Source organism: Pezoporus flaviventris, unplaced genomic scaffold (assembly GCF_033815535.1).
Source record: "Pezoporus flaviventris isolate CSIRO_AGI_PZ_B2104156 unplaced genomic scaffold, CSIRO_AGI_Pfla_v1 ptg000030l, whole genome shotgun sequence".
Lineage (NCBI taxonomy): Eukaryota > Metazoa > Chordata > Aves > Psittaciformes > Psittacidae > Pezoporus > Pezoporus flaviventris.
Genome location: NW_026892578.1, coordinates 1,583,346 through 1,871,703, shown reverse-complemented (window position 1 = coordinate 1,871,703; position 288,358 = coordinate 1,583,346). Strand labels below are relative to the sequence as shown.

Below are 288,358 nucleotides of genomic sequence, written 5' to 3'. Positions count from 1 at the left end.
CTACCTTGGTTGAGTCTTCTACCATTACTGCAAACCTTTAGATTTTTACTTGGTCCAAACAAATAATCATTCTCAAGCCTGCTCTCGCTTGCCATGGTCAAGTGAAGGAAATAAATTAGGTTTGATGTGTACATTTCTCATGTGTCTCCTTTAAAGCTTCTTTTTTTTCATTTACAGTATATAGCGTCAGCACAAATATAACACATCTTTACTATACGCAGAAAGCCTAAGATCTACTTTCATTGTTACTTCTCTCGTTGCTACAGCATCTTTCACTTTTTCACACTTCAGTAGGTTAACTGCAGGCCATCTCACCAAATTGCTCTTGAAAACCAGGCCACATACAATCACTGTTCCAGCTGTCCATCACCCTGAAATCATAGTGTCTGCTCAGTCAGGTATCCTCTTCCCATTTCTGCATAAGCACAGCTTGGAGGAGAGTCATTAACTCAGCTGCATACAGCTCTGATGACTGTCAGCATCACAAACCTGGCCAGTAAGCTCTGACACACTTGTGCCTTGAGGGGGCAAAGGACCGAGGTCAAACTCAATAGGACAGGCAGATATATCTTTCAAGTAAAAAAAGTTTATGCTCCAGCTATAGTTTAGGAAGCTGGTCCTAGCCAGCTCTTCTCTGAGATGCTATGAAATCTGTAAGATACTGCCCCAGGGGCAGAGCGATACTAATGCAGCTGCAGCAAATCCCTGGTTTCCAGTTCAACAGCAAGCTCCAGCACCCACTGTGAACAGAGAAACCCTGAGCACTTTCCTGGGAGAAGACTGTCAATGACTTAGTCAGCAAAGGCCAGGGGACTCATTTGGATGTGGAGACTTTTGCTTTTCTGCACTGATGGACAGAAGCAAAACAGTCACCTCTACCAACATCACAAATATTGCACTGGATTTTAAATAAACTGCCTATGGTTGTTACAACAAGATGGAGGGACTGAGATTTAGTGTCATGCTGGAGCAGTCTAGAAGAGGGGCAGCTGCTCATTATAGCTTCACAACAACAAGATTTAAAGGCATAGGGTTACCAACTTCTAAAGCAGAGTTAAACAACCTCCAGGGCATTGAACTAATTGCCCTATGAATCTGTGATGTAAAAAAAGTTCACATGAACAGCAGTGTGGGTCTTGGCTTTTCTGCCTGATCACAGCAGTTACCTATTACGTTTGCAAAAAGTAAACATGTACTTGACATTAGAAAAACTTATTTGGGTGGTATGCTAGACTTCTTTGATGTTTTCTACGTACTTCCATCCCTGGAAAGGGAGCTGAGAAGAGAGAAGAGAACAGTGTTGTATTCTAGAAACTTTATTACAAACTTTAAAAGTATATTAAAATCATAAGGAAAAAAAAACCACTTGACAAAGAAGCAAAGACACATACAAATTAGTGCTACTGAGTCTCATCATCCATAAGTGAACAGGTCAGCCCAGGAAAAGCAAGTTTCACTGGCTAGCACCTTTCTCCTGAGAAGGAACAGGATATCTTGAAGTTTTCTTGGGGAGGAGCTAGGAAAGAATATTCGGCATAACCCCACCTTGAGCAATGGTCACACAGGATAAGAGCTGTGAGGTACCAATCCTGTCAGCATAGTTCCCTCTTTTAAGGAGCCTGCAGATGAGACCCATGGGGAACTGCAGACCAGCTTTGGCTGATTTGGATTTCTTCAATGCATCTCCAGATTTGCCAGCCACTACATGCTTCTCTCCACATCCAGGCATGCTGACAGGTGAGGACACAAGGGGTTGGAGATCTTCAAATTAGCCTGGTGCTTGGGCTCCAGCTAACTGATAGCAAGAGGAGATAACAGCAAGGTGAGTTACACTTTCTGCTTTTTCCACATTAGAAAGGAAGCTTGTTCTTTTCTTCAGGAAAGACAGCACCACACAGCACAGTTCATTAATAGCAGAGCTAAGAGTTTAACTACTATAACCTTTTTACAGCATACATTTTGAAGAGTTCCTGCAACCCACAGCATCTTCCACCCAAAATACTCCAAGAAGTTTTCACACTAAGTTCTAAATTAACCCCCCAAGTGATATTCCCAGGCTGTAATGAGAGTACTGGAGGTGCTCTGCACTAGGGAAAGTTAAAATTCATTCAGACAGCACAATGTGAAGAATAAAAATTACCATCTATTTACTCAAGATTTAGGAAATTCAGTCCAGTTAGAGCACTCTTAAAATTTGACTGGCAAAAACACTTATTTAAATAATGTTTTAAATCTATGAGTAAATAGCACAGTTAGCTTCCAGCACAGCTGTTTGCAGTAAGCAAGAACATCCATCACTAAACTAACATGTGGGAGGTTTTGTGAGTTTTTTAAAAAGAGATTTAAATATTTAAGAAAAAACAGAATAAAATTTGGAAGGGAGAAACAAAAACGTCCCAGCCCATAAAAGAAGCCAAGCAAATCAAGCCGTAACTCCTTATCCCTATTACCAGATGATACTCCTCATGTTCTGCTTACTCACATAACAGACATGCTGTGCTACTAGTACATCTAACTTACAAAAGAACATAAAGTCCAAACCTTTCACAACATATTATCAATTTAAAATATAGCCCATTATCTTCAAAAAGTCCTTATTTTGGCCTATGCTTTGCTACAGCCTGCACTCAAAGGTAAGCAAACCACCTAACATCATTCCCCCTACACCTGGAGCAGAATCTCTTTGTTAGCAGCTTTTTCTCCTCATCAGTGGTTCACCTGGACAATTAATGAGGTGTTACCACATGTGATTTATCTTCCTCCTAATCCCTGATTTGAAGGAAAAGGAAGAATGTGTTAAAGATACCCAGAAGCAAGTTCTCGGGGGGGGGGGGGGGGGGGGAAGGAGAAGGAGAAGGAGGAAATGGAGAAGTCAGGCTGTCTCCAAGGGCTGAGCCACAGATATATTTCAGTCTTACTGTGATATTAGCAGCTCTCACCAGCTCTGGCTGAAGTATTTCTGTCTGTACACCATGTGTAAAAACAGTCCTCTCTTTCCTGCTGAAGCCTGATTTAAAACATAAAAGTACGTAGGGGAAATGTACTTTGCAAATACAATTTATATTTATTTGGGTGGGAGGGGGGAAAGTGTGTATTACTTTACGTGTGTCCTGGGGAGAGAGAGCTAGGCTTCATGCTGTGTCTGAGCCCCATCAAGTGACGTGATGTGGCTGCTCATAAGATCTGGGCTTCTGCACCCTCTTCTGGTAGCTATCTGCCCTAGGTGGGGCTCAGGGTTTCCTGCGGGAATAGCAGAGTTCTGGTACCAAGGGTCCTTGGCTAGTTCCTCTCAGTTCACATGGGCAAAAATCTCAATGCAAATGAATGGTTTTGAGCACCTTATAGAAAATAAATGCACGCTCTCTGCTCTTGCTTTTTCTGTTTATTTTCCAGTGCTCAGAATAGGTTTCAACCAGAAGCCATGTGGTATTTCAGCCACAGAAGATGACAGCTAAACCAGCAGGGTCCCCCTGGAAGCCCAGGCTTTGACAAAACATTCATACCATAAAACTGGCACCAACAGCTAAGCCTTCATTTCTGCATGCTGGGTACAACTGCAGGTCAGAGCCAAAAGACTTTGGAGGATCTGCAGAAGACTCCAAAATTGTGATGCCAAAACCTTAGCTCACATGCTGCCTTGCCAGAAGGCTCCATAGCCCTTTCTGATTTAAAGTTCTCATATCATCTATACTTGTGGCTCCATCTATCCCTCAGCCACTTTTCCCACAAGGATCAGCATCTAGTCCAAGCTGGGTGAGTCCTAAGCTTTTCCACCTTAGAGCCCTGGGAGATGGGTGCACACACCCAAATACTCACCCTAAGGACTGATGTCCTCTCAAAGTGCAGCTACCCATTTATTTCAATTCAGAAGCAGAAAAGGTGGCTGTGCCTTTCCTTCAGTAAGCCAGACTTAGCACAAGGTGCGTGCCCTAGGGTGCTTCAGGATACATGGGTGTTAATGGGATGTCCATGATGTTATAATGGGGCTTCTGAATTTCCACTTTAGGCCCTTGGTGGAGACAGTAATTTTTCCTCATGCCCAGAACAAATAGTCTTAAAGCCTGCTGGCAGGTTGTGTTGAAGTCTTTTTCTGGGGACTCAGAACTGGGCTATCCCCTCCTGGGTGAGTGTGCTGACCATTGGCTAGAGCATAAAAGGAGGAAGAGGTGGCAGCAGGTCTCTTCTTTGAGAGAAAAGCACAAGGTCTGCTCAATTCTTTGGGAAGACAGAGTTGTCCCTTTTTAGGGAATGGCTTGTTGATCCCAAATGTACTTGAGTCACCACACTTAACCCACTCCTCAGTGTCTGCAGATTCATGCTTGGCATGCAGTAAACCAATTCCACACACTCAGGAGAGAGACTGTTTTGATTCAGGTCTGGGCGCTGGGTGGCCTGTTTCACAAATCAAACACACCAATACCAGCTTTCTCATTATACACAACAGTTACAAGGCAGTACATTCCCAGTTACAACAGTTGGTTGGAATGTACATGTAATATTTGCTACATATAATATTTAGAAAGGATTAGTCATTCCTTCTAATCACTACACATGCTCAGAGGAGAGCGGATTTTTGGTATTATAATGAAGGCAGTTCACTTCAAGACGCCTTAAAAGTTAGTTTCATTGCCAAGTTAGGTAATGGAATGGTCATTTCGCCAAGCTGTCAAATAACCTTTAGTATTACCAATCCCAACTGTTCTCCTTTGATCTTTCAAACACGAAAAGGACCTGGTTGTATCCATGAGTTCCTTTTTGTTTCAAGAAGGTCGCTTCATCCCAGGCCCAAGATGCAATAACTATAGCTACCACTTGAAGGTGCACAATATACCAACCAACGTAACTACCTAGCTGTGCAGAAAACCTCTCCAGCATCACTGTCGGGGAAGCAGGCAGTGATGGACGGCTGCCTGAGGGTCGGGAGACCAGTGTGTGCCCACCATAGTTGTCGGCGGACTGGGAACCGCTAGCCCTGGCTGCTCCATGGGGCACCCACACCCTTCTGCTTTCAGGGTAGAAGGATGGGGAGCAGCGAGAGCCCAGGAGAGGCGAGAAAGGAGCCTTTCTAAGTTACGCTTCTGAGCACGCCGGGGCCCCCTTCACGGAACATGAAGCGGGATCCCCGTTAGAAACAGGGACAGGACCAGTGCCAGTACGTAGCGGGGGGACCCGGACCTTTTAAATCCCGGTACTGGCGGCTACGGGAAATGCTGGCGGGAAGGGAGAAGAAGAGGGAAGAAACAGACCCACATCAAGATCGGAAACCCCTGAATTCACGTAGTCGGGGAGCCGCTGCCCCGCAGTGATCAAGCAGGGCGTTCCGCCCCGCTACAGCTCCCACCAGCCCATCCCTGGTCCGCGGGAGCCGCAGCCGGCCTTATTAGGCGTTGCGGAAAGAGACCGCGGAGCATGCGACCGACCCGTTAGGGAGCCCCGCCTCCTCCGGTCGCGCCGCGCACGCCGGGACCGGGCCATCCCTGTCGAGCTCTGGTGCTGTTGCCGCTGACCGGGCCCTGGCCCTGCGGGCAGGATGCAGGTGAGCAGCCCGGGGCCTCAGAGCACAGGGCCCGTGTGCCGCAGAGGAAGCCCGCCTGGGCGAGGAGCTGGGGCCGGGTACAGTGCTTGGTCACGGCCCCTGGGGCGGCTTCGGGCTCCCGCGCCGGCGGAGCACCCCGGCGAAGATGGGGTAAGGGGGGAGCCCGCGTTCGGCTCCCTCTCTGAGGGTGTAGGTGTCCGCCTTGTGGGGCCTTGTTATGCAGCTCCATGGCTTGTTTTTGTGGTCGTTTGGTGTGTCTTTTCAAGTACCGTACTTATTTGACTGCTGTAGTAAGCACGTGGATGGGCGTTTTAGGGGCAACTTTAGTATGTTGATAAACGATAGTAGATGCTGTGTCAAGGGAAAATGACCACAGTCGGAGACAAAAAAAGAAAAGTAATCTCGTGTGCTGTTTGCTGTGTTACCGTTTCATCTCTTATTTTTTTCTCCTGGTAGTCCAGAAGTGCTGTGTTTTGGTCTAGAGAGAAGATGCAGTCTCTCGAACAGACCTAGTGTAAGCTCTGTTGATACAAGCCATAGCAAAGCAATAGGTGGTGTATTCAGTTTTTAAAGTGGACTTAGCTCAAGACAGTAAGGGACCACAATCAGCCTGTGACTGCATAGCAATGAATTTTCATGTATTAAAGAAATAAAGCGTCTATCTAACTTGGAAAAAAGCTTCTGGATTTTTCAACAATACACAGGTGCCTGCTGGCCTTAATTTGAAGGATTATTACAACTATGCCACAGTAAAGTCTCTTTTTAACTTTCAGGAACAGTCTAGGCATAGATTTAGATCTGATTTCCTGGCAATGGATTTGTTTGGCAGAGTCTGTGCTTGCTTTCTCCTAAGCACTTGTGTAGTCGCACAGACTTGAATCTCCTAAGAAGTATTCCTATATACCCAGAATTATGTCTGCAAGGCTGGCGCCTGTGTCACCACTTCCTGATGCAATTGCTGCTGACCTGGTGGCCTGTCATTCTGTTGAGGCTCTGTATGTGAGCACTGTGGGCAGCCCACTTACCTGTTGCCCAGCTGATTTTTTTCCACTTCTCTTTCACCTTGTGAAAGCTGCAACGATGGTTACAATGCTTGTATCCTACTGATACCTCTTGTACATGTGGGGAGTGGAATCAAATCAAATAAAGACACTCTTCTGCCTTTGCGCCCTCCCCTATATTTAAAAAGCATTCTGTGATTCAGGGTTGACCTGGGCTGCAAAGAAGCCTCAGCATCAGGAGGATGCACACTGTGACTTTCTGGTGACATCCATCCAGTTACCACTTCAGTGTTGTGCTGTGTCTCTTGAAAAACTTGCTTCTGTTAAGTTCTGGAAGTGGTAAAGTTCACCCTGAATGCATGTAGTCCATTTCTTGTTCTGTTCTAGGACCCAGATAAAGACACAGAGTGGAATGACATCCTGCGTAAGAAGGGTATCCTTCCTCCAAAGGAAGACCTGGAGGAACAGGAGCGTGCAAAGGAAGAAGAGCAGCTTGCCATCCTGCAGAAGTCTCTTGGTGAGCAGCAGGAGGACAAGTTTTGGAATGGCTTCTGGTGGAAGCTTGTACAAGAAATGGCTGTCAGTAATGTTCATGTGCCTGTAAAATGATGTGTCCTTTTCCAAGTCTGTAAGGAATACCAAAACTTCTCATATAGGGTGGTCATCTGTTAAGAGTGTCAAATACATTCCTGAACACATGGATTCTTCCAGCACAAGAAAGCTTTGTTCCTGATGTTAGCTTCATATTCTTATAGAAGTAGATGTTTGAAAACTGAAATAAGAGCAGTGTGAAGGGAATCTGCTGTGTGAATGTTCAAGTAGAAGTATCTTATGACATTACCTGTTGTATGCTTCCTCCTTCCCCTGTTGTTCGGGCATCCCTGCTGCATTGTTGTGTGTGTTAGGTACGGCCATCATGCGGCCATCAAACTTGAATGCTAGCACAGGTACTTACGTGCTAGTCTAGGCAGCCTTCAGATGAGAGTCCTTTGGACCTATATGTTTAAAGTGCATAGTATTTTCTAAAAGTCCTGTAACACTAATACCTCAGAGAAGCCATATTTCTCATAGTTAATCTGTCCTTAAATAAGTTCTGTTGGACTGATAAAAGCTGATGAGCTTTAATCCTGGAATGAGTTTTTTGCTGATTTGATGTTTCTTCCGTTCTAGTGAAGACTTATGAGGACATGACTCTGGAAGAGCTAGAAGAGAATGAAGATGAATTTAATGAGGAAGATGAGAAAGCTATTGAAATGTACAGGTCAGAGCAGCATGCAGAATTTGTCTTTAGTGAAAATTGGAGTTTCTTTCTTTTATATGCTGTTAAATACTGCTGAAGAGGGGAAGGATGTTGTTAGGCCTGCTGATGGAAAAAGTGGGTTGTGTTTCTGGTGTCTTGTAGAGCTTCTAAATGTCTTTAATAGGATAAGTGCATTTAAATTCAGTGTCCTTTATCTACAACCTACTTTTGCAGAGATAATGTGCACCTGCTGAGTGCATGGCTGGGGATTCTGAGAGCTTTGAAAATCACCTCCAAGACTTCTCAATTTTTGCATGAATGAGGTTAAGGTGCTGCAGATTTACATAATTACAGTGTTGGCTTTCCATTATTTCTTTACCATCTCTGTTTTTTGCTATTTCGTTCGCTAGTATAGTGTCTGCAGAGGGCAGAAATGAGGGGGGAAAAAGTACTTAATGAAACATAATTATACTTCCTGCATGTTGGCAGTTTAAGACTGTGATGCAAATACAAGAGCACCTATTGTCTGTGTAAACTTGCTTTTGTTGCTCTGGGGTTTGAAGAAGTTTGTAATGTGTCTCTAAAGTATAGGTTTCAAGTAGCTGCTTTAAGTGTTATTCTGTCAAAAACACATCTGTTCTCAAGATCTGTTTCCCATTCCTTGCTGTTCAGGCAGCAAAGGCTAGCAGAAATGAAAGCAGCACAAATGAAGAATAAATTCGGGGAAGTTCTGGAGATTTCAGGAAAAGATTACATTCAAGAAGTTACGAAGGCTGGAAAAGATATATGGGTAGTCCTGCACCTCTATAAGCAAGGGTAAGAATTTGTTTTTAAACTTTAAACCTCTCACTATCAATAAATGTGTGGTATTGTGGAGATTAAGGAACTGATTCTGGACCTCTGAGAAATAAAAAATTGAATTAGTAATTTCATTAGTGTTGACTCAAGACTGCCAAACTTAGCCCTAAAATGGTGTTACCATGAAGAATGGGGTTTTTTTTGTACATCTGTATAGCACAGCACGATTTGTACTGTACAGCTACCACAGGCATAGCTGCTGCACTGAAATATCCAGGTTTTGGAAGTTATTTCAGGTAAGGTGTGAAGGGCTGTGCTTTAGAAGGATCACTGCATGTCTTAGCCTGGTTTCTAGAGGCACAAAAATGGAGTGAACCAGGTTTCCAGTCCTGCTAGCATTATGGAAAATTGCATAAAATATCTAATAGTTGCCAGAATTTTCTGGAAAGGGTTAGAAGTTTTTGGTTTTGTTCATTATCTCTAGTTGCGCAGCATGTGTTCATTGTCATCTGCATACTTTATTCCAGGAAAGAGTATTTTGATTTTGCCCTTGCTCATGCAATTTCTAAATATCATATCTTCTTAGATCAATTTATCTGTATGATGGAGGGAAAGGTTGTATTACTAATATCTTAAAAAACCCACCAAAACCTCCAGTGATTCAACACTGGAACACTTGCTCCTGGTAGACTTGTCTTTCCATGAATGCTGCTTACTGAGCTGGTATTTCTGAGCTTTCTTCTGGAGCTGATTACTGTCTTTTTTTCCATACATGTGTGTTGCTGTTCACAGAATTCCACTCTGTGCCTTAATAAATCAGCATATGAGCGGGCTTGCAAGAAAGTTCAGAGATGTGAAATTCATCAAAGCTATCTCTACCACCTGCATTCCCAACTACCCTGATAAGAACCTGCCTACGATATTTGTCTACTTGGAGGGAGATATCAAAGCTCAGTTCATTGGGCCTTTGGTATTTGGTGGCATGAACCTGACAAGGGATGGTGAGTGGCTGCATTTCCCATCTTCCAAAGGAAAAGCAAAACTACTTTGCTGGGAAAGCGAGAAATGAGGTTTTGGAGGAGAAGAGAGGTACTAAAAATTATATTAGATTTTTTTTCTGCAGCCTTGTAGCTCAGCAGTGTGCAATTAAGGCTTTTTGTAAAAGCAGTGAATGGCTGAGTAGGCTAATATACAAATATTAATTGTATGTGTGTGGAAGTATTCACATCCTGTGTTGGGTGAAACAGATTTTCCTGAATATATTAAATAGTGCCCACACATATTCTTTGGGGCTCTTGTACCTGAATGACCGACCTTGCCTTCAGTTGCTGAATAATCTGTGCACTTGATAACTGGTTCTTCATAACTGGTGCTTGCCTCCTGCGTTGTAGTGCTCCTTGTTTCAGCCTGAGAGCATGTATTTATCTGTTGTATTTTCCTGACATGCAGGCTCTGTTCCTCATGAACCTTTAAAGAGAGCCTGTCCGTTTATCTGACTGGGGCTGCTAGCCTGAGATTGGGCTACTTCCCTTTCCTCTTGCCATCTCCTGGAGATGGCAGCATGTTAAGCTCCTTCCTGGGTAGTTCAGGGGCACAGGGCTCCATGGGGAAAGGCTGTTACCTTTCCTGGAGGTTGTGGTTTTCCATAGACCTGTTTCTCCTTGCCCATGTCAGTAGCCTGGTGGCAGGCTGGGTTGTGCAGCCTTGTCAGCATGATGTGCTTCAGGAGGTGATGAGGGCAGCAGTGCAGGTCTTGGAGCACTGTGGTTCTTCAGCAAAAGCTGCTCTTTGCAGGTGGTTGGTTGGGGATGGTGTCCTACAGCAGTGCTTGAAGGCAGAGGTCAGCAGTGAAAAAGATTCTTCGTGGAAAGCACATGCAACTCTGTAACCTGTTGGATTTTACTTCAGTTGAAAGGATACTCATCAACTTTCTGAGTAGGCATATAGGTCCAGATGCCTTAAAGTTTTTTTTAAAATCAGACTTTAAGGACATCTTTATCTAAAGTGAGCAACAGTTAAGCAGCATTTCAGGGTCCCTGCTGCTGGATTGTATCACTGTCTGTACTGGGATGGGATGCAAAGAGGTTGGTTTTGTTTTTTTTGGTTTTTTTTTTTGTTTTTTTTTTTTTACAAAACTTCTGACGTTTATGGGATACTTTGAGCATGTGCTGTAGAAAATGTTCCCCTGCCTGGAGCTGTCAGAAGGGGAAAAGCTCACCAGTGAGATCACTGATTTGAGAACAGCTAACTGACTACAGTGGTTGCCTAATTATGTACTGAAGTGAGCAGTGGTAGCAGAACCTGTAGTTATTTCTTCCAGTTTTAGTACATAAATAGTTGATTTTGGGGGATATCTGAGCCAGCTTAATTTGGTCATTGCAGATAGCTGGGCACTGGAACTCTGCACATTCTTTTATTATTTTCTTCATTCCTTGTCCCCGAAGCCGAGGTGACTTCCACCAGAGGTAAAGAAAAGTGTGAGGTTGTATTCATTACTCTGTAGTTTCTGAAGGAAATTAGATTTAATGGTAGGTTTGCAGCAGGAGTAGGAGAGAGGTTTCAGCTGAGTGTGTTGTATTGACTTTCTGCTGCTTCTGGGAAGCCATCCAATTTGAGCTTACATAGTAATAGGCCTGCTATTGATGGTGAAGTCTTTCTGTCTTGCTAAGGAACTAATAAGGGCATGGTGTAGTGGGAAAGGGGTGAATTGCGTTACGGAATACATCCCTGAAAAGTACCTGTAGTTCTCATGTGTCAGTGGAATTGCTACAATTTGTTTGCTCCTCTGCAGGTCTGTTCTCAGGCTCTTTTGATTGGGATGACCTCTATATGATGGAGACAGCTGTAATATACGAGCACTGGTGATAGATGTGCCAACCTGTCTTCTGCCCTTATGTGGTTAGAAGAAGGTTGAATTTGCTTTCACTGGGAGAGTTGCCTCTAAAGCTCCTGCTTGGTATTAATCACCTCTTTTGCACTCCTGGTTGTAGATGTAGCAGGGAGGCACTGGGAATGCTGCTGATGGGCTGCAGAGCAGTACCCCTGTGCCCTGTGTGGAAACCTGTACCAGCAGTAGTGACTGTATGAAGGGGAGGGCTCAGCTAGAGTGGTTGCAGGACAGGGGCTGGGGCCTGGGTGTGGAAGAGGAGGGGAAGGAATAGAGCAGGGACCTGCTTTGCATGGTAGTAAGAGAAAGCTGGGGAAGCAAGGGTGGCCTTTTTCCAGTTTGCTCCCTGCATTCATGGCTCTCTTGTTTTCTTCTATGCAGAATTGGAGTGGAAAATTTCAGAGTCTGGTGCCATCAAGACTGACCTTGAGGAGAACCCCAAGAAGCAGATCCAGGACCAGCTTATGTCCTCAATCAGGGCGCGTGTCCCGGCCAGGAGCGAGAGTGACTCAGATGATGACTGACTTCTGCGGCAGCATCAAGATTGATACAGTACTCTTGAAGCCAGTGTTCCCACCTAGAGCACTGGCGACACTCATCAAGATCTTACTAAGCCCCAAAAGAGCAGTATTTCAAGACAAACACCTATCTAGAAACTTCTAGAAATTAAAAAAGTTGTTGTTTTTTCTTTTTTTTTAAAGACCAGCTTACTGCAGATTCACTTAAAGATTGTGAAAGACATTTTATATTAAGAAGCCTAAGTAAATCTGATGCAAAGTTTTAAAATACAGACTTCAGTGGAAACAGGTCTCTTGTTATTATTTTCTTAGTAAATTGCTGATTCCTTAAAAAAAAAAAGGAAATATAAGCTGGTCTTAAGCAATTGGTTATAGCACTTAGTTGGGCCTTGTCTTGGTTTGTCATGTGTATATGTCCGACAGCCTGGACTGTGTGGAAAGCTAGGGAAGGTGGTGCAGGATGTGGGTGTCACTGAAGGTGGCATGTGGTCCTTTGCAGAGGTGTGCTGTCAGGAGGGCCAGCACAAGGCCATGAGCTGGAACTCCAGACATCTTGAGAGAGGCCTTGGTGATGGCCAGCATCTCCAAGGACCTGCTGAGTCCAGACCACACTTTCATTTAGCAGCGGTGTTTTGCCTGTGGTAGCGGCTGAGTTTCCTGCACCATCTTACCTGCTAATTGGGGAAAACAAATTCAAGATGATGATTCTCAAGAGTGAAACTGCTGACTTCTTCCACAAATCAGAAGTCTGATGTGTTACTACAATAGTACTGTTGCCAAATGGGAGAGAAAATTATGTTTGAACACCTGAAGGCTTTCTGATTAAAGCCTTCCATCTTCTAGGTCATAATAATTGAAGCCTTAGAAGAGAATGAACTGAAATACCACCTCAATTTTAGATCTGCTGACACTCAGAGCTGCTTGCTTATTTTGGGTTTTATTTAAGACCTACACTTAATTTGTCTACACCTGGGCTAACAAGCTTCAAGAGCTTTTTCTAACAAGGCTGTCCTAAGGACATTGAGTTACGTTGCTATTGGAATCTGTAGGTGGATGGTATTGAATGTAACAATAAGCAACTTTTTAATAATGTTGTATTGGTTCATAGCAACTTTAAAGCATGTTTCCTGCACTGTCTTCCCAGTCAAATTAGTCAAATAACTGTTCCTTCAGTTTCAGGTGAAGTTGTAAAATCTGGGTGGAGAGCTTCCTCTCTGAGATCTGGAAGGTGTTTTGAGTGACTTAAGTCTCCTTTTTTTTGGCAAAATAGTAACACTGTACAAGTAAGCCATATGCAGCAGAATACAAGCTGATAAATCCTGAGTAGTACTGTACATAGCACCACGCTTCTACCCAAAATGCTGTCAGACCTCATGCTTTTCTGTACTTACAACTTCTTACAGTCTAGGAAGAGGACAACTCTTTTCTCCCCATAGAAGCATGCATTTGTTTATTTTGTTTATCCTTTGGCTGTCCTCATTTAACAGTGCTTTGGTGACCTCTGAGCATGTGGACTGGCTTCCTTTTAGAGGAAGCTATCTAGAAGACCTCCATCCCTTTACCCCAAAGGTAAAGTCAGTCCCAGAAACTAGGCTAAAGCTAACCTGAAATAAGGCCCTAGAATGTCACACTCTCAGACTTCCCCTTCAGATCTGGTGCAGTTGAGCCGTCTGTTGCTTATGCAGCTGCTGTATTCAACTTGGTTTTAATTTAAAATTTATCAAACCTCCTAGGAAGGGGAAGTGGGATCTGCAATCAGTCTTGTACCATACTGTGACAACTTCAGTTCAAAATCTGATTTTAAAAGTAGGCAATGTTTTGGATACATTTTTTGTTGTTTTTTTTTTTCTCCCTATCTCCCACTTCAGTGCTTCTATGGAGGCAGAGTAGCAGTGGCTTTGCAGCTGCCTTTTCACTGTCTTCTAGACCACTGATGATTCATGGACTACAGTAGGAGAGGAGCTCAAAGAAGGATGAGCATTGCAGTTGGATGGGGTTGGTGATCTTGGAAACATGTAGGGATGAAGACTCCTCAGGTTGTCCCAGTGCTTGACTGGGACCGTAAAGACCATTCAGTTCAAACCCCCTGCCATGGGCAGGGAAACCTTCCACTAGACCGGGTTGCTCAAAGCCCCATCCAGCCTGGCCTTGAACACTGCCAGGGATGGGGCAGCCACAGCCTCTCTGGGTAACCTGCTCCAATGTCTCGCCACCCTCATGGTTTAACTTGTACCATCTTCTATCCTTAGCTACTTAATGTGTTGACAGGTTGGGGGATGCCATGCTGAAAGGGGCTGATGCAAGAATAAGCATAAACCAGAAGAGGATAAATGTTCTGCCGATCTGCTGAGACCCGTGTGTCTGTTCTTGCCAGTATTTGGCTAAATGTAAAAACAGCTTCTTGCGGTCTTCTTTCCTACCAATCATACTGCCTCACTCAAGGCCTTTTGTAGAAATTAGGTCTCTGCAGGAAATGGATAATGAGATCAGTTTAACCTTTTGGCAGAGCAGGAGTTATGGAAGCATGCAGTTAAGGGGAATGATCCTTAACTTAAAAGGAAGCCAGCTGCTAAATAGCAAACCAAAATAGACAATTAATATACGTAGTAGAATGAGGCAATGTAATAGAAAATAATTGGAGAGTGTGACTTCTCATTTGCCAAGAATTGGGGTGCTCTTGCTAAATGTACTATTAATATTTTTGCAGCTGGTCAACGACTAAGATCAGTGCTCACTTAAAATGATATGAGAAGGGTCTTTCAGTCAGCTATCATGGGAAAAGTCAGAGGCAGAGATCCTGTAAATGGTGCTGAGGCTTGTATGAATTACTGTCCTGCATAACACTGTGAAAGCATCTCTGGCTCATGCCACCCTGCAGCTGTGCCAGCAGGTGTATGTGTGAGAAGTAATCCTGAGCCATAGCCGGGGCAGATGATTTGCCATTAGCAGTCAGTCATTCTGGAGGTTTTTTTGTGTGAAATATAAGTGAACCACTAATAATAAGGTTTTTTTTCATGGTACAGGTGTGAAGTCTACTGCTTACTCAGGTTATGTGAGAAGCCACGTTAGGTTCATAGCAGGCTGCCCTGATCCAGGTAAGTCACCACTCAGATTTTCCTTTACCTGGACCTGTTTGCATTCACAATCTGCACTCACCAAACCCTGCTGAACTTTTTGCATCCACTTCGGATGCTGAGGGAGAGACAGGTCTTGTGGAAGCAGGGCAAGGCTGTGGAAGGGGCTAGGTAAGCTGCCTATTCTCCAGGTACTTAATCCAACCATGGCAGGGACTGCACATAGGCAGAAGTGTCCGCAAGACTGCGATCACAGAAGGTGAAACTGAGTGTCCTTTGAATACCCATGCTGTGCCATACCTGTTTTGCTTAGGTCTTCTTTTCCCAAGGCTCAGCTCAGCCTCACATGCCTCCTCTTCTAGTCTGGCTCATCACTTCCTTACCCAAACACACTCTAGGTGGGTTATTTGGTTGGCCTCGTTGCTGGGAGTAGTTTAACTTAGTTGAGATGATTCATTATGAGAAAGCTCTGCTCGACTGGAGTATCGAATAAGCACAACATCTGGGCACTAATACTTGTCTTTATAGAGTTCAAGAAGAGAGGATAGTTCTCATCTACATCAATTCCCATTAAAGTTAAGATGTACTTTTTATTCCTGTACTGTAATCTCAGCTTCACAAAAATTTGTCATTATTCTCTGGAAGTCTTGGGAAGTTGCTTACTTTGTAGGCTGTGTAGCAATAGAAAATGAGACTTCTAATAGAAAGTTCAGTAATTTAGTTTGGACTGCCTCTTGTTTTGTGAAGGGGGTAAGAAAAGCACTGTTGTCTGAGCCTCTTGAGGAATATTTGTTTGGATCGAATCATGTCTAAAGAAACTGCTCTTGCTGAGATCAAAGGGGAATGCTTTCCCTTCTTCATTTTCTTAAATCGCTACACTACTAAAACTAATCTATTCCCTGTCAATTGTTTGGAAGGCAGTTGAACTTGTTTCTTACTACAGCCCATTATAAATCAGTCCTCGTTTCTATCTCATTTAGCTAATTCGGTCATCAAAGGCTTGCAGGAGGCATAAAGTATTTTATTGATGCATTTAGCTCTTTACAGAATTATAAAAAGTATTGAACTTCTTAGGTCTATTTGCAGAGGGCTGTTGTGATGCAGGAAGAGGCTTAGTTCCCTTCTGAAGAAGGCAGAACCATTAAAAAATGCAGGCAAGAGACTTTCTGTAGGCTTGTGTGGGAGACTGATGAATGAGTTGACTCGTTTTCATGTAATGTGTTAAAACTTTCATCACTTAACACCATGCTGAATTTTTCAGGACTTTGCCTTATCAATTTTAATTTGCAGAGCTGACTGAAGGAATTGAGGTCTGATAAAAAAATGGCAGGAAAAGTGTCAAGTAATTCTGAGGCTGTTTCTATTTAACACTTCAGGTGTTAAATAAGCAAGGAATTATACGCTCTAAGGCAGAACACTCCGCATAACAGTTATTAATGGACAATTAATGAGATGAATGTAATTATGCGTAGTTGTGATATATCTGGTTCAATATATCTCCTAGAATAAGTCATATTTCTTCCAGTATATTGAACAGCTTAAACACAAAGATGCTTCCTGTGAAGGCAAAAGTTACAGTATTTACTAGAGAGAGGAAGTCTTGATTTTCCAGACAGCTTTTGCCCACCCCAAGAGTGACACTGATTCCTGCTTTGGCATGTGTCATCCTGATCCACTCCCATAAATATCCACAGGAATACTTTCATTTACAAGGAGGACAGCAAAGCTAGCTACTGAACTTTTCTTCTTGCCTGAGTGCAGTTTTATCCTTCTGTGCAATGGTACAGACTGGGGGTGTTGGGAAGCTTTATTAATTATCTGCCCATATGCAGATTATTTCTGTTATGTAAAGCTGAAAGTAGGGATGTCCTGAATCCTTCAAGTTGACTACCACTTTCTGTGGTTTAGTTATGCCTGGCCTCAGGTGATAAGAGAAACAACTGTGAGGCCCATCTTTAAGGCAGGAGAAGACCAGCAATAAACACTTGCAGAGGTCGATCTCTGCCATAGTACCTGACTATTTTCATAGAATCACAGAATGGTTTGGGTTGGAAGGGACTTTAAAGATCACCTAGTTCCAGCCCCGTACCATGGGCAGGGACACCTTCCGCTAGACCAAGTTGCTCAAAGCCCTATTTTCTTCAGCAAAAGCGCTGGTGGTAAAAGGATGCAAAGTTTAATGGGATGAAATAATAACAGAACAATATGCAAAATGCAGACTAAGGCTTTCATGTCTGGTAATGTCCCCAAACTTCTTTAACTGAGATGCCTTCTCTCTGATTACATCTACTTAGCAAACTTAATAGGACTGGGGAATTGCATGTCAATCAGATCCCTACGAGGTAAACTGAGTCCAGATCAAAGGGCTGATCCTGCAAGTGCTTGAAGAAGTTTCTTGTCTTCCTTTCCTTCTGAGAAGAGAGAGAGGGGGAGAGCCTTTGAGACAACAGAAGAGATGAGGGGCAACAGGCGCAGACAGCCAAAAAAGGGCTCAGATAGGAGCCCCTTAATGATAAGCCTTAAATTGACCTTTATGCCTTAATGAACAGGCTTAAATGATAGGTCTGTCCATCACGAGAGAAGAAGAGTAGAGGTGAGGAAGACAAATCTGAGCACTGGTTATTATGATAAAGATTCAGGGATATTTGGTGTTGGGATACAGTAAGAGAAGCACTGTGCCTTCCTGTGTAGCTGGAGACTGTGCGCTGAGGATAGCGGAGTGGATGAGAGCATTAAATCACAGACTAAAAGGATAATTTTGGTGCAGACCCATGAAAGCTTCACCACTGACTTCATTCTATAGGAAGAAAGAAGTCAGATAAGTATGGATGCTCTGATCCATAGGAAAATGTTAGGGAGTGGACTGCAAGTAAGTGCCACGATTAACGAGAACAGTAATCAGGCAGGTTTTCAATAAGTAAAATCAATTGGTAAAAAAAAATCATGTAATTCAATCCAGGAAAAGATATTGTTGTATTATTTGCATACTAATAAGCTGTTTTAGCCTAAGTTCAGCAGAAACTGTGACTCGGGTGAGAGGAGCTGTTTATATCTAGTTTTATAAGACACATTAAACAGTAGTGGCATCATGTCATCTGGCATATGTTTGTTACAGATTTAGCCCAGCAGGTAATATGGGCTTTCTTTGTACATTAAGATGTCAAATGGTACTTTCAATTTAACAGCATCACACTCTCATTTTCAGACTTAGCTACTGCCCTCTGCATATGTATTGTATTATAAAAGGGATATCAGGGCAATTATCAAATCGGGTCAGTAATAATGCTACTGCTGGCTTATGGGTAGCAGTCCTACTTCGAATGCAGGTTTAGAAAAGGAAGAGAGAGAAAACATCTCTGTCCTTTTGCTGAGTAGTAGCTGATACTTCAGGCCTTAAAACAACGAAAAAATGGTGAACTTTGAGCTTTAACAAAATGAGCTCTGGTGGCACATCCTCAAAACACACAAGCCCCTGTCCTCCTCCCCTCCTGGTGGTAGGATAACCAGCAAGCGCAAGCACATCCTCCTAGCTAAATCACTGTCATGCTTACACCATTCTGAGCTTCAACCAGGGGAAAATCTTTAACATCAAATCCACATCAGCTCTTAACTGTCATTCCAAGTTTGCATGGGTTTTCTTAGAAAGTCATGCAAGAAACTGGGTCCTGTTATATCCCTTGCCTTGTGCTCCGTACATCTTGGTTTGAAACACAGATAGTGCCCTGGTGATCTAGGTACCCACCTGGATGCAGATGTTACCTGGCTTGGAAAGCAGAGGGGAAGTGAGAGCTTTCTGTAAACTTGACTATTCTCCCTTGTCCATCAAGGCTTCCTCAAAAGGCCAATGAATTTCCCCCCCACATCCTGGTGTAAAGGACCCTGTGGAGCAAGTCACACACTCCATCAGTGCTCGTGGATTTTACTCCATCAAATAGGGAACATGTACAAACCACACAGCACATCATGCCCTGGTGATGATGTGGTGGTCTGTGCAGATGAGATCCTGGCTGAGGATGAGTGGCTGGTGGGGCTACGCTCGGGTTCACCAGAATCCAGGGAGTGCTTGAAGCCACCTTTTTGGAGTCACCTTGGAGTTTGCTGGTAGTGGGACAAACACTTACCTGGAGCATAGCTGTCCACCTGCAGGTGATAAAAAAGTATGGAAGGAGGCAGCAGAGTGTGGAAATCCTGTGGGATTTGCCTAGATTTCATGGGGAATGAGGTGCCAGATTTTCCCCATACTCCCGCAGGAAGACTCCTAGACTGCTGTGGTATATGTTGTTCTGTATTTTAGGGAGATGTCCTCGCAGATGAGGCATGGAAATGCTCTCTTTATGGCTGTGGCAACTTTTCCTTACATAAACATCATAGCTTCACTAAGCCTTATATTTCTCACCTAGAAAATTCATATTTGTTTTTAATGACCATATGCAGGTGTTCCAAGTTTTCTGTAATTTATACCTGCAGTGAGCTATGGAACTCTCTGAGGGCAATTGCTACACTAGGGTAGCTGTTTTGTCTATACATATGTATAGGAGTTCTATACTTCTGTACAGGAGTTATCTGCTGTTGCCATGCTTACTGTGTGTCTGCATGGCTGCCAGCACTTGCAGATAGTTTGTGAGTAAATGCTGCTCTTCCATTTGTTAAAGAATAACAGACTTCTGTAAAACTTTGTTAGCCCTGTTTTTCCACTACTTTATTAATTTTATTGTGATTCAGCTGGCTTTTTTCATTCAATATTCTTAATGAAGCACTTTGCAACATAAAAGGAAAATTTTGCTAGTTCAGATCTTCTTATCATTGATTAAGGGCTGGAACAAACTGATGCTATTTAGGGAGATTTCTCCATTCAAGGGCTTGAACGCTGCTTCCTGGAGTTTTCAGGAGAGGTGGGAAGGATGAGAAAGTTCTGCAGTATCACCAAGCACAAAGTAAACACAATTGTGCACAAGATGGCAATGTTCTCCACAAAAAGGACCTTTCTCTCCTTGCTTGCTACAGTCTGTCTACTTTTAGGTATAATGCTGGTTTCAGTGAAATATCCACGGCAGCAGCTGACATGCTCATTCTGCTGAGTGCCAGGTTGAAGACTGAAGGAGTTGAACACTAATCCATGTCAGTGGTGTTAAAAAAGACCCAGAAACTTAAAACCCCAAAAAGTTTGTATTGGACTGTATTGGTTTGAAAGAATATTGATAAAACATTAATCCAAATTGATTATGCAAATCTGTGAGAGTCCCTTCACAGACCTTCAGTTTTTCTGATCAGTCTCAGGAAAATCCCTGGCTTGGCATTGCAAGTGCCAGTCCGGGTGGGTTGCTGCCATGCCAGCAGACAGACAGCCTGAGAAGAGGCATGAGAGCCTCTTTCTGATCCTTCTGGACATCTGGCCCCTCAGTAGACACTACTGCAGAGCAGCAGCACTCGGTCAGTCTCCCTGTAGCTGAGCCACATGCAAGGATGTTGCCACAAGCTGGCACCACCACTTCTCCCCACTGTAGCTCTGCCCTCTTGAGAGGGAGTGCTCTGGAGAGGACTCTTAGGAGAGAAACAGGACTTGAAACCTCCACCAGCAAAACCTGATTTCTAGGCTTGGTGAGGGCGCATCTAGGCACAATCCTGTGTGTTGCTCAATAACCAAGAGTCAGGCATCCCCCACCTGAATGAACAGTGGTGCATAATTGGTTGAGGACATTTTCAGTATCTATCACTCATTGAGCAGACTAGGAGGGATTTTAGCCCTAACTGGTATTTCTTCAAGGCTCTGGTGCCAACCCTGCTACAGGTGGTGATCCAGCTCATCTTCATAGGTTCACCTTCCTCTGTTCTTCCTGAAGACACATTGGCGTGGGACAGTATTGCTTTGATACTTTGTTCATAAAACTATCCTGGTTGATCCCCATTAATTTATGGCCAAACCCTCCTCAATCTCACCATTAGGTATGATGATGAGGAAAACAACATAAATCTGGATAGTTTACAAATCGGAGCTGGACTCTGGATGGACACACTGAGATACAGGTGAAGAAGACCTGCTTAGAGCTACGGGAGCACAAGGCATCCAATATGCTTGTTCGTAATGAGAGTGGCAGCGTGGATGCTTCTCCTTACATTCGAGAATGTGTTGTCTCTCAAGTCTTCGGATCTAATGGTGTGCTTTGCAAAGCTGAATGCTGTTCTGTGAGGTTTCTGGATCCTGTGTTCAGGTAAATGCAGTGCCCGTATGAGCTTACTGCCTGTGCCCAAGGGCAGAGCACCCCTTACATCCCTATTACTGTATGTGACTGACATTCTGTTATTAGAACCTCCACAGGGCTTTTCAAACCTTAAATAACCCAGCCTCATAATAACTCTGGGAGGTAATTAAGCTGCTTGGTTATCAACAGTGGAACTGAAATGTGGAATTGGGATCTAGATTTTGGATGAGATACCCTTTTCTTTTGCAGACCAGGTAACAAAACATTAATACAAATGGTGTGGATAAGGATTTCTGTTTCTGTCATGGCTCAGCATCAATACTTGAGTTAGGAGCCTTCAACGTTCCAGCCCTGTTCTCAGAATATCTTCCCATAAGACAAAACCTGAATGTATCTTGTTAGAAAAATTAACAGAACAGGATGTTTTAAAAAATCCAAACTTCATCTGGATCGTGGCAATTCTGAGAACGTCGCATGCATGTTTTGTGTCTTGATGCAATGCCAGTGTCTCTTTTTGTATCAGGTTTTAGCCCAAACTGTGATGGACTGAACATTTTTTCTTTTTTACCATGGCAACCTCACTACAGTGATTTCAGGGCTAGGGAGCTTTATATTTATCTTGACCAGCATGAAGAAGTCTGAGCCTCATTAACTGAGGAAGGTGGATGGATAGCATATGGAACACACCGCACACGAGACGGTGCTTCCCTTCCCAGGGCAACTGGGTCATTCATGTTATCTACACGAGCTGCAAGTTTCCTTTTGGAAATACTGAGTTGCTAACTGTTCTGTGTGTCCCAAGGGAAGAAAATCCTGACAGATGGCTTCAGAGAAACCTTGCATCTTTAAGGGAAGATATCCTCCTGGAACAATAATTAATGCTGGTGGGATTTATTTATTTAATTATTTTTGTTTAATTCAGAAACTTGGAAAGAATTCAGTATCACCAGAGGGCATTAACACAGAGCCCAGCAGAGGACAGAGAAAGATAAAGAGGGGGAAAAAAAATAGCTATCGCAAACCAGTGATCCCATTAAAATGACATTGAAGAATTCTATTAGTGCTCTTTGCCCCCTCGCCTGCCTGCCTGCGAAGATTCGAGGAGAAGCACAAGTGCTTGTCAGTCAGACAAAGCCTACTAATAATCTCTGTTAAAGGGTGACATTCACACATTGCAGAGGGATGCACGGGGCTCCTGGCTGACCACGTCAGGAGTCTGCCAGCAGGAAAGCTGTTCCTGGCTGTGGGTGCCTGCACTCCACCCTGCAGGGAAGTGTGTGGTGGGGTGTAGGCTGGGGCTGCTCGCCCACCTGGAGGCTCAGCAGCTCTGCCTGTATGCGTGAGGTTGAGTGACTGCAAGAGCAGCAGCACTACCATTACAGCGTTGCCTCCGTGGACAGGGAGGCTCATGTTATGTAAGCTTTATGTGAAGATCCTCAAGTACTGGGTATGTGGGGTGGACTTCATCTGTCCTACACCCCAGGTGAAATCCCTTCCTATGCTGCTATCTAAGGGTCTCCAGTAAAAACTCAGCTGTATTTAAATACCATTGTTTAAGCTTTGGGTGTGTTGACTTATTGTTGGTGAGGATCATTAGAAGCATACAAGCATAGGGGAAGAAAAGCTAGATCTTAAGCTAGCCTTTTTTTAAAAACCTTGGATGCGCTGCTTAGTTTGGTACTGTGTGCTGTACCACAGGGTTCCCCAAAACAGTGGTGATTTTGGGAGCCACAAAAACTGAGAGTAAAGGTTGCTCTCTATGCAAGATCACTGGGAAAATGCAAGACCTCTTTACCCACTAGCAGGAAAACCTTCTTAATTTTACTTCCTGAACTTTTTCTGCCAGTATGTTTCAGCAAACATCTGTTCATGCAGGAGTATCTAGTGCACTATGCACTAGATACAAGGAATGAGAATGTATTCTTTTCTTAGACATGTTCGAAGTTTTGAATTCCATTAATTTTTCCTCTCTCCTGTTTGCTTTTTTGTTTTTTTTTTTTGTTTTTTTTTTTTTTTTTTGGGAAAAAAACTCATTTAGATCAGGATCAAAGGGACAGTTACTGCTCTTTGTAGAAAAGCAGATTCTCTTTTACATTTGGAAATTACTAAATGTAGTACAGAAAACTCATACACCATCTTCCCTGCTTTACTCAGCAGAGATAGTGTCCCAGCTGGAGTACTTTGTGTAGCACTGGGTGCTGCATTCCTGGAGAGATGCAGACCAGCTGTAGTGAATCCAGGAGGGAGCTGCAGGAAGGATCAGAGGGCTAGAAATTACGACCTACCAGGAAGAATGACTGCACTGGGGCTACTTTGCTTGAAAGAAGAAGATTAAGGCTGGGGGAAGGGAGGATGATAATATTCCTCAAATATGCAAAAGACTGCTGCTGAGAGAGGAGGGAAAACATCATCTCCCTGGTAGAAAGCAAAAGAAATAATGGGTTCAAATTGCAGCAAAGATAACTTCAGTTAGGCATTATGAAAAAGCTTTCTAACAGGAAGAAAAATGAAGCCTGGACAAGATTGTCTAAAGAGATACGTTATAGACCCCGCTGTGAGTCTTTAAAACCAAATTAAGCAACTCTTCCTCTTGGGCGAAGGAAAGGAACAGATGACCTTGGAGTTAAAGGGACTATTATGGCATTTTAGAGGAAAGTAATTTGCCTGGAAATTCAGCTACTGGTAAAGAGGCAAGTGAGAAGAAGAATGAAGTTTTTATCAGTGCTTTCTTACACCTTATAAACTTTTCAAATCCTGCTTTCAAGCCTCCTCAGATCTGGCATGTCCATTTTAAAACTTTAGGAAGTGATAATAAAGTTACAAAAGGGGAGATGTTTCAGGGTTTCAGTACTGGGCTGCACTTGGCAGCAGGGAGCCACTGACTTACCCAGGAGCACTTGGAGCAATATTGCTCCCTGGAAAGCTCATCTCTCCAGATCATTCAAGCGAGGAAGGCAGATTTCCCTCTTGCCTTCTTCAGGGGGCCTGGTGCTGCCAGAGGTGGTTCAGAGAGTATTACTGATGCAATCCAGGAAGCCGCTCTAAGTGGTGGCTGAGCACCGAGCTGGGTACATAAGAGGATTCAAATGGAAAGAGATAATAAGAAGATTGCCAAGTTAGCCAGTGCAGTTAAAAACATACTGGCAAGCTTCCTTCCCTGCCTCTCCGCTGCAACCTCTCAATCACCCTTGGTACAACCCTTGTAATGCTTTGCCAAATAGGATTACACTCCGGCAGAGGGAGAATTTACACATTCCATAGGACTTGATGAAACAGCAATTGGTAAGGACACGCCACAATATTAACTGGAAAAAATCCATACATACTAGGGGCAGGGGACATGGCTGGGTGGGGAAAAGGAGAGTTACACCCCCTGTTTGGTTGGGTTTAAACCTGAACAACCTTTGCCTGTGTGCAGGGAGTCCTCTCGCAAGCCTTGTGCTTGTTAGAATTTAATTGCTTGCTGATCGTGCTGCTGGCTAATGGGTGCAAATAGAGATGATCCCTCATTAATGCAGAAGCTTACATGAGACCAAGGAACAGTTTCAATAGCGTCTAAATGCTCTCTGGTCCAAGTTTCCTTACACCAGAATGCCATTTTAGTAACATATCTGACAGAAAAAAAATCGTCAGAATGTCTGACTGGGAACTGCCTTCTCATATAAAGTAGGTCTGTGAGTTTGTCTTAGATGGTATTTGTGGCCTGGAACTGTGTGGAAATGCATTTGGAGACACATCATCAGTCAAGAGGCCAGAGGGCCAACAGCCGCTATTAATTGCCTTGCAGCTAGGCAGGAGCTGAAGCACTGCCCTTCAGTCTCACTCATACGGAGAAAGCATAGCACAGCTGTAAAGAGCTGTCAGGGATGGAGACAGCTACACCTGCCTTTTGCTTTTTTTGCCTTGCATGTTAAGAAAAGAAAAGGAAATGGAAAAATCAGCTCGCAGGTAGCTACACACGGATTACTTCTCTTCCTCTTCTGAAGCCCAAGACATCAATCTTCTTTTGCACAAGTAGCAAGCTGCATGTTGAGACGGCCTGTGATTATAAACTCACCTCAGGAAAATTACTAAGGGCCAAAAATTTGGGGACTCACGGGATAATCTGATTGGCAGGACAATTAGGTATAGGCTGTGTGCTCTCATTTCTGCTGGAAACAGGAAACCTGGTGTAATTACAGCTCCTGTCTCTGGCTTGTGTGATGCCAGAGGTCAGATGAGGTGATCAGGATACTCCTTCTGGTTGTAAAAATCTATTAACCTTGCTTTGCACTGCATGTGGCTCAGGCATACAGAAATTCAATACCTGTCCACCATCTGAAAGCTTTCTTGACAAGGAGGAAGAAGTAAAAGCACTGAGGTGAGCAGGGCTTCTCTCCAATTTTCCCACTGAAATAGCTGGAGAGAAGCTGCCAGGTGAAGGGTTCAGCTTCAAGGCATGGCTGGGTTTTGGAGGCTCTGCAACAGACATACTTGAGCTGGGAGGCTGGGAGGAGCAGCTCCAAAGCTGGGGTGCGCTGCAGAGCTGCTCGGCAATTGATGGACAACCCTTGGAGAGGCAGGTCACAGGGATTCCCACACTCACCAAGGGTGCTGCTTTCATTACTTAAAGAGGATGGAGAAGGAAAATCAGGTGGAGATGTGGTACCCTTTCTTATAAAATGAAGGCTCTTGAGCACAGGAAATTAGGCTGCCCCAGAAACAGGCCAGAAAATCACCATGCTCCAGAGACTGCCATCCTTATTTTTGCACGTATAGGGCAGGAAGATTTTTCGAGTGAGTATCCTACTGATTGATCAGCTTTCTTAGGGCATAGTTTTTGGAGAAAGGGGCTAGTGACAGTTTCTAGTTAATTTGGTAATCTGCCTTACTGAGTAGGGGATTCATAAGCTTTAAGTTAGGTATCGAAATGTAAAAATGTCCCAGCTTGAGCCAGCCAGACTTTTACTCCCATTGTAATCAGTAGGAAAAACAGAAGAGATGGCAAAGGCAGATCAGGCTACTCACCCTCTGGAGATGTCTATTTCCCTACATCATCTACACAAGGGGTCTCGGGTGACTACTCAGCCTTCAACACCTGACTTACAGGAACCCAACGTTAGGTGAGATTCCCAGCAGCCATCAGAGTAAAAACAGCAATGTTTTTCACAGATTAAAAATGGTAAACGGTATTAGAGAGAGAAAAAAAAGCCACCTAATAATCAATCATTAGCTTAATTAGCTCCAAGCTATGAAGTCAGACAGTTCCAACTGGAGGCCAAATCCAGCCTGTGGGCTGATTCCATCTGGCTTAGCTCTGCTTCTGCTGTGGCTGGGTGGTGGGATGTGAGGCAATGAGGAGCAGCTGTTAGCACCCTGGATGAAGTCCAGTGGTTCCTCGTGCCTCCTACCATGCTTGTGTGCAGCCAAACCCTCCACCCGGGGAGGTGCTGTGTCTACATGGCTCTCAAGGGGAGTTTCCAAATGGGCATCTGGGCTGCAGGAACACAAAACAAAGCCTGGACCACCCTGGGAATTAAGTCATTCTTCTTGGCCAAAAAGAGACGTAAGAAAGTAAACATCTTGAAGCTTGTATTGCATAGCCCTGCTTTCAAAAACCCAAATTAAGTGCCTGGATGTGTAGCCTGTGCCGAGAGGAAGCATTTGTGCAGTCAGGGTTCATGCAATTCCCTTATTCCCTTTGGAGGAATTTTCACAAAGAAAATAGGACTTTGTGTTTTCTGACATTTGCTTTAACTAAAAGGCTTTGTGAGGACTTTTACAGAATACCAATTGGACTCACAGGTTAGCAAGCAAGAGCTATGTACTTCATGTTGGCTGAGGTCACTGCACAGCAGAAGAAAAACATCAGAGCTGTTCGCAAACAGCCTATCCCAGAGCTGCAAATCTGATTTCTCCACTTTAGCCAGATGAGGGTTGTTAGCAGAAGCAGTGTCTTTCCTTACATCAGCCGATCCTGTTAGGGAAGAGTAGATGAGCTGTTGGGCTGCGAGCAAGGTCTGAAACAGAACCTGGCAACCACAAGAAGGGCTTCTGCTCCCAGGGGCTCATCTGGGCTTTTCTTTCAACTACTTTAGCCAGCCTAGGAAGAAATATCACCTCACTATAAATCATTACTTCTTTTACAGTCACAGCTACTGCAATGTTGCTCTTAGTTCCTATCTCTATTCAACAATTGTATGGGTTAGGTCCCTCTTAAAATATCCTCATCATGTTCAGCGCTTTTGTGTTTGTAAACAGGTTTTTGTGTTAAGGTTTTACAAATGCTGCCTGTTAACTCTTGGACTGCTGGTGCCATGGGACACGTTGTGCTCTCATGTCACCAGGGAAAGCCCAGATGCTCTGTGTTGGGCTCAGGGAGAGCTGGGCACTGCAACAGGTGCTGGTATAGCCCATAGATGATGTTTTACAAAGGCAAAGCAGTCCTATATCCCAGAGACACCTTTCCCCATAGTCCTCTGCCTTGAGAATTCTGTAGAGCAAAGTGTACCCTGAGTGCTGAAGCTCCTTTCCTCCATGGCTACCACACAGCAAATACCTGCCTGGTTTGTTGACACTCACGGCACAAAGAAGGAGGACCAGAGGGATTCCTGAGGTAGATCCAAGACTCACTGAGAGACAGGCACCACCACTCTGAGCCAAAAGAGAGACAGACCATTCCCTAATGTTCCTGTTCCTGCCTGTATCCTGCTCCTCTATCACCTAACCCCTGCAAGGCCACCCCTTTCTGGCCAAATACAAGGTTAGTCCTCTGGAGCAGGAGACTTGCTTGGGCCACCTAGTCTCATAGTATCAGGATGGGAGAAGAGAAATAAGAGAATAGTGGACTGCTCTCATTTCCTGTGAAGCGCAGTTGGAGTTCAGTCATGAACAGCCCCGGAGTCATGTCCTCCTGGTGTCTTATGACTGTTTTCAGAGTGCAACAGAGAAAAACATGAATGAGAAGGAGCACGTTGCAGTGTTATAGCACATTTTCCCAGTGGCGCGGAGGATGAAAAATCTACTTTTCATACGGCAGGAATGTGCTGTGTTTAACAAAAATACGTTAAGTAAAGCCAAGGTAAATCAGAACTATTAACTGTTATATTTTATTTGTGTTACTTCTAATTCAACAGACAGTTAGTTGCTGTCTCTCACTAGTATGAAACAAAGGGAATATCTCTAATAGTGATACATCCATACAGAACAGAATTTAGCCACCTACACAGCTTTAATCAGAACATCTTTCAGTGTTCGTAAGAGGAATTTATCCAAGTAACAGCTTTCAAATTGACCACACTAGTGTTTCTGAGATAAGATCTCCATCATTTCTTGGCATTTGTCTCCATCTGTCACAGTAACCTTGCTCTGATTTGTCTCTTCTAAATGCCAGCTAACCAGGGTCAGAGGCAGCGCAATGTGGCCAGGAGAGCATTGAGGTAGTGCAGCCCTTTCCTCATTACTCAGCTTGGCACATTTGCATTGGGCAATGCTTACATGGCAGCTGAGAATTAAGCCCCTGAGAGTGCCCCAGTTAATCTCTTATTAACAGAACAGTGTTAAACACTGTCTTTTGAACAGAACAGTGAAAAATGTCAATTCTTCTTGATGGGTGTAGTCTTCTCACAGCTGACCTAAGTCCAAGTCCTCTAACTCCTCACCATCATGTATCATGACTGTCTTTAACGTTCCTATTGTTTTACATTGTAATCATGTAGGCAATGTCTGTGCTGCAAACAAAAAAGGATTAGGTACCAATGCCTGGCCCTAAATCCAAGTGGCTCAGGGGGTACAGCTCCTATATAAATATACATAAATATGCATGATGAAATTCTACTTACCTTCAGTTCACATGAGCTGAAGGAGAATGGGTAGCTGCTGTCTTTTCTAAATTTTAGTCCACGTGGTCTTTAGGCTAAATAAATTGAAGAAATAGTTGCTCAAGTCGGGTTGATATGAGGTATATCATATAGAAGTAGCGTATAGTAACAACCTTCTCATTGAACTCATTAAAAGAACAGCTTGCAATGCTAGGGAGAGCTCATTGTCAATTAATTACAGTCTTGTCTCAAAGCAATATTTGGAAAGTACATACAGCACATGCACGTGCATGCACACACCACCTGATTCATGACCCCTTTCTCAAGTTCTCCGGGCACTACATGTAAAGCGAGATCCTTATTTCTTTAAATAACTCATTTCTTCCTCTTTCAATGAACTTACTCATGCTCTTTGAACTTCAAGGTAGAAAAATCAAAGGCAGTCACTGTGTCTCTTAGGAGTTCTTGACCTACTTTGTACTGATCAGTTCTCATCTTCTACAGAAATGTGGAAACTGTGTCAGAAGGATTTACACAATAAGCTGTCAAGAACATTTCTTCTTTTAACTTTATGCATTTCAAGGAAAGGAGCCTGAAAGGAATACGCACAAACTTCAGGTACAATTGTAGGGAGCGTGTCTGTGCAAACAGATAATGTAAAAGATACCTCTGTGGGCTCAAGAGGCTACTTGAATGAATTGTCAAGCATAATTCAGAAAAGTGTCTCTGAATTCTCTCATGTTGGCAGTAAAATCAGAACGATTGCAGACTGATTTTGTTGGCAGAGAAAGGAGAAATTTGAAAACTTGGGGGAGGAGGGGAAGAGAAAAATATTTTCCCACCTGAAGAAAAGATGCCATTAATCAGTCATTGTCCAGTAGCATGAGATAAAGGCTCATAATTAAAAGTAGTAATGCATTATGAACATAGGACTTCATATGGCAAATAACGGGAGGCCTGGTTAGGCACTATTTAGACCACCTCTCAACCTGGCAAATGCCCATTAAATCAGCAGTTCAGGACACTGCTCTGAGAAACCAGGACAGAATAGGTTTCTTTAAGAGATAGTCTTTGAATTCTCCCCAAAACAACAAAGAAAAACTAGTTACCTACAGAGCCTTGCTCCGTCCCCCCTCCTTCCACTCCTTCCTGGGACTTCTTCACTTCCTTCCCCCTGGCAGGCTCTGAGGACCATATCTAGGAAGCAACAGATATGAAATGACAGTTTTACATCTTGGGCATGGTGAATAAACAACCTCCTGAAGAAGTGGCATCTTGCAAGAGTAAGAAAGAGTTTTGGTCATTGTCATCAGGGGCTTTGCTCAGTGTGACTAGGGGTCAGTCTCATGATTATCACTGGTCACCCAGACACAAGTCAGCCACATCAGGCAGTGCTGGTCTTTCCTGTAGGTCTTGTATGGTTCTGTGCTAAAGCAAACAACATGCCATGCATTTGTTGTTTGGAAATGCTCTTGTTTCTGGTAGCAAACACTTCTCTACATGGTTAGCAGTGTTAAGTGTGTTGAGTACCACCATTAAAACACTATCAGCTTTTTTGAATACAAAGAATTTGATTTTTGACATATTCGTTAAAAGGTTCAGTACCTTTTGGTGCCAGTATCTCTGTGGCTGGCTGCATCTATGTATATATGCACATGCTTGTGTCTGCTTTTTCACAGGCATTTACTGTGAAAAGTACACCCTAACCCTGTATCTCTACATTTCACTGAAATATTCTGTGGGGACAAAAGCAAGGCAAACCTGCATCATTACTGTAATGCATCCAGTACTTTTCCATTGAGCACTGCCAGAAAAATGCCTCCAATTCAAGGGCAGAGCTTTTCTCAGACTATGGAAGAAAGTCTGCCTGTAAGAGAAAAACTGATTTAAAGGATGTTGGATCCTTCAGTGACAATTAACTTAAAGCTACAGCAGCAGTGGCATTGCCAGACAGATAAGCTGCACCAGATGCAATGCTGATCTCACATTGCTCCCTAAAGAGAAGGGTGACCAGTCCTGAGCACGGAGGGATTTAATTGCCAGCATTTCCTGCACTGTGTGGAAATTCGTCAGCAGGTTCTCTGAAGAGCTTGGTTTAGCACAACTGCACAGCACTTGCCCGATGCAATAGCATAGGTTTGATGTGCCCACAGCTTGGAGCATCTTTGCTCCGGGCCACCTTCTCATGCTTTCCTCAGCCCCCAACCTGTCCCCATAGCTGCTACTGGGGCTCAGTTTGAATCTTGCTCCTTTCTGCAATGTTTTCTTCCAAGTTGGAGGCGATGCGCAGGGATGAGCAGGACTATGCTGTGCCTCCTGAGGCTCTTTGCCATGAGCTCCTTCAGACCATTGGAGCTGGACCCCATGCTATGAAAGGAGGTGTGTGACCCAGGCTGACCTTCCTCCCAGCCAAAACAATGACCTGTTCTCCCCTACAGCCAGCGTGCTGCACCACATCCCAGAAAGACCGTGATATGCTTCTCTGGAAGAGAAAGGAATGTGGTAGGCAACTTCCATTTAAAGCAAGCTTGTGAGAATGTTTCGGCATGATGTTGTAAATACAGGCAGGCCTGTTCTCATGCATACAGATGAATGCATCACACTGCTGTGTTGTTCTGAGCACAGCTATTAAAATAAGGGGAGTTTGATAGATAATCACCACCATATATTAAACCTATGGCCTGCCAGAGCCATCTCTTCTCCATTTTGTATGTGTACCAGCAGTAACCAGGTAACAGTAAACTGATTTACATTCCAGGGTGATTATCCGCAGTGATGCACTCCATTAAATGGGCAGACGGTGGCTTACCTTTCATAATGCACGGTGACATACTGGAAATGAAAGTGACAAAAATTATAGATAGCTCTTTGGCTGAAGATTCAAAAGAAAAGGCAGAGAAGAAAGAGAGAGGCCCAGGGGCTTGTGCCTGCAAAATGCCAAGCCAGGCTGCAATATGTCGAGTGCCTCCATTTCCACTTGAGGGCTGTGAAAGGAGGGGACTGAGGCCCTCAGAGGACTGCAGGATGGAGCTCCCGTTTGGGAAGTAAACATTCACTTATTTGCAAATATCATTTTCTGTGGTTCAAAGAATATTAAACCAAATACAACCTTTGAATTTGCTACTTTTCAAGTACTTTTCAATTTTTTATGAAGGAACATCTATGAACCTGTGTATGCCAGTGTGTATTTGAGGATTTAGCTCAACACAGTCTGAAAAACAAGCCATCACTGACCCAAAGATCATGAAGGCAAGTAATGAAGACTGAGATGGATGGAACAAATAGAAATTGCTGACGAGTCTCAGGTGCCTGAAACTTGTATTAGGCTGCAATTTTTTTAAGCCATAGGACACTTCAATAGAGATAAACACTCAGACTGGGTCAGCTCACAGGCACTCAACAATTCCACATCTCAATGGCTGCTTCTTGGGTCACAGAGTCTAATGCTGTACTGTTAAATGAATAAATCAGGCCATCATTTCTGTCTTCATGTTTCTGAGGTCAATTGTGGGCACTCTAGGGTTTCTGGAAGAGTCATGATTGAAGCCAGGGATACCTGGAAAATTGTTTTACTCAAAATTACCATGGTAAAAAAACTTAAATCAGCCACACGTCAAGACAGCCTTTAAAATCAGAAACAAAAATAACCCCCTACAGACTTGCCTTAAAAGATAGCTCCAAACTCGACAGCTCTGAAGTCTAATAAATGCAATATAAGTACCTTTTGAGCAAAACATACTGGCAAAAAGACTGTTTATCATGTTACAAAAATCAATGCAACCAAATAGATGTACAGTCTACCCTGTGATTCATCTTACTTTCAAGAGTAAGGGATGCTAGGATGGAATGGAATATACATGTAGCTGGAATGATTGGAATATACATGGTGAGAAAATATAATCTTTTTTTTTTCCAGCTTGGAATCTGACAATGACGTATGTTTTCCATTGTTTTCATTAATGTCTCAAAATGTTTCTGTCATGTGGTGGAAACCACTAATTCATGAAAATGCAAATTAGGTGCCACAGCCCCTAAACTAACAGAGAACCTTTCATTTAGGTATCATTCTGAAATACTACCATCAGCCAGTCTTCTGCTGGCATGCAGGATATGCTATCATCATTCACACATATATTTTTGTGTGAGTTAGACTTGCAGCTCATATTTTCAAAGTATTTGTGTCAGTCTCTGGGCTCCTTTGCTTGAAATTAAATATATATTTGCATGAAAAGGATTGGCAGTGTCACCAGCAGCATCTCTTTACTCTAAAGGGGGGATGATTCAAGCAGAAATTTAATTATAATCAAGTAATACCTATCTTACATGCAACCGTCAGCCCCTTACTTGCTAGGACTGAGGTAGATATCCACATTTTTCCAGTGTTTTGAGCGACTACTTGAGCTCATGATACGGGAAATGAGCTCATCGTGTTTTGTAAGGCCAGTCTTTGCCCCACAGGCTATATTCCTGCTAAGGATGTGTCTATAGGAGAAAGCAAGCAAGCCCTGATAGAGCTCTGGACATCCTTGGGGCTGCATGAGTGTTGTGCTTAATTCAATTATACCCCAAGACACAAAGAGCTGGAGGGGTCATACTTGTTGCCAGGCTGGCTATGGCCACTCTGATTTTGCTTCACAACACCACAGCAAGACTGTTTCTGCCTACAAAGTGCTGTGGACATATCCTAGTCAACATCTCCCAGCTCTTAAACAAATAAAGTGCACATCTGTGGAGATGAGGGGACAGGAGGGTCATGGTCATGGTGCTGGACTGAATCTGCATTTTTCTGCGCAGCCTTGGGCTGGTCATTGCTTTTACTCGTATCTTAACTCCTCACCTGAAAAACTGGGATAAAGGTACTAGGTTTTATATAGTACAAGGATGACTTTCTAAATGGTCATGACGAGTTTGTGTACTTGGGTGGTGAGAGGCCAGAGAAGCACCAAGCCAGAGGGAGCAAACCAGAAAGGTTGAAATGTTAAATAATACACTGCAATAACAGTGGGATTTATTTATTTCTTTCTAACCGGGAGAATTTCTAAAAGGACAGTAAAGCAATGGCAACCAGCTCATCATATCACAGCCCATCACAGCTCTCCTTCTCTCCTGTGCTGTCACACTGTGCACCCACTGAATAAATAGGCAAACCCAACCTCATTTCGGCTTGGGACACAGGCTGTCAGTCACTTCTGACAACAAGCATTTGGTGCCCATTTTTAGCAGGATTTTAACAGATCAATCTTTATCTGGTGGTTCAAAGAAGCAGTTCCATCTGCGTGCAGCTTGGTACTTGCAATCGCTGCACTTGATCTTTAAACGCATCATTGTTCTGAGTCACCGGCTGCTTCTGTTTTAATGTAGGTGATCTGATTCACCAAAGTGAGTTAATAATATAACTGGAGAAAATTAAGTTCCTATTTCTATGAAAGCACAAATGTTATCTGAGATGGTGACATTTACGATTCACTGAAAAATATGATTTGTTTTATATGCAGTTGTTGAGCTGCCAAGGAGCTTTTTTTATTTCTAGCAATTTAAGCTTTGCTGTAAAGTAGATGATTTAAGACAGGCAGAAGATGCTTTTTCCTCACTGTTCCATTATGTCTGCTTCTTCCCTTTACTCTTGGTCTGCAGCAGGCAAAGAAACAGTGCTGGTTAGAAATCACTGGGTAAATGTACAAAGCTCATTTTTCATTGTAATATGAGGGAGGGAGAAAAAAAACCTTATAAAACACAGAGCCATTAAAAAAAAAAGCAGACAATTCTATCGTGATGGATAACACTTACACAGTTAAATAAAAATACACTTGCAATACCAAAGAGTAGAGCACGTTTCTTTTTTATCTGCAGTGTCACTCTCCTAATGGTTTCTGTCACAAAACCTAACCAAAACAAATCTGTGAAGCAGACAGAGTCTTGGGTTTCAGGGATGCAGAGTTCTACCAGGTGGATCAGAAAAGTAGGTCACTGGGTCATTAATACAAACCTGATGGGAAATAAACCCCGACCAGCTGAAAAAGAAGAGATCTAGCACATTTGTCCCTTCGACACACTCTGTGCACATCATTGCCTTTAAATAGGCATTGCAGTTCAAGCACTGCAAGCCAAGAACGGATCTGAGGACATCTCAGAGACTGAAATACCTTCATCCTCTCATATTGTGTGGACCTCACAAATCACATTATATAAATGGTGGGGTTTTCACACTCAAAGAACAACATATATTACAATTCTGTGTGTCTAAGTACAATGAAAATAATTCTCAGAAGTCTATATGGCCTTATTTCTATTACTGACCAAGTCACTTACTTAACCCTTAAAATGTTTGTTATCTTCCTATGTCCTCCTAAAAGGCCAAAGTATTTTTTGCATTTCATTTTCTGAGATGATGTGATAGGTACAATGTTGGGAATTTCCGCTTGCAGTATTGTACCTTTAGCTGCTTTGCAGCTTTCCCCTTGTACATCATGGGGGACATGTGTTGGGGAGGGAAAATGAGTCTGTACCCTCATGTACCCTGTACCCTCCCCTTGGGTACAGGGCAGGGGAGGATGCCATGCTGAGATTCTGCTGCCCTGCAGGTACCTCTTGCAGCATAGACCCCTCTGCAGCCCTTGGGTAGAATGTTTTGCCATTCATATATTAATCAGTGTTTCTTGTTTTCCACTGTTTTAGTTTGGCACCAAGATCTTCCCTCTCTCTAATTTTTTTTCTTTTTCATCAGAGTTTTTGATTTCCACCCCTCTAAGGTGGAAACCCCTTTTCAGCCCCTTTAAGGAAATCCAGAGCCAGTGGTTAAGAAATCTGCTGCATCTTGGAAATCCCTCATGATACATTAGCTCTAGGGAATATCTGACAAACAAAAGAGTCCTTTGGTGAGTAGGGCTTTAAAAAAAAAATACGTGTAAGCAAGTAGAGAAATTTGGAGTTAAGATTTCTTAGTTCTCTTCCATGCAGTAATTTCCTTGCTTTTGTTTGACTTTTCTTTTGGCTGGCATTATACCTTTTCTGGGTCACTTGGAAAACCTGAATGCAGACGTGGCATCATACAAAGAAATGCACAGGCAGACACGTCCCAGATACTGTTCTGACTGGTTTAGCTCAAACTTTTCTGAAATGACAAGTAAGATAATCAACCAAATGATGCGTGCAGCAACAGCAGATAACCACATGAATTAAAGCACATCTCTACTCTGTACTGAGGTGGTTTTGACTGTCTTCTAAGGTCATGGACCCAAATGTCTTGCTCTGATCAGGACAGCTTTGTGATTCACTGAAAGTGAAATAATTCACCTGGCACAGACAGTGGCTCTACCGCAGGAGGAGGAACAGATGCTGAGCCTCCTGGTTCCCATGCATGATCCTTACCATCAGATTGCATAGCAGGTAATTGGGTTTGTGTGTCTTGAAAGACGTGTATGATACAGTAGTGGATACCTACAGGTTGTAGATACTGATTTAAATCGAAGTGATTTAGGCAGTTGCTTCTAATTATGATTTCAGTCATTAACAGATAATGGCTAGTCCTTGTTTGCCACTTGTTTTAAATGTGTACTTCTAGAATATTTCCCCATACAAAGGCCTGTGCTCAGTAACTGAAGTGGCTTTAGATTTATTTTTATGCAAGACTTAAAGGTAGACAAAATCCACATGAATTGATCTAAGGAGTTCTGGTTTACAAACATTTATCCTTAATTTTTAAGTTATTGCATTTTGAAATTCCAGACAAACCATCTCTTATTTATTAGGTGATGTTTCCTTCTTAGTTAAAATTTGAGTGAAAGTTTGGATTAATTAAAATACATGAAAACAACATTTTGCTATTATTTGAATTGTCTCAGTAATCCTAACTTAGATATGTTGTACGTACGGGACAAAGCGAATGTGCCATAGCTCCTTAAGAAACTAAACAGATTTATTAAACAGAGGAGGTAACATTTCTGTTTGACTAATTAAATTAATGACGGTTGCCTGCCTTTTGAGTATGTGAGAACTTGTAGTTTTTATTCTCTCACATTTTTTTTTACTTACTAAGGTTTTTTGGGTTTTGAGTGAGTACTTGGTGTTCAATTTAAATGATCTGGTGCTTGACCAGAGCTACTTGGAAAAAATGAAAAGCAGAAAATGTTCATTTATACTTACAGTAGAAGTTACCTCAGATTGAAAACAATGGTTAGTCGCTGTAGCAAATCCTGATTCCAAGTGTTTACTGAATAACTTAGCTGTAGGATTATTTTCTTTCAAACTGTGGCTGCAAACGTATACCGCTTGTTACTTTAAATGCAATTTATATTATTCTAAATATAACAATGAACTTAGGCCTTTCCTTATGTTGTCATATTTTACATATTAAGTTTAAACAACCATTGTTTTACAGAGAAAAATAAGATTAATTTGCTACTTCAATATGCAGATTTTTAACTAAAAGATTAACACACTCCCCTCTAATTAGTACAGCAAGTTGATTACACCAACAAAACTAATTTAGCCGCAGTACTGTTACCATATATGTCAACTTATTTTATGCAGTAATAACTTGAAAGCATAATTTTATTAATTACCTCTCTAGCAGTTGAAAGTTCTTCAGTCTTATTCTGTTGATGAAGGGACATACGAGTGCAGTCTAATTTTTACTCAAGTCCTGTGTTTAAGTCCTTGTGGAAATCGAATAAAAAGAAGCATTGCTGAGTGTTTTGTTAAAGTGAGAGACATAAGAGGGATGCCCATTGATGTAAAGAGATTAAGGATCACTCCAGAAAGTCTTAAGTATTAATTTGACACCTCCAAATAACATCAAAATAAAAGTTGGAGGAGCAATCAAGCAAAAATCAATGCTTCTTTTTAACTAATGGGTCGTGATGCAAAATAATAGTGACAGAAAAATGACTTGTGCTGAGGTGCTGCTATTGAAGTTGTCATCTTGGCTTTAGAGGTCATCCCGGACTGGAAATGCCAATCCACTCTTTCAATGCCGTGTACAGATAGGCAGTGGCTGTGAGGGACCTGGTTGTCATCCAGCCCCCAGGTGGGACCATCTCCTCTATTGCTCCCTATCCGGGGCCTCTTGAGGATGGATCCTCATGAAGTGAAAATGGCCCAGTCCTGATGGAGCCAACAGTGATTTACACCACCTGAGTGCCTGTCCCCTAACTCAGCACGTACCCTGTTAGGGAGCCAGCAGGTGTGGGTTACACAGAGGGAATTATCTTTGAGGTGGATTTCTAAAACAATGCGTTTAACATATGAAAGCCTGGGAATCTGAAATGAAAGTTTTTACATACTTGGCATTCATTTGTAAGTTGGCAGTGACAGCTTTCATCCTACAGAAAACATTTTTTATCTCATGAAAGTTGAAAATAGCTTTGTGCAATACTGGTGCCTCTCGCTAAGATGGGGCTTTTCATCCGTGACCTACTTTGCTTTCTGCACAATATACCTAATGAGTAATAATGACTTCGGAAAGGGCAGCGCTAGAGAAGAAATCGAAGTAACGCCTTAAGATGCTGTCTGTGAAAACATCAAACAGAATATTTTTCATCAGCTGAATAAAAGAATCTGGTTAAAGTACACATAAGTTTAAGAATTAAGCAACGCTCGGCTGATGGGTGAAGGCTCTTCGCACAAAGCGGCTGTCGCAGCATGGGGCTGGTGGTCGTACTGTGACAGCACAGCGGTGGTGCTGTCAGGCACCCTGGGGGGCCATGCGGCACACAAGTATACCTGCGAGCACCCACAGCACCCGCTGGCAGGGCAACACTGCAACCTGCTGCTGCTGATGGCTGATGTGCCATGGTGGCAAGCAGGGAACCCCTGAGACCCTGCATCCCTTGGAGTGCGTAGAGAAGCTGGGGGGAGCAAGAACTGGCACTGAGCAGGTGGGAGAAGGAGCTGGGAGCCACAGACAATAGTGGTACAAAGCTCCATCCCCATTTGCAGAACTGCTCTGCCTTTTACTTCCAGTCACTCATTAGCGTGACCCAGCTCCCACCTAAATTTGCACATCTGCTCCAGCGCAACCCTTCTTTGCCCTCCATCACCCTGCAGCTGAGAGCCAGAGCTGAGTGACACCCACCTCCCTCTTTCCTCAGCAGTGGAACCGATGAATAGGTCCTGCTTCTCCAGCCCTTGTTGGGTCCCGGGTTTCCTTCCTTTCACAACACCCCAGCCTACAAGCCACCCCCTCCCACTTGTGGAGGATAAAGCTCTACCCTCTTTCACCCCCCCTGTCCCATTTGTCCTCCAGCACACTAGATAATGTTTCATTTCATTGCAGAAAGTCTTGGTCAGACAAAAAACCCTGCTATTATTATTATTATTATTATTATTATTATACTATTGTTATCCTTCTTGTCTTTTTAGACTGAGTTGCTTTGATTTTGCCAGGGTGACAGAAACTTGGTTAGATTGCAAAGGTAATTTATTTTCATCTTCTCAGGTGAGCTGAGATACTTTTGGCAGCAAAAATATTCCTTGTGAAACTGTGTAGAAGGAAAAAGATTTTATATATAAAAAAATGCATGTAAGTCTCCATTTAAAAAATCCATGCAAGCCACAACATTGCATCATTTTTCTTTCTTTCTGTCAGCAGATGCCTGTGAGTTTTCATAGCAGGCCGACTTTGAATTGTATATTGTTTCTTTGCCCATGGAGCATAATCAGAAACCTGGGTAGATGATATAATGAAAAGCACAAAATGCCTCCCTGAACAATGAGGAGTAAATAAAGCAGGCTGAATGTCAGACAGCTGAGAAAAGACATGAGCTGCAGAAGAAAGACGGGTTGGGATTTTGATGTTGGCAGACGAGGAGAGGACATGGAGGGAATTGTAGCCTCCTCAGCCTCCAACCCTGTCTTCAGAAAGAGCTTCTCACCTCAGGCATGGCTCAAGGCAAAGCCTGATCTGGAGGATTCTGCACACAGGCAGGTCCAGACTTGATAATAAATTCAACTCCATGCCAGTTGGTATAAATGGTTCCTGAAGAAAATTGAAAGCCGTGAAAGCCATGCGAAGCAGAGAAAAACAGCTGACTTCCCTCACAATATGTCTAGTAGTATAAAGGAGTGTTAAGATACTGATACTCTCAACATTCACAGTAGCTGCAAGGACCCTTTATAATACTGACATGATCTGAAGGGGTGTTTGTTTAAGTGAAAACCATATCCAGTCTTTTAAGTAGGTCAAGTTCAAAGCCTAGTCAATATTTGAAAAATCTGTGCAAGTTAAAGAGGCAATGAGAAAAATTAGCATGTGAGCCCACCAGAGCTTTTCTTCCCAACCACACTTTGCATGGGAAAATGAGGACAGTACACAACGAATCCGTATTTGTGCCCCAAATACTCAACTCCTCCTCTGATTTTCCACAGGAAAAAAAAAAAAAGAAAAATTCAGAAACTCTTTTTCTGAGCCCTTACTTGATCGTCCTTTTTTTCTAAATCAGGAAATGGAAATTTTGATTTCCCATCCTAACTTAGCCAGAAAAATCAAGAGCTAAAAGTGAGTTTTATTTAACCTAATTCCCAAACTTTGGCTGTACATCCTAATTACAGTATATCACTGTGACTTGGAAAAGCTGGATGCCAGATATATGCACCACAAAATATAGCCTGTGGATGACAGGAGAAGTCTTTCAAACCAATAACTAAAAGTGTTTCTTCATTTACAAAAAAAGCTGAAGAATAATCTAAGTAATTTGGGGAATGGTAGAGCAGGGAAGGAAGGGAAGAGAGGAAGGACAGCTCATGCCAGCTTGGGCCAGTGACATTTAGGCTTAGTTTCCCTTACGTCCCTCTTTAGCCAGTGGACTTCCAGAGTGCAGCTCAGAGCAGATGCTGTGAGTCATTTTTTTGGCAGAGCCTCTGGTATTTTAGTTTAGATCAGGAGTGCACTTTAGGAGGGACTGTCCTGATTGTCCCCACTTACAACACTGGTTTACATGGCAGAGCAGCTCTTGACTTCCTTCCAGGTAAGAGCAAGCTGGGGTAGGCATTCTAGGGGGGTACCCAAAGTGCTACAGCCAACAGAGTGGCCGTGCTCAGCACACAGGACCAACCAGGCCTAGTCTGAGATAAAACATATGTAATCATAGAATCATAGGATGGCTTGGGTTGGAAGGGACTTTAAAGATCATCCAGTTCCAACCCCGCTGCCATGGGCAGGGGCACCTTCCACTAGACCGTGCTGCTCAAATGTGAGCCTAACACTGACTATTTTGCTCTATAGACCCATGTCTGTAGGTCCACACTACTTTTTACCACAGGCACAGCTCTGTCTCTGGATACGCAGGGAGCCTAAGGAGCATCTGGCTCAAGCAGCTGAGTTCAATACCCAAAGGTAGCTGGTGTAAACATCTCTCAGTGCAAACTCCAGTTGCAGCTGCTCTAGAAGCCAACACCATCACTGCGATGCCCTCAAGCTTGTTCTCAGAAGATGAATGCTGTTGCAGGGTCACATCCCAGCATGCAAGCTGAGACTGCACATGAGTTCTGTCATGATCAAGAGGTGCATGAGGAGCCACAAACATTTTTACAAACACCATTTAAACTTTGATTTGATGTACAGCCACAGCTGCAGGCTGTCTTTAGGACAATTTGTTGGAAATTAATTTATGGAGTTAATGCAAGAACTTGTGGGTTAGTCTCCTGATCATAGCCAAGCATGTTTCTGTAATTCATCCAGGTGGAGAACTCTTGATGAGAGGGAGTACCGAAGGAACTTGGTGAGAAAGGGTTTCTGAGGCAGGTTTGTGATTTTCAAACCAGCTGATAGAGAGGAATGTGGAAAGGAAACAAGAGACCAGGAGGAAAGACAGTATGGTTATTGCCTGGATGCTGTTTTGTAAAGCTACATGAAACATTCTGTGAGGCTAAATGACAACATTCCCACTGTTGTTAGTGGAGCCAGAATCTGATCGTTGTGAGTCTGGGATCGTTGGCCTGCAGCTTTCCATCAGTATTTGATCCAAGTAAACCAGTGGACTGAAACCTAAAACCAGACTGTAGTAGAACTATATATTTTCTGCAAGCAGAGAATGACCATTAAAGTCAAACATTATTTATTTCAGATGTTCTTTATTTTATTCTTACAGGAACATAATAGAGATTGGCTACACATTTCTCTGTTCAGTTGCAATTCTAACTGCGTACCAACCTCATACCTGAGTTTAGTCAAGAAAATAAACCAAGAAATTAGAACAGCGGTCTTAAGCTAATGCTATTGGTTATGTTTCTAAAAATATATCAGATATGAGACATGTTAAATAGCATTTTGTTAAGGCAAACTCTTGCAACTCTAAAGAGAGAGCAATACAGAGAGGTCAATTATTTTTCTTATATTTTCTATTAACTCTAGAGACCTGGGGATTTTGTCAGTGTCACAACACAAGCAACGTATTATAGTAAAAGCAGGGACAAGGGTGGCAGTCTTTATATAAGTTTGAAATACATTTCCTTCTTTCAAAAGACAAACATGGTGTCAGTACAGTTAAATAATTACACTATTGTGAAAAGTTCACTGTACTTTTCCATATACAAATAAACACAAGTTCTGTACGAGAAGAAGCGAATAATAACAAATTGTCTTAGCTGCCTCATACTAAATCCTAGGCAGCACTGATGTGCTTCAGTTTCACACTTCACTAAGGGTAAACAATCTGGCAAAACATTAAAAGCTACACAAACATGGTTTCAGGATCTCATGTATGAGATCCTTTCGAAAGCAATATTTTTTTTCTTACCTAATGTCCTCACAAGAGTGAATTTCTCATTACGTTTCTGCCAACTGGAGAATTCCAGTCAAGTGAGAAGAAATAATGAGCAACATTACAGCGACCAGAGAAAAGAATATATGAGAAATGCAAAGTATTCCCTGCTAGTCCTGCTACATAAATATTCACCTTCCAGGGAGAAAAGAGAAAAAGTAGGAAGGATATTACATTGCACACAGCTACCCTGCCCCACAGCCAAGATGTAAGGACTTGTTTATATGTACAGCTGCTTGTTGCTTGTAAGTCACTCTGGGATGGTGATGGTTACATCATGCCTCTTCACTGCTTGTTAAATGAAAAAGAGGGACTAAAGGAAATGAAAATCCTTTGGTGTCAGGAAAACATAAGTGTTTTGAGTGGTGTGTCTCCTTTTCTGGAGGTGATAGTGTTCTGCCAGCTATCCTTACCTTTGGCAGATCTATAAGCCAGCCCCAAACACCTCAGAGCCACAAAGCATAAGCAGGATATCACCTCTTACCTTGTTTTTCCCAGCAAGTAAAACCTCTGCATTCATTTTCAAGCTTGAAAGAAGTCTACAGATTGCACGGTCTTTCTCATGCCACAGAAAAAGAGCATCCTACCCGCCTTCAGAGGTACAGTCCCTATGTCCCAGTTTGGTACGCTTCTATGACTGACCCATTTAGGCTCCAAAACATTGGGTAAAAGCTGAATTGGACATAAATTTGACACTGTTGAAGTTGTTTAAGTTATCCATGCAGTCTGAGCAATGTGTACTGCTCAGAAGGAAGGAAGAGGTGGGGGCAGTGAGCTGAATAGTCACATCAGTACCCAAATGAGGACTATTTTTTCCCTTAGCAGATGTTTGGTTTTTTTTTCACAATACTTCTTGCAGCCAGTTTTACAGTGTACCAGTGCAGAACTAATGCTGTCAGAGCCAACTACGTGTACCGCAGCACACAACAAAGTAAGGCACTACTGTGAGAAAATTTGCCTTAAGGCTGTATTTCTAATAGACATTAAGGCCATAAGATGGAAACAAAAATCTATGAAACAAGCATTAAAGAGATGCATTCACACAAGGAAAAAAATTAAACCAAGGGCAATGTTTTCGGTGCAAGCAAGGGAGAATACCAAATATACTGCACTAAATCAAATTTCTGGCGATCATTAGCTTTAGCTACTAGTCTAAGTTAGTCCTGAAATCCTTCTGTGAGTTCAGTTTCCTAAAGGTACCCTTTTCTCCTATCCCCATTGCAAGGCAGAGCTAAGAGCTTCTTGACTTGCTCTTCCCTCTCTTCCCTTCTCACCCATTGCCTCATGTCCATAGGAAAGCAGGCTTCATCACTTTGGCTGCTTGCAGAATGGCTAGTTTATGGTGGTGACATTATGCTTTTCAGCACATAAGATGAAGTCCTTGTCCTAAGGAGATGCATGCCAGAGTGTGGAAACACAATGAGGGTAATCACTGGAGAGAAAACAAGTGCCATGTAAACATGCACAAAGGGGAAGGGAGAAGGGGAAATACCCCAGAGCCCGGCTAGTAGGGCTGTATATCTGTAGGACAGATGTTTATTTCTTTTCTCTTCTCTTTTTTCTCTCACAGAAACACTCTGTTTTAATGATCGCAGACAAACACAAGCATAGTCTTTCTTGCAGGACCAAATAGAAGAGGCTGATTATGAGGATACTACTGCTATACCTTCAGCTATAGCAAAGGGAATACCAAAAACTGCTGGAAAAAATAAATTGCTTTTTTTGCATCAAAATTCCCTTGTATTAAAAATGTCCCACTGTGTGAATATCTGAATACCTCTGTGAAAAGAAAGCAAGAAGGACTGAGGTTGGAATTAGGTCTGTTAAACTGTAAAGAATTGCAGATTTCCAGAATTCAAGTGCTGAGATGGATAGCAAAGAGAGAAGGATTATATTAAAACAAAACATAGGAAAGCAAACAAACAATCAAAAGTGAAAACCAAAACCAAACCCAAACAAACCAAACCACCACCAACAAAAAAACCCAAAAGAAGACAACCCTCCCTTTCAATGTAATACATTTCCATTAATGAATTTATTTAATATTTGACCTTATATTGTTTACATTTCTTACTTTTACAAGAAGTTACTGCACACCAGAAGATAAAGAGTATATAGTGTTCCTCCTTCAATGACTTTGCGTTCATTGGTATGTAATGCCAAGTTTTTCCATGCTCCCTTATTGCTAGGAAATCCACTGGAGAAGAACTATTTTTCAGACCTAAATCTCCACAGCAGAAGTGAGATCAGACTCTACGTACTTATTTTGAGGCTGTAGTTAACGAGCAGAATTAATTGCATTAGTCTTGTAAAGGCCTCATCTTCCCCAACCTTGAATTCACACTTTAATGATGTTTTATGATGTGAGCTCTTCTGATCATGAATAGCACCGGAGCTAAAGAAGAAAAATACTCCTATTATTACTCTAGCTGTCAGAGAATAACTAGATGCTCAAGACAGTTTTGCTGGGGAGAAAAGATTGCGGAAGTGATGATAGAAATAAATTATCTGTAGAGGTGTCACTTTGCCTTCTCAATTATATCACTGTAATGAAAGAGATGTTGGGATTCTGTGCTCATACAAACTCAGGCAACTTAACATTTCCTCGGGTAGCAGAGCTGCATATCAAGATAAACTCTGTAGGTTCAAGACACAAGCCTGATCAGGAGACTACTCATTCATGGCTGGGCCCCCAGCTGTGAGGATTTTCCCTGTGGCGGTGGGCCAGGGCTGAGGTCCGACTGGTGGGATCTCCCCTTCGCATGAGCCTCTGTTCGGTCCTTTCCCTCATCCAGCTTACAAGCAGGCAGCAAAACCACTGTGCTCTGTGGAAACAACTGGCTAGGCAGATCCATATTGATCGCTCCCAGATTTCTGCCTAAGAGGAAGATGGTTTCTATTATCATACAATAATTCAGTCTTTTGAAATTCCAGTTCTTGGAGGGTAAAGTACTTCCAGCTCAGACCCTTCTTCTGTGGCCACTTCTGGAGCTCAAACCGGCTAAGGAGCCCAGTCAGCTTCATGGATAGTAGACCACAGTTCAGTGCAGCATTTTTAAAATTCAGCATGTGTATGTCTTCATGTGCACAAGTGCTTTAGTAAACCAGGGTACCTTTCCACAGCTCTCACATTCTTGGGAAGCTGAGCCCCAGCACCCGAGATGAAGCCCCAGAAGGAAAAGGTCTTGGTGACAAAGCAGGACTCCCTGCTTTCCCTGGTGACCTTTCAGGAGTGCTAACCACCCTTTTTTTTTTCCCCCAAGGAAATGGTGTGCAACCTTTTCAGCCAGCTGTCAATTCATTAGAGGATAGCTTCATGTGGCAGCAGCCCTCCACCCTGCTCCATCAGGAGGGAGAAGAAGCTGCAGGGCATTCATTCTGCCCACACCCAGCCAACGGGTGGAAGATGGCTGTGGAGAGCACACTGCTGCTGCTGTCCCAGTGTAGGAAGGACATACATGTAGATGTGTGTCCCAGCAAGCTCCTGTCCTCATGGCTGCCTAGAGCTCTGCTCTGCTTAGCAGGTCTCATCAGCCATCTGTAGGCTGAAGATGGGGGGAACCCCTTATCCTTTTGCTTATTAGCTGCTAATTTGCTTCTGTAAAAGGCTATTTCAGGCTTGGGCTACAGTCCAGACAAAACCCTATTTGTTGGATTTTGGCATTTAAGATCAAGAATACACAGAGCATAGAAGAACAGATGATAGGGATGCAGTGAAAGAGGAATGCTGGCAGGGAGCAAGGAGAAGAGTTCAACTGCAGCTTGGGCAAAAGAAAAAGTATGGCAGGCTGCTGCTGTCCAAGCTTGCAGAGGTCCCACTTCTTGCAGATCCAGCAAGGAGAAAAGCATGTTTCATGACTGTGAAAAACCACAGGTCTCTTCCGTCTGGAAATATCAGTGCATCTCCTGGCTGCAGCAGAGAGATCGCTTTCAGAGAGATATCCCAACATCTCACAGTATCAAGGTTCATTTTGTTCTGTTTCGCTTAGGATTTTTTTTGCTTTCTATGGATTACTGGAGTAGTAAAAAGCTTCACCTGAGCTTAAATGGGGAAAAACCGAAGCAAAGATGCATTTTATTCTGTATCTGCAAGCGAAATGTTCCAAGAAAAATAAAGAGGTGCAGAAAGCTTCTCTCACTATTGACAGTGGAAGCCTCTGAGGCATTTCAGGTGCTTTATAGGTTTCAGTTAACTCAAGCAGAGAAAGGTAACAATAAAACCGTAGCATGGAAATATTAAAAGTGCGAAACTCCACACAAAAAATGTACAGAAGAGAAATCGACACAGAAGGGCATATGAGGAGCTCACATAAGGCTGCTGCTCCTGCTGCAATGCTGTGGAAAGAACTCCGTGCTGGAGCAAGGGAAGAGTGTGAGGAGTCCTCTCCTGAGGAAGGAGCATCAGTGACTACATGCGATGAACTGACCACAACCCCCATTCCTCATCCATCCTGCACTACTGGAGTAAAGTTAAGTCTGGGAAGAAGGGAGTGGTGGAGGGAAGGTGTTTATAAGATTTGCATTTATTTCTGATCATCCTACTCTGACTTGGTTGATAATAAATGAAATCAATTTTTCCCCAAGTCAGATCTGTTTTGCCTGTGATGGTAGCTGGTGAATGATCTCTCCTGTCCTTATCTCAACCCAGAAGCTTTTGGTTTATTTTCTCTCCCTGATCCAATTGAGAAGGTGGGTGGTAGAGCAGCTTTGGTAGGCTCCTGGCATCCAGCCAGGGTCAGCCCACCATGACTTTTTATTTGGCATGGGTGCAGATGGGTTGAACAAATCTGGAGGGAAAAGGTTCCTCGTCCATGTTCTCCCCAGGACCGGTGTCACCAAGCACCCCTGTTTCAGGCATACTAACACAAGTCAGAAGCCTGTTCGTGCTTTCAGACCTTTAAAATCTTCATAACAGTATTCATTTCTTGTGGGTTCCCCAATAAGATAAAATATCAAGGACAAGTCAAACAGCATAGCATGAACTGTTTTATTTCTCCCCACTTTCTATTACTAAAAGAGCATGAGAAGCACTTGAGGGCAGTTTGCAGAGTGCATCTACCATCCAACATGACAAGTAGGTTAATTGGAATGAAGGAAAATGTGACCCTTGACTACAACTGCCCCTTAAGGGTATTGAGTTTAATGTTGTTGTTATTGTGTTCTGCAACATTGTGAGGCAAAACATAGCAATGCACTCTTCTCAGCACAGGAGCTATTCTTAACAAGTGGAGCTGCACCGAGTGACTTGGATTAAATTTGACTAAATCTTGCCCCAAGAAATTTTCCCCTAGAAAATCCTGTAGCACTCACAACTATTTTAGGAGTGACAATGCTGGGTGTCCAGCTCAGCGGAAAAGCACACAGGTTATAAGGGAGAAATACGATAGGCATCTCGCAGGCATGAGGATGTGCAGATCACCTGCCATTTCTGTCAACGGATGTGCGTGCAAAGGAATCGCCTTGGTGACTTTGTGTGAATGTTGAGGGGAAAACACTCATCTTTTTTCTTTTTATTCAAAGAGGGAGAAGGCTTTGTAAGAAAATGTGTGCAAATTAATGTTAAAGAATGGTGATTTTTAGTCTAATTCACTTGAATGTTCTGCTCTGCTGAATGCAAGACAGTCGCTATGGAAATTCAGACCGTCAGAGTTTGGGCTACATACATTCAAATTTGAGCTGACCTCATTACAGCTCAGTGTTAAAGGCTGTTATTAACATGGCTAGAGCTTATTCTTGTAAATTGGCCCTTCAGTTTCTATGGGACTGCTCTATGGAATCAGATTTGGAAGAAGGAAATGTGTTGTACTCACAGCACTGGGATTTCCCGCATGCCGAACTGGGAAGCACATGGAGATGCCAGCAGACATGGGCCAGATGTTGCTTCCTGGCTGATGTCCCTGCAGGCTGACACCTCCTTCTCTCCACTCTTGCCCTCACGCTGCACCAGCCAGGGCTGTGCTGGCAGAGGAGGATGGTGGGTGGTGGGATCCCAGTGCTGATGCCCCAGGATCTGAGAAAGCCCTGCTTGGTCTTGTCACTAAGGCCTGTTCTTGGCTGTGCATTGAAGACCACAAGGAACCAGGTCTTAGCTCTGGCAGGAGCTCCTGCCTGGAAATGCCTTCCTGAGGCAAAGGGTCTGGGTAAGGGCACAACTGTGGACAAAAAGGCCGTGTGCAAGGTCATAATAGTCCCAGGAAAAGCCTGAACTGTGGGAAATGGTAAAAAAGGCAGTGTTAGCATGAGGAAGAAAGAAAAACATGACCTGAGGACATCCTGAAATCAGCTGGGATTTTATTTCAAGGTAAAGGCTATTTTTAGTTGACAGATGTTATAAAAAAGTAAAGAAATAAAGTCTCAAGAGTAAACTGTGGACAAAGGTGAAAAATACATTTGTAAATAGAAATCGATCTACCCTACCTTTGGTTTTCTATATTATACCTGCTATAGTAATCCTTAACTGAAAATGAAAAAAAGATTGCTCACCTCTGCACAGAAGGTACGAGAAAAATAGCAGAAAGTAATTGTTTCTGAAATAAGCGTACCCATGGAGACCTGAGAGCTGGACTTAGAAAGGGGAACATTGTCCTTGTTCCCTCTCCTTGTCACTAACCGGACATTGACCCAAACCATAAGTTTTTGTACAACTATTTGAGTGTTAGCTGTAGTATTTCACCTTGCATGGAATCTGTTCCATTGGTTCAGTCATACATGTGTCACTGGCTTCACTGGGAGCAGGATTGGTACCCTGCCTCAGACTATCTGAACAAGAAGCTATAAAACTGTAAGTGTTCCTTAAAACCAAATCTGTTCTGTGGCATCAGAGGAAGGTTTCAAAGGTCTTCAAAAGGAGAATTATTAAATTAGATGAATATTTTTTGAACTAGGATAGAGGTTGACCTGTGACCTGGTGGGTGATTTGAGTATTTTGAATTATCTGAACATTTTTTACATCCTTCCTGGATTTCTTTAGGATTCACAAATCACTTTGCTGAAGGGTGCAATTGCAGGGGAATACTAGCAAAAACACCTAGGCACTTACTGCCTCTTGAAATCTTACCAGAGATGCCTCCCTTACATCAATCTAGGCTTCAGGGAAACTGTCCAGTGGTGGTTGGTTTTGATACCTCCATAGAGGACAGTCAGTTTAAACATATAGTCTGATAAACTGTTCCTGTTGGTGGTGTGTGTTAGCTGTGCTGCCCTGTTGTAGCTGCTTGTTACTCCTTTAATCTTCCAGATGCTGGTCACCCCTGAGGTGCACCACATCAGCTCTGTTGGTGTGGCTTTTCCTGGTCACTCTCTGCATAAGCAATCTGTTGAATCATCCCTTTTGCCTTCATCAAAATAAAACCAAAGAAATCCAAAACCCCTTTATAGTAGGAGTGGGCTTTTAAATTCGAGGATTAATGACATCAGAGGTATAATTAAACCAGGAGAACTAACTCAGCAGCCATATCAGTGACAAAAGTAAAAGAACAACCAAACTTGGATCACCAGTACTGCACTCAGTTTGTCTTTCTAGTAGCCTACATATTGTAGATACTACTAGTGACCTAGTCCTTGAACCAGTTTCTGCATGTGCCTTAGCAGTGGTTTGTGAATACATCTATGGGATATATTCCTATGGGATGTATTTCCTACTTCACTGTTCCAAAAAGCACTTTTTTTTTGTTGTTTGATATTAGCAGCATGCAGAGTGACTGGAAAAAAAAAAGAGCAAAATAAGCCGACTTTTTGCTGGTACATGAAGAAAGCAGAAAGGAAAGAAGTGCTATTTTTCTCAGATAGACCTGAAATTAATAGCATTGTACAGATAAATATTTGGAAACACATTAACACTGTAATATTGCATCTGGGACATGGAAATAACTTGTCTTGTTGGTGCTCATTTTGAGACAACAGAAATGAAATCATGTCTCCAGCTCTGAAAGGTCAGCCAACAAGATTTTGCTAAATTCATCAAACTGTGCTCCCCACTGAGTAGCTATCACTGGTGTGTAGTAAAGTAACTAAGGGGCTGATGGTGTTTTCACCCAAACAACATAATGTGGCCAGAATAGAAGCTGGGGAAAAAAAAAAAAAAAAGAAAAAGAAAAGAAAGAAAAGACAAGAAAAAAGCATTGATCTTTTCATTTCCTGTGTACTGAAGTAGGATTCCCCAGATGAAACTTAGCACATTTCTTTCTTTCCTCCCCCATCTTTTATCTGGCAAAAACCGCTTAATGGCTGTAGAAAGAAACCAGTTTTCCAGCCAACATCACCTGGCAGTAACAAGATGCAAGAAAGTTCTCCAAGATTTCTGTTCAGTATTGTTGTTGAGCAATAAAATAGAAGTCTAACCCAACTCTTCTCTTGAAACGAAGAAAGAAAAAAGCATTTGGTACAAAATTGTGTTAGGAGATCCTCACACATTTTGAAACTGGTTCAAAGCTCCAACAGTAATAGTCACAGCATCCACAGATTAGATGACATACAACAGTTTCTCATTAAATTTATTTAATTTAGGTATTTATCAGGCAGAATCCATTGGCATACTTTCTTCCAGCTTTTTTAAAGGTTAAATGAGCAATATGTGTAAGGAGGTCTTTAAGGGAATACAAATTGTGTCAGCCTCGAATTATCCTGAAAGACAGTACTGTGCTGGAGGATTTGTAGGGCGCTGGCAGATGGAAAGGTGCCTCCTGCTCACTCTGCTAACACCAGAGTGCAGTGTCTGACCTTCACACTGGCTGCTTCTGCTCAGGTCAGAGCCTGTAGTGCATGCTGTACAGTTGTCTGGCTCCATGACAATAGCACATTCACAGCTCTAGCTTCTCATGAATGATGCTCGCACTGCTGCTTCCAGGGGTCTTGAAGATGCTGTGAGGTAGTGGCTGAGGAAGACATTGTTAAACGTCTTAGGAGGCACTGAGCTGAGCAAGACCTTCCAAAGTGTGGTGGAGTGGCAGTAACGAACGAGTAGCACAATCCCAGCTTGTGCATTTCTGGAATAGCTGAAATACTTTGCTGAAGTAGGGTTCAGGGGTAGAAGAGCAAGGAAAGTAATGTGCTCTTTTCATCCCTAGACCGAACACCAATCCTCTTGCTCCTTTACATCACAGGTGCATTCTGTGTATGCATCTACTGGGCCATTCAGCACGGTACAGCTGCACCTACTAAAAAGTATATGGTGAACCACGTCTTGGAAAGAACATTATCACAAGCCAGCACAAAGCAGAATGAAATGCACTACTCTGAAAAGGGCAATTACAGTGAAACTACATATGAGAGTTGCAGATGGACACAATATGTAGTTGAATGACTAACAAGGAACCATAGTAGATGGCCTCCTAACAGCACATGTACCATATGGTATAGCAAAACTTGGGGAATCATTCTCCTCAATGTGGCATTTTTAGAAACGCTAAGGTAAAAAACCACATAAGCTCTTTTGAAAATCCCCCTGAGTATCTCATCTCAAGCTGACAGATTTGTTCAAAGCTAATGTTATGGGTTCAGATATTACAGTGCTGAATATGGTGAGAGTAAGATCAGAAAACTTCAGTGAAAGTCCACACAAGATGGTAGAAGTCTTAAATTCAGGATCACTGAATTCACTGTATCTGGCATCAGCACTGGTTTGACGCGGGTCAAGTTATTTTCATATTAGTTTTTATTTCTTGACACAATTTGGAGATAATACGTTGCATCTAATAACACAGAATACTTTATTACCCAGCATGCTAGAAATAATCAGCCCTGATTCTTTCTGTTAAACTGTGTTTTGCGATTGTGCAAGAGTGTCCTTCACCATAGATAACTCGCACATGTTTAAATGTACCAGTGTTTGAATGTATCAGTGGTTGAAAACAAATACTCAGATAATTTGTATTGTCAGATACTGGGAAAGATGACGCTAACCATGAGGGAAATAGTGGCAAAGAATACCTGGGGGGGGGGGGGAAAGGGGGTCAGTGGCGAGTTTCCTTTTGCATTACCCATCCACAAGTAAAAGCAGCATTATTATTTCACTAAGATTCTCAGAACCGGTGGTTGATCTGGGTTCTCCAGCAAAAAAAAAAAAAAAAACATTTAAAGGGATGCTTGGCTGCCAGTCTGATTTAGATGCCTCTACTTGGGCATGCAAGTTAATTACTTTTGGTCCTGACCATATGCCTGCCATAGACTTTAAGTGTTGCTGTTTGATGGTGGATTTCTCAGGTTTTATTGGTAGCTACTTGTCACAAGTTGTGGCTAAAGGATAAAAACCATACCCTTGTGATGGGTTCGGTAACAGTACCAGGCATTTAATCTTTGCTCAGTTTCTCACTTGTCTTTGACAATGTCAAAACCATTGTTCTGAAGTCTGAGGTCCTGAGCTCATTGTGCTTGTCTTATTTGATCCTGATTACCTTAAACAATCTGACAAGACACTGGGAAATGGAAACATGACATTCATTATTCTGCAGAATGAAGGATTTTATGTTCTAGCATATTTCTGGCAAAATGCTGTAAGGATATAGCAGACATCTCTTAAGCAATATGCTAACTTATTTCTTTCTGTCCAAACCGTAAGCTATATGACAGCTGTCTTTCTAATGAGAAAAATGCAGTAATCATTACTTGTATGTAGTGGTTGACAACAGTTGTTTGAATTTCTGGTGAGCATAACTCTCTGATCTGTTTTTCTTGTGGTAGTTTACATACTGTTTCTAAAGTTTGTATTGTTAGTCATACCTATATTTAGAACTTTCATTAGTGATGACTCAAGACAAGCAGAAAAAAATAAAGAGAGAAAATATGACTGTAAAACTTGGTAGCAGTGAGGAAAATATGGTATCCTGAATTTCACCCTGTGGCAATATGCATCCTGAATTCAAATTGGAATTAATTTAAGCAGTCAAAAATGTTTTTGAAATAATTGACAGTGCAGAGAAAGTAATTTATAAGCTGATTTTTATACACTGATATTTCCTTTAATTGCTGTAAGTGCTTTCTTTCCCTGATTAAAAAAGAGCTAGGGTAACTTAAGGCAAATGTATTCAGTTATTTACTTTAAGTAAAGAGCTCTGATTGCATTTGTGAGGTAAAAGGGACAGATGGGATGTTGGTTCAACTTTTCATCAGAGAAGGGACAGTAAATCAAGTCAGGTTTTGCTGGATTGTTGGGAGGGTTTCAGGAGATACATCATGCATATAGAAACCCAGGTATATTCTTCTCCCCTCTTCTGAATGCTCCTGACAGTGGCCTTTTGACAGTGGCAGAGGAAGTCCAGGAAGCTCCATTCTATCTGTGGTCTTCACCACTGCAGTCCTGCATAGTGTAACAACATCCAGTCTGAACGAGCTTATACATATGGATTTATACAGTGATGGTAAAGAAACTGCAGGCAGCATGGCATGGCCAGGTTTGCTTGGCCTGAGCCCTAGTTCAGTGGGTGAAATTCAGTGCGCCTTCTAGAAAACTGCCTGTGCTCATTTTTGCTTTCCCTTGCCTGGCTAGAACAGGATCCTGGTCTTCCAGTGTGGTGGTCTCCCTGTGGTCACACTGGCTCTCCTGTCAAAAGCTGTACAGATTAAGAAATATGGGTAGTTTAAGAAAAGTTTGCAAAGATCTCTCTTGCAGCCTCATAGTCTTTATGCAGCCACATGGATCTTTTATTTGGTATTTCACATCAATAAAGTATACAGAGCAGTTTTTTGTACGGAAACAAACAAACTTTGAAGAGAATTATTCTGAAAAGAAGAGAACAGGAAAGGAGAGGACATAAAGATACTGTGAAAAATACTGTGTTTTATTCACCTGTGTCTTAGGACCATCACGGAGAAATTCTGATTAGTAATGTGGATTATGTAAGACATTGATCTAATTCTGCCCTCATCCTTATTCCATGAAATGTGGAACAAAAATGCAGTTTCAGCCAATTTTTTTTTTTTTTTTTTTAAAGAAAAGGAGCTCCCCAATTTCTTCACCATTTTGAGGATGAGATATTGCCCAAGATCAATTCAGTCAGTTGGGTACTGCAAGGTCACTCCTTGACATATTTCACAAGAAAAGATTAATCTATAGTTGGTGTAAATTAGTGCAGCTTCAGTGAAGTCAATTGAATTATTCTTGCTCAGTTCAGGTCTTGTAGTCAGATTGCTTCTGGAATGTGAAGTATATCTTGTCTACTATCAGCGGAGAAGCTAATTTAATCTTTCCAGGTGATAAAGAAGAGGGGCCAAGCCTTTCTTTCAAAAGGTAAGAAAATGAATTTGCATTTTAGAAGAACACTGAGGAACATTCAAATGCAAATAAAGTCTTGCAGAAAATGTCACATCACTGCTATAAGTAAAAAAATGCTTCTACTCAGAGAATTGATACCCCAGGACCACATAAGAGGGGCTGGAGGTGGTAGGGCTGGAGGTGGTGGCCAGCTGCAGGGCAGTGCTATCTGGCGCTGAGCTGCACTTAACAGAGAAGAGATGCAACAGAGGCCATTGACTTCTATCTGGGAAGAGTGGGAAGGAGGACCTCAGCCCATCACTGGCATGATCATTGATGTGCTGGTGCACAATGGTGCAAGACCGAGTTGCCTTTTTTGGACCCAGGAAAGTATCTTTTGAAGGGCATTTTCTCAGCCTCAGTGGTGATCTGCTCATATAGCTAGTTCAGTTTCCAGTCACTCTTCTCATAGCTGAGAGCACTGAGTAGACTTGCAAAACCTCACAGTTTGTGTTACATGTTTGAAAATTACCCTCTGCAGGTATGCTCCTTTACTGAAATATCTCTGTAGCATATGTATTAAAGCACCTGGAGATAGGTGTAGTCATTATCTATCTACCAGTCAACAAATTCAGCATTGAAAGGTGACCAAAAGGCTATATATGTATATGCACACAAATCCAGACACATATGGATGGTGTATAGCTGGAAAAATCTCAGCTTTGGGTGTATTTTGCTATTCTAATAAGAAAATGATCATCCTGGGGCACGTGAGTATATTTTCCAGAATATTTTCCCAATCAGCTCAGTTTTCCTGAGTGTTCGACTTTAGTGTAATATCAGAATTACTCACTGTCCTGGGTTCAGCAGTAGCAGTCATTTTTTCTCCGTCTTAGTAGCTGGTTCAGTGCTCTGTTTTTGACTTTCGGCCTGGGAAAGGTGCTGATAACACTGATGTTTTTATTTACTGCTCAAATGTTTACCCTGACAAAGGACTTTCTGAGTCTCATGCTCTGCCAGGGAGGAGGGGAAGCCAGGAGGAAGCAGAGACGGGACACCTGACCCAAACTAGCCAAAGAGGTATTCCATACCACAGCATGGCGTGCCCAGGATGTAACTGAGAGTTACCTGGAAGGGCTAGATCACTGCTTGGTCACGCTGTGTATTATCAGTCGGTGGGTGGTGAGTAGTTATATTCTCTTCCCTTGTTATTTCCCTTATCATTATTATTATTGGTGGCAGCATCAGTGATTTGTGTTATACCTTAGTTACTGGACTGTTCTTATCTCAACCTATGGCAGTTACATTCTTTCTATTCTCCTCCCCATCCCTCCAGGAGCTGCGGGAAGGAAAGGGGGGGAGTGAGAGAGTGACTGTGTGATTAAACCACAACACTCACCAGGTTGGGAGGCCTGTGTGGAAGTAACATAGAAGGAAAGTATTTTTCCTTGCATTAAAAATAACAATGTTGTCTGGAGATTATGAATTATTTCTGATAGCCCCTCATAATTTGGTATGTAACTTCAGGAAAAAGAAAAAATAAGAGTGTTTGCCTGCATTTTGGAAAGGCTTTAAGACTACTACGTTGTGTTGCCTTTGCCAGGAAAGGGTATGCAGAATAAGAAAGCAAAGAGAAGAAGATGCTAGAAATTATTCGCTAACATCTAACCCATCTGCAGGAAACAGAGTGGGCCAAGGCGGTGCTCTATTTTTTTTCATGAAGAAAAATCTTACTACTGTGAATTAGATCCAAGCGCCTGTGTTTTGATATGATACATTGCCATTTAACAAAGGAAAGAGGTTTGTGAAATCTGCTCCCAAATAACTAATTCTGAGCAGGAATTTAATGCAGATACCAGAGCTGCTTCAGAATGCTTACAGTCTGAAGTATTTATTTCTTGTGAAGCCATTGTAGGGTGTTGAAACATTGATGAATTTCAGATTTTGATTTTGAGATCCAAGCACTGACTAATAAAATAGATAACAGCTGTCCATGTAAGCTTGCAGCCTACCATTACTATTCATTTGTTTCTTCAAGGTGGAAGAATTCTCGGAGTAAGTTTCAAAAATCTCTTTAAAATCTCTTCCACAGAGAGAAAAAAACTAATTTTCTGTTGATATTCTGGGGTTTTTGCCATCACAATGACAACTCGCTCAAATCTGCTCTGTTTACTTGCAGAAGAACAAGGTTTCTAACTGCCAGCCTGGACAGGGAGGAAGCTGATGACAGTGGGAGATTGCATGGGTCACCCCTGGGGTCCACAGCACATGTGACAGCTGTAAAATGCCCCAGCATAAAGCAAGAAGATCAATTTCTCAGTTCATTTTTTTAGCAACTTCTCCAAGTCCTGCCCTTGTATTTCTGTTTACGCTGTTTCCATGCAACACAGAATTCAACAGCCTAGAAAGATGTTGCTGTCAAAATGTCGTCCCCTTTTTCTGCAAAGCTGCTGGGTCAAGGTCTTTTGCTCAGCTAGTGGTGACTGACTGTGTTTATTCACAGATATTAAGGAGATCCTTCTTTTGAAGGAAATCCTTCTGCTGAGCTGCTTCTCATTTAGTGATTTTTAATTCCAAATGTTTTTTCATGTTTACTTCCATTTCTAAGTCACATTGTCTGGTTTAACCCCACTCCATGTGCCAAAATGTCACCTTGCACTGCTCTGCTAAAAAAGAGGGTGAAAACCCAAACTTACCCTCTGCTGAGGTCATCTGTGTCCTTCTCAATAACAGGGAAAAGACCCCCATTTTACTTTAGTAAATTGGGCAAATTACCAGCAGCGCTACCCCTGCTAGACTTACAGAGTCCATTTAGTCTCCAGTTGACCAGTTCACCTCAGAGTACACATAAATATGTGCCAGGATACCAAAAGGGACTTGAAAGACAGATGACTAAAGTGTCCCTCAGAATAAAGAAAATAAAAAGGCACAAAATTAGTCTCCCAAAACAGACAGAAAACCATATCACACCTCAAAAGATATTAAATGCTTAAAGAGGCTGTGTCAACCTGTGCAGGCTCCTGAGGGCATCAGGCGTTACCTATTCCTCCTGAGGATGCCTCTAGGACTGTACCAGAGCCACCACACCAGGCTACACAATAGGCATGCTGGCTCTCAGGGCCCTGCCTGCCAGACACCTCCGCAGACAGGTGCTCCCCAGTGGTGCCTTTGCACCGTGAATCACCCTATGACATGCCCCAACGTAAAAAAGCAAGCCCCCTCTTCTGCCACAAAGGGTGTGATTTAGAAGTGCAATGTGGGAGGAAGGGAAGTGTGAGGGTTAGGCACTGTGGCCATGAAACCATGAACTAACCTCATCTTCCTTTTCCCAGCCTGATTCTAGCACATCCCCTCAACTGGGAAGTTATGGGGTGAGAGACCCAGACAGAAACAATATCTCTGGGCACCATTACAGTAGCTCTACAGCTGCTTTCCATTAACTAGGTTGGATATAACTTGGCAAGCAGCGAGATGAGAAATTGAGACTTATATGTTAGCCAGTTCCTTCATGCAGCTACCCTGTGTTGCAATTAGCCTTTCTCTTTAAAATCCTTCCAGGCTCTGCTGGGGCAGAAGGCAAGCCACTGTGCTGCAGCATGCAGCTGCTGGGGTGGTTTTGGCATGTGTCATGTCCCAGAGATGAGGTTTGTGGGAAACACCCTTAAAAACCCTGTGTTTTTTAACACAACGGAGCTGAGATTTCAAGCCACAAAAGAAAGCCTCTGCTGTCATTGCTCACACACTGATCAATCCTGCTCAGTACAGTGAGGACAGCGTTCTTTGCTTGCACTCCGATACAGGGTGCCCGTCTGTGAGTGCGTAATCTTTACTCAGTGCCTGGTACAGCTGAATCAAACTGCAATCATGTCTTCCCACTGTGCCTCCACAGGTTGGTAGCCACAGACCTTAATTTCTAATGCAATGAGGCATTGCTAATTAGGATGACTTTCTTCTCTTTAGCTTAATAAAAATAAGCTCCATCCACAAATGGGGCTGAAAGAAGCCTAGTTTAAGGGAGGAGGAGGGAATTCCCAAACTGGATCTTAGTATATTCAGTGGAAAAACAAACAACACAACCAACCAAACAAAAAAAAGCTAATATAAATCCCACATAATTAAACCCTACAAATTACAATATTTTGAAGGGTTTTCATTTTTATGGAGTTGAAGCCCCTTCAGTAAACCAAGAGGATAACATCTCCCATTCTTAAGACTTCTATCCATTCCGCATGTGTCATCACAGATCCAGGAATGGGCTAATTAAAATTGTTTTGTTGCTAATGACAGTGCATCTTCTTCCAATGAAGAGTTCAAACTACAGCCTTCCTCTTGATCTGCTGTGAGATTTCTTAATCTCTAAATTAGAAGAAAAGCACAGGCCCTTTTAATGCCTATAAGAATTTGAGCTCATTAATGCCAAAAAAAAAAAAAAAATAAAGAAAGAAAAAACAGGGAAAAAAAGAGAAGGATTTCTATTATAGCTGTTCTTTAATTATGGAACAGCATGTGCGAGAAGACTCTTTACTCACAACTGTGTCCTCGATTCTATTACACATTTTAGCAGAGAATGCGTGTAATAGAAAAACAGCAATAGACCGTGGAAATTGTCCAGAGCCCTGCTCTCCTAGGGAAAAGATGCCAATGGTATTTTTGTACTGCTGCTCCTCAGCAGCCTCTTTGCACTTTCCTCCGGGTTACATGCACAGCATGACTCACTGCCTGATGGTTTCATTGAAACAGAAAAATATAGACTCAGTAATGACTGCATTCAATCATAAACTACAATCAATACAGCAGAGTTTAAATGTTCTGTGCCCTGGCACGCCACTACAGGGTTCCCCCCACCCCACCTCATGTTATTCCCCGAAGAAATGATTTTTCATTTCTAAAGGATAACAGTTGTTCCAAGTGTTCTAGCAGATGTAGTTGAGTCTCTCAGAACAAAATATGTAGGTCAGAACAGGAGGCATTCATTATTTTCTTTGATGTACCTTCATGTCAGCCCTTCTTTGGATGGAAAAGCCACTTTACAATACTTACTGACTGCCTCGTGGGAGTCTCACTGGAGGAGCCTTATAGCAGCATATCCTCCCCCCGAGCTCCCCAAGTTCATCTGGGGGCAATCGGGTGGACAGGGATATTTGTGTCCAAACCACAGACTCTGTGGCCTTTTATTTATGGACACCAGGATATAAATTGCAACCTAGTCCTCAAGTGAAGATAATTATCTCAACAAAATCTTTCACTGTGTACATCACAACACCATTGCAGAGTCTGGCAAGTTCAGAGGCTCTGATGAGAAGCAGCTCCCAGGAGACACGGCGAGACTGAAAGTAGGATAGGGTGGGGGAAGGATATGGTCAGAATATGGGGAGCCTCTCCAGGAAAAATAAAAACCATGACTTTTGGCCTTTAGAGACATCATGTGTCTTGGTGCTAATCGCGATTCCCTGAGGGAAATATCCTCTCTTCAGTGCAGTAAAAAATCTGGTTTGGTGTTAAGGATTACTTGCTCTTTTGCAGTATCTTCACAGGAGAGATGTTGCTTCTGCCCCTCAGTTCTGATGCTGCAATAAAAAACCACTGCTGTGCTATCTCCTTCCCATCACAGGGCGGAAGACATCCCAACACATCCCAGAAAACTCAAATTCCTCCTTCTTAATAACCTAGAACTAATTAAAAAAAAAAAAAAAAGAAAGAAAAAGGTTTCCTTTTCCTTTTAGCAGTGGTAACTGCCTGGAGATGAAAAATATCTCCCAGAAGGCTGGTATAAAATGAAATCATGGCAACAAACCCTAAATAAAGGTTGCAATTCAACATGTCCTCTGTTGTGCTTGCAATGTGCAGTAAGTGACAGCTGAATAAATTAAACCCCTGGAGCTCCATTATAACCATCAGGTTAAAAGTCTTATTAGGTCATTTTAGCTCAAAGTTCTGATTCATTCTTTTTTTCCCCCCTTAAATCTGGGAGTTCATGGATTGTATGCCACTCACATTAGAGCTGGAAAAGGACTAGTGTAACTTTCTAAAAAACAGCCTCCTTTTTTGTCTCTGTCATAAACCAGTGTTCCTAGTTTCATTCAGCTGCCTGTCTCCCTTTCTTCCTCTCCCCCCATTTCCTCCTCCCACTCGTTAGTCTGTTCAGCACCTTCGGTGAGTCACACAGAGCAGGCTGACAAGTGAAGTCAAGTTCGACTTCATATAAAGTTCCTGCAGAGCCCTTCTGCTGTGCAGTTTGCTGATCGCCGCTCCGGCTCCTTCTCCCTCTTCCAAACCCAGGCTGGAATGGACTATCACTTCTGAGGATGCGCATTTGGACCGTGAGTCCTTGGCTACACCTGGAAATCTGTATTGTAGGCATTTCTGTCAGTCAAACAGCTCACAAAGGAGATCGTAGGTGAAAATTTGGAATTTACAGTGCTTGCAAAAAGGCTGCAAGCCCGAGCCTTGAATTATGTCATGCTAATTCAAGCCTGAGGGAAGGAAAGAATAGTCCCAGTACTGGCTAACTCTGTCTCCTGTCTCTCCCTGCCACTGAATATGTCACCCTTACAATTTCTGAAATGGATCTTGCCTCATCACATGAAGTGTCAGCAGTGGCCATGATATTTAGCTCATGATAGCTTACTGTACAACTCCTGAAGCAAGGACTAAGAGCTATATTCACTGACCCCATTCCAGCAAGGTCTACAAGCATGTGTCTAAACTTAAACAAACAGTGATCTCTGAAAAAACCCCAAAGGCTATTCTGATCAATGTACTAACAGGGATGAGGTTTATGGAAGTTTCACTAGTTAAATAGCGCTTTCCAGAATCAGATTCTAGTGTGTGATGCAGATGCTGTATTCTTACTACCTGGCTGAGATTTTGTGATGTCTCAGCAATAGCTGCCTGCCACGGAAGAGGTACCCAGACTGCCCAGTTTGGTAACAAGGCACTTGATTCTGTCGGGGGGGGGGGGGAATGAGGCAGGAAAGCACTCCAGAAATCTTTTCTGCTGAGGACCGAGTTGCTGAGACACCAATGATAACCTGGAGATCCCTCCTGTATAGCTTGGGGGCCTGACTCTTGCCCAATAACCAGCCCCTTGGGCCTTGCAGGAACAGGGTCATGCTGTTCCCTTTTGCCTTAAAGGCACTGCCAAGCATTAGTGTTGTCATGTGCCTCTCTCTGAGCAGTGCGCCCATGAGCCTGTGGTCATGAGAAGCCTTTATGGTTTTTCCAGCCTGAGGAGGTGGTGGGATGAGCTGAACAGGTATACAGGGGCTGGGCTTCGCAGGCACAGCCACTCTCCCACATTATATGTCTTCTAGGTGCTGGGAGGTGCAATAGGCTCGCAGCTGGGAGGTTCTTGCTCTTTCCTTCATGTTTTTGTTATGCAGCTGTTACTAGGGAAAATCAGAAACAGTCTTGGGCATGAGTCTGGGACTATCTTTCTGCCCTTTTTATGTAGCAGCTGATACACAAGCTTCATGCAGCACAGGGTTTTCGTTCTGTGTTTGCTCTGTTTGCTCTTTAGCCTGGTGGAAAGCCCGTGTAGCTGGAATTGGTGGATTTAAACCTTTGTTCTGGGGAAAATTTGTTACCTGGGACTTTCCCTGAATGTTTATGCAGTGTCCCTTGCTGCTGCAGCTATTTGTGCTGATTTCTCTGCATGTGCCATGGGCTTGGGTGGCATCACTTTTTGGTACCACGTGCTACCCAGTCTACAGCAACAGAGGAGGTGCCTACTGGGACTTTGGGGCTTTCTGAGCAGGTGCCTGAACTGTGCCTCATTCCCAACACAGGTGGTAAGGAAGTGGCCTGGATCTTGCCATCAGCGCTGAAGTCTTAAATAAATCCAACTCTATTCCAGCTGTTGCAGAAATGGCAGTAAATCTTCATTCCACTTTTAGTGATTTTACAAGTCCCATAGATGCAGCGATTGACAAGGCTTAGAGAACTCTTAAATATACTTCTTTTTCCAAAGCCTGGTGAAAGCCTGGTTTGTTAAGAGGGAAAGAATTTTTTAAGTCTGGGATTGATTATCGCTTGTTGTTTTATATACGCTTAAGTATTAGGTTAGTTCTGAAAGAAGCATAAATTACCGAAACCAAACTGTTGAGTTAATAGGAATGATATTTTCAAACTCTTACGGTTCCATTTTAAGTTCCTGTGCTATTAATGCAGCAGAATAACTTACTGCAACTGAAATGCACTGCATTCAGGGCTAAATTATGCTAAAATAGGTCAAGCAGCAGTGAAGGCAGTTATTTTGACTTGAACTAGGGTTAACAAGATGCATGTAACAAATGCCTCAGGAGAACAATCACATGCACTTGCTGCACATGATACCGCAGCAGGATACCCATAGCTTCAGGTTCCAGCTAAATGGCATCATGGTGTGCTCTTTCGGGCAAGAAAATAGTTTTACAATTGTTTGAATATGATCCCCTCAGTTTATGTGATGTAACCTGACAGTTCACTGAAGCCTATGCAACTTCTACATACTCAACTAGGCTGTTTTTAACATAAAGCAGAGAGAGAAAGAAGTTATTAATGAAAGAGCTGATACCTTCTGAGACTCCTGGCATGACAGCATGCCCAGCTGCCTTTCTACTTGTTTCTGAATAAAGAAAGAAGAAGTCAGGAGGCAGAAATTAGCCTCAGGTATTAAAATTGGACTCAAGCTGAAGTAGAGCATCCAAACATCCTTGGACTTCATGGTAAAAGAGATTAAATACATTTCTAGTGTTAGTCTTCTTTGTAACAACAACAACAAAAACCCATGAGGAGTTTTTCCCTCAATGTCTTTGTTTTTTCAGCACTTCCATACATAACATATGAAAAAATATGTAATGTTTATTTCCCTTGTTGTTCTGGTTTAAGCCCTCATTTTCTTTTTTTTTCTTTTTCCTTCTTCCTTTTCCCTTTTTCCCTTTTTCAGTTTTCTGTTTTTCATTTCTTCTCAAAAAGCCTCTATTATGAATTGCTGCACTTGCCTTTTGAATGCTTTCAGCACATCTGTATGCTAGGGAACAAATACCGTACAGTGGAAAAATGAAGCAGAGGCAAACACATAGATATATTGATTGAGCCTGCTCTCACCAAGCACCTGGGTCCAAATACTTAAATGTATACAATTTGTGCATAAACAAACTCTGCATGTAAAATGCCAGATCCACATAATTTTTCAGGACGTTGATATATACACAGAATATTAAATTTAGGAACATTTATGAATGTGTGTTGGATTTTGCTTATCCAAGAGCACAGGATACTTTTCTGTAAAGCTACTTGATGATGCTGAGTGCTCAAATGTTATAAAATTTCCAGTCATTACAGCTGTGTACATTTTTATGAGGGTTTTTGAATTTATTATTTACCCGAGCAGAGAGAAGAAGGCGACAAACATCTACTCTATAAAAGCCACTTAAAGAATTTGATTATATAAAGAAATGAGTTTTCTTCTGTAACCAAAACACTGGTTTAGTTGATTTCCTTCACTGAAAGTTTCTATAGCATTTTCACATCTGGCTGGGTTGCTTTTAATATAATGTAGAGAAAATGTAAAGAAGTAATTGATGAACAGTCATCTCACCTCCAAATTCAGGTGATATAAACAACTTATAAAGTACAGCACAACTGTTTTCCAAATGGAAATGCTGATTTAACAAACTAAATAGTTTTCTCTAGGGTTGTATTAGTTTATCAAACCTGTTTAGGGATGATAGATTATTTATTTTTTCACCCAATGCTACGGGAATTTCAATTTCAGTACTATTATTTTGACTTTTGTTTCAAAATAGAACACATTAAATGCTTTCATTATTTGTAATATAGCAGATTATGTGTCAAAATGACTCATTGTCAATGTTTTAATCTTGTCCTAACTTACAGTTACATAAATCAGTAGATGGTTAAATTTGTAAGACAACATCCTGTGTAACTGTCCTGCATGAAAAATTAGGATATTTCCATTTTCCCTTGAGTTCTGAGGCATGTGGACTTTTCAGCATTTCAGACAAGAGAGAAACTCCAGGTTTTGAACCCTGGAAATTGAGGGGGGTTACTGTCTGTAACAGCTTTATTTAATTTTACTGTTGAAATTGGTTTGGAATGAAGGTTTTAATACTGTCCTCCCATTTCAGGGATTTGGACTAGCAAAAGACCTTTTTCTTTCTGTTTAGAAGCTATTTTAGTCTGCCTTTGACAAACCAAACTGAATTCACCTAACCTGAGACACATTTCCCTTTCCCATAAATTAAATGTGCAAATTATCTGTGATAATTAGGTTTGACCCAGTTAATGGATTTGGGCACATCCTTCTATCCTGCTGGGGCTCAGTATCCCTACAGAAAGCAAATCTCATGGTTAAGAGAGGGTATAAACAGAGATAAAAAGATTTCATGAGAGAGACAAAAAAATGATGCAACTGATCTAGCACTATCCCACTGCCTGACACTGTTATTTTTTTCTGCACAGTGAATTATTCATTATTAATGATTTAGAGTTCTCTGGTTTATCTACGTGATGACAGCTCCTCTCCCCTCCTGCCACATACACACCCTACCACAACAAGAACACTTACGACAAACAGTGATGTCACATCCTTAAACTTAATAAGTATCAGCTATGAATCAACTGTCTCAGCTAATTCTTCCTCATCCATTTTACAACTTGAATAAATTGCAGGGTATCAATGGCTGAGTATTACCACCTTTGCCTGAAGATAAGCTCTATGTACACAGCACTGTAATAAAGCCTGATGGGAAACACATGCCCAAGAAAACCCCCATAGCAAGACTGCGTTGTGTTAAGAAATTCCATTTGTTGGCTGACTGGCTCCAGAAATGTTATTTATCCCTTTTGAGCTCTCAAGTTAAAATGCAGGGGCTTATCTGCTCAGAGCATAATCTTATACCAAAACCAGCAAGACATTTAGATTCTGTTGAACTCTCTGTGAGTTGCTATCGTGTTCTTAGCACAGACTTTGGGATTAGCTGACATCTGCTCCCTGAACTTACATTTTTGATGGGTTTCTGGTCAAAAGAGGAAAGAAGTAAAATATTTCTGTGAAACAAATGTGTGGGTTGTTGTTTGACTTTTTTTTTTCCCTAAGAAAACACTGAATAAGGAATAAAATGCATTTTCTTTTGGTGATGTATTCTCTGGAAGTTCAGCAAAATAAGAGGACTCTGTCCAAAGCTTGCAACAGTAATGGCCATTGGTATAAATTCCTGGTTAGGGACATCCTTGTGATAAAATATAAATATCAGTAAAATGCAAGTATCAGTAAAACTCCTACTCTATCTACAACCCCCAGCCAGTGGTAAAAATGTGGTTTTGTCTACAGAATTTGTACCAAATATCAGTACACTGAAATACTCATTCTCTTAGTTGTGGGCTAGACCTGATCCCAGAACAGACTAAAGCAAGTAGGTGTTTACCCACTTTACAACTTTACAATCAGAAGGAGAAAGTGAAATAACTCATCTGAATTGGGAATTCAGTGTGTTTAGCCTGAAGGAGGCAAAAAAGAAGCACATGGTGAAGCAGCTTCTCCAGGCTGGTGGGGAAGAGATGGATGATGGGAAGCTGAGACCATCCCGTTTGTTCAGATACCTCTTACACCAGATGCGTTTTATTTGTATACTCTCAGAAGCACCTTTTCAGGCTAAAACTCCATTCTGAGGCTGTCAAAACAAATAAATCTCTCAAAACTTTTGTGTTCATGATTTATGAGGGCAGTTAAGCCCTTTTTAAATTAAAAATTGAATGAGAGAATCTGGAAAGAGGCAGGACCAATGAACTAAGTTTCTGTTTAAGTGCCAGAAATTTCCTGAAGCCTAATTCCACTTGTGAATTAATGTACCATTTGGCCTTGGGTAAGCTTTTTACCTTCTTAGAGTTTCTTTCATCTGCTGATAAAATTTGTAATACTAAATATACTAGGGAGTGAGGCCACATTCACATCTGTCTTTAAAATATTTTGAAAATCAAGACCACTTCTTATGTAGACCATGTAAACACTTCTGTTCTTTATATAGTATTTAAAGAATCTTAAATTTGATGTGATTAAACAAGTCATAGTACTGCACTATAATAAATTGGACCAAGACTGTAGCTTGGAACTCCTTTTTGGTTACCTGACCTCTTTACAATCAAATAAAAATGCCACCAATTCATTTACCAGCTGGAAGGATTAATGTAGGACCAACGAAGCCTTTACTCATTAAATCAGATTCGAGTTTGTAGGGTATGAAAACTCTGGTCATCGCTTCCATTCTTGGTCTTTGGAAGCTGGAAAAATCAAGATTAATTAACAGTACTTTTCCTTTTAAAACTTCCTTTGAGGAGAAGCTCTTGGAAATTAACTAAATGGAGGAAGATTGCTAGGAATGCGTGCTTTTTCCATGAGCAATTAAAGTGTAAGCCACACATGAGGCTGACTTTCCAGCTAGCAAGGTCTTGTCATTGGGACTCCTGTTTGGCCCCAGTCTCCCGCAGCAGAAACCAGCCCATACCAAAGACAAGCCATGCCACCCAGGTGCTGATTACCAGTTTTAGATTCAGTACCAGTTTACTTCTAGCCAGCTGCCTGAAATGCTTGGGCTGTTCTGCTGAACTACCAGCTGGTGTAAAACATAACCCAGGGCCCAGGATTAAGCAATGGCCAAGACCCTCTCTCACTGCACACCTTTATGTTACGAATGCAATCACCTGGACATGTCAGCTTCTGGGTTTTCCCTTCACTGAAGTAATCAGAGCACTTCAAACACTTGATGCCGGTGTTGGTTTGTACTTATTCTCCCAACTGTTTTGAACACCTCAAAGAAGGTATTTCCCTGGGACAGGGAGGGCGCATGCCTTCCAGGAAAGAATGGTCAGCAGAAATGTTACCCTGCACCTTGCAGTGTTGGACCCTTACTCTGTCTTTCCTGCAAGACTCAGCTCCTGCTGTGACCCCCCCCTGCAATCCCTCTTCCCCCTTTCCCCTGATAAGGGGCTTTTAGCAGTGTACTCCTCTGTCTTTGAAACCTTTTTTGGCAAAGACTCACTCCACTGACTGTCCAGGAATGATAAAAATGGAATGTGTTTAAAACCAAGAAAAGAAAAATATAAAACAAAAGATGATTTACATTTTTTGTTCTATGTGATTTTTTTAAAAAGGTCTCAAAGAAAACCTCCAGCAGTCAATTGCATTAAAGCACTTGTCCTTGAATCTTTTTTAAAACCCACGACCAACAAAACCCTCTTTGGTCTTAAACTGCTATTACTGGCAGGAGGAAAATGATCAGTTATATAATCTATATTCTACCATTTAACAGACACTAAATATAGTTCAGTTACTCAGAACAATACAAAACATGACAATATGAGAAAAAGTGCCAAAGGAGAGAATGCTGTCATTCTCGATAGATGCTTTTTTAGTATTATGCTCCTCAGGAAGAGCATCAAATATTTTTCTGAGTGACCTAATTTTCTTTGTCTGATCAAATGTGCCAGATGCTTCCTTATTCAGAGTTGCCACTCCAAGTGAAAAACTGTTTTCTGGCAGCCACTTGAAATCTCGTCTTCAGTTTTCTGTTAGGGATTATTATACAATCATTGCCTGGGCAGACTGAAAGCATATGGTAACCGGGCTGACATTATCTCTGCTATTTCAAAGTTCCCCAAGGATGTGTGGGCACAGTTACAGTCACAGGTATAAGCCAACCTTCCTGGTACATTCAAAATGCCACCCAAACTCAGCAGTGACCAAGCAAGTTGGCTATGGAGAGCTTGGCATTCTTGTTTCCATCTGCCATTAACGGGTGGAAGCTTTTTTTTCCTTTTGTAGGTATTTCCACCACTTGACCAGGAAAAACATTATAAGGGTGGTTCAGTGTCATTTAATGTGCAGCTTCCGGGTAAAACTGTATCCTTTGCAAACTGTCTGAGGCTTGAAAGAATGTATTTTGGTTATATCCATCTAGATTCTTACATACTTTACTTAATTCCTGCTGTACTGACTAACTTTTCTTGTCCGCTTTCTTGGGGACTGGGAAGATGATAAAGATTGATTTAGTCTTTCCCAGTATTCCTGTTACTGGTGACAGAGAATCAATATTTGTAGGAATAAATGTCCAAAATGCTTTGAGGAAACCCCATGCAACCCATCCTATGCTCACACTTTTTCCTGGCTCCCAAGGTGTGGTATCTGGAGCGCGGTGACTTCCAGGGTGCTGTGGACCTTCTGAGCCCTTCTGGCACTCAGAGAGGGTGTCTGCACAGCTAAACAAGAGGGACTTGGACATGGACTGAGTGCAGGCACTGAACCCCTTCCTGACTCTGCAGGTTGCACCAGTGCTTGCTTGTTCTGTCAACCTGTTTTGTACCTTGCTAACTGTTCAAGGCAATGTGTGGCCAAGGGGGCTACCTCTGAGCCTGGGGGTTTAGCCGTGCTCTACCAGTTGGCTTGGAGTCTAGGAGTGACTCTCTGCATCTGCTGTTTTATAGTACAAAGACAAGAGTGATTTTTTTTTTTTTTATTTCCATTTGTTAAAAGAATGGAAGAATTGTTCCTATTTCAAGAAATGCTTTTGCTTCTAGGTGGTGGGCAACAGACATTGACTAAACAGGTAATGAAGCACTCAGTGTAGATGCAAATCTCGTCAGACTGTTGCCGACTGCAGGAAGAAAACATTAATACGTGCATCTGAATGAGTTTGCACAAGCCCATCCATCAAAAGTTAGTAGAGAATTTTGATTTTATCATCTTTATTTGCTTTGTGTTACCGTTGACCCAGTGCTCAAGAAACAGCAAGAAGGCTATGTCTCCATTTCTGACGAGAAGGCCAAGGGACTAGGGTGGGATGGGGCATGTGGGGGCCCCAAGGAGGTCTGGATAGATTAGAGGAGTCAAAACCTGGTGGTTTCTTATTCATACCAGTTTTGGGGAGCAGTCCTGGGGTTGACCTGGCCCGCAGTTGTAACTGCTCAGCACTGAGCCAGTGAGCTTGCCAGCAAACAAGCAATGTCCATGACAGGGGTTCCAATGCCCCACTCAGTCCCAGGCTCTCTTTTAGGTGTCAGCACACACCACCCCAGATGCATCACACTTCACTCAAGGATGAAAAGCACTTCCCTGCACACATCTTTGGGGCAGTTTAACTGAAAGTGTCAAGTTAAACCAGTATAGGCAAATGAGTAGAAATGTGGATGTTCAAGAAACATTTAAACACTTAAGCCTAGTTTACTTCAGCTTTGCTAAGTTGATTAGAAATTGATTTAAGATAAAAGAAAATGAGTTGAAAATTGTAGTACCTACATAGCCAATTCCTGTAAGAAAATCAGTAACAGGTTGTACATTGACAAAGCTGTCATAGTAATGGCAATTAGGTTTCCAAGCCATTTAGATCTTAGTTTCTTTAGCTTATTCTGATGTATCAACTTTTAGTAATATCTTTGGTCTCAACAAAACCAAGTGGATCAAAATCCTATCTGTATCAGTTTGCAAATTCTGTGCCCAAATGTAATTCAACATACTTTTTTTTTTTATTTCTGAGTTAAATTAGGCCTATACGCAGCTCAGGGAGCCCCACAGAGTTTTAAACAGGCAGTATTAAAATAAATAAATAAATATGCAAGATAATGTATTCTGCAATATTCACAGCTGAGATTGCTCATTTTCTTCTAGACACTGTAATTTTACTGTAACTTAATCATGGCCTAGACTGTTATATGATTTCTTGATACATTCCTACAAGGAAGTTGTCCAATTCACTGCCCAAATGGAGAGAAAACCTTACTAAAATATCAACAACCTGGAGCAGATATGCCAGCTCAGTCAGAATTGGCCCGGACAAGGAGACAGACAGAGAAGTTACAGGAAGAAATTGCAAAGCTAAGAAGCAGTGATAGCACTGGCTTTGACAAACTCTGTCCCGGGGCAGAAACACTGTAGATGCATTGATTTTAATTGCCTAGAAACACACTTAAGAAGTTTTATTAATAACTCCTCCCAGCCTGTTTCTTATCATAGAAAAACACTAATAAATGCTTCCCAACTTGCGAATTTGCTGTTCTGCTACCCCAAATTCCTTGTCAGTGGAGGCAATCCGTTTCCACTTCTGCCCATAAGGCTATCACCTACTCCTGATACCTTGGGTCCCTGCTTGGTGCCTGAAGCACTTCAGAAACAAGCAAGCAAACAAAGAAGCAAGTTGCTCCCAAATGTCCCTGTTAAATGTCACTCCAGAACTTTACAAAGTCATTTTCTTTCAAATAATCAGTCGTTAAAAAAATGGCTGTCAAGGGTTATCCTGGTTAGCCAGCTGTTCTGCAGAAGGTCTGCACTACCCCAGCCTACTCCCAGCTGCCTGTTACCCAAGATAACATTATCTACATCGAAGTCTTAGCCAGACTTTCTGTAATTATTAGTGATTTGCAATGTTATTCTCCATCCAGTGTTTATCTGCACAGAGGATGACAAGAAGGTCTTGGAAGCCTTTTTCCCCAGCAAGTCCTCTCAGATCATTTATTTGTCCAAGTTCAAATCCCTAGGCAGTAGCTTGGTGTGATTTTTTTTAACCTGGTGTGTAAGATACAATTTAGAGAGGAAGCTAGGATATATATGGATTCTTCTCTCCTTGCTCACTCCAGTTCTGTAGTCTTGGAAATCTCATATCTGTGTTGTCCAACCCACTAAATTTTCTTTCACATTTGTTAGACCTTCCCTGTAAAATCTAGTGTCTTCTACCTCATTTCTGTATGTGACCTGCCCTGCATTTCATCCCTACTGCCTGCTCTCCCCTATCAGCTGTGAATCTTCTTGTCACCAATACTCCAGTTCTTTAACTGCCTTAGAGTTTCCTTCTCTCTCTGCGTCCCAGTCAGATTCCAGATTAGACCCATCAGAAACCTGCTACTATCCCTGTTGTATGTATTAATCTTCTTACAAGTATGGTTTGCTCTGTATTTAACCTCTCCTTCCTGCATAGGCAGGTGATACTGAGAGTTCCAGCAACACCGTTTGCCTTTGCATGTTAATGAGTGAAACACCCATTAGTAACACACAACTGTATTTTTTATATAATAGGTTTAGCTGAAATTGCTCAAGCCACTAATCCCAGGAGCAAATTTTGGACTAACATACAGTCTCTTCTTCTCCTGACAGGCATTGATGTTGTAGGGATTTGAGTTATTTGGTATTGTGAAGCCAAAATTGACCAGATGAGCAATTCCTTTGGTATCAGTGGGTTACACTGCCTAACCAGGGCAGTAGGATTTGCCTCTGTGTCTGTGCTGCACAGCTGTCTACATCTGTGTTAGGAAGTGAGATAAATCTTTGATTTTGGATTTTCGTCCCCATGTGGATTACACTGTACATCTGGGGATGTTCCTAGTTCTTAAAAGGACAAGGACAGAGGCTGGGAGTCCTATCTTCTATTCCTGGCTCAACCCCAATTCACTGTGTGACTGTGGGTAAATCACTTAAGCTGTCTCTGGGATAATAATCGACACAGCAATTCCAGTAGGCTTAATTTTTAAAGTGTCAACTCATATATTTCCTCCAACGTGCCTTGGGAGATGTTCCCATCCCTTCAGTCAGAGCAGGAGCAGGACCTTAGTACTGACAGCAAGATTTGCAACCCCTGAACCCCTCTCCCCCATCTGCCATAACTATTTCATATAGAATGCTTAATAATAATGCCAGAAATGCTGTCCCAGAGCCCTGAAAGCCTCTTATCAACTCCAATTCCTAAAGTACAGTGTACAGAATCCTATGTAATGGTTTTCTTTTCGCTACTTTCAGCGTTAATTCTTCTTTCTTGTTATGCCAGCAGATGCATACATCTGCTGCTGGTGCTTTTTGGCTTTGGTCTCACTGATTGCATGACTTAATTGTGGAGAAAAAAAGTTGGATTATTGTTCTTTTTCCCAGTGTGCTTCTGTGTGCTTGAAATCCTAAACTTTCAGAAGTTTAGTGATGGGATGCAGCTTTGTTGGGATAGGGGCTGAAGTTTACAAGTTCTTCCTTTAGGACGCCATGCCCGTCTTCTGAAAATCCACTGTCTCAAAGTGGATGTACAGGAAAGACCAATCTGTTACGAATATCCAGCACATGGGAAAATCCTCCCAAATATTCTCACAGGGTGAGTCACGTTCAAAGCAAGATATGTAACTGACCATCTCCTCTCATAAGGGCTGTATCTCCTCCTAATTGCAATGACATTTGATATCTGTGGAAACTATGATAAAGCCCACTACTCAAATGGTTAAAGTAAGATTAGGAAAGTATGCGGTGTGTGTCTCCTATTGCTGTTAGCAAGCGAGGGAGTGAGAGCATGGGACAGCACAGCAGAGCAATGACCTAGTGGAGCACTGCTCAGAAGCTGCTCTCCCAAGCAGAACAGAACAGATTCAACAAAGTCAATAGAAAATCAGTCATTCAGACCTCATCAAGGTTTCAGTCACATCCCTAGCTTCAACGATGAGGACTTGTATTTATGTAGTTTTCTATATCACAATATGGTATCTCAAAATGTCTGCTACCACTCACTTTTAAAGCATATGTATAGTACATATAGTCTTGTCACAGCTGACACCTTTTTTTGATTTTGCTACATGGGAATACTCTGTTGCTCATGAATCAAGCTGTTGTCAGGACTGGTTTACTTCGAATATTTTGGAGGAGGAAAGCAAAGTAAAAAGTCAATTATTTTTCAATGAATTATCCCTATCCCTGCCTTCTGAACAGTTCTTCTATCAGAGTCTTCTTTTTAAAATAGTCATTATAAATATAATGGAACTAGCCATTCTTCTGAAGTCTTGTAAAGTTAAAAAACAAACCTCAAACTTCCCAGCTAAAAACCTTGGCTCAGGAAAGCATCCTTCATTAAGATCACATTTATCACATGCCAAGTCCATCAGGTCCCAGCTCAAGGGCAGAAAAGAGGCAATGATTTATCACACACTGAGTTTCAACGAACAACAGGAGGTCACTGAGCCCATCTCCCTGCCCAAGGCAGTCCCACTGACACCTCCGTCAATCCCACCAGAACCAGGTCAAGCTCGTGGGTATACTGACTCCAAGATGCTCATCTGCTGGAGACATGGCTTGAAGGCAATTCACTCCTTTTCTGCTAACAGAGGTGAGCAGGACTCGTCTGCAAAGACATCAGCTTTAGCTGCAGGAAGAATTAGAGCTTCAATCATTATGAAAAGGGAAGGAAAAATACCGCGGGTTATCAGGGTGCTAAATAATTTAGGCACGCATTCCTCTCTTGTTGCACAGAAGTACTATTAGAAGCAGAGAGTGTAACATGCGCATCACACTAGGCCAAATTCTGCCCTCAGAGGCGTATGCACACAATTTTCAATGACATCCATGGGAATTGGGCGTGTGGATTGAGGGCACAATCTGGCCCTTTATTTTCAGCTGTTCTATTATGATCATGACATGCTAATTTCTATTTCCTTTAGCAAAAATAACACAGGAAGGCTTAAATATTAATGCTGCCAAATGTCAGAAACACCTCTGCAATATACTCTTGAGCAAGCTCATGAAAACATATTTCAGGAACCATGGCTGTGCTTGTTATTGGAACCTGGCAACCACAATCAGTTAAAATTCTCCTTACCTTCATTGGGGTTTTGCCAAGCTAAGAACTAAATAAGGGATGCTGGATTTAGCTCTGTGGTAGCTGATTTGGACATGGGTCTCCTGACAGCCATGGTCACAGCTTCTCATTTAGAGGGATGGATGCAGAGGCACAGATGTCATCATGGGTTTGCCAGATTTAAACATTCAAGTAGGTCCCATATCTCCTCAAAAAAAGGTGAACAGAAGTCAATCAAATCCGAACTGGTAGGTAAGAAGAAAAGTGTAGGTGCAAATTTACTAGAGGAAGGAATAAAGCCCCTCACTAATTCCCAGCACCATGCTTCTTGCCACTGCTCACATTTGCAGGCAAATAAAGGAGGTACTGGAGTCAGCTCCACAGTGGCAAGTCCACTGTGTAAGCCTGCCTTTGGCAAGTAACTGGCCATGAGTCAGAGCCCTGACACCTTCATCCTACCCCTGCCAGTGTGGGGGGGCTCAAATCCTACCTAAAGAGGCATTCAGCAGTGTGTGTCTGCCTGGGCCTCCAGCAGCAGGGCTCATCACGATAAACTAGCTGTCTTTCCATGTCAGCTGCAGGTCTACACTTAGGTCTGTGGGAGAGAAGAGGGGAAAATGGTGTGTCTGAACCCAATGCATTTCTACAAGGAGTTACTCAACTGGCACAAGCTGCCCATCACATTAGAGCATTACAGGACAGACAGCAAAGAAGAAGCGGCATCTTCTTCCTAGGGAAGTTGAGGTGGGTTGCACAGTGGCATCTAAGCAGCGAATTATCATCTGCTTAATCTTCCGCTGATGGGAAGGATCTCCATGGTCCTTGGCCTTCTTTGCTTCTCTGGTTTGGGTATCACTACAGGAATACACTCCTCCCCCCAGCCTTCTGCAGTCTTCTGCAGGACCTCCAGTCAGGCTCATGGGATGTGGAGCTGCCAGGGCAGGTGGAATAGAATAAAAATGGAATAAATAATTATACTGAAAGTGCTGCTGTGAAGCAGAGAACTCTGTGGAGTACAGCAAAGCCATCTGCTTTGTGCACAGTGGAGAAGGGGCAATAAAGCAGCAGCATCAGGGGGAGCACACACGGGCTGAAAAAGAGAGATACCCAGAAAAAGCTGGGGCAGCAGGCTCCTGCTTCTGGACACTGCTCTGAGTCCTACCTCTGAGCTGCCCTGCACACTAGGACTCAGTGGAGCAGGAACAGCACAGCCAGATGGCCACTGGCTGCCCGTGTTTCCCAGCACCAACACTGGCTCCAGCATGTCCTCACTCCTCTCACAGTGTTTCATTTCATAACAGCAGCAAGCTGCTGGCAGCAAAGCAAGCGCGTCCAGAGGCTGGCCGGGGTGGCAGAAGCCCTTCGCCTTCAGCATCATCCCTGCACAGACACCGAGGCCTCCCATTGTCCTCCAGAAATGTGCAGCCTGTCACAGCTCGTTGCCTAATACTAAACTACCCGTTATAAATAAACATGGTCCTAATAATAGTTTGCCTGACCTGACTCACTGTAGGAAACAGCCTCAGAAATAAAAGGGGATGACTTTCAAATGCAAGAGTTATAATTTTACATGAATAAAAAATGAAAAGGGCAGCACAGGACAGGCTAGGGGAAAATCGTACCGCAGGGAGTTGAAGATCCAGTCCCATGGTGTTAACAGGCCTGCTTGCGTGTTAAATCTGATGCCATCTTCCCCTCTAAATTTGCAGGAGTTTGACGGATGGACGTGGAGAAATATTACTTGAATTGTCAAATAACTGTTAGTCACCTGGATTAAAAACAAATTCCATTGACATTATGTCATACCCCGTGACCTCAAAACAGATATTGATGTTTTCATCTTGTTGCGCGGAGGAGGGAGATGGGAGTGGTTAAAGTAAGAAATCAGAATCAGCCAGATAGAGCAAGTCTTTTGGCTTTGCTTGAAAAATGACACCGCAGCACAGTGCATCTAGCTGAGGATGAGAGATAACACAGTCCAGCCTATCTTTCACTCTCAAACAAAGGGGACACATAGACGGCGTTATTATAAAACCCCCAAATTTCTCACACATGTGACAGAATTGTAAGCACAAGTGGAGGGACTGGATTCTTTCGGTGGATGCTCTAAGATTCATCCCCCCAAAGCCCCTGATGACAGTGGGATGTGCGGTGAGCTGAGCTCCCCCTATCTGTGGAGGACACTGTGCCTTTGCTCACCTTTGGGGGATGAAGCAGAAGAAATGAAATGCCTGTGCATCAGCATGCAGAGCAGGACGGAGCTGGATTTACTCAGTCGGCATGACAGCTTTGAGGGCACCTACAGCCCACCAGCATTTAGTAAGAACCATCAAGAAGACAGCTAGGCTCTTCACAGAATTGTGTGTCAGGAGGGTGAGAAACAATCATAGAATCATAGAATCGTTTAGTTTGGCAAAGACTTTTGAGATCACTGTGTCCAACCATTAGCTTAGCACCGCCAAGTCCACCACTAAACCGTGTCCCTAAGTGCCACATCTACAGGTCTTTTAAATACCTCCAGGGACAGTTTTTCCATCACTTCCCTGGACAGCCTGTTCCAATGCTTGACGACCATTTTGGTGAAGAAATTTTTCCTAATACCCAACCTAAACCTCCCCTGGCGCAGCTTGAGGTTGTTACCTCTTGTGCTATCATTTGTTAACTGGGAGAAGAGACCTATACCCACTTTGCTCCATCTTTCAGGAAGTTGTAGAGCAATAAAGTCTCTCCTGAGCCTCCATTTCTCCAAACTAAACAGCCCCAGTGTCCTCAGCCCTGCGCAGCCCAGTCTGATCTCAGAGCTGGCCTTGCTTTGAGCATGAGGTTGGGCTGGAAACTCCTGAGGTCCTTTCCAACCTGAATTGTCCTTTGATTCCTGTAATAAATTCATGAACTCTTTCTGCTCTGCTTGCCTCCATGGTGACTATGCTGATTTACATCCACTGAGTCTTAACTTTGTAGGTAACTACCCCAAAATCAATAATAAAATGTGGTTGTGTTTTGCATTAATTATTAAGTGATATGAATTGGTCCTGAAAGGTCTCTTTGTGGTATATTTGTACCAGTGATAAACCAATAAAATATACCGTATACATCTTGAGGCAACAGAGAAATTTAAAATGATATTACCTTTGGTCAGTTTTATGTATGTAAAGACCTGACCATATCTTTGGTTCTAACTTTTGGCTGCCTGACACAGAACCTTACTAATACCCTTTCTGTAGGTGCGTGGTTTTAATTTCCTAAGTTTATAAAAAAGTCAAAAGAGAAAGACTGAAATTCCATCCTGGGACATCATATTGATTACAACATAGTCCGTTGGTGCAGTTTGAACTGATACCCCACACGGACACTTATCATTTGAGATGGTAAAGATAGGAGGAGTGACCTGTCATCCAAACGAGGTCCTTATTCACAGATTCACTATATCTTTGGGGAAAGAATGACTTGCTGTTACCCTATTACTTGAAATAACACTTAACTCAAACCAGTTTAAGCTAGCAAATAGTTATTTATTCATAGCATCCAAAACAGTCAACACAGTTGCAGATGTATACAGAAGAGGCAATGGATGAAATTAAATAGGAAGGTATGTGGCTGTGTTGGGTAGACATCCTTCAGCCACCAGACACATCAAGTTCAGCAGGGGCTCCAGGCATCGTGTATAGCACCATCATGGGCATCTGTTGGGACGTCCCACAGTATCTCACTCAGGGTGCAGAGCTTCTCATGGGGAACTCCACCAGAGAACCCACCAAGCACCTGCCTCACCTGTCTTCACCTCAGATCAGATCTCCTTCAGGATCAGTTCATCTCCCTTTCACAGTTACGTTAACTTTGGCGTTCAGGCTTCACTTTGAACTCTTCTGGAGGTCCAGACAGGGTTCATCTGTCATCCTGAAGCTCACTCTTTCCTTTCTTTACCAGGAGGCATTCTAGCCACTCTCTTAAGTAAAATAAGAGGGTTTTTTTTCCTTCTTAGATGTGAAAATGCTTCTCTGTAGGCTGAGAATCACCTCCTGAGTTTAACTGACTATTGAACAACTGTTTCAGCAGAGTTCCCCTCCCTGGCTGGCCACTTAGCACTTCTGGCCCTTATATCCTATAGCACTATATCAGGAGCACACAACACAAGCCTCCAAACCAGATAACTACAAGCAGCTCACTCCACGCTCTTGCTTGAGATCAGACAAACAGTAGTTAATCTTGTTGGGGTACTGCCAGGTTTCTCCATGTTAGGCTGGGATGACTATGGCACAGCCAGGAGGTTGATGCTCTTGCTAGGCTCTGCCAGGGCTGGAGAAGGGTGACAAGAATACACAAAGTATCTCAGTTAAGAAGAGAACGGAAAAGGCTTTTCTTGCGGTGAAAATCAAGAGGCTGTTTCATGCTAGCAGGCAAGTCCAAAACAGAAAAATACAGCAGAATTGAAAATAGAATAATTTGTTAAACAATTGAATAGTTCTATTAAATTAGGTGGGGAAAATGTTATAAACGTTCCTCTTTCATGTTACCAAAGAAAACAGTTCTCATTTTCTGTTACGGCACATAAGCACTGTATCGTACAATGTACAACTACTGCTACAATGTGAAACCAAACAAATTCAAAACTGTTATGTGACTCAAATGTATGTGTACTTGAAATGCCTGCCTACACCATAACAACTGCTTTTTTCAGACTCTGCCTCCTTTTTGTCTTGGCTTCTTGCTGGAACTGGGCTGAAAATGAAAGGCAGGCAGCCTACCTTGTGAGATAGCCTTAACTAATTAACACAGAGAACAGGGTAATTTTGCCTTGCTTTCTTTTCAGAGTGAATCTGCAACATCCCCATAAAGACTCTGCATTGCTGAAATTAATCAGACCACAAGAGTTTGTCATACATTAGTCTCTTTGAAGTGTCACAGGGACCCAGGCAAAGATCATACAATAAATATGGCAAGAGAAATCACTCGTATACATCTGGTCCATGTCACATATCTCATCTTTTTTTACAGGAACCAGCTTGAAACTTTCTACTCACTTGGGCATGAGTATTCTGCCATCAACATTACTGTTTCTGTTTAAGCACAGATTCATCATGCTTAGTTTGGGATGTCTGAAAGATCTAAGGAGGAGCTTGTTGCTCAGGGCTTATTTTGTAACCGCAGATGAGACACTGGCATTCTCTCAGAGGAATTTGCCTGTCCCTGCATTAGGCCCCAACGTGAGGATGAGGTGAAGCGCCCTCTGCACGTGCCTGCCTCTGTCCTTTGACTGGAAAGGGAGTTGGAGTGACAAATCAAACTTAGCTGTTTGACTTTCAGATGCCTGAGTTATAACAGATGTATCCTGCAGAAACACGGTACAATTAGAGTGAAACATATAAAATATGTTGGAAGCTTAGAAAGTTTAATGCATTTCCAAATTCAGACCTTAAAAAGCTGCAATGGTGTGTGTCTCCCTCCCCCGGTAGCAATTCATTTTGAGGTAAGACAACTCTTTTTTTTTCCATATTTACCTTGCGTGGAGGGACACTTTTGGTTTCTTCCATAGTTAGAAAAATTAATGAAAAATAAGCAGAGTTGTAGCTGAAGTAAAACTTCAAAAATGTTTCCAAAATGCCTGACTGGTGGCAGATTCACCTTCCCTCCATGAATTTTGAGGATCAAGCTCTATTTTAGATACAGACGGCTTGGTCACTCAGGGAACGATGCAGTATAGTCTTTAGCGTACCACTGCTATAAACACCCACTGTCACATCATACATTCTAAATACTGTCTGTAATGACAAATAAGTATTTCCTGAGGGGCACAGAGGAGGCCTCGGGATATGATGAAATGTTCTAAATGAAAAATTGAGGACAAATATTAATAATCTCCAAATTACTCTTATTTTTATACTTCTAGCAATATGTTACTCAGCTGTAGCCAAAGAAAATAGTAATTTCTTTTTATTAAATGGCATGATTTTTGAATGTGTGTGTCTAAATCTTATTTGAAGAGTTGTCCAGAAGGAAAGTTTCGAGTTGCTAGGGGGCATTTTTAAACTATGTCATTTTTAAGCTAGACAATGTGGTTTTATAACAGGTCACATGAGCCTGGTTCAGCCACAGGAGAAATACAGGCATACAGTGGATGTGCAGGAGTTGACCATGGTTAGCTTTAGGCTGGAGCAAGGCTCAGCTTGTGGCAGTGGGATGGAGAAAGGATCAGGGAAGTGCAGGGATGGAGAGAGATAATCATGCCACTGGCATTCCATCACCAGCACCCTCCCCACCACTGAAAGCTGCCCCCTCCATGTCTGGGTGCACCTCCTGGCCTGCAATGTCCTCTCCCCAGTTCAGGGGTGACTGGCACCTGCACCTCTTCCATGCATTCTTGGATTAGGTACATCAATGTACACCCCCATATCATTAACAAAGTATGCCTTGATGATCCCCAGAAACAACGGTGGAGCTACAGGAAAGAAGAATTATAAGAATGTTCAAGGCTTTAAATCCAGGCTTACAGAAGAGAGGTAAGCATTCCCAACAACACACAAATCATTAATTCAACCAAGAGTAAAGATAGCACAATCTTCCTTCATTATCCCCTAATTTAATTGTCACAGATTAAAGCCTGCAAATCTGGGCACAGATTCCTGTTGTCAGACTTCAAAGAGAGCTCCTGAAACCTTCTGCCAGAACCAATGATCATCGCTATATCCTTTTCTCACGCAACATCTGTATCTTCCCTAACATTAATGAACGTTATTTTTGCATGCTTCTAAACAGACTAAAAAATACACTCTTGAATCACATTTCCCATGTGAGGGGAAAAATGAACCCTTCTACATTTGTTATTCTCCTCTAACAAGGATTACACCACGGTCTGGATACTAATGAGTGACCTGCAGTTGCCCGCCTCTCACTTTAGCTCAGTCTTCAGGAATATTGAAGATGAAATTTCTCAGCTGAGATCTTTGCATGCTCTATGGATTAAATGTTTCAGACCTGTTCTTATAACAAATAATCAAGCTGTTGAGATTGCTTGCTATGCAGACTGGCAGACCTCTTGGGTCATTGTTGCCAAGGAGTAATTTTCTTTAAAGTAGACTCACTTGTCCATTTTATGCAAAAGAAAAACAGAAATAGTAGGTTTCAAGGAACTTGATGTGAATGATACACATTAATTTCACATCAATTTGCCTCCTCTCTGTGCTTTTTTCAATATGTACTGTAATTGCTAATTACAAAGAGAATTAGGCTCCAGAGCTGAATTAAGGTAGAAAATACCTGGAAGATTTTCTGATGGAGCTGTAACTGATGATAACCTTGCTTCTTGAAGTATGTCTATTTTTGTTCTCATAACTACACAATAGTGAAAAGTCAATTACTATTGTATCATCATTGTCAAGCAGAGGTCACAGGAACTACTTTCCTGTGTGCATGTGTGTGTGAATCAGTGTCAGGGAAGTACAAGAAAAATTAGTATCTCGACTCTCTACAGTGCTGTTGATATTCCCCTCAGTACTACAGCAAAGCTCATACACCTTTATTCTGTTTCTATCCACTTACAACTTTATTTATGGGGTGGCACATTTACTACAGTGCAAAATACTCAAGGCTGGCTGTAAGCAGATGCTACAAAATAAGGGATGTGTGCATTAGACAAGATGCTATATACCCCTTTCCAAAGAACTGATTTCCAAACCATCACTTGGCTACTTGAAGGAGCTAGGCATTCAATTAACCAAAAGGAACCATTGGATGCAGGTGACTTATTTATTGCCATTCTGCCCACTAAGTGGGGAGAACAGAATTTTAACAGCTGAGACAGAGAAGTAAAACAATTGGTTCCAGCTGTTCTCATTAGATCACTGTCTTTTAGAGCTCCAAACACAAAGACAACCAAATCTCACTTCTTCAGCTGCTAGCCAACACAAGCTCAAGAAATTGGCCAGAAACATCTTAAATTTTCCAGGAGGACATCTAGAGCATCAACAGTGAAACTGGAGGAAATCAGCCACTGTGCTCCCATCAAAACAGAGATTGCTGGGCTTTAAAGTCACACTTTCTGGGAAAAAATGTTCCTCAGGAGGAAATTAGATCACAGGATCAGACAATATGCTCTCTGGAGTCTGCCAGAGTAGGTTTACCTTCGGAGCATGGTCAAAGGACAAGTGAGATCAGATATAGGGGGGGAGGCATCCCTGGCAACTCTCTGGAAGTGACAGTTCTGGTATAAGGGCAAGCCATTTCTTCACAGAGCTTGCTGAATGCTGGAAAGACCTCTGATATAAGCAATTTCAGGAGCTGGGTTGTTTCTCGATTCAAACCCTTTAGTCCATTTTGTTAGAAAAGGTGTGGCACCAAACTGTAATTGAGGTTCCACTTGCTCTTCCCAGGAGGGTTATATACCTGCTGGTTTATGACTTCTTAACAACTTCCTTGCAAGGCACAGAATGCTGTTAAAGTTCAGCCAACCCATAACTGTCATAAACTTACCGAGGTGCTGCCAGGCAGACAGGGCTGTTGGGGCAGAGGAATTTGGTGGAGCCCACCTGTAAAAGGGGGAGACTAACTTGAGGAGCCCAATACCACAGACTGTGGCAGGTACTGGGAGCCTGGCATGGTGCAAAAAGAGCAGCAAATACAAACATGCATATTTCAAAAGGGATTTAAAGCACATATAAACAAAGCAAATATCTGCAGTGAAATGAGAATTGTTCCTATACAAGGAACAGAAACCCTCAGAGTTTACTATATAAGATAAATACCCATGTCCTGGAGGTAAAGATAGTTTCCCTATGGTAGGTCTTTCAATACTGGTCTATTATGTGGCTGCTTATACTTCTGAGGTTCAGTTTATCATCAGTACAGTCCTCTGTCATTTTTACATGTGAAAAAGCAATAATGTACAGATTTGAAACACTCCCAGCAGGAGCAATCATTAAGCTCAGGATCCATCTTTAGTTCTCATTCATTCTCAGGTGTTCAAGAAATAGGTGAAAATAAATAACAAACGCATAATGATATTTCAAATGTAAAATAAAAATGCTTACAGCCAGACAGAACATTTGGAAGTAAAGTTAAAAAAAATGGATAATGGTAAGAAAAGAAACCAAGAGGTCCTCCCCATGTCTCAGCTTCTAATGTCCACCTAACAACTTTTGCCATGACCTACATTTTCTACAAGTAAACATAGTCACTTGCATTTTATCACCAAAATAGACATATTCAGAGATGACAGGAAGTCTCAATATGATTCAGTTAGATAAGGCAGACAATCAAAGACATGAGAAAATGGATATTCACTAGAATTACTGATAAAACTGCTTGATAGGTTAGGAAGCACAAATAACCTACCACTGGTAACCCACAGCAGCTGAACATGATCTCTGATCTCAGCTCAAAATTATCACAATTAAAAAACTTGTCTGTAGGAAAAGAAAAATGAGGAGACTCCAGAGAGAGAATTCTTTCAGTAAATTCTGAAGGGAAAAAAATGCAAGGAAAATTACAAATGCTTTTTTTTTTCCCCCAAAGCTTTCACACTATCTCACTGCAGAGGTTGTGGGAGACCAAGCAGCTGGTTCCTTTTAACTCGGTATTCAACCCTATGGAGGAGTCCATTGAAAAACCTGCCTCACCCCTTGCCAGAGCACAGTTTATTAGCTGAGATTATTTTCAAACACAGGTATGAGCATTGCCCTTAGGACTGAGTTGTGCTATAAGGTTGTTGGGAAGAAAAGAAAATAAAAGGCTGGCACAGGACAGAGCCATTGAATGCAGTGTCTCAGGAAAAGAACTGTGGGTGCTCTGGGAGCTGTTTTTCTCTCTGTGGCTCCTTGGCTTTCCTCCCCAGCCATTGACATCACGGTTAACTGTCCCCTTTACAGCTCAGACCAGTGGATGTATTTCTGGGGATGATTCCCCACCCATTGATACTGAGTTGCGCTGGGTGACACTTGTCTGCTAGTTTATGCAAGTGTCACAGGGAGAAAATGGCCTAACGTAGTGCCATCACAGGGAATGATTAAACTTTAAATATCAATGGAAACAAATATCAGTAAGAAAATAATATGCTCCAACATTGCTTAGTTATAGACTTATTGGAAAGAGCAGAGGACTTAGATCTCCATGATGCTGAAGTCTCCTCTGAGAAGCTGACAGTCCTTGACTTCCCCTGCCTTACCACTCCCAGCTCATCTGCAGGGTGACCAGTGTAGCACTTGGCTGAGCTCTGAGCCGTGTTATAGGAACAGTTGCCAGGAAAAGTTTTCTGCTCCTGCATCTATCACAAGTCTGAGCATATTTTGCCAAGGGACAGAGGATTTATCTCCAGGCAATCCGAAATACTCCTCTTGGACTGTAGACTTCACGCACCGGGATTTATACATCCAGTGAGTGCTGCTTAGGGACCAGAAGTTGTGCCAATACACAAAGTAAAGGCTCCCCAGGGCTGGCCTGGGACTGCCACATCTGCTGTTGCAAGTGCTCACAAGGAAGAGTCTGGCACAGAGCAAAGGACAGTGTCAACAAAGACTCAGTGAGGACGGGGTAGAAGAGGTGCATTTCAGTTGCCGTGCTGCATGTTTATGTGAGCTGGCAACATGTATAGTGCAGCACTCCACTGAAGTACTTGATGGCCGCTGTGCTCCATCTTGTTAGTGAGGGCGTTTGCAATTAGGATTCTAGTGACATGATATCAGTTTTGGGATCTGGCCCATCTCCTCCTTCAGTTAATAACGCAATATCCGTTGACTTCACCGGCTGCAATACCACACTACAGATGATATTGTTATTACACAAAAATATCTGTGACCAGAAAGCAGGCAGGTAACAAGTTTCCTTTCTGGGTGAACATTGCAGTTAGTAAGGAGAGGAAAACCATTTCAATAAACTTTTCTCTCTGTATTAGGTTTTTTTCTTTTTCTTTTTTCTTTCAAACACAAGCGGAATCTCCAGGTCATGGTGATCGCTCGGGAAACAAACAACTTCCTTGAAAAGAGAAGGTGCAGATTTACAGAATGAGTGTGGTTTGGCTTGTGGTCTAGCATGGTGCCTGCCAGACCTATATTGGATGAGATTGAAAATCTGCTTTCAGTGTCTTTTCCAGAGTCCTTTAGGCAATCTTTGTAAGCAGTTTTTATTGTTCTCTAGATCTGAGGCTCAACAAAGTCATGCATCCCAGCACCAGGTGCTGGAGAGGGTGAAGCCTGCTCTCTGAGGACTGATTATCTTCTCTCTCTATCAATATGAGGAGGGAGTAACTAGAGGGTTATAAGGTGAAGGTGATGTCCAATGCTGGCTGCTAAAAGGTGGTGGAGAAGGAGGGAATTCATGTCACTGAAAACTTTTGCTTTGCTTTTCCCAAGGCACATCTTTGAAGAGGCTTGCATTTGGAAGTTGGGTCAACTCACTTGACTCAGGCGGCCCAGGTGTGCAGAGCAGGAGCAGTCACAAGCACCAGAGAGCTACAGCGGCCTTCTTTATCAAAAGAGTTCTTTCTGACCCAGAAAGAGGAATAATTGCTCCTGCAGCATACCCTGATGAGCTCACTGTGCTTCCTTAAATCTGTTTTTCTGGGTAGGGTCCTGTGGGAAGAATATGCAAGTTCCACAGCCGCAGCTCTGCAGTTTTATTACAGCTAAGTCAAAACACTGTGGTGCCAATTCTCTTCCATTTTTGCTAATTGTTAAAGGAAATGTCTTAATTGTGTAGAAGAACGTGCAAGTGCAACATATGACTTATTATTGAGAACCCGATTTTTTTATGCAATGTAAAACTCCATCTGTCCTGTCATCTGGAGTTGGCTACTACTCCTCTAGAACACAAATGCAGATCAAGAATAATAAGTTTTAAATATCCAGTGTATTAACCAAAGCAGGGACTGATTTTATTTAACAGAATCTATTGGAATAGCAGAGTCATTGCTGTCCTGTGGGTAGTAATGAGGGGATTATTATGTAGGAGTTCCTGTTCCTGACATCAGATAACTTAATCCCCAAATCTGTGGAACTGTGGCCTGTTCTTATGGGTTGCATAAGCACCTAGGTCCGCAGGACTTTTTACTACCTTTGGAGAGAAAATAGCTTGTTTTTATTCCTATCTGCTGCTGATAACAAAGGGGTGTTAGCACATATGACTGCTCTAGTGTACATTGGCAGGATTTGTTTTCACCAGCCCAAGGTTTCTGACCTATTAAGAGCCATGACTTTATGGCACTTGGAAAGCGTGCTTTGCAAAGAGGCAGCCTGTACTCTGCTTGCCAGCAGAGCGTTCCAGGTCTGCATGAAGCTGAAGCAGGAATCTGGCCCATATTCTGTTGCATTAAAGACTGTGTTGACAGTCATTCTAAGTGACTTCTAATGTTACACTTCTAGCCACATAAATTCATTTATTACACACAGAATTTGATCAGCCATCAAGGGTTAGATAAAGAGGTAAGCGAAGGAACAAAGTGTATGATGGATAATTTAGTCTCTGACTCAGCAAGAACATGTAACCTTGCTCATCTCTGTTCACAGTTATGGCCTAAAGACAACTATGGGCATAAATGCTGCACTGAACACCTGTATTCGGTGTTTGCTGATGACACCAAGCTGTGTGGTGTGGCTGATATGCTGGAGGGAAGGTATGCCATCCAGAGGGACCTTGACATGCTTGAGAGGTGGGCCAGTGCCAACATCATGAAGTTCAATAAAACAAAGTACAAGGTCCTACACTTGGGTTGGGGAAATCCCAAGCACAAACACAAGCTGGGCAAAAACTGGATTGAGAACAGTCCTGAGGAAAAGGACATGGGGGTGTTGGTTGACAAGAAGTTCAACATAACCTGCCACTGTGTGCTTGAAGCTTGGAAAGCCAACCACATCCTGGGCTGCATCAAAAGGAGCTTTACCAGCAGGTCAAAGGAGGTGATCCTGCCCCTCTACTCCACCCTTGTGTGTTGCTACCTGAAGTGCTGCCTTCAGCTCTGGGACCCCAACACAAGAGGGACATGGGCCTGCTTGAGTGAATCCACAGCAGGGTCATGAAGATGATCAGAGGGCTGGAGCACTTTTCCTATGAAAACAGGCTGGGAGAGTTGCCCTTGTTCATCCTGGAGAAGAGAAGGCTCAGGAAGATCTTATAGCAGCCTTCCAAGACCTAAAAGGGGTCTATAAGAAGACTGGAGAGGGACATTTTACAAGGGCATGTAGTGACAGTACAAGGGGAAATGGCTTTAAACTGACAGAGGGGAGATTTAGATTAGATATAAAGAAGAAATTTTTTCCTATAAGGGTGATGAGGCACTGGCACAGGTTGCCCAGAGAAGCTGTGGCTGCCCCATCCCTGGCAGTGTGTTCAAGGCCAGGGTTGATGAGGCTTTGAACAGCCTGATCTAGTGGAAGATGTCCCTGCCAATGTCAGGGGGTTGGAACTAGTTGATCTTAAGGACCCTTCCAACCCAAACCATTCTGTGATTCTATGATTCTCAGTCATGTATGTTGCATCAATTAGGTCTTTCTTAAGGAAAGGAAAGCAAAATTCATCATTGAAAACTTGGCCACTCCTGTACTTTCCAGTAAACTGTTGGTGGGATGATGAGTGTGAGATAGATCCAGTAGCATCTGCAAAAGACAAGCAGGATGATAACAGTGGCCCTTGAAGAAATGTGAAACATTTCACTAGTTAATTTTTTACACACAGTGTACATCTCTAGAATAAAGCAACGGTGTTCAACAGCAATGTTCATTCCTAGATTACAGAATTCAGAGTAGGTATTTTTTGAGAATATGATCAATAACTGTAGAAAATAATTTAATTAAGAATTGGTTTAATTGATGTTTTCCTCTTATTTTGTATGGAGCAGATTCAGCTCTATGGTAATGAAACTGTCAATAGAGAACTCTGAGACACTGATGGAATAATAAAGGATTAAGTACAACTATGTATGATATGAATCTTAGATTTTTAGAAGCACCCTACATAGAATAAAATGCACTTTGATGCTCCAATAGCAAAAAATAAAACAAACAAACAAACAAACAAAAAAACCCTCCTAATCTTTTACAAGACTTCTGCAGAATTATCCAAAATAGTCTCCCACCATGGGACTTCTGCTGGAGGAAGAGGCCAGGCCCAGATTTTCTACTAAATCCTGGTGTTTATGAAAGCTCTGCTCTTTTTCCCAGTTCCTCCCAGCCTGAGGAGTTTCAGTGTGAATCTCCTACTGGAGGCAGCCCAAGACTTTCTGTCAAAGCAGGAAAATCCATGTAGGTTATGAATTCTGGTGCCTTGAGCATCAAACATGCATATGCTGCAAAGAAAACAAGCATGAGTGTCAGATCCAGTCCCTGAACTGTTCCCAGTGATTGGAAGACATGACCAGGGCTACTTCAAGACAGGCATAGAGGACCAGGAAGAACGGATCTCTTGTCTCTGGGTCCTCCCAGTGCCACCTTGCTCTCAAAGGCTAGCTCTGGGCATGCAGGCAGCAGTGCTGGGAAGCTACAAGGGGTAAAACAGATGTAGGTGATCCAGTCAGCTGTGTATGTACCTATGTAATAAAACCACATACAGAAGAACAATCAGGATACAGGTGTTATAAATATTTCTTTTTTCCTTGAAGATACAAATATATAATATAAAAGATAAAGATTACGAAGCTGGCAAGGAGAAATGCACCCATTTTACCCCACATGAAGTGAGAATGCATTGTGCACAATGGGTGTGAATTTCCAGGCAGATCCAAAACCAAGAAGCTACGAGGTCCCAGCTGTCACCAGGTACTCTGCTTCACTGCAGTTGTGCTGCTATTTGAGATAGTTTGTCCACCACTGGGAACTACCCTGGTGACCAGACACGCTGATCACTGTAGGGGTGGTCCACCTCTCATGTTGCACCCAGTCTGCACCAGAAGATGTAGGAAGGACCTTCTAAGGAAGGAGGAGAGGAAAGAACCATCAACTTCCACTAGGATCCAAACACAGCAGCATCTGGCTCATCCACCAGCTCCTTGCCCTCATGAGCTGTAGGGCTTCCCAGAACAATCCTGACCACCCTCTTGAATTTCAAAGTGTAAGAATTGAACTGTCTCAAGTTTAATGGCAATGGTATTATTGCCACACAGCGATACAGTGAGGATTTGCAGGGATGAAAGAAAGGCAAAGGGAACTCAGGAAGATTATATAAATGACAACCTGGGTGCAATGAAACCATGAATGCAGGCAGTTCCTGCTGCACCACTGGCCAAGTCAGTGGTGGCTGCCCCTGGATTAAGAGCAGCTGTGCTCTGTAATCCAGTGTAACTCTCACAGCATCTCCCTGTTGGGGTCAGCTGAGGACAGCAGCTGATGGGGAATCACAGGAGGGATCACCAGGGTAATTCCTCCTTCCTCATCTCCTCATTTGCTCTGGCTGGCAAGGCACAGAGCAGGGGCAGGTCTGCAATCCTGCATACTTCCAGCTCTGCTCAATAGTGCATGTTTGGAGAAATTAACCCAGCAATCAGGAGCACAGAGGCAATGCAACCGAGATTTGAACTGCTCCAGATGTCCTTGCCTAGGTGTAAAAATGGTGACCTGCTGCAATCGCTCCCTTTCCCTGATGTCAGCTTAGCAAGAGCAGGCTGTTGCCTCAGCTGAACTGACACCATTCTGTCAGGCTTGGGGCTGTCTGATCATGTACACTAGTGTCCTTAGGATGTGCCTAAAGACCGCTCTTTACTTGTGACTCAGAGGAGAAAGTATGCATTTGAGGGACTGTAATGTTCTTGGTATTAAATCTGGGTTATTTTTGATGGAGTGAAAAGCTTGTTATAAATTTGAGCAGAAACTGGATTTGACCAGTTGGTCCACACAGCAAACACATGCGTGTGGAAATTCCCAAATGCAACAGCATCCCTACAGAGAGAAATATAAGCAGCAAAGAAGTATTTACAGTGGAGGAAAGAAAAAATCAAGATGCAGCTTCCTAATTTAAAGGTAATCTCAGTGCTAGCTCTAATATAAGCACTGGCCACAGCAGGTTGTTCAGGTTTTTTTTCTCTTAGTGAGAATAACTGTACCACTGTAGTGCCAAATCCCATCTTTCCCACTAGAGGAACCAAGCAGCCCTTACAGGACTGCCCTAACAGAGAGGGCAAGTTCGCAGTTGAAAATCTGCCTCGCCTCGTGGTGATATGCTTTTATATTTTCTTCTTTCTGCCAATACCACTGTGGGGAGCTGTGCAGAATGAAAGAGGTAATTTAATACGGCGTGAAGCCGTGCGCTGCCTGCAGAGCCTGTAGGGATGGTTTCATAGGGGTGCTTCTGTGGCGGCGAGCCAAAATTAAGGCAAAACGTTACGCTGCAGCACAGATCCTGCCTGGCGCCCTGCCTCCAGCTGCCTCTCGCAGGGTGAACCTGCTGGAATTGTGCAGGTGAGGGGGATGGAGCTCTCTCTGATGCTCTGGAATAAATTTTCAAGTGTTATTTTCCCAGTGTGCCCTTTCTCCCTTCCAAAAGGAATCAGCAAGCACCAGCGCTGCCACAACTGTGCTCAGCTGTCAGGAGTGGTTTTCCTAGGGGCGCAGGAGTGCTGGCAGCACTTTAATTTTGATAAAAACAGAGGTGATTTGAGTTTTGAGAGACCTCTGCAGTGGCTGCCCAGCTCGACCCTTTGTGAGGAGATGATCCCGCTCTACTTGGAAAGAGGAAAAGCTCCATTGATTTGGGGCACGCTATGTGCATTCCAGTTTTGGATCCCACCCCGCAGCTGTCCCAAGTCTCATCTTGGGTAGGTCTTTTTTTTCAGAAGGAAAAAGCATCAGGAATGACTGTCAAAACAAGGCAGAGTTTTGCCTGCAGGAAGATGAGTGATGTTGCTGCAACCCACAGTCTGAATGCTATGTGAAATGCCAGTTAAAATAGAATTGTTTGCTTAAAATGAAGCACAAAGTTTTCCTAAATCCTGATGTTATTTACAAATAAATATTCCCTGGGTAATAAACCCTGGGCACATATAATTTGTATGATGACAAAAATGTCAAATGATCACACAAGCTTGTTTTCTACAGTGGATTTTTTGCTTGCTCACTGTCTCAACTATTAAATAGAAGCTCTGTATTTCTGAATGTTATCAACAACTACTGTTTCCTTGACAAAACCATAAGAGAGAAATAAATCTCATAAAGAGATTGCTAGGCAGCTGTTCGCCAATGGCTAAATGCTTGCATGAGTTACTTAGTATTATCTCTGTGTTTATGCAGCTCAGCACTTGAGTAGGAATCAGGGGATCTCAGCTCAGCTTCTCCAGACCACCTGGCTGCCTAGCAAATATTGGTGCATTTACCAGCACTGGATCCCTTTCTAAATGAGATATAAAACCCAAGCCCTTCTCCATCAGTGCAGAAAAACACCCAGGACATGTAAGTGTTGATATACAAGCATTTTTCTATATAATAAATGAATACATCTTATTTGGTAGGAAACTGTGTATGCCTATCATGGAAAGCTGCTACACAGTTTATGCTGTTGTGAAGCAGATCTTCCCTCCTACTATTCAGCAAATACATAGAAACAAGTGTAATAGGGCATCTGGAGGGGGTGGGTGGGGTGGCAGCACTCAAGAAAAATGCCAGCAGCCAGCTGAAATGGACAGCAGTGTAAGCATAAATGTACCTGTGCTGCCCAACTGCAGCATCACACCAATGCAGGGACACAGCAGGATGCTCAGCCCACCTCTGATGGCCACCAGCCAAGGTAGCACTGCTGACACCAGGGACGCTAACAGCAGATCAGCCTCACTGTGCAGCATGGAGCAGAACTATGCCTGAAGGGGAGAACTAATCTTCAGGTTCACTGGGCAGCCCCACCAGCCATAGCTGCAGCATCACCTTGCTCAGCATCACTGCAGACTCGTGTGAGCTGAATGTGTTTGTCAGACCACTGCCAGAGATGCTGCATGATGGGTGATTGCCTGGGGCTCAGCTTCTCCATCACTCCATGTTGACCCAAGCCTGTGCTGCTGCCAGTGGGGCCATGCATCCCAGCCGCATCCCTTGTGTCAGCACCAGCACTTGGGCAACCCTGTGCAGAAGCACATCCCACTTGCAGTCCTCTGTCTCACTGGTGAGGGGCGCCCAGGGAAAGAATGAAAGCAGGATGGCTGCAGCCATGTGTGTGGTCATGAAATTGACCCTGCTAAATGAGAGCCTTACCTCTCATTGCAGATCAAAGTATAGCTGTGAAAGGCCTGGATGTACAGTGGAAGATAGGGATAATCTGCCTGGGGATGGTGTGACTCCCCATCTCCAACAAATTTAAAGAGCAGACCATGCAAAACTCTATTAGAAAGGGTTAGGGTGGTGCTGACCCTGTTTGGGGACTAGAAGTGAGACTGGATGTCTCTCCCAGCCATGCTTTTTGATGCTGGGGTCCACCAAAGTGCTCACATAGACCGGCAATAAAATCACTGTGCAACTAACTGTGGTCTGTTACTGTTCCCTTAAAAACAGAGCTGCGAGAGAAGACTTAAACAAAGCAGATTTAGGTTAATCAAGTGAAGCTCTGCTAGTCTCATGCTTGACATACGCATGCACTCAGGCATGACTCATCCTTCAGACAATGATTCATCATTAGTTTTTCTTGTGGGTTTGTATGTCTTTTGTCCATCCGTGTTACAGTCTCTTTCCATCATCTCACAAGTGCAGTGATGATTAAAACAGCATTAAAATTAGACTTTTAATAGGGGCCTGCTCTGTGACAGGCATGATAAAGGGCAGAGAGGTCGCGTGCCTTTTGTTCTGTTGAGAAACAGGGAAGCAGGCTGTAGGTGACGATTTTGAACGGGGGAAGGAGGGAAGGAAAGAGGCTGAGGCAACTGTAAAAGTGTTGATTCTGGAAGGACAATGTTGCCAAGCAATGTGATCATACATTTGGTTACTGCATAAGGAGCTGCATCAGTTTGGTGAGCTTGAGAGGAGGGATTAGAAACCACACAACCTGCATAAAGACATTCGACATGTTGCACTGTATTTTCTCTGTATTAGCACGAGTCTGAAGAGCTGAGTTGTGCAGCTGACCTCCAGTCCTATGGCCCAGCACGGTACTCAGCAGGGATGTCCCAGCCTGTTTTCCCAGGACATTTTCTGCAGGTCAGGGCAGGATGCTGCTGAGGCCATGGCCTTGGCTTCTTCTTTTGGGGTTGGCAACTCTCTCCCTCACAGGAGCAAAGGCTCTGCCGTCTCTGTTCACCAGGACTATCACCATCACATGCCCTTGCCCATCTCTTGGAAGTGTGTGTGTATGTGAGTAAATCTTACCCTCTACATGCATGGTGCTCAGCTGCGTGCTGGGTAAGGCAGCACTGAGTAGCTTGAAGTGCATGGCTTGGTCTTCCTCCTGTACCACTCCCATTCTGTGCATGCAAGAGAGGAGCAAGGAGCCTTCCAGGAAGCTGGCTAGAGGCTGCACTGGAACAACCAGCTCTTCCAGGCCACCATATACCATATCACTTGAGAAAGAAACTACTCTCCTACAAATTGTTCTGTAATCCTCCACATGCATTTCAGCAGCAGTAAACAGAACAGACAACTACATCTCCTAATAGTGGAGGTACTGAATAAAACAATTTGCTGTTTAGACTGACCCTGTAGCCCAGAGTTCCCATCATTTGTCCTTTGGGAAGTGAAATTTGGCCAGAAGAGTGAGGGCTACCATATGAAAAGAAATAAAAGACTCTTCTCATTTCAAGCACCCAGGTCTGTTTGTGTAAGCAGAGGGTAAGAGTTTACAGTGGATTACAGCTCATCATTCGTAATGGCATTTGCTCTTAAACAGTTACCAGCTTTATTACTTGCACCCATTAAAAGAGGATTTGAAGGAAGGGATATTAACAGCAATGCCAGACTGTACATATGTTTCTTTTCATGTTGTACAGTTCTAAAGAGAGAAATGAGCTCAGCAATATTTTTTTAATCAAACTTCTACATTTAATAATATTTAAAAACTATGTTATGTGCCCTGTTTCCTTTTGTTCCACCTGCTTCCATTTCCCACTTCATTTTCTTTTCTCTATTACAGTTTATGCCTGTGCTTTTGTGTGTCAAGCTTGTAATGTATTTCTTTAACATTCTTCTTTGGATTCCAGTACTTTCCCCTCTTAGAATCAGCCTGCTCTCATCTCTCTTTCTCTGCAAGGAAGTCTCCTCTTTCTGATTGTGGCTTTCTTTAGCTCCTTGTTCCCCATTTCTTTCCTATTTAATACATTGCTAAGACTTCTTTTTTCTTCCTTTTGTTATACATCTCTCTTAAGGTAGTGCACCTCACCTCTTCCCCATCTTTGCTAGCTCCCTCATTCACCTGCTCTTTCAAATGCTCAGGGCTTCTCCCCTTTGTTCTGTGCTTTCCATCCCTTCCACTCTTCACCTCTCCTTGTTCCCTCCTCACCACAGTCTCTCCTTTCCCTCTTCTCACCCTATTATTTTCTCTTCAGTGTTGCACACACTTTTCTGCCCATTTCTCTACTTTTCTCCCACCTCAAGAACATGATCAAAGCCTGAGCACTCCTTTTCTGACTCCTCAGGGGTTATTGGGGATTTATCTGTTTCCAGAAGACCCCCCCCAAAAAAAAGGAATACCAAGAGAGCTGGTAGGATCTTCTTTGAATCACCTGGGACCCAGGGGGAGGATAAAACCTTGTGACTTGCAGAGAAAGTTTCCTCTCTAGATCTGTGGTCTGTAAGTGTGAACGAGGGCAAAGGCTTCTTTGATCTCACTCCCATATCCTCAGCAAGCACCCCTCTTCACCAGCTAGATGGGGATCTAGCCCTGGTCCTCTCCACCATGATTCCCAGATGGAAGGGTCAGGCAGTGGGACACGGAGTGGTCAGTATGTTCACCACTTGCTTTGTGACTCTTGGTGTAAGGGATGTCCTCCCTTCCCTTTGGCATAGGCAACCAGTAAAGTTATTCCGTGGCCACAGGAGCATGTGTGGTGAGGGCAGGCAGGGCAGGATGGGAATGGACCCCTCACCCCATGTGCCATCTCCAGGTGACTGTCAATGCCCCAGGCTTGTCATCTAAGGAGACCTCAGATTGCCTTGTGCTTCTGTAACTGAGATCTCAAAATAAAACCCACAGGTGTCTAGATGGCAAGGTCCTGGGAAGCAGATATGGGCTCCTGCTGTTTGCTTCGTGCAGCACCACAAACACAGAGGATGTAAACATGTTTTGAGAACATTTCTATAACAATAGTAAGTAGTTAGAAAAGTAATCACTTATCACTGCCATGGTGCTAAAAAATAATTTTTATCATATTTCACTGAAAGGCTGCCAGAAGAGATTGAAGAGCAGAAGAGGTAGAATATGAGATGAGGCTGTGGAGAAGAGAGACAGCAGAGAAGATCACAGACACAGGGCACTGCAGAAAGGTCTCATCATACCCCACGCTCCCTGTGAACTCCTGCCTAGGACAGCATCCCCATTTAGCCAGTGCGTGTAAGTAAAGGCTGAGCAATTACTGCAGGACCGAGCCAAGTGTGCCATGAAATTTAATTAAGGTCAACAGGCTCTGGTGTCTGGTGGGGCCTGAAGAGAGCCCTTTCACTGCCTGCACAAACCGGGCTGTCATTATCGGTGTCCCAGGGCAAACAGCCCATTAAAAGTCTCTGGAAATACTCCTGTCCCCTCAGTGGCTTTCTGTCAGGCCTAGTGTGAATACTACAAATTAAGCAGAAACATGCAATAGGATTCCCTGCAGACTCTTAATTAGCCATCGTGCAGTGGCATTTCCCATCTGCAGAGCTGCTAGCTGTGGTGGAAGTTCCAGTGAGGAGGGATGCTGAAAACAGCCTTTCACAGGGACACTCCACGAGCATGGTGGCACAGCTTGGGTCGACATGGGGACCCCCAGTGCTGTGCTTTTGGTGTGCTGGCAACCACGACACTACTGTGTGTTTAATGGCAATGCAGCAAGGTGCTGACAGCATGACAGGGAGCGTCAGGGAATCATCTCCATCTCCATAATAACTTTGGTGCTGGCCACCTGGGAGCAGATCCCACCACAGGCACAAGAGCAGCGTGGAGGACCTGGCTGCAGCATCCTTTCTTCACAGGGAGAGCTGCAGTTGCTGCTCCCTGAGCTGTCAGTGCTGCCCATGGAGGCAGAGGATCCACTCCCTCTGCCCCTCTTACTGGTGGTCACCACCCCTTTCCACACCAAGAATGGTGGGCAGCATGGAGCCAGTCCAGCTCAGCACACAGTACCACGGATGTGAACAAACAGTGAGACAGGTCAGACAGCTGAAGGAGAACAGCCAGGCTCTTCAGACTCTTTTTAACTTACAGGATCAATATTTGTGTAATATTCATGTCGTAGGACTAAATATTTGCTATAGGATTAAATATTTCTGTGCTGCTGTAGTGATTTCACTAGTATTCAGTGCCTGGGGGTGCTGGTAATGAGCTGGAGTCACATACCAAGCTGAATTATTATTACTAACACGTTTAGATGCAGCCTCATACCTGATGAATGACACCTGCTGTGAAAAATGAGTGATGCTATTTTTGGAAGGTATTTATCTGGTGTTTGGAGGGTAGCTTTAGATGTATGCAATTCAAATACATTTCTTTAGGTAGGATAACGATCCTTACATTATCATATTCAATGAAAGCATGTCTACAAGTACGTGTTCGGTATGTGCTGTATGTGTGCAAAGTGTGTATCCTAGATACCTAATGGCAATAGCAGATCCAAGCTGTAAATAAACTGGTAAGTCAAATGTGTGTTACTGGGCCCAGATCACTAAAATAAGTAGGAGCTTAGAATGGACAGGAATGTAAGACTGGATCAACTGAAGTAAAGACAAGCATTATTATTTCCTTTTTGGAAATTAAAACAATATTACAGATTTAAAATTGGATGACATTTTGCACACCATTTGGAAAATCATGTTACAGATTTGCCAAGGCACTTATAGCTTAAAACTGCCTTATGGAAAATTTCATGATATTTCTTTTGCAAATCGCAGGTACATTCCCTCTTTTCCTCCCTCCTCCTTCTACTGCCCTTGTTCCTTCTGATTGTGCTCCACAAGTAAAAAGAAATAAGCTGATAAAATATTTATGGACAATATTTACATGAGCATGTGTTTGGGGTTTTTTTTGGTATTTTTTTCACTTTTCCTGACTTGCAGGTGAAATCAGGAATTACTCGGGGCACAGGTGCTCTTGCACACTTGTCTTGCTTGATCCCTCTTGACAGAGACATTACCTGAACAGTATTTAGAGTAGGCTTGAAGTGGGATTACAAATGTGGCTTTTGTGATTCTCTTGAGATTCTGCTTTCTTCCCAGTAGTGTCACTTGCACATCCAAAACAAACCAGTTTGTTTTGTTTTCTTCTCTTTCTCCCTGGAAAAAGTAACCAAAGTTTCCAAACAGCCAAGATTGGGCTGTCCCAGGTTTTTGTGACAGGCAGGTGCACTGATGTCTCTGGAAATGCCAGCAGTGCTGCCATCAGCAGTGTTCTGCTCAAGGACAGATCCAGGAAACAAATCAGACCTGCAGTACTCAACAGGCACTACTGGGACTACAGGCTGGCAGGTTTATGAATTAAAGCTAGAGCAAAATCAAAGGCTAGCATAATTCCTAAACCTTCCTGCATTACTGTTTTCTGCCTTAGTCCTGGTGTGGCTCAAAAGCAGGGTATTTCTTGGGCAGGTACCTGTCTCCTAGGAGCAGCTGGAGCCATGACAAGCCAGGTCTGGGTAAAACACTTGGGCTCCTCTGTCACGAGGCACACCAGAGTCCCTGACACTGGGGACAGGAGGGAGGAACCTGTGTTCAGGGCTGTTTCCCTGCCTTTCCAACTAGAACTGCTTGTTGGCTGCAGTCCCAAGAGCAGGCAGAGCCCCTTTGCCTGTAATGTGAGCACAGGGTCATATCCAGATCATCTGCCTGAGACCAAAGTGCTTGCATCCTAATCAGAGCCTGTATTTCTATGCCACAAACCATGGCCTCACAGCCCTGCCTTTTAAAGACAGCTATTTCAGGATCATACTCTTTAGATGGTGCATTCAGATATTCTTTCAGTATCTTACTTGGTAGCCTACTTCATATGAGCTAGAATTGTTCATGGGCTGACATCCATCAACGTGCTTTTGAGATGCACACGGTACTCTTGCAAATGTGTTTTCAATTTTTCCCTCCAAAAGACAGGCTCTTAATCCCCAGGTTGGCTTTTTTTTCATCAGCATAGCTCAAGACAATCCCTTTCCTCTTCTTAATTAACAAATTGCTTATCAGCAAAGCAAAAATAATGTTACTGAATTTTATTTCACAATTGCTTCTCCTTAGCTTCCAAGCTAAATACCTTGCTTTACAAAACTCTTTTCCACGATGCCATAATGGTGCGTTGTGGGATCTCAGATTTCTCTAAACAGCCTTAGGTGCTTAACACATATATTCTTTAAACAGAATAATTTTACTCCTCACAGTGGGAAGCAGGCATCATTCATAAAGTTCCTATTTCCTCAAGAGATTAGCACTGACTAACGTTAGGCACAATTAAGCATTTTAATTTAATTGTATATACGAAATGTTGAACCAGGAGCTTTTCCAGACAGGGTCATGCTTTGAAAAAAAGGCAGGTGCTTCAGGAGGCTAATTTCTTTAAAATGGTTCATTTCCCCATCACATTGAAAATTTATTGTACAACATAGCATGTCCCAAAAGAAAGGGTTCAGTGAAAAGCTGAGATTCAGTGATAGATTTAACACACGCGCAGAGCCAGGAGTCATGTGGGAAAACCAGGGCTTTTACACCAGAACCCAGAATTTGAGATCCCGAGGTTTCTTCAGAGATGATGTAGAATCTGTGTTCTATAAGAAATTGAGTCATTTGTAATTTATGCTGTGTTTATTGGTACTAATTTCTCATGCTCATCTATCAGTTTCCAATCTTTCAGTAATCTGCATTCAATTTTTCAGTTCATATTTCTGCTGCCTGTTGAAATTATCTCTTGTAAGTACCGCTTAGTAGATCTATTAAGTACATTAAAGTTATTCACTGTAAAATTCACCTGAAATTCTCCTAATTTTCCCAAGTTGCATTAAGTAATGTGTGAATAATAAAACAAACAGAAGTGTATCTTTTCCTTAGTTTATCACTAAGTAGCACACTTACCTACCAAAATGACTTAAAATAAGTAGACCTCCCTCAACATATGAACCAAGACATGTACACACCCTATCTAGAATTGCAAGTTAATGACAATTAGGGCTGTGCATCTTATTATGCCTGTATTAAAACTTGCTATTAAACATGATATCTGGTGATGACTGAAACTTGTTAAGGCTTTAAGTTAATGTGAATTATATACAAGTTTTACCTAAACTCGTGGTTTGCAATACCCATTTACAAATACTTCTCATTTCCTCATTCCTTAGAAATGAAAACTCAGGATACCACTATTAATGCATTCAGCTTGAGGGAGTTTTGTGAATGGGTAAGAGTTTCATGCCTTGGATCTCTTATGAGAACTAAACAAATGGAGAAAGACACTCTAGTCATCCTCTGTCTTGCTTTTCCACAGGAACCCACAACATACGTACTAAAAATGTCTGAGCAAATCAAAGGACTTTGTTGAGGGAAAATCCAGTATTAAAACTCTGAAGGCAATTTTCTTCCTTCTAGGTATTTTATATTCATTACTGATGTCTTTCTGCAGTATGTTCTTGCTCAGGTTCCTGGAGATGATTCACAAACAAGCTAAGGTCTCTTCAAATGTTTGCAACTATTATAAATAGCATTTGTTCTGGTAGAGGAAGACTACCATGGACATCTATAAAAGCTGAAAAGTGGTGAAGAAGGTGAGTGGGGAGTAACAGTTCGCTATTTCACCAGATGCTAGAAAAAGGGGGTACCTCTGAGAAACATATCTGAAGAAAACCCAGGGAATGACGATTTCACATACAGCATATGTAAATTGTGGAGTTTACTGCTGCAGCAGCAGGTCTTGAACTGAGGGGGTCCAAGACAGGAACAGATTCCAAAAGGAAGTGAATGACTTCGGAAGAGAGAGAAAATAGGGGCACTACACAAAGTTGCCTGGATGCATTCTCCAGCATACAAAGTGCCCAAATGGTTGTTGATTGCTGAAGCTGTGATGGCACACAAGCGGAAGGATCACTCCTTTTTGGACTGTCTCCTGACTGTCTGCATTGAAAACTGGGTGTGAGGTTGGATGGACCCTGACACTGGTCTAATTCAGCCTCTATGGTAAATATTGGTGGCAGTCAGCCCTACCATTTAAAGACAATTATTTCAGGACCATATTCTTTAGGTGGTACATTCAGGTATTCTTTCAGTCATTTAATTTTAGTTCTCAGGAGTTTGAAAGTTCAAATGTATTTCATCTATATAAAGCATATTCTGAAGCAATTTATTCTGTTTTGAGATCTGTCACTTCAATGTTCAATCTTGACAATATGAGAAGTTCTGTGCTGAGGTAATGCACACAGAACAGAAGGCCACACACCTGCCCATATGGATCTGACTTAATAAGCCTTGTAGAGAGGGATTTAGTGCTGGTATGGATGCCTAAATTTAGTTGAATTCAATACAGGTGTCTGTATATGAGATGGGTGTCTAAGATTCCATGTGAGTAAATGGAAATTTAGTCAATAGGGAATGGAATTAAGAGAGATAATTCATAGTTTCATAAGGTAAACACCATTTACTTAGCTGACTTAACCCTGGGTTCACTGACTGTAGTCTTTAGATCTCCAGTGACAATTGCAGAAGCTTAGACACCCAACTGACATGTAGAAAACTAAATCTGGATTAATTGAATGAGGAGACCAACTCATTCATAATTTCAGTTAAGCCCTTTAGAGTTAGAAATAATTAATCTATGCTGGATGGATTTGGTACGTTTAGAAGCGTCACATCTCCCCCACACCTCACATGGCTCTTGCTTCTGTGAAAGCAATGATTGCTTCAGGAGGGCATGGCTCTTTAAGATGTATACAGTTCATTGCATTTCCTTTGTAACAACAGCTAGGAGCTCAGGTTAAGGTAGCCCTTCTTGGTACAGACAAGGATGGTACCCTGGCATCAGGAAGCCTGAGTAGACTACCAAGTGAGTTCCTGAGGTTGCAATTAAGTCTTCTTTCTTCTTTTTTTTTTTTTCTGACTTTTTAGAAGATTTTTTAAAGAGTGGATACTGCCTTTCTGAAAGGAGATACCCTAAGGCTATGTCTACATAAACAGCTTGCAGTTCCCAGGTGTATTGGAGTAATTGTCTGAAAGTCTCTAAAATAGGTCTCTTAAAACTTGAGTCCTGGAATGGACATCGGGCTCTGAGTGAGCATGGGTACAGCACACCGGACTGGAGTGCTAGTTTGCAGAGCTATTTGAACACAGAATGTGGTCAGGATTCAAGGCTCAATCTGCAGTACTTCCTCACTGTGCTGTGCTCAGACAATGCTCAGCCTTTGAAGCTAAACTTGTGTAAACAAACTAATCCACCAGAGCACGACAAGGTGCATCATCACATACATGAGAACTGAAAACAAACTTGAGTACATCCACGAGGATACAGCCTAGCTTATTTTTATTATTAAACAAAAAAATAAACACAAAGCAACACTGGCATATGTTGCTCATTGAATACTATTAAAGGAGCAGTTGAGCTCATTGTGCTCTACCCCAACTCACAGGAGGGTTTTCTGAATGCCCCATTCATCTTTAGCAGCCAAAGACCAACAGAGACCAGCTTTATGTAATTTGGATGCCCTACATTTATCTATACCTGGCAACGACTTTGTCACGCTGGCTGCGTGCTACACGTTCTGTATCTCATCCCCAGCATTGCTCTTTCCACATTTAGAACTGAGAACATAATGATGTCAGATCTTCTGCTCAAGATCTAGCTGAAGTGAGCTAACGTCATCTCATACCTTTCCCCTAAACCACACAGAATTATCTTGCCTATTGACTCAGGCTCTATTTCCTCATCTTTAATTCCCAGCATAAGTTGTCTTTATTTTTCCATCTCCTGACAATTTGTTGTTGATGCTGATTTGACAAGCAGGAAGAGATGGGGGAAATCTGAGGTATGGGGAGGCAGTAAGCCAGCTCACTGAACTTTAGGCTTAAGTCTCCAAGGTCTTGGCGAAGTGCTCAAAGACACACCAATGCCCTGCAAATCTTAGTCGATACCTCCCACCAGACCTCTGTACATCTCATCCCAGCTTCTTGTCCTCTCCTTCTCTCAATGTCCCACATGCTTGTCGATGCCCTCTTCACCCTCGCTTCATGCCTTGCCAATATATTGTCAATACCCTTCCCCTACCTGCCTTACCAAAAGTTTCCTCCTTTACCAGGCAGGAAGGAATGGCTCCATGTTATCTTTCCATGTTCATCTCATATTGTTGCAATTGTACCACACACTCAGACTTCTGTTTGAATAGCAAGCTGTTACTCAGCTTCCACTGAATAGTGGCTGCCTGGGGCAGGCGTGCTTACAGAAAAGATCTGTGCTTTCTATCTTTCTAAAAATAAATAATCAAAGAAAGGCAGAAGTCAAAAGCTCACCATGCCCCAAAGAAATGTCTGCATCTCCATGGGAGACTTCCAAATTTCTCTCCCAAGACAGAGTGGTAGGGGTAGGAAAATTGCAGATCAAAGGTTTTGAAAACATGAAGTTCTGTTTATATGATGTAGACCAGAGCTGCTTGCTCTTCTCAGAAGTAGTGATCAGGCCAGCACACTCCTGCCAATACAGCATTACCATCGCTTTTGAAAGCTAAATGACACTGCTGATTGCTGCAAGCAGAGCTAGGGCAGACATTATTTCAGCTGAAATGAAGCTTTCAGACCATGTCATTCACTCTCATAAAGCATCCCGAGATACTTAGGTAGAACTTTGGAAAGACATTTTAAGGCACAGATTCAATATTTTTGCCCCATGGCACTTGGCTTGAGGTTGTCAGACTAATCCCAGGGTGGCAGCAGGGAGCACGGGCCACCGCTGCAGAAGGAACTGCTGGAGAACCTGAAGGCACACATCATCTGGGGGCTCTGGTGGTTTGCTTGGTGGAGCCAAGTGGGAAATCAGTTACCCTGTAAAGAGGAAATGTCAAGCAGAAGCTTAGGTCATCACCGCTGGTTTTCTATAGCGCCAAATCAATCTTACTTAGTACTACCTGCACAGATCAGATTACATTTGTAAAACATAAAATAACACACCTAGCAAGGATTGTGAAATGAAAAAGGAACTGGGTAATTATGATATTTACAACAGTTTTCAAGTAATGCAAACATCTGAATACATCTTTAAGGGCAAGGAGGATATTTTTAAATAAACATGCTTCCTTCCTGCAAGTAATAGATTGCAATAGCAACTGGCAGAAGGATTCATCTGTTATTTTAGTTGTTTTCATGGTTTCATGGGGTTTAGCTTTAACAAAAATATTTTTAAAAAGGAGTATATTCTATTGCAGGGAAATTGTCAGAGGGTTTCTTTTTATTATTCTATTCTATCCCATCATGCATTTATTTTCTCAAGTTTAGAATATTTTTAAATGTTTTCTTTTGCTGTTCAAGTTTTCTGTGGTTGATCTCTCTTCCCCCTCCAGCATGGTTATTTTTTATATATATAACTTAAATATAACCCCTCCAGAAATCTTGGAAGTTACAGTGAATAACAATGTATTTTCTCCAAAGCAATATTCTAGCCATTCTTTTCTTTCAATAGAGCGAAAACTGCAAAAAAGTTAAGACAAATTTCTATTATTCTGATTTGGAATCAGCAAAGCTATTAAAAAAAAAGAAAAAAAGTAAATGGAAAACACTGTTCTTGAGCTCATGTAATTTACTATGAATCTCAGAAGATCCTAAAGGCACAAGAGCCGTTGCACTGTGGTAGCAGTTATTGGGGAAGGAAAACCAAGAACACCTATACAGATTTATTGTGTGCCCACTTGGATTGCCTACTGAATAGTACAAACAGTCCCAGTCCTCCCCTTAAAGGACATACAATAGAAAACATTCAGGAAAAAGACGCAGGGATGATCAAAACCATGGAGCAGTTTCCATAGTTCCACTCTTCAGCTTGGAAAAGTGATAACTGAGAGGGGATATGGCACATGTCTATAAAACCACAAGTAGCATAAAGAGGGTGGAGAGGGACTGATCATTCCCCTTCTCTTCCAAGACAAGAATGAAAGGTTGACAAATACAGCTAACAGGTTCAAAATGAGTGAAACCATATGGCTCCTCATAAAGTATAGAGTTAAGCTGTGGGGTTCCCTGCAGGAAGATGTTGCCCATGGTGGTTACATGGGCACACAGGGAGCTCCTGTGCATAAACTACTGATGGCTGAGAGAGCACTCCAGGGAAGCGCATGCTTGTGCTATTCTTACTCACTTTCACAGACTTCTCTTTCGGGCCACAATTAGAGGCAGGTTACTTTGGTCCGGCCCTGCATTGCTGTTCTTATTTTTTAATTGCTTCCTGGTAGAACTGTCCCTTTCTTTGCCCTAGTGACATCCCCAGACTCAGCTAGGAATAGGGCTGTTATTGCAGATATGTCTGTTTGTAAAGAGGTGCTGATGTCAATGATTTACTGAAATACACACAGTAAATCTAATCAGCAAACTGCTTTGGCATTAAGAACAGGAAAAGATTATAAGAGTGTCAAGAATGAGGGAGTAATTCAGTTATTTTAGGGTCTTACAACAACTGGCACTGCAACAGTGTAGCCTGTGAAACTCTTGTTTTTAAAAGAAAAGCTGTTTTTCCATGTGAGCTTAGAGCCATCACAATACAGATGATGGACTGTTGTCATCTTTAATCCATCTTGGCAGAAACACGTGCTTGAGCAGCTTTAGCACTAAAGAAGGCTGAAACTCACTCCTCGTCCAAATCACAAAGGTGCAGACTTCCCCTCGGAGACATACTTCCCACAGGGAGACTATAAATAGCCCTTTGGAAAAATATTTTGCTGTATTTAGCATTTTATTAAAAGCATTGTGTAAAATGAATTCTCCATTACTCTGTGCTGTTCATCTGCATGTAATACCAGTGGTAATTGATTTTCTGATGGTACACGCACTGCTAATGCAAAACCTCTGCAGAAGACTTAAAGGTGAAATCTATTTTCCTTGCAGAAAGCCTATATAATCTGGTTTTATACAGGAGAAGTATATCTTAAAGGAACTGGAGGGGACTGCAGTTCCTGCATCCTAGGGACTGCTCCAACCTGTAGCTGAGAAGTAGGTACCAGCCCAGCCTCCCCTTTCCCTCTGCAGAGGTGGTGGTATCAGCCAGGCCAGGTGATAGCTTGAGCACTTTTTATCCAGTATTAAATTGCTCATACAATTTTGCACGGCAGCTCCACTAAATTCATATTCTTCCCCTTAGCCTGTGTTTGCATACATACACACCCCTGCAATTTTGTCTCTGTGCCCTGTAAATCCTCTGGCTGCCCGCCTCCAGTGGCGTGCAGAGGGAGAACATCAGCTGCCACACTGGGCTCACATCCGTGAGATCCATGTCAGGATCAGGCCCTGCAGTCTGAAACAACTTGCCTTCTTTTCTGCAAACGCAGCTGAGGACAAATATTGCCTACAGTATCTGCTGATGCTAGAACACGCAATTACTTCTGATATCTAACCTAATTACAGTTGCTGAAGAATTTTTCTCCATCCTCCCTGGCTCATTTACAGTTCTCCCATATTCTCCTTTATGCCTCCTTTCTTTGAGTCAATATTTACCTTTTTTAACACTTTCTCTTCCCCGGCTTCCTTCCCCCCTGCAATGCTCTGTGCAAGCGGAATAGCACAGCCCCTGCAACCAGCCACATCTGCATGCAGCCTGCCCTAATGACAGAGACCAAATACACCTTCCAAGTTTTTACAGCCAGAGCTCTGACTTTGCAAAATCAACAGAAGACCTTACCTGATTTTGCATTAGTAAAATTATTTTTGAGGGGTTTGTTTGTATTTTCAATGCTCTCCTGGGGTGCTCACAACAAAATCAGAACCATGTTTGCATGAATATCAGGGAGAGGAGCTGACAGCCGCAAAAAAAAAGGAAGAGCAGCCTGTGAAACAGCCCGTTTTCACTGACAACATGGGAAATAATCTAGCTCAAAGGAAAATTGTTTCCTGAACTTTTTTTTCTTTTTTAAGCTGTATGACTATGCTCAAACTAAGAGTTTAAAACAGCAAAGTAAACTGTTTTAAAATGCATGATTTAACTCAGTCGGGGTTTTTTATTGTTACCAGGAACGTAGCATCTATTTGGACAGGGATGAGCATATTGAGGAACACTCCCAGTGCCTCATTGACATCTAGCGCCTACTGAAAGCTGCAGTTCAGGCATCGTCAGTCAAAACGTTCAAAGAAGACAACAAAGAGATGAACCTGATTTGGATCTTTTTCTTTTTTTTTTTTAAGTCAGTATCAATGTCTTTTTAAAACACAACAATAAAATACCTGACCAGGTGCAGTAAGAGGAAATTCTGTGTTCTGGATTTGTGTCCCTGTCTATGGCGGGGGATTGGAACTAGGTGATCTTTAAGATCCCTTACAACATTCTGTGATTCAGATTTTGTGATTAGTTCAGGAGGTCAGAACTAATGGTCCTAGTAATCTCCTTTCATATGTAACGACTGTATAAGGGAAGATAATGAGACAGATCTGAGCACCTATGCTACAAACACCATGTAACAAAATCTTCTGAGATGATATTTTAAAGGCCAGCAGCTAAACTCAAACTTACACATTGTCTTGATATCGATAGTTGTTTACTGCTTTTACATAAGAGAGCTGTACACGGGAAGGCAGATCCATATACCTCTGAGTTTGAAGATCTTTTTTTATTCTGCTATTTACTTAAATTTCATATTGAAATTTCCCATATTTTTACCAGAATGTGTCATTAGTAACAATAACATACTGAGTTTAAAGTAAGTGCAAGAGTAGAGTGCTGCACAGAATCAAAGCAAGCTGAGAAGAATTTGAAAGAGCGAGAGCATGGCGGGAAGTACTGTAACTCTGAGGCTGTGAGCAAAAACAGTACTCAGAAAAAAGAAGGAAGGGCGCAATTAGCAAAGAATTTGGAAAACTGTGTAATCCTGAAAGTAAGGATGTATTCCAAGTTTAACCCAGCTCCTGCTGAAGTCAGTGGAGAGGGGAATCAGGCTGCGTGTTGTAAGAAGAGAGGCAATGGTTTACTACACCTTCCTGCTTCCAGCTCATCCAGGGCTTCTGGTAGAGGCAGGAGGTCTTTGAGAAACCTGACAGAAATTAAATTTTTTGTACCAATCCATAGGGATTGTGTCTTGCCAAAAAGCTACTACCACAGTCCAACATTAACGCAGTTATTTTTCTTAGTTAAGGTAACACTGAAGATGCTGCGTTTGCACTCAGACTTCTCCCAGCTGTTCTTAATTCAATTGTGGCACTACAACCATTGAGTATCTTCTGTTTCGCTATGACTTCCAGAGAGAAACAGCAGCTCCTTTACTCCTGGATTTGAGTTTGAACTTAATTTTCTTGAACACCTGTCAACTGAACAAGCTCCATCAGCCTGATTTCAGACCAGAACCTTTCACCCAGGTACAGCCACATAGTAATTCATTATTTGTATTAACCAGCACAGTCCCACTGAAACCAGGCTTTGCCATGAGGTGTATCCCCATCCTGCTGCAAATGAATGAAAGGTCTTGTACGGGCGAAGAGGTGAACTGGCACAATGACTGCTGTCAAGCAGAGGACAAGTGGATTGGCTCTTTCCCATATGAGAAGATATTATTTCCACAGCCTCTAGCTTTGGCTCACCAGGCTGACACACACACACACACACTACACCCCAAGGCAATAGAGTGCATACGTACAATTCATGCTACATAACTGCTTTGCTTCCCTGGAAGGCTGTAAGTGCTCAGCCACGAACTATTCAGGCAGAAAGGCTTTAGGGCTTTCTGGGCACCTACCTGGCAGCAATTTGAGCACTTCCAGACATTAAGTCTATTAAATGTTTAGTCACTAATTTTTCAATCCATGCCTTCTTCCATTTCAAGAAAACCTGCGAATCCTTTTGAATAAACTGGAAAAGTCCAACCTCAGGTAGGCTGTATACATGACTAAATTTTTCCATGAAAACCCTGGCAATGGATGAAACTCCAAAATAGATCAGGTAACTCTTCAAAATAGATCAGATTAAGGTATGCTCAAATTAGCAAATTTGGCTCTTCTCTTGTAATAGCCATGCAGAAAAACAGTGAACTTAGTTTTCTAGCTGAAGAGATCCTGAAGTCCCACCAGGCATCCTACTCTAGCACTTGGGGCAGCACCAGTAGGATGCATCTAAAGTCCGTTTCACCATGGCATGGCTGGCGTGACTCCTTTGACTAACAGGAGCCACAGAATTATTTGCCATGTTCTTGTCCCTCTTGATCTCTCTTTCAGCATGGAAAGTAGGGAGACAAGCAGTCCAAGGTCTGCTCTGCCCCTTAATTAACATTAATCAAATTAATCCTTGTCCATATCCTTCTTATGTATTTGAAAACTGAATATAATAGTTTCATCCTCAGTGCAATTTGGTCAGCTCTCTGAGGGTCTTTTACTCTTATCCATCACATACTTTTCTCCCACAGTGCCATCCCTGACTATTGCAGCCCTGTGCCATTTACGTTGATTAGAGGATGATTATTTGGCGGACCCCTGTTCACTCCTGGACAAACACTAAACCAAACGCAGGCTTCACATTTAAATTAAGGGCTGCAAATTGCATCTTATTTCTCCTCAACATGTGCTTGAGTCTCTTAACAGATAAAGGAATAAATATTGCACAGATAATGCCTATGCTTCCAGGTCCTGGTGGCCAGGCTTTGGCTCTGGAGCTCAGCAATGTCCCAGGTAGCTCCTTTGCCGAGGGTTGCATCATGCGGCAGTGGCAGTACTGCATAATCCGAATCCCTGGCAGCAAGAGAAAGCAAACCAGCAAAGTTAAACCCAGGATGTCCGGGTTGAACTCGCACCCAACTGCTCATCTCTCCCACGGGCTTGCCACAATGGAGCAGTGGGGTCCCGAGGGAGTTGCTGTCCTCTCCTGCTCTTCCCCTTGGCCCTCCACCCTGGGAGACACCTAGCTTGTGGTTGGTGGCCCATTGAAAACCCTGCTGCGTCATTTCTGGGCTGTGAAGGTTGGCCAGCCTATTCTAGTCAAAACAAAAGGGATTGTGGCTTTGGATCACAGGCTCCTGGTGTCTGAAAAGCTGCCTACTGATATGTTTATATTTGAAAAGTGGCTTACAGATATTTCATGATTATAAAACAATTTAATTCTTTCAAAGTGAATGCTGGGTTCCTTCCCTGAAGTTCTTCCATGTGGCATCTGGCACAACCCCTTGGCTAACTTCCAACTCAAATGCAGTATTGACAGTATTTGGTTATTTTCCATGTGTCACCGGCCCGAGAGAAGGGCTGCGTGTTTAGAGTAGCGAGTGTTTCACAACGGGACTCAGGTATGTGCTGCGAAAAGCCTGCCTCAGCCTCTGCCAATCTGCTGTTTGCTGCCCTAATTAAAGTTTACACTGGTAACCTAGGGAATGAATGAAGAAACAAACCTTAACCAGTCTCATTTCTTCACTTGTGCGATGGAGTCCTTTGTAATACACAGGGAAAATGTTAAACATGGTAGAGAGGTAATTTTGTACATGCACCCCTTCGTCTCTCCAAATGCCTTTCTTGACATGGTATTTTCTTCAAGGTACTTGGTCTCCCAGCTTTTGAAAGGGTAGGGTTGTTTTGGGTGCAGGGTTTTGGTAGGTTTTCAAAAGGACTGGAATATCAAATCATGTGGTGTATATAATCATGGGAAGCTCCTTTTCTCTAACCTTACAAGGCTAGAAGATTTTATGTTATACTTCATTGTGCAACACAAGAAAAATACCTCAGGAACAGAAATGTCTTTTATTCCACTCCCCATGTATCTGATGCTTTATTCCCTCAGGCACTACTTGTTTGCCAAAGGATTGTTTAACCACTGTTTGACAATTTCCAAATGTGAAAAAATGCTGGGTTTCATCCAAAGGAAGGGAGGAGCTTTTCAAAGTTTTGTATTTAATCTTGGTTAAAAGTAAACAACTTTACCCTTTCAACATTAGTCATGCCTGTTGTATAAAGTGCGGTGTGAAAGTGCTCAGCAAAGGAGTGCAACGTTTTTCCATACTTTGTAATTATTAACATTTGCATTTGGGATTGGATAACTGGCACGATGTGGTGTACAGCAGGGGTAACTGGGAGAGCTGGGGGATGGTGGGAGTAGGAGAAGTGGCATGGCTCCTTGCTGGAGTCAGGTAGGTGGAGCTATGTTCAGCCCACAGACACACACCCGGGGTGGGCAGAGAGGTCTCTGCTGGCTGGCATTTTGCAAGGATTAACGTGTCTTTAAAAAGCAGGTGGAATGAACGGGGGGGAATGAGGAAAGCGCCCCCAGTTCACCACATAAACTGCTGGCACAGTGCAGCCAGGCCCTTCTGGTGGGGACAGCTTTCACAGGCTACAGGGGCTTTTCCCTCCCCAACAAACCCCTCTCTGAACAGAAACTGCAACTCTCCTAAAAAGCAAATACCGCATCCTATGGGGAGACCCCTTTTGCGGGTGAAGGCCAGAACCCTGCCTGTTGCAGGTGTTTCTACGGCACAGCAATGACGCCAGGGCAGGTTGGCAGGGTGGACACAGCAAGCCTCAGGTGCTGGGCCCGTGCGAGGTCAGCAGCGGGCAGGGCTGACAGCCGGCGGGGCTGGACCCGGCGAGCAGGAGGCTCAGACAGAGCGGGACTTGGAAGGCTGCGGGGATATCAAGCGGTGCCCCCGCTCCCCAGGCATCTCTGCCCTCCCTGGGGAGAGGGGCAACCCCGGAGCCCGCTCCCTGCCGCCCTCAGAAGTCGGCAGGAATGCCCAGCTTGGAGAATACAAGGTTCCGAATAAACAGCTCCTCCCAGGCTCCAGAACACTTCCTTATCTCTCACTGGCCACTTTGCAGGCGGAGTATTAGGAGGAAAAAAAAACAAAAAAGAAAAAAAAGAAAGAAAAAAAGGAAAATAATGCAAAGTGGGGAATAAAAAGAATGACCTACTTTGCAACAGGAAAAAAAAAAAAAAAAAAGGAAAGTAAAAAGAAGAAAAAAGCAAAAAGAGCTGTAAAGGTTTTGCTCTAATTGCCGGTGCGGCGTTGCATAACCAAACCGGGAGCTCCTGCCTGTGCCCGGGAGGCCGGGAACCCACCCCTGGGCAGCGCAGTGCCATGCCTCGCTCCGGCTCAGCTCCCGCGGCCGCCGCCGCCGGGGAAGCGGGCAGGGGCAGAGCGCAGGGTCAGCCCCGGACCGGGGCCATGTGTCCCCAGCCTGCCGAGCTGGGACCGCCGGGAAGCTCCGGCACCGGGGGCAGTCCCGCTTCGGGAGGACGGTGGCACTGTGGCCCCTGGCACGGCGGGGCCTCTCGGGGTCAGGCTGTAGGGGCCGCCGCCAGTGCGGAGCGGGGATACCGCTGCAGACATACGTAAACGCGGGCACGCTGGGGTTTGCTCCTGGCGTTGTGAATCCATCCTTGATGCGGGGCTGGCTTTTTGGTTGAGGGTTTTATTTTTTTTTTCTTCTCTGCTTCGCCTTTCGTCCTCTTTCCAGCTTCTTCTTTTCTTGGATCCTCGCCTGTCTCCTCCCACAGAACGAGAGAGAGGGAGAAAAAAAAAGGTCACGTATGTTTGGAAAAATATGTAGGTCAGTGGAACATTCCCTGCACTTGTGCACAGGGAGCCGGGGCGGGAGAGCTGCTTCTCAGCCCTCTCGCTACCCACCGCCCCAACCGGACCCTACCGGAGCCCACCGCTGGGAGGGGGGAGGCTAGCGCCAGGTTCCCTTTCCCCCTCCCTGACCCATTTTGCGCACCGGCCTCGCGTTTGGGCTCCCCCCCCCCCCCCCCGCCCCTTCATTCACCCCCTCCTTCCCGCTCCCTGCCGAGGAAACCGAGCGAGCGGCGGAGGAGGAAGCCGGCGCGGGAGAACCGCCGCCGCCGCCAGCCTCGGGGGCCGGTGCTGCCGCCCATGGGCGAGGGGCGCGTCCCCCCCAGCGCCGCCGGCTGAGGACGCGGGGCGGCGGCGGGGGCAGGCGAGGGGAGGCGGCGGCGGGCGGCGATGAAGGGCCGGCGGAGAGGATGCCCCCGCCTCGCCCGGCGGGCTCCAACTTCCCGGAGAACTACCGGCCCCGCAGCTCCCGCGCCTCTCCCTGCCGCGCGTCCAACTTAATGCCCCAGCAGGAGCCCCAGCCAGCAGCCCTCCCGGCCCCCGGCCTCCTCCCCTCTCCGCAGCAGCCCGGGCTCCCGGCGGCCTCCCGCTGCCGGCGGAGCCCCTGGCCCCGGCGCGCGTGGGTCCCGCGGCGCCCGGGGCGGCGGCAGAGCGGCATGCGGCGGCCCCGCGCACCATGAGACACGGCACCGGCACCGGCGGCAGGCAGGAGGCGGCCAGCGTCCCCGGCTCCTCGTCGGCGAGGAAGAGTTTGCCGGCTTCCGAGGCCGGCCTCCTGCGCGGCTGGAGCAGCGGCGGCCGCTGCCGCAGCGGCACCGGCAGGCACCGGAAAAGCGGTAGCATCCAGCCCGGCGGCACAAGCATCGGCACCGGCGGCGGCTCCCGCGCCCAGGTGGCCACCGCGGACAGCAGCAGCAGCGGCGGCGGCGGCGGCGGCTCGGGCTTCCCCGCCGCGCTCCCGCAGCACCGGCACCCCAGGTAACGCGCGGCCCTGCGGCCCCGACCCTCCCTTCCCCCCGTGGGGCGCCTTCCCGCCCGCGACACCCGTGTGACCCCAGCGGCAGCAGTCAGGTCCGCTCCCCTCCGTCCCACGGAGGAACGCGGCCCTGGACGTGCCCGGCGGTGCTGGGCGGCATCGCCTCTACCGCGGGAAAGTTTCCGTGGGGAGCGTGGCGCGTCTGTCCCGGTCGGGCCGGCGGGGTCCGGCCCCTCATGTTGGAAACGAAAGTTCCCCCCCAGCCAGTCCCCTCCTCATTCTCGTCGCGGTGTGGTCGGCAGCTTCCTGATGTTGGGGTTCATTTAAGCCGGACTGGCGCGGGGTCTGGTCAAGGAAAACTTCCAGTAAGACCAGTGGGATTTTTGAATGGGTGAAAGCTCCCGGTGGGAGCATGGTCTGTGACGTGTGCCGGGAGAGCCCTGCTCTTGCGGCCCTGCGACGGGCTCCCGCTTGGTTCCCTTCAGCGTGCAGAACGGGGGGAGACGTTACACCCACGGCTGAGTGGCGACCCAGGGCTTGTGTCACCAAGAGTTGTGGGGTGGTGTTTTCCTCTACGGTCAATAGCCTGATTTGTCAATTAACAAGAAACTTTCCTCCATACTCCTTAACCGTCTACCGGGTGGCAGCCGCTTACATTCGCTCAAGTGACTCCAAAATAATTAGCGGTTATTAGAATTACAGCCGGCAGAGGAACTTGAATGTTTTCACAGTGCTAAACCTCCAGAAGGGCTGTAGGGTTTCCTCAGATGGGCGCAGCTAACCTGAGCGCTCTGCTCAACAAGTGGCTGCCTCTTGAAGTAGAAAATTCTCTCTATTACCCTGATGTGAAACGTTGATTTGTATCCCACCACGGGTTTAGTTTGTTTTGTCGTACTGAATAATTAGTGTTCACAGTATCCAGACCTAGCCAGCTCATCTGTTGATCTGTGATTCTGAGAACTGGGCTGGTGGAGGGCCCAATCCTGAATACATTCCTGTAGATTAACATGGACATGGAGTTGCTCTTCACGGATGGCCTGGAAATGGGAGTATTTGGAGAATATAATTGCCAAGCTGTGCACTGGCTAACTGAACATGTGAAATCAAAGGTTTTCCAGAACCAGGTGTCTGACACTGGGGTGATTCCTCAAGCTGGCTGCACTTCTGTGCCTGAAGCCTGGAGACAGTAGGCTTGCCTAAAATTGCTTTCCCTCCCTAGCAAAGGTGCCACCCTGTGTGTAGATGTCACCCCACATACATGCAGGATTGTGCCCACAGACTGTGCTTTGCAGGTTATGATTATTGCCCCATTTTCTAGCCTAGAGCATGCAAGAGCACTTGAAGGAGTTGCTGTTTTACCACAGGCAGCAATGTTTTCTACAGTTAGAATTACTTAGTGCTTTTCAGTACAGTGTTCTTCTTTCAGGTGTTTATGCATTTGCTAAGCTTAAACCTAGGCTGACATTTTCCAGGTCGAGTGTTTGATGAAGACAGACTCTCTTTGGGAAGTTTCAGATGAAATGGTTCAGCTATTTCTGAGAACATGGTTAGAGGGAAACGTATTCTTTGGCCACGTATCTGACGAAGATGGTTTAAGTATACATCATCCTGCTTTAGGAGACCTTGATATTTCTTTTCCTGTGAATCTGCATTTTTTGGCTATGTTGAGAAACACTTTCATTGAGACTGTTGAATTCTTGTGGCTTCGTGTTTGGAGCCGGAAAAAAAGATACTTGGCTTGGAATCAGTCTTGTGATGGGGGTGTGCCTTATGTTGAGCCTGTGAAAAGCTTCCAGAATATGTCTCAGCTATCATTTTGTTACAACATTCAGGTTGTGTGTTCTTGGTGGAGGGATGTTGAGGGCTTCACCGTTGCACTTACTCACTGAAGATGCTCTCAGCATGGAGCACACTGAACACCCAGTGTTGTTAGGAGATGCAGCTGCTCATCTTCCTGGGAAAAATGAGAGCACTCCAGTTCGTGGCTGAAGGGCTGTGTGGACTTTCTCCTACAGTTGTTCTTCCCAGATGTTACTGGTATGGTGAGCACCATAAGAAGGGAGCATTGAAGACTGTCTCAGCTATGTCTTTGGTGGCAGGGTGTGCCTGCTGACATAGAGGCAGAGTGGAGAAGGAATAGGAAACTGCTCAATTTACATGCATGGTGACAAATAATAGTGGGACTGGAATGGAGAAGTATTAGTGATGGAGGAGAAAATGAAGAGGAGGAATCTTGTATTAAGTCAAAGGACTTGATGGAATCATAGATGACAAAGCTTAGGAGCAACATGCAGGGAACTGTAGATCAGATAGAGGTGGAAAACCCGGCCCAAGAGAAGGAATGGTGGGCAGAAAAAGGTGATGAGAGACTGGTGGTAGACAGGAACAGGAGATCTGAACTTGCAAAAGCAGTGGGTTTCAGTCTTTCAGTGATTGGGTCATGGTACTACTGCTTTTCAGTCCTTCTTGTCTTCCTCCTCACACTGCCTACCATGTTCTTCAGTCCCTGTCTCCACTTCTTTGCCCCTCCATTGGTCTCCTCATAGAAACTGGTGTTGTGTCTTTGCCATGAGGAGCAGTTATTGCTGCTCCAGTCACAGACCTTGGACCTGGAGAGGAGCCATATCTTCGTTGTGGAGCTCAGCCTCTGGAGTTGTGTTGAGCCCATGTGTTTGTTCTCCTTATCCTTTACCACACTGACAGGCAGCACCCAAAGGAGCACGACCTGGCACCAGGGCCAGTTTCAGGCCTTACGTCTCCACTGTGGTGTCTGCTCACCTTCTTCTAGCACTATGTTTGCCACGGACAGGATAGTAACTTTGCATGCCCTAGTCAAATCTCATGCTAGATTTTTATGCGGTGAACATAAAGGACTCAACCCAGCTGGTGACTGCTGCAGTAGGCTAGGGTGGGTTTTTCACTTTTTAAAACAAAGGATGAATTTATAGCTCAGTATATTAATGCTACATCAAAATAGTGAAGCCCTATGGAACAAAATAGTATGTAATCATGTAACTGATGTTGTATCGTAATATGTTTATTTAAGGTAAGAAAATTACGATCTACAGCTGATGGTTTCAATTTGTAGCTCTGGTATTCTTTAAAGATAGGATGTTTTGCACAGCAAATGTAACAATTCACATAACCATTGCCTGTGTTCTACTGTGAGTTTTGAGCAATCAGATTACTTACATCACTATGCAATTGATGATTAGCAAATATCATACTGTTGAAAATTACATTCAAATATGTCTTTTATGTATATTAAGTTGCTTTTCTTTCTTTCTAAGCTGAATTTAAGTAACTCCCATTTGTGTTTATGGTTTTGCTTTCGGGCTCTTCGGGCAGATGCACTTGAGTTGCAGATTTTATAGAGGCATCATTACCTGTATAAAAAAGTAATTCTACATCGTGCTTAGCTTTCGGTCGATCCTTGATTTTATTAAAACTTGCTCTTGAAAAGTTAGGCTGAGGCCATGCAAATATTTATATTTTAGCTAATTTAACTCACTCAGAAATTGGCATTGACTTTTTCTTTATGAGTCTGATTACCAAAGTTTGAAAAGGAAACACCATGTAATAGTATTTAAGCAGAATACATAGATGGTACTGGATTTGTCCATGTAGTGGTGTTTTTGTATCTCGCAGTTTTTCAGAGGGACTAAAGCCATTACTCTTGTTGTGACCATGCTATGGGCCACACAGGGTATATATACCACCAGTATATCACCCACTGAATTTGGAAGTATGAGATTTGCAGGGCAGGAAAGGCAAGGGATGTGGTCCTGTAGGCTCTTCCTGTGAGTAAGCAGCTGAGAAAGTGCAGACTTGGTTCACTCTCCACTCCTTGCGCTAAGGGATGTTGGCAGATTAGCTTGAGGGATTTTTGGACACAGCTTTCTTGACTTTACACACACAAATTCAATGTACATTTTGGGGATAGAAGAGTAAGTACGTTTTTTATGCTTCTCTACCTGTGTCTCTTCCCCCTGAAGACAAGTCATGAAGTACAGCTCAGTCCAACCAAAATGTGTTTAATTACACTTTGGTAAAGACATTTCTGTTCCTTTGTCCAAGCTCCATGGCAGAGGTCACTGTTTCTTGCATGCCACCTGCCACGTTTGGGAGGAATAGTGATGCACCCCCAGTGATAGTTTTAATTTTGCTTCAGTCTGAAAATTCACCTGTGGCTTCAGAAAAAATAAAACTCTTATGGAAGTTAGGTCACTGGTGAGCTTGGACCTTTGCCATTTGGAAACAGTATTGCCACATGCTTTGCCTGGTACTCTGTCAGTACCTGCTTGGTGTTCCTTGTCCTCTCCTTTGCCTGCAAACTCTCTGAGGCAAAGCCATCTCTTTCTCCTGTGCCTGTGTAGCAGGTGACATGCTCCAAGATACTCCAAAAATGACCATGTAAGTGGTAGGAACAGAGAGGTTATCTCACTTTCTCCTGCTTGGGTACAAGTCTCTGTAAAACAGCCAGCCTTTTGCTGGCCTGATTATGACAGAAGGTGTTTTTCAAGTATTTTATCACTGTTCTTTGGGATCTCTGACTAAAATAGAAGATTTCTAGCCAATAGAAATGATGATACAGGAAAAAATTCTAAAGGATGTGTATGTGCTTTTGAGATCAGAATGGAAATTTGGAAGTTCAGGTATGAAACCTCTTTGTCATTTCAAAGCGTACAAGAAGTGCTAGAATGACAGAACATCATCTACTGGGACATTTCAGTCACCCTTTCTCTTTGAGTATCTTCATGTCAGGTAAATGTCATATGCATGTCAGTTGTTGAAGATTAATAGAACAAGGTATCTCTATTCATACTGCTACAGGTCACTGAAGGTGCAGAAGCTTAGATAAAATCCTCCATGGACAACTTAAAAAATCAATGCAATGTGCAGATGTAAGTTAAAAGGTAAACAGAATATTAGGGATTCTTTTTAAAAGTATGAAAAATAATAAAAATTAATCCCATTATTCCACTGTGTAAACTGTGGCATGCCCACATCTTCAGTATTGTGTTTTTGTTGATCCTCCCACCTCAAAGGTGTATAATGGTGAGGAAGGCAATTCAGAAGGAGGCAGCAAAGGTGATCAGAGGAACAGAGTAGCTCTTGCCTGTAGACTGACAATGCTGATAGAGCAATGCAACAAAGATCTGTAAAATTAAAAAAGCGTGGAGAAGGCAAACTGGGAATGACTGTCCCCAGCTACAGGAGTAGAGGGCATTGGGTAGGTGAAGCAGACAGTTGAAGGGATGGAAACAGATGGCTTTTCACATGGCATGATGAGGCTGCGGAGCAACTTACCACAGGATGTGGATGCTGAGAAGTTACATCAGCTAATGAGGTGCCTGGATGAGTTCATGGAAGAGAAATCCATCAAGGCTATTAAATACAAAACCACTGGTTTAGGAAGTTTTGAGTTGCAAATTCTTGGAAGCTTGGTGAGGGTCCTGAGGAAATATCAGCATTGATTTGCATGTTCTTATACTCGCCCCTCAGCACCCGTGGCTGGCCATGGCTGAGAGTGGGTGCCAGGCCAGGTGGCCCCCCGGAGTCTGCTCTGTGAAATGAAGTGGGCCAGCATCTGTCTCACTGAGGCTCCCAAGGCCAAAGGATCCTGGTGGCTTGCACCTTCACTGATTTGGGCTGGCCCTGTTACAGCAGGTCTGCCATGGAAAGAGCGAGCTGGAAGAAGCTAGTTTCAAGTGCTCCAAAGCAGAGCCAGGGCATGAGCTAGAACTTCATCAGTGCAAAAAGCAGGGTACAATGCTCAAGCTCATTCCCTGGTGTCCTATTATTGAGCTTTAGAGGCATGGCGAGGATAGACAGCCTTATCTTCTTGGGTTCAAGTAGGTTCAGAAAGCAATTATATTCACCGAAGCAATCCCACCAAGAGGCTCTGAATACCAAGATACAATGCCTGGCTGAAGAAGTCTCCGCTGGGAGGCTGTAATATTGCTACATGCCTGCCCTGCTCACGCAGGCTTCCCAATCCTTTGCTGCTGTCTCATGTCAGGGAGAGGGCTCAGGGCAAGGTGGTCAACTTCCCTGGCCTGGTATTCCTGTAGTTGCAGTTTCATCTGTCTGTATGAGACCGGGCTTTGAAATCCTGAACTGAGAATGTAAGGATGTGTGGGAAATTAATTTGCTTCAGCTATCCACTGCACTTAAGCACTGGTTAAAACAGTAATGTTGTGTTTACTGCTGTTTACTAAACCAGACAATTTGCTTATTCATCTGAAAGGCACATTTTTAAAGCCCTGGATTGCACTTAGCATGGCTGTGCTAAACTGAAGACTGCATATTGCTGTTTGCTTAAGCAACAGTCAGAGCACAGTGTATCCAAATAATAATCAGCTCATGCTGATTATTATTTGCTGTTGTTGTAAGAGATCTACTGCTCTTAAAACAACAGCAACCATCCCGAACTCAGCAATGTCTAAGTCCTTCTGTTTCTTAAAATGTCTAGATGCTAACTGATACAGAAACTCCAGTGCAGCACTTAATGGAGCTCACAACTGCCTAGCTGCGTATTTTTGGCCTACCTTATGTAATAAAATGGCAGGCCCTTACCCTGCCTGTGCAAGCGAGGTTGCATAAGCAGCCTGGGGAAACAACCAGAGCTCCAAGAGCCCTCCCAAATCCTGCATGTCTTGTTTGATCTTATTTAACATTATTTAATAAGCAATATTAACCTCTCCCCCCCACCGAGGTATCTCAGAGCAGTGATGCTGATGTAATTTCACGCACAGACCTCACTTTCTAGAGAAGTCATCAAACTTTTCAGTCAATTGAGCAGCGTCATGTCCGGGTAGCCTTGAATTTTCTGTAATCAGCACTCGATCTAGTTAAAAACAAAAACACATTAAAAACAAAACCTTGAACAGGAAAATACTTGTTTTTCATTTTCCGTTCTAATTTGGTAGCCATTCTTAAAGTTCATCACTATGGTTTGTTCTATCTTGGGATAAACAATTTATTATTCAAGCTGCTTTGTTGTTTGGTGGTTTTTTTGCCTTTAAAAATAGACAATGCCGTTTAATCTTTGGGAAGAAAACCAGCACGAGATAATTGTAATCAACTTTAACAGGAGGCTTACAGATGGCAATGAATTTCTTTAAGCATAATTTTAGCCCTGCAAACAATAGTAATTGAGTTTGATTACTTATTACTGTTTTGTCATTGATGAGCAGGCCAGACTGTTTTTCTCTCAATTCCCTCTGTTAGGTATGTCGTTTTTAAACTGGAGAGCAATTTTAATAAGGCAGCTCCCACCTGTAATCTTTAAATCAACAGGTGGATGTAACCCTGCAAAACCTGAGAATTGCTGTTTATCTGATTGAGTCAGCGGCTGAATGAATCCGGCTCTGAGCATGTCCTAGACTTATTGGTTTGGGTGGGACACCTTTTGTTAATACGTCATGGAGAATTGACATGATATTTCCCATATTATGGATAAGAATGGTATGCTTGCAAAATCTTGACAATAATAGGCGTTATTACTATGTGTGATCAGCTTGACATGGGATATTTTTCTGCTGTTCTTATTTCTCATGAAAAATATCTGCCTTGTTTTTTTTTATTGGTAATTCTACAGATTTTACTTGTGGTATTTTGTCTGTTCCTGGTTTTGGCATCTAAACCAGTAAAAGGTTTTAAGTTGGAGGCTTTGCATTAGACATACCCACATTTCAGTTACACTTCCAGTGAGAGTTCCTTTAATTTATGTTTATAAAGGAGAAAATGGCTATATGATTTCTACATGGACCATTAAGAACACTATGGGTTAGGCAGAATCTTCATTCTTTTCATAGATGAGAATCAGCTTTTTAATTTGCTTTATCTTTGGTTACCACTCTGAGAATAATATTTTATTTTCCAGTCTACTTATCTTATGCTTCCTTTTCAATATATTAATACAATATTTGGGAAAGATACCTTCACAAAACCAGCCTAATCGAATAATAGTTCTGTGAACCAGATGGGTGCATTGCCAACAATTTCAGCAAAAGCAATACTGATAAAAAAACAAATCACTCATATTCACTCTTGTATTTATGTATTTTTTACAAGAAGGACTGAAGAATCTTGCTTGATTTTTGAGCTGTCACTGAAACCAATGGAAACTTTGCTGGAATAATTCTGGACCTTTAATTTGATTGTTTGCAAGGTGGCACAAATCAGTTTTTTCATCTTTTATTCTTCCTTTCTAGCACAAAGGGCTGATGTAACTCAGCTGGTCGTAGCAGTTACGTTTGTACTACTGGGCCCCTAATATCCCCATTTCTTCAAAGACGCGTAGTCTTTTTCAACAACAAAATATCTTGGTATATCTTGCTGTTATCCAAGCAGAAGGAATATAGCTGCCTTTGATGCCTACCCTGCTGTCCTCATTAAGGCAAAACTCCCACTGAAATCAAGGAGAGTTTGGCTGACAAAGAATTACTGACTTGAGCTTCTGCAAGTTCTAAACTTTCTCTGTCACTTTTTGGTTGAGGGTTTTGGTTTGTGTTTTTTTTTTTAGTTTGGTTGTTGTTTTTTTTTTAAATTTTATGTTATTTTTAATCTCACCTTGTATTTCAGCTGATGTCTCTCCTTCTTTTATATTTTTGACTCTTTAGGATCTTTTATTATTTTTTACTTCAGTCTGGCCTTAGGACCTTCTTCTTCCCACCTTGCCCTCTCCTTCTTTCTTCTGTCCTCTTACTGTCTCACACTCTCTCTCACTTATCCTACTGTTATCCCCTCCTTCACTGACTACAGCACTGTAAAAAGTTGGTATACATCATGCATGTTTCCAGGAATTTGATTTAGCTTGTTTAGACCCCTTCTACATACAGGTGCCTATATTCAGGTACTTGCATTAGGGCAAAGCAGCTGTTTGTAGGATTGGTGATGCAGAGATTTATTTGCACAATATTAATCTCTGTAATCTTTCCTCCACTTCTGGGTAGGATCTTGAAGTTCTTTTGAAGTATTCATGCAGGGTTTCAGCAGTAAATTGAGTTTTGTACTGATAAAATAAATATTTGTAGTATTACAATCAGAAAAAAAATACCTAAGGATTTTGAAGTGTGTGTAGAAGGGGCTTTGTTGAGTGTGCTAAAACTGGAAATCTCCAAAGAAATGGGGTTTATTCATCATTCTTCTACTGTACAATGTTACAAGCTTAGAGCATTTATATAATGCTATTGTGCATCACTTCTCTCATCCATAAACTAGGGCAGCTTTACAGAGTCTTGTAGGCTATGATCAATTCTGGGTGCCATTCATAGCCAGGTAGTTGAGGGGCGCACAAAGTAGGGAGCACCGGGGTACTAAATATATACCAATGGCAGAAAGAGAGCCACACCAAAGGCTTTCTGGGGCATTGGTCCACCTCGGTGGTTAGGGTACATTAGGCAGTACCTTGTCACCACAGGCATTTTGCTTCCCGCTGTGCCATACCTGGTGAAATTGGAGTTTTCCCTGAGTGTTCTGGCTCTGTTGGTGACCAGCACAACAGCTTGGTTCCCCTGTTCTACCTCTTAATTATTTGCATTTTTCAGATGGAAAGCATTTAGAAAGTGCTAAGTATTGTTATTTTCTTGCAAGTTTTAGATCTTCTTTTCCAGAATACCTAATTTGTGCTTGTGAAATAAATAGTAGGTGTATAGAGTAGTGTTTTAAACTAATGTAATCAGATTACTGTTTTTTAGCATCTGGGTCATAGAATCATAGAATGGTTAGGATTGGAAAAGACCTTAAGATCCTCTAGTTCCAACCCACCTGCCATGGGCAGGGGTGCCTCACACTAGACCATGTCGCCCAAGGCTCTGTCAAACCTGGCCTTGAAGACTGCTAAGGATGGAGCATTTACCACTTCTTTGGGCAACCCATTCTAGTGCCTCACCACCCTGACAGCAAAGAACTTCCTCCTTAAATCCAATCTAAACTTCCCCTGTTTAAGTTTTAACCCATTAGCCCTGGTCCTATCACTGCAGTCCCTAATGAAGAGTTCCTCCCCAGCATCCTTATAGGCCCCCTTCAGATACTGGAAGGCTGCTATGAGGTCTCCATGCAGCCTTCTCTTCTCCAGGCTGAACAGCTCCAACTTCCTCAGCCTGTCTTCATACGAGAGGTGCTCCAGTCCCCTGATCATCCTCGTGGCCCTCCTCTGGACTTGTTCCAACAGTTCCATGTCCTTTTTATGTTGAGGACACCAGAACTGCACACAATACTCCAGGTGAGGTCTCACAAGAGCAGAGCAGAGGGGCAGGATCACCTCCTTCAACCTGCTGGTCACGCTCCTTTTGATGCAGCCCAGGATACGGTTGGCTTTCTGGGCTGCGAGCACACAGTGAAGCCGGCTCATATTCAGTTTCTCATAGACCAGCACCCCCAAGTCCTTCTCCACAGAGTTGCTCCAAATATGCAGACATACTTCTTAGAGTAAAAGGCATAATGTCAGACTTGCTTATTCTCCCTTCAATATTTGAACACATTTTCTCTAACTGTAATGGTTGCAAATAAGTTTTCAGGTGTCCGATTGCCTGTTACTCTGGCAAACCTAAAATGTTACATAAACCTAAAAAGGTTACATATATAGGGTAATTCCAGTTAAAAAGGCATTTCTTCTTTAATGCAATTTCTACTTGATATTCTCAAACCCCTCCTCTTCAAAGGAACAATTTAAAGCACATCTGAAAAATAGGTTTATTGTTGTTGACTGAATGAGAAATTTGATAAAGATTGCATTTTGATTTCCGTTAAAAATAGTTAATTTTTCAAAGGACTGAAGAATATAGGTTCAATTTTTAACTTAGAATTTCACATTTTGTTTGCCTGGTCTACAATCTATGTACATTTCGATGTCCTAATTGGCATTACACTTGGCATATTTCTCTGCATATTGTTTCTCAGTGTGAAACTGTTAGAGGGTCATTGTGCTGGTTAATGAAAGAGGGATGACATTCTTTGTAAGTCGTGAGTGTTTGAATATCCTCCTATGCAAATTTTATCTTTTCATTAAAAAAAAAAGAAGTTTAAAGAGACATCTTAAAAAAAATCCTTAGAAGTGTTGAAAAATGCAGGTTACATTCATTCAAAATCTAGATATCCAGTGGTGGGAGGTGATGACACATTTCAAATTTGCTACTGTATAATTAAGAGGGGATTCCATGTAGGAGATGTAAGCATAAAAATTGGGTATGGCTCTTCACAATGCTGCTAGTTTTGCAGCTTAATTCCTCAGTACTTTCCTTAGAGTATATAATCAGTTACGCTTGTGCTGATTTAATCAATTATTCTTGTGCACAAACAAACAAACACAAACAAAACCCGGCTAATTTCAGACAGTCTTTGAAACATCAGGCCTAGAGATTTCACTTACAGTGAAAGAAGCATTATTTTCAAGCCTCTAGAATGATCTTAAAAATGGCAAAGATATATTTGGGAACTATCATACTTCTGGGTACCGGCAGCTGTGTATCCTTATGCAAAAGTGGATTTGGCTGAAAGACCAATTCATAAATATTGTATCTGAAGATTGCAGCAAGCTTTCATATTTGCAAGAGATAATATAAAATGTGCAACATTTTTTTTTCTTCACTCTAAGGAGTTTCAGCTTAAACAGCTTGGTCTCCCAAATCTGATGAATAATGGCCAATGAACGGAAGTATCCATGGCTTCCCTAACCACGGGGGCTGGTGACTATTCTGTCCATGGAGGAGGAAAGGTCAGCCTGCTGTGGTCAGTCTGAAAGCCCTCCAGTGCACTGCCAAGCTGTGAAGCTGCTTGGAGGCGGGAGATGTCAATAAATAACTTGATTCCTGCACTCTGTGACTTCCCATCTCGTGGTCTAGGAGCTTCCAAGCAAGCAACAGACTGCTCCTAGCTGCATTGCTTGGAGAAACCAAGTGGGAGATGCGGGAACCTCTCATTTCTCTGTTTAAAAAAAAAAGTATCTTTTTCTTTTTTTCTTTTTTTTTCCTTTTTTTCTAGTCCTCCTCTGCCTTGATCTGCTGTTTGGGGAAGTGAGGGGTGTAGTGGGGGAGGTAAGATTTATCTTTGATGCGATGGCTCCTTTAGTTCTGGGCTGCTCTCCAGGAAAAAACTTTTCCCCTTGGGGACACAGCATTTTTCATGGCAGAGGCTCTGTGAGTGAGAGTGCTGTGAAAGATCCTGAGCTTGCCTGACATGCGCTTGGCATTTTAGCACAGATTCAGCAAAGCAGCTTTATTCAGGTAAACACTTAGGCATAGGCCTTTCATTGCACGTTTGCTCCAAATTTCATCTGAGTTTCTTTCCTGAATGTGGAAAGACTTAAGCACATATTTAAGGGCTGAGTAGGTCCCCAGTCTGACTCACATATAACACAGCGAGGATGGGTTGGGTGGAGAGGGAGCAGTCATCGCAGTAGCACGGCAGCTGAGAAGTGGGACGTACCATCTGAGAATCAGCACACTACAAAGGGTCCTTGTTCTTCTTGGAGGCAGCTTTTTAGCTGTGTGTGGCCCCAAGAAGAGGAGTGGGCCCAGACTTTTTAGTTTCACCTACCCATTCGTTCTCCCATTTGTCTTCATTTTGAATTACTTTGCATGGGGCTTGCATGATCTGAAGCAGGTTTATAATTAAAATGAGTTTGGTTGTTCCGCAACCTCATGTTTGGCAGCTTTAAGCTTTACCCATCTGGCACCCCAAAAAGAGGATGGCATTCTTCTGCAAAATACTTTGGGTGACCTGTATGTAAAGGCAGTGCTGTTTGCTGAGTCCTCTGAGGATTGCTCAGACTGCACCAGACACAGGTTTCTGAAAATTATTAAGTATTTGTCAGCAGTGCGCACGTACCCAAACCTTTTGGCTCTTTCTAGCTACTTCATTTGTGAAAAACGTTGGTTCACAGTTCTGCCTGTAAAACTTAAATTGATTCAGGCACTGATGTAACCTTTTCTGCTTCTTTTGAAGATCTGAAATACAAATCTAGATTAATGTTTTGCAACACAGAGAGGGGAAGAGAAAGGTGCTGCAGCGCGAGCTCAGAAATGCTTCTGCAGGAAGGTCATGTTGGCGAGCCAGGTCTTGTCTGCTGCTAAAGGTCTTTGATGACAATAATACATTTCTCTAGCAGATTCGTATTGTATGCAGTTACTTAACTGACAAAACTAAACTCTTTCCCCAAACAGAATGAATTACCCTAGCAAAGAGATGTTTGGAGGGAGTATAGTAGAGTTTCCAGCATAGGGTTCATTGGAGGATTTCCACATTCCTCACTGTCAATGCTGCCCAAAATTTGAAATACAGACTACACCTAAACAGGATATGGATAATGGGTTCCAAAACCTCGTCTGATGAATAGCTGTACTTGGTGCATCTCTTCCTGCATTTCAATGAGGAACATGGCCACAGTGGATGTCATACGGTTTTCAGTGATCATAAGATAGGAAATGGCACACTTTTTTTTCTGCATTTAATCTGGAGGTAATAATTTTTTGCATGTTTCTCCCTAGTCTTGTTTCCCAGATAGTTTACAAGTTTATTCCAGAGAAGTTTGTTTGATGTGAAATTCCTCTCTGCCAAAGCACGACACCTCTTGCAAGGCAATTGTCTTAAAGAACAAAGCAATGACTGGGGAGTCATGAGACATTTCTGGCATGAACTCAGGCAGCACTGCCCCCATAGTGTATTCTTCCATTTAATACTGATTTTCCATTGCTTTTATCAAATCTTACTCGTTCCTGCTAAACCCATGGATGCAAGACTGCTTTAATCCATGTAAGGCTCTGCTGCTACTGCTACTGCTGCTCCTGCCTTACTCATGTTTCTGGACACTCATTTCTGTTATCTCATTTGTCCTGGACCAGTGGACTAGAGCAGGAAGCCCGTCTTGCTGAAATTTAACCTTTTCTGTATGTGGATGGGTTAATTTTCAGCTGTTGTGTTTTCCTAAACTGGTTTACTTGCCGCCACAGAAATGGTGGTGTTGGGGTCAAAGCAGGAAAATGGGATTTTCTTTGGACCAGGTATGGTCTTAATCCATTTCACTTTACAGTGTTTGCTGAACATTTTCTGGGACATGTGAGTGTCCTGGAGGAGAAGTGAAGCTGGGGTTTGTTCTGAGGGGAGCTGGCAAGTGAAGAAGCGGAAGCAAGGGTATCAACTGAGGGAAGTTGTGCAGATCAGGCATGGAGATGGTGAGCTGGGGAGAAAAATGGACCATCAGAAGATGGAACAGAGAGAGTGGATGGAGTAGAAAACAATGACTAGCAGGAGAAGGATCATGAACAGTGGATGAGAAGCAAGTGAGACAAGGAAATCTGAGCTGCAATCCACAACAGTGGAGAGAAAGGAGCAAGGAGGGATGGAGAAAGAGCCCTAGTACAAGCTTGGGTAGGGAGGGGGTGCTGTGGACAACTGGAAGAGGAGTGTCAGGAAGGCAGCAAGCATGGAGCTGAGCCAGGGAGAGGAAGGTCAGGGTGGCAACATGGTGCAGTGCAGGGGGGAGAAAGAGGTTGGAGGAGAAGCCAGGGAGGTGTTTGGGCTGAGCAAAGTCTAAAAGTTGTGTTAGTGATGCTCAGAGTTGTTTGGGAATTACCTGGGACTTGGAAAGCCAGAAATAAAGATGAGCACATGTTCATCCTAAAGTGTGGGTCTGGAGTGAGGAGTCAGAGAAGAAGCCATCAGGCTGGAGGTCAGTGGGACAGGCAGGGGCTGCTCACTCATGCAGGCACCTGGAAGGAAAGCCTGGTGCTAGCAAACTCGGTTCTTCTCTGCTGCCTCAAATACCAAAGGGAGAGCATCTCATCCCTGCCTCTCACTGTTCCCCCTTGTCCCTATGTACAGCGGGACCCTATGACCACTGTAGCTGCCACATGTTGTTAGCTGAAGTGACTGGAAGACTGCTGCTATTTTGGAAATGTCACAACAATACCAGGTAATGAGGTTTTCTCATTTTTGAAAGACCTAGCAAAGTCACATGCTCATAGAAACGGCATTAAATGCTAGCCGCTATGGATGCGAACTCAAGCACTCGTAACTTAGGAAGTAGTATAATTAAATCTGCCTGTGTAATTTTAATTTATTCACTTCCTGCATATTCATTATGATTCAAAGTGGTTTGATGATGTTCTGTGTAACCAAGAAAGGTTCTCTTAACTGGAAGAACCAGGCAGGGCTTCCTGGGAGGTGCTGTCCCCAGACTGCTCCATAGGAAAGACAAGAGCTGAGGGTGGTCCAGTGAGGCTATCCCTGAAGAAAATTTGTATTTCCTGCAGCCAAATACATGAGTCTTAATAAAACTCTGAAGACTTCAGGCTTTCTCCTTGATAATTCTGCAGAACTGTAGGTACATTTACTGAGAAAAGCTTTTCTTAGAGGAGCTCCTCCATTTTCTATTAAAATTATTGTTTCTTTAACTTTGGGTCAGAGCAGAAATGGAAGGAAATGGAAGGAAGAATGAAGCTCCTGTGTAGCTGTACTGGCTACAAGCGGTTCCATACAAAAACAGGGCTAAGAAGTGCTATTTTTTTGCACAACAGAGCTGAATCATGAAGGGCAGTGCCAGAGTACCTACCGCAGGTAGGGAGTGGACGTGGTCAATGGCTTCCACCACTAACAGCACTGCCTAGTTCAATTATTTTAGCTCCTAACAAGCCCAAAAGATAATTTGGTAGAACAGGATGAGCACAACACAAAGATTGCTGTGTTATGGCCAAGTCTCTTATATCCCCTGTCTACAGCAGGCAGGAGAGATGGTGCATGGTGGCTGGCTGAACTTTCCAGCCGGACCATTTCCAATGACTAGCTACTGGGTTCAGATCTACTTTGCAAGAGGCAAGCAGTGACAAGCACATTAAGGGTAAAATTCTGACTTCTTTGAACTTCAGTGTCACCAAATATTGGCTTTATAACCCCGAGGTTTGGGTCTGTGCTAAGGCCAAGATGCTGTTTCCTGATGTGCCCTTTTCTGTTCACCACTATATGCTACTTTGACTCAACACACATCATTTTATGGCCTCTTTATCCCTTTTAAAAAAGGGGTTTCACGGTTCAGCAAGCTTGACGTAGTTCAGAGTCGAAAAAAAATTGCATTTTGTTTAATTGGAAAGTATTTCCCTGGAAACTTTGTTTCTAATAAGTTATACAGCTAAGAAAAGCTATTTTAACAAATTAAATTTGACAAAGAATTTTTAATTTGTATTTTGAAGTCCATATAATTGGGAAATAATAACTATTGAGTCCACAGTGCTACTTTCTTGTTTTTTTCCAGGTGTTTCAGCTGCTTAGATAACTGTTTCAGTGTGGTGAAATCAGCCTTTCAAGACTTTAAATTAAAAATTCTAACTGGTTTAAATAGACTAATAAAAACATTTTCTTGCTAATCACTAAAGTAATTTTTTATGAATACCTCAGTGATATAATTTTCATTTTAAAGAACTATGCACTATTTTTATATCTTAGAAAATATCAGTTGTTCATGCTTAGCACTATGTAAAGCTTCAGCCGTTCTTTCTGGTATGACTTATTTCAAGATTGTCAGTATGTAACCAAACTCTTGAGATCAAACAGGCTTTCTAATTAGTTTTCTGATCTTCTAATTACATCTTTTAGAAGCAGATTGACAGGCATTAATGAAACTTTTTATGTGTATTTATAATTTACTCTCTACAAAATCTTGTGCAAAAGGAATTTTATTGTCTGTTCATATACTCCTTAAGCTAATGAAACACGAACTTTAAGAATATTGCTGTAACAACGTTGCTTCTTGCTTGCTGAGCTGGAATTGTGTGTGCTGTTTTGTATTATATCTGTAATTCAACAAGGTATTAAAACTTGTGCTTAAGTTTGAAGTTATTTTTATTGCTGAAGTGTCTTGATTACTCTCATGCATCAATGTCTTCATGAGAGTAATAGGTCTTGCTTCTATCGTGTATTTTTACACTCCAAGCCTATATATATGCAAAATATCATCCTTTAGTTGTGAGCTGTTTAAAAACAAAGCTTTATGCATTTCTCTTCTGCTGTGCAAAGCTGGGAAGCTCTGAAAAGTAGAATAATGTAAACAGCAAGAATAAAAACCTTTACGGTGTCCATACATCACATCTTGTCAGATTGATGCATTAACTTGCTGGGTTATGGGCTTCAGTCAGCAAAAAGCAAAGCAAACTGGTAAATTAGATTTTGACCTGGTTTTCCATATAATTAAAATAGTCAGTAGACTTAAAACTGATGGAAGGCAGTGGACTCTGCTAAAAGAGCAGGCAGAAATTGAAAGCAAATATAAGTTACCTGTTAGACAGCTCTTCAGGAGAGAGAGTCATTCTTTCATTTATTCTGGGTTATGGAGATCAAAAGCTCCCCCGTGGACTTTCAAGGGATCCAGTTAACATCTGAAGTCCATCTATTATAACTGCAGTAAATACACTGTTGTCTTGGTAATGCTATGATCAAAGTCTCAGGGAAAAACTCCGGCATTTCTATGGTTCATAGTGCGAAAGAAAGGCTTGACAAGAAATAAAATAGAATTGATAAGCATTTAGTTTAAGTTGATTTTGCAACCTAGAATCACAGAATCATAGAGTGATAGAAGAATGGTTTGCATTGGAGGGGACCTTCAAGATCATCTAGCTCCAACTCCCCTACCATGGGGAGGGACAACTTGTCACTAGACCAGGTTGCTCCAATCCCCGTCCAGCCTGGGCTTGAACGCTTCCAGAGATGGGCCAGCCACGGCTTCTCTGGGCAGCCTGTGCTAGGGCCTCACCGTCCTCACGGGGAAGAATTTCTTCCTTATATCTAATCTAAATCTCCCATCTTTCAGGTTTAAGCCATTCCCCCTTGTCCTATCCCTACATGCTGTTATAAAAAGCCCCTCTCGAGTTCTTGTAGGCCCCCTTTAGGTATTAGAAGTCTGCTATCAGGTCTCCCCGGAGCCTTCCCCAGATTGAACAAGCCCAACTCTCTCAGCCTGTCTTCACAGGAGAGGTGCTCCAGCATCATCCTTGTGGCCCTCCTCTGGACTTGCTTGAGCAGGCCCACATCTCTCTTGTGTTGGGCTGATCACAGTTCTGCAGGTGGGGTCTAGCGAAAGCAATGTAAATGTAAATCACCTTCTTTGACCTGCTGGTCACGCTTATTTTGATGCAGCCCAGGATGGTTGGCTTTCTGTGCTGCAAGCACATGCTGCCGGCTCATGTTGAGCATCTTGTCAATCAACACCCACAAGTCCTTCTCCTCAGGGCTACTTTCAGTCTATTCCCCAGCCTGTGTTTGTGCTTGGGATTGCCCCAGCCCAGCTGCAGGACCTTGCACTTCGCTTTGTTGAACTTCATGAAGTTTGCACAGGCCACCTCTTAAGCACGTCAGGGTCCATCTGGATGGCATCCGTTCCCTCCAGCGTATCAACCGAACCACACAGCTTGGTGTCATTGGCAAACTTGCTGAGGGTGCACTCAGTCCCACTGTCCATGTCACTGATGAAGATGTTGAACAAGACTGGTCCCAACACCGATCCCTGAGAAACACCAGCCCTCACTGGTCTCCACTTGGACTCTGAGCACTTAATTTCAACTCTTTGAGTGTGACCATCCAGCCAATTCTTTATCCACTAGGTGGTCCATCCTCTAAATCCATGTCTCTCTGGTTCAGAGACAAGGATGTCATGCGGGACAGTGTCTAATGCTTTGCAGAAATACAGGTAAATGGTGTCAGTCATTCTTCCCCTATCCACCACTGCTGTCACCCCATGGCAGAATGCCACCAAATTCACATTTTGCCCTTAGTGAAGCCATGTTTGGCTGTCACCAATCACCTATTTTCCATGTGCCTTAGCATAGTTTCCAGGAGGACCTGTCCTGTGATCTTCCTGCACACTGAGGTGGGACTGATCGACCTGTAGTTCCCTGCTGGTTTTGCAGGGACCAGCAGTAAGGATGATCAGAGCAGGAAAAGCAGGAGGGGCAAAAGACCTCCTGGTTTTGGTGGCCGTGAACCATTTGGATGTCCTGCTGTTTGTGGCCTTAAGCATTCAAGATGCAGAGTGTGAGCTGCTTGCTCACCAAGCAAGTGAAATGTGTGTCCCCGATCAAGTACAGGGTTTCTTGAAAAGGTTTCTTGGCTTGAAACCCTCCCTTCCTCTGCTACTGCAGTAGCTTATTAAGGGCTGTGCTTAGGGCCATCTGTAAGGTAAAAATACAAAGCCCCAGTCCCTTCTGCATTTAGGCAACAAATCTTTCCCTCTGGCTTGTGAATTCTACCCCAGGGTGGCCTGCTGCCCCCATTATATTGATGGGACACCTGATTCAGACTTCTGATTTCCACTCCAGTAACAGTTGCCTGAACACTTGGCCTGGCTGCCAAGATTACCTGTCTCAGATCCCTTTTCAGAGGAATCATCTCCTTTGTCAGCATGGTCACAATATTTTTCTAGCCCCAGTCTAACAGTACTTGCATACAGTGAATATCTCATTATTCCAAAGCTGTGCCCTTCACTTTCTTAGTGTAGCCTAATGGCGTATACACATGCATGCCCATAAATCTTGATGGATCAAGCTGTGCAAGCTTTAGTCCCAGTGAAGGGGGATGACTCACCTGGTGAAGTGCTCACTAGTCAAAGCAAACGCTGCACAAATGAAATCTGAAGTATTAAAATAATCTTTTGTCAACAGGAACAGATTCTGACCTCCTTAATCACAGTGACTGCATTTTACAAGTAATCCCAATGAATGAACTGAAATTACTTGCAGAGCAATAAAGTAGCTCTCCTGGGAGAAAGGGTACTGAATTCCAGCTATAGGTCATCAACCTTGTGTTAAAAGTCTCAATCCATTTACTTGATGTCTCATGGTTAATGTTCCATGACAGCCCTTTAATAGACAAGAAAACAGCTTAATCTGAGAGAACCCTCCTGGCACGTTATACATTTCATCAGCATTGAAGGGACCATTGAAATTACAATTACAAAAAAGATGTGAAATGTCACACAACATGGTGATGATCAAATGCTGAGCACGTTCCTAGCTTGTTTCCTTGGGCACTGGAATAGGCCCACAGCTCATTGCCCAACAGCCTGAGATAAAGGCATAAATATGGAGAGAAACACAAATGCAAGAGAAAATTCAAAGGGAAAAGTGCAAAACCAAAAAGTAAAGTAACAAAGGAAAATTTAATTTCCAAAGTGCTTGAGTGTCTGAAGAGAATTGATGAGAAAATGGTAACCAGAAGGGTGGCCTCCGTGCGGGATTAAGACTACTTTTCATTGTATTTTTTAAACATAGGCAGTACAAAAATAGAGTACATGTGAACATCATGCATGAGACCTGTATAAACACTGCGACTGCTAATCTGGAGCCCTCCTTGGATTTTTAAGAAAATACTTGCCAAAAAAAAAAGGATTGGTGACCTTAATATTATTTTATTCAATAGTTACTGTGTCAAAAACCAATCTAACTTTGCAGACCTAAATGCAAAGAAAGTACTTGTCTTGAGGATATTACTGCCTTATGCGGTTTTTGACCTAAACAAAGTAAATAGAAAAGTAGTTTTGTCTGAGTAAGGACTTTATGATATGCCCTAGAGGAATTAAAACTCCAGGAAAGGAAATGGAAAAATCTAGGTAATGAAGAAAAACAAGTACTGCAATTTAATAGCATTTTTAAAGCATATTCTTATTTTAGAACATGTGCTCAACATCTTCCCTTACTGGGTTTTTAGGATGTAGAAGTAAGTACCAGATGATGTATATTACTAAATCACAATGCAAAAATCGATAAACATACCACAAAACTTGCATTTTTCCTGGACTGCAGCCTGGATATGAAAAGAAAATAATTGAAAGAGAACAAGGAAATTGAAGTATTACATGCATTTTTTTACCTCCAAATAGACCGTAAATCAAGTGTACATAAGTTTTTCATGAGTCTTAAGGCAGCACTTAGCTGCATAGAATATCAAGCATCTAAAGGGAAGACCATCACTTCCGAGATGCACTCACAGTTCTCATTTGTAATTTATCCTGTAAAAATACAGCAGCAGAATGTTAATGCTGTTTGGTTAGGTTTTTCAAACTCAGGAAATACTGAAGGCAAAGGAACATTCTGAGTCTGACAGACTGATAATTTTTTAAGAATGAACTTGAAGGGATTTCAGAAACTCCTCTTACTCCTGCATCATCATCATCTTGTGCAATTCTGGTCCTGAGCATTTAATACATTAATTTTTCTCTGTCTCTGATAAGGCCGTCTAAGCAGATGGCAAGCTAAATGCCAGGTCACATGTCTGAAGGGGTAACAAAATAAAGGGGCATCATATAAACAAAGTAGAGGGTTGTTTTTTTTTAAGAAGACAGAGATGTCTCCAGTTTCCTTCAGATTATTGTCCTTGTACAATAAGGGAAAAGAGAAGACTTGGTAGCCTAGGTGAAGAGGCTGAGGCCTGAAAGAGGGAAGAAGAGGACTTTGATTTGCTCAGGAAGAGTAAATGATAAAAGGCAGTAATTGGGTTCTCTGGGATCCTGGGGAACTGGAGAGAGTGAGGAGGGGGTTAGCCTGATCCTGGTCCTTTACTATCAGCTGGCACATCTCAAGCAAGAAGTATTTGATAGATGTTGATAACTCTTTTAAAATTGGGTTACTCATGCCCTAATAATTCCTGTTGCTGTCCATTGAGTGCAAAGGCAGTTTTGCAGTACTGCTGCCAGTATCTGTACTGTAGAGACCTGAAGTTAGGTGGGATGAATCACAAGCCAGATGTATACAAGTTAGACCTTGTTACCTCTAACTTACTAGTTTGTTAATCCTTACAGGATCCAGTTTTTGCAGCCTGCCTGGTTTGGGTATTGAAGTAACAACAACAATGAATTTCTTGTGGAAATAAGGATTATTTGGTGGTGATGTGTGTCTGTCTGGTTGTGTTCTTTCCTGGCTGTCTTTTGAGCCAAGGCAATTAGTTAAGTTTGAGAAAAGGGTAAAGGTCTTGAAACTGCTAAATCTCTTCTACTTTTGTGGTGATAGTTGTCCCTGCAGAGAGCAGAGAACCTACACAAGAGCTTTCTGACAGAGGTCAGTAGGACATCAGCTGGTATTGGTTTTACTGTTCAAAAAGCTTCATTTATTATCTGCAAATGCTTCTTTTTGGATCTGGATTCAGTAGAGAATTATGTGGCTCACATCTGCAGTGATTTGTTCCACACCTTTAACATTGCTGTTATTTTAGGATTTAGGAGTAAAGGTGGCGTGGAGCTGCTTGCTGCTAGTGCTGCCTTACAGCCAGTCACAGCTGCCAGCCTCTGCCTACAGTCATCCTTGACATGGGTCCTGTCGTGTCTCGGAACGCCATGGTTTTGTGCGTTTGATTTTAGAAGACAAACGTATTGAAAAGTCAGCAACCAGGAAAGAAGCAGAAACAATTAAGAAATTGGGAAAGGTGAATGGGCTTAGGGCCATGTTTCTTGAATTCATGGTGGTAGCAGTTTTGGCAGATGAAATATTATGGTTGTGGTTGCTCTGGAGAGGTTTCTGTGCCGTGATTGCACACTTCATCTCCTCTGGCCACAGAAAAAAGAATCACAAGTGAAAGGGATTACTAATGGGAAATGTTGTGTTGTTTTCATAGGTCTAATAGATGATGTAGAAAAGGGAATGGTCAGGGAAGGCCTGAATCTCTCTGAACACTGAAGCATTTAGACCTGCTCTTGGCTAATTGCTATTCTATAGGCGTACAAAAACAATCCCAAACAAGCTAGAAACATGGTGTCATTGATTAGATCAGCAGGATCCACTGATGTGAGGACTCACACTCAGACAGTCGGCTTATCTTTGAATTTCGGGAGCAGCCTTGCCTATGGCACATGAGCTGGGTGCAAGAGGAAAGGCAGTCACTATGGAATGTAAGGAGATAAAGAAACTTCCCGCTGACCGCGAGGCTCACTGCCTATGGAGCCGCTGATAAATATCACAGCTTTTATCTGGAAGGTCTGAGGTCTTCCCCCTTCGCAGAACTGTAATATTTCTCCTCCTCCACTGCGTAACATTTCAGAGCATGCAGGAGCTGGCTACTCCGCGTGCCCTAGATGAGTCACTCCTCCAGATAAGCCTGACTGACTTCAAAACTCAAGTTACTCTGCGTTGAGTATAAAACGTTGAGATAGAAAAAAGCAGACTGCAAATGAGGAAACGCTCCTGCCAAATTCCAGTCCCCGTCACATAAAGCAATGCTATTTCATGTGTGAGGTGACGTGCTGTTTTGAACTGGCTTCAGCTGATTGTAAAACAAAAATGAGGTTGTAATTGTCACATAAAGGCTCCTGACATAGCAGGGGAGAAGACTTCAATCTGTCGCAACCTGTTCTCTTTGAGGAAGAAAAGATGACTGAGAAAGTGTTATTTGGCACAGAACAGCGAATCAGAAGTAGAAATATAGTCCTCTATCAGTTTTTGGATGCGTTTACACTTGCTAATATGCCACTCGGTGCTCTTAAAAACTCAACTCTTCATTCCTACCTGGCAGCAAACTGAGAATCTACTTTCCTAGAAACGTGCCAGAAAAATATAGCTCCTTCAGAACCAAAAGTTTCAGTCAAATGTGCAGTACAGCAGCTCAAACAGCGATGGTTCACTGACCTGCAGGCAGTCTGCTCTCTGTGTGGGACATCCTGAATGGGGAACTTCTGCACAGCCCCAAAGCAGGAAAATTGGCTTTGCACTCTCCCATCTCTACACATCTAAACATAGCCAGCACGCTGCCAGAAAGCTAGTTAATGTGGCAGACAGGGCTCAAACAAGATATAAAGGTGGCTACCCAGACCCTCAGAGTTTGATTGTAACACCTACTTTATCATTAGAGAGGCTGGGAGGAGCTGGGAATGTCGGTGCAGGACTGATGGGGAACCTGCATGGGAGCCTCCTGAAGCAAAGCAGTACTGCTGTATAGCAGTGCAGTCAGGCAGCACCAGGCACCCACCTCACCACGAATTATAAGAGCTGAGGCTTTTTCAAGGGAATTCTCCAATAAGTGAAAAATGGAGTGACATTTATTTGATGTTTTTCTAGAGAAGAGAGAGAAAGGGGCTATATAAAAAAAGTTGAAAACCTCTTTTATGTTCTACACATAGCCATAACCAGGCAACAGTATATCCTGTATATACTTAACAGTATATGTATCTTCCTGGAACAGAAGAACTTGCAGGACATAATGAATTTAGCTCTTTGGTCTCTGCTCTTCCTAATCCTGACCACAGCTATACCAATAGCTGTATGGTCCCCACCCAGCGGAGACAGTAATACCCTCACCATGCATGTCTTGTAGCGCCCAGCGTAACCCTCTGGACCCAAATGCTGGTGGCAAGATGCACCCAAGTCAATATGGCATACCACACTCAAAGCTACCCTCAGCCCTTTTCTCCACATAAACCAACTTCTTCTGCTTGGCCTTAGGGTAGAGAAAATTAAAACTAGGATTAACATTCAGGCTATTGCTAGCAATCACAGGGGCAGGAGAGTTCAGTTTATTGGTACAAGAGATCACTGGGATATAGTTCAATACTAGATGACGAGAGGAAAACCTAGGTTTATTGCCACTTGAAGCCTAGCTCTTGGAGCTGTAGGTGCAGAAGCTGACAGCCAGCTGTGGAGGAAAGGAGATGTTGGGCAACTTTTACACAGTGTTTGCGATAAGCGATACGGTCAGATTTTAGATGTGGAAATACTGAGAAGTATGCCTGGATTGCACAAGGCCAGAATGCTGGTATGAAGGGGGTGCTGACAGGACCAAATGCTGTAAGCTGAATTTTGGCCCCATGCAGGCTGCTGCAGGACAGGTAAGGAAGTCTGTGGATATACATGGAGTGGGGCTCAGTATTAAGAATTGCAGGGATGAGCAGTTCAGTTTGCTGCTGTCTCCTACAACATCTGTAGGTGGAGAGGTAGATGAGGCAAGAGACAAGCAGTTTACATTTACTTTTTTAACTGGGAGGAGTCTTCAGGTGATAATTAAATATAGGATTAGGCTTAGGATGGTGGTTACACCTAAAAACCAGGCAGAACTGAGGTGCTCAGTCTGTTGGTCTAGCTAGCAGGGCCTGTTGGGCTGCAGTGAGGGCTAGCAACCTCTGTTCAGAGGTAGCTGTTTCACTGAGTTTTAGTGGCTTAAATTCGGTTGAGGTTAGGAGAAACAGGATTTCAGTAGTTTAATTATTGTATTGTGTAAAGTGGTAGGATAGCAGCAGATTCCCTCAAGGCACTTAGAGAAGGTCATTTCATTTGGGTTTTAGGAGAGACTTCAAAAACTGAAGCACCCCCCCTTCACAGCCACAATTAATCCTCAGTAATTGGCTCATTCTTCCCCAGGCTTTGTCCCCACCCTACAGATCCAGTCAGATAGGAGACTTCTATCTCAGTTGCATATCTAAACCTAACTTGAACATCAAAAGAAGTTCCCATGCCCTTGCTCACAGTACAAATAACTACCTGCTCTTCAGCCCCACAGCCAGCTGCCGCCATCCAGCCCTGCTGAACTCGCACGGTCTTCCAGTTAACACTCTTGAAGCCACTGCTGCCCACCACCCCATTTGTCCTGGTTTAAACAACACCATCCTTTAGTCCTACCTCTAACACTCACCCTCATCCCTGCTATACTCTAGCAGCTCAGATCTACTCTGGGGTTGTTCACAAGCCATTTGCTCTGCTGGCATTTATGCTCAGTCCAGCTCAATGGGCCTACAGGGCTTTCTGACATTGCTCATTGTCATTCCCACTACAACATGGACACTTGTGCAGGACCCAACACAAAAAAGGCTTTGTTCCAGCACCTGTGATGCTCCAGCCAGAGCTGTTGTTTGTAGGGTTGAGAAGACAGCAGAAGACAGGCAAGAACCCTAAAATCTTTGCTGATGAGCATATGTTGCATACAAATATAACAAAACATGGAAAGCTTAACCTGCTTGACTCTCCATTTCAGTGACTGATGCTTCCCTCATTCACTCAGAGGGATCAAGTCACTGACCAAACACTGTTTTCTTCAGTAGCAGAGACACAGTCTCAAGGAATAGTTCCTTTCTGCTTTCTTAATGTAGGCCTACTGCCTTTAATAGTATCATTCCTGAGCTACTTGCATGCAAATCCTCATTAGCTTCTGCATGCGCATGGCTCATGCATGATATGCCTTGACAGAACACATATATTTGGCAAGATTGTGAATCTGTACTTGTTTTCAGGTCACTTTGTCCTGGTTTTATATCAAAACTTTTCATATCAACAGCAGTTGCATTTTGGTAAGCTAATAATAGCCCTTGAAAAATCCTGTGTCTCAGCAAGAAGAGTCCCCACAGTCGAAAATCAAAGTTAAGAGTTTATGCTGCACAAGGGTGAGTGATGAGGAAGCCTACATATTGGCCCAGGCTAAAGCATAGTCTTGCGTTTGCACAGGGAGGCCTGTGGTAGGGTTTTTCCGTTGTCTGTAACTGGGATATCAGTTAAGTTGTATGAGGTCCAGTAGGTAACACAGCTCTTTGAGTCCAAACTCTGTTTCTACCCCAAGCCATTAAACCTCAGATTAACATAACCTAAAGCACATTATTCCCATCCAGCCTTATAGCTGGGCATGCATTACTGTGCTTATGCTCTGCTGAGCTTTATAAAGCTAACGCTTGCTTTTCATGCCCATCAGTCCTTAGTCCCAACCTCAGTTCCAGCCATACCATTAACAGACTTCAGCAACTCATCTCCAGAATAAATAAATATCAACCTAGCCTAAATCAAACCCATGTGGTCTGGATGATCCAGCCAAAGCTCTTCAGCTCCAGCTTTTCCAAAGCCAGTCACCAGCTAATGCCATTCCCAAACTTGTATAAGTGGCCATGCTGGACAGCCTGTGCTGTCTTTGAGCCATGAACTCCTAAGACAGAATGATGCTCTGGGAAGCAGCTCAGCAGCAGACATGAGCTTTGTTTATGATATGAAGCTTGTCCTTTGAAAATGCCAGTAGGGCATAGCCAAAGTGTGTTTTATTTTGCCTTTTAACTGTAGCCCAAGAACAGGCCCTGAACATTGTCCTATGTTATTTTCTAGTTTTCTTTATGCAGAAGTACAACAGTAACTGCACATAGGACTCAAGAAGTGTTTGTGGATAAAGGTGTTGTTTTTTTCTCAGTGCCTCATTGTAAAATGGGCACCTCAAAAACAGATGTATACGTCATGCTATTGTTGGTATTTTGGCACTGCATTTGAGAAAGCGGGAGTGCAGTTAGTTTAGTCAGGGTTATTAGAGCAGTTCCATTAGGATGATGCACATTTTCCTGGGCAAATAATTGTAGTACTATTTATCTCCAAGCTATGTTTTCACAATAGACCTGAATCGATGTATCTGATTCCAGTTCACATACATTCATTTTACTTACCAGTAGAAACTGATATTACCAGTCTTTGATAAGCACTTAAATTAATTCCTTCCAGGCATTTCATTTAATGCCTTTCAGCCTGATGGAGTTAAATTAGCAGGACTAACTACTTAAGAGTACCAAGAAAGTAAAACATTTTTAGGATTATATATTTGAGACAGGTTTACATGTTAGCATATTAAATCCATACAATACAGGTGTTAAAAAGGGCTTCAGTTACTCCTTAATTAGAAATAAATCTTTGATAAGAGCAGGGTGTGTGTATCTCAAGGCACAGGCTCCCCTGTGGAGGGAAGAACCACACTGCTATGCAGCTGCACGCTGTGCTGCCACTATGTATTTTAAATAGCACCATGATATGAGGTTTTTGGAGAGAAAGGGATGTATTCTCAGTGTAAGTAAGTGGAAATGTTAATGTATTATTTTCTTCAGTTTGTTTAAGAGCAGTATTCAGACCTGCCTTGCTCTGAATGGTCCTCTCACTCAGAGGGACCATTTCCCTGATTGAACCTGGGGATTGGGCACCCACAGAAACGCTAGTAGCAGCTCTCCAGTCATGCCGCGGAGGCCAGGTATAAAACAGCAAAACTATATGGCTTTACTATGACTCTCTTCCTGGAAATTATGGGTCTGGTTGCCACCTCAGCATCTCTTACAACTCTGGGGAAGAAGGCCCACAAAAGCTTTCTGGTTGAAAGGTACGAGCCACCTCTTGGAAGACCACCATCCCTTGCTGATCTTTGAGCCCACATCACCTCCTGGATCAAAGTCTTAAGTGATGATTACTCAATGCCGGGGAAGAAGCAACAGGTTGTTCAGGAGCTTTTATTCTGGGAAACACCTACACCAGTAAACACTGCCTGCAAGTAGCTTATGAGTTATTGCAAGTGAGACACTTCTAATATGAAATCTGGAATATATATGTATCTTCCCAGGTGCTATTTTCCACTGAAAAAGTCAGAAAATCTGAATTATTCCAGAAAAACATGATGCATTCCAGTTTTTTATAAAACCATTGTCCCAAAGATTTCTTTGAAAGAGACACAAAATATCTCTGGCCTTGGGTATTTTTAACCAAAATATAGCATTTTTCAGGTAGAAGATTCTATCATCTATTCGGTAGTCATCTCAATTCATATTTCATAAATAACATTTCACCTAACCTCTGTTTAAATGTACAAAGCCTGACTGTGTGAGTATCTGGAAACCTTAAGCAAAAAAATTAATCTCTGCTCTCCATTCTGTCTTTTTTTTTGTCTTTTTTCATTACAAGGTTGGAAAACTTGGAGTAAGCTTGAATTGAATATATTTGAGAAAGACCTTTCATTGGAATGAGCAGAAAAATGTGCAATGCTTAATGCTGAAATTTCACCCTTCAAAATATTTTCCATAAAGTAAATTGTTTTCTATTAGTGTACTGTTAAGTCACTATGCTGTCAGCTGTATCATGCATATGGATGTTTATTTTCCTAACATTTCTTCTAGAAATATGTAGTAGCGATATGTTTGTACTGTATGGGTTTTGCATTATAGACTTAAGTCTGCTTACATTGTTCCTCTGAATTATGAAATGAATCATAGAATGTTTCGGGTTGGAAGGAACGTTAAAGCTCATCTATCTCCAGCCCACTGCCATGTGCAGGGACACCTTCCACTAGATCAGATTGCTCAAAGCCCCATCCAACCTGGCCTTGAACACTGCTTCTCTGGGTAACCTACGCCTGTGTCTCACCACCCTCATAGTGAAGATTTTTTTCCTAGTATCTAATCTAAATCTACCCTCTTTCAGTTTAAAGCCATTCCATAAATCTTGTTAATGGGTCAGTAATGATGGTGCTCTGGATTTCCATCTTTGTAGTTATTTACTTAGTCATTTTACTGCTTGAGAGATATGTCAACTAGCAAGAAATGTCAAGAAGTACTTTGTGTGCATTACAGCTCTGTCTTTAATATTGGGCATTTTTGATGCTGTTCAAAAGCGAGGATTTTTTTCATTTTTCTCAGATACATATCTGGCAGAAGCCCATATACACTAACAAAATTAGGCATAATAGAGTTCTTATTCATACAGAAGTAAATAAAAATAAGATTAAAGTGAAAGATGCAGATATTTCAGTTTTCCCCTAAGTGGAAAAAAAAAAAAAAAAAAGGAAAATCTGTTACATTTTATATGTACAGACATTTCCAGAAAATTTAAATCTCTGGTTAGGCTACACTTTTGTAACAGAAGTCATATAGTGAAATATCCTTGGCTCAGGATGGCTGGTGTAAAGTTAAGTGTGGAATTAGGGAGGAAAGTTTGTGAACACAGGATTGCTTCTGCCTTTCACTTGTTCATTCTTCCTTGTGCTGAGAAAAAAAAATGAGGGTAGGGAAGGTCAGAGGGAGGAGATGGAGAAAGTGAGTCTCAGGGTTTCTTTAGTTTTCTTGGCTGCTCCAGAAAAAGCTTTTGCTATCCAAGGAGCCCATATGAAAGCAAAGAGCCAGACCACCATTCAGCTAAGCCCATTTCTCAGCTCTTAAAGGTGCTGTCATAGGTGCATGCTATCGTGATGCAACTGTCCCCTTTTTAGTAATGCCAAAGCAAAAGTTTCCAAGTCAGAGCAAAGGCCAACCTGCTTGCATGCATGTGAAGAGCTGGAAGGGTGCACCTAAGGCTGGGCATTTGGATTGGGCAGTGGTGGCAGCCATGGTGGGTAGAGCAGAGGGAGACAAAGCACTTCTGGAAACGTTTTGGTTTGGGAACTTCTTGCGCAGTGGTTCAAGATAACATGCCTTAAAATTAAATAAATACATACATACATTTGCATTTCTGTGACTTGAGTTAGGTCCCAGCAATACTGTGTTCTCCTAAGCATTTATCCCTGCTATCCTACAGAAACAGAATGTACATATTTGAGCTCTTTGTGTGTTCCCTCTTTTCTGACTTGTCTGTTGAGAGTCATTCTCCATAATGTTCTAAGGCATGATGAATGCCCATCAGTATTGCACTGCAGGAAGTTTAAGGGTAAAGGAAAAAGAATTGTTTCTGTGTCACCTTTGTCCTGCAGGAGCCCTAAATTAAATTAAAAAAAAAAAAAAATACTCTGGGGAAAGTGGTACAATGTCAGAGAACTTTCAGCTTCCTAGACCTTCTTGAGCTTTTTGCTCTTTTGCTCTTTCTGTTAAGAAACAAGTCATCTCTCAGAATTTTTTCTTTCTGAGAAGAGTCATGTCTGTTTGTAGCTAAGGAACATCCAGCTTGGCTTAGTCAGAGGATGTCTGAGTAATTCAGATGTTGATTGGTCCTTGGTGCATAGGACAGATACTTCAAACAGGCTCTGATTTACACCAGAGACTGGCACCCAGACGAGCCCAGGACATGTTGCTTCTGTCCTGGCTTCATTTGCTGCCCATGCCCTCTGTGGCTGGCATGAGAGCTGCAAGCTTCTCCGAAATCCAAGGGCTTCCTTTCTCACTCTGCTGTGGCTCAGCCTTGCACTGGCAAGTAGGTTCAGCACCTCCATAAGGTCCTTATCCCTGAATCACAAGGCTCAAGAAAGCAGGACAGGCAGAATGGACTTAATTTCTCCCTTTTTCCTTAAAACTTTGCATTCCTCCAAAATGGGGAAAAAAATATATCAGAATTCCCCAGCTCTCCTGAGGCTGCATGTTCCAGTGATAGCATTTACCACCCACCTGACAGGACAGAAGATATGGGCAAGGGAAGCATTGGTTAGATTAGCTATTGCAGCTACCAAGGTGCTAAAGTTGCTTGTGCATGCTTAAGTAATGACAATGCTGAGGATAGTGGAGAAGAGTCCCCCAGGAACAGAACATGAACATTAATTATAGGGGGGAAAATGTAATATTAACATCAGATTGCACACTACAGGAGATCCCAGTGTGACTATTAAAGGAAATTAATTACCACTTCTCTTTACCTTTCAGATCAACTCTTCTTTATAATGAGAATAATTCTTTCATTGTTACCACTAGTATTATCAACTGTAAGAGAATAATTTTTCCTGGTACTCCATTCACTGCTATTGTGCAGCGTTATGTTTTGAAAATAAGTACTTTCAGTGGATACATTGCATCCCCTTCAAGGGGAAGTCCCACATACTAAGATAAGGTTCTGCAAAACAGAGCGATACGCTGAAATATTCATTCCTCTGCACTGTTAAGTATGAAAAAGTAGCATCAAAGTAATTCAGTGTGGCAAAACCAGGACCAGACTTTAGGAGGCAGCATGTCAGCACAGTGCAGGAAAACTCTTTTTTCCCTTAACGACTTCTCTAATCACATCAGCCACACATGGCCGTCATACTGGGTTTGTAAATTCCGGGATTTAGGATCTCTAGAAACAACTAACCTTTCAGAAATAGACATTAATACCTTTAAAGCCAAGTAAAAAAAAAAGAAATAATAATTTAAAGATTCTCAGTCTAAATTATTTTGCACATACCCCATTTCACTAAAATAGAGCAATTAAAAGCAAGAAGATACTCTTACTTTTTAGACTACTCCTGCTTCGTAACTTCTGTTTCCACATCCCAGTATATTTCCAAATACGTTTTGCATGAACTCACATGAGAAATTTTTGCTAGTAAAGTCAGAATTGAGGTCAAAACTGGACTAAAAGAAAGCTCATTACAACTTTAACATCCATAATCCACCCTGAGGAGATAGATGAATGCAGCTGTTTCCATTGTACTCTTGATTAACGTATAATTCACAAGTGAGGGAGTGTGAAGGAAACTACTGACTGATGGAAGGTCACCAATTCCAAGAGGAAATAAATGATATATAGGCATCCCATTCATCACTTTATTTGAGTAACAGCATTTTGGATTCTGTCTCTCTAGGGTAAAGCCCATTTAAGATCTTTTAATATTTTTGCAAAGACAAGGCTGGAAAGCTTGTGTAATCTTGGTAACAAAAGAAACATGTACAAAATCCGCATCATCCCAGGGCAGCCAGTGCTTTCTTCCTTGAAGAGGGTGCTAATTCCCTAAATTCTTCGTGATTGCCCTTGCATAGAGGCCGCTAATTATGATTCTTTCAGCCCCACATGAAGATCTGCCATCACCCTGCTATTTTTTAGCATAATAACAATTCTAAACTTTGTTTTAAGTTTCACCTTTGAATTACAAGGAGCATCACTTCTTGAAAAATCCTGATTTTAGGCTCTAATTAGTATCAGGTTCCCAAATTCTGGTTTTAAGGAATATATAAATGTGTGCATGATCCCCTTTCCTCCATCCATCCTCAGTTTTTACAGGAATAAATTTATTAATGAATAAAAGCTATACAGAGAAGATACTGCATTGATTGCTCCCTTCCTTGGTAGAAAAGCTGCTACCCCTCAAGCAGGCATCAAGCTCACGAACCAGCTTTATCACATTGAAATGGAAGCAGTTTAACAGCAGCTAAGACTGGAAAAAGTAACAAGAAATCAACATACTCTACTTGTAAAGTCTGTAGAGAGTTTGGCTAAAATAAGAATCAAAACCAGAAAGTGGTCAGTAATACAGACATCATGTCCAGACAGAGTAAAGTCCTGTGCATATATCTCTGTATTTACTTCTCTTGTTAAGTAATAGCACGGCAATAGGGCAGCCAGACATGAATGAAATGGATTTACTCTTTATTTTCTTCTACAGTTTATTGTCTAAATAATAAACACTGTGCTGCACAGAATCAAATTGATGAATGTGGTCTTCTGCATTTTTGGTGGCTAATACAATTGCTTTGGAGCAGGTCAGTGCACATTCTCACTTTCACTTACTTGGGACAAATACAAACCAAGCGTACCATGAAAAATTTCATTGCATAACATGGCATCCAAAAGATGATGTATGTCTCTACTGTAATATTTTTATTATGCCTCAGAGAAAGCACATTTTAATGCAGTGCTGCAAAAACAGCCACGGGTCTTAGTGCAGGAACATGGACTAGCATTTTCTTCACATAAACTGACAGAACTGCAAAAACGCATGAGATAGAACATCAGCCACATCTTTCTGAGTGTTTGCTTCTTTGGTTTTTTTTTTTTTGGGGGGGGGGGTTGAAATATAAAATTTGAATTGAATTAAGTCCTAATGCTGTATTTGACTGAATTGCTAGATAAAGAAACAAGGAAAAGCTGTGGCATGTCTATAGAATCTTGAGGTGCAGAGGAAACAAGACACAATATTAAAATAAACTCTGCAGGGATTTTCTTTGTTCAGGCTACTACGCAGTCCTGTGGTAAAGGTTGGACTTGATGATCTTAAAGGTCTTTTCCAACCAAGTTGGTTCTATACTCTATGAAAAAATCTTCAGCCAAATTCCGACTCCATCACACCTTCAGCATGCAGGGCGGCTGGATCTGTGCAGAGCAGGCAGACTCCTCATCCAAACAATGACTCTGCTTTAGCAGGAAATCTCTGTATAAAAGGGAAGCCACTGCTGCACTTGGTCGTTCCAGCTTCACTTTAGAGTATTTCTGAGTCTCAATTTCAGGTCAGTTTTACAAGAGCGTTAGCTCCACTCATTTCAAAGGACTTACTGTCGTTCCTCACTAAAGTGAGTGAGAACAGACACTGGCCTCATTTCTCCATCACAGTTAAAGTGCTGGAGGATGCTGGTAAGCAAATGGTATTTCCCCAGTACCACATCTGGATGGGGCGATGCCACAAATGAAGGGGTATGAGCAGTTAAGGAGGGCAGGTTAAATAGCTTCATACACTCCAGGGAGGGAAAAAATCCGAATTGAGCCCAAGACAGTAGGTTTGGTAGTTTAAAAATAAGGAAACAGCAGATGTCTTCAAATGCATGGTAAGAGGAACAAGTCAGAGTCTTGGCTTTGTGGTGGTTGGGTTTTTAGAGAGAAGGAAAAGAAACCTATCTTCTGAAATTTGGCACAGAGCTTCAGTCTTTTTTTGAATGCTTCTTTGGGATGACAACCTATGATCCCCCTTTTTTTATTGGTTTTACTTCCCATGGTTTCCACATGAGAGTGACTGCTTCAGTCTACAGTTCAGTTCCTCAGGAGAAGGCTAGAGAAGGAAAAGTGTCTTCATCTGTGAACAGGATAATACAGCAGAAAGGGTCAGAGAGCCTCTGTTTGCCTGGGAGCCTTCTTAATGCACCTTGCCATTGACTCAAAGATAGATTGCAATCCATGGCATAATCGGTGCAATTCCTAGCAGCACCTGGATTTTCTTCCAAGGTTTCTCATCCAAGCTTTTCCCAGCCTGTTACTTCTTACCTGTATGATTGAAAGTCATTCTAGCAGCCAGGAACTGAAAAGCAACACAAGCTAGCTGAAAGCTAGCTATGTATTTAGGAGCTGTGCTAGCCATTCGGAGATATATTATCTTTCTTTTTTCTGGGTAATAGGCAAGTTAGAACCTTTCGGTGTTTCAGAAAGAGAGTAGAAGAAAATACCCCTGAGGCCAAGCTGCCTAAGCTCTGATCCTGTATGTGAAGTCCAGTACCGGTGTTTTTCTCATGAACAAAGTAATTGATTCAGCTAAAAGAGAGTGAGGTTGACTTTGAAAATTAAAATCAATGCTTTAATTCAATACACATACAATTACCAGCTATTGAATGGCATATAATGCACTTTTACGGACAAAAAGAAAACAACAGCACAAAAAGACCAGAAAGGAGGCTTTGACAAATGTTAGGATTCTCATAATGACTTTTTTTGTGTGTGTGTTTTTGAAAGCAAGACTGCAAAGTTAAGCACTGCAGATGATAGGTCATTATGCAGAGGGCATAAAAGGACTGATGATGTTTTTCATATCACTGCTCCCTGTAATGCTCTGTTGTCACAAATATATGGTGATTAGCTATTTATCAGCATGAAAGCACATCATAAAACATTCCACATATCATTGGGTTTCTAATAATCTGTGTCACGGTGAAGATTAATACCTTAAGTCGGACCACATAACTTCATGAAATATCTTCTTTTGCCAAGATTTGCGTTGGGTTTGGCAAATGGAGGATGGAACATTAATGAAATGGGAACATCCACTTTTGTTGAGTCGTCTGTGAAATAACGCTGTTTTGAGGTGGTAGGAAGAATGCCTTGTCAGCATGCAAAACACCTCACCTGCCTTCTCTACTACTGTAGTCCTCCTCAGAATGCGTTTTGGGACATAACTTATTTGTATCAGACCCTTGCAGATCTTTTTGCCGTATGATGGCACACCAAAGGCCAGCACTGCATATCAAGGTCAATATTTTCAGTTTTGGATGTCAACAGGTCAGCACTTAAATCCATGTTTACCCATCTGACTAACTACCCTTCCAAGCATCCACAGAGTGTTTCAGTTCCAGTGATTTATCACTACCTGTGTTTTGACTGATACTTACGCAGACCTCCACTATGTTCACAGTCTGATACTCACCTAAAAGCTAACCAGTGTAATTACTGCTTCTGGAATAAATAAATAAACAAGCAAATAGGCCTAACTAAAGAAACAAACTGACTTTTGCATTGCAAAAGGGGAATTGTTTAAAATCACAGAAGACCTCTGAAAATCCATCCACGTATTCAGGCTAATTACGCTGCCACCACTTACTTTAAAACCCTGTGCTTGTAAACGTTGCTCTGAGCCCATTCAGAAATTCACAGTTTGAAATGAGATTAATGATGAATCCAAGGCAAATATAACCTTCTCAGGTTAGAGTGTGACTGATGACACCCATCCCCAGTTCAGGGGGAGCAGGTGGGAGTTCATTTAGAGCAATTTATTAATGTTTTTCCCAGAGTCAGTAAAATACATGATAACTAGTGGCACAGAAATATGAGTTCAGCTGAAATCCTCCATAAATTAAAAGTATTTAATTTAATAGTAATTTTGAGGATTTTGCAAAGTGCCGCAGCAAGATAACTGCATTTGCAGAGGAAGCAAGATTGAGAGAACTGTCTCCTGGACTGATGCAACTAATGTATCTTTATAGCCACACAGGTCAGAATTCAGTAGCAATATTACTATCCTTTACATCAGTATTTCCATGAAGAGAGAGAGAGAAAATATATCAGGAAAAACATTATCTCACATTTCACTCCTCGCTCTTTATCCAGCTGAACATTTACTGCGTGTTTCACAGTATAGTTTAAGACTCCTCATTATTTCTCAGGACAATGCCAGTTTTAAAATAGCTCAGAACTAGACAGTGGACCAACTGAATCACAGCTGCAACTGCATTGCAGTTCATTCCAGTAAAATGTTTCTGAGTGATAAAGAGATAAGAGCAAATCTAAGAATGCCAGCCTTTTGATGGCTTTCTGCTCCAGCTTCCCTTGACTAACATCAGCTTAAATGCTTTTGGTTGCCCAAGAGGCAGCCAGATGCCAGTTCCTCATGGCCAACATGTTCATCAGGCTGTGGCTGGTGTAGCAGCGCTCACGTGCTCCCAAATATCCAGCTCCAATGCACAAGAGGTTATTTAAGGCAACACATAGCCTCTGACCCAGGCACGGGATCCAGTACGATGAAGGCGAGTGGAGATGGTGTGTGCTTCTGCAGGAGAAAGGCAGTGGGGTGCCATGGCCCTAGGGATGGTTTCTTTTGAGGGGAGAGAGTGCTGGCCCAGGGTACCTTGGGCAGGGAGAGAAGCAGGGCAGGGAGAGGCTGTTGCTGCCTGAGGGACAGAAAGCCCGTAACTTGGTTCCCAAAATGCACATCTTATCCGTTTTGGCTTCCAGAGGTTGGACCAATATACCTGTTTTTCTAGAAAACAAGTCAGTTAGACATTAATAGAGCAACACTGGAAAGGATGGGTGACACAGACAGACCCCAATGGCACTGTAAAACTGCTTATTAAAATTTCTGTGCTTTCTTTTTTTCAGAATTTAAGGATAGTGGAGCATTTCACTTTGCTATGGTGTTCTGTTTTGATATTTTTTTCCTGACCCATGTCCTTGAGAGTGAGGTGGTTAGAAAGAGCAAGATGAGTGTTTCCAAAGAGCGAGCTAAAGACTTGGAACAGATACTTGGATGAGGATCTCCCTCTTTTTCTCATGCCCATTTGAAAAAGCCCCGCTCTGCTTTGGGGGACTTGAGAGACTCCCTGCTGCAGAGTTTCGGAGGACTGGAACATGTTCAATCATGGTCAGAGAGGATAAAGTGTACTTAATTCTCTGCACTTTAGGTGGTTTACATTGGCACAGGCTGAAAGGTTTAGAGTTCTGAAGTTTACACATTCACAAAGTCTTGGTGTTCAGATTTAACATCATGTACTTTTTTCACTTCAAGTAGGAAACAATAAGAACCAGTAGAAAAGTTTTCTCAGGAGCTTGCCTTTTGAAGTATCTAAAGGGAAGAGGATAAGGGAGGATAAAGCCACCCACAGGGAGCCAAATATTTTCCTGTTTAAAAGCAAAAATCCCCAGACCCAAATACCCCCAAAACAGTGTGGCAGTAGGACGATGTCGTTTAAAGTGAAGTGCTGTGATACCCATTTTTATACTACTTTTGGCACAGTTTCCATAATTTTATGTCTGTTCTGCAGACACTAAAGTTGCTATAGTTTCTAGAGCCACCCTTCAGACTGCTTTAAACCCACCAGACAAGGAGCAGCAATAGCATATCTGTCACCAAACATCCCAGTCAATCCCGTGAAAAACAGCCTTCTTCCTGGGGTCCCCAGAACTGCCTTCAGAATCCCTGGCTTTGTGTGGATTTTAGAAGCCCTTTTCTCCTCATCTCAACCCATAGCCCTGTGATTTACCTCTCTCAGCTGCTTCACATCAGGCTGTGAGCCAGAGAACCTGACCCAACCCCAGTCTCAGCTCCCTGCCAACTGCTTCTCTTTCTTTTCTCCTCTTTCTCTTTTTCCTTTTTTTTCCCCCTACATTGAGCTGCTCTAAACAACCTTTATTTGGCGACACTGGGTAAATATGTAAACTAGCAGACCTACAGTGAGCTGCACTGATGCTTCACTACTTGCTTAAAGCCAGCTCAGATATGCCTACAAGATCTGCAGTCACGGTACTGGCTACAGAATAAATGGGATGTAAAATACCTTACTTTCTGCAGGACAGTTAATCCTGACTTTTTTAGACTTGCAGAATTCATGATACATAGAGGGCTCAAGTCCCATTTTTCCGTATGTAGTGGTCTAGTAATGGCCATGGCACTCTCTTTGAAATAAAATGTGGTTCAGCATGAGAGAGATCTAAAATCATGTCAGGGCTTTTTTCCCTCTCCTAGTTTTTACCCTAGCAATTATGAAAGGTAGGTAACAGTGTGCAACAACTCAGGCCTTTTGGGACATAAACACACACTTAGTGTGGCTGCATCGATGTTTGACACAGATGGCGAATAAAACAGAAAGTCATCTTGACTTTCTGACAGCAAATTTTCTTGCAAGTGGAAAGGAAAAATGCACATTCAGAATGGAAAGCAGCACCCATCATAGGCAAAAGATGCTTTCCTACCAATATCATTTGGCACAGAAGAGATATTATTTTGCAGTTCTGAGTCACACAGTACATAAGCATGAGGTGAATCAGCACATCAGTATTTCACTGTGGTTTTCAAGAGTGTCTCAATTTTTTCTTTTCAAAGTTAATATCTGGCAGAGGCATGATTTGATAGTTTGCTTTGGGGCTTTCAATGACTTTTCTGAAATGCCACAGTTGAGTGAACATGCTAAAATTGAAGTGCATTTTACACTCTCTAGACTATATCGTGCATTTAACCTGTGTGCAAGAGGACATTAGCCTGAGATTTTTTTAAATATCTGTTTCATTTTGGCCAATAGGGAGAGTTTAATGTACAATGTTAAGTAGAAAGATGCTGGTGTATGAATAAAAGATACAAACAAAAGCAGTTATAGTTCTCTCTCATTTCCCCATTTCATCAGTTTAGACTTACTTTTAGGCTAATCAGCCGTCAGTCACTGGAATGCACTATGGACAAAAAAAATTGAGTTTTTCAAGTTATTTCCTTTTGTAGGATCCCTAGGAGGATACCTGAATTCTGGAGCCAGATCAGTTTTAATTTATCCTAAATAATCAGATTCAGGACTGACTATGGGTTGAGACTGATTAGTTCAGGCTCTGCATTTAAATTGAACACACAGGCTAAGCTATAAAATTTATTATCTTAACTATTTCTCAGGATCCCCCTTTTCAAGTCACACCCATCTAAAGGGATGCCCAGGACAGGGGCTGTTCCTAGAGCACCAAGGGAGAGCAAGGCTGCCTGCTTTGCAAGCTCCCATGCAGCACTGCCACGCCACATCATGCAAGGCAGCGGTGTTGCACCACAAAAATAGAACACCTGTCAATTACGGTTGAGGAGGCAAAAGCCTCCCTGTAAAATTCAGACAAAATCCCCTGCGACTGTTGAAGCCAGTAGCAGAACAAGTGAGATGAGGTGCAGTAAGAACTGATGAATTAGGGCATTTCCCATGCGGGCAGTATCTCCCTTTAAAGCTGGACTCCACTGGAGAATGATTATGAAGAGCGTTTTCCTGCTTCTGTACATGCTTTGGGTTTGCTTTCCCTTCTTCATGTCTTATTTTTCAGTTGTGCTGACCCATAAGAGTTATCATTACCTAAAAAAAAAAAAAGAACAGGCATGTGATGTGCTCAGTACAGTAAAGGTTTGAATTTTTCATCTCTGAACATTTTGTTTTTTGAATCACTGTATTCCCAGTAGCAAAGCAAAAATCATTTGCTTTAATGCAACTGCTAATAAAGATGATATCAACACAAACCTCTGTTTGTTCATATGTTGAGCTCATTGAATAAAGAAGCTTATCATTTATCTGTGTAGAAGCTTTTAATTAGTTTTCTGAATTTACTCCAGAGATTAATGGGCAGATAATATTCAATATATGCTTTATTGTTTCAATTTCTTTATTGAGATATCTGAATTTGTATGCTCTTCCCTCTTTGATCTTTTACTCTCTGTGCTAGTAAATGTAAAATTTTTGGCTGCAAAAAGACTCATAAAAAATTTCCACTGGTCCATTGCATCTAGGTGATGGTGGGTGGTTTATAGTGTAGGACACAACGGCAAATTCTACTCTATCAGGAATTATAAACTGTGCTCAGAATAGATCGCTTACACTGGTGTCACTTGCTGGCAATTTTCAAGATTTCCAGTAACTGGTAGGGGAGGTGCCTTTACCTGCTTGCATACCAGATAAAGAGTTTGTGAACTTAAGCGTTTCTTTTTCATTGAGATTTCTTTTGACCTTTTTCTCCAGCTGCCACCTTTCCCCCTGACCCTGACCATAGAATAGAATCATAGGATGGTTTGTGTTGGAAAGGACCTTAAGATCATCTAGTTCCAACCCCTCTACCCATTTACAAGGTGTGCACAGTGTTGTCAAAGTCCACATAGGCTTCCCAGGGAAGTGATGGAATCACTGTCCCTGGAAGTGTTCAAAAACTGTGTAGATGCCCTCAGTGACATGGTTTAGTGGTAGTCTTGGCAGTCCTGGGGTAATGGTGGGAGATGATCATCTTAAAGGTCTTTTCCAGCCTAGTTGCTTCTATGATTCTATGATTCTCTAGGGAGCCAGAGCAGGTGGAGTTCAACCCTTGGGCTGTTCATGAAAAGGGCTTTAAATCTGTACTTCAGAGGAAGCGGAAGTGTCAGAGGCATCCCTGATGGTAGCCAATATCCACAGGCAGCTACCAGCCTAGTGCAAGGCCTGTGCTCTCTTGTTGCCAGGAAGAGAAATCGAGCCCAAGCTGCTGAATTAATCTTTGCTTTTCTTCATATCTTGTGCTTTGGGAGAAGGTGCACCTTCAAAGTGCAGATAAAAGGGAATGGAAATCCTAAGTAAACAGTGCATCATTTTTATTAAAAACAGTGCCCTATGTAAATATAAAGTTCAACATTATGGCTTTGTTGGCCCAGTAGGAGAAGGATTAAAAATGCTCATTAATGGGATTTAAAAGCAGGAGTTCAGTAATATTAGCTACAAAAATATAATTATCGTAATTAAGATTGCAAAGTACTAACGAAGCTCTTGAATAATTATCCTTTTTCCCTAGAGATTAATTTCGTAAAACCTGATTTGAATTTTACATCACACTGGAGAAACTTTATCACTGTAAAAATGGGAGCCACTGATAGCACTGAAAGGCTGACAAGAGCGGTACTTCACACATCAGTGGGAATGTTCCGGCACCACAGCTGGAGTGTGGCTCAGACTAGGATAGGAAGGATTCAAGGGCATAAACGTTTGAGATCATGCAAAATGCAGGTGTAATCTTGGTCTGCTGCTGTGTCTGAACTCTTGGCAGATCTATGGAATCAGACACAAAATTGGGGAACTGCAAGTGGAGAGCATTCATCCACAAAGAGCCATGCAGGTTGTGTGTCTCTGGCTTCCCAGTGTCTTTAGTCTTGGTGGTACCCAGACAAACCCTGATCTGACTGCACCTTCCTGCCCTGGTCTTGTCAGAAATGACCTGAAAGCCATGTAGGTTACATGATTCACCTGCAAGGGAGATAGCAAGCTGTACAGAGCAATAGTCTGTATGGTCTTGCAGTGTCTATAGGCTTGCAGGGTCACTTCTGAAAAGAGAGATACAGCAAGTTCTCAAAATTAAATGACAACAAATGTCCATTTTAAAATATCTCCCCAAAACAGCTTTTCATGATTCATCTCCCCAGATGATTAAATATTTAGTTCTGCTGACAGGAATATGATAGTTACCATAGAGCAGAAAATTTAGTGTGGTGTGTGAGTTATAAGCAGATATGTTATCAAGCTGTTAACACAAAAGTGATGGGATTATTGGTGTTGATATCTGTATTTATTTCTTTATATTGTAAAGGGATTTTTTTTCCCCTATACAGCACCAGATTTAGGCCACAGCTTTGCCTCTTGTACTGTGCAGAGAAGTTGTTGCTTCTTGTAGGCTCTCTGCAGGGATGGTCATGTTTCTCCCCACACCTCCCACCTCCAGCCCACATCAATGGCAGAGCAGCTGAGCCCCAGTGGGTGTCACCATGCTGGGATGCCCATAAGGATGGAGAAGGTTGAGGAGAACCTTCACTGCCTGGCTCAAGTCCCAGTCCACTCCTTGGAACTGGGCCCACCAATTCATGCTGATTGAAGAGGCAAGGCTAGGTCCCATCGAGGCAGGGAGAAGGCAAGGGTACTAAGAGAGGACAATCCTTTTGACATTTAATTTGGCAGCACTGTGAAAAAAAAATCAGAATTCCTTTCTGGTGTCAGTATTTTTGCTGTTTGCAAAATTATTCCTAGGCCCAGAGCTTTATTAAAAAGCCATAAATGGTTAACAAGTAAATGAATGTGGGGGAATGAGACAAACCTATGCCAGTTCCTGGACATCTTGCTTTATACTGCCACGATAGCCTGTTTAATTGGATGGAAGGGATTAAAAGGATCTTGTCGAGACTATTGCTGCCAGAAAAAAAAAAAAGGAGAGTGACTTTGACAATAGTCCCATCGAACAAAACTGATTTTCTGCTTCTGTTGGTGTTTCCCAGGTAGTTCGTGCCAAACAAAACAGCAGTCCTTGAGTTTTTGACAAATAAATCTTTATAGTGTTATACTTGCATGTTCTGCCAGTTTGCCTGTGCTGGCTGAGCATTGACCATCAAAAGATCATAGGTCAGATGTTATATTATTGTACTTATTCAAATATTTGCAGAAGCAAATAAACTTTGATTCTTACAACTGAGAATACTTTCATAACTGTGACCATTTTCAAGGGAAGATTTTAGAGCTCATGCTTACAAAATAATCCTTGCAGCTCTACCTCCACATTTCGGTCTGGATTTTTGAGAAGATACACATACGTGAGGGACTTCTTATAGCAGTATAGAGTTAAGCATGTGTTAAAGTCTTTGTACATTTGGGAGTTCTGATATGATGAGGATCAAAGTTTTATAAATACCTAAAACAGATTAAGAACATGAGAAGTAAAGAGAGAAGAATAACAGGTCTTGCAGTCATGGGCCATTCTTATGGGAGTCATTTTTCTTTTTCTACTTTTGCTAATTCTGTCATAAAGTGACCATACTTTTTTTTTGAATTAACATCTAAAAGTGACATGATAGACTCCTGGCATATAAACATACAAGCTAAGATGTATATCTTGCATTCTTTTCTCTTAGGTGGCAAGTTTATAAAACAGGAGGGATGTCAGTGTAGGAGAGAGTGCACAGGCTATGTGTATCACGGAAGAGCAAGAGCATAATAAAATAGATTTCAGTAACATATATAAGAACTAGTTTAGGGGACTGATATGCTTAGGAGCATGTGTGTTGCCAGTGGAAGCCAGCTCAGCAGAACCAGAATCAAAGGACAATTCAGGTTGGAAATGATCTCTGAAGACTTCCAGTCCATCCTCCTGCTCAAAGCAGGGCCAGATCTGAGATCAGACCAGGCTGCTTAGGGCTTTGCCCAGTCACGTCTTGCAAGCCTCCAAGGATGGGGATGTCACAGGATGGAGAAGTGTTTCCTACCTCCATTTTCAGTTTACTCCCATTATTTCTCACTCTCCCATCCTGCACCACCATGAAGAGTCAGCTCTGGCACCTCACTGATCCCTTGTAGGCAGTGGAGGGACTGTTAGGTGTCCCCAGTGCCATGTCTTTTTCAGACTGAACCAGCCCAGCTACCCCAGCCCCTCCTCACGAGGCAAGTGCACCAACCTGGACCACACTGAACGCTCTTTGCTTCCTCCAGTTAATCTCTATATTTTCTGTGCTGGGGGGCCCAAGCCTGGACACATCACGCAGGATGTGGTCTAACAATTGTTGAGTCAAGGGGCATAATCACTTCCCTTGTTCAGGCTGTGCTCCTGTCCATGGTGCAGTTGGCTGTCTTCATCACCACAGCATGCCACTGGCTCCTTTTTGTTGCCTTTGACATACCCTGCAAGTGTCAACTTCCACTGAGTTTTGGCTTTCCTGCCACCACTCCTACAAACCCAACAAAGTCAATACAGAAAGACAGTACCTCCAGCGGATGATTTACCATCCCTTGCCACTTTGCTCATGCATAAGCTTTGACAAATATTTGGCTGTGCACAAACCAGTAATGACTAAGCCTTTAGCTGCCCCATGCCTCAGTTTCGTCATTGAAATGCACCCATTAACTCCAGCACACTGGCCAGGTTTTGCAAACCCCCTGCTTCTACAAATGGCACATGTTGTCAAGTAGGGATGCAGTAGTCTGAGCAACCTCATGTGCCCCATGACAAGCCCAAGTGCTTTGTCTCCATGGCTCATACAGAAGGTGAGAGGGCTGCCAGCAGACCACTGCAGTCACATCTTCCTCTGTTCATTGCACGCAGCAATGTTACCAAACTGACCTACTTTCCCCATCCACCCACGGAAGGCTAATCCTGTTTAGCATTGCTGGAAGGGGACGGGCACGCAGAGAAGTGCTCCGAGTTATACAGATGGCAGTCTTTGCTGATTAATGTTAGCTTAATTTGTTTGCCTTTCTGTTTCCAGCCGTGCGAGGGGAGAGCAGAGCAGCACTTGAACACAGGGATTCACTCAGCCTGTTCACTGAAGTCTGAATGGCTTTAGTCATTCCGTAATAATAGTAATAATAATAACAACAACAAGAAGGAAGATAATGAGCAAGTATGTACTGATCTTCATGAGAGATCCGTAGCATCACACAAACTTTACGTGTTGCTCACAAGCTAGAGATAAAGGACGCCTCTCACTTATCCTGGCCATGCTCCAGCACGGCACTGCTGACGTCGCTCCTGACTTACACTGATGCAAATTGCACCACATCTGTAGAGCGTCTGTAGACTGCACATCCTAAAAATCAGCCAGCACCAGAGTTAGATGGGGGAAGCTAAGAGCACACAGTAGTAGCTGCAAGGTTTCTGATATGCGGAAAAGAATACCTCTTCCCACTGACTGGAAATACTGTAAAGAATAAAACCTGAATGTGCTGTGAGCCTTTACTTCTCTTCATCATGATCTCATAACGCTCAGCTGCATTACCTGTGAGCATCTTCCTGCCATCCCTTGCTCAGAAGAATGGAGCATTAATTTATGTCAAATTCCATCATTTTCATTATCTGCATTTGGATTATGTTTTAATGTCTGTTTTGCTTTAAGCCTGTTACCATCTAAAGATTCATTGTACATGTATGTATGAAACATGGAGAAGCCGCTATCTTCTCAAAAAGTTTTTTTTCTTTTTTGGAAACCTCTAACAACCTTTTATGTCGTTTAACAAAAGATAGTATTCTACTGAATGCAGGAAGACTAAGCTGCACACTGACAAAAATAATCTAAAGCTGGACACTTACCATGTTACTGGATTTTTCCTTTACTTGTTAAAACAGTAATTCCCACAATAATCGCAGAATGACATGATTCATGGTAACTGCAGACTGTCATTCTCCCACTGAAAAGTCACAGTCCGTTCTCAAATAGCAATGTGTGTCGTCAGGACTGTGATTTTTTTACCAGCTTTTCTTAAGTTTTCTTAAGGCTACTCTATTTACTTTTTGATAAATCAATTTTGATTGCTAAAGGTGGGATTGCATTGCATTTAGATATGGACTCCAGCGTTTTCTTGTAACAGTTCATAGGTTTACACCTGAAAAATAAGATGAAGAGGTACAGTTCATTTGATGTATCTGTTAATCTGTTGATTTATTCTGATTTGTATTTCTACAAATCCTTCATGTCATAGCCCTCTCCACATCACAGAAATGTGGACTAATGTGTTTAAAATGGTCAGACGGTCACCTCTTCCCTGTTACTCTGTGACCTCTTCTGCCACTTACCATTTGCTAATCTTTCTGTTTTCCCCCAGAAAGGCTTGGAAGGGAAATATTTTACTTGCTAGTATGGTTTACTTCATTCCAGAGCTCTGCCCTTCCTGAGAAGAAGAGGGTAGAGCTGCTAGTGCCAAGCTAAGAGTGGTGCTCCCCAATGTTAGCTCGTGCCCATCAAAGCCATTTGTAGAGCACTCATGGGACAGCACCATGTCCAACCACAATGCCAAGAGATGGCACTGGAGGTTGAATGATGTGTCTGGAAGGCACAGGAACATGTCTCCCCTCCACTCTGTTGCTCTTTTTCTTCCCTCTTCACAAAGATAACAGTTGTTGGGGAAGGTTTGCCCACAGGCCAGAAGGTAGTTCAAGATGTTTCTTCCCAGTGTCCCAATTTTCCCTGCAACCCTTGCCCGTCTCCTTTCTGTGAGAGGATTGTTCACCAAGTGCAATATCATCATCTCTTCTTCTGCTGGTGGTATTATATCAGCATCCTAAGTGGTCTGAGCGTGAGGTCCAAGGGAGGGCTGAGCATGCCCTGTACAAGAGAAGTGGCTGAATACCCCAAGCAGACCCATGGGTGGTAGACACAGACACCCCACTGTGCTGGAGAAGGAAGTGGAGGAAAAGCCCAGTCTTTCCCCCACAGCTGCCCAACACAGAGCTAGAGGAGCACAAGCACTGCAATTTCTCATCAGGCTTCCCCAGGCGCGTATCAGGACCTCTAAAAACAATTTGTCTCTGATTTAATTCAACTGTGTTAAACGAATATGATTAAAAATTCTCGTTAAATGTCAGGCTGATTTGTAGGAACTGAGATTAGCTGACCTCATGGCAACTCGGTGGGAAATCAATAACTGATTACTTATGTTTGAGTGTCAGTCATTTTATAGCATATCCTTATGAGCAGTAGGGCAGGAAGGACTGAAACCAACCTCACCCACATGAAAAAGTAGTAGTTTAATTTGGTAATGAAACATTTCCAGTGCAGGATAAGGTGATCAGTGCCAGATGAATTTTACAGTGCAAGCTTTGTGTCCACTGGGAATAGACTGTATCAAAATAAACATGTGCAATCTTTCTTCTGTGGAGTCCATGGAACAAGCTGGCACTCTGCCTGAATTACTTCTTTCCCAAGCAACTAATCATTGTGTGAATGAATGTGGGGGGTATGTTTGTGCTATTCTCCATCTGATAACTAAGCCACAGCTATAGATTTAAGTTTTAGCCTGTCTTCTCTTTCCATAATGTCACTCTTCCCTGCCTGTGGATATGTGTCTTCAAGTACCACCCTGATGGTAGTACTTGAGCTTTCTTCTCCTTATTCCAGGTGGTTCCCATCTTTTTGAGAAATAGCATCTTCACTGCTTGTTGATAATGATATTAATGAAGTTCCAAGTGTAACTTGGAGCTGTTAAGTACTCTGTTGGCAGGAGTTACAACATGTGGTGGTGTTACCTTTAGGTTTCCAAACTGTTTTCATTAGATAAATCCTTGTGACACCAGGGTTTTTTTACGTTACCTCATTGCAGGGAAAGGTGGCACAGAGCCACAATGTTTACTGCCTGCTTCCCTCATCGCGACAAGCCAGAATTGCCTCAGAAACCAGGCACTGATAGGGATGAGAGAATAGATTTCCAGTTTGCTATCTGGGACCTTCCCAGATGAGGGAGGATAACATAAAGCAAGCAGGTTGCTCTAAGCACATGCCTAAGCTCCATGCCATGGTTTTCTCCTCCAGATATAAGCCAGCATCTGGTGTGGCTCAGGAGAGGGCTGGCAATACTGGTTCACAGCAGCTGTGTACTTGCCATATCTATTTTATTGAGAGCAGTTTTAATTTCATATGATACGTATGTTCTGGCAAAAGCTGTTAGCAATGCTTACGAAGCTCTGGAGATTTTGCCCTGTGAGCAAACAGAAGCAAAATGACAATTAGGTATTGTCTAACACTAGCAACAGCACAGCAGGTCCAGAATTTCATGTCAGTCGGTGAGAAACCTTGTTTACTGGAAGCTGGCCATGGATTGCTTTACAGATGTAGCCAAATCCTTGGCAGAACAGACCAGTTAGACCTGTTGCTCTCTTGTAAGGGTAGAGGTTTCCCCGCAGTGTAATTCTTTGATGGCTTATAGGGTGCAGCTCTAGGAAGCCCCTTTCCATTAGGTACATTGTACTTGTCCAAAACAGCTGATCCTGACTGCCCCATCCATCATCAGATCCATCCAGAGGTCTCACCCCATATTCCTGCTTTCTAGTGGGAATTTGTTACAACCAGAGGAAGCCTTGGTGCAGCAGAGGAAGACCTTCAGGGATTCAGAGAAAGCAGTTTCTGCTGACACTGCCCCATTTTGCTTGTCATACCCTACATTCAACGAGGGTTCAGGCAACAGAGCATTTTGAGCAAAGGTCGAGTAAAGAACTACAGCAAAATCCTAAATGCTAACACTTGCCCTTGTTAACTGGTGCCTTCTTTGTTCTTGGATAATGCAGGTGAACATTTTCATTGCAATAATGAACAAATAAAAACACTGAATGTTATCTCTACAGTTTAGCCTGAATTATTTGAAAACATACTTGCTGGGCTAGCAGTCTGATTCTGCTATTGGGCAAATAACCACCTAAAGTATTTGTAAAACACTGGTGAATAAATTTTAACTGGGTCTATAAATCTTCCTAGTCTAAAATATGGAGAGTGATATATGGCTGACTTGGCTGTTTTGCAAGGCCAAATAAATATCTGAAAAAACATTTTAAAATTACATAGCATTATTCATTCTTTTATTCTGTATGGTGGAACTCAGCAACTTAAATTTGCCAGTTATGACTAAAAAAGCCAGTCCCTCAGCTTTCATATTTCCTCCATCAATGAGTTGAATGCCATGAGGTATTATCTTTACCCTCCAGTCAGTGACCTGTGGCTTTAATTCCTCATTCCTCTTATATTTGATAAACATTACAGTGTAGTTTCATATTCTTAGCTAACTGTTGAGTAATGAGCAGGTGGAATATTACTGTAGGAGAATTAGTAGCAGAAAGACAGAATTTACCCACTGCTCTTACTATCAATAACTTTGCATTCCTGTTTTTCCATAAAATGTTCTTTAAACAAGCCTATTTATGTGTGACTCATATGTGGAAAACACCATGGGCTTAAATAATGCCTAGCAATTAACTTCCCTTCTCTCCCCCTCCAATTTTATTCATGTCATATTTGTTAAGAACTCATTAAATGAGAAATTGATTTTTGAAAGTGAGTGTTACCATTGCCTGTCATTACACTGCTGCTTTGAAAATGACGCATTGACAATCCAGGGTTTGTAGCAGTATTGTGCTGCCGGTTTGGAAAATATTCGTGTAGGATGCAGCAGCACAAGGCTTTTGTGCCTGACATGGGCATGAGGTGCCCTGAGAGGCTGCAGCAGCACAGGGATTCTTCCTTGGGCTGAAGAGCTTACAGCTCAGGCATCACTTTTCATGAGGCCGTGGAGCAAAGGAGGGTGGGCAGTGATATGGCAACAAGCATTCTCAGGATCTCAGCCTTCAGCTGGGCTGCTCTTGTGTTTTTCCCTTTGTCTTGCCCACACAAATTTACTCAATTACCCCCTTTTATTGTGCTGCTGTATGAACATGTCTTGTGCTCAGAGTACTTTCTCCTCCCAGCTCAAAGTGCTATTGGAGCAATTGAACTATAAACCTTATGTCAGGTCACAACATTTTGGTGAAGATCAGCAAAAAGAGTGACAGGGATGGCACAGTCCCCATGCTCAGTGTGGCACTGCCATGCAGATGGTTTGTCTGAGCTATGGGGAGGGGTTTTTCACAGTGCGGCTTGGCCACTGGGATTTATGAGTACACTTTGAATTTGGGGTGTAATTCAATAGAGTTACTACCGTCTCTTTTGGCTTTGAGTCAGGACCCACAGAGGAGGACAAAGAGCATGCCAGCAGGATGCCCCATTTGAGAAGTCAGGCATTGGTGATGCCAGCTAATGCACTGGGGGTGGTTTTGGGGCAAATGGGGGGCACTGAAAATGCCTTCCCAACTTGGCAGTCCTGAGGGCTTATCCAGCCTGCAAGTTTGCAGAGAGTAACCTCCACATGAAAAAATTCCCTCAAGAAGTCTCTGTTTTTGTACTGTGCTGGCGCACCATGTTGTGCCTGGGAGCCTTGATCTCTGGCTGGAGCCCCTAAGGCTAGCGTGACGCTCAGAACTAACATTATTCACAACGGATGTTTCCTAAAATCAAGGACTGTGGCATAAAGCACTGCTGACACATTTATCTGACCTGAATATCATCGCTCTTATTAAAATGAAATAGAGCAACTCTGAGATTAACCTGCAAGTAGAGCTAACAAAATGACAATTCATAATGATTCTCGCATTCCTTCAACAGAAAAAACTGCTTAGACAATCTAATGGATGAAGATGAGAAAGACAGGGCAAAGAGGTGAGCATTTTTTCTTTTATAACTCTCTGTTTAACTTGTGATGATCTTGATACTGTTTGTTGCTGCAGAAGCTGTTTTATCCATGATCAATTAATCAAAAAAATACAGCCAAGCACCACTTGAAAAACTGCCATGTCAGATTCCTATTCTCGGCTACCCTGTAAGAAGAAAATAACGTAACGATGTTTTCTGTGGAAAATGTCAAAAAAGCATTGATCATTTTCTTCACATTACTGCACAACATGAGAACCGAAGAACCAACAACGTACTCCTGCCACTATAATACATCATCTGAGCTTCCTGAGTGTATAAAAAATGTGGGGTTTTTATACAGAGTACATTTTGCAAAAGATAACTAAAAAATTGGGGGTTCTTATGGTGGCCCTTTATTTATCAATGCCTGTCTCACAGTGATAAGAACACCCAGAAGTTACCTTCAGAGCAGAGAAAAACCACAGAAAGTGCTTGAGACAGCCCTAAATAGGCACAAACCTTCACGCACATACATTCTGCACTCCGTCATCAGGTCCCGGTTGGCAGGAAATTGTGAACACTTAGTGGGGAGGGAAAAGGTGTGTTTCAAGGCAGAAGACCTATGGCAGTAAAACTCCTAATAACTGTCAGATCTGACTGGCATCTGCAGAAAAGCTGTTTGGAAGCATTTGAGGTGGTTATTTTTCTGGATGTGTTATCAAAACCGCAGTTTAATTGCTTTAGAGGGAGCCATGGATTGCACACCTCTTTCCCCTCGGTTCCCCTCTAATGAGAGTATTGCCAGTCCAGGCACAACTAGTTGATCCAGTTTCATCTCTTTTGATTCCGACACTGCTTCTTTCCTCCCTGCAGCTTTTTCTCCCCAATATAGGTCAGCACAGGCTGCAGCCAAGCTCAACTGTTTCCCTTTGCTTCCTCCTCTTAATGTGTGCGTGCTAAGGATGCAGAAGGCCTGCCTTTGCTATCAGGAGCAAAGTGCCAACCCAACTGCCTCCCTTTAGGCTTGCAAGGGGTGCCCACTGAGGCCAGGGCAAAGAGATGGCTCTTCCAAGCATCTCCATGCTCATCCTGCAGCACAGCAGGAGGTGTCAACCTTCCCCAGAGCCCCAGGGTCAGAGAAGGGGGAAGAAGGGGAAGGAAACCCACCATAGATTGTTGCTTCATATTCTTAAGGCCTGATTATCTTCAACATATCTGTGTGTTAATTGTTGTGGTTTTTTTAATGCATTAAATGAATCCATATAGGAAAAAATAGGCTCACACATATCCTCACTATCAACAATTATCATCGCCATCTGGTATGGTTTTCATGCCATTTGTTCCTGGAGGGAATTTTTGTCATGCCCTGGGGCAGGACTCTATCAAGGTGGATAAAAAGTGATAACTTTGAAAATGAGAAAAGGAAATTGTTTCTTTAAATTGTAATTAAGTACATTTTGATTCTGATAAATAAGTCTGAATTTGAAATTAAGTTTGAAACCATGAGAGACTTTATGAAGGTCTAAGGTTACTACCTTATACTAAAATCACTCAGATTTATTTAAAAAGTACAGGTTTTCTTCCAAAGCTTTAAAGAGAGTCAGACTTGGGAGAAGCCATTTGCTGAACATCTTACTGTTGTGCCTTGAAAACTCGGGACTCTCATCTGTGCTGTGCCTCAGGGGAAATGTTTTCTTTGTTTTCTTCTATTTGGGATAAGGACTGGGTCCCTCAGTGTTGAGAAACATGAGAAGAGATAAAAAAAAAACAAGAAAATTGTTCTTTTCTTTCATTTTCTGTGTTAAAAGTAGGTGAGATTGGAAATTTCTAGATCTAACTCTTCAGGGACGGACCAGAAGCTGGGTTTCTCAGGTTAGACACACACACACACACACACACACACCCCCACCGTTTTACTGTATGCTGCAATTTATTAGGCACATACAGGTTGTATTATACAGAAATGAGAAGAGGATCCATCTTCTCCCAAGGAGAGGCACCTGTTCTCCCAGCCCTTTTCTAAGTGTTTAGTATTTGGCCAAGACATGGAGACTGCTTATTTTGAGCCCCATTCTGCATCAGCTGACTCCCTAAGCTACTACTTCACTCCAAAAGCCACAAGGACTAAAATGTGGATATGATGACACCACACTTGTGGGCACTGAAGATCTCTTTCAGGTCTTCTGATCCTCTGGAGATCAGAAACCATAATTTCAATTCTTTGATCCTAGATGAGGTTTATTTTGGTTTATGGATTTATTATTTTAAAACAAAAAATGTGCTTTGTGCACTTTTTTCTTTATTTGCTTTTATTTTAGTTTAATTTAGTAGGTTTTGTTGGTTTTTTTTTTTTTCAATTCATTGAATTCAAAATTCCAACCAAAACCAGCTTGAAGTGAGCCATGAGAAAGCGCTTAATAAATGAATAAGACCACTTGCCTTTTTCCACTCCATGAAGAGTAAATTTAAGAATGAAGGTATGTGGCACAATTACTTCCTTTGTTGCATGTAGAACATATCCCACTGGGCAGCAAAAAGAAATATGAAATTTAGTGTAAAGTTGTATTTCATTGTAAATCACCAAGACGTAATGACTGGTAGTCAGCAACTATCAGTGTCTCTTTAAGGTGACCAGCAGCAAATACATAAGAGAATAACAATGGCTGTTTATGACACGTTTTACCATTCTGAATTCAGGCTGTCCTGTATTGCTTTTAGCTGTATTCACTAAAAAGCCACATTTTATTCATACTGTGCCTCTTCCCCTTGGATATGCTGTTTTGGTTTTTTTCTTGGAGTAGTGAAGAGGGAGCAGAACTGGGACAAATAGTATGGAATTAAGACAAGGACTCTTTTGGCTTACTGTAAATTATGTGCCATAGCAGACATATTATTTCCAAGCCTAGAAAATAACCTTCCAAGGGAAGTGATGAAAACTACATTATTTAACACATTTACAACTGGACTGAACAAAGCATTTACAATTGTTCAGGGATAGTTTTTCTCCCTCCCCCCCCCCATTTTTCCTTATTTTTTCCTTTTAAAGATTTTACTGTGGTCATCAATTCAGATTTTGGTAGAGTTGTTTCCACTAGAGGAGTTTTTTATTTCCTTTGTGAATAAAATGTCAAGTGTTAAAAATAGATACTTTATATTTTAGAAAAAGCAACACTTTCCCTATAGATGGTTGGTGTTTTGTTTTATTTTCAGGGCAGGAGATCAAGACCCTTTAAGCTTAAAATGAACTGAGGATTGAATTATGAGGAAGTAAAATGTTGACGTTCTTAACATCCCCTTGAACTGTGCAGAAATAGGATAAGGCTGGAGCTTTTCACATCTTGTTCTGACAGCCTTTTGCACTGTAATAAGAACAGGCTGAAATCAGTCAGGCGGTATCCACCCAATCTCTTGTGTTCAAAGCTGTAAAATAATCAAGTGTTGGCTTCTATCCAATGTATCTCCAAGTGTGTTCAGGGTTGAGAGCAAGACAAACAAAAATTACCCCTCTGTCAGTAGTAACATCCAGAAGCCTCTGCAGTGATTTCTCTGCTGGAGTTTATTGCCATCCTGGTCCTTCAAGGGGATGTAAATGCTGGGCTAAATTCTGCTCTGATTTTCACTAGCATGCATCCAGAGCTCATGAGGAACGACAGAGTTAGCTGGGACTAAGAAATTCAGAGTGAGAACTGGCCTCTTGGCTTTTCTTTCCTGTCTACGTGAAACCAGATTTTTAGATCTTTACGTAATTAACAAAGCAAATCTTGTTTGCTTGAGGACCTTTCAGAAGAACAAACACAGATCTTCTGGGTTATATTTATCTGTATTTTCACATGGCTACAGAAGCCAGGGTGATAACCTCCAAGTAGAATGACTGTTGTATTCATGGGAGCAATTCAGAAAATACTTGCTTGTGTATAGGTTGACATACAATTTAAAAAAAAATATCAAGTGCCCACACCGAAAAGATTATCAACAACTGTAATGACAGTATTGTGGTGCCAAAACACCCCAATTGAAATCAGATCCTTTCTTCGTATGAGCTTTTCATGCACAACAGCAGAAGCAGGCTTTATCTGAGGAGTTTGTAAACTAAACAGACAAGACTGGCAAAGAAAGCTGCAGGACTTCTCAGCCCCCAGGTCGGGTATCCCACATGCAGTCCATGCTGGGTGGGATAAGACATGCTGGATGCCCTCCCTCCTGCTTGCCCTTGTCACCTTGGAAAGGAGAATGAAGTAGGTGACATATGAACTAGATGAGAGCTGCAGCAAGCTCTACTCGGATCCCTGATCTTAATGACTGGGAGACAACAGCCTGATTCCTCTCTATAAGCCAGCCTGGAGGTAACCAGAGGACCTGTAACCAAAGGAGGCTGGTCCCTCTAGATGGACCTAGCTCCAGTGCAATGGCTGAGCTGCAAGAATGGGGTCCCTCTCTCCTGTTAGGACTGCCCAGATGAGCATGACCCATAGTTTTACTAGTCCCCCACTCTTCTTTATGGATGATTTTAGTGTTGTCACAGTATTCTTATTTCTTCTGGTTCCGAGTGCCTCATCAGAGGCTGTATGTACTTTCAGGATTCTGTGCATGCTTAGGAGATGGGCACAGCTCCTTCACCTACAGGCTTAAAGCCAACCTGATGTAGACAGAGTGTCCAACAGCAGCACAGATGGGCAAGCAGAGCCTCCATCTCCCCACTGGACTCTAAAGGGAGCTCAAAGACAAGAGCAGGAGGTGGGAAGAGTTTCCCCCTGTTTGTCTCTGCAACTTTGCCGGAGGCCAGTGTCGATCTTCATGTGAGGCACACAGCAAGTTAATTTCTATGTGTGTATGTTGCAAAGAGCAGGCACATGACGATTTTTCCTCTTGGTCATCCTTTTTTTTTCCCTGGTCCACAGGGCTTCACGTAACAAGTCTGAGAAGAAGAGGCGTGATCAGTTCAATGTTCTCATCAAAGAGCTCAGCTCCATGCTTCCAGGCAACACTCGCAAAATGGACAAAACTACTGTGCTGGAAAAAGTCATTGGCTTTCTGCAGAAACACAACGGTAAGATTTACTGCAGCTCTTCGTGCACTTGCCAGACAGTTACTACAATATCTTGTTTCCTTCAGTGATTATCAGAATGGCTCAAGGGGCCTAAAAGTGCCAACATAAAGTTGGGATGTTTTTTCTGTCTCATCCAAAAAGATCATTTGCAGGCATTGTGCTGCCCAGATCCATCTCCTTGACTACTCTTCATCTGAGGATGACTCAACCTGCTAGAGAAGGGGTGAATGTCAGGAACCAAGGGAAGAAGGGCAACAGTGCCCTGCAGCATGCATTAAGAAGAAAGACACTTTGAACAAGAGAGATTTGGGGCCAGAGGCAAGAGTCCCTTCCTTGAAACCTGCAATATTGTGAGCAGAAGAACAAAGCATTCACCCCAGCTTCTCTACAGAAAAATGCAGGGAAGCAATCTGCTGAGCCCCCCTGCTCCTCCTCAGTGGACTGTGTAGGACTCAGTTCTCCAGTGAGCAGAAAACTTAGACCAGAAAGGGCCCAATTTGTGAAGTCAGCTTCAGCAAATTACGTCCACGGATAGCAGATGTGCTTCACCCAGCGTGTGCAAGCAGAAGCTACATTGCAGCGTGCAGTTGCAGTGGTAAAGTTCAGCCTTAGAAGGCCAGGAATTTATTTTTTAATGCACAGAGCAGTGACAGTTGAGTGCTTTAGAAATGTACCCTCAGAGAGGGCAGAGGAGATTTCTGACCCTGCTGATTTAATCTGCTTGGTCTAGTTTCTAGCCAGTGAGAGGAATGTGTGTTGTGGGCTCCCTGAGGCATGGACATCCACCAGCAGTGGACAATAGAAACACTTCTCCCTTATAAATCAGGGAACTGGTTTAAAACGGGGCTCCCTTGCTCTGTCTCTGTGAGGAAAAGGCTTTGGTGAGTGACTGAGGGGAACGTCCCTGGTCCCACAAAGCAGAATGGAGTCTCACGAGCCAATGTACTGCACCGCCTAGCTCACCTTTGCTCATCCAGCCCCACACAGAGCTCACTGGAGAGCTCTGGGTGAAATGGAAGAGACCATAAAAATTCTTATATAATGACTCCCAACATAATGGAGTCACCAGTGTCAAACTTACTGAGGAAATAATTATAGTGGTTCTGTTGTTAGAGCACAGGTTTGCCTTAAATGAATTTTTGCCACAGACAAGATGATTTCATACAGGAGGGCATAACTAGGACATCTCAAAGTTTAATAATCATATATACCTATTAAAAAAATGACAGTAAGAACATACGGGGGGTTTCTTTAGCTGCCCAAGGCAGAGTAAAGGAGAATGTGAACATATTCAATCATAAAGCCAAGCAAAGAACAATCACACAAGATCTGAATAAATGTAGGTAAGTGTAGCTGATAGGCCAGATGATTTACTGCAAAAGGCACTTCATTTCTGGAAGAACAACTAGGTAAAAGAAAGCTAGTAGTCACAAATCCTTGCACAGTAATTGGGTCAAAATGTGACTGGGTTTTGTGCACTTGCTAAAAAAAAGCAAATATTATCTATTTTTAAACCAGATTAGTAGTCACACAATACAATACAAAGCATCAGCGTTTTAAAATGTTATCTTCAGTGTACTTTGGATCTGGTTCATTCAATCATATTTCCCTTTCATTTAGTAGGTTAAACTAAGATTTTAGTCATAACAGAGGAGGAGGTCAGTTTTCAGTTGTTTTTTTTTTTTAGTTCATAAACAGCCTGCTTATTCTTAATCCACAGAATCTCCCAAATCTCAAGTAATTCTTTTAACAGTTGCTGTTTCATGTATATCAACTTTTCCAAGCTATGGATCTGCTGAAAGTACCCTGTATTCTGAAACTATAATAAAAATCCATCAGGCTGATCTCTCTTTTTCCTTAGTCTGGTTTTGAACCTCCATGTAGGATCATGTGGGCTGTGGAGAGCCACCATGCTATCCATGACAGCCCCCAGCAGTGCAGAAAGTGAGCTGAACAAGCTGGTAGAAGCAGGCAGCTGCATTTCTACTAATAAAGCCTGAACAGAGGCTTTGATTTCTTTCTAGGTAACGATATGCACAGGCACTGGTATAAATTTGCTGCCTTTAATATCATTTAGCCATTTGCATTTATCTGTCCAGTTTGCCTATGTTCTTCAAATGGGGAGCATTGGATACTATCTGTCCTGAAAGTGTTAATCAGTAGGATTAATTAGCAGGCAGCACCAAAAGAAGACAGGCAGTGCTCAGCATCCCCTCCCTACTAGAGCTGAATAAGGGAGGACTCTTGGACAAGCAGAGAGAGAAGTGAACAAAACCAGCTCAGGTCTCTAAATTTCAAGATCTGTTGCCCAGAACCCTGCCTGACTTGGGTATAGCTAATGTGAATGGTTGTTTTTGAAGGAAATGGCTCACCATGGTGCATCCAGTTACTCCCAGTATGGTTCCCAGTGTGAGTGTGGAGCTGTGACTTGTTACCCCAGTCTGCCTCTCCCCTCCATGGAAAGCCCTCGGGGAACAAGCATCCTCGGGCTGCTGTGGGGCTAAGATTGGCCAACAGCCAGGCAAAACCCCATGGTGTCCGACAGCACAGGAGGCCCTCTCCTCCAGATAGAGTTTGGGATGAGATGCTGGTCCTCCATTCCCTCTCCTATGCTGCTATACACTGTGGGGCTGGCAGTAGGCATGGGAGAGAGTGGGGGCAGTAGCAGCAGTGTAAGGCTGCTGCAAACACTCATGTTTCACACACATTTTGGAGAGCAGAGCAATAGCTCTGCTGTTCGGGGTCACAGCCCCCTGGGGCTGTTCCAAAGGAGTTTTCTTGATGCTCCCTATTTGACAGAGAAGCTGTAGGCTGAACCCTAGCTGTCTGGCACCCTAGTTTTGAAGTTGGAAATTGTAAGTATCAATTTGACACGTGCTAATCTTTGCCTTGATTTTACTTTCATGCAAAGTGGTTTTATCTTTAGATCAATAACCAAGTAAGGCTGCTTGAGGCCAATGGCTATGAGAATACAGTCTCCCACTGAAGTCAGTTCAAGTTGAGCTGAGTAAAACATGAGAAAACGTTTCAAGATTGGGCCCAGTTTAGATAGCCATTACTGTCTCTATATGTAAACCCATGCTTGAAAACTGCAATTTGTTGAATATGAAGATGATTTCTATCTTTTCATAGCAACTCGTGTATCATCTTACAAGATACAAGTTTCTTTGAATTTAAAAAATGCAAATGTTTTATTTGTCTAGAAGTCTCAGCACAGACGGAGATTTCTGAAATTCAGCAGGACTGGAAGCCTTCATTTCTCAGCAATGAAGAATTCACCCAGCTGATGTTGGAGGTGAACTTGCATATATACTGTTCCTAATTTTGTCTAGTAGTCATGGAATTCCCCCTGCATCTAGAATAAAATGTCATCTGCCGTTCCGAAAGAGGAGGTTTCAGGTATTGCTGTATTTGACTGTCAAGCAGAGCTGTCTCTGGGGCAAGGGATTAAAGTCCCTACCTCTTTTCACTCTCGACAGTGCCATCACACCATGCTGCCGCAGCCCTGAACGCTGCACAGGGACTCCCAAGAAATGCATTCCAGCTGAGGGATTCAAATCAGAGGTTACATTTTAGTTTTACAATCAGAGGTGAGGAAAAGGGCACACAGCAGCTTTTTCTCCTGTTCTTGGAAGGCGTTATTATTACCTAATATTTATGCAAGACTAGCACCTAAAGAGCAGCATCCCTCTACTGCTAGGTGCTGTACAAGCAGATAAAACCTGACAGCTACTCTTGGTTTGATACAGTTAATACTTCCACTCTAATGCTTTTCAAGGCCCTTATCAAACACTTTTCATTCTAACAGGGAACGGGGTTATTTTGCAATGATAGTTTTAAAATTACTTTTAAATTATACCATAGGTGCTTTTAATGCTAGCTGGGATTTGAAGAGAGGTGACTCAATGGCATTTATGTAGGTTCAAGATGAAATGCAAATGAGCTGCTAAAATGCATTTTTCTCTTTCAATAACAGCTAGAACCTTCTCTAGCAAGGATCTTCTTCCGTACCAAACACATGGAGATTGCATGGTCCCACAGTGTCCTTTGAGAACGAGCTTCTCTTCCTCCCACAAACAATGTGACTGTGGGATGAGATCAGGGTCTGGCAGTAGACAAGGAGGAGTGCAGGGGAGCAACTTCACCCACCAGGGGGTGGCACAAAGCCAGGGCATATTGCTGGCCCCTGGGGCTGGCAGTCCCTTGGCCACTGCAGTTTGCTGTGATGAGACTCCCCTGGTGCAGTGTTACGAGATGCCTTGCTTTCATTGCACTGAAAATCGCCCATTCCCATCTGAGTGTGCAGGAACTTCACATACATAACTCCTTCAGCCTGCACTGAAATATTTCATTCAGATAGCAGTAAATTGGCAGTTGTCTTGACTGGCTGGGCCTTTGTTGATTCTACTTGTATGCCACACAATTTTAGATTAAAACAATTGCTTTCAGTTTCCCAGCCTACAAATCACCTTCATGGTACTGTGATTTTCCATGCCCTTCAAGATAACATTGGGTATTGGGATGTCCTGTTGAGCTAGCTGTTCATCATTCTCTGCTTTTTCGCCTTTCTATTAATCTTATTTTATTAACATTTGGACAAGACCGCTTGAAGTTTTTCCCATCCTGTTATTAAAAGGTGGGAAGGGTTTTTTCAAGCACTAATTCAAAAGAATCAGCATAACTGACTGCGGTGCTACATCAGCTTTCTTGAAAATGGCCTTTTCTTATCCCATTGAAAAGGCTGTCGTCAGATTACATAAGAGTAGGTATTAGGCTCTGTTTGTTCATGTAGGACTGTTGCAGTAGTTAAATCTTCAAAGGGGGATATGCCCTCTTAATGTTGGAAGGACCAGTTGCGAGTAAATAAAAATAGAATTTGTATGCATGCATTAACTTGATTTTACCACAGAATTGTGATGTGAGTCACTTGGTACAATTTGCATTGGATATGAAATAAAGACTTGATTTGAAAAAAAAATCCAACAACGTTCACCATAGTAACATGCACAATCCAGCTGCCTTGTAAAACCTCTGTTCTCTTCTATGGGTTAACAACTATCCTGCTTTTTTAGAAAACAGCTTGAATGTACTACACGAAAGAAAACGTTTTCTCTGCACTTAGATTAACAAAATCAAACTAACTGTAGGAGCTGGAGAGTTTTCAGAGATGCTAAACACAGTCTTCTACTGGGATATAAGTTATTGACCTGCTTTTCAAAGGATTGTAGCACCAGCAGATTCCCATTGACTTAAATAGTTGTGGGTGCTCAGCATTCTCTGGAAAGAGGAACATATGTTTGTGTCTTTATTCAAGGCTTTGTTTTTTCCTTTTTTTTTTTTTTCTTTTTGAAAAACAATTAGGATTTTCCAGTGCTCTCAGAATTCTTTTCCTTATTGAAGTCAGCAGGAGGGAAGGATGTGCTGTGGCTCACAGGATCAACTGCTAGTCTGACTTGGAGGTGTGCCTGGGTTTGCAGTAAGGTTTTGTAACACCATGGCACCCTGATCAGGCTCTTTGCAGTACCCCTATGTCCTGAACAGGTATCACCTCTGGAGTACAGTCAAACTCTGCTTTGATTCAGTTGCGCTTGCCATGCCCATACTGCTCAAATCCTGCAAGCGACACTGACTCCAGATCATCGGTGAACTGACAGGAAAGACCCAGACCTGATCCACTTGAAGGCTTTGGGAGCTTCACTAATGACTACTTTATTACAATAGAAAGGTTTTAATATATTCCCTGAGCACCTACTACTGAATCTTAATTTTGGGGGGAGGTCTGCTCAGGGTAGGTTGCTGTAGATCTGGAAATCTACCTAGACTTAACTTTGAACAACATTTAGGTCAAAACCTTGCAACTCAGACTAAAGAAGAAACTAATTTTGAAGGTTAAATTGCTCCTGGGCAGAGGATGGGAATAAGGCTGATATTCCCCATCAGTGCTAGGACTGAAGGAGCTTACTGCAAGGTGGGACTGAAGAAGAAACTGCAGGAGGGTGGAATGAGTAATCTAATACCATGACCTTTAAAATAAATCACTCAATTAAAACTCAGGCTAAGGATTATTTGATCATTTGCATTGCTTTTACTTACATGAAAGCCCAGCAATATACAATGTTACATTAATACAAACTGAGATTTATGGGGTTTGCAGAGAAGTACCATTTTGAGATAGGGCCGCATCCTTTCATCATCCTTTGATATTTACACAGAGCTCAAATGTTCATTTTAATAACTTCCAAGGGATCGAGTCTTAGTCATTTTGCATTATTAAAATGTGTGATTAATTTAAAAACTGAGACATGAAATGTTCCTGTGAGCCCTTTGTTGCTTCAATAGTATGTTTTACTAGACTACAAAGAGTGCTGTAAAAGTTAAATCAGACTGTAAAATCAGAGAATTACTGTTCTGCAACTTGAGATAACGTTCCTACAACTCGATAACAATATGGTGCTGAAGTCAAGCTGGTTTGATCAACACGCAATGAGATGCTCTGTTTACACCGCTCATTCCCGTTAAAGCATTCTCCACTTGTCTGTTTTCTTTAGGCATTAGATGGCTTCATTATAGCAGTAACCACTGGTGGAAGCATCATCTATGTGTCTGACAGCATCACACCTCTTCTAGGGCATTTACCGGTGAGTAATGCTGTCACTGCCTTTTCTACTACACACCATAGGCTTGGGCCCTGTGTTTTTAGAAAGAGGTGTAAAAGGGTGGTGGTGGGGTGTTGTTTTCCTGAAAATGCAGTGAGGGGCTTTATCCCTGCATTATGATGGCTGCTGCTGTTGATCGGCTCTGTTCTTTCTCTATCTGATTCATACCCTTCAGGTTTTTGTTGCTATGAGGCATTTTGGCTTGAATGGGAAAAGCTCTGCAGGAATACTCTGGACAAGGAAGAGACAGGGTGACCTGGCTGATCTTTTCCATCTCTAAGCTAGCAGAGAATAGCACCAGGCCTGCTGGCAGCCCAGCAAGGAGCTTGTTAAGGGCCTTACTCTGCTCCCAGGGAGGTAAAGGACAAAAACCCCATTGAATTCAGAGCTAGCCAGGGGCTGCTGCAAAGCTTTTCCAGCAGCTCTGCTGTGCTTTCCCAAGGGGAGCATACCTTGCTCCAGGGAGGAGCTGGTGCTTGGGTCCAGCACATACAGCTTGTTTTATCTGCCGGCTGCTGGGTCTCGCTGTGGGAGACACTCCTGCGTGTGCTAGCTTGGGCTGGAGGAGCAAGGGAGATGGACTGCTCCAAACCGTGTTCCTGTTGCTAAGGCTGCTCTAGGAGAAATGGCATAATAATTAAGGATTAATCCTCACATTCATTTTTAGCAGCTTGGTCTCAAATAAATACATGCCCAGGAGAAAAAAATAGCTGCCAAATCATTATTGTACCACCCCCCTGCCATGTTCTTAGGAAAATTGCAATTCTTTTTCTCTCATTTACTTTTTCACCAAATATGTTATGTTTTCCACCCAGACAAATATATTTCACACACGCAACCTTGCTGTAATATGAACAAAAATTATTTTCTTCTGAGACGAAAGGAACTTGATGAAAGGAGGCAGCTCCTGGTAAATGCAAGAATATTGCTATGCAACAACAGATTGAACCAAATCTATTTCAGTTTTCTCTAATCCACAATGGTTGAGAAAACCGGTAGCTGACTATTTTCTGACATGCGCCTTCACTTCAAAGGCTGAGAGAACCCTGTCCGTCCAGCATTCAGGGTCTCCATATACTTATCGATTTCTGTGGAATCTGTTTCTCTTTCATGGCTTGGGGTTTTCATTGCTATCCCTTCCAAACATTGATTCTTACTGGAGATGGTCAGTCTGCTGTGAGGAATTATTACTTTCCAGGAACTGATGTTTCAGCCCCTCTGCCTAAAACCTTAAGCCCAGGGTGAACATGGATAGGTTCAGGTTCGTAATTCCTGAGCTGGACCATCACAAACTAAATTGGTTTTCCCTCCTGAAGTCATGCCTTGTGTGATAATCTTGCATGTTATCCAGCTCAAAATGAGGACAGAGATGGGCATTATTTTTTAGTTGCAGCACATAGCAACCCAAGCCCAGGACCAGCCTGCTGGGGCTGGAGGTGGAGCAGAAGTTCCCACAGACCTCATCAGAGCTGATGGAATGATGATGGTTAAAAATTGCTCCACCAGCACGTGCCTGCAGAATGACTGGGTGCGTCCTGGAAATGGCAACTGAGCACGTAATAAAGGCTTCTGCCTGCCAAAGGTTGGCATATCACTATGGCCATAGATAGTTAGGTGCACACTGGGATTGTAGTCCCATGCTGCCCTTTCCATATGCCATTTTTTAAATTTTAAAACCAATCAGAGTGCTATCTGGAGAATCTGTGTGGCTCTTTTTGTTTACCTCCAGGATCTATTTGTAAGCTAAATGCAGTCATGTTTGAGGGACAAAATGCCAATTCTTTCTTCTCTGGGGCTGCAAGAGGAAGAAGTGCTCTGCAAATCTTCTGGTTTGAGTACTGAAAGGAAAGCAAAACTGGGCAGAATGTGGAGTAGGGCTCTCTGAGGGCCCCTATCAAGAAATCTGATGCATTTTCTTTCATTAAAATCATAAAAGACTCCGGTGCTGAGAACAAACATGCCCAATTCTCTTTAATACAGTTTCCCTAAGTTCCATGGAGCGTTTTCAAACACAAACTTCTTCTGTTGTCATTCTAAATACTTTGTTTTTACAAGATCTGGAGTCTACTCTTAGGGTCAGTTGATGTAGAGAGAGGTTTAGCTCATACAGTAAGATTGACTACAGTTGAAGTGAAGTGAGCTTCTGGAAATCTGGTCACAACTCACAGCATTTGCCAGTCAGAGTAACATTTCACAGCATTTACCCTGTCCCTTCTTGCCTGCTTTGCTGAGTGCAACAGTTAAACACAGGCAGCAGAGTGACTTACTTCCACACTAGAGGAGGAGATGTAGTTTTCCCACAGGCATTGCTGGCCCATGGGCTCAGGCAGAAGGTTCTGCACAAGCTCACAGACTGGGAGGGTGGTGTCCATCTCACCCATCTTTAGTCCCGTAACCAAGGTGTCTGTACTCAGCTCCTGCCCATGTGGTAGTCCACAAGGGTTGGTGGGCAGGTGGCTGTGCAGAGGCAGAGCTGAGCTTCTCCTTGGTGGGTTTTTCTCCCCGGGGGTTCCCCAGTGAAGCTCAAGCAGCTGCTCTGCTGTGCTGGGCGCTATAGTTAAACATCAGGGTAGAAAAATCCAGGCCATAGCACCTTATAGTGTACAAAAGTTACATATGCTGTGTCGCTGTTACAGGGTAGCAATGGGCATCACTGCAGGTTATACAGGTTGATAAAGGGGCCAAATCCCAGTGCATAATAGCACAGCTATCTTTCTTTTTGGGGTTGATGGGAAAAAAGCCTGTATCATTTGCAACCCTCCACCTTTCCATTCCCATAGTGACTATGCTTGCTGAGTTTCCCTGCTTTTTTCCCTCAAAGTGGGAATAACTCATCATATTTCCTCCTTACCACCTCCCAAAAGCAGTGAAATGGTGAGGAAGGAGCTTCATTTTGGAGTACAGTTGTTTTGTTGAAACTGCACACATATTTTATCTCTGCATCAAATGATTGCAGAACTTGGTGTACTGTGTTTAGAATGGACCAGTATCTACGTATGCAAACGTGTTGTTTCTTTCCTGCCATAGCTATCAGGGGCAAATACTCAGAAGTTCATGTTAGCAGGATCCATTGATTTGAAGGTGCAGGGTAGATTCCAAGCTTAGCTTGATGGCATAAATATGCATTAACATAGTTCATCTAACCACTCTACCCACAGCCGCTGTAATTTATCCGCTTTGCCTGTCTCATTCAGCAATGCTTTGTGGCTGTGCCTGCCAGCAGGGCAGGACTGCCCACTGCAGAATAATTAGAATAATTAGACAAAGCTGCAAACTGTTCCTCTCCAACTGATGAATTTTTGTCTGTGATGATCAAATTTTGTCCATGTCTGCAGTCACCTTTTTGCTGTGGCACCAGATGTTTTCTGTTTGGGTCTGGTGCAGAATTAACTCTGAATAGCTTCCCTGGCATTTCCTACAGCTCCAGTGAGACTGGAATGTTTGTTTCCTTCTCTCTGTTTGGCCTGTTGATATATTCTTGATTGACCTACCGATCCAAGAATATTGTTGGAATCTTGATACTTACAACATGCAGACATTCTGTCCCGTGTGCTGCTTTACAGGTGTGCCTAACCTGCCCATGAGGCAAGAGCTGTGAAACGCAGTAAGAAGTACAAAAGATGGTACTTCTAACAGCAAAAATGCAAACCAAATATTACATTCTGAATATGGTACACAATGGCAGCAAAAATATAAAAGCCAGGGTTCACAAATCAATGAATAGCTGGTGCTCGGGGCAGGAGGTTGCTTTAAGGGGTATGCGGAACAGAAGTGTCCTGCAACTCCAACTGTAGGTGTAGTCACAGGCCTCTGCAGCTACTACCTTGAACAGAAAAGACACTGCAGAACTGGTAATAGGTTTTGAATTGGAGCTTGGTCACAGTATGGAGACAAAAGGTGGTATTGGGTCAGTGAAGAAGCAACAATGAGTCCGAGGAGAGGTGGCAGCTCACATCTAGCACTCCTGCAGTTACTGCTGAGTGAATTGGAGATTAATTAACCTCCATGAGACTTGTGCGAAACTGGTGGATAAGTGTCATAATCTACCGTTTACAGGTTGAAAGGGAATGAGAAAGAAAATTCCTGTTTTGCAACTGTACCAAAAGTCTTGAACAGGACTCACCACTGTAGTTTCCCATGAGATGCTTTTTCTTCATATGCCCCAAATTGTATGAACAATGTAATTCATTTTGTATAAATATATATATAAATATGCATATATATGTAAAATAAATTTGTGTATGTCTAGAAAATAAATACAGATTGCATAAATATAATTTATGAGATCTGCTTTTCTAAAGAGAAGAAGGACTTCTGTGGGCATACTGAAGGTAGGCCTAAAGGGGACCTACAAGCAGTCTGGAGAGGGACATTTTAGAAGAGCATGTAGGGATAGGAGAAGGGGGAATGGCTTTAAGCCGGCAGCACAGGGTAGATTTTGATCAGATATTAGGAAAAAATTCTTCACTGTGCGGGTGGTGAGGCACTGGCACAGGTTGCCCGGACAAGCTGTGGCTGCCCCATCCCTGGCAGAGTTCAAGGCCAGGCTGGAGAGGGCTTTGAGCAACCTGGTCTACTGAGTGGAAGATGGTTGGAACTGGATGATCTTTAAGGTTCCTTTCAACCCAAACCATTCTGTGATCCTATGTGTGTATATTTATACATATTTATACATACATATATAAACTTAATCACATACTATATCAGTAGGATTCATATTAATAAGGTATACACTAAAGTCACAATAATTTTCAAGTATTCTTCACAAAAGGAATATTCAAGTGTAACAAGCACATGTAATAAAAACTTTTAACTGAATAATCTGAAGTGATATCACATCAAGGTAAGTATATAAAGCATAGCACTCTGATTTTCAAAGTATATTTGATACATCTCGTTAACTCTAAACAGGAATTCCACTCAACAGCAGGCATGGTGGAAAGGAGAGGGAAACCAAAGTGCAATCTTACATAAATACCTAGGTAAATTATTGTGATTAATAACTTGCCAGTCTCATACAGGGCTAACACATTTTCAACACGACTGTGCAGTCTGATAGGAGCTTCTCTGATGACACATGAAGCTGCATCAATGTGCCAGCTCAGCCTGAAGTAGTCATAAGTGGGATGGATGTAAGTCAATGCTATTAGAGGGTCACTTTATCTTACTACTTCCTTCCAGATATGCTCTTCTAGCGTTGGGTTAGTTACCATGCTGGACACAGTGAGACCTTCCTCTTGGCAACCCTGTGACAGACTCTTTGTCTTCTCCACCCTGGGCCAGTCATGGCCTTTTGCAGAAGCCCATCTCCTCTTTCCATTCCCAGATCTCAGTATAGATTTCAGATGGGTTCAGGTTCATGCCAGCTAACCATGGGGCTGGGGATACCTAGGCATTCAGCTGATGGCTAGCCAGAGGGGTTGTGCCAATGGCACCATGAAGTCCCCCTCCCTGGGGACAAATTACTGCTGCTGCAAAGCAATGTCCAGAGTGAGGAGTCTCCTTCTCCCTGCCCCCACCTGCCAGGATGCTGGAAGCAGGCACCAATGGCTGCTGCTTCAGGGGCACTTCCCAGAAGCTGAGAGGGCTCCCTAAGGGAAGGACTGGATCAGAAATTGATCCAGCTCTTAGGTCTGGTGGCCCAGAGTGACCCCACTGCTCCTGCTAGTCAGGGTTTGCCATGGAGAGTGCAAGCTTCAGGGATCCACAACAGGCCTGTCCATGGAGCTAGTGAGCAGTATGGGGAGCCAGGCACCCATTCTCCAGCTCACTCCCAGGTTTCATTATTTAATTGCATGGATATACCTGATGCACCTGATGGTCTCTGACAGACTTTAGAGGAGCATCACTGAGTGCTGAGAATTAAGCTGAGAACTGGCCCACAGAGAAGTGGCTGCTCTGTTTGCCCAGCAGTTTCCTCCGTTTTAGACTTTGTCAGGAGTCCCTGGAAATCAGTGGGAAAGCTGCAGTCAACTGCCAGACACTTCATATCTACATTGCTGTGCATCTCTGCAAGCATTGCTCGTTGTGATATTTCTGTTTTTCTCAAAGGTCCTTTTTCTTTGCAGTGTGATGTCTTGGATCAGAACTTGCTAAATTTCCTCCCAGAACAAGAACATTCAGAAATTTATAAGATGTTATCTTCTTGTATGCTTATGACGGATTCTGCCTCATCGGACTACCTAAAAAGTAAGTTTTATTTTATCTTTCCCAGTAAATGAAAAAGCAGGGGCAGGATAAAAATTTTCTCTCAGAAAGAGTTTCTTATGTGATGTGCAATATAAAACTTAGGTTCATAGCCTTTTAAAAAGATCTTGCCACCTGGAACGACCCTTTGGTTCTATTTTTAAATGAAACTCATCACCTTTATTTTACTAGGCTAAGACTACTTGCAGTTAGGTTAATTATTGAATATCATATCTTTTGAGACAGCTGAGGAAAATAGGTTAGCTGATGGAAACTGAGAGTTCGTGTGAGACGAATCACATCTTAATTGATATTTCAGTCTGTTCGAGTAAGGTGCTGTTTAGAGGTATGCTAATGTGGCATACCTTTGGTTTGCATTCCAGTTGAAAAGTATCGGTAAAATCATTGTAATTATTTTCAAACAAAGTTTGGTTTTCTTAAAAATGCTTTTATTTGCCTCATCCCTGTTCACTTCAGGAGGTAAGATACAGGAAATCTGAAAACACATGGTAATGTAAGATGTACAGCTGCTTAATCTACTGTATATACAAAACCTGCAGCTGATCGCTAATATGCCAAAGTTAATTTAATAGATATTTTGAGGTAATTAGGCGTAGTTTTCCAACAGAAGATGTAGAGCAGCTGTGAGTCATGAGAAGCCTAAATAGAAAAAAATGCTATAAATGAAGGATCTGGTTCTCTCCTTTGCTACACCAATGCTATGGCAGTGGTGGAGGTGGTGTAAGAGAAGGGCAGGTTATCCACAAAGACTGTCCCTGAGCTGTGGGCAGACCTGTGCAGAGCCCTGAAGAACCTGCACCCCTGCAAAGTAATTCCTTGTAGACGCTAATCCTGCCATGTATAGCATGTAGCACAATAGTGTAGAGGACTCTGAGTGGTAACAAGCTGCTGTCGTGCTGCCAGTTGCAAGATTGGGGTTGGAAGACACCATTGGTTGTGTTTAGCTTAAATAGCATATTTATTTCTTCTTCTTCTTCTTTTAACAATCCAGCTGACAATGAACTAGAGTTTTATTGTCATCTTCTGAGAGGAAGTTTGAACCCAAAGGAATTTCCAACATATGAATACATAAAATTTGTAGGAAATTTTCGGTCTTACAGCAATGGTAAGCTTTAATTGTTGTATAAATGTTACTTTAGCTCTGTAAAATAAAATATCAGTATTGCTCCATTGAACAAGACAGGCTTTTAACTGAAAGGACTATTTTTAATGTTATGGGGTAAATTTTGCTTCACATGGATCTCGCTGCTGATTTGCAATAGCTGGACAAGTACCTATGAAGAGTGAAACTGTGTTAGTTGCTTTTGTTACTGCCCTTGTTAGCAGTGATCCTTTGACTCTGCATAAGTTTGCAAATAATGGCAGGTTCAGAGGAGTGTTTGCACTCACTAATACTGTGTGCTAAGACTCTACCTATTAACTAAATAATAAGCTTGCTACCTTATCTGCTGGCTTACATTAAACACAAGTTCTGTGCCAGAACTGACAATCTGCCAAATCTGCCCTCTCACCTTGCTCTGCAATCTACATTGTAATGGAGCGCCTGCACGCACAGCTCTACACTGTGGTGAGGGGTCCCCTTCTACTGGCAACGGAGTGTCTGAGGACCCTTCCACCTACCTCCTTCTCCAGATGCCATTTTACATTCCTCTCCAGCACTGCAGAACCCAATACCTACAAAAAAAGGGAAAGAAATGCAGTCAGCACAGTTGCTAGTGCACCACGGCCGGTCTAAGGGATGCAGGGCGTATTTCCACCTCGCCCATTCCCTAACAAACAGATTGCTGCATGGCCATTAGTGTCAGAAATAAAATACCCTTTTATTACTTTCCCTTCCCCTGCCTGCCCAAGTTTGCTTTAGTTACTTGCCTGATTGAACTCCAGAGTGGCATTTCCAAAGTTGCTGGTATTGTTCCAAATAGGTCATCCTCAGCAAAAAAAATTCCCCACCGTGCTTTCCAAAAAACACACTCCACACTGCGACAAAATAAGTCCCTGTCCCCATTTAACTTTCTGCTCTTGCTCCACATGACTAGAATAGAAACCTACGTGCAGGATGGAGATATGTCTTTCTTGTTTGGTGCCATCTGATTTGAAGCTTTATTTGTAATAAGAAATGTAACTGCCCGTATGTTTTCTAGTTTGAATGAAGTGAAATGCGGCTGCCTGACAGACACGCACACCAAGCTGTTCTGTTTTCTAGAGCAGAAACTGGCTTTCAGGTGCTGACTCATAAGGATACATTTCTACCAGGGGAATTTCTGATCCATTTTCTTCAAGGATTTTTCAGCCTTTTATTTTGGCATGACCTTAATATTGCCTTTTTACCTGGTAGGATTTCATATCCCAACATTTGTATGAGTGGCTATTTCTCAGAAGAAAGATAAACTTGTATTACAGGTATCTTCCCTAGCTTGATGCATATAAATTAAAGGGGAACATACTGATTTCAGGAGACACCAAATCATTTTCCAAAGACCCCAGCTTATAGTTTTCAAATAAGACACATGCTTTCTGCTTCATTTTTTTTTCCTCTGTGACACCTTTTCCTAAATATTCCACCTTATTTTGTCTCTTCTACTTTCTTCCCATCTCTGCTGCATTCAGGTCCTCTGTTCAATAGGGAGAGGATAGCCCTTGTCCCTGCTGTGTGAGATGGTGCCTCCTGGCCCCATTCCCATTTCCCCATTGCAGAACCCTGTAGCTTGCCCATGCTGACTTTAGATTCCTGAGTTCATTACAGAGCCAGGTGGAAATACTTGCTCATCAGTGCATCCCCAGCACTGCTCCCTCTTGTCTGGGAGATGCCCCCATAGCCCCCTCTGTCTCTGACCCCCAGCGCCCTGGCTTCTAATGCAGCCACAAAAGCACCTCCCAGTAAAGGTGGAAGCAAGTGCACCAGAGTCGTGATGTCACAGCAGTCACCTCTGTTTGTCTGGGAGATGATAACCTTGGGCCAAGGACAGAGAGAGCAGCCACAGGAGGGTGCAAATCTCCGAAGTGGATGTTTTTAGCTTCACTGGGCTTCTTGCATCAGCCAGCTGCACCATGAGCAAGGCATGGGGGCATCAGCTCAAGTGAGCACCATATGAATGCAGCTGCCCCTTGGGCAGCCTTACAGCCCCAGGCCCGAGGGCAAGGAGCTGTGCTTTGGCAAGGGGACTTGCAGCATAGACATCTTTGAGCATCTCATGGGCGCAGCAATGGGCTGGGTTCTCACTTCTGCTTGCTCCTCACATCCCAAGACACCCTGTTATCAGGCACTGCCCCCCCCCCAGCCAATGCACCTCCCAGACCTACCAGTAATGTCTCTCTTCTTCCTTCCGTGAAATAAATACCCTTTCTCCAGCCATCCCACCTCTAGGTGTGAGGCCAAGCGGGTGAGAAAGACAGCGGTAGGAAGGGTGGTGGGGGAAACACGTATCACTTGCAGGGCAGCACTCTTCCTATGTGGGTAGGATTAGCTGGCCCCAAATCCTGCTTTTTGGAGGTGTTTGTGAAGGAAGGAGGCTAAGCTGAAGATAAAAAAGAGTTAGCTGGGGGAGAAAGACAGAAATTGCAAATTAAGCTTAATTAGCAGGAGACGTTCCTTATGAATGTATTCAAGAATGTTTTTCCCTGTAGCTTTTCACAGCAGTGGAAGTGTGATCATGTTTTTACACATGGGAGACTGATACAGGATGTTCTTCTCTAAATACAAATCTCTGCTTTTTAGCCACCCAGTCCTACTTTTGTTTCCAGTGGTTTGCTGAGTGTACTCTGAGGCTGTCCCGCCTGTACATTCCTGCTGCAGGGACACCAGAGCCTCTGTGGCTGGGAAAACTCTTTTATTCCTGTCAGGCTGTATCCCATCAGGATACTTAACTATTCTGTTCTCATTAATTTAGGGTCATGGCAGTGACAGTCCTAACACCTCACTTAACTTTCACTAATGTGTTGAAGAACCGGTAGGTCCGTTTTTGCCCTCTTTAAAAGAAATGTCATTAGCTTTATTCTACTTCCACATAACCTTTTCCATAATTTCCCTTGAATTATCATCTTTTTAGACCCATTTTACTATTTCTCATTGCTCATATTATAATGGTGGTGCCTGGGGGAAGGGGGTCATGAATGCTGCAGTCCCAGTCACCTTGCCCCCTCCTGTTCTCCTTCATATTTTCTCCGTTGATCGCATTGTACCTTATGGCCAAGAACATCATATCGGGATGGGTTTGAATGGATTAATTTGAAGGACTGAGGCTTAGAAAGCCAGCTAGGGGCTTAGCTGCTCTCCCTAATTTTAGTTGGAGCCCTGGAGCTTTAAAGGCCATTGTACTGAGACGCCAAAGAGATTTTTTTTGTCTGCTAAAGTAGAACAAATACCTGATACCTACCAAGGTGACTTGTCACCAGGACTGCTGTCAGGGAGCTAGGTCATGCATAACTTACATCATACCCATGCTACTCCCCGAGAGGAGCAGTCACTGGCATCTTCCAGATCCCAGAAGGTGCAGGGAGATGCATGTGCAGCCCCAGAAATTGCCTGGGAAAGTTCACATAGGTGACGGCATGTGTTCAGTCTTTCGGAAGATCACTGTCCCTAGAGCTCCTGGGCTCAGCTATAGCTGGAGGCAAGAGGAGCTGTACAGCCCAATGCCAGGATTAGCAAGAGGGTCCCCTCTTGGGGTGGTCCCAGGGATGGTGTGCGGGAAGCTGTGCTCTGTAACCCCTGCTACAAGGACATTGCTGCTGCTGCATCTACACCAGGGATGTGACATGAGCCGCCTGCACATGAGCAAAGCCTGCTTGAATTAGTGTGCCCAAGCAAGAACAGCCGACCGGAGAAACAGCAAAGTGAGCTATGTGGAGTGACTGCATGAGTCACTGGCTGTGCTAAATCAAATACAGGAGATTTGATTTTGCATTTGGGAGGATTATATAATCATCATTAATTAAACTTCAATGAGAAAAGCAGGACGGTAGCCTGACATGAAGAATCGGTGGTCCCTTGAGAGGAGAGGAGGTGGCCCATGGGCCACTCAGAACAGGAAAGTGGAGTTCCCTCTTTGTTTCTGTGAGACATGCATACTTGCTCTTAGAGCATAAAGTTTTGGGGGGTTTATTTGCAAATAGGGACTCTTTCTAATATTTTTATGTATTTCAGGTTCTGGTCCTTTAGTCCAGATTTTAACAGGAGAGATGAATGTATGCAAACATCTGAGGCAGCCAAGTGCCATCACTGTACGTGTTGACCTGTAGTGCTTGATAAGGGACAGAGTCATGTCAGCATCACCTATGAATAATGCAGTGGCTCCCATCCTGTCTTGCCTGAGGGATAAGGGGGGGGGCAAGTAATAAAGGCAACCCTCAAAACAATCCAAGAAATATATAGCTCACAGTATAAAATGTCAAATTAAGTGAGAATAGATTATTTTACAAAGCTGCTTAATAGCTTACTCTGATAAGAAAAGATAAGGTGGGCTGGATTTATCCCTCCTGTGAAAATTGTTTGTATGTTTATAAACAGAAAAAGATCTCTCATAATGATAGAAATAAATATTGGCTTTGGTATTCTATTTCTGAGGTGACATACTTGCTTAAAAACTCCTGAAAGGGACAGAGCCAGAGTCCTGCCTTTCAAAGTGTTCACCAGCACAAAAAAGGACCACCAGCATCTTTACAGTGATAGATCCATCCTTTCATCCAAAATGCCTGAAGTTTTCCTCTTGAAGGAGGAGATAACCATTACGTGAAAAGAGTTCCTGATCAAGCAATATCATTAAATAGTATAGTGGAATTTAAAATTGAACATTTTTGTTCCCAGTTACATGGAAACTCAGGAAGTATCTGGTTACTGGATGCTAATAATAGCAGATACTCTACTGTTAGCTGATACATTTATCAGAGATAAGAATAACCATCTAGAAAATTTTCATGCTGAGGGGAAAAAAGTCTTTTCTCAGAAAAATTAATTCATTCTGAATTCCTTTTTAAAAGAAACAAGCAGATTTATACAGAAGATACATTGATCCTGAGCCTCCATCAGCATATGCAGAAACATCTGATAAGAATAACTCAAACTGAAATGAATGTTTTGATCAGAACCAACAGCCACACATAATTATTATTTGCTATTCACAATATCGTAGAAGCTGCGGCTATCAATCTGCAGTGCTTACGTTGGGCTCTCCATGGGCACTTAAGAAAAAAGGCACTATTCCTGTCCTAAAGAATTGACCCATATCAGCACAGGATGGCGAGGGGAGAAACAGGAGGAGGAAAGAGGAGAGAGTAGATCAAAGTAGACAAGTGATGTATGGACACCATCACTGTTACTCATCTGATGCTACTGAGTGCAGTCTGGCTTGCTGCTGGCACTTTTGATTTCTTCATTATATATATTAATTGCTAAATATTCTGTTTATCTGTGGTCTGAATGTATTTATGTGAAACAATCTTGGTTTTATTCTGGTCTGTTTGGCTTGCATTTTTTAAAATCACTGCTCAGTTTGTTGGACAGTCACTTTGGCTGGTTCTTTAAACATTAACATCTACTGACAAAACAGGAAGGAGGGGCTTCTTCTTTCAACTGGCATAAATGAGAGGGTTTGCTGTTATGGAAAGAATATGTTCTAAACAACCTAAGTTAAAATAAGATGACTGACCAAGCAATTGACTGCTGTACTACTATTAACTGAATAATGTGGCATCTGGGGGATTTTAAAGATGTTTTCATTAATTTCATGCGGCACGATTTGTATCCCTAAGGATGAAAATCTTTTCAGCTGTGGTAGTTAAGGGCTTGGTTCCTTATATATATTACTTATTGTTGTCTTGTCCTTAGTGTTCTGGTCTTTTCTGAGAAAAACCCAAAACCAAATAACAACAAAAAAACCCCACCCTGTATATAGACAAGTCAGTTTCTTCCTATCTTCTTATATGGTATTTGCAAGTAATTTAATACTTCTGCAAAAGTATTTCGTGGTAGCTCTAAGAGCAGCAGGTCTGATAGCTAATTGCAAAAACTATTAAAATTCATGGTAAGGAGCATCAGCTAACTGATATATATGAGACAACTGTTTCATCTTTCTGGTTATGTATTTAGCTTTGTCACACAACCTTCTAATTCCCTACTCAAGGTATTTTGTCTAGATCATTTAATCGTGAAGCACACATGTCCTCATTTAGCCAAGCCCACTTGTTTATAGCTAGCTTAAGATTTCATCAGTCACTTTCTGACAAAAGCATTCTGAGACCTGTATTTGACATATAAATGTTAACATCATCATATCCTCAGACTTCATCCTATATTTTCCATTCCACTGATTTTCTGTGGTGCTCTCAGAAAGTTTGCTGCTGAACTTTGCTACTTCAAGATGTTGTGTGTTTTCTTTTAAAGAGACTTGGAGAATTACAAAGTATGATTTTTCAGAAGGCATGCTTGATTTTTTTTAATTTATGATGTAATGATCTCTTTATTTAACTACACTTTAAAATTTATCAACAAAAAAGGTTGAAATTTGTTCATCAGGTGCAAGGGCAGAGCAAAACAGGCTGTGCAGATAGAGCTGTGGAAAGAACAGATACCAACAAAATAAATCAGGCAGCCAAGTAATGCAGAAACAAATGTCAGGGATTTTTTTCTTCTTTCAGTTACTGTAATTGTTATTTTCAGATGGAGAGGTACACTGCAAGGTGGTGGCTATCTGCCTGCATCACTGAGGCTTTTAATGCTCTGAATTTGTCAAAGGCATCTGAACATGGAGACGGCACAGTACTTGTTCAAAGTCGGGATGGATGACTTTCAGCCAGGCCAGCTCTGTCTCATCTCCTGGGGCTTATTCATTCACTGACACTTAAGTTCAAGATTCCCAAACATTTTGGGTGAAATCCAGAATAGAAATTCATCCAAAATAAATTATTTACTACATAATTTTCCTAGACAATAATTATTTAATTATTACATAACCCTTTTAGTATTGCTTTTACCTCTTGGAAATATAACCCTATTTTGTAAATGCCATATTCAGGGATGTATTCTGCTCTCTTCTGGGAATACATCTCAGGCCCATGGCTGTTTGTATGAAACAGCTAACGCAGAAAAGCCATCTGCTCTCTTTGATGTGACTTGGCCTCCACTCTGTCTTCACTTTCTTCTGCAACTGGTGTCACTTGCAAGCCCATGGGTTCACTAACTAGGTTAACTTGTCATACCTGTGGTTTGCAGGTGGAATGTACTTACCTTGTTTTCATATCTTAGAGCGCAGTCTGCTGGGCTCTAAGATACAAAAGCATTTGTGACTGAACTTGGCTATTGCAGAGAGAAACCCCATTGATTTTAAATATGACAACATACTTCACTGGAAGCTTGGAAGTAACTTTTTACAATGCCCTTAATGTGGGTTTATAGCAATCACATTAATTTTTAAACAGGTCTGACTATGAAAAGTGACAGACTTGCACAAAATAATCACATCAGAGATGAACCAATAACTCTTGACTCGGGCTTCTCCTGTTCCCTGTAGCTCCTAACTCTTTCTACATTTTTTACCATCTCTTGTATTAATAATCCCATAGAAGCCCTCATACATGTACATAACCCCAGGAGCAGTACAGGAACAGATATTCCTAGGAAGTCCCCAGAGCAAGTGCGCTTAGCTGGTGTAAGGAGGAGGATTTTGCCCATATTTTTTATCTCAATATCCAGTCAGCCATGCCCTCCAGACTCAACTGCAAGAGAGAGCTGTAATGTCTGTGGATGTGCACATCTGTGCTTCTCAAATGAGGAATATTTCTTCCCCTTTTTGGCACAATATATATTGTGCACACAGTGGCCTAAACCGGTTAATAACAGGTGTGAATTCTCCTCAGAGTACTTACTTTTTCTGTCTCATACCCTGTTATCGTTGTCATCAGTTACTCTTTTGTACCATTATTCTAAGGCTTTTAATAGGTTGAACTGTGTTCCAAAAACACATGTGTAAATTGAAACTTCTTCAATCTCTACAGTTTATGCTACTGAGCTAAGCCTAGTGCAGAAGCACCCCAGAATAAAATTGCTAGTTATCTCCCCCACAGATAAATAGAAAGCTCTTCATTTTCACAGGAATGGTCTTGCTTCACCTTGCTTTATCCTGTGCCGAAGAGACAAACTGTAGGAAACTTCACAAAATTGGATATAGGGACCTAACAGTAAAGAATATTAGCATTTATCCCTTTTAGCATTAGATTAACTCATATTGGTGAACTCCAGCTGCTAAATGGGACTTTCTCTGCCCCCACAGGAGATAGTCAGCTGCACAGGGCAAGAGCTTGTGGGACCAGCCCAGTTCCCACTGTAGCTTAGCACAGAGTTTTCTTTCACTGCTGTGAAAGTAGGATTACCATCTCTAAACAGCTCAAATTTGGAGGAAGAATTTCCATTATGTTATTCTAACATGGGACTGTGGGCTAGCTTAAGGCAACGCATTCTTTTGGCAGCGCATCTCTGTGGCAGGAGGTGCTAGTGGGTTCTCAGAGCAAGGCAAGAGACGTGAAATCATGAAAGACATAAAAAAAAATATACAAAATCTGTTGCCACATCACATCCAGGTTTTCCTTCTGCCCAGTGTTTCAGGAGACAGCAGACCCTCTGCATGGTCACCAGAAATGCCCAGCTCTTGGGAGCCTGTGCCACGCATGGGGTCCTTTTTAGGGTCGCTTTTATTCAAACAAGGAGAACTTGTGCACACTGGGGGCAGTTCATTGCTAGCTCAATGGAGCCTCACTGGTGGTGGGCCCTGGTGTTCTGCCACTGATGATGTTCTCTCTTCAGCTACTTCCCCTGCCGATGCTTTTTCCCACTGCTTCATGGAAGTCAGGGCACTAGGCATGCTGCAGCATATATTTTTTTCTTGGTGGTGAAAGAGAGCAATTGGATGCATGGGTTTTCTTTCCAGAAAGCTGGTTTATGCTCTTTAATACTGTTTGGCCTTATTTTTATCAGGATTAACCTATAAGATTCATACTTGAAGTTAAGCTCTGATGTCTTTCTGCATAACATGACTGACTTGGATTTAAATATATGCATATCAGCTTTAAAAGCTTTTAGAGCACTTCTCTGAATAAAATTAATACTAGTACACTTCATGTGTGCAAAATAGGAAGAGCAAATCTTGTATGAGGAATGACTTTGTGTCCTGTTTTTTTCTCTACCTAGTGCCTAACTCCACTTGCAATGGCTTTGATGAGGCTGTCCCAAGGGCTTACAGAACATCCCCTGGAAAGCAGATCTGCTTCGTTGCGACTGTTCGTCTGGCAACACCTCAGTTTCTAAAGGTAAGTGCATACCTTGGGTCGCATTCATTTCAGAACTTCTCAAAACGCTTTCAGATGAAGTGACATGCAAAGTTCTTAGCTTTGCTAATTGAATGGATTACAGATATCACATTTCATGCACAGAAATCCAGTGAAGAGGATTATCAGTGTGAGCCAGGATCTGCAGAAGCGGTGTCACTTCTCCTCCCCTTGCCAGGGAGATGGAAACCCTCCTTGCATTAGGAATTGCACAGTCACTTTGAAATTGGCTTCTTCATTACTGCTTTCTGCTCTGGGACTTGCAGGGCACTCTTGAGTGATTCATGGCCCCAGCAGGCTACTGGGGGGCCCCAGCAGAGTCTCTTCTGTGTGAGTAAGAACACTTCCCATAATCTTAACCACAGTAATCATATTAGTACGAGGGGCTGGAGTTAAGGTTGTCCGGGAACGCTGAAAGCAAATTCCCTTGTCTTTGGGTAACTAAGATCTCAAATTAAACAGGGAAACTAAATGGACTGCACATGGCAATGAGCTGCCCAATGCTAGGGAGGAGAAGAACCTGGAGAAGGTGTTAGCTGCCACAGAATCCTAGACACTGATTGCTTCATTTCACCTGAGTGACTTCTTCTCAAAAGTGAAGGCCAAAATATATATCTGACTGGCTAACAAAGGCAGAATTACTGTGTTTGTTGCACAGAGAAATGTTTCCATGTCGCACGTTGAATTTCAGGGTATATTATTGCCATCAGCATGTATTTTGGCATAAACTGTAGATGGGGAAGAGAGGAATTTAAGGTATGCCTGAAGCCTGTTGCCTCTGTACAGCCAGCAACTTTAACCAACTTTGTAAGCATTGACATGTATCAAAGAAACACTTGAAAGCAGCATGTCCCAGCTTGTCCTCTGGTCCCAAGAGGTGGTCTGTATGACTTCCCTCTCATAGAGGGACAGCAGAGACAGAAGTGGCAGTGGAGGCATGGGTGGGTGTCACTGAGCCCACACCACAGGAGAATGTGGCACCAGGGAGCAGGAAGACAGGCACATTGGGGGCCAGCGGGCAGGCTGTACTTATAATGATGATGGAGACCCTCCTGCAAGAGAGACATAGGGGACACAGTAACCCTGGATGCCACTAAATCCTGAGTGCTGATGCTGGGAAGTACCAGGCCAGGGGCCTCCAGCTTGACTCCAGGCAGATTGTGGAGCTGGAGGTGCCCCTGCAAACTGCCAATGGGAGAAGAGATGTTGGCAGAGGGGATCTGGGGCACGCAGCAGGCCCCAGCCCATGCATGAGTGTGCACCATGGTGCCATCCTTCCTCCCCTTCCTATCTCCACCCAACAACTAATCACCTATGACTGCCTCCTTATCTTATCCCTCTGGGGCAAGGACGTCCTGCCTCACAGGCAGCCCTGTGCCCTGCCTCCTTTTATGCACTTATTAATTATCATTATCGGAAGTGCTAAGGGCTTCTGAGCCTTAAGGGCCAGCTTCTTCACTTCACTGGAGTAAAGTACAAGGCAAAACCACTACCTTTCCCCTGTCTGACAGGATCCATGCAGGCTGCCTGCCTGAAAATGCACGTACTCCTCTTTGGCTGCTGTGTAGGAAGCAGAGTGTCCCCCTTTCTCAAATAGGGCTCGGAGAGCAGACATCCAAAAGGACTGGGCAAAGGTGGTAGGTATCTTTAGTAACACAAAGACAGCAAGGGAAGTCGTGACAAACCCAAATGGGACCAAGCACAGGCTGGATGCTGGAAAACGGCATTGCTCCTTGGGGCTGTTGGCAGCACAGCCGTCACGCCCCAGGCACTCCTGCAAAACCATGAAAACTTTGGCTCCCTGAACAACAGTCTCAGCTCTTAAGTCCACGTGCATCACAAGTTCTTCTTCCCAACTCCTGCAAAAATGTTGGCATTGATAAATACAATAGATTGCTCTTTGGAGTTGCCAGAAAATGTGCAAATTCTCTGTTTTCTCCTCTTATGCACTATGTCTTTATAGCTAACAAAAGCTAGATGAAGCAGAACTCTAAGTCAGCTCTTTACCACACAGGAAATGTGCATCGTGGAAGAACCTCTAGAGGAATTCACATCACGACACAGCCTGGAGTGGAAATTCTTGTTCCTGGATCACAGGTTGGTGGCAAGAACACTCCTGGTTGCGTTTGACTCTTGTCTGCTGTTGTTTTCATAAGTGCAATTCTCTCAAATAGTGTTCCATTTCACATCTAAATCGCATGAGCAGGAGGGCTGCCACTGAAATTCCTACAAAAGCTGATGCTTACTGTTTTACATTTAGTTTTGCATTTGTTTTTATCAGTCTTTTAAACCAAAACTACTCTGTTTCTCAGGCCAAATTTGTGATTAGCGTGTTCTCATTTCCTTTAAAATTATCAATGGACCAGAGTCTGTCACATGGAAAAATGATCCAATTGTTTTACAGCTGCAGAAACCATTCTTTCCAAATCCAGCCATTTATTCTGTGTGTGCAGTTCCCACTGAGTTACGGACGGAAAGTCTGTGCTGGCCCGAGGCAACTGTGCTGGCAAATGTACAAATCAACTGCCTCAGCATGCCATGGACAAGCTCTGCAGGCACCCAGAGGGAAGCAGCACAGATGATCTCCCCTCCGACCCCCAGTAGTCCCAGCAGACGATGGCTTACTATCACCTTGCCATATGTTTTCCGCTGTGCAGAGACTGTGGGAGCCGCAGCAGAGCCCCTGACCAAGGAGCAGCCAGGGAATGTCTCCCTCACAGCAGGTTCCTCCTGTGTGAAGGTCTCTGAGAAGCTGAGCTGCTTTCTGCAAACACATTCTCCCTGAAAATATGGGGTTGTCATAGCCTTGTCCTGGGAGGATGGTGCCTGCTGGCACTACCATGCCCAGCTGGGCAGCCCAGGCACAGGGAAGGGCAAGTCCGGACCCGTTCCCCTGGGGTGGATAACTATACACTGATAAGCAAGAGCAGATCTGGGCTTTTTGCATATCTATGTCAACATGCAGAACTGCTTGTTTTGTGGTTTATGAATTCACTTATACTGTGCCTAACCGCAGAGCACCGCCGATTATAGGATACTTGCCTTTTGAAGTGCTGGGTACTTCTGGCTACGACTATTACCATATAGATGACCTAGAGCTGCTAGCAAGGTGCCATGAACACTGTAAGTATCGCATGGCCCAGGTTCCTGTGGAGTCACTGGGACAGCTCTTTTCAGTGAAATGAAATTTCAGTTAAAATTGGTTTAAACTTGGAAGGAGAGGTTTGACCCTTCCCTCGCACCTGTATGTCTTAGCAAGAGCTGTAGCAGATTGGAGGCACTGCAGCTTGATCACCAGCTGGGCCAGACTTATCAAGCTCTGAAAAATACAATTTTACCCTCCCAAAGTAGTCAACAAAACTCACTGAATTGATAAAATACGCCAAATTAGACCCCGCTCTGTTAGTAACGAATATGCAGGAATGGTTCAAGCAAACTCAGAAAAGATTGTGTTTTGTAAAACTCTCACAGATTATTTACCCTAATATTGTTCACCACATATTTAGGATACCTGTGATAATTGAATATAGTCTATTAAGATTTAATTGAAAAACTCTTTCACTAAGTAAAGAAATTGAAGCAATGCTTTTCAAACATTTACTTATAGAACTGGCTGTACCATCTCAACTTACTGCCTCTGAGTGTCCTGAAAACATCCCGTCAACATTAGTTTTTGTATGTTGAGATTAAAATATAGAGAGGCTGAATATGTGCTTGTTTGGGAAATCCTTAACATCACTGGGGGAAAAAAAGCAAAGATTAACTTTATGGGGGAATTTTTAAAGCCTCCTATACTCCCCAGTTTACTGCAGTTTGAATTCCTGTCAGTCTGGGAATTTTAATTTCAAATGACTTTTGTCTTTGCAGTGTTATCTCCTATATTCACTTCGTTCTGAATCCATCTGCACACAATGCTCATCTTTTCAAGCATCTTTATCCTGTACTTTTCTGATATAGAATTTAAGATGATCACTCTTAGAAATTAATCCCAGATGCCTAATTAAGCAGTATGTGATCAGCACGTAAACCAGAGTAAGATCTATGTTTAAACCGTAACTGATGTTAATGCATTAGTGTCCAAATTTAATGTTAATTGTACTGAATAGGAATGTACCATTCAAAGAGTCAAAGAAGATACCTACTGATCTTTCTGACTTTTGCTCTATCATTAAGACTGACAGGACTGCTCCCTCGAAAGGTGCTTCAACTCCTGTCTCCCCTGGAAATCAATGGGGTCACAGATACTTTTGTCACTTTTTTCTCATTTCTTGCCATTTTCACATCAGAAATTGTGCTACAAGCCGTGTGTGTTTTCTGCTGACAGTGATGCAGTTTGGAAAGGGGAAGTCTTGCTGCTATCGGTTTCTGACCAAAGGACAGCAGTGGATCTGGCTCCAGACCCATTACTATATCACCTACCACCAGTGGAACTCCAAGCCAGAGTTCATTGTCTGCACACACATGGTGGTAAGGTATGGAAAATCGTATCAACCAGCATGGACATAAAGGACAGTAAGATAAAGATATCCTCATGACTGCCAACACTTTATCTTAAAAAATCATGTTTTACATAACAAAAAATTAAACCTGAGCTTTCTGAAGGAAATAAATTCATTATAGAAAACGGATCAGAATAAACGTGTAGTGACAGGACAAGGGGAATGGCTTTAAGCCGAAAGATGGCAGATTTAGATTAGATATTAGGAAGAAGCTCTTCACTGTGAGGCTGGTGAGACACTGAACAGGTTGCCCAGGGAAGTTGTGGCTGTCCCATCCATGGCAGTGTTTCAAGGCCAGGTTGGATGGGGCTTTGAGCAACCTGGTCTAGTGGAAGGTGTCCCTGCTGGTGGCAGGGGTTTGGAGCTAAATGATCTTTAAGGTCTGCTCCAACCCAAACCATTTGGTGATTCTATGATTCTATGAAACCTTACCTTATGATAAGCTTGCTATGTCAATCATTAATTTAGGGGCAGATTCACTGTTGCATTTTTCCATTTTGTGCAAAAATAAAGAATAGACAGATCCCTTAACTATTCACTTCCTCTAATCCTCATGCTGTTTTTAAAGAGGTGTGTGGAAGCTTTCCAGTGAAGTCATAAAGTGCTTGTAAGATGTGAACTTGACCTTTATATATACTTCTTTAATATACCTCTTGACTTCAACAAGATAGATAGGAACAGAGCAAAAACTGCAAATTGAAACAGTCTCTCTAGTGTTATTCAGTCGCATTTGACTTAAGTGATTTTTCAGCTGTTCATTTAACTTGTAAAATGTTACAGTAATTTGTTCCTCTGCTTGCTTAAAGTACATTTAGTGAAATATGGCAATACCATGTTCATACACAGAATTATATTTTCCATTCAGTTATGCAGATGTTCGGGTGGAGAGAAGACAGGAGATGGGCTTGGAAGAAGTGTCCTCAGAGGTTGTGTCCTCAGCACTAAAGGTACAACGAGAAAAGCTTTTTTCATGAATATATGTAGTAATCAGAATTTGTTCCTGTGTTAACGTCACTGAAGACTCCAGCATTGTCTTTCTGGATGGATTCCCTCAACTTCAGAATTCATTACTCATTTGAATAATTTTAACATAGGTTGTGTAAATTCGTGAAAGGATAAGCCTGGAGATCAGTAGCAGCCATAGATTAAGTGGAACATGGGCAGGGACAATGTAAGATATCTCCACCTTTCCTTGGCAAGATACTACCATTTCAATTCACTTGAGCATATTTTTGCAATCAGCCTTCTTAGCTACATCACAGTTGTCTGACAAGGGAAGAAAGAAAAGCTCCTCCTCAGTGCATGGCTGAGCGTCCCACAGAGGTTGCAGTTGCTGTTGCGTCCAACTGAACACAAAAGATTCAGAAACACATCTGAAGGCACAAAATTACTATGGCAGTAGCTTGCTATTTATTTCCATTTCAGTGACAGTTCTTTGTAAAATGCATTTGTTAGATGGGAGATTGACACTTGTGCCCAGGTCTTCTGCTGGCCTACCTGGGATTAGTTCTGCTCACCTTATTTTAGGACAGCCAAATAACTGGGTGTCCAACCATTGCTAGATGCATTTCAGAATGTTTTTACCCTGACAGATGCAATAGCTATTCCCTCTTCTTGTTTTGGTTTGTTTTTTTTAGGACAGTGGCACCTGCTTGGATCCTGAACAGCACTTTAATGCACTTGATATTGGTGCCTCAATCCTCAGTGCTAGTCGGACACCTTCAGTATCATCCAGGAGCTCACCAAAATCTTCCCACACGCCCAAGTCAGACCCAGCATGTGAGTGGCATTCCTGTGTTATTGCAGTATTTTTAATTTAGCCAAGTTACAGAATGTGTGCATATATACCACAGCCTCTGATTTAACAGTTAGTGATGAGGTATCGATGATATGTGTTTATCACTCACAGTGAAGTGCATAATCTGAAATGCTAACATACAAGAGGTAAGGTTCTAGTGCAACCACCTATACACCAGAAAATGAATAGAGGGACTAGCTGTGAAACCTGCTGTTTCAACCTGTTATGAAAATGAGAGCTTCTGTCTTCAGATTTGAGGACATCAGTATAAGCAATATGAGACCCTTCTAGACTTACATGAGTAATAACAGTGATTTTCTTCTGGCCAAGATTCAGGATGTTCCAGAATTGACTTGGGCACACCTTATGCACTCTTTCTGCTCCCTGGTCTGGAAGAAAAGTCAATGAGCTAACCTAAATTTACAGTTATTTGAGCTATTTGAAGGGAGTTCCAGCTGTTTTAGCACAGTTCTTGGTTCCTTTTGCTCTGTTCATTGGAGCACAAAATCCTAATCTGTCTCATTTACTTTTATCTTTGCCCAGACCCTCCTTATCGGTTTAATTTTACTGCCATTGAAGTCAACAAGAACAGCCTTGACTCCTACTGGAATTTAGCAAGGCCGTAATCATTCCTAGCCAGGTCTCACTGTAATACACACTTCAAACGGGGATGATTTCCAGCGTGTGAAATCTCACTGGTACTTTTCTTGCAGCTACACCAACAAAGCTGATTGCAGAGCCTAACACTCCCTTGCCAAGAACACCGAGTGCTCAGCAGGATTTATCTGTGCACAGACTCAGTCAACCTACTGCTCTTCAGGTAACTTCACAAAGAGCCGTCAAAATAGGCAGACAGTGTAAAGCTTGTGACACATATGCAGCTTAGTGGTTAAAAACAACTTACACAAAAGCCATGGCAATAAAAGAAACCTAAAATTTAAAGGAGCCAAACTTGTAAATAAGTTTTGGTTTGTTTTGTTTTAATCTAGGTTTCTTTGCCTTCTCAGCCTTCACGTGAGCTTCTCCCACAGCAGTTGCTGCCTCAAGCAACTCTGCAAAATCAGCCTGCACCTCTGGCACAGGTTAGTTGGGGATTTGGAAGTGGAATAGGTCACTTGCTTATCTCCTGATATTATCTTCTTTTGGGGCTTTTAGGTTACCTCTTTAGTACCTGAAATCCCCAAACCCACCAGCTCTCAAACGCATAAAACATTGTGGGGAAGTAATCTGAATTTTACACTTGTGTGTTTTAACATATGTGTACTGGCATTTACAGGAGAAGCCCAGGTACATGTAGGTTCAAGTACACACACGCATCTGTTTCCTGGAAAGACAAAAAGCAGATGGAAAAAGAGTTTTCAATTTTGCTTCTACAGAATCAGGTTCCATCAAAATCAAAGTCACAGACAAAAACCTAACAAAAGTACTCAGTTCCCCTAAAAACACCTGTTTGGCTGTGCTGATGCAGAACTAACCAGCAGTAAAGGACATGTGAGCTTAACAAAACCCATTTTGTGAGTGTGCCAGTAATGGTGAAGATGCCACTGAAGACAGATTCCTCCAGTGAAATCAATTAACCCATATCTCAAAAGCGGGCAATGGCCCCAAAAGCCTCCTCAGTGTTTCATTTGCAGTGCATTTTGAAGAAGCATTTTGAGTACCATGCTCCCATCACATTGTTTCTCTCCTGTGGCCATGCCATGATGATACAGGCCATCATCCTTTGATTTTAGGTATAGCACAATATTCCTGGACCTGAGCTGTTTCTACCATTGTTACGCTATATTCCCTCAAAATATCCCAGAGTTTCTTCTGTAGCATATAAAATATTCAAAGTCCTGAGGATCCCTGATTTAAAATAACAAATCCTCATTTATCTTCCATGTTTAATATTCTTTTCACGACTCCACACCAGCATGCAGCAAAGAAACAGCATATCAATTATCTGCTCTGAGCATTCATTTTCTTTTACAGATATTTCTCTCAGTTATTCATTAATGCACTTCCAAACATCAATTAGTTTATTTATTATAAACCTGTGCATGTTTTGTTTGACGTTTTTCTACCTCCCTTTCTTCTCCATCAAAGCTTTTTGTGAAAAGATGCTTTCCAATCGTTTACTGAGAGCTTTGCTGCCTTGCCTTTTCCCAGTAAAACACTCTTATGGCACTCCAGCTCCATTTCTTTTCCACCGAACTGAAGCACCATCCAGATGCATGGGCACTGGTTAAACCTCCTTGGGCCAGCTAAATCTTGATGAAAGAAAGCAGCCCTCTGGCAGCCCTCTTCTTGACTGGCAGCAAAGTCACAGCAATGCTCCTGGCAAAGCTCAAGATGGAGCTTGATGTGGGGCAGGGTATCAACACCAGGCCGTTGCAGCTCAGGTTGCTGATGCTCACATTCCATAGTGGTGCTCCAGGGAAAAGTACCAAATCTATATGCTCTTAGGTGATTTTCATGAAATATAGTGAAAATTACGAGACTATTCTGTACTTCCCACCTTAAAATAATAAACATGTCAGCCTACAGCAAGATAATCCATCATTTAAAGGACAAGGTGCCTGCAGTGCCTGTAGCAGGGTACCCTGCTGCCAACCCAGGAGGATGAGCTATGCAGGCTGCTCCCCACTGCCTTTCTGCCACTTGCCCTCAGTTGAAGGTGACTGAAGTCAGGAGCTGAAAGGCAGTGTGCTGAGCCTGGCCATGCAGGGGGCTGGGGACACTCTGATGGGTGTCCTTTTGGCTAGCATTCAGCTACAGGGCAGCAGTGTGGGGAAGGACATTTTAAGCATCCACATCTCATGCATCTGCCTCAGGCACCATCTGGTTGAACTTTGATTACTTTTATTTTGAGCAAAGGCTGTGATGGTTTTTGTCTCCGCTGAAATGCAGTTTTAGCTTCTGCCTTGCTTGTTTGAAGGAACAGACAGCACAGTACTGGATGTTGCCTGAATGTAAATGGTTTACGTTAAACCAAGTGTTCCCTATTAGAATATTTGTTTGTTTGCCTTCCTCATTGTACTAAATTAAAATCCCCTACAACACAGCGGATGTTGATGACTGAATAATAATTAGCACTAATAATCCGTTAGGGATTGTGCAGGTGTTATTCAGAAGACAGAAAGTACGAACATGTTGTTCAGTGAACTGCAAAACTAATCAAAACCGCTTTCCTAGGGGCTGCGCCTTCCAAAGCTGGTGCATGGACCCAGCCTTTCCTGAAGGAGGAAGGGATGACTGGATCCCTCTCTCCTTTGCTCAGCTAAAGCTTTCATGAAATTCCAGCAACCTGGTATTTTTGAGCTGACAATTCTGTTCCATGTCCCCAGCACTGGCCAGAAGGACTGAAATTTGGACAGTAGGCAGAAAAGAAAGTTTTAAAGGAAACTGAGCTAAGAAAAAGTAAATAGGGTCTCTTTTCTTTGCCCAGCTACCTAAGAAACCAGACTAGAATTACTGCTGAGGAGTTTTTTTGTCTGTGTTAACAGATCTTGATTAAACTGGTGGGATTATAGATATATCACAGGTTTAGTCTTCAGTGTTTGGAAAGCTGGCACTTTTCCTTGTATAACACACTTCTCTGAGGATCCTATGAATGTTTGTAAATGCCTAAGTGAGACAAAGAGCAACATCATCTGATGCCAATGGCAGAGTTAAAGCTGTGCGGTGTTTTCTGTGGAACATTCTGAGTTAAGCTCTTTTAATTTATTACACAATTACAGATTTCGCCCCTAATTAGTAGAGCAGTTAATGCTCTTGAGATAAACACTCTGTGGTGCAGGTCCATTTCTGTTAGTGTGTCACTGTACAAAAACAATAGAAGCTCTGTAATCACAGGGGTCAAGTCATAGTTATCAACAAGTTTTGGGGTTAGTGTGAGAAAGAGAAAAAAACAAAAGAAAAAGCTCCTTGTCCCTCGTCTTCCTCCATAACAGCTTTCACTCTAATATTTTCACTGAATAATTGTTGTTGTTAAATGTACTAATACAAAAAGCACATGAAAAAGAGAACAAAAAGACAATACTACATGAATATGCTAATTGTAAGAAGGTGCTGAAAAAAAATGAAGGAACAATAATGTAAAATCCACAGCAATTATTCTTGCGTGCGAGTTTGCAAGACAAATTCAAATTCAAAACTAACATCTGGAAATGGATTTTGTTTCTTATTGAAGTATAAAATGATTTTAAAGTTATCTGTCATAAAATTCCTTACATTTGTTAATTGAAGAAAATTGGGTTCCTCTCCCAAAGTGCCTTCAAGGAGTTCACACAGTAATGAAAAATCTACTGTCAGCAAGCCAGGCAGATAAAATGAAGCTTTTGGCTAAAATTGCTTTTAATTCCTTTCTGATAAGGACCTTTTTAAAGACTTAAGAGTAGTCCTCACTAACAGGTCATATAGGGAGAATTAGGTTGCCTTTTAAAGATTCCTCCTATACAGTCAGGTTAAGGCAGGAATTAGCTGCACCTCATCTAAACAAGACGTTGCTACATAGCATCATACCGTTCCTAAAATCAGGGTCCCTGGGATTCTTCAGAAACACAGAGTCACGCTACAACAAGCAGCACCAGCTGCTCCTTTGGGTCTCTTGTCCTTGTTCCCAAACATCACAGGTTTCCACTCATCCATTCCAGAGTTTAATACCTTATAAATGGACTAGAAAGAGAGAGACCCTGCTCTGACTTCTCCCCTTTAACATCAAAAAGAAGTAACACAAACTTCCCTTCAGGAGGTTTGACACCATTTTTCTGCTCTGGGAGAGGATGGGGTTGCAGATGACAGTGCTGCTGTTTGTTGCTGCTGTTTGAAGGCAAAAGTGATGTGAATCACAGCACCAGAGGCGAAGTGCTCACATTATCTCCTTGGGCAGATGGCACAAGCGGCAGGCACTTGCAAACACCTCTGCCACCGAAGTGGGCTCTGAGGGCATCTCCTAGCCACAACTGCACGTGCCACCTTAGCAGCCCTTTCTCCTCCCTAACCAGGATGGCCATGAAACTCCCTTCCACCTTGCCACCACTCTTTGTGCAGTGACCTCCCAGACTATGCTGGAAAGCTGCTCTCCACCTGGTAAATAGAAACAAACCCTCTGAAGTTCTTGCCCTTTCTCACCTAAAGGCCATTGGAGATTTCAGCTTTGCTGGAGGGAATGTGAAGGTACTTTCAAGTATTTAACTTGACATTGTACAAATCAGATCAGTCACATTTAGATTTCTCTAAGTAGCCAGAAATTTCATTTAACCATACAGCGTTAACTAGCACTAGAGTACTCCGTAATTCCCTTCTTCTTACCGTTTTTGTTTTCCTGGTGAAAAAGCCAGAAATGCTGTAAGCCAGTTCACCTCCATGGAGCAGCAAGGTGCTAGCGCAGGGCCACTGGAACAACCAAGGAATGGAGCATCATTTTTAAGTCACAGCAAAATTATTCATTTTCTTTAGCCTGGACCCTCACAGCACCACATATTTTCAGAGAGGTCTTGGGTGCCTCAATTACAGAACAGCTCACAGATCTTTTGAAGTGTTTTGTATTTTTCCAAAGACTGCTTTTTACTTTTGGAATATGAGCTCATGCAAAGCAACTACTCCAAAACCTATTAAAATAATAATTAACTTTGGTGGACTTTGAATCATACCCAAGAACACCAAATAAAACTAAGAATTTATTGCTGTGTTAGTCCCCTCCGCACTTCTTGAATGATTCCCCGTTGTGGCAGGTACTGCTGCTACTGAAGGCTGCACTTTCTTCTTCACGCTGATTACTGATCTCCATTTTATACTATTATTTAGAGCAGCCTTTCTCCCACTGAGCTGAGCTATTCATTTTACATCACATAAAAAAATAGCTTAATGAGCATTCCTTTGTAGATTGACTACTACCCAGCTGTAGAAATCTAGAAATTGTTTATTGTGATCAGTTGTTACGTGATGCTACAGTAAGTCATCAGCAGAATAAAGTATTGCAGCATTGCTATTTCAGTGGGGAAAAAGGAAAGTGTAAGTAAAACATGTCCAGAATATACAGCTATGCCATAAGGGCTCCAAACTACAGTCTAATAGAAATAATGCACTGAAGTCTTATGAAGAGTGGCTGAGGGAACTGGGGTTATTTAGTCTGGAGAAGAGAAGGCTCGGGGGGGGGAACCTTATTGCTCTCTACAACTACCTGAAAGGAGGTTTTAGTGAGGTGGGGGATAGTTTCTTCTCCCAAGTAACAAGCGATACAACAAGCAGTAATGGCCTCAAGCCGTGCCAGGGAGGTTTAGACTGAATATTAGGAAAAATTCCTTCACTGAAAGGGTGTTCAGGCATTGGAACAGGCTGCCCAGGGAAGTGGTGGAGTCACCATCCCTGGAAGTGTTCAAAAAACATTTAGATGAGGCCCTCAGTGACATGGTTTAGTGGTGGTCTTGGCAGTCCTGGGGTAATGGTTGGACTTGGTGATCTTAAAGGTCTTTTCCAGCCTTTTTGATTCTACAATTCTATGATTTGCTCTCCAGTTAAGATGTTCTTGATATTTTAAAGTAGCATACTCTCAAAAAACAGTCCTTCTGATAATTCCCTAACAGAACAGGGTCAGTTGTAAGCAGAACATTCTAACATTTAATATATATGTGCATAAAATTGAAAATACACAGATTTATCTCTGCCTAGATGTTAGTATGTTACAAACACATCTATTCCTTTGGCTGTTCTTTACAATGAAGAAACAATAACTTCTTATAAAACAATGTTTATTCAGATCTGTTTGTATTATAATGACTGATTTTTCTCTCACTTCTTTCTTTCTAGTTCTCGGCACAGTTCAGCATGTTCCAGACCATCAAGGACCAGCTAGAGCAGCGCACCCGGATCCTGCAGGCCAACATCCGGTGGCAGCAGGAGGAGCTCCAGAAGATACAGGAGCAGCTTTGCCTGGTCCAGGACTCCAGCATACAGGTACGCTACTGATGAGAGAGACATAGAAAAGCATCCTCTCTCATGTGGCTGTTGATAGGGTTGGCAACTTAAAATTAGCTCCAGAGTCCAGAAAATCTGGACATGTGGAAACCAGCTCATTTGAATGAGGATGTTACCCTCTGAAAGCCCCTTGAGTAACCTATGCCTAGAAAGATTTAAGAGCTCTCTGAAAGAAGTGAAGGAAGAAATACCTCAACCTTAGGATGAGAAGTTGGGTCTTTTACAGTACCATTTTAATACTTTGTTTACTGAGTCTTCAGACTGAGCAGCTGTAGTAGAAAAACATTCAAGTTCAGGCTTGCCAATTATTATGCCTTTCCAGTTCATCAGCTTCCACCCAGTCACTGCTTGCTTCATGTTGGTATCACTTGTGCTCGGTATCTTGTCTGTCCAGCTGTTTCTTAGCCAACAGCCCTCCTTTAGGCAGTGCTCATCTCTTTCATTCATCACTCCCTGTTTTCCTGACCCTACCCCAGCCCAGATACAGAGCACATCAGGTTCATTTCCTTGTCACATTAAAAAACCCAAACCTCTGCTTGATGATCATTTGTTCACACCTGGGAGGGGTCTGAATTTGTTCTTCACTGGACCAGCTTAAGCCTTTAGGGTGAAGCTGACTACTCAGCCTCTAATACCTCCGACACAGAGCTAGAATTCACCAAGTACAGTATCTGCTTTGCACAACCTCTTCTGTCTAGCAAACCTCAGAAATAATAGGAAGTTCAGGATACTGCTGGTTTCATTTAATGACAAATGGACAAATTATCCAGTTTTATGCAAGTTTTCTGGATGTGGGATGATTACTACTATGTTTCTCGTAATTTAACTATAGATGCCAGGTTAAATCACCCTTGTTTGAAATGCTGCATTGGGGACCACTGTGAATACTGTACTAACAAGATGTTTTTAGAAGACGAGCTCTGTCGCACAAAAAAATGTCTCAAAGAACATTTTAAGCAGCAGATGAAAACCTGGGACGTGATGAAGTCAGTGGAATTTTGCTCCTGACTTCCACAGAAATAGACTTTCACCCATAGTCAGCATCTGTGAAGTGCAGTTTCACATACTAAAACAAATTGGGATTGTATGTTTAGGCAATTAGGGGTCACTGAAGCCAAATTAGAAACTTTGCCACTCAAGTTGCTGCATGTGCACTGCTGTTACACAAAATAGCAATGGTGGATCCCAAAACTAGGACTCCCTGTTCCTGGTGCTATATAAGCATATGAGTAGACCAGGTTTAACTTCAGTGCATTTCTTCTATCGGTTCTGTACTGATTTTGATTAATGGGAAGGGAAAGTCTCTCTGCAATTAACTGGCCTTCAGTTCAGAATCATGTCATATGTCTGAAAGCTATTATTGTTATTATGAATATCAAGAGACGTGATATTCTCACTTCTTTTCTTTTTAATTGGGTGAAAACCATTACTCGCTCCTGGTGAAGCCTTCAACAGTCACATACACTCATCTTTTTTTTTTTTTGTTAATGTATAATTCAGGCAAAAATAGAAGATCAGAGCACATTCTTATATGCAGGAAACCGATTTTATTTTTAGAAAGTTGTCTCCTATATGCGCTGAAGTGCATTTAATAACCCAACGACCACAGGACAGATTGTCAGATATGCTCATAGGGAGCTCAAGCAGAGAGAAGAGGAGGCCCAGTGGGTAAATGGTTGGTAGTTCTGTACTGCCCTCCCCATACCAGTTTGTAGCTCTGAGATACACCACTTGGGTGATCCTCTGCCTCATGAAGACTGTATCAGGTTGGACCAAGTCTTTTCAGACCAGTACAAGTTCTCTAGTGTCAGTACTGACCATTTCCCAGCAGAACTGAGAGGCAGGGGGAATGGAGGGCAGCTCAGAAACACAGGGGCTGCACATCTGCCTGCAGGGGCAATGCTGGATGGGGAGGGTCATCCTCCGTAGTCTGAGTGCCTTTCAGTGTCCTTAGAGCAATCAAACAAGGCAACGAGATGTGAGTGGTCACACTGACTCAGGGTCAGGGCCTCTTCCTTCCCCCAGTTTCTCTAGGTTAAATAAACAAACAAGCACAAAGAATTTACTGTGCTGTTTGTAAGGATAGAGAGAGACCAGGAATTAGCTTTGTCTTTATTTGGCTAGGGGCAACTCAAAAGAAAGATTCACGCTTTTGCAAGGAGCACCTTCGTGACTCACAAGCAATGAGGAGTAAACTTAAATCAGAAATCCAACCATGTGCTTTGCAGCACGTATTTTCATCATTCAGGGAGCTGGATGTCTGCAGACATTGATCTGTGTCTATTATCAGAGCTACAAAGCATAATAGCAAACAGGTGAGATTACTATCAAGCACATTTCTGGTCTCTTTAATATTCTGCGAGGAAGAGCTGTAAGCATGGAGGAGTGCCGCAGGCTGTCTGAAAAGGGGGAAGTGTTCTCCAGTGTTCCCTCATTAGCTGATTTATTAACATATCTTCCCCACTGGTTCATTCACTTCCACACAGAAGTTGTACAGGTTGCTCTGTGGAGAATTAAGCCCCATTTCCATTCCCTTCAGGGATCTTCAAAACTGCAGTACCGCAGTCCACCAAGAAACACTTTCCCAATTGGACAGATGTTGAGCACAGTAGTCTGCATCAGAAAGTATTTCCAAGAGCCTTGTGTGATGAAAGATGAAACTAGCAGGAGGTTTGTGGGCCCTGAACAAAAGTGTTCAAAACCCCATTAAATCCCTATTACTGCTTTTCCTGACAAACCAAAGTGTGAAGGACAAGAGCAGCAAGAGTAACCTCAGAAGTCTGAAGGATGCTGTGTCTGCTCCAGATTTGAACAGTCTAGCTAATGAATTGTGGATGGGGTGGAAGGCAGAAGGGCTGAGCCTGATCAGCCTGCAAGAACTACAAACGAGACCATCTACAGCCACCTATCATTTGCAAACCAGGCTCCCTTCAAAATCCACGAATCTCAGTTCCCCAGTGCTGTGCTTCTTATCTTCACGTATTTCACATAAAGAGTCTTGATGCCTGTAATGATGAGCCCGAAGGCTATAATGCCCTGATTATCCAAAGGACAGGTAGAGTCAGACAGCCGTTTTCCTCACGATGTCTTGCCAATGTGATTCACCCATTAGCTGTGTAAGGACCATCTAACTTGGAATGAGGGGGCAGCAGTGTCAGAAAGTCCCTCCCTTCCTTTGCTGCTTTGCTGCTTATGTTAACAAGCTGGCCAATTAAAAAATATTTGTAAGATGCTTCACTGACCTTGCAGTCCGCAAAATCAGCCATGAGACATGTCGTTAGCAGCAACGCAGTTAGGGGGCTGCTAATTTATCTACTTGGATTTGCTTAAGACTGGGCAAAATTTCAATCTCTATTAGAGAGTTTCTGTTGATACTTAAAGCTGACAGATTTCAGTGTTTCAGGGGAATTCAGGCAGGACTATCACAAAAATAGGGCACATTATGAAAACAACATGGTTAAATTTTGTACAAATGAAGCATGTTCTTGCTTTTAGGCTTAGGTAGGCAGGTAGAAATTCCATGCTTCCAACCTCTTTTGGGTTAATTCTTGTTTTGATGAGGCACCTTGAGTTTTCCAGTTCTGCAGAGACACAGGTTAAATGGCACCATTGCTTCCTGCCCTCAGCTTGTTTTTTCCAGGGCATTTGTATTCAGATGGTAATAATGCTGCTTTGGCCATTATAATGGAAAAGAGGGTCCCCAGGTATGAAACAGTCAGAGCCCTCTCAGGATATGAACACAGGAACAAACAAAACTGGTTTACTGGGATAAGCTTGGTTGTAAATTTAGAGTGTGTTAGCTGCCAACTATTAACTGTGCATGCTCTTACCCAGTGGCACACTCTGGTAATTGCAAAGTAGGTTACTCTGCTTTCTTTCAAGGATAAGTTCCTTGGCCTTCATCTGCAAGTGAGACATGCACACAGGCAGGTCCCTGCAAAGTAAGTTGTTCGCTGCAAGTTCACACACTGCCTGACATTCACAGTGATAGATGTTAATTTTGCACTGGATGAACTCAGTTATTTCTCCAGTGCTGTGCACCACATATCAGAAGGACACTTGAGATAATCTTCCTAAAGGTTAAGACCTTGCAGTGATCTGGCCAGCACTAGTAGGCTTCAGTACAAGTAGGCTTGTACTCCCCATCACATTTTTGAAATACACTATTTGCTTTACCTGTTCTGAACTTTATATCAAATGTTTTATATCGGGTTTCGTATCAATGTCAATCAGTTTCATTGCTAGAGTTAATCAAGTGAGTTCATTTACTAAACATGTCCAAAGCTGAGCTTCTATATACAGAAAATAAACAAGAAAATGAATTTTCATAATTTGTCTGATTTATTCATAATAAGACCTATTTACTTGGCAGAAGTTGTGAGACCATCTGTCTTTCTGATATGTAATGGCTTCAAACTCACTGAGCAGTGTTTTCAAAAGAAAACTCAGAGCTCAGAGCTAGTTTCAGACCTGCTGCGAGCAGCCACAACTCTGTTACTTGACCCATTTATTTCGATCAGACATCTTTGAGCTGTAGTTAGCCTACAGCACCTGAAACAAGCTGTTGCTTTGGGTCCATTAACATTTCCCTTAATTGCCCCCCTCTCCCAGCTGATTAATGTAAGCTTTGACTGTACCTTTTTTTCTGAGTAAAATCTTGTCATGCAGAAATTAATTTTTAAAATTATCATATTTAAATAAAACCTATGTTTTAAAAGCTAGGCAAGTAAGTACAGACATGATGGATCAACCCACACTTATGCAAAGAAAAGCAATGCATTGTCCTTTGGAGAAAGGAATGGGTTTTCTTTCCAAGAAAAATTAGAGGGGACATGATAGTTTAGGGAATTGTTAATATAGCAATAAGCTGCAGAAAGGTGTACTAATTATTGAGTGTACCTCAGGCATGAGACTGATCGATGAATAATGAAGAGAATAATTCTGATTTTGATTTCATTTAAACCCTAAGTAGCTCCGCTTAAATTAATGGAGTTCCACACATGTAGCAATGGTGTGGAATCAGAATCAGATCCAAAAATGCCTTCAACTACGTGGGATGCGTACTTCCGTATAGTGCTTGGTGGCAAAAGGCTCGGTTCAAAATACTGCAAAGACAGCTTGTAGAATTAATAATTCATAGTTATAAAAGATGTCTTTTTCTGCTGTACAGCTATAACAAAAGAAATAGCCCTCAAAAAGCAAAAATTCCAAGCCCTGCAACTTTTAAAGAAGAAAGCTCCGTCATGCAATGCAAGAATGGAGCGTATATAATTTACAGGAACATTTACAGAGGAGCTGCTAGCCCTTTTGCACAAGTCAAATGCATGGCACAGTTAGGAAGAACATCAGGTGACAGTTACCTGACAGGAAATCAGATAAATGACAGTGACTGTCTGTTTACACATCTTCTCAATGATAAGGACACAGCCATTCAACACGGAGAGCTCTGGCCTGCCTGTGGCCTCATTAAAAACGTCCCACAGCCCAACTGTATGTCAGGTGTTGAATTTCCAGAGACACATTCAAAGACAGCCCTGTCTGAAAGACAGGCTGATTTTTTGAAAGGAGAAATGAGAGGGCTGAGAAACCATGGAGTTACTCTCTTTTCTCTGGTCAGGATGCCCCAGAACGTGGTGAATGTATAGTGAACCACTCTTACAAGGGCTGCGCCTGCCCCCCAGAGAGAGGACTTGTACCTTCAGGACACACTGCAAGAGTAGTGAATGCACCTGCACAACAAGAAACCAAGAAAATAGGCACAGCAGAACTGTTAATGCAGGAAAGATAGGTGATTTCCGGTTACAGTAAATGCATAGTGAATCCAGAAATGTGATAACTTCATTTCAGAATATATCTTTGGATATAATTCTGTCACCTTTGTTATCAAAGACAGCTGTGCTATGTAAATAAACCCTCCCCCCTTCTTTTCCAGATGTTCCTACAGCAACCGACGGTGTCTCTGAGTTTTAGCAATACTCAGCAGCTGGAGCCACAACAGCTACAGCAGAGGAGAGGGGCCATTGCTCAGCAGCAGCTTGTCCCCAGTCCTCAACTTCAAGGGCAAATTGCATCTTCACAAACAGTGAACCAGCAAGCACTGAGAGAAGCAAGTGTGATATCGAGCCAGGTAATAATTTCTTTAAATAGAGAAGCATTTATATGCAAAGAAGACATCGAGCTGTTAGTAAGCAAGCAAGTAAAAGCATGTCAAGGCCTCTGCATGTGCCTTTGCCTTTCCTTCCCTATTCTCTTACATAAGGCCAGCCTATATGAAGGGTCCCCCTACAGCATTTACTTCACCTTAAAACCCTGTTTTAAAACCTCGGCCAAGCGGGTTACTTGAGTAGCTGCTTCAGCTTGAAAACTGAGTAGGGGGGCATACAAAAGGTGCAGGTAACTTACTATTCTTCCATTGATCCTGAAATAAACCTGACTGACGACACCGGAAACCAGCAATAGCAGTGTTGGCAGTGTGATCTCTCAAAATAAGTTTTACCCCTGCTTGCTTCTTAAATCCAGTTGGATGCCACCAACACAGCAAAACCTGTCTGCTGTGGTGGCACGCAGGTAGAATACATTGAGATTCATGTGAGACCCACAGGTTGTTGAGTATCACAGATTCCTGCACGGGGGAATAGATTTCAGCCTCAGTCAGTAGGAACTGAGATCTGTGAAGGCCAGTAGGTCTGGCATGGGACGTTTTTATTTCTTATTGCCGTTTCTCAGCATTTCCAGTGTTTGCTCTTCCACCCACTTGTTGTACCTGCCTTCACAGAAACCTTAGCTCTTATTTCTGCTCCCGGAGCGCGTGGCAAACATAGCTGCATCATTATCTTCAGACCCCTCCACTGTAGCTTTTAACCTCTATTATAACAACTTACTAAAATAAAAACTGCATCCATATTATAAATAGGGGAAAAAACACCTTTTTTTTTTTTCTCTAATAAGATATATTCCCATCACTGGGCTTTTATCGCAGTGCTAATAACCCCTAAATTTGCCTATGACTTCATGGGGTGTCGTTTGTCTCCTACACTGCTTCACGGCACGACCAGGGCAGCTTTGCTTTTGCAGCGCTCAGGTATAGAAGAACCGGTGGGGATGCGTCACTTCTCGCACGTTGACAGCAGCCGGGCGGACGCGCCGCCAGGCATTACCGGCGGTGACCGCTGCTTTCAGCGCCCACTGAAGCGGTCACGGCATTGCTCGAGTTCTGCTCTCTGTTTCCCCGCTCTCTTCCAGGGCCCGAAGGCGCCGAGGAGCGCGGAGCTGGCCCCTGGAGGCGGCCGCCCCCCCCGCGCCGCTCCCCCGCCCTTCGCAGCGGCACCCGTCGCCGACGGCGCTGCGGCGCCCCCTGCCGGTCCGCCCGCCCCCGGCTGCAGCCACGACCAGCAGCTCAGGTACGACCCGACCCTGCCCGGCCCCGGCCGCTGCGCATGGGGAGCCCTGCTGCACCCGGGTTGGATTCGGCGTGGCCGCGCTTCCTCCGGCCCCCCAGCCCCAGGGTGGTGGGATGACTCCGCTTTCCCTCCGCTGTCTCAGGCTACCCTGGGTACGTGGGGGAGGATCCACCTCGGCATCCAACTAGACATGGGAACCCAAAAAATAATGTGATGATACTCAGAACTCAAAACACAAGCCATTCCCACCAACAGCAGAAAAAGAAATCCCGCTTTTCTAAAATCCTAGCACCCAGCCTCACAGCGAGGCACCCACATCACCAGGGAGGGCATGTGCTGTCCCAGCCCCCAGTTTGAATCACTCAGGATGCCCAGCACAGCTAGGAGTTTAGGTTAGGCCTCCTCATACTTAGCCCCCTGCCATACCTATGAAAGCGCCCTATTTCTCTCTTCAAAATGTGGGATTCATGTGGTCCTTCTGTTACAGCAATGTTGCTTTTTCTTTTTTCCACACACCAGACTGTTGCTCAGCCAGCCCATTCAGCCCATGATGCCTGGGTCCTGTAACGCAAGACACCCTTCAGACCTCAGCATGGCGGGATCCCAGGCTAAGTATGTGACTTGTCGAAGATAGAACATCAAAGTTGCTTTTGAGCAGAAATAAGCCTTCTTTAGTTAAATGACTAAGTGTTACTATGCTGAACCTGCCTTCCGGTGTCAGGGTCAGCCTTACCATGCCTGGTCACATCAGGAAGGATGACAGAGGGGCACACAGCAGCATTTCAACAAGCCAAGGCTGGGGGAATTTTTCATTGAATCATCATCACAGAATAGTTTGGGCTGGAATGTACCTTAAAATTCATGTAGTTCCAGCCCGCTGCCTTGGCCTGGTTGAAATACCAGCGCTGAGAACACCGTGCTCAATGGACAGTGAGGCACCGGTGTAAGGCCACTGGAGCAATGCCTAACCTACACAGCAGAAAGAATCAACAGGCTCCTGCACCTGAGCTCACCTGGAAAAGCTGCTGAACAAACCATCTCAGTTGTTTGCCGCCTCAAGGCTCAGATGAAGAAAGCAGAAAACATTGATTGGAATATGCATTTTTTTTTATTTAGCTGTTTTTTTGTCACTGTACTTAATCACGACCTGCTAAAATAATAGGCAGCTGTTCACATGTAATTACTTTAAAAGTAATTCTGCGTGTTACCTTGGAAAAGTATGTATTTAGTACTTTTTTTTTAAACATCACTATTCCTGTTTAAGAGTATCTTGAGACACATTTGGCAACCTTAAATACACAGCATTTTAGATATGCTTTTAAGCATCTCAGTAAAAGAGGCCTGATCCGCAAAGGCACATCTCCCAGTTCACATAGACTTCCTGACTCACAGGACCCTTTCTTAGGAGCTCACATCCTAGTACAAGAACCCGAACTGCAGCATTTCTGACTAACCCCTAATGTTGAACAGCTGTTGAGTGAACACACGCCACACTATGATCTCATCACCCATTAGAGGACAAACAGAACAAGGCTGGGTTGGCAAAAGCTCCACTGTGGTTCTGCCCCCGAGCTCCTACAAAACAACACATATTTTACGTACTGCTATGCAAAAGCAGGCTGGCAAGAGGAGCCAAGTATTTTATTTCTGTCCCATCCCTAACCCCAGAGGACTTCTAGAGGCTTCTTCAGTTCCTACAGTGTGACCCTCCCCATGGGCAGTTGTAGGGGAGCACAGGCAGCAGAATGGGGGTGTATTTACTTCTCTCTCACTGTAGTTCAGAGCTCAGCATATTAACACAGAATCAAAGGCCATTTGGCTTAATGAACCTGCAATGTGAATGCTGTGGCTGAAGACTTGTATAAACCAGAATCTTCAATAAATCTAAACTGTGGTCTGTATTTGGAGGCAAGATGTACTGTGCTCTCCAAGTCCAGCTCATGCGCAGATTAAGGGGAAAACAGTGCCGCCAATGGTGCCATCATTTATATTAGCAGGTCCCAAGAACTGGAATCCTTTATTAGGAATTACTCATGAAGACTAGGGACTTCCATCCCTACCTTAAGAGAAGACCTCTGCTTTCAACAGTTTGTTCTTGACTGTTTCGCTTCTTTCTTCCACAGGTATTCCCAAACCCAACAAATCTTTCAAAGTCTGGAAGTGCAGACTTCCAGCAGCAGCTCTCCAATCATACTGATGGGACAAGCAGTGTTAAACCAAGGGTTTGCCACTACACCTCCTTCCCAGCCATCCTCTCTGCCACCTATGCAACTCCAGCACCAACAGCATCAGCAACAACGCTACCTGCAGGTAGGGTAGGACAAAGAGGGCCCCAAACAGGGCCTCAGGTTTCAGTGGGAGCCTGAAATTAGAGGTACTGAAACATGCGAGACACTGCCACAGTGCCATGTACCCTTCCAGTACAGCAAGGGAGCAGTGAGAACCATCAGAATATTTAAAAGCAAAATTACTGATTCTGTGCATTGGAAACATAATCAGATTATCCTGGATATATTTAAAGTGTATTTCTAGATGGAGAAAATTGCTGCCTTAGGATTTATTCTGTACTCTTTATTTGGTAAAAAATTTGCTTAGTTTACAAGTCAGAAAAATGATTTTTAATTACCAGTATTGACATAAAATGAGATCTGGATCAGGTATTGATCCCTGCAGTAAATTAATATATTTAAACATCTCAGCTCCACAAGGCAAAGAAGATAAGCTGAAGCACATTGCCTAGAAGAACCAGGTGATTTGAAGATGTAAAAATACTTTCTTTTTGACCTAATTCAACACATTCTAAAGGGGAAGAGGGAAATGAGTTGTCTCTATTAATTCAAAAGAGCTGAACTGAGTCTATAAAACCTGATCACATATCCAGTGGTATCACTGAAAGAGTATCATCAACCTCAAATGATTAAACTCTTGTTATTGAAATGAAACCCTTATCATAGCTGAGAATTAATGAAAAACTATGCGAGATGTCGTTCCCAATAAAAGCATCTGCAAAATTCACATTGACTTCACGTCTGCAAGTTCACACCCTACTATAAACTCACAAAAAGGAAGGGCTAGAAGGGACAGTGTGAGGTACACAGGGATTCTCTGTTTCATTTCTGTTTCACTTCTATCATCTGTGTCATTTCTGGCACTTTCACCCACCCTGTTCCTAAACAGGCTTTTCAGGATAACCTGCAAATCCTAGGCAGTGCACTCCTATTAGAAAATCTTTCTCAATGCCTGATTGTAATGCTCTTTGTTGCTATTTATGTCCATTCCTTCTAGCATTAGGTAAGCTAGCCACACATGAAACAGCCCCAGAAATAAAAGCCAGCAAACTAGTAGTATTTTGAAGCACCCTGTACATTGAGGACGAAGATCTTTAACATGTGAAAGAATCGAACACCACGATGAATTTTATTTTATCTGTAGGTGCAAACACCAAGTTCTTTGCACAATGAGCAACCTGATTCTTTGCTCCTGCCACCTTACTCGCCACAGCAAGGAAATATGGGGTATCACCAGACACAGCAGCAGCAACAGCAGCAGCAACAACTAACATCAAGAAGAAGCAATAGCTTACCAGAATCATCAAATTTACCACAGCCACTGCGATAGAGTCCCACCAGCACAATCAATGCACGATTAGCTTTAACCAATGGGCACATGGGGCAGAAGAGAATGACTTTGTACTTCTTTTGCACAAGCATTTCTTTCAAAGCTCTATGACAGAAGTATGTCACAGAGTGCAGACTGCCACGGACAATGCATTTGTGGCATGCTGGATTCAATTTGTGCTGTCTCGTGAGCACAGTATGTACTGCGAGAGCAAAATGAAAAGGAACACTATCCTGTGCAGCCTCCATCATTCTTGGGTGCATGGGAGGAGGTGTTCAGTCTTGGCGTGTCGCTCTGAAAGCTATCTGGCAATTCCAGAAGACTGTTGACAGACTCATGAGGTACTTGGCCTTCACTGTTTCAGTTCTTCTTTTGAGTATGAAAAGCACTGCATCAAAGGTCTATTGAGGAGAGAACAAGAGATTATTTTTATTATGATTATTGTTATTATTTTGCACAACTGCACAGAGGACAAAACCTAGGCACTTTCTGTAAAGAGAAGTTTGTTTCCTTATTCTTGTGGCCAAATTAGCACATCCAATGGAGGAGAAAGCCCAGTCATTGGTGAAGATGGTCTATAGCTCATAACCCTTGTTTTAGAATCTGAAGAGTATTATGCAGCTTACCCTAACTGTTCTTCATTACTGAAAAACAAAAAAAAAAACCCACAACCCACACTGGACTGTTTTCTGTCTGAACTGTGATTGCAAAGGAAAACTCAGATTATGAACACAATCATGCAACTCTCTGATAGTACAGCATGGATCCTTCTTCAACCTGAACTTACCCACTGCAAGTCTCGGAGAAATATGCACTGTGTTTTGGCCCACTGACTTGGGATGCTGCAGACTATTACATATCTCTTTCATTATAACATTTAGGATTGAATTTTCCTTTGGGGAAAAAAAAAAAGAAATGCACTTTTCGCTTTTTTTGTATGTTTTCTGTTGATATGTTTCTAAGAAAGATTTTATGTAATTATAAAATAAAAAGTAGTGTATTGTACAGCTGTTGTAATAATGACCTATTTCTATATAAAATAAAATTATATGGAACTATGTGGAAATTATTTTGTATATGAAATATCAACTCATTTCACAAGTATAAAGATTGTGCTTGTGCTTTTTTGTGAGTGGATATTTTGTAATAAACTAATGAACTAGAAATGTTTTTGTGAAGGGAACTACTGTTTCATGCTATATACAACTCAAACTATTATTTTTTTCCATTAATGATGGACAGTTGTCTTTATTTGTAGAATAAAATAAAATAGCCAAAAGGCTTTACTGCAGGACTTGCACACATTTTCCTCTGGCTGTTCAACTATGTGAATAACTTCAGATTTTTAACATTATCCATAACCTTGCATGGTGTTTGGTACGCAGTTAACAAAACCAAGTATTATCCTATGGGATCTTCGTGACAGCACAGACAATGAGAATGGTAGTTCAAGAAGTTACATTAGCTGCTAGTCAAGATGGCTCATTCTAAGCTCCTTTAGAACTGTAAAAGACCTTCAGCAGCTCTGCACTTCCAACCAGTTTTATCTTAGGACAAAACAGATGGTTTAAAGAATGGTTTGACCCAGCCCATGCCAGGGCTTTGACCCATGACCACTCCTGAGTTTTGTGACACATCTCTGCTGGAATTGCTACCATGCCCACACTGTAGACAGTCTAGTTTCCACTTTGGCATCCCTGTGCAGATTCTTCTTCACATTAAAATCAAATATATTGCAGAATGGAGCAGCGAAGGTACAGGCCTGATTTCCCTCTGCTGAAACTGTGGCAGGAGCAGCAACCTCCAACACAGAACCAAGCAGATAGCTCAGCATAGCAGTGTTTTCATTCACCACGGCAAAATTGAAAGGGGATGGCCCCCAGGACAGCTTGCAGCCATCCAAGTCAGTGTTACCTTCAAAAGGGTGCAGACCATGCTGCTCTTCCTACCACATCATACGTGGGTGTTCAGCTATGGTTTTCATGCCATAGAGGAACAATGGAGATAATTGGACTGAGAGAAGGAAATGGTAAAGCAAACTTTCTGAGAAATTATAAAGGTTTATGTGGGCTTAGTTCAGAAAAAGCTGTAAATCTGAAGAAAACCCACTGGCAAAATGACTCCACTCCTTCCGCAGCAAGACTTGCTGGTATCACTGATCAGTACACCTGCATTTCAGTCCATATTAGCTCACTTCAGTGAGAGAAGATCAGGGAATCAAATATCTGTTTTCTAAACAGTGTTTAGATATCAGATCTGGTCTCTAAGAAAGATGGCTAACTTTAGGTACTAGGCTGGGTTAGCCTGCTTATTGCTTGCACTCAGTGAAGCAAGAGTGACCCCACCAGATGAAGTTTAAAGAAGCTAAACCCCAAGGTGCTTCCACTTCATGTCTGAGGGAACCTCTTTCTTTCCTTTAACTATAGACAAAACTAAGCAAAGGCCAGCTGGCTAAGTTAGAGTCTAACTTCATAAATTCCATCCAGTCCTGTATGGGCTTATTCTGGGAAATGGGAGAATAAATCTGTAGGCCAGTCAATGAAAGCAGGCAAAAGGTAATGAAGGAACATGAGCACCTCAGCAGAAAGCACAGTAGAAGCAGCACTTGATAGTGCTATGATGGAACTACTATGATGAAAGTCACAGGAAGAGAAAATCCCTTGAGGGATTTCTTTTACTCTCAGGGATAGTTATAATACACCTACATCTCTTACGATTGCAAACTGGTATGTCCAAACCAAGCTCAGCCTCGGAGCAAACACTTATGTTTCTAAAACCAGCAGTACTGTAAGCTGCTAACAGGGAGCAGCTGTAAATAGGGTGGGGTTTTCTAATAAGCTGGTTTATTACACTGTTTGGACAGGTACAGAGCACTTACAACAACAGATTTATGTTAGTACCTGGTTTTTCACGCTCCTCCTCATTTCATCCCTGTACACACGTTCTGGGTTTGGATTATTATACTTGTTCCCTGTTGAACGCAACGCATGTCAATCCTCTTCACTGACCTGGGCTGTTGTGATTCATTATAGCCAAAACCAAGCTTGCTCGGACACACTGTCTCAACCTGGGGCATTCGTTCTCCCAGGGCTGTGGAGGCAGGGCCACTGCAACACCCAGCTTCTGCCTCAAACACAGGAGCTGCGCATCTGAACAGGAAAAGCTGCTTGCTAGAAGCACACCACCCCATCTGAAGCCGAGCTCCCCACACAACACCCCACCTAAAACAAAGGTGCCTAAACAGCGATGGCACGTAGGCAGGTGGCCACCTGAGGGACACCCGATACCCTCAGGGACGTCGGCTCGGACTCGCCAGAAGCAGCCCTCCGGTCCGGAGAGCCGGAACCAACACCCCAGACACCCATTTGCACAACCCGCTGCCACAGCACGGCACAGCAGCTACACACGGGGCACCTGGAGACGAACTGACACCCTGCACATGCGCGGCCCGCCCGGCCTAAGCGCTTCCCGGCGGCGGCGGCGCAGTCCGCCTCAGCCGCATCCCGGAAGGACTCTTGGCTCCCACAGTGCTGTGCGCGGTCTTTTCCGGCCTGTACCCGGGCGGGGTGAGTGGCGGCCCGGGGCCCATTTGCTCAATCCGCGTCCATCTGCCTTGCGGACCGCGCCGCCGGGGGAGTCCTTCGCCTGGCTCGGCGTGGGGAGACGTTCCGGTGCGGGAGGCACCGAGTGGTGCCTCTCGGCGGTTCGTGTTCGATGGGGATGGGGCCCATCTCCCTATACCCCCTCCGCTCCCTTAGGCCTGCGCTGAGGCGGGCAAGGCGCGGGCTCGGGGAGGTCTGTGGGGTCTTTGTGGGGGTTTACGACCCGTGTTGGGCCTTGGTGACGGAGGAGAAAGCTGTAGACCGCTGTCAGAGCTTGGAAGGAGTCTGTCATCACCGTCTCCTTTTCGGAACGGGCTGAGCTACCCACCTGGGTCGCGTCGGAGCAGGAAGGGACTTGGACATGCTGCGGCAGGACGGGGTGGTCTCAGGGTCGCTTGGTGCTGTCCAGGAGCTTAGTCTTCATGGCATGTAGTCTCATATCTGTTTCATGTTTCTGTCAGGGAGATGAAAGTAAAGCATTTGTGATGCTGGAAAGTTGCTGTATAAAATCTGCAACTGCTGCGACCCCGGGGATGAATTAAGCTTAAAGTTAAGTTTCTGAACGTAGGAGTGGTGTTGCTTGAGGAGCTGGGAGGGAAGGTGACGGGAGAAGTTGGGTCTGTGTTTGATGCGTACATGGATGCTTTTCAGCGTTGCTCAGATGGCTCCTGCAAAGAAAGGTGGTGAGAAAAAGAAGGGACGCTCTGCCATCAATGAGGTGGTAACTAGAGAATATACCATCAACATTCACAAGCGGATCCATGGCGTGTAAGTTCTTTTTATCAGTGATACAGGCCTTACATAAAAACAGTGTTTGGAAGTTGGTTTTAAATGGCAGAGAACAAATCCTTACTGTCACTGATGTTAATGTGTGACAGCTTAGTCTCTTGTGCTACAGTTGTGTCCTGAGGAAGCAGCTCTCTACCTGTGCAGACCTCCAGTTAAGATGTGGCTTTTGGGAACAAGCAAATTTCTTTTTCTGTGGGTGTTCCTGGACTTAAATTGAAGTTAGCTCTGTTCACCTCTGTGCACAGGTTGTCATCTGTCTCAGGTGAAGTTTAAAGTTTAGCCCACTATAGCAAGTTTTAGAAGTGAAATACTGTTGTCATCAGATGATTGGCTCTGTGCTTATCACTAAATTGTGTGAGGTGTAAATTGGGGTATGACTTGCTTGAAACAATACTTGTGTGCAGACAAGAGTAACTTTTTACCTGACAAAATGTTGAACCTCATACAACCATGTAGTGGTAAAGTGCTTGAGAGTACTTCTTGAGAAGATGCATCTCCCTTTGATTCTCTGTGTATGGCTGCAGTCACATGGAAGAAGACTATATCCAAATCAAAATAATTGGTGAAAATGCTGAAGCTGGCTTAGAATTAGAGAGAAACAAGACAGTATAGCAAACCCATGGGTTATGTTGGGAGGCAGTGGCACATTTAAATGGCAATAAGATGTTCTGGCCTTGCCTGTTGATTGCTTATGGCAATTCAGCCAATTTTTAATACTGATGATCCTGATATCCGCTTTTCTTTTTGGATTATCCTCTTCTTAGCCATGAAGTACTTAGGGGTGCAATATTTGTTGTTTAATGCTTGTCTCAGTTGTAATCACTCACACACTTCCAATTTCCAGCACTAAATATCAACAGCAGTGTGCAAATAACCCTAACTAGAACCCACTGTGGGACCTCAGACACTCCTGGCACTAGTTGCATGTCACAGTGTGGAAACAATACATATGGCATAACACAGTGCAGCTGTAACTTTTAGTCTAAATGTCTGGTTGTGCAGAATCTGGCCGTAACAAGCATGAGACAAGCTATACCTGTAAAAAAACCCAAAGCTGTTCTCATGGTGGCATTGGTGCAGTCGTACTAATGTGAAGAAAGTAACCATTGGCAGCCTTCCAGTATCTGAAGGGGGCCTACAAGGATGCAAGAGAGAGACTCTTCATCAGGGACTGTAGTGATAGAACAAGAGGGAATGGGTTTAAAATTAAACAGAGGAAGTTCAGGTTATATAGAAGGAAAAAGTTCATTACTGTCAAGGCGGTGAGGCACTGGAACAGGTTGCCCAAAGAAGTGGTAAATGGTCCATCCCTGGCAGTGTTCAAGGCCAGGCTGGACAGAGCCTTGGGTGACATGGTCTAGTGTGAGGTGCCCCTGGTCATGGCAGGGAGGTTGTAACCAGATGATCCCTAACTATTCTCTGATTCTGTGATCAAATACTGTTTAGCAGAAGCTGTTATTTAGAATAGCATCATTTTCATTCTGCCGTTTATTTCAATACAGATACAGTTTTGTCAAGTTTATGTTACTATTGTACTGCTTTTCTCATCAGCTTGTTACTCAGAGTATTTGTGAAAGCTCTGATCTCTAAAGTAATATTGTGATAAGTTTTAATGTCATCTTGTTTGAATAAGACATCTGGGCAATCTGGCAGTTGCAAAATTTTAACTGAAATTATTCTACATAAAGTGTTTAAGGCCAGGATGGGTGGGACTTCAAGGAACTTGCTCAAGTGGAAGGTGTCCCTGCCCATGGCAGGAGGGTTGGAACTAGATGAGTTTTTTATGGTCCCTTCAGTTCAAACCATTCTATGATTCTGTGTGTGGTTTCTATTAGGCATAGGTATTAAGGTTAGCAACTATCTACCAGAGTAAAAGTCTAGTCATATTATGGTGCAGCTTGTCCTAAAGTTAAAGAAATGGCTTTTGTGTTTGTCCCAGGGGCTTCAAGAAACGAGCACCGCGTGCTCTTAAGGAGATCCGCAAATTTGCGATGAAGGAAATGGGTACTCCTGATGTTCGCATTGACACCAGGTTGAACAAAGCAGTCTGGGCTAAAGGAATAAGGTAGGTTTCTGCAACTTTCCTTATTGGGTGAGGAAAAACCTTGTAACTGTATATGGAGGTACAGGACTTGAAAAAAAAAAAAAGTGTATGACTTCCAGTATTTGCATATTCTGTGCAAATGCTTGCTTTCTTGCAGCATGCTAGGCTAAGCTTTCTGTAACCTCTGTGTTTCTGGTCAGCTCCCTCAGCATATTTGTAGCAAAGCTGTAGTAAACTCTGGCACTAAAAAGAACTTCCTTCTACCTCTAAGAAGAATAAAGCAAAGGAAAGAAGGAATGTGGGCCTCAGGGCAGAAGGCAGGGGGAAGGAAAGGATTGGAGTATTGTAATACTGTAGTATCCCAGTCCCTGTTGCAGCAGTTTTTCGAAACATGTATTTTTAGTGATACCTGCAGTCCATGATAAGTACCTGGGATTTGTGTTATGTGTTTAAACAGGTTTAGGTTTCAAAGCATGCTGAATTGATACTGAAATACTACAAAAGGAAAAAGGTGTATTTTAAATAGGGACATTAATCTTGTGGGAGTACAAATGCTAAGTAATTTAGGGGGCAGAAAGTAGTCTGTTAAATCAGTGCCACACAGGCAGCTGATGTGGTGTTTGACATGTGCGAAGATAGTCCAAAAAGACTCCTGTGAGGAGTGGGATGTCTTAAACCATAGTAAAAGATTAACTGGTGGGGATTAATATTGTGAGTGATACACTAGATACACGTGAGCCCTTGTTTTAAACCACATCTCCTAGGAGTTATATTCCCAAGTCTAGCCTCTTGACATATTTACAGTACTTTACTCAGAGCTGTGTGCTTAGGCCACCCCTTCCTTCAAACATAGGGTGGGAAGATGGGACTAAGTTACTGGGCCTTCTGGGCAGGGATTGTTTGTCCTTCCTGTTGAGATGTTCCAGTTCATAGGCAATGAAGAAGTAGCAATTGAACTGCTGACAGTGTATCTTCAGAGCTTAGTAGTGAGGCTGCTAATCAAGACTTAGCTAGTAGAAGTGTGGTCTGTGGAGAAAGGAGTCTTTCCAGTGTCAAAACTGCAGTTTTCACTGGTTAGAATAAATAATATATGCAAAGTAAAATACCTTCTTCTGGAAGGATGAGGAGAGGCTAAAATCAAGAGGCCAGCTACTATGATAGTGATCTAAGTAAAGTAGTGAAAAATGCTATTGACTTACTTCAAGAAGGGAGTAAGAGCAAGTTCCCACATCTTACTGTATCCATTTGATTTAGTAAGTATGCTCTTGGGAACATACAGCAAGCCGGAAGTTACTTCACATATGCTATGAAGCAAAATACTCTGAGCAGGAGTTTCCCAAACTCTCAAGCTCATTTGAGGTGAGAGATTACTTAAAAAATGATGTGGATGAATTACTTTGTGCCCTCCCTCAGCAGCGTATTTTTGGCAGTATTAGTGGAGGATGCTAAGCTTTGACTTTGTCCTAGGTTCCATGCTACTAAGAAGGAGAAAAATGACTGCTATAGCTGAGCCCAGGACAGACTTGCTGTCAAAATCGTCTTAAGTGAATTAGTTGTATTTCTACGTGCTTTGTGAGGAAGAAATATTGGATCAGTTGTATGCTTGTGAATAAGATCTTTATTCAGGTCTGCTGCTCACTAGAATTTCCGTGTGACTTCTGGCATACAGATTGGACAGTACTCTGACTCTTGACAGGGGCCTCAGGCTTTCAGAACAGATTGTTGAGGTTTTTTTTCTTCACTCTTTCCTGTTCTAGTAAGAAATGTTAGTAACAGCTGCTTGCTGATCATCCACACTGTGCTTCATGACCATCTTCATAGTATTTCCTCAATCATTTGTGGACAGAAGATCCACTTCTGACTTTATGCTCCCACTGGATTATGGGAACATCTTATTCAAGGCCTGGTTAAATCTTAGCTGCTGAACAAAACTAAAAAAACAAACCAGAAAAGTTCCTCTAAGGCACAGGATTTCTGTCTTGTTATGCTGAGATAGAAACAGAATTAACTCGTCTTTGCACAAATAGACAAAGCATAAGAATTTGAAGGGGGGTGGGAGAGTAATCATGGAGCAATGAACTTTTCTATGGATTATCAGGTTTCTGTACATATTTTACTAAAAATTAATCTGTTGTCTTTATTTTAGGAATGTTCCTTACCGTATCCGTGTCCGTTTGTCCAGAAAGCGCAATGAGGATGAAGATTCACCAAACAAGCTATACACACTGGTTACCTATGTACCAGTCACAACATTCAAAGGTGAGGTTGCATGCCGTCTCTTTTCCTCCATGCTGTGTTTTCTGAGCAAGTAGCAAAGTGGGACAGCTCCTCTTGCAGTGCAAAATTCAGATGAAAAGCATGCTGAAAGGGCCGTACTGCTGGCTTAAACTAGCTCTGCTGTAGAGAACAGGGCTGCTAGCTTGCCTGATCAGCATTAAAAAGTAAATACAGGATTTAGTGAACTATCATTTAAATTTTGAGAATAAAACCCACTAGTCATAGTTGTTTGGGTAGTTTTAAAAGTTTGTTCTCCCATATAAAGTCCATCCTCTGATGTCAAAAGCTCGAGCAGGTTGAGCTTTTTTTGCTTGTCATCTGAGAATTGTCTTACTTGCAGAATTATTTTAACACAAAGCTTTCGGTGAATTACTTGTCTGTGTAGTATGCTCTTCCAGAAGGCGATCACCAAACTAGCTTTGAAACTGTAGGTGTGCTTTCTTGTGAAGACTTGCATATACATAAGAGGAATTGTCCTAGCAGTAGGTGGTGATACAGTTTCTTGTTTTGCAGGTCTACAGACAGTCAATGTGGATGAAAATTAAACTGATTTACATTACAATAAAAGGATAAAAAGAAAGTTTATTCCTAAATTGGTTCTTTTATTGTCCAATCTCTTCAAGCTCTCATTCATGAAGCATTGAGTTGAACAGGTGACAACATCTTGAAGTATCTTACTTTCTTTGGGCTTGTATATAAGGGTGTATAACTTTCTTAAAGGTACTGTAGACTTCTGTTAGATGTGGAATAAGGAAGATATGTGGGTGTTCCTATGGGGGTGGCAAAGTCCTACTGGTTTTGTTTATTCCTGTGGGAATTAAGAGCCACTACACAGCTATTTTAAGTTAAGGACAAGTTTGTTTAAAAAAAAATAACAACAACCCCAGCCCCCCAAAACTTAGAGTAATATTTCATACATGTAATCTCTTATGGGTAAAGTAAGCTCCCTGTATTTAGTGCCCCTCTAATCTCCTAGGCAGAAATGGTGAGCTTTTCTGAAGCAGGTCTGTGCTCTGCACTGAAATATGGCCTTCCAAACCGTGAATTAATTGTGAGCATGCTAGCTCAGGGAATTAGTTTAATGAAGTAGGGACCAAAGGCACTTGCTTCCGTAAATCAACAAATACTGTTAATACAAGTCTAGTATAAAAAGGGTTTATTGAAAAGTGCATGTTTTCACAGACCAACATCAGAAGCACAGTCCATGTACACTTAACATTTCAGCAAGACATACAAATTGGAATACAATCAAATATATTAAAATAGTTTCAATTACCAGCATTGAAACAGTTTTCAGTATTAGTGCAAAAAAGGCAACCCAAATGCAGACAGTAGCTGAGAAGTGTTTTCCTCTGTTCAAAAGAACACCAGGAGCCAGCCTCTGCTCTCCCAGTGCAGAAGAGGACTCAGTGTCTTCACACTGTAGACAGATGTTTCCTTTGACATTCAAAACAAGAACACAATTAATAAATCAATGGCACAAAACAAACCTATACATCTTTTAGCTTTTAAAGCTCTTAAACTGAAAACCACAGACCAATAAATTGTTTATCAAAAGTCCACTGCTAACTGAAAGCCTTTTACAGTATGTGCTTTGGCATTACTTCAGTGCATTTTGGTTTTGATGGGTTTGCTATGACTGTGTGTTTAGTTTTGTATGTTCACCCCGTGACTGGCAGCTCATTCCATTTGTTTTGAGACTATATTGATTTAATTTTGCATTCTCAAGTTTTGGCTTTAGTTCTAAGGGTTTTTCAAAGAAGTTAACTAATGACTGTTCAGTCAAGAGGGATGCTAAAATATGTTCAAAAGAGACAGTCCAGTCCCCTTCAGTCACAGGAGAAGGTTGAGAGTCTTTCTGAGGGGTCTTCACAGTGTCAGTAAAAACAGCATCCTGGTCTGAAGTGGAGGCCTCGGGCTGCAAGTCCTCGGTGAACTCGTCTGATCCACTCCCCAGGCTTATGCTTCTTTGTCCTACTTCTCCAATCTGAAGTAACAGTGTGGTCACAGTGGCAATGGCTTGATATAAATCATTCTCCTCTGGATCTTCATGAAACATGCTATACAAGGTTTTGCAGAACTGAATGAACTCCCTCTGTAAAGGATGACAAAACAAACTACTGAACAGCCAGGTTGTGGGTAACAGCATAGGAGTCAGGTGAGGATGCAGTACTGCAAAGGCAGGCAGAATGCCATGTACATTTATATACTCGTTTATAATTCCTGACTGCTTTTAAAGAAATGCTACTGAAGAGATTTCAACCCACAGATACTAGGAAACCTTGTTGCTGCAAATAAAAAGGGAACAGAGCAGAAAAGTTTTTTGCTGCCTTGATGAAGGAGATCAGAGCGTCTCGGATGTCCAAAGGTCAAGTAAGATGCAAGGCAAGGGATACAGTCCATTAGTGATGGGAAACTAGTGGCCGTTATAAAGAATGAGTTGCAACCAAAGCAGCCATGCACGGGTCTGTGAGCAACTTCCCATCTGCTGTTTCTCCCTTCCTTCCCTAGTTCTTCTACTAACAAAATTCAGACATTTTCCCTGCCTCTCCCCCCATTCCCCACCCATTACAGATGATTATCAGGCTAGAGAGTGTGCTTCCATATCCTGCTAGGAAATTTGTGAGTCCCCAAGATTCACACAATTGTAGGACGGCTAATTCAGGGTAAAAGGGACTGCAGGAAGTATAGTCAAGCAATGCTTTAGGAGAGATATGTGTCCCTGCTGAGCTGATAGCGTAGATACGTGACATCCACTTAAAATTTTATTTAGCAACACCAGCACAAAGGGGTTCTGGGTATAGTCCCATCTTTCTTTGCATGTCTGTACATTTGTTTTACTAATTCAGGACCCTTTTCTCTGCAGATTTCCTTAGGCCAACAGGATACACAGAGCTCTACTAGCATTAGGGAGGAGATGGTAAGATGATGAGAGCCTTCAGCTGTTTCTCTTACTTCATGCATTTCTAGTTAGTGTTTGGCTAAGACAGGCCAAGGCCTAATTGGTAGTGGGCTACGAAAGAAGTTACAGCAGTCTGGTGGAGAGGAGGCCAGGAAAGACAGAACAGCAGTATTCATTCTTGGGACTTCTTTGGCCTTAGGAGGAGGGCTTTTTCCAGCCTGTTATGCTGTGAAATATGCAGTGAAATTCTGTCTATTCACCAGCCAGTCTGAGGAGAGGGAGCGGCTAGAAAGGTAGCTCAGAGTCCTAAAACACCTGCTCTCTGGATGAGAGGAGCCCAATTCTCTAAAGGACTGAGTCTAAGCTCAGGCTGAAGTTACGCCTTCTCAGAAAGAGCTGAACCGTTGTATTCTGTCACTGCATTTTTGAGTGCTCTCCATTTCTTTAAAAACAAATTAAAGCATCTAAGACACATACCTGGCTCATTTTTGGCAATTCTTTTTCAGTTTTAGTATCTTTTTCTTTGGCGAGATCCTTCAGCATCTGCTTCAACTGCTTCTGGTAATCTACTGCATCACCTTTTTTGGAGCAGACAAAAAAAAAGAATTAGTTTTCAAGTCATTGGAGTAAATTGACATTTCAGCATAAACCTCAGACAACAGAGATGATACAGGGTTAGCAAATGGGAAGTTGGTTCTCATGCACACGCATTAGGGAACCATTCTGGACACATACCGTTTGATTTTCCAATAACCAGTGGTCTTGAAGTCGACAGCAAAGGATTCTTCAATGGTGACTGGCTGTCTCGTTCATTCTCTGTGAGAGCTATCAAAAAACAAGTGATAAAAGTAATGATTAATTCTTCAAATGCTGCGTAATGATTATTTATTTAATTTAAATATTTGAAGAAAACAAAGTAATTGGGCCAGGATGTTTTTAAACAGTACTTCATTAAATCCTACTGTAAGGTTGTGTTACTGTAAGTAAGACAGACTGGCGCTGCAGCAAGAGTCGGAAGTTTGCCAAGAGTGGTACATTTAATTAAAAACTTTGCACAGCGAAACTACTGCAGAATTTTGTCACCTCATCAAAGCTGGATCAAGATGTGATAGAGATCTACTGTATACAGAGTACAAAGCCACCCAAAAACACTCCTTCAGTTCACATTTTGTCTGGAAGTAACAGTATAATTGGCTGCAAATTATCTCTGAAGGCAGCAGATGTGAGCCTTGACATTATATATCTATAAATTTAATCCAAAATGGTTTTGACTGGAGTAATTTTTATAATGCAAATTACAGATGCACATCCTATATGCTCCCAGCTGAAGGAAGCAAGATGGAGTTCTTCATTATGCAGCCTTTTCCCAAAAGCTTTAAGCAAGAGTTTATCTTTTGGAAACTGAGGTATTCCTTCCCTTTTAGAATTCTTACCCGGTGGGATATGCAGCTTATATAGTAACTTTATCTTTTCATTCATTTCTCCATTATACATAACATCTGCAAGGAAAAAAAAAAAGAACAAAAGGAAGTGGGACCAGAGCATTTGCTTTCATAGTTTAAAATAAATCAGGCATCTCTCTGTGTACAAAAGAGAATTGTTTGTATGGACAATACACTAAAACATATGGCCAGTATATTACATTGCAATATTTTAAGTTGTGCTTGTCACTGGGGAACAGCAGGTGAGAGCCATCTGGTTTGGTCTTTGTTCTTGTCAAATAGACTGGGAGTACCTAACCTTATGGAGCCTCAGCATCGGCTAAAAATACCAAGGAGGATGGCAGGGAATCTAGCATAGTTAATCTATGTTTGCTGCCATAGATTAACAGCAGCATGAGAGGAGAGAGGCAGAAAACTCCCTTTGGGGCCACCATATTCTAAATATTTCTCCCCTTCATCCCTTCTTGCTCTTCTATAGAGTAAGCCCAAAGGAGAAAACCGCATCACATGTAATATAATTCATCTATTCAATGACCAGTAGAAATGAGATTCTAAACTTTCAAGTGCACTGGAATACTGTGAAGACCTGGGTTTTTTTTACATTTAATTCAAAATTGAATCAAAATCAAATAACAATGTAATACAGGGTGCTTTGGTTCACTTCAGAAAGTTCTAAGAAGCAAAACTGGTGCAAATATGGATTTACTGATTTTTTATTAAAGCTCTGAATGTTGGTGGAGATTTTTTTTTCACTTGGGGTCATGCAACAGTTATGATTTGGCACTTTCTTCTTCAGCTGGATTTTGAGATGAGCAGTCTCATCTTATTTGAGCAGCTGGTGGCCGCAAGACCAACCCTAGCGCAGCTCTCCATCCATGCTGGCCAGATTTTTTTTGTTCTGCTTATTGTGAACATACAAGGCAAAGAGCAGTCAGTTGTGTAAGATTAAGTCTTCAAGAAGTTGTTACAAAGAGGTATACTGAGAACAGCAATCCCATAGAGAGGATTTCTTAGCATTCAGTGCAGACCCAGATAATTTTAATACACAGCCTTGGGCAACCTGGTCTAGTGTGAGGCATCCCTGCCCTGGCGGGGGGGGTTGGAACTACATGATTTTAAGGTCCTTTCCAACTCAATCCATTCTGTGATTCTACGAATATTCAGTCCTGTCCTTAGCTGTCTTTGAAATCTAATCAACTTCAGGTGATTGGAACACAAAAAAAATTAGTAAAGGTCACTGACTAGGCTAATTACAAGCCCAAGAAAACCATCTGCCGACATCCTCCCCTGCCAGCTGAATGGCATTTTATACATACATGTCTCCGACCCCCCACTCTCCCCACCTTCCAGCCCACAGCGGAGTGGATACCTAAGCAGCTGGCGAGCCCCTTGAATTCAATCAACCTGTCCATGTTCTCATCCAGGAGCCTGAAAGTCCTTTGGGCGAGGACGTCGGTGTGCTCCCCGCAGGTCCAGGGTGAGACCAACCTGTACAGGCTGGCAAACTGCTGGGCATCGATGCGGTATTGCTCAGCATATGGTCTGCTGGGGTCATGTCGCTCACTGACTGGACTCGTCGTTTCCCAGTAACACCTTATTAAATGTTCCCTCTAGAGAAATCAGAGGTGGGAGAGGTGGGGTTGTGGTGTGCAGTATGAAGAGTACAACCAGCAGAAAAAGGCTTTGATTTGCATCAAAGTACACTGGAAAATCTTAACATTCTCTTTGTGCAAGGTATTAGAATGATACCAAGCCCATTCCTGTGAGAAAAAGCAATCTTTAATTCAAGCAGCCAAGCGTTCTCATGATTTCCAATGGATAATTAATAAATTTGGAGGGAAACACAGCAGATTCTTGGAAGAAATTCACTGCAGACTATTGAAACTATTAGCCACATCTGGCCCAGGATGTCTCTAACCAACCAGAGGTATAGAGGGTCAGAGAAAAACAAGAGTAAGTATTACACAGGCCTGACCTGCTCATTTATTCTATCTCAGACCTCTCCATTTGGATGCCATACCTGTTAGTCTTCCTTTAGGGACAGACTGATGGAAAGCAACAAGTCCTAACAAAACAAGCTGTCCCAAGGGAGCTAATGAAAAAGGAACCACCACCAAGAAATGAATTGAGGAAAGGGGAGGAGTGCAAGCCAGTCTATGCTTAAAACCAGAGCAGCAAGAAGCAGGAGGGAAGCACTGAAGAGCAAGCCCCAGCAGCATCATCTTACAACCACTAATTGAGGGAGGATACTGCTGCCTTTAGCCACAAAGCTACGTAACACTAAGAACATACCACAGTCATATTCTCAGTACCTAGTATTTATGACTATGAACAATACACAAAAGAAATGGTCCATTAAGGGTGATAATCACATGCTTGGACCTCTAAATCAAGCGTAGTTATATAGGCTTAGATGACCCTGTCTCCAAATAACCTTTTTATAATAGTCCTTTCAAACATCAGCTTGACCGAAAAGAACGGAAGTAGAAAATGCTTTTAGTTCTAAAACAAAAACAACCTAAACCATTAGAAAATTTGGAATCAATAGCAAAGATACAAGTTTGAGGGTATTTTTTTCCCCCACGGAAAACAGAGTCTACCTTTAAAGAGCATTAAGAGAGCAGGACGTAAACATACTGCTGAGCAGAGCTACGCATTTAATTTATTCTGCATGTGAAAGTTACCAGAACCGAATTTCTTATGGACCATTTCCAAGCAACAAGTTAGAAAGGAAACTGAAGCAATGTTCCTTTGAAGGATCAGTACATTAGTATTCCTCTTTAATAACTAGGCAGCTGCAGAAAGGACAAAATGCCAAGATCCCATCCAAACAGTACCGCTGTGGCAGAGGACACAAGGTCTGAAGCAGTACTGCATTCCCTGCTTCTCAAGGACACCAACCTTGAACAAGTCGTACAATTCCTCTAAATCTTCAGGGAGAATCGAAACATCTGGGATGACAACTCGGAGCTTAAAAATAAAGACAATCACGTTAATGACAATTGTTTTTCCCCTGTCATCACTGACATGGGCAGGCCCATGAGCCCCACAGGGACTGTTTTACTTGGTACAGCTGAAAACTACAGTATTTAAAAATCTGTGCAGTTTTTTCCCCTTCTTTAGGTTCGTGGGTTGGACAGATCCATGAAAAGAGAAATCCCTCAAGGGCTGCTGGAAACAAAGACAGGAAGTCCCTAAGCTACAGGTCACAAGAGGCCAGGGAACCATCGAATGGCCCTTGCTCTCTTCTAACACTCCTCCCCGGGGCATCTGCCTAGGGCCATGGACAGTGACAAAGGTGCTGGGCTGGACGGTCTTGCCGGTCTTGCCGTTGTTCCCTACTGTTAAAGCCTTCATAATGTTAAAGCCACAGCAGAAAATAATGCATGTGGCCACAAAATCAAAACCAGACCCATGAGCATCACCAGGAAAGAGCTTTTTCCAGACTTGGTAATGATTCTTCCCTTTTTCCAGATCTGGTAGCGCCTTTCACAAAACAAAAGGCACCTGCCTCAAGAAGAGGAGATGTTAAGCTACCTCAGTCAAAACAATATCCTACTCACCACATTTTGCTTGGTTGTGTCTTCGTGGCTCTGCAGGACACGTATTCGGTGTTTGTAGCGCATATGCTCTATTTGTGCCACAGAGTGATCTCCAAATTTCTACATGGAAGGAACAGAAATTTATTGTTTTTATAGTATTTTATGATATTTGTGTTTCTTATTTACTGGAAATCCAACTTTTAACATATTTAAGGTATTTTATGAGGAAAAAGCATACCCAGTCTCTAATATATCTGTCAGTGTAGGTATTTATACCACACTTAGCCTTGTGCATTTGAGCACTTAGTCAAGGAATCTGTAAAATGTGTATTAACTTTTAAAACATCCATGTTGAATTTAACCTTTTTCTTTTTTAAAACTCAAACTTAACTGACCAGTCAACACAGAGCAGCATTTTACCTCATAGGAATCATGAATTAGGTTAACTATTTCAGTCACTGGAGAGGGTTCTTGGTCATCGCTGAAGAATGCATGGTGGTTACCAATAGGTGGCAGAGGGCTTTCCTCGTTTTTGACATGCTCTAAAAACCTGAAAGGAAAAAAATAGAAGCAACACAGATTACTCTGCACTTTGATTTTCTCTATATAAATAACCAAACAGGTCTTATGGCTCAGACTTAGAAATAAATTGGATTTTGGGCTGCTGGGCTTTTCAAAAATGCCTTCATGATTACTCATTTGAGGAACAGCAGGCCAGCCAAATGACTAAATGCAGCCCAAGGAAGAAAACTTCTGTCTCCTTGAAGCCTGCAGCAGGAAACCCGTCACTCTGGGGAAGGCACGAAGAGCAGCAGTAAATACTGCACACTGACGCAATCAATGCACGTCTTGGCACTGCCAGGAAATGTCACGGGACAGCTACTCATCCATGTACAAAGTCCATTGTTTAAGGTAGACACTGAAAGCAACCACAGCAGCAAGGCAACACGGAGGGTCTTGCCGGTGCCTACAGAGTCAATATCACAATGGCACCCAAAAGCCTTTTTTATGTCAGAATGGTCCATGATGGAAGGTCTGCTCCTGCCCAGCCATACCTGCTCAGAATCATCAGGGCCTGCCCATCATCCTTGCTATTACACAGATCCACGGCGTTGGCTTCCAGAATGGCCAAGCCCAACTGGAAAATAGCTTTGATCCCATCATAGAAGAAGCAGTCCACAACATTCACAGCACTTTCCAGGGGCATGATGCTAAGGAAAAGGGTAAGGAACCATGAAAGGGAGATTGAAGCTAAGGCTGTCAGGTCCTTCATATGTTCAGCCAGCTCTGGAAGTTGCTCTTTTATAAGCTCTTCAAACACCGACTGATCTACCTGAGCACCTGCAAGTCATAAAGAAACAGTATTAGCCAGGACTGACACAGGAAAAAATATTCTTTAAAGCTAATGATTGCTGTCAACTCAACTCCAAGATCTTCTTAAAATTTAAACTGACAAGATACATACACATCTACAATGAAAAATCCCACTATCCTCCTGCTGGGATCTCAGCCCCAGTCCTCATGTCCATAATCCTTACTCTACAAAAAGACTGTGTTGATTCTCCTAAGTGCCTTTACGGTGCAATGAAATAGTAACAGCAGAGCTGTTGCTTTTGGCTAAAAGAGCACAGACTAATAAAGTGCTAGCAAAAGCAATTTTTAAAGTGTTTTACTTTTCAACTTGGGATCTATGCAATGAAAATAAGACGTTCCTCTCCAGCGTATATACTCAAGCAAGCAGGCAGTGGAGCTTTTGTTCTAAGTGAAAAAAATACAAGATGGAAATCCAGGTATGGCTACACACATGGCCTGAGGAGGAAGAAAAATATTTACACATCAATACATGCACAGATATAAACATATACTCACATATATCTATATATAAAGAACAAAGGATTTCTGCAATGCCCAAATACAAGCTTTCCTAACTGTCCCAACCCGTCTTTCCAAAAGGAAGAGATGTGGGCTCTGTTTCAGCTACTAGCTCAGTCCTGCTTTATCAGCAGCTATTGTAGAATCAATGTAGTTTCATATCACTGAAGTGGCCTGTGTCGGCAAACCAGACCTGCCACATCAGAGGCTTTAACCAAAAACTCCACAAGTTAAAAATATTCCCAAGTACAAAATGAAGGTAGCTTTTCAAATATTTTTCTTTCCTTTCAAGTTACTTCATTTCTTTCTCATAGTCCATGTTCTGCTAATACTAGGAGACAACTTTAATTACTATGAAATTCCAGAGACATATAAACCCTTATCACTCAAAAGTTCTGTGTCCAAAAGCAGAATGTAACCGGGACATTTTGTGGCAGACAGCCAGCATCTTTTGGTTTTCCATCCTGTCCTGGGTTCAGCAGTAGCAAAAACCACGACACATCCAAATCATAAAAGACCCCAGCTATGACATTCCTCTGTCTCAGAACTTCTCACATCAAGCCACAAAGAGCTTCTGCTGGTGGCTGAACAAACATTACAGCACCACAAATGAAAAATAAGTGCCCAGGGACATGCAAAGAGCTCTTGAGAAACACATCAAGCATGGTGCTTTGCTTTGAAGAGAAAGCCTGCTCACGTCATAAATAAAAGGGTAAAGAAAACAGAGGAGAAAACGGAATGAGGTTACTCAACGGAGGACAGGTTTTGTTTGAGGTTTTTTTTAACAAGCTTAATATAAATAATTTAATAGCCATAGTTAACATTGACACAAAAGATTGAGCTGGCTAAGGGGTATTTGAAGGAAGCCAGAGACAGAGAGGCATACACATATAAAAGACCTAGGCAGCACTGGCAAAATCAGAGGTTTAAAAGGAATGTGCAATGCTGCCCAGATCTTTCATAGATCTTATTATAATTAAGTGTTGACACTGTAGATGAAAGTCAAGCAGGTGTATGCAAAGTGACTTTTATGCCCACCTTTTCATTAGGCTCCCAGAAACCACGAAATCTGAGCTACTGAATCTCTAACATATTATAGCATGAAACCATGATGAGGTAGAAAAATACCAGGGTATCCATTTAAAAAATAACGACACAAGATGCAAACTAAATGACATCTCCAAGACTGAAAAGGCAAATCACAGAAATGAAATTAGATTTTCAGTGTTTCAAGAATTATTATATCAAGATGAAGACAGACTAACAGTCAGAGTAAGACTGACTGCTGGTTTATGGAGAAAATGGAAAAGCCATGGTAACACGAGAATAGAATACGCATGAACTTTGCCACCACTTTTGACCCAAGTATAACTTGTTCCTATCTTTATCTGTTTATAATTTCCTCTATGCATTGCAAAAAAGGAGAAGGACAGAGAAAATTCCTGAATAAGGAGATAATGCGTGCCAGCCCTGCCTGCAGGCTTTTCCCATTTACAAGCAGGGAAATGATGAGAAGACTTGTGAAAAGACAGATTGGTCATAGCTGGCAAGGCGGAAGGAAGGAGGTGGTCATGTAATAAGAAGACTGAGTAGGACTGAAGTGCCTACAATTTGAAAGCAAAACCTATTAAAAATAAAACAAAAAGAAGATTTTGAATATCATAAAGAAAAGGCCCAAGAGAAGATGGAGCTAAGAAGGCCTGTTATAACCAAGGTCATTAATTCAGTAGCTGTTTTGACTGTACAGATTACTGGCTGACGCTGACGAGGAAAAGCACAGTGACAGGTAGCAAGGTCAGAGATCACCAAATTTATAGAGACCAGAATTTGGACAACAGTGTTGGCAGTGCAAAGAGGGAAAGTTAGGTCTTGGAAGTATTATGCAGGAAGAAACAATACAAAATTTAGACAAGAGCTGATTGCAAATCAAAAAAGAAGGTCAACAGAAATGCAAAGCCAAGAACACTAACTCAAGCAACAGGAACCAGAGGAGAGGCAGGGTGAAGAAGATCAGTAGCACGGATTTTGGCACACTAAGGTCTAGGGTAAATCAAAGCTGCAGAAATAATTGCTTACTGAAGCGACCATGATGCAAAACTACACTGCTGCCATTCGACTAGGAGGAGCAGGGGAACTTCTGAGCTGAAGCCCCGGCTCTTCACACTGGTGAGCCACGGCAGTACCTCTTCTAGAGTCACAGTACTCTTTCCTTTGGGTACAGAGGACAAGAAAACAGACAGGATGACAAAGACTATCAGCACTCAAACAATGCAGGCTGTAGCCATGGCAAGTAACAGGAAAGATAGAAAACCAAAATCAAGTACAACTCAGGGCAGCAATTTGGCTGGCCAAGTGGGATAACTCAAGTTTGGGTGTGGAGAATGTTACTTAAGGACAATAACCCAGCAAGCACCAAAGTTATCAGTAACTCAAGACAAGCTGATGATATCTAGAAATGCACAAGGACAGATAAAGCTGTGTTTCTGTTTTCATCAAGGAAGGAGACAGGCAAACATGGAAGTAAGTTATCAAGATAGCCATTTAAAGTCACATTTGGGAACATGAACCAAAATGCTGACAAGCAGGATAGTTACAGTGCCCAATCCATAACTGGAAAATACCAATGGCATTCAAAGCACCACAGAACACCCTACACATCCGGCTAACTTTGGAATAACTCTGCTTTAACTTTCCTTACCTACCAGTTCAGTGACAAGACAGTAACTGTGGCGGCACAGTGTCAGGAGGGAGGTGTAACAATCCCATGCTCCAAGCAAAAGATTGGATAACTCAGATAACTCCAAGCAAAAGACTGGATAACTCTCTCTCCCCAGGCAGCACAAGAGTGCCCACACCATTTCTAGCTCCCAGAACCACTACTGCCAGGGATTTCCACCTGTCCCCACCTCCTAACTTACACTGATCCCTCCCTTTGGTACAGCGATGGTGTAACAGCAGACACTAAAAAGTAGCTAAAGAGTTAAGAGTAGCTAAAGCTTGACATTAAAAAGGGAATAAGCTATCAAACATTTGTTTAAGAAAAGGAAGCAAAGCAACTACAAAGAACAAAAACTCTTTCTTGTATGCATACCTGCAATTACTGCCTCAAGCTGCTCAGCCCTTCTCTTCCTGTGCATTAGGCAGCCAGACTTTGCACAACAGTCTTAAAAATAGTTGCACTGAATGTAACAGGAGACATAGCACATGCAGTAGAAGGCACACGCTGCAGAAGGATTGAGCTTAGTTCTTAATGCAGCATCTAACGTTCAGAGGGTTTTGTATCAACCCTCATTACAAAGGGCCAGTTCAGATGCAAGCCTGTATTGCTCCAGCAGCCAGGCAACTCAGGTCAGATCAGAAATAGCTGCCCTAGCAGATCTTTCCTAGGCTCATCTTAAACAGCTTGAGTCTCCAATACTGAACACACACACACACACACACACACACACACACACACACCCAACCAAGATACGCAAGCTCTTCTATTTTTACCTAACAGGCAAAAGTGTCACTGCCTTCTGACCAAGGTAAAAAACAAACTGTAAAATTGAGCATATATTTATAGTTCTTGCAGTTCAAACCCTTCAAACCAAAACCAACCCTAGCTGGAACGTGAGCAGCCACCACTGCTGCCCACACTGTGCAAGTCAATGGACCACCTCACCTGTGGGTTCTGGATCTCAGAAGACCCTGAGCATTTCATTCACTCCAGTGCCATTCAGCCGCCCCTTCCCAGTTAGCAAGAAGAGAGGCACGAGCTCACCTATCACTCGGTGATTGAAGTAATCCGGCAGCATTCGCTCACACACAGCAACCAGCAGCCAAAAGGCTTCTTCCTCTTTGGCATACAACAGCAACACGGAGGTCAAAATGTTCATAGACTTACAAGGGCAAAGAAGAAAATGGGATTTGTTAGTGACAGCAAATCCTACTGACAAAAGCTACATTTTGGCTAATTTTAAGGAGAGAAAAGTAGCCTAACATGATGTAAACTGAAAAAAAGAACCAGCAAAGAAACCTTAAACAGCAAAACAGCAAGAGAAAGGTAACAGACAGCAAACACATAGTTGCAACCTACGGGCATAACAAGTTTTTCAAGCTTATGTACACTGCTGCTCATAAGAGCAATAGGAAATAGTGGAGAAAAACACAGTATTGGTTTTGCCCAGATAAAAAGTAGGCAACTGATAGTGTAGTATGTTTTGGGGCTGCTTTCTCCTCCTTCCTGCATGACCAGTCTGATGTCAATCAGAATTCAGGGAGCTGCACAGAAGGTAAAGTTATTATTTTGGCTGGCCGCCTGGGCAGAGTACTTTTGTAATTTGTCATCAGTTTGGGAAGAAAGGGGCAGAACTTTAGTTCATTAAACCTCTGCCCCAGTGCTCTATGTGAATCTCATCTACTTTGCACTAAGAATTGTGCAAGAAAAACATCTCTGAACACAGAGAAGCATCAGAAACAACTTTTTTTCCCTTCTTTAACTCTAAATGCAGTTTGCAAACTGCTGAGGGAATACTTGAGTTAAGCCAAAGCCCTCAGTTAAGCCTATGCACTTGTTTTCCAGAGTAAGTTATATTTAGCAGCTAAAATTATGTCTTTTCCTAACTAGAAGGACATTATTTGTCAAAACCAACACTAAAAATACTCCCAAGAGTACAATAAAACTGGGAGAGAGAGGAAAGAGCTGAAGAGGCAATGAGCATTATCCCACTGGGGGTTTTTCACCTGGCAGTATCCAATTTTGGGGTTCCTGTGCGCGTACGCCGTGAGCACCCTCCTTAGGGCAGCTATTCCCGTCTCGCTCTGGAAGGCAGGATGCTCAGGCAGCGAGCGGTGGAGGTCACGCTCGATCTCCTCTGTCGCCATACAGCACTTGCCCATGGACGCCTCCACCAAATGTAGGTAGTAGCCAGGATGCGAGGCGAGATCCGTCACGGCGTCTGAAGGCAGCAGGAAGGGAGAAAGAGGAAAACACAAAGTGGATTAAGATGATGCTAAACTTGGTGCTGTGGGAATTACTGCGCAAAAGGATGTAAGCAAAATGGTCTTCCCCAGGGTTTGTGAATTTAGTGAAATTTCCAGACCGTTGAAAGAAATAAAGTCCCAGCAGAAGACAAAACAAACATTAGCAAAGCTTGCATAACACAGCATCATTCAAAACACCTTAATACTGACATTGAGCAGGAAACTTCCCCAGCAGAGGATTACGGGGAGAAATGTACTCAGCACTGTTCACACCCTCCAAGAGGAAAACCACCACTTTTTACAAATGTTTGAACATGTCGTATTCCAGATTAAGGACTAAACTTGAGATCATATTGTAGGCACATTCCGGTTCTGACAGATCTGTGTATGAAACAAGTTATTTTTTCCATCTCTAGTTTCTATTCCCCCTGCCAACATCCAACAAGAAGCAGCAGCAGGACTGCTGATGCCCTTATTTTGCAATAATTTGATTTGCCTAGGGTTAAATCAATATTTATGCTAGAATCTAATTGTTGCTTGAAGATGAACATTATTTTATACAACCATGATGTTAATTTAAACTACACGGATGAAGATGACATTATTTCAATTCTCCTGCACATTATGTCTTGTCATCTTGAGATAGATTTTTTACAGATCTACCTAGCTACTTCCTTGCATTTATTAGTTCAGTTCAGGTCATCTCATCTCTCTCCTGTAAGCAGTATCATAAGCTCCATGAAAACAACATTTAATTGCCCTTGGGAGATTTCCTGCCTAAAGGTTTTGCCGTGTTCAGAATCAGATGATGACTACAGCCAACATTTCTAAGCTTGCCCACCTGAGAAGAGCAGCCAGAGTTTGCCTCTTAAGGATTCAGGGATTCCCATAGCAACAAGTTTTCTGATCTTCTCTGTGCGGAACATGCACACAGTCCTGCCATATTCTACAAAATGGTCATCCCACAGGCTCTCCTTGATTTGCTCCCTAGACTGGGAAGAAGAAGACATGTTTTAAAAGAACAAATCACATGCATGTGGGAACTGGTAAACAGAAATATTTTGCGTATTAGAAATTCCACAAGATATTTCCAATGCCAATGGAAATGGGAAGTCTGCTCTAAGGACTACAACTTTCCCCATTTTGCATATTCAATTCACCACACAAGGAGAAAAAAATATAAATATTCATGAGAAAGAAATGAAGAGGAAAAAACTCCAAGCACATGGAAAAGCTGTTATCCCATAACTAATTTCTCCAGCCAATACAGAGTTCATTTTACTAAAAATGATTACTGTTTGAATGTCACCCCAGATTTCAAAAAACAAACAAAAAAATCCCAGACTACCAACTCCTACCACTTCCCCCACGTTACATACCTTGCCAAAATCCAGGCCCACTATTCCTGGCTGATGGAAGTCTGACCTTAGTGCTTCTGCATTGAGCAAATAACTGCTGTCCTTTCCACATTCACTTCTCTCCTTGTTTTGTGAAGCCTCTGTTTCCAGATGCACAGGCTCACTGTCCCCAGTCATGCATGTGGATCCAAAGGCAGAACTGTTCTGCAATGCAGAATCAAAGCAGTAATGACTGAGAAGAGGCTAAGAACTATGTCCCCAGCTATCTTTAAGACACAGCTGGGTTAGTTTTTGCCTTTTACATCAAAACCTTTCACACCTTACTCAAGACCTTATACAAATTCTCATTCACTTGTATGTCAGGAAAAGGGCTGTTCTTTTAAAAAAGAAGTTATGAGTAAACTCTAAGAGTCCTCGATGATAAGATACCAAACAATCTACTTCAGTTAAGAACTGAAAAACAGAATCATAGAACAATTTAGGTCAGGGGACACCATCTTTTTCAATCCCCTGCTCAAAGCAGGATCCCTCAGACCAGGTTGCTGGGGACTGTGTCCACTCATGTTGAATAGCTCCAAGGAAGGTGATCCACAGCTTCGGTGGGCAGCCTGGTCCAGCTCCACCTCTCTTGAGGGGAAGTCTTTCTCTTTTCATCTATTTGGACTTCCCCTTGCTACATTTTGGGACTGTTGCTGCCCATCTTTCAGCTGGCACCTCCAAGAAGTCTCTGGCTTCATCTTCTCTGTAACTCCCCATTAGCTAGTAGAAGACAGACTGAACAAGATCTGCTCCATCAACCTCTCCTCATAAAGCATGTGCTCCAGCCCTGACCATCTTTTAGCCCTCCACTAGACTTAATCCAATTTGTCAATGCTTTTCTTGTGTGGAGAGGCAGAGTCAAAACTGAACTCAGTGCTGCTGATCAGCCTCAGAAGTGCTGAATGAAAGGGAACAATAATATCCCTTGACCTACTGCTTACAGTGCTGCTAGTTCAACCCCAAACACTCTTGGCCCTCCACAATATGAGCACACTGCTCACTTATAAAAGCTCAAGCTGCTGATGTCCACCAGGACCCCCCAGTCTTTTCCACATACTCTTCTCTGTCCTTCAGCCGCTCCTTTTGCATAGGGTTACTCTGCCAGGCATCACATTTGCTTTTGTTGAACTTCACGAGGTCTCTGTCAACCTATTCCTCCAGACTGGTGAGGTGTCCCTCACCCTGCTCCTTACCATATCCCTGCTCACTGCAGGGTGGGTGGACTAGATGACCTTTAAAGGTCCCTTCCAACCCAAACCATTCTGACATGTTGGGGGGAGCATTCACTGCTCCCCTCAACATGTCAATCATAACTATACTCTGGGTGCATTCCATCCCATCAGGCAGGTCTTTAAAGAATGCATCACACAAGTACTGGCTCAATATCAACCCCCTGACAGGACAACAGACCAATGGATAAACACACTGAATTCATACCCCTAAAAAAATTCAGAAGTTCAGTACCTGGTTCTTATTGTGCAAGTTGTTACAGTGCACTGGGTTGCTGGAGTTCACTTCTTTTAGCCTCTGGAGCAGATTCTCCACCAAAGTATCCCGGTCCTTCAGCTCAATGAACTGAAAGGCCGTCTTGCTCCTTACGCTAACAATGATGGGATTAGGGAGAAGGCTTGTGTCCTCCATCTTCTCTATACTGATTACCTTTTCCAGAAACATTACAGAAAACATGTTATGCACCACTTCCACTTACACATCTTCAAATATTCTACATGTACCAAAATGTTCAAACACGTATGCACACATGCTTTAAACATGGTTACAAGAATCATACAATGGTTAAGGTTGGAAGGGACCTTAAAGATCATCTGGTTCCAACCCCCTGCCATGAGCAGGGACACCTTCCAATAGACCAGGTTGCTCAAAGCCTCATCCAACCTGGCCTTGAACACTGCCAGGGATGGGGCAGCCACAGCTTCTCTGGGCAACCTGTGCCAGGGCCTCACCACCCTCACAGTGAAGAACTTCCTAATGTCTAATGTCTAAATCCTAATGCCTGATCCTAATATCCAATCTAACTCTGCCCGTTTAAAGCCATTCCCCCTTGTCCTGTCACTACATGCCATAATAAAAAGTCCCTCTCCAGATTTCTTGTAGGGCCCCTTTAGGTATTGGAAGACTGTTAGTAAGGTCTCCAGGTTTCCTTGATCGGACACATCCTGCCTCCTGAAGCTCATGGTCTCTTTAGAAGCTCAATGCAGGCACCAAAAGAGTATCCCAGCATTTTATTTATTTTATTTTTTTTTATGATTTTGCGGCCCACTCCTGCAGAATGGGCTGAGGGGAAAGATAAGAAAAAGGGAGTATGATTAAAACAAGATCTGAAAAAGTATCAACTTGCTCACATGCTGGGGGATGGAGGAGGAAATTTGCTTTCACACTTTTGAAGATGGGGGGAAAACAGTTTTGGTGTTTCTGATTAAGTATGTAACACTGTTCTCTTACTGTTTACTGTTTCTGTAACAGTGGAAGGTAAGTTGCTACAGTTAGAATATCATTTGGATGTTACTCTGTTATTAGTTGAGGATGAAAGCAAAGCTTTAATTAAGAGATCATAACAGCCTTGTATCCATAGCAGATGAGGCAAGTGTTTGCTGACAGCTTCCTTCTCCTCTTCTACTCCCACCACCTTCCCATGTGCTCTCCCTCCATTTAAATAAATGTTTTGATTTCATGCAAATTTGGCAGCTCATCACTGCATCCAGAATACCGTCTTTTTTTCTCTGCCCTACAGTTTGAAAAGTATCCACAGGTTTGCTAGAATGTGTCTATGAAGGGAGAGCTTCAACACTTCAAAGTGCTGATCTCAGGCAAGGATGCCTTTATAATGCCAGAATGGGCACAAGCTGGTCTCCATCACATTAAGCTGGGTGTGTTTGCGGAGCTGGGATGGTCCAAGTCTTGGACTGAGCACACTCTGCTTTTGCAGTGCTGTCCTGCTGCATTAACTGTCTGTACTTCGCTTTGAGGATCATGTTGAATCACCCATAGTTTTAGGAACTCATGGCCTAATAAATCCCAGAACAAGCTGTACAACAACCCCATAGGCAAGATACACACAAGCATCCTACTCTTTTTCATCAAACAATAGTTTGCAGGTAAGTCAGGTGACAGTGGATGCTTGCAGCAGAAAAAGGCAGATAAGGACCTGAAATGAAACAAACAACTCTACCTCTCTAAGTGGGATGATAACATTGCAGCAGCCATTTTCTTTGCTGGCAAAACAGATATAACTGTCTGAAGTATACATCCTTCCTGCTGTGTGACAGCGACTAAACGGCGTCCAGAGAGAACAGTCTACAACTTCATGCAGCTTCTCCTTCCTGGGTAATCTGAAGAAGGCCCGAAAGAATTCATTCTGGGCTCTGGCTTCAAGATCCCTTAAGAGAAAACAGTGAGAGGGAATCAGAAGACTCTGAAAGCCAGGACATCCAGCTCAAGCTTTCCTTTTCTTGTTAGCCTCACCAAGAGCAATAAAAGCACCATCACATCAATCTTCATTGCCTATGTGAACAGACTGATAAAAGACTGACTCTGAAATAACAAAAAAGAATCATTATCGATACTTGCTTGTTTAACATTAAGGTCAAAAGCAACTACTGTGGTGACTAGGAAAGGAAGGGACACTAATTTAAATTAGCTAGTTTGTTGGAGTCTTTTAAATTGTTATTTAACCATGCATTTTCTATGGCTGCTGTATGAATTTCCAGCCTCAGAGTTACAGATTTCAATGCCCAGGAGATAACAAAATTTTTCATCTGATGAATGTACACTGAGCAACAGAGACGAGTTTTATGTTCCTTGTTTCCCTTCCCAAGAGCATTACCAACATCACCCCAGGGATTTGCACCTGCATCTGAAAGCAATGCATTTGCTCAATGAGTAATTCCAGTGCCATCAGTAATAAAACAGTTAATGATGGTGGTATTTATAATCACCAAATCCTTGACTTGCAGAGGTATCAGCCTCTTAGAGTCCTCAGAACAGTTGCAAAATGCAGAATGGTTTCAGGTCACTTAAAAGACTCAGCTGGGAATAACAGCACCAGTTACATTCAATTTGGACTTGGCTTCCTTCCAGTCACCCATCCACATTTACATGGAGGGAAAAAGTTTAAATAAATTAAGCTTTCATTACTGAGTATGCTTCTACAGACTTGGCTTTGGGGATTATATTTTTTTCTCCCCTCCCTTTTTAATGGAGAAGTCTGAGGTAATTTAAAGATCTATGCAATTACATTATAAACAGACCACAGCTATTAGCTCACAAACAGCAGCTACAGAATCACTAGGGCTTAAATTCTATCATTTTCTTTACTGCAAGTAAATTTTTCCAAACACGGTTCACCCTGGGGGAATTAAACAAAAAAGCAAAAAACAAAAAGCTTGACTTTGTTCCAGTGAAAGAATTTTAAGCGTGGGCTGAAGTACAACAGGGAGTGGTACCTTGATGTTGTAAATCCCCTCTCCGCTCCTTCCCAAACCCTCCTCTTCTGCTGATACTTCCCCCTTACCCCAGCCCTGCTGTTTAAAAATAAGGTGAGAGATGAAGCCTCTGCTTCAGTAAGTGCATCAATTGTTTGGTTGGGGGGTTTTCTTATTTCAGTTTAATCCATAGAGGAATCAAAAGCCATGTGAAGCAGGGAAGAAGACATTCCAGAACAAACCGAGACCTGTGAAGCTAGGATCTGTATCTGAGACCAACAGAAAAGACAGAACACTCAACCAGCGTTTGGCTGTTGTTTCCTTCTCAAGCATTATCTTCCTTAAAAACATTATCCAAGCAAAACAGACAAATAGTCTCCTGTTTTTCATGCAGAACAAAGAAAAACCCTCTTTGTGAAGGAAGACAAAAAGGTTGCTCCCGAGTTAAAATTCCACAGCGAGAGAAACTCTGATAAGTGCCCGCAGCGATCTGCTATTGTGACAAAGCTGGATCAGGATATGCCTCCTCGTTAACTCACCACTAAAATATTTTCCATTTCTGCACAGCACAGATGAACATTGCTGATAGCATCCACAGTCAGGTCCGGGTAGAGCTGTGTTCTGCTGCTATTGTGCTAAGGTAAGACCCTCCCTGCATCTTTTGGTTGCAAAAATTTCTATACCTTTATGTGAAAAGAGGCATTATATGGAAGAGTGGCACCTCTGTGGAGGCAGAGATTGTCTGTTATTTAGGAGGTGACTGTTTCTAATGCTCCAAAATCTGCAGTTTCTGGGTTTTCAGGATCTTGCTGCATGTCCTGGGGCTGTAGGCTCCAGGTGCAGGGCCTTTTAGACAAGAACCCACAGGTTTTTAAGCTGAAGAATAACATTTCCCATATGTGAAACTAAGTAAATTCACCAAGCACTGCACCTAACCCCCATGCCCTGTACTGGGGGAAGGCTGCCAATCCTAACATCCCTGGAACTGCCTGTCCCCTGCTGATTCATGACACAGGATCCCATAGGGCCACCACAGAGAGCACACCACAGCCAGGACTGCACAAAGACAAGTGCTGAAACAGGGGCCAGCTGGAGCAAGAGATCGCGGAAAGAAAATATGGTAGCATGGGGATGGAATGCTGTCAGCACCTTCCAATGTGGGCTAAAGCAAGAGATTTTACTAGAAAGGGGCACACCATGAAAATATTTCCTGTTAGGCCAGCAAATTCTAGGGCTTAAAGCAATTGCTCCCCTTCCTAAATACAGTCAAATAAAATTAGAGCTGGGTAAAACAGAAAATCAAACAACAACCTATAACTCAAAAAAACCCACAAATGAAATTAGCTCCTAAAACAAGACAGGCAATTGTTCAAACATGATACAGCAAAGACGCAGTGACTGCACACACATCACCAGGTCCCACAGCTTCCATTTTGAGTTTCACAATGCCTCCAGCACCAACCAGAAATGCAACCTTCCTACCTGTGCTCAATCTGTTTGAAATTTTCTCTCCTAACTTATCAATTTCCATGTTGGTTTGGTTTTTAAGTAACACATGCACCAGGAGAATAAAAGGCGAGAAGATGTAATTGCTTTGTTCCCTGCTTTTCAGAAAACTCAGCAATTCTTTTCAAGCACAGCTCCTGACTTGCATGTTACAGGATCCTGGACTGCCTCCAACTTGAGCACTTCAAAGTGAATGGCAAGTCTGAACTGTGATAACTCCCTGTGTGTGACCCCTACATTGCCTTCCAAGAGTTTTAAATTAAAGGAAATAACACACAGGACTGACAAAATGCCTAAAAGTATCAGCACACTTAAAATGATGTCCTCACTGTCAAATGTTTTTCTCTGCTTTTAGGTCTAACAGAAGTCAACCTGGCAAGATTTTAGCTCTGCTGAGTCACTTGCTGCGTATCTGAAATCTTATCAGACTTGCTGACCTCTTGCTTTTAGAAACCAATTACTAGACTCTTCTTGTTACCCAGACTCAGAAAGTTACAGATTTTGGAAATAACACATCCGATTATATATGTCTTGTTTATTGCAGAACTGCCAAATTCATGTGGCAAGAAAGGCTCCTTGCAAGCAAGCCAGAAGTTAGCTGAGAAGAGCCAACACGGACTTGTCAAGAGGCATGTAAACTGAATATCATTCCCTTATGTCACAGGAATGCTTGACTTCTAGATGGGGAAGATGCAATAGAAGTTTTAGCCAAAATTTATGAAAGTCTTGGTTATTTCCTAATGTAACTAATAAAACTGGATTAAAGTGAAAATTGCAGTACCAAGCCAGTTGAAAAAGAGTACCCCCAAAAGCAGCCCTCAAAGGCTCCTCGGTAAATTGGAAGGCTGTATCAAGAGGACCTCCTTAGGGGGTTTAGCTTCAACATCTTCATCAGCAATCTGCACAATGGGTCAGGAGATCGTTGTTATTAAACTTGCACACATCATGAGTCTTGTAGAGGCTAATGAGCAGAAGAACAGGATCAGATTCAGATTTATATTCATAAACGTTAGTGATAGTGTGCAAACAAAGCATTACATGTGTTTTCATCTGCACATCATAAGCTGCATAAATGCAGCACAGAGATCATCTCCACCAGCAGCCATTCAGCAAAAAGAAAAGACCTAGAGGTTACACAGGATCACAAGTCAAACATAAGCCAAGAGGCTCGTGCTCATAGCAGGAAGAGGAACGCTGCACTGGGCTGCAAAAATGCGTGGCCACCAAGATGCAGAACAGCAGTCCTGGAAATCATAGAATCATAAGAACACCAGGTTGGAAGGGATCATTTGGTCCAATCTTTCTTGGCAAGGCATGACTGAGACTAGATATCCAGCTGAACCTTAAAAATCATCCAGTGCTGCTACAAAGATGGTCATGCTGCTCCTGCCTGGATCATCACCGGCAACGCATTTGGAACAGTCCTGTATCCCACCACCCCATGCCTGCAGCCACATAGGATAAGTGCTGAATGTCCAGAGAAGAGCAAGCAGAAGAGCTAAAATCAGGACTGATAACAAAAACCTGGCTTAACTAGGGCAGTGCAATTTAAACAAGAAAAGATAAAGGAGATGCATACCAACCTCTAAATATACAAATGGTTGTTCTAAAGAAGCTGAACTCTTTAATAGTACTGGATAGGACGAGAAGTATCAGACTCAAAAAACAGCACAAAAGATTCAAGTTAGACTTCAGGAAGACTTTTCAGTGTCAACTGAAGTGAAGTATTGGCATGGATCCTGATTATTTCCATTACTGGAAATCCTTAAAAACAGGTTAGGCAATCATCTGTCACGAGAGATACAATCCAAACCCTGCCCTGGAGGTTTTTAAAAGACAGATGTGTTGCTTAGGGACATGGTTTATTGATGGACTTGGCAGTGCTGGGTTAACGGTTGGACTCGATGACCTTAAAGGTCGTTTCCAACCTTAAAGGTCTTTTCCAATGATTTTGTTGAGTGGATGGAATGAAAGCAACTTCTTTCTAGTTACATCCTCCTTGTTGCTCAAGGTTTATAGCATTCTCGGATTCCTTCTCTGAAGGAATTAATGTGACTGAAGTGACACGTATGACTCAAGATACTTCAGTTTCTTTTCAGCTTAGATCAATGTTAAAAACCCTCTCTGCCTTCATACGAAGCAAAGCCATCCTCTCTGGCAATTCACAGTTAGACATGAAGAAAAGAAACCAAACGGGTTAGAGCCTGGAGAAAAGTATCGTACTTTTGAAACCTTTCTGATACCAGTGGTAAAGCTTTTAAATTTTGATTCCTGCTTGGGCCAATTTCCTCACTGCATTTGAGGAATGTAATGGGTATTCCTGCATCCTGAAAGAGATGGAAATAGGAAGCACAAGAAAGCAATAGCAGCGATTTTAATGACCTTCCTATTAAAAAAGAAAATACCGTTACTATATGTTTCCAGTAAAATTGGATGTCACATAAATATACCTGCAAGAAGTGGTATTTGTAATTACCAAACACTTCAGCTTTATTTTCCTTTTTATGGCAATTAACTCAATTGTCATTAAACCCTTTGTAATCCATTATTCCAAGCCTTATCCTCTCATTAAGCTGCATGAAAACTTGTTTGACTCTGGCCACCATACAATTTGTGTCAGAGACTGTTGGCCTAATCGCACTTCCACTGGTCAGCAGGATGACCCCAAGAACCTCAGGAACTGTATAAAAGGTTTCTGATTTTCAGGATGTAGAATATGCAGATCAAGACAGTATTAAAAATGCACGTTTCAAAAATAAATATACAAAGACGAGCCTCTTGCAGAAGAAACCCTAACAAACAAAAGCAATCTACAGCAGCTTCAGTAATTTGACACAGCTGGAATGGTTCTAATGATGTGTGGATTACTGCTTTCATTTTGATAGACTACTATTTGCTTCCAAATCATGCACAAGAACTAACAAAGACAATTATTAGGGGAAAAATGTCAAGAGGAAAATAGTTGCTCTTGTACTAAAATGGCTTTAGAAAAAAAAAGTGGCAACAAAAACTTCACACACAGAGAAAAGTTCAACACCCCAAAACATGTCAGCATCAAAAACCAGTTTATCCACTATTCAAACTACAGTCTTGCTTAATCATCTTACATCAAAGTGGTTGGTGAAGTGTTACAAAGGGCACCAGAAACAGCAACTTATCCAACCACCACCTACTTCATGCAGAGGAAATGGGATTTTGGCATCTTCCATGTTTCCATGTTTTCCCTTCTGCTATCTCAAGTTGCAGCACATTAGCACAGGTTAGAGAATATCTTGCCCAGGAACTATCCAGTAAATATACTTTTATACTTCCTTCTCCTCTGCCCACCCCCCACTTCTTTGAATTGGACGGAAGGTGAGGAGAAAACCTGCTTGAATAAATGTGTGGGATGGTTTCTGTTGCTTGTTTGCCAGTAATACACCTTTTCAAAAATGCCACAAAGTACTTAAAGTTTGATTCCCTGAGAAACTCCTCATTACAACATATTACTAAGCACTTTTCCTTGCAACTGTAATTTTAGTTTCATTACTTAAAGTACATATCCTGCATTTCTTGGGCCAAAAGCTACATCCAGTAACATGCACGTTGTAAAAAAAACAGTAGCTCCTGTGTTTAAAGGAACCCTGGCTATGAAAAAACAAAACCCCCACAAAGATGCTTACAACTGCTCACCACTATATCACCTCAAATGAATTCTTTGACAACATCATGGATGAAATCCCAGTGTCAGTGATTTTCCTTATTGTGTGTGCATACGAAATTGCAGAGAAAGCGCATTTTAGTCTTTTAAACTCCATTACGAAACCTTGCAGAAGTGTTTAGCCAAGATGTACACCCAACACCACTGCAAAAATGCCCCTTGGAAACAATAAAATGGCTACTGGACATGTCTCTGGATTTTTGGGAAACGATACCACACGTTCCATATGTTTTAGCCAGGAAGCAACACCTGAGTGATTCCCTTCATGCCTCTGGCAGTGGGGAAGGAAGGAAGAGCAGGCAAGGGTATGACTCAGGAGGGGATAAGAGCTCCATTCACACCCTGTTCAGAAAAGAAGTATTTTAACCCAGCACCTCAACCCTGATGCCCCAGGCAAATTCCAGTTTGGGCTACTGCATCCTGCCCACCTAAAATTCCTCTGGGCAGTTTCCCTTCCCCTTTCCCACAACAGTAAATAAAACAGAGTAGTGTGTTGTGCTACTAGCAGACAAATGGTTATCAATCTTCCCCCTGAAAGCCCAGTGCATTTCTGCAGTGGGAGAGGAATGCAGAGATGCATTTCAGAGATGCAAAGGGTAGAGCTGACAATCGCATATTAATCTGTTGCAAGTGCCTGCAGGGTTTTTAAGTCCAAAAAACTGCCTGCTAAGTCAGCTATAGCAATCACGCTTGTGGGAAATTCCACGTTTCAGATACAATCAAAAGCAATAATTCTGCAGAACTGATGGCACTAGGAAAGCCTATGTATTGCCAAAATGATAAACAAAATAATGCTGCTCTCCATGGAAGATGGAAAATATCCCTTGCTGCAATCTACCCTTCTACAGGGAACGGTACTTTTAAAACAAACAAAAACCAAACACAGTGATGTTTAAGGGAAGCCTATAAAACCTGCACACAAGCTCAAATGCACCCACTGGATACACCATAATACATTATAAAATCTCTTTTTCACCCAATGAAGTAAAGCTTTGAAATGTTACCCAGCTAACACAGCAAACCACAGAGCCCTCCAATGAACCTCTGCTCACACAACAATTTAGCTCTCTACCTCTTGGTGATCTGAGTAGGATCCTGTAGGCCTGGATCCAGTTCAAAGATCTCATTATCCAGCAGCCTTCGGAGTGTCACATCTGCTAGTTGCTCCATGATCCTGAAAGCCTCGGTGATATTGAGGAACGTGGAGAAGTCGCGCTCTTTATTTGGGGTGGTGACGCGGACCGTGTCAGTCATGAAGACATTGGAGGTTCTTTCCAGCTTCTGGACCTCAACCCAAGGAATGATAAGTTTCACTGACATCAGAGAAAAAAGGCAAAAGTGGGTTGGAAACTCTGCTTACATTTTTCAGATTTGGAAAATAGGCAAATTAGGAATGAAATGCAAACATTTCAGAAAAGGAGAGAGACCCATTTTTGCAGACAAAGTCCAAACAAAAGCTGTTACTACTCTACATCCATTCTCTCCCACTCCAAAAGACTAGCTTTTTCAGAATCTCTCCCTCAAAATTTTACTTCTTTTCATACAAAGTGCTGGACTGGGGAGTTCTGCCTTTGCAGAATACCTGCCATACGCTCTGCTCTAGCTCCTTCACGAGTCACTTCTGCAGCGTGGTTTATTACTACCAGAAGAAACAAGTTTGTTTCAAGAGCATGAAGGTAACAGGGAAAGGCTCTGTAATCTAGAAATAAAACTGTATACAGGTGGAAAACAAATTACGGGCATGGTACTTTAACTTTTATTTTAAAATAAAGCTAACAACTTCCATACACAAGGAAGCTTTTACACAGGGACATTTTTACAGAGTTTAGTTACTACCATAAACAGGGTGTTCAAAAAAAAAAAAAAGCTGCCTAGGTTTTGGGATTTTCCCATTTTGGTTACCTTTTACTGAAAAGGTGCACAGCCACATTTGTCCTAAACATTAACTGTAGTTGGACTTGTTCACAGGAAAAAAAAAAGCGTAGGACACTCTTCTCTATACTTAAACATTGCTGAGGCATATAAATACAAACAGTAAAAAGAATCAGCTTATTTTAGATAACCACTGCAGGATGTTACTTGCCTCTCTCATACTAATCTCTGGGTTGAAATTAGGCTGAAAGGACTTTAAAATAGATTAAATTTCTTCTTAGCAACTGTTGGAAGCTTCCCAGGATTCTCTGTGCCAATAATATCAAGAATACACCCCCCTAACATCCCTAGCAGGTCTCCTGATGCCAATAAAACAATAAAAAAGGCCGTAATAACAAACATTGTCATATATATATGACACTTATCCACGATCATTAATTACCTGCGGAGCTACCCTCAGCAAGTTTTCTGTACTACACGAACCACAGCTGTCAAGATTATTTGCAGATTACGTTTTTTCTTCCTTAAATAAAGCACAGCTGCGTCAACACGCACAAACTGTTGCGAATGGTCATAAAATAATCTGTACCAGAACAGCCAAGGGAAGAAAGATTAAATAGCGCCATAGCAATAGCACTATTGTTCAAGCAGGTCAGCATCACATAGGCTCTACAGTGTTGGTTACAGAAACAGCACAGCGGACTGTAAGGGGCCCAAACAACTGATGAAAGGTACAGAGTCTTCAAAGTCTTAAAAAAACACAAGTTTAATTAATAAATATGAAGAAACCTCGGCATGCCCTTTCAAGGAAACCGGTGTTCTCAGCCTCTGAAATCCTGCAAATACTTCGAGGCTGAGATAAAAGGGGACTTGTCTGGGATAAAATGTGCCATGGAGTTTATGCTCGCATAAGCCAGAAGTTAATTTTATGAGAAGCTGAAAACAGGTTCCAATACTGCATTCCAGGACATCTCAACATAAAATAAAACAAGGGGAAGGGGACAAACTTGCCAGGAGCATAAGACTTAATGCTTTGCCTATAAACAGACTGCAGTCTAAAATTTGGGGGGGGATTTTTACAGAGTTAACACATTTAAGAAATATTTGTATTGCAACCCATATATTGTTTTTTCTTTCCTATGATGTATTGAAGAATGCAATAAATGCGATCTCTTAGCAATATTTTCACGAGCAGATTTAACCAGATTTAATTTCTGATTGCTACCTGGCAAAAGAAGAGACAATGAATCACTTGTTCTACATATAATCAGCATCAGCTTCTCAAACAGTAACAACCAGAACTAGGGTAAATCTGGATTATTCGATGTAATACAAGTATTTTATAAATGTGACAAAATACTAGCTTTGAAACAGCAGCAATTTTCTTTATCAGAATCAAAGAAATGGAAAGCACGTCAGCACATAATGCTTCCTACTGAGCTATGGAAATTTAACACAACCAAAAAAACACCAGGTTTTTATTTCAGATTTCCATGCAAATGCATTGGAACACAAAGACAATGCAACTGGCTGCAACAGAGAATGAGTGGTGTATTTTCCACAGCCAAAATGAAATTTGCAAACATGTCGTTTGTGGGGTTTGTGTATTTTCATAATGAATTATTATTATTGAAAAAAAAGGGAAGTGATTTCTTCTTAAATAATACAGCCTGAGTTGTACTTCCAGTATCATTTAACAACCTGTGGTATTGCATAAACAGTATTTTTTGAGCAATATAAAGGGTTTCTCTCTCTCCCTTCTCCTCCTCCCATTATCTATCATTATTAAGTATTGGTTTTGCTTTGTGTGCTTTGGCAGACTGGATATATCAGATTTAATTGGAGAAAGTCTGCAAGAAGAAATTATTGAGAAAGGGTATTATTTAATACTAGCCAGAAAAAAAGGAGATTAAACAAGAACTGGTGTCTTGTATGTCTCAAGAAATCCTATTCCAGTCTCCCCAGCAAAACTCAACTTCTGTTTTTATAACAAATAACAAACATTTTAAATCTAACTCTGCCACCTTTTGCAGATACAACAAAATAATTGGCCTGAACTAATACCAGGGGAAAAAAGGACCTCTAGCTCTAAGCATGCCTTTGTATGTTCTAAGTCTTAGAAACTGCCAATTACTATCTTATCATTATACTAATGTACTTTATTTTTTGAATCTACAGTTTTTATTTGACTAGCCATCCCAATATTAAATCCAGAAAGTAAATGGTAAAGTTCTTGCTGTATTTATAGCAGTACAGGTTTATATTATTGTTATTGCTGAAGTTCTAGCAGGATAAACAGGGCATAAAATGTGCAGCTCATGCACAATCTTACTAAACAAAGAAATACTATAGAGTTTAAATGGCTACATTAATTTTTACCATCTAATATCTATTCTGACAGGCTTTTCATTGAGCCTTCCTCTGTAGAGGAACACCTTGATCAAAGTCTTACAGCTCGCTGAACAGTCTGAAGGTCTAAAAACCCCAGGACACACTCCTTGTGACCTTCCTGCACTGCTATTCAGAAGCACAAAGGAATCCCTAAATTGCTGTTGTTTTCCCTTCAAAACCCTGCATTTTCACCTGGCTCTCCGCGACACAGCCTTGTTATGTTTCCTGGGCTATTTTCAGGCAGGCAGCTGGCCCCAGCAGCCCTTCCCATGCTGCCCGGCAACAACAACTCTGCTTCCTTGCCTATGAGAGCGACCCGTCCTCACTCACCATTTCTGGCACTAAAATTCTCTATTTCAGAATCTGTAGAGATCTGTTATGTTTTAAAGCTGCTTCACCATGGCAAGAAAAAGAAGCAGATAGCAGCTGTATCTGCATGCCTCATTTTCATTACTGGATTCATACTAAAACATAAACATAAAGGCTGAAGTGAATACTAAATTACACAGGATCTTAACAGCTGAACAAGAAAACAACCCTCAGAAACTAAACTTCAAAGGTGAAATAGGCTTTTCATAAAAATCCTAGCTACTCTTGCCTTGAAATATATGTATATCTCTCCCTATTATTAGATTTCTTATGCATTTACACTTACATTCTTTGCCCAGGAAGAAGGAATAAAAGCAGAGGTGATTGATGCTCAAATAAAGCCAGCCTTGCCGAGGAACTTTTCCTTTCCAACAGCAACAGGAATAATAGGTGATCAACTTCTCTGCTTCAGGGAAATTAAATCTGGATTCAAATTTCACCAGGGCTTCTCGGAACTTCTCGGGGTCTTCCTCCTGCTCGGCGAGCTTGCTGCTGGTTTCCTCTGCAATCAGCGCCTGAGTCCATAACGAGATAATGTATCAGGACAAAGCTATGGTATTCACACTCCAGCAAGCTGCTGCAAGCTTACCTATTCAAATTTTGGTAACACAACTCTTTCTTACAAGGAAACTCAAGTTGATTTGCAGTTGTCACAAATGGAGAAATTTCCGAGGTGTTTGCATCTCTCATACTGAATTCATTCATCCTGAATGCTTCCAAATCATGACTTCTAGGGCCCTTTTTTCTTTTTTGCTCTAATTTTTTCAATGACTGGCAGAAACATCTATTTACAATTTCACTGTGGCTTATGATTGCTGTCATTTGGGGTATACAGAGCAAAGGTACTGTAATAACTGTGCGCACTGACCAGTACTATTCTCCTGTGAAGATGCAATGCAGTGACATCTGTCAGCAACTTGCAACACACTTGGAACCATTAAAAACATGGTTTCAAGAATATTTACATAAATATAATTAAGTGATCAGAATGTGAAGAGTGGTATTACAGCAAGGGAGTTAAGTATCATTCAGACTTAACTGCATGTTAACAGCACCTGGTATAATTTGCAATTACCAAGCAGCCCTACTATGCCAAAAGTCCACAGCAGAGGCAGGGGGTCCAAAACCTGGATTTAACAATAACTAATGAAACCTGAAGAATTTTGAGTATGTGCTGTGCTGGGTAACAGCCACAGCATTACCAAGAAAGATTAATTGTATTTGAGCCTTTCAGTGCTCTTAGACAAAGTGCAGCATAAACATTAAGATTTGCACGGTGATGTTTTGCCTCTCCCGTCCCCTTCTTCCCCAGCGTCAGAGCCCTCTGAGATCACAGCAGCAAGGTTGAAATTCATATAAAACATTCAAATTCCTACAGATTTCCCAGACCAATACAAATGGAGTACTGGGGAAGAGCACCTCATTAAAACTTAGTAAGGAAAAGCTTGCAGCAGGACCTGAGGTACAGTGGTCACCAGCAAACCTGGACCCTGGCCAGCCATCGCTGAGCTTCTCTTGTTGCTCCTCAGGACACCAGGCTTTCTGAGTTTTGCTGCACATGCCATTGTTATTTTAAACGTGGTCATTAGTCACCAAATTCCTTTATTTTTAAAATTCTTTAAGCTTCCAAAAGGACACTCATTTCTGCAAGCCTGTGTCCAGCCATAACCCTCACTGCAGTGCCCCGCCATGACTCCCATATCCTGCAAAGCCACCATCAGTTTCCATGCCAGGTCTCTATGATGCAGGTGATATTGAATAGGGCCTTGTCCCTTGTCCCCGTGCTGTGGGGACTGCATGTTTAAGTCACAACAGGAGGTTTAGAGGGACAAAACCAGATATGAATGACAACAGCTTCATGACATTATTTCTAATAAACCCGTAATCATGCAGGGAAGGATGAAAGTAAGACAGTTTCCTTACCTTCACTTTCCCTTTCACAAAACTAACAATATCTTCCTTATTGTCAAACACAGACAAAGTATGGAGCAAGTTTTGTTCCAGCCATTCCCAGTGCTGATTTATCTCCTCTGCAGTGGCACCTAGAAAAGCAAGAAGTAATTTACTGAAATTCATCCTATGAAATAAAATTGAAAGGAAGAAAAGAAAGTAATGAAACTCACTATTTCATAAATTCATCATGAGAAACTGAACTTTCAACCTCAAAATTCTTGGTAGCAAACAGGTCAAAAAGGTCTCATTCACAGCCGTATAGAGAAAAACAAAACCTCATTGTTTTACAGAATTAGTCTTAGTGCTTTTAGTTTTATCTTCTCAAACACTCCCAGCCAGCAAATGTTGCATTAAAAGTCGAAGCAGAAAAACCAGCAAAACTTCATCCTGAGTTGCCAGAGCGCAGCTTATTCTGACACCATGTTCCTTAAGCAGTCACTGGAAACCTTTGATTTACGTCCTGTTCCCAAAAGTTCCTGATCTTCCTCTCTCCCTCCCTCAGTGCGCACAAGTATACACACACCCCACACACACATACATGTGCACCCTTTAAGAGGAATATACATGGCCATGATCTGTATCCTATTTGAAAAGCTCTCTAAAGTACCTAAACATCAAAGAGTTTGGTTCAGAAACACCTACAGGGTCTCAAGAGCAGTCTGGGGAAGAAATACAGTGAACACAAAATCCTGGACAAACAGATTTTCACCTCTTTAAGGCTTCCTTCTCTAAGGATATATTTGAGGTTTTTGCTGTTGTTGTTTTAAATGAAATGTGTTCACACTAACTCCAGGAATAATATTTGAGTCACCACCTATTTGCTTTGGCTCTTTCTGCTTGAAACTGAACTGTCACTGCACAACACTATGACAGAAGAGTCAGATCAAGACAGGCAATGTACAGGGCAATCTGGCCCCTCCAGATCTTACTGGAGATTAAATACTACAGGTGAAAAAGTAAAGGCCACAAAAGTTGCTTTTCCTAGTGCCTTGCTAGTGGAAGAAATAAGAGACATACAAATCACAGATAGATATAATGATAAAATGAATCTCAAATAGAAGAACCATTTTCTCAAGACCTTATCCGTGTGTACAAATAAAACCTTTTAGAGATGCGACATGTTGCCTCACAACAAAAAAATGATATATTTAGCCAAGAATTTTCCACTTTCCCCTACTCTGTTTTCCATGCAGAATGCCAACTAGCAGGGAAACTTTCCAAGCTTTAACTTCCTTGACAGGAAGGTCTTGTGATGGAACTTCATAAATATTATTAATCAAGGTCAAACAAAAGAAAAATCATGAAGAAGAGACATTTTGATGCTCTTTAGGTAAAGTAAACAAACTGTATCAATGGTTAAGAACACCAGAAATACAGTAATTTTATACTAAAATGGCTGCACAAAGCAAATACTGAATTGAATTTTTATTTCTGAGCAACCTAAAAGATACCAATCGTATGGGAGTGCTGGTGGGCTGCCTCTCGTGAAACAGGCCATGAGCAAGAAGCTTTTCACAGCAGCATCCACACTGTTCATACTGCTCTGAGCCTGGGATCTGGCAGTGGCCTTCTCCCACAGGGGCTCCTTATTCCTCTTCCTGTGCCAATGCTCTGCATAGCATTTTATTCCACTTTTTACCCATCTTCTTCATGTGCCTGTGCCAAATGTATATGCAGACTAACCACAGTCTCACTCCTCTTAATCTCCTCTTTAAACCCACTCGTTGCCAACCCCTTTGCTCTCCCCTTCCCAAAAGCTACTTCACTTGACTGGGACTTGGGTTTCTGTTTTGTCCACAAGCCTTCTGAAAACAAAACTGTAAGTGACTACACTGAGGCTGAGGTTAACCTCTTTTTTTCTTCTGTACTGGTGTAACATGATTAACCATCTGGATTGAAACATCTCTGCCAGAACAGCCATGCTGGGCAGAGACCAGACTTCCTAGCAGCCCTCAGAGATTTGCAGAAGTCTGTAACACAGATCTGACCCTTACACACATATTATCATTTAAGCCTACAGCTCCTGGAACAGAGGACTGCCAACATACAATTACAAAATGTCATTTTAATTAACCACCTAATGACATGATGGCCATCCCTAATGAAGTTATACCAGGCAACTGGCAGGAGCTCCTGGAGCTGGCTCCTTGTCCTTGCTGTATTATATGGCAGGGACCTTAATTTGACTCACTGCTTCTCCCAAATCCAGTAACAAAACTCTCAACATCCTGTTTGAGCAAAGCACCTTCCTCAGAGAGGGCAAAGCTGGGCAAGCAGCAATGGCCACTTCTACACAGGGAAAATCCTTCCAGCTTTCTAAGAAAAGGCCAGGTGATGCTGTTCCCCCAATTCCTATTGCCAGCACCAGCCAGAAACAACTTCTGCTACCACGGCTCTTCATTTCCGTGCAGCAATGGCAACCATGTACATCCTACCCACGCAGCATACAAAACAGAGCCCTCTGCTTTCCATTTTGTTGATATAAATCTCATTTTCTCAGGGCTGTGCATCCATTCAGAAGAGCCAAAGAGAATTTTAGAAAACATTAAATCTGATAAGTTTATGTCAACAGAAATCCTGAACCATTCCAGCCAGGCAAGTTTTTGATTTATAGTTCCTTTCATATAAAAAATTACCCCTGTGGACAGTAAGAGGCTGGACAGGGCAAGTATCAGCCCCAGAAAGGAATTTACATATATTCAAATGGCCAAAAAGCCCGTGACAGCAACACTGTTTACCTTCCCAGTGAAAGCCACCTGACTTCATAGAGGACTGTAAGCCTCTGATGACTGTAAGCACAAAGCTCTTAAATTCCTCCATAAGATGGCATTGTTTAAATATAAAGAGGATGAGGTAGGGATAGATGCAACTGCATAGAGCAATTGCAAAACAAAGAAAACCTAGCCACAACAAAAATTGCACAAACAGACTTTACGCAAACTTCTTCACACAGATCTGGCACAGGGAAGAATTCCCAGTATTAATGGGGAACATGCAGAGGGATCTCTGCTGAACTAAGGAATAAATGCTGAATGAGAACATACAGAGGAACGGGGCAAATATATAGATTGCCCCTTCCATTTAAAGGACTTCCATATAAAACACTATCAGCAACATGTCAACACTTACATTAGCTAACTATTTCATGGTTTGATCTATGTAAGAAAGGGTAGGGTAGAACATTTTCAGTTGGAAGGCATGCACAATGACCATCTAGTCCAACTGCCTGACCACTGCAGGCCTGACCAAACGTTAAAAGCATGCTGTTAAGGGCATTGTCCAAATGCTTTTAAACACTGATAGGCTTGGGACATCGACTGCCTCTCTAGGAATCCTGTTCCAGTGTTTGACCATCATCTTGGTAAAGAAATGATTCCTAAAGTCTAGTCTAAACCTCCCTTGGTGCAGCTTTGAACCATTCCCAGAGGAAAACCTGCTGTAAATTTCCATGCTAGGATTTTATAGGCTGCAAAAGAAGGGACAAGAACAGCCCTGCAGACTGGCCAAGCAAGAACAGTTTAATGGAACAAGAGCACTCAGATGGTCTTTACTGTGCCGTGGCAAGGTTGCTGCAATTCTCATCGTTATCACTCTCCTGAAGATGAGCTCAACCTTCAGAGGTTGCAGAAACACTGCAAAAGGGATTAGTGCACAACAGGCCAGGCAATTAGACATTCTCCCCTGACAACTTTATCTCCTAAATCATGTAGCATCTTTCAAATGTTCCAGTCATATTCCATTATACCAACTGCAGGAAGACATTTCACGGTAAGCAAGTGAAAGCCTAGACTGGTGAAAGCCTAGAATAATTAGTTTCTTGCTGTAAGGAACTATTACTGACTTAGGAAAAGATATGCTTATGAACAGATCCACACTACTTTGCAAAAGAGAGAAAATTAGTACATAACACCCTCAGCTAAACAAGCTTTCTATAAAAATGTAATGCTCCTAGTTAACACTTTCCATAATTCCTATCTGGAATTTTAACCAGAGATTAATTTGGTAGTAAAACAAGCTATAGGCAATAGCTTTCCATACACACAGTACTAGCTGGGGTTACCTTGAGCGTCTTGGACATGCAGACACTGACCATGCTCAGAATCGGTTTGGGGTTTTCCGTCTGTGACTCACCAATAGCTATGGCCCAGTAAACTTCTGATCCATTCAATAACTCACCACATGCAATGGCAGAGTAAACCTGTGAGCCTGGAACTTGGAGTAAAATTCGAAACGGAGCGACACGTGCGTTAGAGTCTAACACGGCGTCCAGGGCACCAACCAGGCGACCTGCAAAGAAGAAGAGGGAGGGAAGAGAATTAGCACCAACTTTCACTTCTGCTGCCAGCAAGTCTTTTCATGTCTGAAGCCATAAAATTGAAATATAGAACATAATGATAATGATTCCTCTCCATTTTGTGCTGTGATTTACAGATGCTCACAATGTGAAAGGCAAACCAAATTAGAAGATCAAAAGCATATGGAAATCTTTGTGTTTCCGGTTTTGCCTCATATATATGTATATAACCACAGAATTGAAGTGGAGAGACCCGAGGGCACCTTAAGAAGTTACCATTCCAGCTCTGCTCTGAAGCTGGGTAAGTAACACCTATGCCATAAGTGGTGTTTGTCCAACCTGTTCTTCAAAACCTCTCACGACCAAGATGCAACAACTTCCCCAGCAAGCCTCTTTCACTATTTTCATTAAGTATTCTTACAGAAGAAAAGCTACCCCAAACAAACAAGTCAGCCACCACAATCTTAAACTTTCTTGCTGGAAATTAATCCTACTCCCTGGAACAATTAGCCACAGGCAGTTCTGATGTTGATGCCTGACATACTGAAAAAGTATCGGCATGGTTGCCCACTCTTTAAACGATTTCTCTTTTTCTAAAGAAACCCAAATCACCTCACCTCTTCCTTATGGATCATGTTTTTCAAACAGCTTATTGTTCTAGAGCTTAAGTTGGAATGTCTCCAGCTCATCTCTAAGCATGACACTCCAAACTGGACATGATGCTCACTTCTAGTGAAGTTTTAGCCATAAGAAGAGTGGAAAATCTCCTCCTGTTTTTTGCATACACACCACTGCATCCAAGAAAGCTTTCAGCAGTACCCGCTGTAAATTGGCAGTTCAGATAAACACAGGCAAACTCATTTTGGAGAGCTGGAGCAATTGCTGCCCCCCAAAAAGACATTCCAGTCTAGAGGCCAGCTGCAGTTGCTGGCCTTTCTTGCTACCTACCTCCCCACAGTCCCCGCTGCCAGCAGGCAGAACCAAGCTATGCATGGAAAAGTTATCCAAATGCCATGATTTGCAAGGTAGCATACTAAAGTAACTCCAAATTGGTTTACAACACCTACAAATAGCGATTCAGAAGCAGCTTTATATTCAGCTCCCTTATATTGTGCATCCTGCAGAGAGGGATGGCAGACAGCAGGGAATAGGTCTACTATGTTTGCGTATGTCACTAGAGTATCTAGGAAGTTTTCTGCAATACTACATTTTCTCTTTGCACATATTAATTTCTCCAACCTGTTGTATTTTTGCTCCTTCACCACTAACTGAAAGCAAAAGGAACCAGTCTCAGCCTCCAAACGTTTCACCAGCCTTGCAGTTTTTATAATTATATTCTCCAGTTCATCACCTAAGTGATTAATGGAAACAACCACCTACAAAGACCTACAAAGTCCTCATCTGAAATGCCTTCTCATTTGGACAACAAACCACCACTAATTAATTTGAATATGGCACAACAAAGCATCAGTATAACCATTTTCTAGTCTAGGAAGTGTAAGAAGCTGACATAGAACAGCATCAAAAACCTTCCAAGTACAAAGAAATTTACACCAAGTACTTCCTCCTTGCATTCACACATACTGTTGATCATGCTTTCAAAGCCAAGCAGAAGTTGGACACAACATGTTTTAAAACTGTACGTGTTCAGCACCAATTTGCTTCTCAGCTATAAATATATGCAGATATTATACACATCTATTTAAAATAGAGACCTGAATTTGGAGACCAATAATATACAGTATCAGAAAACATTAAACACTATCCTGTAACTGCAAGAAAGAGACAAAAACATTCATCCAAGTACAAAAGGTAGCAAATTATCCATGTTCACAGAAAACAGAGCACCAGCTTCAGCATGTGGTCTTCAAAACAGCTGGATTAAAGCCCATAAAATACCACCAAATGATGCAGAGAACGAAAACAGGGTTTAACTTTCAAATTTCAAAATACTTGAGACATTATAAGAAATCAAAAGAAGAAGAAACTTGTGACGTGCTGGGCATGTTTTCCCCTGATGATAAATCTAGGAAAAAGATTTTGTTTTCATTTCACTAAAGTCATGGAAAAAAGTCAACTAACAGTAAGTGCTACCAAAATCCCAAGAGAAAGCTCAGTGATTTGTGAAATAATCCTTTTATTCTTTTTTTCTCCCCACAAATCATGAAAAAAAAAGAAAAAACAAAAAACACATTAAAGTAGATGCACAATTTTGGTTATATTTCTTAGCCTGTGCAAAATTAATTCCTTTTTCTGTTCCTGAATAACTGACCAGAAAAGACAATTCCTCTTCTCACTGGTTACTTCTGCTTACAATTTCTATTTTGCTTACCAACTATTGGAAAGTTTCCTCCTTGCAAAGAAAAAAAATCACCTCCCTTATCTAAACTACCCATAGCTAACATATTAACTAAGGATGACAAAGAGGAGCCAGAACTAAGAATCAAAGAGAAGAAAGAAAGAGCAAGTCACTGGGATACCTGCCAGAGTAAAGCCCAAGTGGCCTGGTCCCCCTATGAGGGCTTCACAGGGGCACAGCAACCCCACACCTAAATCACTTTAAGCCAGTGCTGTGGTTGACAGGGTGTCCCATCCTGTCCTGTCCCACCTCTGCCAGGAGGGTTTGCAGTGGGGCTGCTCCAGAAGGCACATAAGGAGAGCAAGTACTACTGAAGTAGTCAAGCAAGCAAGGGTGAGTTCTGTCTCCATGTCTGGGTCTCATGCTATCCCCCCGACAAGGCCACCAGCCATCACTGCAGGCTGTGCAGCAGTCCCCCTGATCATCATCTTAGTTTTCTCCTGCCAAACACAGAGCAGTAACCTGGTTTGGCAGGAGCCCATGCCTGTGATCTAGCACCTGCCCTTCTGCTGTGGTTCAGCTGCACATGAAGTTGATGCTTAAGTGCTGAAACATAAAGGAGACTGACAGAGGCAGAGGGGGAGGAAAAAGGGAATTACTAAGAGTGCATTTGCAGGAGCATGAAAAGGATTAATTGCTAATCAATACACCTAGGCCTAACACGGTGATTTACTTGAAAATATAGTAGCATGAAAATTACTCAAACTAGAGGCAGAATTTTTCCAGTGTGAGTTGTCTCCTTTGGCTCCTTTGGAGTAGCTTTCAAATCACAACACTTGTGTTAGGCTTCTCACTGAAGCATGGAGAAACAAACAACTTAAGTCCCTGAACAAACAAACATGAAACTTTACACAGTGCACTGATTTTGAAATACACTTTGAAACACACCTAGCTTGTGAGCAAGCACCTTCCTAATAATAAGACCTTGCTCACAGAAGGGGCTCTTATAAAACAGGGTCTGTTTATAAAATAAAAGGGTTTCTGATTCTCAGGTACATATAAATTACATAAAGGGTCCCTGGCTCACACTGCTTTCAGTAGGATGCAGCAGACCTCTTCCATATCACAGGCAACACTGAAACTATTTATGCTACAGGACAGTCAAAAATTAAAAGGAAACAGAAGCAGAGGTGGGGGAAAGAGAAGAGCTGCTACACTGGTTTCCCTCCCAGAATTCCCATTGTTTTTCTTTTTACTATATATGGGTCAAGATTTTGGGGAAGCACTTAAACCTAAGTGCTTCTTTCCCTTTAATAAGCCACTCCACCAACTTCTCATCCACTTTTTGACCTCCCAAGGTGCAGACATATTTTGGGAAAGCAGTTAACTGCACAGTAACTGCACTAAGGAAAGCTGCAGAAGTAGGTTTGCAAAGCCTCCTGCTAAAGACCCCTAGTGGAACATGGCAGGGTCCTCAAAAAGTTCAAGTTTCTTCATGCAGAAAGAATACTCCCAGGGTAAAATTCATATTCCAGTGTCAGGTGTAATGCATACTTCTGACAAAAATGGAGGAGAGGACAGAAGAAGTGGAAACAGACACACTTCTACAGAAACTATATGCCTCTCCTCAGTAAATCAGATCATGTTAGCTGTAAGCTGCATTTCAGGTAGAGGGAACATCTACCTGTACTTTTTCAGAGGTAAGTCTATAAAACAAACCTGGGAAACTCACCACAAATCCCACACTGTACTTGGTAGTTTTTATTCCATTGAAACATCTACTTTTGTGCACACTGCATTGCTTCAACACTGGAAACTGGAATACCTCCAAGTAAAACAGACTGTTGCACTTCTAATTGCAAATCCATTTTTATCAAATGTACATGCTTATTACGGATACAATAACACAAATGAACTGAAGCATAAAAGTTAGCAAGGAACCATTTCAAAATCTGCAACAGGTAGGGGAGTGTCTCCCCTTTAGAGAGGTCAGCCTGTGACCAAATGGGATGCAATGCACATCATGCACAATGAATTTGTTCAGCTTTTCTTCACAGAAAACGAAAATAAGTCAAGGATATTTCGTAATAATTGGGTTCTCAAAGGAACTATCACAAATGCACCACTCCTCCCCTTTAGAGATATGGTTCCTTATGGTTCCTTATACCCTCACAGAAACATAAAAGGTCCCATTACAAGTTATCCTGCTAGAAAAAGGAACATGCTTACAGTAAATTAATCTAACACCAATTTCTCCTAAACGTACCTTATCTTTCAGACTAAAGAATGCAGGCTCCTTTCCTGCACCAGTCTTACTTAACCACATAGTATTTTCCTGAGACACTGGCCAGAGGGTGATTAAAGCTGAACTCTAACTAAAAACTGGAACTCAAAAACTATCTAGTATTTCCACCTTTTAGGACAACACTCGAGAAACGGTCAAAAGCACTAACAATTATGCCTGGCTCAACAGCATATGAATTAAGGCACCCTCTATATAGGGCAAAATGATGTCTGCTTACCTCCATCATATTTTAAAGACCTTAAAGGGAAATTTCTCAGAACTACTCAAATGCCTTCCCTTAAATGGGGTGGTCACTTCAGCATTTAAGCCATGCTGTAAGGCAGAGGGACTTGGACTGATCACTTAAAAGTTCAGGACAAATTATTTAATAAAACCCTGAAAAAGAAAACAAAAAGGCAAAAAGACAAAGCTGCTATTAATTTTTTTAATTATTATTAAATATTACCCTTATAGTTTTACTTTGTTTTTAAATAAGATATCACAACCAGTGACTGTGGTTTCTTTACAATTAGACAGTATGAGATTCTGATGACATGTTTAAAACCTGGGGAGCAGCAGATGAGATGTGCACCTGGAGGCATCTTTTCCCACCCATGTGCCACAGCCCTGAACCTCCTAAACCAGGTGTTTACATCCCCTCTCCCAAAACCAAAGGGATCACACAGAAGACAGAGCCCCACCTCTGTCTCCAGTACCCTAGGGAACAGCTTTAGCCACTGTACAAGCAAACTGACTACTGCAGAAGTTTGAAGCAGAGAGGAAACTCTCCTTCCACTTCTCCTTGGTCTACCTGGAGTAAAGAAAAGACTTGAGGTTTCCACTGCACCCCACAGCAGCACACAACAAAGCCTGCCTTGAGAAAATCTGCCAATAGAGCCCTTCTGGGAAAACAGAGGACCACCACAGTACCCAGACCCAAACCAGTGTGCCAAGATGCTTGGCTCCTCCAAAGCAGAGGCTGCTCTCAGCTGCAGGCACCCAGCACTTCCAAGTCAGGGAAGTGGGGCATGGTGCAGTCCCCAGGGACTGTAGTGACTCCTGGTCTACAAGGCCCTGCAGAGGAACAGTTGGTGGCTGTGCTCATCCGTATTGTGCCAAAGGTCTGTTTTAAATACTCCTAACTTTTTTTTTTTCCAGACTAGGTTATTTCTGTAAGACAAAACCACCAAACTGAGGGATTTATGATTACAGCCACAGCTCAGCATCCTGTCAGGCTCTCGCTTCAGTGCAAAGCCATGAAGCATAAAGCATGCTTCTGAATTCACAGAATCACAGAACGGTTTGGGTTGGAAGGGACCTTAAAGATCATCTGGTTCCACTTCCATGGGCAGAAACACCTTCTACTAGACCAGATTGCTCAAAGCTCCATCCAGCTGGCCTTGAACACTGCCAGGGATGGGGCAGCCACAGCTTCTCTCAGCACCCTGTGCCAGGGCTTCATCACATTCATAGCAGAAGAGTTTCTTCCTGATATCTAATCTAAATCTCCCTCTGTCAGTTCAAAGCCATTCCCCCTTGTCCTGTCACTACAGGCCCTTGTAAAAAGCCCCTCTCCAGCATTCATCCTCATGAGCTCACTGCTGCTTTTCACCGCTGCTTGCTATCTCTACTCCTCCACCAGAAAGCTGGAGGCTGAAATTAAAACAAACCCAGGATGCAAAAGCAGCGCTATGACAAAAACAATGTCTTTCTCTCAGAAGGAGAAAGCTGGGAAGTGCTTTTTAACAGTACAGGTTGCTTCCCAGCTGATGCAGTTTTGCAAGGAGAGTAAATAGCTGCAAGAGGCACACTAAGCTGCTCAGGCAGCTAATTGGGAGAAAAGAGCAAACCAAACAATTCAGATGGTCATGGAAATAAAGTTGAAGTTTTGGGGTTCTTTTAGGACAGTGAAATAGAACTGACAGCTTCAATAAAGCAGAATTAATCTCGGCTCTTTGAAGCAGGGAACAACTCCATATCCTGAATCCTAATTACACATCTTCACATAGTTCCCTCCAACTCACAACGATTTGCAATCAGTCTCACAATAGCCATGGTGTGCAGCCATTAGCCACGCTACAGGAGGCAAACAGTCTGAAGAGCAGCCCACCACCAGGCAGCAGGACACGTGGATGTTCCCATTCCCTGGCCCCCACTATCCCTGTGCTCCAGCTGGAGCAGAAAGGTGGTTTTCATACCAACCAGGGTAAGCTCAGCCTGCCAGAAAGGCATTCCCAGGATGGCACCAAATAGCAGGGGTTGCTCGCCTGGCTATGCAATGCATCTCAGGAGCTCTCCACAGGACCAACATCCTTGCTGAAAAAGGGATGGAGAGGTTATGAACTAGCTTCCACCAGGAGCCCTAACTGGTGACCACAACCCCATAGCTGGCCCAAGGCAAGACCCAGAGCTGAGATGCACTGAGGATTATCACTGGCTTCACCCTTACAGGCCTGCCAGAGAGCACCACTCATCCCACAGGCACTGAGCATTACAGGCTGGGGTGGAGGCTTTTAGGCAGCACCAAGGTAGGATATGGCCCAGGACAGTGGGCATGAAGTTACTGCTGGCCAGTGGCAGCCACCAGCATGAATGCTTGGGTACGCCTCTAGCTTTTTCATACCATCTTGATTTGATTTCTTTAAGAGTTCAAAACTCAGATGTTTAACAAGTTGTTAATTTCACCTGGGCCACCCTAAAATCCACGTGTTTGCTGCATAAAACCACCGTCAGTTATGCAAGGCCACTAACAACAGCAGCTTTACACCAGCCACACTGTCTTCACTGAGTTTTGCAAAACTATATAGACAGGATTTGATACAACACAGCACTCATGAGAAATTATTTCTCATTAGGCTTCCCCCACAGAAATTAACCCTGCAGAACTTATTTGTGCAAGTACATAGCAAAACGGATGGAGGACTCCTCCAAGGGCTGTAGAAAGGCTGTGTTTCCTTTGTGATGATAAGGGCTCACCACACTTGAAGATAACCACAGACATTAGATTTCAACATAAAGACTTAATGCTCCAAGCATTTATTCACCTGGGGAAAGACCAATATTCAAGCTCTTACCCTACTTCCAATATGGGTTTTGGCAGACCAAACACTGCCACTAGGTAAACTGGTTCCAGTGCTCCAGAGAGACTGGGCATAAGGAAATGAGAGGATCTGGGGCATTTCACTGTAGACATCAGTGTCCTATGGTCCCCATGACTCTTGCATCCTTAGGTGCGATGGTGAGATCCTGCTCCTGCATCAGATCACTGCACAGGAAGCAAAACACCATACCAAGGAAAGAGAAGTGGGCGGAACCATGCCCCAGCTCTCCCGAGAGGGTGGAAACTGCCCCACAGCCCTTGGGCACTGGCAATTTCTCCTTTCCTCTGCTTCCCTATGGGCCATTTCCCCAGGCAGGCACACTGCCACCGCAAGGCTCTCACAGCTCCTTATCTCAGTCCTCTGCCTTCAGTCCGGGTCAGGCCAAGCCTATTTTTATAGCCCTGAAGGCTGCACAGCCAAATGCTTCAATTCTCACGTTACAAGTGAAAATACCTGAAACTATTTTCCACCTGACAATGGAGGAGAAGGTGGGACAGTAGCTGCTGCTGCAGCCCTGTAAACTACCCAGACACGGGGCACTGCCTGGGGCAATACACAAAAAGTCTCTAATTTTTAGTGGGTGCTGCAATATCGCTGGGGAGACAAATCCAGTATTACTTACACTGTGCCACCACAGACATGCTCAATGATTTTATAAAGAAGACATTTTTCCTATGAGGGTGGTGAGGCACTGGCACAGGTCACCCAGAGAAGGTGTGGCTGCCCAATCGTTGGCAGGGTTCAAGGCCAGGCTGGATGGGGATTTGAGCAACCTGGTCTAGTGGAAGGTGTCCCTGCCCACGGCAGGGGGTTTGGAACTGGATGAGCTTTGGAAGTCCCTTCCAACCCGAAGCATTCTGTGATTTTCCTGCCTTTTTCTGTGCCATCTGGCCTCCAGAACATGAAAATAAAAAGCCATCATAGCTGTTCACTTGATTAGTGTTGCACAGGCGGGTGGGCACCCTCAAAGGAGACACAACCCGGTCCCATCTCTCCATACAGAGGTACATCCTCCTCTTTAATATAAGGATTTAACCCAATGCTAGCATTTCAACACAAGCATCTGTGGTTTTGCTTTATCTATCTCAGCATGGCTGCTCCTTAGGAGCAGGAAACCCACCCCAGAAAGGCAAACAGAGGGAGCCAGAGCAGCACACACAGTTCAGGAGGCAGGAATTGGGGTGCCTGGCTTTGCAGGCAGGAGCCTGGCCCTCCTGCCCTATCCCTCCTTCCCACTCATGCCTCTTGGAAACATGTTGTAATGGAGAAGCCACCCTCCTGGGGAAGAGCTTATAAGCATGCATTCTCCTTAAAAAATGTTACAGTAAAATAAGGAGATCAAAAAATAAAAGGAGAAAAAAAACTGCTGATCTGAATTCCAGTTGTGGGCAAGGCTAGATAACATTTTGACAAGATTCCAAGCTTTCAGTAAAGTATTTGGATTTCCCCCTCTCCTTGTGCAAGGCTTCAGAGAGCTCTTCCTTAAGAAAACAAAACCATGAATGCAGACAGTGAGCATGACCAATATCCTTTATTAGCATCATTACTGTGGCATCTTCCTCTCCACAATCCACTGCATTTAAAATAAGAGCACTTCTTTTTTTCACCCCATTTTCTTCTTAATCAGAGCTCAGATTGAGCCTTTACCTGTCAGCGTCTCCTTTTGGTATCTTGGACAAAAAGGCAAGCTGCTTTGAAGACTGTACTGGGACAGATCTTTTAATATGATCCTACAAATATAATATGCATTTTGCCTTTCACCCCTCCTGATGTATAAAAGCTTATGAGTATAGCCGTTTCATTCTCTACAAAATAAATCAGTCTTCACTATGTATTTGACACTCCCTTGTTACAGTGTAATGAACAGGAGCAAAGTAAATGGATTCCCTTTTTAAGTCACAAGAACCCCCAAAACCTCTGTGGTCCCTTCACAGCCTCTCTCTGAAATACGCTCTATTATGAAATTATGTACCCAGGCTTCCGGAGATGTACAGGGCTACTAAAAGCTGATGTATTTACAATGATTACAGTACTGCTTGGACTCCAGAGTATGAAAGAGTAGCAAAAGATCTTTTGCTTTCTTAATTTCCAGAAAAAGCCATTACCAATAGCCTTTTTACAGTATGCATTAAAAACTAAAATCCAAGACAGGGGAAAATAAGGATGAGAGCTCTCATCATGTAACTAGTCACATCTCTATTCACAACCAAGAGGTACCCTATAGATCAGTCCGAAAGGTACCACCCTGCAAGAATTTTACTTAGAAAAAATAAAATCCTGAGATGGGAGTTACTCCAATTGCTGGCATATAGCTCAAGGAAGTGTATTTATCACACATACCACATATATTTTTATTAAAGGAATAATAAAGGTCAGATTCATATACAGAAGATGCTTCTTTTTGCCAGTGTATTATATTTAAAGTTGTGAATCATAAACGCTTATGTAAAATGAAGGAGAAATCAATTTCTTTTCAAAATGTTCATCCTCTGCAAGTTGTAAGCCATGTAAGACCACATCCAGCTTAGAAAGTGCCCTTTCATCCAGCTGAAAATGAAGGCTGGGAAAATAGTAAGGGGAAATAACATAACTAAATTAAAAACACAAGTAAAACAGGAACAAGATAATTTTTATTGATCTACTTCAGGCCAGCACTTACAGCAGCACAGTACCTCAGAAAAAAAAGAAGACAAAAAGCCGCTCGAAACATGAGTTCATTTTAAAGTTTTATTTCACCTTATTTTAAAAAGGGGAAATTTACAAGTATTTAGAAGAATCTCAAGTGGGTTTTTATGTACTAAGAGTGTGTGATGTGAAGTACTGTGTAAACAGCAACTGCAAAGCCAGCTGCTTGGGAAGAACGGGAAACCACTCTCAGTCCAGTGTTTGTGATGAAATCGTTCCTAACACCTCCCAGAACAAGTGGTTTTGCTGTCAGAATGCACAAAACTAATCTAATCAAACAGGAAGGTGAATGAGGCTTTCAACTTCCCCTCATAAAAATGAACATATTGATTCACTTACAGGCTAAATCATCATGCTGTATTCTACTATAAGGAATTTGACTGTATATTTTACTACCATGGCAGCATCTCAAGCTTATCATTAATATATAGGCTCAGAACTAAAGATATCTGCAAGTACCAAATCTAACCAACTTCGACCTGTTAATCATGCCTACATCACAAGCCTTTTAGTAGGGATAAAGAGGTCTCCAATTATGGGGAAAAAAAACCTCCAAAACCCACCAGACCAGAATCAACAGAAATTGCTGAGCTAAATATTTTTCTTAAAATCTGTAACTTAAAATTAGTTTTAAAAATAGTAAAAAAAGAAAAACAATTCAGTTTCTATAAAGTATTTCTAAAATAATATCCATTTCCTTCCTAAGTCTGACCCAAAAGAGCTCTCAGGCAGAGATCCAGGTAAAGTGCTAAGCTAAACAGTTACTTGAAAAGCATGTCCCTCAGGAAGACAGAAACCAGGAGGACACTGGTCAGGTAATGAGGAGTTAAACACAGCCTCCATCATTTTTTTGTACCCACTGCTTGCAAGCCCAGCCTGGATTCAGTCACTTCCCTAGGATGCAAATTAAATAACAGTAGTAAATGTAGTATCTTTCTTACAAACATCTGCTCAGAGTCCGACTGAAACACAGCACGCAAAGAAACAGATACGGAAGAAAAGAGCTTTTGTGTGAGAGATCTTCTGTAGCCCATCCTTCAGCAATTAAATCCACATAAAACATACCCTCCAGCTGTGCTTACTCTTACATAATGGACAAAATGCCCTGGCAAGGAGAGAGAAGCATCCAAGAAGAAAAAAAAAACATGCAAATATGAGAATAGGGCCATAAAACATTTGCACTGAACATGAGGACATGTTGCAGTAACAGGCAGGAGGGGCAGCTCAAAAATCGCACCCATCCACTCTGTTTAAAGCCAGTCACATCACGGGTGGTCCCCTGCCCCATCTACACTCTTTACGTATGAAACCCGGTCTCCTGGGGGCTTTGTTCTGCTGATCCTACACGGGTCTAACACAGCCTGAGGATATGCAGCCTCCTCCTCCTCACTGGAGGAGCTATGAGATTGTCTTTTACCATGGCACCTGCTTTCACGTATAGGATCTTCACATCTTTGAATCTTCTACCTTTCCATCAAACGTAACTGCAATGGCCAGGGTTCAAGTTACTAAAGGGAAAAGAAGAGAGATATCGAGATTTTTCTCACTTTAGCGTTGCTTCCGCAGTAAAACAAAATCTTCTAAACGTATGTCTCTACAGCTTGGCAGACCGTATCTGAAATATGATAGTGCTTAACTGCCCTTTGCATCTGCCTGTTTGGAAAGGGCAGGTAGTAGTAAAAGTGTCTCTATAGCCATGTAAAGCAAGAATCAGGAGGCAAGCTTTGCACTGAAAGCAAACAGTTACTAGCAAAGCCCAACTGTTTCTCAGCGCAGGTCTCCATTTCATTTATCCCAAGTAAAAACGGAGGGAGGCGGGGGGGAGGGAAGCTACCCATCTAACTCCAGACATGCTCCGTGCTTTTTGGTTACAGGACTCTAATTTCTAAGCTCTTTTAAATACAAACATTTCCAAATGCTTTATGAGACTGTCAGAATTTAGTTCCCTTTGAAAACACTGACGGAGGCAGGAGTAGCTTTCCTTTGCCAGCCAGAAGAGATTTGTGCAAGCCCGTGCACTGTGGATTCAGCAAAATGATTCACCTGAAACTTAACCGGAGAGAAAAGCAGTTTGTTTGGTTTAAGCTTGCAGATTTCTGCCACGGAAAGCTCAAGTGTGAGGAGTTAACGTTTGTGGATCTGAACCTCATGATTGCCCTGGACCTAAATCAAGCAGCTGTAAACAGCTATTTTTAACTCTGAAAATTAATACACATCGTCCTTACAATCACAAAAGACTGGCTTATGACTTCCACACGGGCAGCAGGGGAAAATATGAGCATCAGCATTTAACTTGCTGGCAAAACTTCCATTAACAATACCAGGGCTGGCGTTTCAATAGTAACACAGTGACAACACGGGATCAACCCAAGCCACAATTAAGTTCTGTGTTCGTTATGACTCCACATCTAGGAGAAGCTCCAGCAGACAGAAGTACTATCAAGTGGCAAGGGTCAATGGTTCGGAAGCAAAAGGTTTTAATAAAGCAAATACTGCCTTTGAAAATACCCAACCATCCCTTCAAATATATGAACCACCATTAAAAATCCTGATTTTAAAAAGGCACAAAACAACTTCATCTGCCTTTAAATAAGACTTACACTGTTAAACTGTATTAATCCTTCAAAGTATTGTCTGTTTGCATTCAGACACTGTTGTCTTTGAATCAAAAGTCTGGCCCAGATTCTTTACTCGGTTACTCGACAACATCAACGCCAGAGTAGGATAAATGCAAGAGTAAGTCGGAATCCACTTTTCCACAACGCTGAACTGACACCCTCCTCCCCGTAGTATCTGTACTGGCCAAAAGCCGTAAGCATACATATGACTCCCATTATATATAGGTGGGAAGCTCTGCCTCAGCACAGGTCGCGGCCGGTGGCGGGGGCACAGCCCGGCTGGGGTGCCCCCAGCAGACCCCTGCCGAGAACAGCGGCCTCGGCCCGATCCCGGTTCGTGTTTCCGCGGCCAGCTCCGCAGGGAGCAGGGCCGGCCCGATCCCCCGGCGGCTCTCCCCAGCGGGCCCGAGCCCCGAGCTCGCCCCCAGTCGTACTTAAGAAAGCCACCGGGAGGCGAGAGGGGAAGTAAAAATAGAAGTGGCTTTCGCGGTGCTTGAGGCTACAGAAGCACGAAGCTGCTCCAGAGGCTACTCGGGGGAAGCGGGGGCCGTTCTTACGCCCGGCCGGCGGCAGCCTCCGCGAAGGGGCGAGATCCACGCTGCCCCTCGCCCGCCCCTCACTTGTCCCCCGAGCAGAGGCGGCCAGCCCAGGGTCCCCGCCGCGGTCCGAACAAAGAGGCCGCTCCCGCCTCCTGCCCCACCAGCGGGTCCCCCCCGTCGCGGCCAAGTTCCCGCGGGGCAGAGCGGAGGCAGGGGTGGATCTGCCGCCCGGCCCGGCCCAAGCCGGCGCCCCGCTGAGCCCCCCCCGCCACCGGGTACCTGTGAAGCGGCCGCCGCCGTCTCCGTGGCCCCGACGCCGCTGCAGGATGAAGTAGCCGCTGCTCTTCTGCGTGACCCACAGCTTGAGGGCGTTCTTCAGCAGCACCTCCTCGGGCTTCAGCCACATCTTCCCCCGGTCCGGAGCGCTCACGCACTCTCTGTGTCCGTCCCAGCGAGCCCGCCCGCCTTGCCCCCCACCCCTCACCGCCGCACCGCGCCCCGGCAACCCGGGTCACATCGCCCCCCGCGGGCTGCGCGGCGCGGATCTGGCTGCCTCCGCGCGGGCCCGGCGGCCGGGGAGGGGCGGAAGGCGGAGCCCAGGAGCGGGCCGCCCTGCCCGCGGAGCCGGGGGCTTTGTGCGGCGAAGGAGGCTGCGATCCGAGACAGGCACGTAGCGGGAGGGAGGGCTTCCCTCCCGGCGGGAGCGTGGTTCCGCTTGCCCCTCCTGAGGGTTCCATGGTGCCCCGAGCCCCGCACACGGCGCAGTGGGGTTCCCACGGCACCCAAGAGTCCTGGTGACCTGCGCTTAGTGCAGCGGGTTGCGCCGGGATCGGGCCCCCAGGTCTACCCAGCCTGTGTAAGCACCTTCGGGATGTGCCCCATGTCGAGGAAGCACCCCCACATCCACGGGTCTGCGGCCTCGCAGAGCCTCCCGCGGTGGCAGGCAGGAAAGGGTGCTTGGCTTCGGAGGCGGAGAGGGAGGCAGCTCTACTTTCCTGCTTCCTTCAGGATCAGAGCCTGAAGGGTGAGTGAGCCTGCAGCTACTTACTTTGATGTCTGAATCTGAACGCCAGTGCTTGAAGCTGCGTATCTCGGTTGAAAAGTCAGAATCCTAATTTTACTCTTCCCCCCCCCCCCCCTTATTTAAGAAATAATCAGGGACTCCTTGTGGTTGAGCTGGTGGTGGGATCGTTTGCAAACCTGCACAAACGGTTCCTGCCGCAGCACCTTTACATTGGTAATCCTCTAACGCTGTATTTTACATTTTCATTAACCCAGATTGCCATTAAAACATAAGAACTTTCTTGCAGTCAAATGCTCTGCTTCCGATTAGAGCGAGTATTAAGTAATTTCTTGATAACTGCTGCAGCAGCAGGCTGCTAAACCTCACACACTCCTCATTCAGATTCAAGACCTCAGTCACTGTGTGTTAAATCACATCCTCGTAATTTGGCCAAAGATCCCTCTGTGTAGAGAATTTTGATTAGAGGAAAAGTCCTGAGCTTCACCTTACCAAGCTCAACCTCTTGCTCCATGAGTTGTAAATTTCCCAATTCTCTGATGCTGCAGCGCGCTGCTGAGCATAGCCAGCAGCAATTATTAACGGGGAATTGGAAGATGCCCACGGGGACCGGTTTCCAGCTGCCAGTGGGAACATTTAGCAGGCAAAATTCTGTACCCAGCTGCAGTCTAGTACACACTTGTGTGATCACTGTGTGATCGTGTTCTTTACAGTTTCAAAGTAAAGCAATGATTTCATTCCCATACCTAGAATAGCGAGCCAGTACTGTGAGCGTACAAGTTGTCTGGTGCAAAAATAAAAGCTGTTAAAAGGAGAAGATGGACATACACACAACAATGTGCTTAAAAATTCATGGGAGTGTAAGAGGGAGTTATTTTAAATGTCCTTACAGGATAAGAATAGCTCAGAGGTTTCCCCTGCCCCCAACACAATCCTCTGAAGACATGTAAGTCTTGACAGTTTATGTGGGTTTTTTCCAGCTATTTGAATATTAATTTCTGTTACTGGTTTTGGAGTGGTTTTTACACTCAACCTTGCGTTTTGGGCAAGCTGATTTGAGACATAATTGAGAAGAGGACCAAGGAGATTTGCTGAGGTGCTCTTGTGCTGCAGTGCTCTTGCGCTCAAGAATAAGCAAAAGAGTAAAGCCATTGGTTCCAGGATCCGGTGCCAGGCACACCTGCCTCTGTTAATTGCATCTCCAGACATGCTTCTGGTTGAACTCCACCAACAGTACTCCTTCATCGCCACAGGCTTTGTAACCACATCCAAGCTGGCCCAATAATCACTAAATCAAAATGGGATCATTCATGCTTTTTAGACAAGCAGCTTTTCCAATACACGAAACCAGTGGAACATAGCTGACGAAATGCCTTCAGAGGGGGAAGAGGGAGATGAATGAGATGAAGGAAAACTCATCCATGACACCAGAGTAAACCAAAGCCCTTTGTAATATATGTTGTAATAAACACACCTACTGAAAGTAGGAGCGCAGTTCTTTCTCCACGTGGCATCTGTGCTCAGCATTCCCTGACATCCTGAGGAGGCTGCAGAGACACTCGCTGCCAAAACACCTGTGAATTTTAGGATACCACCACTTTCACTCCCACCCCCTGAGGATCTCATTTCCCACAGAAACACAGAACTTACCAGAGCCATGAGTATGAATCCGTTCAACGTTCATCATGTCATTGGTGCTGCCAGCCTTTGGCAGGGTCAAAAAGGCTTGCAGAAAGAAGTTGAACATGTTTATTGTATTATTTAACAAAAAAAAAAACAGCAAGGCAAAATCACCCTTCATGTATACATCTCATCATCAAATGAAGCATCCTCTACCTGCCAACTAGTCTTAGCAACAGTTAACAAAAGGTTTACGTTCATGAAGAAAGTCCTGCAGCGATGTGCTGGCTATTTCCACAGACAGTATTTGACCAGGATTTGGGTGACCTGAGGATCCCCTGTGAGGCAATTGTTTTATAATTCTGGTGTTTAGAGAGGCAAATAAAACCAGGGAGGACGGGAATCTAGTAGATTGTTAGTCACAACCAGGGTGCTGTGAGAAGTTATACACTTCCTTTTATATGTCCTCTGATACAGTCTAGAAAAGACAGGACTATCTTACTCAATTGCTTGAAGGTACTTAAGGTTAGTAGGCAGGAGAAAATAGCTTTAGAAAAAATGAAGAAGCATTTGAAAGGAAAGAATGGAAAGAAAATGAGGTTTCTGGCCTTATGCCACCCTTAATATGCACTCTGAAATGACCGTGTTTGGGTTATTTATGATGCTGTGCATCTCCTAGATTTCAGAACCAAATAGCACAAGGCAGGGAGTCCGCTGTTCAGACTACATTAAAGCACAGCATCAGTCATACCTGGAATAAACTGCAGAGATTCTGAGTGTCCATGAGGCAAAGTACAGACTGCATAGGGCACAGGGAACAGTCATGGGGAAAAGTTTGCTTTCCCTCCTTGCCTTTGTCACTGACTGCCTTCCCAGCCTGGGCATGCCCTTTAACTTCACATGGCCTCATCTTTTTTATCCATCAAACACATACATAATTTTTATTCTGGATGTTGTCGAGATGCTTGGGGAAGGGGTATTTTTCATGGACATAAAATCAATGAGGAATGATGGAATGGGCTACAGTGGTCCAGGCCTCCTGTCTCTGCAGAGGGTCCCAAGCCCCCTGAATCTACACTGGCGAGGGGGAGTGTGGAGGATGGTGGCTGGCAGTGTTTGAACACACTTAGAGTGTGCAGTGCTCTAGGATAGGCTCCAAGGACTGAAATCACATAGTTGAAGCTGATACATGTATGGGCTGCCACCAAAACAGGTTTTCTATGCTCCCCCCAGCTCCTCCAGCCTCCTGTAATGAATTGTATTAACTAAACTAGTAAGAAACTAACTTCTATTTATTTGTTTTTGATAGGTTAGTTCTTTAATCACGTTGTGACTGTGGGAAACCAGGGTGCAAATGGATGTCTTGGGCTGGGGGAAAGAAATAGGCTTATCTTTCAGGCAAGAGACGGTAGGGAGATTTGTTTGCATTTATCGTGAAATGAGAGCCTAAAGATGGAGCTTAATTTATTTATACTTATAACAAAACATTAGCTGGAATTTGGCCAGCGTTCTGTAGGTGCACAGTCTCATCCGTGTTTCCAGTTTTGAGTCTTTCTTTACCTAGTGTCTGTATTAGTGTCTGAAAAAGCCCTCAGCAGTGAGCTAATTCAATTCCCAAGACACACTTGATCAAAATCCCAGGTGATCCTGAATTTGGATGTATAGAGGCAGAAGTGAGTGCAGAGAAGTAATGTATAGGGAGCTAGGGAAATAATACATATTAGTGAATATAACATTGGAAATCCAAACTCCTAGCTAATACATTGAGGGGGGAAATAACTAAAATATACTTATTCCAGGGGAATTCATCTACACTGAAGTAACGAGCAGATGTGGTGACATACTAGATCAGCACCCAGCTGCAACCTTAAGCCCTCAGCATGCTGTTCCAGGCAAAAGATCACCCTTGAAAGGACCCCGAACATCCAAAATCCCCCACTGCTAAGACTGAGAGGCTTTCCATGTAACATAGGAATATATATTTCCTGCACTCTGGAGGCAAATCACAGACCAGGTAGGTAACAGTCCTCCTCTACAGAAGTCTGAAGGGACCATTCTTGAGATTTCATATTAATTTCAGAGTACTTCAGTGTTTGAATGATGTAGATCTAGTGGAGACAGCTTAAGACAAGAACAGATGTAATTAAGGGTTTAAAGCTGACTTGTGAGCTCAGACTGGATGGGTTTGATCTATGTGTATCTCGGCTGAAAGTGACAGCTGAAATGAAGCACAAAATAGCGGCTTACAAGTGCCAGTGAGTTAAAAACAAAGAAACTGATGTATTTATTTGGTTTAAAAAACAATTCACTAAAAGCAGTAAGAGATTATATTTTTCAAGAAGGAAAGGTTAGATTAAATACTGAGCAAATCCGGCTGACCAGGAAGGTTTTTACTTTGCTGAATGGTGTACTGAGGAACTAGCAGCATTTTAGAAATAGCGTAAGATGAAGCATTTTATATAATGTAACTCTGCGATCAGAAAGATTAGGCAACTAAGCAAGATGCCTTCTGTGCCCAACCAATGACTTTCTTCATTATGAGAAATCCCGCACAAGAGGAGATTTTTTAAGACGCTTTGAAAGGCTCCTCTATGAGGTTTTACACATCAGACACCCTCCCAGACACTGTTCTGTTGGAAGGGGGCCATATTTGCTTCTCACTTGCAGAAAGTCCACTTCAAATTTGGCAGAAATGAGAGGACCCAGAGGGAAATCATAGCAATTCATACGCAACTCCCAACTCCTGGCAGCATGCCTCCATTGAAACTACACTGCAAAGGCCCCTGCTGCCAGACATATCAGATTCTAGGAATCTGCAGAAGCAATCCTTAAACTTAGATCTTTCAAATAGTTTCAAACACAAGATGCATTTAGGTTTGAAAGGATCCAGGAAGAGGCAAAGGTAGTCAAAGTCTTCCACATCGAGAACTCCTGTGGAAATGCCTGAGCATTCTTGGCTACCTTTCCAAGTAATTTAATGTTCATCATCTTTCTCCAGTAATGACTGGATTGCAAAAGCCAGTTAAGGTTTATGGGTTCACATGTTTTTGTCTTCCCATCTGCTCTAGTAAAGTAACAAAACTGTTACAACCTGTAATTAATTCCAGAGGTTTCACTTATTATCTCTGATGAAATTAATGCCTGTGTAATAATAAAGGTATAAGAAGATATAATACAGTATCAGGAACAAGTGCAATTAAGCTACAGGCAACACTGTAAAAACACATTAGAGGTCCTGACTCACAGTTTTATGCAATAATATTTCACAGCTTTTTCCCTGTCAACAACAACATAATGTGCATTTCTCTATTTCGACTGGCTGAACTCATTCAAGTACTGGGTCTTTTGATGAACTATTTAGGACAGTGATGTCCAAAATGTGCTGCTGATTCCACTTCTTGTTTTGCTTCCAGCATCACTCCGTGACCTCCAATTGCAAAACCCACTTCTGCAATTTAGGACTGCCAAACCTCTTCTGGGAATCACACAGTTTCTGTGACACTGGAAGGGCTGTCACATTTCAAGGTGTTTGACAAACATTTCTTAAGACATATATGTGGTTTAAGGCAGTAATTCTCTAACTTTTCTCTTATCTCACTCAACTTCCAGTTCTCTAAAACACTAGAGGAAAAAACAGTCCCTTAACCCTATACTCACATACAGCAAATCCCTGCAGAGGACACAGGAGACAGAAGGGAAACTCAGGCTTCAAGGCCACTGTTTCTGCAAAGGACAGCAGAGGAGTGTGACCATGACTTTTCCTGCCACTCACTTAACAACCCACCACCACCAGCAGTGCTCAATAATGTTTCTGCACTCTGCCAGAGTTAAGCCACAGCTGCTTTCCTCTCCACCTTCCGTAGGTGCAGAAGACCTCTCTTCATCACAGCTTGCCCAACCCCATTGGTAATGACCCTGGGGAGCCAAGAAGACGTGCTTTTGATGACTTCTGGTATGATGGAAAGAAGAAGGTACTTCTCATATTACTGCCCAGGATACCCTCCCTGTCCATCCTCCAGGGGCCTGACCTCTTGTCTCAGAGGCATTTTCACTCTCAAAGACATAGCTATGGATAGACCCCATCCTCTCTGGGCTTTTATATATTACTCAGTTTGACTCTGAAATAAGACACTAAAATTATTCTGGTACAAAAGGAGAGGAATGCCCAGCCCTAGATAAGAAACTGCATTCCAAAAATACCATTTATTTTGGGCATGGCATAGTCGCTATACTATAGTGGGAATGGAAAAGCTGGCCTTCTAAAATACATTGGCACTCTTTAAGAAGAATGAAGCAAACAGCCAGTGTTTTTGGTACCTTTTGGAATGTAGTGAATAAAACTTGGTGATACGAGCTCTGAAACAACAGAGCAAATTAGCAGTGCCAAGAACAGAGGTGGCAGAATCAGAAGTAAAGGTGCAAAGGGTTTGTAAACTGTGACATGGTGAAAAGCCCAGAGGAAAGAGGACAAAATTTCCTAAACAGAGGTTGTGACCTGCCCATTTCCTAACTGCAATTTTCTGTAGAGCAGTGGTGTTTCAGCAGCAAAAGAAATGACCTTGGTAGGAAAAAGGTATTGCTGCACGAACACGCTACTGAAAGCATAGCTGCTGGCATTCACTCATGCTAGGCAGTCTCAAAGGAAGCCTGAAGTGGAGTGGCCAGTGTTAGCAGCAGCTTCCTCCAGGGCTGTTTCCTGATCTAAAATCCTCATGCTAATTCATCTTCCAAGATCAAAAAGTCTTCATGAGGCCAGTTAGGTGACTTTAGGAAAACAAACCCCAAAACACCTCCAAAAGTACACCAGCATTGTTTATAGTACCCCATCTTGTTTCCATATGAAGGTGAGCAGTGGTATTTTTACCATAGCTGTCTTTTGCTGGAATTGGGTATAATCTGCCTTAGCTAAAAGTGTGGCCTAGGAAGCTGGCAGAATTTCCATTTTATTTTGCTGCACTTGGAACCAGAGGTTCTTGATGTTTTAAAGATTTCCTTTAGGTTCTTCCCCTGTTTTCCTTTGAACAACCATCCCCACGGACTGCTGTCCATGCAGCCAGCAGGAGCTTTTGGAAATCGTGAAAGAACCATGTCTTTTTTTCAGTCAGAGATGACTCAAGACACACAAGAGTTGCAGAACAGAAACACATTAAGGTATATCATCTCTCTTAAAGTTATGGTCTCTGCCCTGCCTATATGGGGTCTGATGTTGTACTCCTGTTCCATGGGGTTTCTCATAACCCTGCACATGCAAGGACCCTACAGCCAGCTTGAAGCCACATAAAACTCTACTGCTCCCTGTTTTCCTGAATCCTGCCCCCCTGTTTGACAGCTGTGGAGAGTTGGCATCTCCCCACAGGTCTCAATGCCACGTTACGACCCGAGCAGGGTCAGGGTGAGCATGTTGGGGCTGCTGGTGGTGCCAGTGGTGCCAGAGATGGGCATGGCAGTGTGGCAGAAGGTGCCAGAGATGGGTATGGCAGTGTGGCAGAAGGCGTAGGGGGAAATCACCATTTCTGCTCACCTCCTGAGGATTTCAAACAACCTATGGGGAGCGGCAGCTGCAGAAGTGGCAGAACTGTGTCACAGCACAAACCTGATTGTCACCAAGCTGTCAGCACTTTGAGACAAGCTTTAAAATGTGAGTGCCTTTAAGGAACCCTTTAAGATGATTTTTCCTGGGAATTTTTTACTCATTTTTGTGTGCTGGGGATCCCCAAAGGAGCATTTCTGTTGTGATTCTTACATCTTCCCACTGATCTGCCATGACACTCAAGGTTATTCTGAGACTGTACTTGGCACATTGCTGATAGTGCCTGGCAGGAACTGTGCTGCACATGCCTAGGACTGGGTTTGAACTTGCTCTCTTTGATCAGTACTGCATTTCTGCTTCTACCTGACTGCTGTATCTGTTTGAAAGCTCTGTGATTTCCTCCTGTTTTGGCTGCTGGCTGATTTGAACGTGACACCTGCCATTTCAACAGAACCTGAAGGCTTTTCACCACCCCTGTTTTTGCAAGTAGGCAAACAAGATCTTAGTCTTTGAAACAAACATGGCCACAGAACAATTAACACTGGAAATGCATCATTCTGAGGAAATAACTATATCTCTCTCTTCCTTTTTTGTAATTATGCTGCTATGGACAAAATTTGTGGGGATTTTCCTTTTCTGGACTACCAATTCACGCAGTTTCTGAAGAAGTCCTGTGTTGTTTCTCCCTCGTTTCAGTCGAGCTGGTAACTACCTATACATTCGTGTTTTCTGTTCCTTTCAGGAATAAAATATTCATCACACGCTTACAGAAATGCACCCAAACCATCTGCCTGGTCTTTATGGGAGATTGAGAAAGATTTGAAAACATGCCTTGCTTCCCTTCCCATTTGCACGGATGAATGGATTTACTTGGAAGTCTTTTCTTCTAATCTTTGTTTTACCTTGCCCTTTTTATAGGTGTCTTAAGCCCACAAAGTCTTTGTTTCCTTTCTTGTCATGGCACAATAGTAACCAATTAGGATGTTTTTAGATACCTATTTCACTCATAAACTAGTCTCTTCTTTATATACTTTGTGAAAACCCAGCAAGCCAACAAAGCCTGAATTTTCAGAAGCTATTGCTGCTATTGACTGTACAGGTTTAGACCTAGCTTTGCAGAAGGAATCAGCATACAGTTGACAACAATAGCAACAGTGAAATCAATCCCTTTGGAGTTCTGGTGCTGAGCATCAAGGAGAGCTCTTAAAAGTAGTTTCTGCTTTTGAAAGCTTTGGACTTAAGCCAGAGCTTTCATCTCCTTATCTATGAAAATGGAATACAGCTTAAATACCTCTCCAAAAGCTCATGAAGCTCATTGAAAAGCACTATTACTGATTATTTACTAATTCCTGTTGCCTTGCACCTTCACATTCCTTTCACATGTCACAGAAGAGGATTTTGCAGGCAGCAGAACCAGCAAAACCTGTAACAGCCTCTGCTTTCCTCTCTGCCTTCCCTTACTGTAACAGTCTCCCTGTATCCTCTCTGCAGATCCCCACATTGCCTTTACATCTTCTACTCCTCCTTCCCAGGTTGCCTCCTGTAGCCCCTCCTTCCAGTGTGGTCCTGGACTCCCTCCCAAGGCCTCTGTGTTGAGGCTGGCAGAGCCCTTCTTCCCCGCCAAGTTTCCATCTGGTGGAGCTTGTACACTTCCCTCTCTTCCAGGCCCCTGCCCTTCTCTCTCCTTTGGCTGAAATTAGCCACAGGTTTAAGAGTGGTTGGAATGGGGAGGTTGGTACAAAACTGTGTAAATACAGTTGGTTTCTTCCTTTGTTGATCAAGCAGACTTTTGAAATGCTCTGAATGTTCAGATCATAAATAAACTGCACTGAGCAAACTCACTTTTCCCTGTTGAAACCATTTATCTAAGTACACTATTGACATTTCTCTGTGCTCCTTTTTGCAAGGCTGTACTCACAGGGGTAGGTGTATGTGAGTTGTTCCATTCATGGCACAGATTAAGTCTTCTGAAGGACATAGTGGCTTGTCTCAGAATTGCTTATGTTCTCCAGCAACAAGACTCAGCATCTTAACAACAAAAACATTTTCAGAAGCATTTTCATCCTATCAAACTATCCTGCAGTAGCTCTCACTTACCTTGTGCCTGGCATAGCCCGTATAAGCTGCAGTAACTCCTTGTGGCCAGAGGAAGGACGCTGTGAACTGAGGAGCTTACTGGGGCATGCCATTCTCTAAAGACAAAGAACATAGCTACAAAACTACAGGAACATGTACATCCATACAGGCACTTTCTATACCTCCATGGAGAAAGCAGTAAGCTAACAGAGGAACTGAAATCAAGCTAGTTTTGTTAACTGCTTTGCCCCTTTTTTTGTCTGAGAAGCAGTGCTAGGACTCAGGAAAGCCGATGCTTTCAGTTCTGCCATGCACTTGCAGCTCTGGCAAGTTACACCTCTGCCTGCTTGTCTCTGTAGGACTTACCCTGGCTTACATATGTAAGTGTGGATACCCAGACAAACCAGATTTGCCTGAAAGCACACGTTTGAGTGACAGTTCTATATGCAAGTCCACGTGAGGGGTTTTGGGAGGGTGGCTAGGTCTTCAAAGCATCACCGGTATGAGCTACCTAAGAAACTGTTCCACCATGTGCTGCAGAAAGATGTGTTTGTCTTTCCTCAGCTCCTGCTCACAGATGGCCCTAGACCATTATTAAACTACCAAAAATAAAATACTTCTGATTCAGCATTTTGTCCTCTGTGTCCTATCCAGCTGCTGCCCAGGCATGGATCCTGCACCAGTGAATGAGCTGTTCCTGTTTTGGACGGTGATGTTATTTCAGAAGGATGCGCACAGAAGGCCGTGGCCATGAAGGGCATTTCAACAGTGTTTCTTTTTAACCCTTACTTGATGGTGATAGTTCCTGGCAAAGAATGGTGCTGCTGATGTGGCAGAATGGAGACAGCTGCTGTTTGCTTCAGCCCTTGCCAGCTGAGGTTTCTGGTGCTACAGGGTTGTGAAATTGCATCAAGATCTAGAGTAGGGGTGATGAGCTGCAGCTACAGAGGTATTGCATAGCAAAAGCCACCTTTGTGGAGCCCTGTGAAGAGCTTGCTCTGACCCACAGATGCTGTTATGCTGTTATAAACCAGGGAGGACCCAGTGCACGAATGGGTCATCGCTACCAACTGGGAGATGGTTGTTCCAGGCTTAGGTAACCATTCTCATGTTGATTAGACAGCTCTTAATGCTGTGATAGTAAGATGTTTGTGCTGTGGTTGCTGATGCTAAACCACAGGCTCCGGTGGCTAATACATGTGAAATAGTAGCTGGCTGAGGGAGAGTGCACTTTTCCAGCTACGCTGACTGCATGTGTCTGTCCTTGGGTGATCTCTGCAAGAAATACAGGAATGATTGACAGTCAGGGACATAGATCTGCAGATGGTGACTGATCACAGGGAAACATTTATGAACACAAGCACAGGATGTGTAGCACATGAAACAAGGGAAAACTCTGGTTTTCCCTTTGGAGAAGGGACTCAGTTTATTTCCAATAATATACTTCCAAATAGAATGTTTCTGTCCATTATTGCATTATTTGACCCACCTCACCATTTTTTGTCCTGGCATGCAAAGTTATATGCTGAGCTCAAATCACCTGATGAGGAAAAGAAAGTTTAATTGTATATTAAATACTCGCAGAATGGTTTCAGTTGCTCAAGGCAAAATGGCTCAGTCTTCAGACTCGTTTGGATGCCAGTGTGCTCTGTGTCATCTGTGTTAACACAGCACTTTGCCCCTTCACAGCTCCTGTGAGGGTGTCAGTTAAGGATGCCAGTCTTCTGTGATAGGCAGGAATGGCAAGAGGAATCAGGGGTGCCACAGGGTCTCATATCTCTGTACCGCAAGAGGCACACTTGTGTGCATCTCACTTTGTGTATGTGAGAGGAGGACTTTCATGCTGCAGGTACTTGACTCTTCTTCCTTTCCCGTTCACTCCAAGGCCAACTGCGTTCAAAAAAAATCTGGATCTGTGTCCAAAATCACTACACACTTGCAGGATAACAGGGAACCTTTATTTCCCCCCTCCCCTCTCCCCAGATTCCTGCCTTGATACCTTATCTAAGAAGAAAACTACTCTTTTTTGTTGTTGTTGTTAATGGGGGAGGAGAAAAGAGAATTTTCTTATTTAGACTGTTCATCACAACAGGGTCACCACTTTTGTGGTATTTTTGTTATCTCATCTCTACCTATTAGCCTGTTCAGAGTTCCTAGCAAGGCAGTAGTTTCCAGACACTCAGATACTTCAGATTTAAGCTTGAAAGAGTTTAGGAAAAAAGTAGCTTAGGTTTAGAGAGGAAGGGTAGGGCAATTGAAGAAAAGGCATGTCATCAATAGTGTTTTAAATACATTTTTAGGGTACTGATTTGTTGGAATTGCCTAACAGAGGCAGATGTTTCCCAGAACTGTAACAAGACACCTTATCTCTTTGATAAAAAGATCTGCTGGTCAGCATATTAATGAACAGGGAGGAACTAAAGGTGGCTTAGTTTCTTAAATGATCTTACTAATTTCTCCATTAAAAATTCCCAAACATCACAATAAGGATGGTTAGGAAGGCATTAGTAGACGTCAGACTAAGTTGGAGAAGTTGTCAGAAAACCAAAACAGTTTTTTTCTTTCACCTGTGTGCCCTTCATCCATTATGTGGCATCATGCTGCATATCTCCAAACGGCATTTCCATTGCCACTCAGACTTCAAATACAGGTCACTGGAGACAATGCTGTGATGCTGAAATAGAAGAGAATATATATGCCGCAATGGAGAAAGGAACTCATGTTTGCTAGGTTTATAATCTTAGCTTTATCTTCAGACTATTTCCCAAGCATCTGGACTGTTTTCCAGACATCACTGCAAACACAGGTAAAGTAAATAAATAATTATGCTACATACTTCCCTCCAACACAGGAACACACATACGCTGCTCAGGGCTGTGTCTTACAGCA

At 42.7% G+C, this 288,358-nt stretch overlaps 4 protein-coding genes across 12 annotated transcripts; 3 read left to right on the top strand and 1 right to left on the bottom strand.

Moving 5' to 3' along the window:
- Window positions 1-5,410: 5,410 nt before the first annotated feature.
- Window positions 5,411-12,155, top strand: PDCL3 (phosducin like 3). The gene is made up of 6 exons (XM_061459684.1): window positions 5,411-5,536; window positions 6,925-7,054; window positions 7,708-7,798; window positions 8,450-8,593; window positions 9,368-9,576; window positions 11,844-12,155. Exons 1-6 carry the CDS (start codon window positions 5,531-5,533, stop codon window positions 11,984-11,986), a joined length of 723 nt encoding a protein of 240 aa, XP_061315668.1. The 5' UTR covers window positions 5,411-5,530; the 3' UTR covers window positions 11,987-12,155.
- A 100,784-nt stretch (window positions 12,156-112,939) lies between these two features.
- On the top strand, window positions 112,940-217,631 carry NPAS2 (neuronal PAS domain protein 2). Of its 7 annotated transcripts, none has more exons than XM_061459657.1 (21): window positions 112,940-113,308; window positions 163,815-163,868; window positions 168,740-168,888; window positions 172,092-172,183; window positions 175,437-175,526; window positions 181,613-181,733; window positions 182,743-182,856; window positions 191,929-192,047; window positions 194,080-194,162; window positions 195,082-195,188; window positions 196,390-196,537; window positions 197,430-197,511; window positions 198,202-198,343; window positions 199,076-199,182; window positions 199,352-199,444; window positions 205,155-205,301; window positions 211,255-211,449; window positions 212,565-212,722; window positions 213,242-213,334; window positions 214,846-215,032; window positions 216,008-216,112. In XM_061459657.1, exons 1-21 carry the CDS (start codon window positions 113,007-113,009, stop codon window positions 216,011-216,013), a joined length of 2,589 nt encoding a protein of 862 aa, XP_061315641.1. In that variant the 5' UTR covers window positions 112,940-113,006; the 3' UTR covers window positions 216,014-216,112. The 7 variants fall into 7 exon arrangements, with proteins under 7 accessions (XP_061315641.1, XP_061315639.1, XP_061315644.1 ...); XM_061459655.1 differs by lacking the exon at window positions 216,008-216,112 and adding an exon at window positions 216,155-217,631 and having other exon boundaries at window positions 112,943-113,308; window positions 199,370-199,444; XM_061459654.1 differs by lacking the exon at window positions 216,008-216,112 and adding an exon at window positions 216,155-217,631 and having other exon boundaries at window positions 112,946-113,308.
- A 2,203-nt stretch (window positions 217,632-219,834) lies between these two features.
- RPL31 (ribosomal protein L31) lies at window positions 219,835-225,637 on the top strand. 2 transcript variants are annotated; one of them, XM_061459653.1, is made up of 5 exons: window positions 219,835-219,906; window positions 220,594-220,710; window positions 222,671-222,796; window positions 224,922-225,034; window positions 225,566-225,637. In XM_061459653.1, exons 2-5 carry the CDS (start codon window positions 220,604-220,606, stop codon window positions 225,595-225,597), a joined length of 378 nt encoding a protein of 125 aa, XP_061315637.1. In that variant the 5' UTR covers window positions 219,835-219,906; window positions 220,594-220,603; the 3' UTR covers window positions 225,598-225,637. The 2 variants fall into 2 exon arrangements, with proteins under 2 accessions (XP_061315637.1, XP_061315636.1); XM_061459652.1 differs by lacking the exon at window positions 219,835-219,906 and having other exon boundaries at window positions 220,571-220,710.
- Window positions 225,638-226,479: 842 nt separating this feature from the next.
- TBC1D8 (TBC1 domain family member 8) lies at window positions 226,480-275,714 on the bottom strand. 2 transcript variants are annotated; one of them, XM_061459650.1, is made up of 20 exons: window positions 275,502-275,714; window positions 261,534-261,689; window positions 257,373-257,491; window positions 255,736-255,964; window positions 251,890-252,130; window positions 244,360-244,567; window positions 242,637-242,831; window positions 241,155-241,337; window positions 240,617-240,767; window positions 239,536-239,750; window positions 238,574-238,691; window positions 233,994-234,279; window positions 233,359-233,488; window positions 232,960-233,058; window positions 232,298-232,366; window positions 230,766-231,006; window positions 229,388-229,453; window positions 228,690-228,779; window positions 228,432-228,532; window positions 226,480-227,147 (listed from the first exon to the last, which is right to left on the bottom strand). In XM_061459650.1, exons 1-20 carry the CDS (start codon window positions 275,626-275,628, stop codon window positions 226,686-226,688), a joined length of 3,486 nt encoding a protein of 1,161 aa, XP_061315634.1. In that variant the 5' UTR covers window positions 275,629-275,714; the 3' UTR covers window positions 226,480-226,685. The 2 variants fall into 2 exon arrangements, with proteins under 2 accessions (XP_061315634.1, XP_061315635.1); XM_061459651.1 differs by having other exon boundaries at window positions 261,579-261,689.
- Window positions 275,715-288,358: the final 12,644 nt, after the last annotated feature.

Excerpts from the sequence above, each read along its gene's own strand:
- TBC1D8 (XM_061459650.1), bottom strand. The coding sequence starts at position 275,628 with ATGTGGCTGAAGCCCGAGGAGGTGCTGCTGAAGAACGCCCTCAAGCTG. Across the intron at positions 240,768-241,154 it reads TGGGCCTGGATTTTGGCAAG|TCTAGGGAGCAAATCAAGGA; the intron begins GTATGTAACGTG and ends TCTTCTTCCCAG. Across the intron at positions 233,059-233,358 it reads TAATTCATGATTCCTATGAG|AAATTTGGAGATCACTCTGT; the intron begins GTAAAATGCTGC and ends CCTTCCATGTAG.
- PDCL3 (XM_061459684.1), top strand. Across the intron at positions 7,055-7,707 it reads CATCCTGCAGAAGTCTCTTG|TGAAGACTTATGAGGACATG; the intron begins GTGAGCAGCAGG and ends CTTCCGTTCTAG. Across the intron at positions 7,799-8,449 it reads AAAGCTATTGAAATGTACAG|GCAGCAAAGGCTAGCAGAAA; the intron begins GTCAGAGCAGCA and ends CTTGCTGTTCAG.
- NPAS2 (XM_061459654.1), top strand. The coding sequence starts at position 113,007 with ATGAGACACGGCACCGGCACCGGCGGCAGGCAGGAGGCGGCCAGCGTC. Across the intron at positions 182,857-191,928 it reads TTTTCGGTCTTACAGCAATG|TGCCTAACTCCACTTGCAAT; the intron begins GTAAGCTTTAAT and ends TTCTCTACCTAG. Across the intron at positions 215,033-216,154 it reads AGCAACAACGCTACCTGCAG|GTGCAAACACCAAGTTCTTT; the intron begins GTAGGGTAGGAC and ends TTTTATCTGTAG.
- RPL31 (XM_061459652.1), top strand. The coding sequence starts at position 220,571 with ATGCGTACATGGATGCTTTTCAGCGTTGCTCAGATGGCTCCTGCAAAG. Across the intron at positions 220,711-222,670 it reads CACAAGCGGATCCATGGCGT|GGGCTTCAAGAAACGAGCAC; the intron begins GTAAGTTCTTTT and ends TGTTTGTCCCAG. Across the intron at positions 225,035-225,565 it reads ACCAGTCACAACATTCAAAG|GTCTACAGACAGTCAATGTG; the intron begins GTGAGGTTGCAT and ends CTTGTTTTGCAG.